We start from the raw sequence: 266,013 nt of genomic DNA, 5'->3' as shown, positions 1-266,013 counted from the left end.
CCCTTTTTTTCCTTAGTAGAAAACTTTGAATAATTTACTGATGATTGGTGAACTGAAAAGGCATTACTACATGTATTGTGAATTGGCGCTATATACATAAACTGAATTGAATTGAAATACTTCTTGTTCAGCCCCCACCCGCGGCCAAGGTGGAGAGATAGTGGGGGGGTGGTCTATTGTTTTTCTCAAAAAATCACTTGCCTTGTCATTAGGTAGCTCTGCTGGATCCATAATGGCTGGTTCCTTCTGCCATGATTAGTATGGAGGTTGTTTGAGGACCCAAATGCAAAGACCAGGAGGCAGAGGTGAATCTTGTAGATGTACTGAAAAAAAACAGAGGCAGAAAAACAAAAATCCAAAAATACTAAGACGCAAAAATCCAGAAAGCATCAGGGAAACCTCTCTTGGGAAGCCAGAGATGCAGGAACAAGGAACCAGCACTGAGTGACTGCAGAGGTGGAGTATGTAAGGGAAGCAGAACAAAGGTGGACTAATGAGCAGAATAATGAGCAGGTGTGAGTGAAATTAACTAGAAGGAAGCCAAGGGGAAAGGAAACACGTACAAGGGGGCAACAGAAAGTAACTAAAGACTGCTTGAATATAATCGAAAATAAACCAAAGATCAACAAAACAGAATAACTAAAAATTCAGAGTTCCAAAAGGGGAGAACATGACAGACTCATTTTAGCCAATTATTTAGGTCATGCCATACTATGACTCATTTTAGCCAATTATTTAGGTCATACTATACTATGAATTGTTCCAGCCTATTTCTGATGTCATCCTATACTATGACTCGTTTAAGCCAAATATTTAGGTCATACTATACTATGTGTCTTTTTAGTACATTTTTGAGATCACACTATACTATGGCTTGTTGTAGCCTAATTCTGATGTCATGCTATATTATGACTAATTTAGCCAATTATGGAGGTCATACTATACTGAGACTCATTTTAGCCTTATTCTGACATAATGCTATACTTTGACTCTTTTTAGGAATTGTTTTAGATCATACTATACTATTACTCGTTTTAGCCTGTTTCTGACATTATAGTATACTATGACTCATTTTAGCCAAATATTTAGGTCATACCATACTATGATTTGTTCCAGCTTATTTCTGATGTCATCCTATACTATGACTCGTTTAAGCCAAATATTTAGGTCATACTATACTATGACACGTTTCAACTTAATTCTGATGTTATACTATACAATGACTCATTTGAGACAATTTTTGAGGTCACACTATACAATTTGTCTTTTCAGCACGTTTTTGAGGTCATACTATACTATGACTTGTTTTAGCCAATTTTTGAGGTCATACTATACTATGACTCGTTCTAGCCAATTTTTGAGGTCATACTGTACTATGACTTGTTTTAGCCTAATTCTGATGTCATACTATACTATGACTTGTTTTAGCCAATTTTTGAGGTCATACTATACTATGACTCATTTTAGCCTTTTTTGGATGTCATACCATAATATGACTTGTTTTAGAATTTTTTTGAGGTCATACAAAACTGTCTTTTTAGCACATTTTTTAGATCACGCTATACTTAGACTTGTTTTTGCCAATCATACTATACTCTGACTCATTTTAGCCTATTTTTAATGTAAATACCATAATATGACTTATTTTAGACATGTTTTGAGGTCTTACTATACTATTTATTATTTTATAATTAAAACAACTAGCCTCCGGAAGCTCTTATGTTTCTTTTAAAGGAAAAGTCAGATCAGCAAGGAATAATCAATGGATCATTATCTATACCTAAAACTAATATGTTTTCGGTGATTGAATTTAACCTGTAAAAAAGTAATAATTTACGTTGCCATCACTTTTGGCCCAAATATAGTAAGACCTCGCTCCTGACATCTTCCGGAAATAAGGTCATGATACAGTAAGACGAGCACCATTCTCCCCAGTTGACAAGCAAAATCAGTGGGAACTACTAGACACATCTTCAATCAACAAGTATAGAAGATTTCAAGAGGACTTCACCATTGAAATGTGAGCTATAGGTAAACTGAAAATGCCCATGTGCATGGCAGTTGCATGTTGTAATGCATCAGGTAAAAGTGAAAAACAAATTGTTATTTCACCTTTCTGATTCATGATCCATCATGGACGGGTTCGTCGTCGGGATTGCTAGATTGAAGAGGGAGGATTTTCCATCGAACTTCTGGCCAAAGAAAAAACACGTAATATGTAACAAACATTTCGAATAATGTTTTCAAGATGACTTGGAAAATATCGCGTTGTGACAAACACCAGATAGAGCATTGTGACTTGCTCAACAGCCGATACCGCACCGTGACATCACAAACCGGTAGGCGGCAGTAGTGTTCTTTGACAAACATGGATGCCTCCAGTAAAACCAATTCATATTAAATTACTCTTAATTTAAAAACACTTATCATTTATTGAACAGTATGTAATAATTTTATATCTAAAGTAATTTCCGGAGTTTTCCTATAGATTCATTAGATAAAAAATAGATATCTCTAATTATAATAAAACGTACCCTGAAATTTACTATAGGCGTTTCATATCCTAAATGACGATTTTCCTGATAAAATCGGAAATTTAGGAAGTTTGAAAGTATTTTTACTATTTTATTAATGTAAGTATTTAATTAGATTAATTTCATAAATACAACGTCTATTCACAACACACATGGAGGTGCTTTACACATTCAATTCAATTAAATCATTCAACATCAATAATTTTTATTTGGATTTGGTGGTTGCCAAAAGGTAGTATCGATCCCATTTTCAGTCAAAACAAACTGCAAGATTTATAAATAAATGTATTAAGAATTTACCTTCCTGCAGTCCAGGGGCGGAGCTAGATGGGGGGCCAGGGGTGGCCATGGCCATCCTTAGCCAATCATTGGCCACCCCTATCATTTTTTCCCCTCTAATACAGACGATGGCAGCAGTAATATTCTGAAGGGGAATATTCAAACTTATTTAACATTTCAATTTTCATATATTTACAACTACCTGACAACAGAAACACTGCGGTTAATTATGCAGATCAATATCCAAACATTAAAGATGATGGATACAGAATTTATGCTATTTTCAGAATTAAATTTTGAATTATTTTAGGTAAAGTTGAAATGATGTACCTCTGCAAGTCATCTAGGTGTCTTCAGCGAAATCATAGATAAACTACTTTAATAATAACTTTAAAAAAATCATTAAATGTTGTTTGATTTTTTTTTTTTTTTTTTTTGCAGAATGATTATTGATAAAAGTAGTTAATGACAATGTAAAATATGTTCACCCCAGAACTCAAATCTGAAAGAATTTTGTCCACTACACCTTTCGGCCACCCCTATTAGGATTTTCTTGCTACGCCTCTGCTGCAGTCCCAATATAACTAGTTTTATTTTTATTATAAGTTCGAGTAAGCCAGCGTTTGATCTGTTTGAATTAAGTTTATCTGTTGCACATGTTACAATCTGTAGAAATGTACAGGTGCTGGTCATAAAATTAGAATATCATGAAAAAGTAGATTGATTTCAGTAATTCCATTTAAAAAGTGAAACTTGTATATTATATTCATACATTACATACAAACTCATATATTTCAGATGTTTATTTTGTTTAATTTTGATGATTACAAATGACAACAAATGAAAATCTCAAATTCATCATATCAGAAAATTAGAATATTGTGAAAAGGTTCAAAATTGATGGCCCCTGGTGCCACACTCTAATCAGCTAATTAACTCAAACCACCTGCAAAAGCCTTTAAATGGTCTTTCAGTCTAGTTCTATAGGCTACACAATCATGGGGAAGACTGCTGACTTGACAGTTGTCCAAAAGACGACCATCGACACCTTGCACAAGGAGGGCAAGACACAAAAGGTCATCGCTAAAGAGGCTGGCTGTTCACAGAGCTCAGTGTCCAAGCACATTAATAGAGAGGCGAAGGGAAGGAAAAGATGTGGTCGAAAAAAGTGTACAAGCAAGAGAGATAACCGCACCCTGGAGAGGATTGTGAAACAAAACCCCTTCAAAAATGTGGGGGAGATTCACAAAGAGTGGACTGCAGCTGGAGTGAGTGCTTCAAGAACCACCACACACAGACGTATGAAAGACATGGGTTTCTGCTGTCGCATTCCTTGTGTCAAGCCACTCTTGAACCACAGACAGCGTCAGAAGCGTCTAAAGAGAAACAGGACTGGACTGCTGGTGAGTGGTCCAAAGTCATGTTCTCTGATGAAAGTAAATTTTGCATTTCCTTTGGAAATCAAGGTCCCAGAGTCTGGAGGAAAAGAAGAGAGGCACTTCATCCAAGTTGCTTGAAGTCCAGTGTAAAGTTTCCACAGTCAGTGATGGTTTGGGGTGCCATGTCATCTGCTGGTGTTGGTCCATTGTGTTTTCTGAGGTCCAGGGTCAACGCAGCCACATACCAGGAAGTTTTAGAGCACTTCATGCTTCCTGCAGCTGACCAACTTTTTGGAGATGCAGATTTCATTTTCCAACAGGACTTGGCACCTGCACACAGTGCCAAAGCTACCAGTACCTGGTTGAAGGACCATGGTATCCCTGTTCTTAATTGGCCAGCAAACTCTCCTGACCTTAACCCCATAGAAAATCTATGGGGTATTGTGAAGAAGAAGATGCAATACACCAGACCCAACAATTCAGAAGAGCTAAAAGCCACTATTAGAGCAACCTGGGCTATCATAACACCTGAGCAGTGCCACAGACTGATCGACTCCATGCCACGCCGCATTGCTGCAGTAATACAGGCCAAAGGAGGCCCAACTAAATACTGAGTGCTGTACATGCTCATACTTTTCATGTTCATACTTTTCAGTTGGCCAACATTTCTATAAATCCTTTGTTCTTATTGGTCTTCAGTAATATTCTAATTTTCTGATATGATGAATTTGAGATTTTCATTTGTTGTCATTTGTAATCATCAAAATTAAACAAAATAAACATCTGAAATATATGAGTTTGTATGTAATGTATGAATATAATATACAAGTTTCACTTTTTAAATGGAATTACTGAAATCAATCTACTTTTTCATGATATTCTAATTTTATGACCAGCACCTGTAGTTATTTAAGACCAGGTAGCAGAGGTGAATCTTCTAGATTTAATGAAAAGAAAAAACGCTTCAGTAGCCGCCGGGTCGCACGCCGGCTGACTGTCAGGGAGCGGACCGTTCCCCCCTTGGACACTGGCCTCCCGTGAAGCTCCGCCCTCCAGGGAAAACGTCTCTCTCCTCATTCCCAGCCGTCGACGGATTTCCAAAACTACCATCGTAGTTCACAGTAACTGAATTTGTACTTCGAAACCGACTCCAGGGATTTCGGCGTAACAGAATGTGATGCTTTGCACACTTAAACACGCGAGACTTTAAACGGGAAAATGGACACCAGTTCATAGCTAATGGTGAGATTTTTTCCCTGTTTTCCTTCGTCACTTTTTTTTTTTAGCTGCATGGAGATGAAAGCAAACACGGCCTGAGGCGATACAAAGCGGTTATGGTGCTTTTGGGAAAACATATGAAGTATATGTTAACGTATTTATAAACAGAAGTCGGGACCGAAGTGCTTTGAGCCGTGTTTGCCAAGTCCGTGTTGATTATTTGCCAAAACTTTTGAGAAGAAATCTGAAGGGGTACGTGATGACGTCACGATAAGAGAGTCCATGGGTTTATTTAAAACCGTACTTTTCATCAAGAAAAAAAAAAAAAAGAATAAACATACAAAATATAGTAAATTAACACTTATTAAATGGAAAAAGTTTCTCACTTTATTAAATAATATATCAGACATGTTTGCTGTTTTACCTGTTACTTAAAAAAAATAATGGCAGTATGTAATATCAGTCTTTGCAAGTGAAGTTTTAAGGATTGAACAGAAATGGACAAATACAATTTAAAAAAATCAGCTTTCTTTATTTTTTTATTTTATTTCATTTTTTTTTTTTTTTTGTTCTTACACAATGTTTCTAATTTGCTTTAACCTTTTTCATTTGATTTCATCTTTAGGCTTTAAAACTGAGATTCAAGCAAGTTTGTTGCAAGATAACAAACTACATTAGAAGATACTGTAATGTAGTCCTTTGTGTAGAAACATGGCTGCTAAAATTATAAGCATATCTGGTCTGTTGTGGCATTAGTCTTCTAAAAATAATATGGTTTGCTTTAAAGGAGAATTCCGGTTTTTAACACTTTTAGCCCATTTTCTGTAGTGTCCAGGATGAAATCGAATGATCGACACCAAAATTTTGACAATTGGTCCTGTCTCTGCTTTTTGGCTCATGCAGAATCACCCCCTGGCTGCTTCAGAATGGCTTCCATTGTGCATGTCCGATAATGTCCTTAAAACAACCTTAAACGTTCTTTTTTTAAAATATGCTACTCACCGGGTCGTCAGCGCTGTTCAATGACGTTCCAAAAAAAGTTTCGTGAAGAAAAACCTTTCCTGTCTTGTTTTATTTAGCATTTTGTAAATCCCAGAACTATTTTTTCCGATACATCTCAACCGCTTATAAACTTCCGCTTCCCGTTCGAATCTGAAGCGTTGCACACTCCAGACCACTAGTTGGCGACAATGTCTCTATACTTTGGGAATGTATATGAATATGTCCTCCTCAAGAATCCACCTTTCGTATTCCATTTTCAGAGTTTTTTAAAGTGTTTAACAGAGACGTTAGCACCTCGACGTCGGAGTACACAGAGTGAAGCATAAACACTTGGGCCTTGCGAAAAGACTACGACTGTGTAAACAGGCCCCATTTCCGTTTCCGGTGGCGGAGGGATATTGACTATTCCAACAGAACTCAATGGGATTTACAAAATGCTAAATAAAACACTACAGGAACGTTTTTTCTTTACGAAACTTTTTTTGGAACGTCATTGAACAGCGCTGACGACCCGGTGAGTAGCATATTTTAAAAAAAGAACGTTTAAGGTTGTTTTAAGGACATTATCAGACATGCACAATGGAAGCCATTCTGAAGCAGCCAGGGGGTGATTCTGCATGAGCCAAAAAGCAGAGACAGGACCAATTGTCAAAATTTTGGTGTCGATCATTCGATTTCATCCTGGACACTACAGAAAATGGGCTAAAAGTGTTAAAAACCGGAATTCTCCTTTAAGAAACTAAGATGTGGCTGGCAGACTTGTATCCAGGTACTTTTTTTGAGTGTATTTTCCCAAACTATAACTATATGTGGCTTTTAAGACCAGGTTGTATAATTCAGTGGATTTTGATCTGACTGTTTATACTCTAACATTAGAAAGGTGCAAGTTACTTTCTAGGATTTGCAGCCTGACTTTTACTTACCTATATCTTATCTGAAGGGCGTATCACTCTTGCAAAGTATGCACTGTTATGAATGGTTGCTATATCTTTGTACAGTAAAGAAGGTACATGCATGATTAAATACAGCAAGAACAATTTTTTCCACTTACATTTAGTCAAACCATTTAAATTTGACTCACGTTTAACTGAGCATCATTGAAAATATATAAACCTTCCTCCCTGTATGTTATAGGAATTACTAGGTTTCATGCTGGTTTTCATCATAGCTCAGTATCTAAAGTACCTGAAGTTTAGGGAAGAACTTTTATAATCCCATTTTTAAAAAAACACACAGTTATATTGCATAATGTATTTAAGTAAAATAATTTAAAAACTATATATAAATATATAGAGAAGTCTCAAACTTTGTTGTTTTTTTTTACATCAATGTTATAATATGAAAGGTACATAGCTATAGGTGTGAGAGACTAGATTGTTAAGTTTGATTTAAAAAAAAAAAATTATACTTTCTTTACTGATGCAGTTGTAAAATAAGTGCGGTAATCCTTGTTGGATTAGCAAATGTCCTCCCTTCCTCCAGTGAGTTATTTGGATACATATTTTTTTATGTATTGACAAAAAAAGGAAGACAATTTGAAATGTGTTTTTAGGCTTTACCTTAGAGCAGTTCTGCTTCTTGTAAACTTTACTGAAAATCCTCAAATTTGATCTATTTTTCTTTTCTTTTTTTTAGAAACGCTGACAGAGCTGCTGAGTTTTTCTTCCCGAAGTGGTGGGTTTATCGCCTTTGTTTACTGATAAATAGGACCCTTTAATGAGACATGTATATCAATGTTCTATATTAGTGAAAATAGCAGAATTATTAGTTATGAAAGATTTTTCAGACAGTGTTGGAACTCGGTGGCGTTGGTTAAATGAAAAAAAAAAAACAGATAATAACTGCATCACGTCTGCCTATTTGTGTCGTTTGTATTTTTTTTTTTTTTTTTTTGTAGATCCTTTTGTGTTCAGTCATGGCTCGCGGTTGCATTTGCTGTGTGAAGTACATGCTCTTCCTCTTCAACCTCTTCTTCTGGGTACGCCCCAAGTAGCTCTAGTAGCGATTTCATCAAAGCAATCAAAGTATTTTTTTTTATCATGAAATCAGCAGGATGTTTTCTGGTTTCCTGGTATTTTCAGCTGGGCGGCTGTGGCTTGTTGGGTGTCGGAGTTTGGCTTTCGGTTTCCCAGGGCAGCTTTGCCACGCTGTCTCCCTCCTTCCCCTCGCTCTCTGCTGCCAATCTCATCATCACCCTGGGTACTGTCGTCATGGTGACGGGCTTCCTTGGCTGCCTGGGTGCCATCAAGGAGAACAAGTGCCTGTTGCTAAGTGTGAGTAGACAGTGATACAAGTGATCAGATTGTCAATAAAATGTTTACACTAGAGGGCTCTGTTGTGCACCCATAGTGATAAGGATGCAGAATGCACTACATAGGGTTCTTTTTGCTAATATAAACACTCATTATATTGCTTTGGTTATCACCTAAATAGCTCCCATTAAGCTGTGCTGCATAGCGGAGCAGCCTTGACTTCTCTGCTGTATTTCATAACTCTGGTGTATTTAACAACTTTCATTATATGAAAGTTATTAAATTGCCTGAAAACTGAATGAAGTAACTCCAGTGCCTCTGAAATCTCACCGTGTATAGCTTTTTGCTAAAAACTTTTTGTTTTTTTACCCCATAGCCTTTTCATAAATTATTCCTAGATCATCTCAATTGAGCACTCAAACACACATTTAGGAGAAATCCAATTAATTTTGATTTAACACTGACTACATGTCTCAGTTTTGGACCACCTGTCCCTGGAAATGTCCTCAATTTTAATGCCTGATAGTGATAAATTAGAAAAAATTGTTCCATATCATCTCTTTAAATTGAGCAGTGTCAACTAGTGACGGGTTCATGAGGCGTCATGAAATGTTTCCACTCATTGGCAAACTATTGATATTGTGTCACTCAATACTGACACCTGCTGGGCATTTAAAATCACTACTAAACTGACACTGATTTGAAGACCTATAATATGAATTAAGCCGTTGTTGGCTACAATACATTATTTTATGTATTGGTTTAAATTGAAATAAGTTGAGTGATGATAACTGAGAGGAACGGGATGATTAAAACAAATATGAGGTTGAAATGGTCCCACTTGGGTGAAAACTCTTTCGCCTTGAGGCTGTCCCATATTTCTTGATTAATTTGAAAATAAACCGCAAAAAATCTGATTTTTAATATCAACATAAGGCTATAAATCCAATAAATATTTGTGTTGCCAATCCTGACATGGGCTAACTAACATTGCAATGAAGTGCCGCCAAACCCACCTGTGAAACAAATAAATCTATGTATACATTTTAGTGTATTTTGCTAATTATTCTACATTTAAAAGTAAACCACCTCAGGACAAAATATAATAATGAAATATACATTTACATACACATATACCCCATTGGATTTGGTCTCCAAATTAAAATAATAATACCCTCTATAAGAACTTTATTAAATCTACCTATTAGATTAGTGGAAACCCAAGGTTCTGTGCCCCTAGTTTATAGTCAGTATTCGTCATCAATCAGGTTTTAGTTATGGGGTTGTATTATCAGTCTTTTTAAGCATCGGTTTTCAACTTAAGTCTATTTTTTCTGAGATCTACCTTGCCTAATATAAATACTCTAACAGCCCCCCACTCTGCCTTTAACAGTTTTAAACTCATGACCACAGAATCCAATGCACAGTGTCTTTAACCACTTGACTTCTACTGTTTTGTCTTTTTTAAACAGTTCTTCATTGTTCTGCTCATCATCCTATTGGCTGAACTGATTCTCCTCATCCTCTTCTTCGTGTACAGAGACAAGGTAAAACTTAATTCCTATTATAGTTGTTTAAGATAGAGATACATACATCCAATAACCCTCCCAACCCCATTTAAATTCCTAGGTGAGGGAAAATGCCCGGCAGGACCTGAAAGAGGGACTTGTGCTCTACAACACAGAGAACAACGCAGGCCTAAGGGACGCATGGAACACCATACAGACAGAGGTAGATTTCCTCACATATCTGAGCTTTTTGTTTCATCCTAGCAGTTTAATTCTAACTCTCTCCTCTTTCAAACAGTGGAAGTGCTGCGGTGTGACAAATCGCGGCGACTGGTCGAGCGTCATGCAGGACAACATTGTGCCAGACAGCTGCTGCCAGCAGGTTTTTCTCAACTGCGGACAGAACATGACAAACTCCTGGACACATGTGAGTCAGGACAATGTTTAGCCGATGACTAAAATGAACCACAAAGACGGAGTAGATATTCCTGACGTCAGTTTTTATTTACAGGGATTTTCTTTTTACAAATGAATATTAATCCAATGGAAAGAATATTGTTTAAATTATTTATTAGAACAGTTTAAACATTAAATCGATTTTTTATAAATTTTTTACAGGCAACAATTTAAGTACATAGCAGTAGAATTAATCATACACTACATTGTTTTTTTAAAATATCATTAAGGTCCTGCAGAGGTCATGTAATAAGCTATATTTCAATTCAGGTGTGTTGGAGCAGGATTATGACAGATTTAACCCCATCAGTGTGCTGGTTAAGAAGTCCCGACCCACTGGATCCCTGCAGGACAGTCCAATGATCCCGTTTAATTACATGTTCTCTTCCAAATATCCAGAGAACTTTTGGAAATATTAAAAAGCTTCTGGCATACTTCTTGTTGTACATTTGGGCTCCTTAGACCTCCAGCTGCTGATGAAGTTTGGTTTTGGTCCAGTTTCACCAAGAAGAGAGAACAAGTTACAAAAAAATAATTAGGTTTGTCTAAGTGAAAACTTTCTGTGCTCAGGGCTGCTATGACAAGATGGAGCAGTGGGTGGATGACAACAAACACCTGCTGGGGACCATCGCCATGTGTGTGTTGGTCGTACAGGTGAGCACATGTTTTCTGACACACTCACTGCTTTAGATATTTGTATATAAAGCGATTTCCTCTGTACTGCTTAGAGATTTAATGGAAAACTGTTGTCTTTCAGCTGCTGGGGATGGCTTTCTCCATGACGCTTTACCAACAGATCCATCGAGCAGGAAAGAAATACCAAGCCTGAGAGGATTCACATTTGTTCCAGATTACCTTAGGTACCAAACCTTCTCTAGCTTATCTGTGTGCCACTGTTACTTTTTTATTTTTATTATGCACTCAATTATGTTAAATACCAATTAAAATAGTTTTTTGTTTGTTTTTTTATTAATAAGCTTTGAATGAAAATATTGAGATGATGTCTGACGGTTAAAAGCCCTGCCTGTGGAAATCAGCTAACATGTTCATTAAAGTTTGATATTCAACAACTGAATGGTTTGTCTCTGTTTCCTTAGTTTCATAGATAACTTCATCACAATTATCTGTTTAATCACCTGAGGAGCATCAAGATTATTTAGTGTGTTTTAGAAGACCCTGCAACCCTTTTTTTAAAGCAGCTTTGAGCTCGACTATAAAGAAAAATAATATTTAACCTGGAAGAGAAAAACACATTTCTAGCTGGGAGGATATCTGGCTTTAATATTCTTTTAGACATACCTTTATTATTACTTCTTTAGTGTTAGAGGTCCAGTGTTTTGTCGTTATCGTACACGATGTTCCCTTTGATGATCACATATCGGATGGTTTCCTGGTGTCCCCCCAGCTGGTAAATCAGGTGCTCCCACCTTCAAACAGTAAGTATAAATGCTTCAAAAACCATCTAGAAAATAAATAAGTCAACATTTCCAGAGTATAAATACAAAACCAATCCAACAACCTCTCTTCATGCGCCTAACAGCAGCAAGCAGATTCTCATTGGTAAAAAGAAAATGATTAATTTGATGTCAATCAGACTGAGCAATATTAACCCATTTAGGCCTAAAACGCCTGGAAAAAACACCTTAAAAACCTATGGCCGATTTTAAAAAATACCCCTAAAACCTGAAGTTTTTCTGTAAATTCAGCAACTGTGTCAACGCCTAGTAAATTATTGATATCTCAGCTTCTGTAGCAGATAGAACTCAAAATATATTTTATCTTTGAAATTCTTCCAAAAAAAAAAGTGAAAAGCAGTAATAAAAAAATAAAAAATTCAACCTTTATTTTTTCCATATGTGATCATGTCTTCATTGAGAATGTGCAATATAAAACGTTTTTAAAATAAAGAACAAACATTACATAAATAACTATCTGATGATTACTTATTAACAGTATTATTATGCATAATAATGCATATGTCTGTGTTATAAATTGCATACAACTTACCTCCAGATGGCCACAAATCTGTCCCGGGACATATTTTGGGGGAACTGCGTCCTGAAGAGAGGTTTACTCTGTCGCCAATAATCTCTTCGTAGCCTACTGGCAACACAAGAAGTCCTATGCCCATACACAGCCCAATAAATGTCTTCATCTCCGTCACAGTCACGGGTGACCACTTTGCCATCTTTGCTCTTGTTGGAGTTTGGTTTGTTTGGTCACTGTACCTATTCGTCTCGGTAACAAGATGCATCCAAAGTTCTTCATTAAAAATATGCTCAAATGCCTGCAGCGGTGTGGTGTCTGCAGGCAAATCAACTTTCACTCCAGGTGTGCGGTTTAAACACTCCGTGCATTGCGGTGGTAGTTCGATTGGTTCAGCGCGTTCAAAGTCATCATTTTCATCTATGCCGTCATCAAAGCCGACACACTCCTCAAAATCACTGCCTTCCGACATCTCTTCTCTGTCAAACTCCTCCATGTTTGCTTGAAAAAAATTTCTTTCTTCTTGCTTGACTTATATGCTCTCCCGGCGTCAATGGTAGAATTACGCAACAGCGCCCCCGGCTTGAATGGTAGAAATGCGGTAATGCTTTCCCGGCCTAAATGGGTTAAGAGAAGTGGAAAAGTCCTACAAAGGCTGTGGAGATCTAAGAGAAAGAAATGTAAATTTGGAAAAGCTGGAAAGTATTTTGGAGTCGATCCCTAATCAGTTGATTAAGAGGCGACTTGAATGCCCTGTTGCCTCCATGGAGAAGCTGTACGCTGCACAAGTGATCTAGAAATAAGTAAAAATTTCTTAAATTAAGTGCATTTACCCTTAATTTGAGTAGGTCAATAAGATGATTTGCCAAAAGAATGAGAATCTTTAGCCTTGAAATAATATAATTAGACAATGAGCACTTGAAATAAGACAATGCAATTATTTCTTATTTTAAATGTAAATTGTCTTCTACCCATGCAAAGTGTCTCAGTTAACTCCTCAATTCAATAAAAATGCACTTATTTTAAGACAAAATTACTGATTTAGATAAATGTTTTGCAGTGTATGGAGAATAAACAAGTCACAGCTGAAACTTGCCTAGTTAGCTTAGAAAATTAAAATCCTCAAAGCTGTCAGTTTAAGGTGATCTAAAATAACACTTTGCACAGTCAAGAAGATTAACATTGAGGCTGAATTGATTGGCATTGTTCTTTTTTCAGTGTGTTAAGATTAAGCAACAGCCTTAATGTTTATTTTAACAAAGTTAACCTGAGGCACAAGTTGAATCCACTGATGAACACTGGAAAAAAAATTAAATCTAGATAAGTCATTTTTTCTTAAAATAAGTTCATTTATTCTTGGATTAAGGAGGTTAAAGAGACATTTTGCCAATGGAAAACACAATTGCATTGTCTTATTTCAAGTGCATATTATCTAATTATCTTATTTTAAGAGTGAAGATACTCATTCCATTGGCAAAGTATCTTATTTACCTTCTCAAATTAAGGTTAAATGCACTTAATTTAAGACATTTTTACTTATTTCTAGGTGGTTTTTCCAGTGAATGAGCAGAGCCGTTAATAACCGAGGTGGTAAATTTACCGTGTTGCATTCAGGATCAGCAGGTCGCCGTGTTTGTTCACCTCCAGGGATCCGTGCGTGTCAGAGCGACCGAGAGCGAAAGCAGCGTTGATGGTGGCTGCGGCCAAAGCCTCCGTCATGGACATCCTCATGTTGACGCAGGCAAGATGCATGACTACCGGCTGGAAGTTATATATATATGCAGAGGAGTTAATATGAAGACAGAGGGCTGAAAAGGACAGAAGGAAAAAAATAAATAAAAAAGAAGTGACCATAGAGCAGCAGTAAGCGTTGGGGTTGAAGTCGCTGCCGAGGGCAACAATCACTCCTGCATCCAGCATGTCTCTGGCCCGGGGCTGAGGCAGCCTACAAGCACAAAATACCATTAAGCCACAGTTCCCCGGGAGGGGTGGGGGGCAGCGTGTGTTTTAGTACCGCAGGATGTAGGCTGTGGTCGGAAGGAGGACGGCAGCAGTTTTTGCTTTCGCCATGGCAACAATCCCTTCATCTGTAACCTCCTCAAGATGACTAATGGCCAAGGACCCGAGTTCTGCTCCCATCTGAGATAAAGTTTCTAATTTAAAGTTCTTAGAAAATAAAAAGCTTAACCTTTGGTCATTATGCACGGGCAATACCTCAGCAGAGTTCATGGGATGCAGCTCGTCTCCATGGAAATTGATGTTGAGCCCCATTTCCTTCCCAGCCTGTAGGATGGCGCGACTCGACTCCAGATCAAACACCCCCTGCTCGCAGAACACGTCGATGTTGTTGACCTGGAGTCTCCCAGCAGACATCAGCTCCTTCAGTCGGGGAAGCTGAACCTGCAAGATGTCCTCTGTAGCTTCTGCCGCCGTCTTCCCTCTGAAGAAGACAACCAATGAAGGCTGGTGGGCAGATTTTTAAAGGTTGAAGGAGGTTTCTTACCTTGGCACAGCATGGGCTCCACAGTAGGTGGAGGAGATGTTAATGGGAAGGGAGCTCCTCGCCTCCTCGATCACCTCCAGCATCTTCAGCTCAGTCTGGAGCTCCAGGCCGTATCCGCTCTTACACTCCACCAGGGTTGTTCCGGCTCGCTGCATCCTCTGCAATCTGCTCTTCAGAGAGGTCAGGAGGTCCAAGGCAGCTGCTGCTCTGGTGTGCTCCACCGTGTAGTGGATCCCTCCTCCGGCACGGTGCACCTCCATGTAGGTGGCCCCAGCCAGCTGCAGCAGGAAACGTTCAGCAGTTATTTAAACTCGCAATTTCCACACCAAAAGTTCCATCTCAAATCTTTTCAGTAAAATGTTCTCTGCTTTTACAGAGTGGAGCAGTGACTAAAACAATCAGTGTTTCACAAATGTTCCTAATCAAGATTTCTTTAGAAAACACTTCAGAGAAGAGGGAAGACTCAGCGGTTTAAATACCTTCATGGCAAATTCATGAACTCTATCTCCAGCCCAGACAGGATGAGTGTGAGCATCAACAAGTCCTGAAACAAGAAATTAAAAAAAGCAAAATAAATGCAGCTAAAACCGCTCGGTGCTCAGGAAGAAGGTAGCAGAACAGTCTGAAGCTTCCACCTTTCCTTACCTACGCTAAGATGGGCACTAGAACAGCTTATCCACATACAAACACAGGGGAACATGCCTGAGATGGTACATTTAAATATAGGTTTTTTAAATTATAATTTATATCATGCATAATTTAGAGGTTATCATCAAGCATCAGAGCACCGAGTGTTTCAGTGCTTTTATGGGTATTTTAGGAGATTCGAGCAGAAATGAATAGTAATGGATCAACATTAATTTCTTTTTCCAACCAAGGCAGGGGTTTAACCTTAGCATCAGGGATCATACTGTTTCTAATCCTCCTTTAAGTGAATAGCAGATATAAGAAAACATTTTATTCCGGTATAAATATATATCTTTCTTTCCACTTTAACTACATAAAGATCCTTGGTCCTCCAATATTTTTAAAGACTGCATATGAATTATGTTGTAAAAATTATTTCCCTCCTCATCACATACAAATAGAGCCGGTTTAGTTTTCTTCACATAACAGATGAGAAATCAAAACCGGGCCAGAAAATTAGAATAATCCAGACTTCAAGTTTACCTGAAGCTTTTTATTCAGGTGAATATAATGCATTTTATTATGAGCACCAGATCTAAACCTTACACAAGATTAAATGTTTACATACAATATGGACAAAAAAAGAAAATAGAAATGACTTTTCCTGTAGATTTGAACTACCCCTTTTTATGTATGATAAAAAGAAAACTGTAAAAAGGCCTGAATGTTTTTTCCAGGTCAAGGTCCAAAGGCTGCATGGTCAGCTGGATGCTCCAAGCCGCAGCAGATACTCACCAGGTAGAACACACATCCCTGCTGCATCGATCACTTTATCAAAGGAGGACTCAGAGAAGCGAGCTCGGATGGTTTCTGCAGGACCCACTGCTTTAATGAGACCATCCCTGCACGGAGAAATGACTCAAATTACAGTAAAGCTAACTTTCAGAGACAGCAGCTGTGGCTCAAAGTGAAATATTTAAACGTCTTTAACCATCACTTTATTATGCAACATTGCTTCCAAGCAAAGCAGAAGTGCCCTGCAAAAAATTTAAACCTAAATAAGTCATTTTTTCTTAAAATAAGTGCATTTGTTCTTGAATTGAGGAGGTAAGTGAGATACTTTGTTAATGGAACAAGACAATTTACATTTAAAATAAGAAAAAGCAACCGCACTGTCTTATTTCAAGTGCACAATTATCTAATCTTATTTTAAGAGTAAAAATACTCATTCCATTGGCAAATGGTCCCATTTACCTACTAAAATGAAGGGTAAATACGCTTAATTTAACACATTTTTACTTATTTCTAGACCATTTTTGCAGTGTGGTATTTGTTAATAGCCCTCTAGGCTTTTTCCTCTGGTATCCAGCAGATCATCACAAACATAAATAAGATCCATGTCAAGTTTTTCCAGAGTATTCTATTTTTGTTCTTATTAATTGCTGCCATGCAGCTAAAGTCCTGGAGAGCAACTTGAGAAAGTCTGCAGACCTATTGTTGGAAAACAGCATAATATATAAAACTTTACTGCCACTTGTGATAAATCTGGTTAAATGTTATTAGATATAACAGGAGAAACATTAAAAATCTGGTCTCATTTTGGAGAAAACCTGAAATGCATTCAAATGTTTTAGTTTTTGTTGTGAAATCTCACCTTCCGATGACAAGGCTAGCATTTTCAATCACACTCAGGTTGTTCATCCCATGCTTTGTCAGGTACTTCTCCCCGTTGCTGCAGATTAAAACCACCTGCTTGGCATTTTTCACCAGCAGCTTGTGATTTTTGGACATTTTCACTCTTTGAAAGCAATGCTCAGACTACTCTGGGCTGAAAACAAGTCAAATATTTGTGCAAGAGTGCAGAGGTCAAAGCTCAAAGAGGGAGGCGTTGCTTAAACAAACTGGGATTCACAAAGAAAAACGAAAAAAGGACACAAAATCTGCATTGTTACAAATGTTACAATAATCGTTTTATTGTGTCTGCATCCCAACATACAAACAGGACTCAGTAAAAAAAAAAAAAGAAGAGAACAACAGAAATGGTTTCACATGGTGAAAACACAAACACAAATGAACTCCACCATCAGTTCCAAATAAAAAACTTAAATCATCTTCATCACTCTCTCATTTCTCCATCTTCTTCCTCCTCTTCTACGCCTCGGATGTATAAAACATTGTTGCACCTGTGGGGAAAAAACATCGATTCAAAACCAGCTTTTCCTGCACATACCACATGTAATTATTAACATGGTAGCTATATAGTATTGAAGAAGCCAAGTCTGGATACTGATACGGCCAAAAACGGTCAGGTTTGTCTAAGGAACCATTTATGATCTGATCTGGTAACTATCTTTTAGGAAGAGATTTCATGCAATGCACTGCCAATAAAAGTTTCTGGATACATTTTTCTTCAGCCTGACAGAAAGAGTCTGGTCTTAAAGGTATGAGGGAGGGAGTTTTCTTTTCAGGGGGATCATTAATATAAGTGGTCCTCCTTATTGTCAATTATTCTGGTGATGTGTTTCTCACATGTGCACTTTCAGGCGTATATCTGTAGTCAGCTACTGTTTTCAGTAATTTCTCACAGCGGCTCTTTAAAAATGGCCGAAGGTTTAAGAGAAAAACGTTTTTATGAAGTGTATAAGAAGATAAAGGCCTCAGAAGAGAGAAACAAGACCAGTTGGGGAGATTCTTCCATGCGATGGCATACACTGAAAGCACATGTTGGGCTTCCCACTAATGCCTCGGCAAAGTTTCTACTCGAACAGGTAAAGTCTGGCATGCTATTTGGAGAAATTAATTTCCTCATCACTGCTGGTAAAACAAGGAGCAATGGGCCTGTACATGCTTTCGCACGAGTTTAATAGGCGTTCGCTCTCGGAAGCGGGTACAGAGTTGTGCATGTTTTCGTTTTTGTTTTTTTTTTAGTAGAGAGGGCGGTTCTTTTTTTAATTTTGGGAAAATTCCCCCCATTCTGTTAACAGATGATTCCTGTGTATTCAAGGCCAGTAGAGTATTGGATGATAAGGGAGAGTAATGCAAAAAAAATAGATTTATTTCCATGGATATAGTCATTGCTAGCCAATATTTGTATTTTATATATATATATATATATATATATATATATATATATATATATATATATATATGTGTGTGTGTGTGTGTGTGTGTGTATATTTGTAGGCCTTGTAGTTCATGAGTTTTATTTTACTGATGTTCACTTTTTTCCCCATCTCCATCACCATCCTGCTCACTGTGAATGGTGGCACAACACCCCTGAGTCCTCAACTAGCCATAGAAGTTATCTTAAACAAGTTCTACTCTGCCTGTTGAGGTAGAAGCCATTTTTTTGGCAGCCAAGTTAAATAAATTAGCCTCATTTGAATATCAGGTTCTCTCAGCTTTTCGATTTTGAAGTGTGACTAAGAGATATTAGCCCAAATCGGGAGTTGCTCGTAAACACGGGTGCGTTTAGGAACATTTAATCGGAGCAACCTACCAAAACAAGTTACATGACCCTTTACGGACATATGTTCAGGGAGAGATTGTTTTACCGCTATAAAATGCTGTGATTTTAACCTGTTTAAACATCTTTCATCAGAGCAAATCAGTGTGCAGTATTAGTTTAAGAAGAAAGAGGGTTTACATACCTGATCAACACTTCACCAAGATGCCCTGCCAATGCTCCATCGACGTACTCTTCTGTGTTTGCCAACTGTAGGAAAATTACGCACGAAAAGGTCAAAAAGCCATTAATGGAGCAGTGTTTTTGTTTGGTTTTCTCTGTTCTGTCTTGATAAGATAAAACTGAGAGAAAATATAAAACCACAATCCTTTTCTGAGCCACATCAACTATTTTAAAAGTCATCAGTAATAAAACACTTATTAGAAATAAGTAACCTTCAAGGAGAAGCTACGAAAACATTAAAGCTTGCTTGGATGTTGAGATCAGACCCCCCCAGAAGCTTGTTATTTATGATTTAAGAGTTTAACCTTGTTAAATATAGATGTGATTTACTAAAAAGTATTAACCACTGCTCCTGATAAGTAAAATAAATTACATACATTAAAACTTACTAGAAATTCCAGAATAAAATGTTAATTTATGTCTGCTCTGTAAGTGAAAACTCACTTTATTTTATAAACACACACCGTTTTTTTGTTTTTTTTCACAGAGAAAATTACTATAGCATCATGACCAAAACATGATATTAAAGCACCCCCTGCTGGGGTTTAGGACAAAACAATCCTAGCATAAATACACATTTCCATTGAATTTGAACAGGTGTTAAATCACTTCACAGTACAGTATTTTATTTGTTTATTCTTAACTCTTCACTATTATGTTACTCTTATACAATTTTCTGAGGTAATAGTCTAATAGTTTTTCTCAATAATCTCTATTCTATATACACACACACATATTAATATTTCAGTTTATAGCGAAACTTGGAGGAAAACAGTTCTGAATGTGTTTTATTTTGTGTTGCATTAGTGTGAAGATACAAACAAATATTTAAATCTTTAATCCACATGAAGCTTGATTGTCAACAGACTTCATCAACTATGATCTAAAACTTCTAATAACGAACAAAAAAAACTCTAAATATATGTAATAAAACAGAAAATGTTTGGCCAGGTGCTAACGCTGCCCATTTCTTGACCTCTTGAAGTCATTAATATTTTTCCCCCTGCTTTTAATGTCATTACACTGCTACTGGTACAGAGCAACTAAACGAACTCTCTGAATTTAACTTATCCCCTTGGGGAGCAGTGGGCTGCCATTATGCAGCGCCCGGGGAGCAGTGTTGGGTCCCCCTGCTCAGGAACCCAGAGTGGCAGTCTGTGGGAGTGGGGCTTAAACTCAGAAGCTCTGGATTTCAAGCGCAATGTCCTAACCACTAGGCCGCCAATCCTGCCGCTAGGCCAACACTCCCTCCATTTAAATGCACATTAAAACATTTTTACAAGAGTTAATTTAAAAAAAAAAGCGAATAAATCAAAGATTAAAATATTTTATTATCAGAAAACAAAGCTGGTACTCTGTTTCAAAAAGTGACTGAATGCAGGAAAAAAAGTTACAATGGTATTATGTCCTTTTTCCTGCTAAACGGTTGATTGCATCAATTTCTGTTGTAATCTCCAATATCCAATATTTTGGTTCTGTAGATAAGAACAATCCTTCATGGATAAAACATGACGCAAAACTTCTCCTCTAATCAGGGATGTGTGCCATAAACTTGATGCAATGTTTTGATTAAGAGAATTATACTACTGCTTCCCTGTTACTCTAACTTGTTTAAGGAAAGGAAATCTTCCCACCTGCATGTTCATGTATCCGTCCACCGACACCAGGTAGCCTTTATATTCCATCCCCCACTTCAGCTTTACCATCACAGGTTTCCCTGTCAGGCCGTTCAAGAAAGGCTTCGGATTCAAAGGTAAACTCTGCAGGAAATCAAACAGATACACAAAGTTTGCTTTACAAGAAACTAATAGTTATAACAGAAGTAATAATAACATTGTTTTCTGTTTGGAGATGAACTTCCTACTGTAGTACTATACTATAACCTGTAAATAAACTGAATACAATCTATGAAGTAAAAAAATAAAACTTGTCATTCATAGTATCTTAAAAACGTGAAATAAATGTTTAGAGTTCTATTTTTATTAAATAAAAGTAGATAATATGTTTAAGTTGTATTTCAAGTTATTATTTTTAGCTGTAGTCTATTATATACATTTGATTGACTGACTATATTGATCTCACAGTGGAGAAATTTGGGCTAGACAATGCAACTTTTTAAGATAAATATATTTCTATATTAATAAAGTACTTTGCAATCTAAGTTGAAATTAGCTTGACGCTTTGGGGGGCATCTAACTGTTTAATCAACAACTTTTAAATAGAAAAACTTAAGAAATAAAGTGTGTGTGAGATTCTCGGCCTCTGGAAGTAAACCCATCAGTGTGGAAATACACATCATTTAGTGATTTATCATCTCATGGTAGAAAATCCTATTGCGATAGACTAGATAAATAGAATAAGGTAATGATTAAAATTATAACTAAATTATCAGAGCAAACATGGCAACTTAAACGATCTGTTTGAATAACTAGCTTTCGGAAGCTAACGATGCTAATGCTAAACAAAAGGAATAACTCAAACAGGAACGACCCTACATGGTATAGATAATGCTCAACGAAACCACTAAAGGTTTACTCACCATATTTATTCCGCTTCAATAATTAATTTTACACTAAAGTAGGTAAAAATAATATTTTCGTTACGGTAACGTTTACACTTCGAACCAGCAGCAGCACGCTTTACCGCCGACCGGAAGTACGTCTCTTTGACGGTAGCTTTCAGTCTGACTGTGTTTTTTTGCAGCGCCACGTAGCGGGCAGAAGTTCGCACTGCAGCTAGATTTATTTGGGTCTTTATTTTACCTAACACTGTAATACCTCTATTCTGAGTAGAGACAGAGACACACGTGTATAAAAATATATATCAAGAGCAAAATACTGATAAAAGAAAATTAAACAATAATTAAAGTAACTGAGAGCTGAAAAGCTTCCAGGTCTGTGCATCCATCTTTGAGGTCCGATATTGCGGTACATTAGTTATCATCATCCTGTTTTTATGTTTACATTTTTAGCTTAACATTCAATAAATCTACTTTTTGTAACATGTGAAGGTATTTTTTATCTTTCATTATTGAATCTTTATTTCAGTATGTTGTAATTTCTACATTATAGTTATGTTTTTTTACATTTTACACAAACGTCTTTTTTATTTTACATTTTTACATTTAGTTTTAAAGTGAAACCGTTTTATGTATTTTTATTTTATAGTTTTTGTGTATTGTATAACTAGAAATAGAAAAAAAAGGGGGTTCAGTTCTGTTTTGGTTAAATTACTTTTGTTCTAATGTTGCATTCTTCTGAAATTCAGCTTTTTGTTTTCTTTTTTTTTTCAAATGTATTGTGCGTAACTGTTTTCCATAAATTATATTCACTTGTATAGTTTATTCTATTTCCAAATTCAGTTTATTTTATTATTATCGACATTAATGGTCCTTCCCTGTTTTAGTCCAGTTCCAGTTCTGTTCTATAGTTTTTAATCACGTGCAACTAAATACTTTACCTTTTTTATATTTCAGTCTGTTTTTGTGATGCTTACTTTATCTTTTTCTACTCTACTGTATACTAATAGCAACCAGACTGAAATATATTATTTCTACACAATAGCCTCTGTCTCTTCTGATCTGACCTTGGTTATGGTTCTGTTATATTTCTGTCACTTTAACTTAATTTTGAAAGGATTTAATCTTGAATTTAAAACCATGAAACAAAAAAAAAGATTGGATTTTAATGCCACATCAGGATAATTCTGTTTTTACTATGCAGCTTGATTTTAATGAGACACACAGTGAAAACTGCTCTTTTCTTTCTACCAGGAACGGTTGCTCTGTTACTGACAAACATAAACAGGCTCAAATCTGATAAGAAAATAAAGTAAAATCTGATTTTACTTATTGAGAAATTCCAATGAAATTAATCAGGAATTTTCTTAACATCCTAGAAATACTTCTATCGTTACATCACCAAGATTATTTCCCCTACGTGTATTTTCACTATCCATCAGAGGAGTGTGGTTTCATCTATGAAACAAGACATTCTTTTTGTTTTAAAGCATTTTCACAAATCCCAGCTCAGCGTACAGCACCGGCTATCTTTACCTGATCAGTTTCATAATTTCCCCTAAAAAAGAACTAAACAAAAAACTGCATCGCATTAAAATTATTGTTTTACACCTTTAACAATGTAAAAAAAAACATGCTTTAAAGAATTGGAAATTCATGTGTAAAACAAAAGTATTATTATGAAAAAGTTTTTAAACAGTATTTGTTACACAAATTACAAAGAAAAACAAAGGTATTAAACTTATGGAAATGACTAAATTACTGCTCTAAAAACTATAGGGAACACTCAAATATCCTAGATCTGTACGAGTAAAATATTCTTATTGAAGACTTTGTTCTGTACAAAGCTGAATGTGCTGATGACAAAAAAACAAAAATCATCAATGGAAATAAAATTTATTAAGCTATGGAGGCCTGGATTTTGCGCAAAAAATAAAATTGGAAAAACACACTACAGACAGATTCGATGTTGATGTCATGTCCTTAAATCAGATCAAAATGAGGCTCCCTACAACACCAGGACATGCTCTGGATGAGGTGGTGGATGGTCTCCTCCTAGATCTGGACTAAAGCATTCACCAACTCCTAGACAGTCTGTGCTGCAACATGATGTTGGTGGATGGATCAATACATGATGTCCCAGATGTGCTCAATCAGATTAAGGTCTGGGGAATGGGCTTCAATGCCTTCATCTTGCAGGAGCTGCTGACACACTACAGTCACATGAGGTCTAGCATTAGGAGGAACCTAGGGCTAATCGCACCAGCATATGCACTGCAAAAACGATCTAGAAATAAGTAAAAAATGTCTTAAATTAAGTGAATTTACCCTTAATTTCAACAGGTAAATGAGATAGTTTGCCAATGGAATGAGTATTTTTAGTCTTAAAATAAGATAATTAGGTAATATGCACTTGAAATAAGACATTGCAATTGTGTTTTCTTATTTTAAGTGTAAATTGTCTTGTTCCATTGGCAAAATGTCTCTTTTAGCTCCTCAATTCAAAAACAAATGCACTTATTTTAAGAAAAAATGACTTATCTAGATTTAGATTTTTTGCAGTGTGGTCTGATAAGGGGTCTGAGGATCTCATCTCGGTACCCAGTGGCAGTCATGCTACCTCTGGCGAGCGCATGGAGGCCACCTCGCATCATTAGTGACCTACTGCCAAACCGGTCGTGCTGAAGGATGGTGCAGGCAGCAGATCGCTCCCCACAGTGTCTCCATACTCTGTAAAATCTGCTCAGTGCTCACAGCAAACCTTCTTACCACAACTTGCATTGATGTGCCATCCTACCTAAGCTACAAGTGTGAAAGCACCACCAACATTCAAACGTAACCAAAACATCAGCCAGAAAGCACAGGTACTGATAAGTGCTGTGTGGTACCCAGTTGCACGACAACTCCTTTATTGAGTGTCTTGCTACTTGCTGATAATTTCCTTTTGTGTTCTATTCCATTTGCACAACAGGATGTGAAATTGATTGTCAATCTGTGTTTGTTCCTAAGTAGACAATTTGATTGAGCTGTCCAACCTATACCCTCTACCTTTTTGAGCAGTGGACATGTACAAACTACACGCCAAAACTAACCACTTTGAATTAAAATCTTTATTGAAAGAAAGAAAAAACACAAGAACCAGAATAAGGAAAGTGGTAAAAACCACCTGAAAAGAAATATACAGATAGAAAAGCTTAAGTCTACCATGCAGCTGCTAAGTAGCCAATAAAAATAATCAAAAAAGTTTATTTATGGCCCTCCAGAGAAACTGAACTATCCAGGGAATTAAACCATAGCAGTATATTTCAAGTATGATTAGATTCCAAGTAATTTGCTTGGCCTTTCATTTGTTGACGTCATTATTTTATCATCTTTGTTCAAAGAGCAAGTGGGAACTTTCCAGTCTGCTGCCTGATCGAGCCCTTTGAAGCCTGCAGGGCAGAGCAGAGCGAAACATTTGGAGTAGATAAACTGAAGAAAGAGGATGAGACTTGAGCTGACAAACCCAATCATGTGCAAAAAAAGTCCCATACTTTGGTTTATGACCAGCAGAGAGGATTAAATGCATTTTTGATTTAGAGATAATTAACCCAGCTTAGCCTTGTGAACCCTGTTGGAGCTATAAACCATCATCCTATGCAAAAGGCTGCAGGATGCTGAGCTATGAGGCTATATGGTTCGGAGGAGCAGAGATGTCTCCTTTGATGGGGAGGAGGACCACTGACTGAACACAGAAAAGCAGAAGTGAGGGAACAGGTGTGATTTTTAACTTGGCTTGCTGCTTATTGGACATGGGTCAGATCCACAGAAAGCAGGTCATGCTCCAATTAATCAGGAGGCAGAGAAGACAACCTTATATACCCTTGCTGAACGCATGAGGGCGCTATAAAGCTTACTATTTGAATCTGGAAATATAAAACTGGTTAAAAAAGCCTAAAAGGTCAGTTTAACTCCCTTTGTTTTGAATTAATCAGCTTCTATGGAGGAAATATGCTTGTCTAAAATAAAAATAAAGACATGCTCAGCACAGCTTGATGCTTCTACATTGCATAGAACCTGCATATTTCACTGGTTCTGTATGGCACCATTGTCAACATCACTGTCATCAACAAAAGGAGGCAGCCAGGGCTCAGCAGAGCGATCAATCGGTGCACCTCAACGTGCGTCAGCAGCTCAAGCAGCATCACTTTGGGAGCCAATTAGTCAGAAATTAGGATATGGACGCTTGATCATGAATCCGCCTTTAGGAATTCACTAAATGGCCCAAAACTGTCAGCACTGGGGGGAATTACACAACTGTTTATATAAAGTGACCTGACTCTGGTTTCTTACAGCCTTGCAAAAGTAATCAAATTTATATTGAAACAATATTCACTGGTATGTTTGATATATGACAGACCAAACATAATGCACCGTTAATTTGTTAACCTGATTTACTCCAATATAACAAAATAAAAAAGATCAGTGTGGATTAAATGTTCCATCAGAGCAGATACAGCTAATCTATTGAGGTACATGAGAGGATATTTAGTAACATGAAGAGCAAGGAACACAACAAACAGGTCGGGGAGAAGATTGTGAAGATTTGATTGTGAACATCTCACCCATTTACACAAAAATGGTAAGAGTGCATCAGAGTTTTAAACTCACACAGACATTCATCTACTTTATCTTATGGTTTATTAATCAGAAAATTCATATAAAGGCTTGTGGTAACTCTGGAGGAGCTGCAGAGATCCCAAGCTTGAAGTGGAGAATCTGTCAGAAAACTGTTAGTTGCAAAAAGAAAAGGTTTCAGTTTTTATGCTGGAGAGGCAGGAGGAGAGACATGAAGAGTCCTGTCTACAGGTTGCCAAATATCAAGATTGCTTCATGATGTTTGCAACGGACAACCAAGCAGATCAGTTCACTAATCCTCAGATGTTTTTTCTAAAGTTCAGCCTCCACCCCTACTTACAAAGTCTATGACAGCCCCAGCTTCATCTTTCCAGATTTTTCTGTTTGGAACATGCATCCCCAATCCCAGGATGGTGTTTCCAGGATTTTATGCAGGTAAAAAAGTTCAGTTTTGGTCTCATCTGACCAGAAAACCTTGTTTGACTCATGTTTGATCCAATCACATCCGTAGTTTGTGGAAAACTAAAACTGGGATTTCTTATAGCTTTCACATAGCCACTCTTTCAAAAGTCCAATTTTTATCGTAAACAAAAGTAAACACATTCTGAGCTGAAGATTTCTGTAGCTCCTCCACTTACCAAGGGCCTATTATTTGTCTTTAATCAATGCTTTAGGCCTACCTTAAAATCTTAATCGTTTTGGTATTTTTACAAAAGGGCTGCAATACAATATCAATGTTACCTGTAGCTTTAAATAATTCAAAGTGTTCATTTATTACTGAGGTGCAATGCATTCAGGATTGGTGGCCATTTTAGTTAAATGAAGCATAAATACTTATAGTCATTAGATTTTGTAATTGAATCATTAAGAAAACCTCATTAACCGTTTTCAGTGCCAAAATGCAGATGTTGGCCAAAAGAAAACGTTTCTATGTTGAGATGAAAAATACTAATTTTGATGTTTATTTACAAGAGATTGATGATCTACCTTTTTTTATTGCAGGATATGTCAGTATCACAACATTTCAGGGTTTAATTTCCAAACTACAAGGCTTTGCAAGCAGGATCTTCTATCATAGACATGGGTCGTTTAGACAGGGGCCAACAGGAGCCAGAGCCATTCTATGTTTTCTTTACATTTGTGGTTTTATTATTTTTTTTTTTTTATGATTTCTTTTCCAAAGTTTTCACCTGCAAAATTTAATTTTGAACCAAACGTAAAAAATGCCCTACTTTTCTCAGCTGTTTTTGTTTTCTTTTGTTTGGTTAATCAAAGTTCTACATAAGATTTGATTAAAACTGGTCATTTTTACTTAAATTAAGGAAAAACATCCTGAATTTTGTTTGTACATTGACATATAATGAAAAAGAATACCTTTATTTTATATTTTAGTTTTGTTTTTGTTTGTAAAGGAATTTTAAGGTTAAGAAAGATTAATATTTTCAAGCCAAATAACACATTTTTTTTATTTTTTTAACAAACTGAAGGACTAAACTAAATTTTCACTTAAATCAGTGCAGATCCGCATGTGGCTCTTTGGTATTTTAAATGATAAACTATTTCTCTTCTTTTTGTTTTGTGCTTTTCTGTCCCTCCATGTGAACACACTGGCCCCCATTCAGGGGCGCCGTATGGGTGGGGTGGGGTGGGGGGGGTTGTTAGGCAGATTCTAAGGGCCCTTGACTGAGGGGGGGCCCCAAAAGAAAAAAAATTAGTTGTCCTGCTAGATTTTTCAAATTTAAAAAGCAGTAAAATAAATAATCTTCATGTTCTCCCTTGTTTTTCAGTCATAAACAGTGAAACAAAGCATAAATATATGATTAGATTTATACCATTAAAATAACATATTATACCATAAATACATTACATTATATATTATACTATTTTATACCATTAAAAGACAATCATTCTAATGAGCAGCCTGAAACAGCTACGCCACAAATACATGTTTTGTCATTAAACATGAATGAAAATTTAGTTCTTAGGTCCAGCATTAAATAACGAGTCCTTTAATAAAGTTATAGTGAAACCTGATAGGAATATTTTACTTTTTCAATCATTTTCTATTGTAAAAATTTTATGATAAAAGTTAAATTAACAATGTAAATTATACTCTTTAGTGCATCTTTATAGCAGCTTTAAAGCTTGCATGCTTTTTATTTGAATGGGTGGATGGGGGGCAATATCAATGTCTCTCATGGGCCCCCAAATTCCTGGCTGCGCCCCTGCCTACAGGCCCGTCTTTGGTCATGGAAGATGCACATAAAATGCATAATATAGATTCATTATTGGTTGTAATGCCAAGATTTTAGTGTTCAAATAGAAACGTGTTTCTTTAAGCAGGATCAGGGGCGGAGCTAGATGGGGGATCAGGGGTGGCCATGGCCACCCTTAGCCAATCATTGGCCACCCTTACCATTGTTTTCCTATCAAGTAGAATATTCAAAACATTTTGATTTTATATATATTAACAATTACTTGACAGCAAAAAACGCTGTGGTTAATTATGCACATCAATATACCAACATTAGAGATGATTAGTACTGAATTCATGCTCTTTCAGAACTAGATTTTGTGTTATATGCCATAAAGAGAAACTTATGTGTCTCTGCAAGTCATCTAAGAGTCTTCAGTGAAATCATAAATACTGTAAATACCTATTTTAATAAAAAACAATTAAATTTATTAATTTATGTAGATATTAGTACGTGTAAATATGAATTTAATGCAAAATGATATTGTAAAAGTAGGCAAGTAATGAAGACAGGGGCGGAGCTAGATGGGGGGCAAGGGGTGGCCATGGCCACCCTTAGCCAATCATTGGCCACCCCTACTATTTTTTTTACCCTCTAATACAGACAGTGGCAGCAGCAATACTCTGAAGTTGAATGTTCAAACTTGTTTAACATTTAAATTTTTCATATATTAACAACTACTTGACAAACAGAAACGCCATGGTTAATTATGCACATCAATATACTAACATTAAAGATGATAGATACAGAATTCATGCTATTTTTAGAACAAAAGTTTGAATTATTTGGGGTGAAGTTAAAATTATGTACCTCTGCCAGTCATCTAGAAGTCTTCAGTGAAATCATAAATAACTACTTTAATAACTTAAAAATCCATTAAATGTGGATATTCGAAGATTTAAATATAATTTTTTTGCAGAATGATTATTGATTAAAGTAGGTAATTACATGTTAAATGTGTTCGCCCCAGAACTCAAACCTGAAAGAATTTTGTCCACTATACCTTTTATTTACACAGTATAGATGTTATCAAAGGCTTCAGGAAAGTATAGTTTGTCTTTATTTAGAAAATATGGATGTTGTGCTCATTGCTGTAGGAAGAGTGTAGATTGACCCTGAGGTTCTGGTGCCTTTCGGCCACCCCTGTTAGGATTTTCTGTCTACGCCTCTGAATGACGATGGAAAAAATGTTCGCCCCAGAACTCAAACCTGAAAGAATTTTATACAATATACCTTTTATTTCGACGGATGTTTAAATATATGCATTATTTGTTAGCAAAGGCTGTAGGAAACTATAGTTAGTCTTTATTTAGAAATATGGATGTAGTGCTCATTCTTGTTGGAACAGTGTAGATTGACCCTGAGGTTCTGGTGCCTATCATCTTTTGGCCACCCCTCAGTGTACATTGGTTATTTACGGAAGAGGATTAGGGCCACTGAAAAAAAAAAAAAGTTAACTGATTTTTTAATTTTATTTCAGTTTAGTATGGGGAAAAAGGCAGAATTCTGACTTTAATCTCAGAATTCTGGCTTTTTTTTTCAGAATTCGGACTGAATTCTGACAATAAAAAAAAAGTCTGAGAAAAAGTCAGACTTCTGACTTTTTTTATTGTCAGAATTCAGTCCGAATTCTGAAAAAAAGTCAGAATTCTGAGATTAAAGCCAGAATTCTGAGATTAAAGTCAGAATTCTCACTTTTTTCCCCATACTAAACTGAAATAAAATTTAAAAATCAGTTAACTTTTTTTTTTTTTTTTTTTTTCAATGGCCCTAATCCTCTTCCGTAGTTATTGTCTGGCCACCCTTATAAATTTTTTCTGGCTACGCCTCTGGGCAGGATATATAAAAAAGCAAAGCATGCAGGGGGGCGGAGCTGCAGCGCCGCTCTGTCACCAAACGGCCCCTGCGCGTCTCCGCGCTCCTTAGAAATAGATGTTGAGGCGGTGGAGCCAGACTGCAGGGAGATGAACCACGCTGCAGGTCCAAGAGCTGCAGAAGAGTCAAGCAGATCCGTTCATCCCTCCTCCTCCTGCACCTCTGCTCTCTTACTCTCTCAGCGGGACATCCCGCAGCGTCCGGGATCATGTTGTTTTCTCCGAGGGTTGCGTTATTATCGCCTCATTGGGCTGCTGCTGAGTGAAAGAGAAAGTCCACACCGGATCTGAGGGACTCTTTATTTATCTTTTCATGCTTTTCACTCCAGATACCTCCATCAGGTCTCCTGGCTCCGGGTTCTTCCTCACAGGTTCTGGATTATCGCTGCGTCGTGGAGATATGCTGGTTTTATTTGTAATCAGCCTGGCCGCGTTGTCAGATGCAGGTCAGTCCTGTTTATTCTCTATTTATCTCAGAGACAAGTGAAGTCAGCAGATTACTGATTAATTAAACTACTGCTCTTCTTCTGAATATGTAAAAAGAATTTCCAAAACAAAAGCCCAATTATTTATATTGTTTGGAGAGAATATTAGATTTTTTTTTCCCAACCAAAGCTGCAGGTTCAGGATAATAAATCCACAGGGTCACAGAGGTCTGAATGTTGCTCATCCTTTTCCTTAGCTGCCAAACTTTATCTGTGCCAGAATCCAGGCTGGCTGCTGTCTGAGGCAGGCAGGTGCACAATGCTTCCATTATCCTTTTTTGCATAACATTTCCGATCAAGGTAAATCGCTTGACTTGTGTACATAGACACACTGAGTCACATCAGCCCTCTCTTCCTGAGACAGAAAATGGGATTTTATCTGTTAGATCAACACAAAGGAGGGTTAGAATCAGTGCATTTAGTTAGATCCTTGCACTGTGGAAAACTAAAATCTGAGGCAGCCTGTTGATTTTAGAAATAATGTGATTCAATGCACTTTTATTTTTTGTAAGTTGAGCCAACATGAGAAAATAATGTGGCACAAACACAATGGAGAACATGGTGGTGGCAGCATCATGCTGTGGGGATGGCAAGTAAAGGGGGCCAGCGTGTTTTCATGGGGGCACAGAAAAGCATTAAATAAAAAACAGGGCAAGGGATTAAAATATATTAAGATAGCTGCATGAAGTGACATTTTTATTCAATTAGGTTTAATTAAATTTATATGCCTTATTAGGTCAGTATACATTCATAATTTAGGAATTTAACATATTTTTGACATAATTTAAGGTAAAATTACAGTTTTCTATCAAATCTGAATTAGAACTAAAGAAAAACTCGAAATTCAGCTGTACAAATTTGAGCAATTTGTTTTGAAAAAAATATTTAGCAAAGGAAAACTGGGATCCTATCTCAATACTAGTGAAGCTATCACCTTATTGCTTTTAAATAATTAGAAAAAACTGAATTTGTAAAGTAAAAAAAAATGAAATAGAACAAAAGAACCTATCAGTAACTATGTCTGTTCCAGCACGTGTCATCATTAGAATTTCTTTGAGCATCATGTCTTCAGTACAGGGGCCATAACAGGGGCCAGGACATGATCTAAACGGGCAATGCCCCCGGTTGGGCCCCGTCTAGAACCGCCCATGGGTAGCAGGTTAAAAAAATTAATTAGGTCAATTTTTTCAATCCTGGGAGAATAATGACATCACCCTGACCACAAGATCCGGATGGATACAGCGTCCGGTGCTGGATAGAGTTGATGGGAAGCTTGATAAGAAGAAACCCTGCAGAGGTTGGAACAGAAATGAGACCAGATCTGCTTTTCAATTAAGACGTAAAATGCATTAACTTGGATACACAGTTAAAGTTCAGACCTAAAATCTGACTTGTAAACTAATTTTTTAACTCAATTAGTCTGAGCCTAATTTTGCAAATGGTAAACAAATTTTTAGATTTTCTGACATGCAAAGCCATTAGGAGCCAAACAATAAAGACTTACAGAGGTAACAAAAGATAAACTTATAGAGTCCAGTTTATTTCTAGTTCTATGATAGTATGTAAAACCACCCATCGTATTCTTCTACTTAATTGCTTTGCGCTATTGTTGCTGCTCTGCAACATGAGGTCCAGGTTTTTTATAACACAAAAAACGAGAAATTATTTTCTAATAAAACGTAAGTTCTGGTGATTCTAATACAACAGAGTAATACATATTTATTAATGGACTTACAATTAAAATGAGCATCAGGCTGTATTAGTTCATATTGAGCTTTTTGGGATTTATATAGCTATTAAATAAATGATGTTGTGTTTTGTCTTCCCATGTGTTTCAGTGGCAATATTTCGAGCAGGTGTCGCCCCCCGCTGCGAGAACAGAGCCTGCAACCCTCGCATGGGAAACCTGGCCTTAAGTCGGCGGGTTCTGACCCAATCCGTGTGCGGAAACAATGGAACAGAGCTCTACTGCTCCTACCCTGACCCCAACGCCAACCTGGCCTGTGGCACTCCTAAATACTCCAAATGCAACGCCGCCCTACCACACCTGTCCCACCTGGCTGGGGCCATGTCTGACTCATCTTTCCGTCATCCCAACACCTGGTGGCAGTCTGCAGAAGGCGTGGAGTCCGAGACGGTCCAACTGGACCTGGAGACGGAGTTTTACTTTACACATCTCATCCTGGTGTTTCGCTCCCCACGGCCTGCTGCCATGACGCTGGAGCGCTCGCAGGACTTTGGGCGAACGTGGAAGATGTTGCAGTACTACGCCAGTAACTGTAGCACCACCTTTGGAATGGAGGAGGGAAAAACAGGTGGGGGCCGGGACGGGGCCAGCTGCACATCAAAGTACTCTGGTGCATATCCCTGCAGCCGAGGAGAGGTGAGGTGAAGCTCTGACTCTTAAAATTTTCTAATAACTATGCTGCTTCAGTATTTTCTTAAGCACGCACGCACACACACACACACACACACACACACATACATACACACATATACATATATATATACACACATATACATATATATATACATATATATATGTATGTACGTGTGTGTATGCGTTTCAAAATCTTGATGGAGGTAAAGTACATCTGAGATAGCGTCATACCAGAGACCGGCAAAGGAAATCATTCATATTTTGTAATTTTGTAGTATGTACGTTAGGCTAGCAGAAAAGCACTGTTGCATTATGGGTAATGCTGGAACAGAGAGTCACTAATCATAAAGTCCCATCTCTTGCGCTGTGATTGGTCTGGTTGTAGTCAGTGGCGGTTTGCTAAATGTTTTGTGTAATTCAGTCTGGCTGGCCAGGCAAGGTTGTTGAAAGAATTTGTACAGGTTCCCGTGTTGTTCAGGGTTTATGGATCATGTGAAGATTTGAAAACTGAAGGGAGCGGCAGCACATACATACAGTTTTTGGTTCATTATCTAAAGGTGATAAAACTGATGAGAAGGCACTGAACCTCGGGTGTAAGAACTTCAATGCTTCAGTCAATCAAACATGAATTGGAAAATTGTCAGGAATCGAAACCAGTCAGGAAAAGTTAAGATTTTACAGGTTTGGATGAGAGTGGAATAGTAAGAGCATTGAAAACATTTACATTGCTGAAAGCTTCATTCGTTTTTTTCTTGTTTAATTTTTGCATCCTTCCTCTACTGTCTATTAATCATCCTCCCTCAATTTCCAACCTTCTTTCCTTCCATTCTTATGTCCTTCCATACTTCCTCATCTCTGCTCATGAACTATTTTCTTCCCCCCTTTCATCCTCTCCGTCCTTCTTTGTGTCCTTCCTCCCTTTCCTTCTTTCTTACTAAATACATAGGCGTATTTGAAGCTTCTCTTTATTAATATGTCATGTATATACCTACACATTTGTGTTTTAAGTTTTAAAACAGATAGAAAGCACAACAAATCTGATTTGGAAGCACAAAGATCAACTTTCAATCCTGTTGCTTTATTAAATATAACTTTGTGTAAACTCATGTAGATAAAAAAAAAAAAAATCATGTCATGGTCAATCTGGGCCAGTTACCAATATTAAGGTTTTAAAATTGAAATTCTGTTCCTTCAGTTTAAAATCCTCTTACTTACTGGAGTTTTTCCAGCTGTATGTTAGTGCTGCACACTGCTGGTAAGCTTGCTAGAAGATAAATTTATGCTTTTGCAAAATCAAATGTTTCCTCTAGACCAGAGGTGGGCAACTCCAGTCCTCAAGGGCCGGTTTCCTGCAACATTTAGATTAATCCTTGGTCCAACACACCTGGATCAAATGGTTGAATTACCTCCCCAGTATGCAACCAATTTCGCCAGTCCTTTTAATTATCTATTTACTTGATTCAAGTGTGTTCAGTCAAGGACATATCTAAAAGTTCCAGGACTGGAGTTGCCCACCCACACCTTCTCTAGACACTTACTAAAGACCTGTTTTACATTTCAAATGCCTGTAGCGTGCTCTGCTCCTTAATTTAATTGGTTCCTACCGTAAAGCTTTGTAAAATCAAATCAATAGATACTAGAGAAAACATAAATGTAATAATCTGTAGGCCATTATGTTTAAGTCACAGTTTTTTTTTTTCTATTTAGGAAAAAAAACAATTAGAACATCCTATACACTCACCGGCCACTTTATTAGGTACACCTTTCCAACTGCTCGTTAACACTTAATTTCTAAGCAGCCAATCACATGGCAGCAACTCAGTGCATTTAGGCATGTAGACATGGTCAAGACAATCTCCTGCAGTTCAAACTGAGCATCAGTATGGGGAAGAAAGGTGATTTGAGTGACTTTGAACGTGGCATGATTGTAGGTGCCAGAAGGGCTGGTCTGAGTATTTCAGAAACTGCTGATCTACTGGGATTTTCACGCACAACCATCTCTAGGGTTTACAGAGAATGGTCCGAAAAAGAAAAAACATCCAGTGACCGGCTGTTCTGTGGGCGGAAATGCCTTGTTGATGCCAGAGGTCAGAGGAGAATGGCCAGACTGGTTGGAGCTGATAGAAGGGCAACAGTGACTCAAATAACCACCCGTTACAACCAAGGTGGGCAGAAGAGCATCTCTGAACACACAGTACGTCAAACTTTGAGGCAGATGGCTACAGCAGCAGAAGACCACACCGGGTGCCACTCCTTTCAGCTAAGAACAGGAAACTGAGGCTACAATTTGCACAAGCTCATCAAAATTGGACAAAAGAAGATTGGAAAAACGTTGCCTGGTCTGATGAGTCTCGATTTCTGCTGCGACATTCGGATGGTAGGGTCAGAATTTGGCGTCTACAACATGAAAGCATGGATCCATCCTGCCTTGTATCAACGGTTCAGGCTGGTTGTGGTGTCATGGTGTGGGGAATATTTTCTTGGCACTCTTTGGGCCCCTTGGTACCAATTGAGCATCGTTGCAATGCCACAGCCTACCTGAGTATTGTTGCTGACCATGTCCATCCCTTTATGACCACAATGTACCCAACTTCTGATGGCTACTTTCAGCAGGATAATGCGCCATGTCATAAAGCTGGAATCATCTCAAACAGGTTTCTTGAACATGACAATGAGTTCACTGTACTCAAATGGCCTCCACAGTCACCAGATCTCAATCCAATAGAGCATCTTTGGGATGTGGTGGAACGGGAGATTCGCATCATGGATGTGCAGCCCACAAATCTGCGGCAACTGTGTGATGCCATCATGTCAATATGGACCAAACTCCCTGAGGAATGCTTCCAGCACCTTGTTGAATCGTTGCCACGAAGAATTGAGGCAGTTCTGAAAGCAAAAGGGGGTCCAACCCGTTACTAGCATGGGGTACCTAATAAAGTGGCCGGTGAGTGTACATTCATCATTCTCAACCCATTTTGTCTGTTCACATCACATATTCATTTTCTCTCTTATTATACTAAAATATAGTCAACTGCCTCAAGCAGGAAAAAAAGGCTAAAGACAGCTTGTCTCTCTGGAAGTCATTTTGACAATCAGATTTATATATCAGGTGGTGAAATCCCCCATTTCTTTAACTCCAAACACATCCATCTCCCTCAGGAAGCAGGTGGAATGGAGGGCGGATCGGATCCACACCTGTGGTGAAAATGTTGGAGGTGTGACAGCCTTTCCACACTCCCTGTGGGGAAAAAGCGCTACTGATGGGATAATTTACACATTGACGATGCGGACGGTTATCCGCTCTGTAGGATCAGCATTTTATTCTTTTTTTTTTTTGCTGCATCCAGAAGAATCAGCCACTTCTAGAATATGTCATGCAACAGGCACGCGGTGCGAGCTCTGCTGAATACATGACTGAGTGTTTAATCGGCGCACTTTGACTGGAGCACAGAGGAGCTTCCTGATATCTATTGATGTTTAATTGGAGCAGCGTGTTTGAGGAGCTGCTCTGCAGATATGCGGAGGATTGTTCCAGGCAAGCTGCTGCTCTGGAGGCAATGAGCTCATGAATGTGTTTAAAACTACTAAAAAGTGTTTTGACAGCTTCTGGAGCTTGTCTGTATATAAATAGCATTTTTTTCCTCCTTTACTTCTTGGATTTAGCAGGAGCCAATTGTGCACGGAAATTGACCTTTGACCTCTTACACCTCGGCTGATGACCCAGATCTTAAAAGAGGTCAAACGGTGGACCAGCTGTTTTCTCTTGCTGCTCAGCTGTCCATGCTCTCTCTACATCTGTGATTATATAAAAGTGCTTAACTGAAGGCTTCCAATGCAGAACCAGGACGGCTGCAGAAGTTTCCGTTCAGCCTTCTTTCTTCTTCCTCCTCACCTTTTTTTGCGCACCACAGCATCTTTGACTGTTTGACCCCAGGTGCTTAAACCCATCTGCTTTTGGTACCTCGCTGGAGTCCCGCAGCATCACTTTTTAAACGACCGGCAAATAATAGGATATTGGTGGCTCTCAGAGAAAGGGGCCCACAGTTGTTCAAAGAGACATACCAGATTCTAATTGAAAGAGCTATGATCAAAAACAGATTATACCTTTAGTCGTAGGAAAGGGTTTCATTTAATTATGTTGAGGCTAGGATGCAAATTACTTTACGGTTATACAAAAATAAGTTAGCTTTCTTCATCAAAAGGATAGAGAACTGACACATCGACACTTAAATGAGTCAGAATGAGGCTTGATGTTCTGTTTTAGCATGCTTCAACGCTCTCAGGGCTGTATGTGAAGTCCTGGGATCAGTTAAGTGAGACTGAAGGTTTGGAACAGGGTGTCTGAGGTGTGCAGAGAGGGGGGGGGGGGTTGTTGCTCGGAGCGATTACAGGCAGCAGGTATTCTCGGTTTTCTGCTTCTCCCCTTTCTCTGGCAAACATAAAAGCATGTCATCTCATGCGCTGAAAGCTTCCCGTGTTCACCTGCGATGTTGGGGGGGGAAAGGTGACGGCAGAGAGACGGGGAGAAATGGTTGACGTGCTTCGTTCCTTATTTATGAGGTCAGCTGAGCTGTAAGAATGCAACTGTTTGTTTCAGATCCTGACCTCCTTAGGGAATACAAAGAAGCAGACCAGTCTAGCACACACACACACACACAGACACACACACGTTTCCTTTTTCTCTACTTCAAACACACACCGGCTCATGCTTTTACAGATAAACACATACAGTCGCTCTCCGTCTGGCTGAAGGGAAGGAAGTGCCGTTGCTCTGATGGATGTCGGTACCATTGGCTAGACACCCACCCCGCCTTCTCTGCATTTCTCTCTCTCAGTCTTTCTGCTTCCATCAATGCCCATTGTGCCTGTTTACCAGATTACAGTCCACAGCGCTTTGATGGAATTAGGCCTGTTAAAGCTGGGCTTACTTTACTTTGCAGACCGAAACAGGAAGAAAGATATTCAGTGTCCTGCAGTGAACTCACAACCTCGGGGCTGTGCACAGCCTGAAATCTGTTGCATTTTTTAATGGCAGGTGTGAAAGCTTTTCATCTCCAAAAGGTGCTTTGAACAGAGTCGATCCATTTGGGCTTTGCAACCCTTCAGTGACGTTAATAGTTGATCTCCTCAAAGCTCCGCTGCAACACAATAATCAATGTGTAAGGTATGAAACATGAAAAGGGATCAAATATCAACTAAATTCCTTAAAACTTTAGTACAACACTTAAAAAATTGCACAAATACACTTGATTTTGTTTTTCTGTGTTTCTTTTTACCCAGATTTTGTGTTTCCCAGGCTTCCACGCCATGATTCCTGCCGGTAGAGGACAATGCTCACCTCTATTTACAGTAAACGGGATTCAAGCTCCGTTCACACAGCTCAACAACTCCAAAAACACAATTAGGCAGCAGAATGTCTCTAACTTCTTTTTAAAATCCAGTTTACAAGCAGTTTCAGCTGTCATATTTTGTTGGTTAAACAAATAAATTTGAACTTTAGTGTTTTATTAGCTCGTCAGTAAAAGCTCATGAAGGTCTTAACGGTGTTTTTGTTCACAGCTGTCAATATACATGTAGAAATCTTTATTTACTCAGCTCAAAGAATTAAGGGGCGTTTAGATTGCACAGAAAAGTTGCTTCATACTTGTGATGCAAAAAGAATAAAGTAAATCCTGCTGTATAGAATGGCTGTCACTGAAAAAGACCTACATGCATGAAAGTATTTATTACACACGTTTAAGTTTCATCTTAGTTGCTTTACTTTTCATATATTGGACATTTACGTTTTTCTTAATTGATTTTAGCTGATTCATTTAGCATTGCAACTCATGTGCAATGAAAACTAATTGGTTACATGACCTTTCAAAATGAAAACAAAACACCTGAACTGAAATGGAAATCTTTACAAACAGAAGCAGTCAACATTAGTTCCTGTAGTTTTCACCGGAAGATTACCTAAAAAGCTATGAAAATATACTTTCCCTCTATGTAAAAACCTATTAACCTTTGTAGTACTGACATAACTCACAATTGTCCACTCATCATGTGGTTATATAAAGCAATAACTGCTCTCTTTAAACCTCCCCCCTGCACAGCTTAGCTCATAATGAACTGTGTTCTTTTCTTAGTGTATAACACAAAATGAACCAGACAATATTTAACTGCCATCTAGTTGAATACCACCAGAAAAAACACCACATGAGAAAAAGAAGTTTAAGGACCAAACGTCACATGGTTATAAGGTAACCAACTTTAGAAAGTCAGATGACATATTAGTTTAGTGCAGCTGAAGTGTTTGAGATTAAGGAACTAATAATTTGGAGAAGAACTTTTAAATTCCTGGATAGAGTGCTGGTTTGTTAGGTCTTAAAATTGTGCCGTCTTTGACAACATTTTTTATGAATGCATCTTCATGAAATAAATCAATTTCCAAAATATACAATTAACCCCAAAGGGAGATTAAATTCCTATTGGTATATTAAATATGCATCATGGGATCTCATTCAACGTGGACACTTAATGATTCTCTGTACGGTTTGTCATCTTTTATCTGGATATTTAGATTTACTTCATTTTATCGTAGAATCTTATCGTATATATTTTGACTTTGGATGAAAAAATGAGGAATTATCTCAAAGCTTAAAACTCTAAAATATAAAATTCATCAAACCAATAAGACACAGCTCTGTATCCAGCCAGCACAGTAGATGAGGGTACATCATGTGACTACAGAAAGTCCACATCAGAAAGCTGCAACTCATACTGAGCTCTATGCAATGGTGCACTGAGAAAAAAGCATCATCAGCATATATGCAGACTTTTGTGCTTTCTTTTATTTTTATTTTTATATCAATAAAAACTAGAAGTAATGATTCTGATGTAAATCCCAGTGATTTTCCATTTACATGTTTAGATAATGGAGAAAGATCCCAGTGATCATTCTGTGTATGTTTCTTTCACTTCCATCCCCTCATTGCTACACAGCCTATTGCTGTTGAGTATCAGGGACACATGTGCAACAGCCTATCAGTTAGGTATATTAGTTGGAGTGGGGAAGTATGAAAGACTATGGCATGTTGGGAGAAGCAGCGCTGCAGGAGCTAACTCAAGGGTGGGCAATTCCAGTTCCTGGGGGCTGGTATCCTGCAACTTTTAGATCCATCCTTGGTCCAACACACCTGAATCAAATGGCTGAGTTACCTCCTCAGTATGCAGTCGGTTCCTGCAGAGTCCTCCCAATTATCTGATTACTTGATTCAGGTGTGTTGAACCAAAGGCACATCTAAAAGTTGCAGGATACCGGCCCACAGGAACTGGAATTGCCCACCCCTGAGCTAACTACTTAGCCGAGATGACATGAAAAAACCTGTTTGTGTGACATACAAACTATGGAATTGGCCAGGTGTTGATGGCGAGCTGAAGGTCCAGGCCTAGAGCCCAATAAAGATTGCCCTTTGGGTGCACAAACACTTTGGATCTCCTGCCAGGCTGGTAGGAGGCTCCTTGCAGCCAACGAACAATTTTGTTTCCACTCTGCTCTGACTTTTGTCAGTCCATGACCTGCACTGCACCAAGCACTTTAGAAGGAATTTGCTTGGGACCTTTAATCAACCCCAGCTTGGGGTGAATGGACTGAAGGGATGTGGTTTCATTAATTGTGGAATTGATTAATTTTGTTTCTTTTTTCCTCTTTATTGTTTTGATTTTTTCCTCTTTTGCACATTTTATATGGCCATTTGGATGTTTCACTGATGTTGTAAATATGTATAAAATTTTCGTCACTATAAATGCAAGGCACTCGCAACTGCAAACTTCTAGTCTCTGTCTGCTGTTTCATGAGTCGTATCTATCTTCTGAGAACTAGCCTATTGACCTTATTGGTTATGATCCATTTGAATTCATTTAAAATATAGTATACTGTTGTTTTTAACAGATATGCTACAATATGCTTAAAGTAGATCCTGATACTGGCATGATTTGTCTGTGTTTGTTTGAGTGCATGCCAGCAGGGGTGTTTGGGCGTGCTCATGTTGCTGTGGTGTTGCTGGGCTGTCATTGGTCTTTTATCCAGCCCTGAGATATGTGGAACTGCATCTTCATCCCCTCCTTTGTGCTGCTCTGCTCTCTGCACTCTCCTGTGGACCTGGTGACCTCTTATCCTATTTGTCGTGTTTTCTTAATGGTGGATCACAATGCCATGCCCCTTTGACCTTTTCCAACAACGAGTAAGTCAATAGTGGTCCTCCCATTAGGCTTCCTGCTACTCATCCAACCAATCATTGTAGAGTATCAAGGTTTTTTTTTCTTTTTGCATCTCAGTCAAAATATAGATGATACCATTTTGTAAAGAAGTAGTCTTCAACCACATTTTATTGAGCAACCAACTTTTTTCTCCCTGGACAACAGCAGTGGTGTTAGTTGCCAGTGGCAGCAACAGCTATGGCAATGGCAGGCCATAAAGGCATCGTCGATTTAAAGGATTTTTAGGGAACAAATGGGAGCAGGAGACAAAGAGAATGCACTCGTGCAAGGATGCCTGGCAACATCAAGATCACATGAGGTCACATTCAATGATGGTTGGGTATAAAGTCATGAATCTGAGCCCAAATTATCCAAAAACAGGAGCAAATGTAATTATATGAACTGGACCAATGTGTTTGATAGTGAACCAAAAAAAAAAAAAAAAGATTCATTTGGATTAATTTTAATTCCATCAAATAAAAAAAAAACTTAAGCTCCAAAAGGAATAGGAGTTTCTTTAATGTGTTGATACTGTGTTGTGAATTGGGGCTATATAAATAAACTGAATTGAAATAATGTCTTTAGGCAGAAAGACGTCCTGTAGTATTCAGAATTATATCAGATCTGCAGAAGCTTCTGACGATGTTTTAATTTTTGTTCTTAAGTTTGATGATGAGGCTCAGGTTAATTATAAAGCAGAACTCCAGAAAAGATAGCTTAATTTCTGTAAATGTTGATTAATGTCATCTTGGGTGAAGGAGGGGAATCAAATAGATGTAAAGATGTAACTGATCTAAAAGAAACCTAAAAGATCAAAAAGTATTTCAATTTTAATTAAAAGAGGAAATGGTTCCATGTGATTTCTTTATCACTTTATAGTCCCCACTGTGGGATTATAAAGGAATAACTTTCTGGTACATTGGATGAAATGGAATATAACTGAAAACAGGATAAAACTAAAACGCTCTTTTGCTGATTTCTTCTACTCACAGACTCTAATCTCAGTATCAAATAGCTTAAAGTTAATTTTTAGGCCCAAAACCTGATATGTTAAGAAAACCATATGAATCAGAAGATGGATTTTAGAGTTTTAGCACCATTGGAATAACTTTGTGAGAATTTTATTACTGGACTACAGTTTAACCATGCTAACCAGTAAAACCCCAAACTAAGCTAAGGACTTTTGTTGCTTTCATTTACTCCTGTTATACTGTTTTATTTCGCTTTTTCACTGTTGGAACCGTCTGTCTGAAATATTCTAACAAAAGTTGCACTGCATCAGCGTAATTAAGCTAGCCAGAACAGGAGTAGATGTTAAAAATGTCATATTTTAATTACATTCTCTGTTACCGGTACATGTGGTAAATTCTATGTAAAGGGCGATCGTTTCAGACATAGAGGAGGCTGGAGTACCCATAAGGATTCCACATATTCACAGGGAAAACATGCAAACTCAAACCGGAAAATGGGCAGGGATTAAAATCTGGCAAGATATTCCTTTGGAATAAAAAAAAAAAAAAAAAAAAAAAAAAAAAAAAAAAAAAAAAAGATGAATTTGGGTTTTTTAGAAGATCAAAATGTTTTATGATTTAGGAATTCAACTATTTCACATTAAGACCATGAGTAAAACTCAAAAATCCTCCATCCCTCTGGTAAAACATCAGTCAATCCATTTGTTTACTTTAAATTACAACTGGAGTGAGTAACAAGTGTTACTAGAGCATTAAGTGTGAGGTATTTGCCATGAAAATCCATTTTGTTTGGACAGTTTAGCTGTTTTCTGATGGCAATGGGGCATGTGGATGCCCAGGTATTTCAACCATTGAAAGAAATAACACATTAGAGCCTGTCATGTTCCTTCATGTTTTTAACCGCGGTTAAAAAAGGTAGAAATCCACAATATTAACCCAGTTTCTCTCTCTCTAGGTGATATATCGAACGCTACCAAAGTGGCAGTCGCTGGATCCGTTTGGGTTGGAGGGCCAGCAGCAGCTGAGGGTGACCAACATCCGGATCCGGCTGTTAAAGCAGCAGCAGTGCCCCTGCCAGGCCAAAGCTCTCGCCACTACAAGGAAAGCTCTTCCAGCTCGACACTTTGCCATCTATGACCTGATAGTGAAAGGAAGCTGCTTCTGCAACGGCCACGCTGAGCAGTGCGTCCCTGCACCTAAATACCAGCCCACCAGAGACAGGACCAACCATGTGGTAAGGCAAGATTAAAGCCGAAGCAAGTCTTTCAAAACAACCTGTCTGAATACATGAAGTAGAAAAAGAAAAAAGTACAAAAGGTGAAAATCAAGGTCTTTGACATGTAAGAGCTACCAAAATACCAAAAAATATTTTAAAAGAGAATCTGTGACTCATCCAAGTGTTCATAAAACACCCTAGAACATATACAGCAGTGTAGGCCTTACTCTTCTCAGTTAAAGGTATAGTGGAGGATTTTAGCCAATTTCTGAAAAGACCCGCCCTCTCCACAAAAAAAAAAAAAAATGCACATGCACAACCCTTTACCCACTCCCAAGAGGGAACGCCTATTAAACTCGTGTGAGAGCGTGCACGAGCCCATTTCTCCTCATGCATGCTCGGTTTAAAAGTTACTGTTTATATCGCTCATACAAGCTTACTTTCCAAAAGAAGATTTGCAATTTTTCCACTATTCCAGAATCACCACCTGTAAGTGAAAATGGGGAGGAGCATGTAGGACTAGCCTGACGTAGTCCTACTCAATTCTAGTCAGAATATGAGTCTGATACTGCTCCATAGAGCTGTGATTATGGGGCGTGTTTTTAACGAACCAGGAAAAAAAATGCCTCTGCACTCAATTGGATAGACCTACAACCAATAAGAGCAACGGAGTGCGTGACGTATGTTAAGCGAGGCATAGTTGTTGTCCACAAAAATCAAAGCGTGCAGTTGCACGCCTAGAATAAGAAGATGAGCCTTGATCGCGTTTCTCTTTTCCTCTTTTAAAATTAATTTGCTGTCGATATCTTCTAGAACAGACCTAATAGCAGAATGTACTCACCTCAACTCTCCGGCGACAGCCATTGTTGTTGTCACCCATGCGCGCTTTGGTCACATGGTTGATTACGTTACTGTTCATCTGTCCATCATCGTATAAAGCCCGCCCTGACAATTTGATTGGATCGCCAGAGAGTGGGCGATCATACTCGCGCTACTACTGAGCAATGGGCGGGACTAAGTTCGGAATGGCACCCAGGCTAACGTAGGACGGCCTTACGTAAACATATCACCAGAATGATTGACCATTAGGAGGACCACTTATTCAGATGATCCACCCGGAAAAATAACATCCTCCACTATACTTTTAAGATCAGACTTCATGATTAGAAAAAAAGAGACTGGGGAGAGTTTTTAGACTAAGCCCTGCTTACCCAAAAGAAGAAAGGCTAATTCCAAATGCCGAAAGTGCATGGACGTAATTTTATTTTAATATGTCCGTTTTGGTCCCCTGCACGTTTTACTGTCCAAAAAATATGTTATGCTACAGTACACAGACAATCATCGAGCACTTGGACCCAGCAGAGAACCGCAGGTCAAAGTGAAGGACTGCTTCCTTGAGTTTGCTGAAGTTGGTTATATTACAAAATACTTGCGTCGCCCCGGGCTTCTGAAATCAAAAATTCATCAATGCATCTGTGCTTTGGGTGTCCTCATCAATCTGGCATGAATCTTACAAGATATTATAGAAAGCACACCATAGTCCCATCAAACATGGTGGTAGTTGAGCTGCTTTGCTGCCTTTTAAGACATGTCTTTGTGTAGTTAATGAAGCCTTGAATTCAGCTTTCTACCAGAAAATACTCAAGGAGGACTTGAGTTTTGAAGGAAAATTATCAAAAGTGCACCAGGAAGTCCACCTAAAACCAAAGTTTTGGAATGGCCTAGCCAAAGTAAGCGCTTAGAGCTGACTGAGAAGCTAATCAGAGCATTAATCCTTAAAAACTCTCCAAGGTGGTTGAATAAAAAGCTATTTGGCAAAGAGAGGGTCAGAAAAAAAATACATAATTTATCTTAAAAACTTGATGAAAGCCATTTCAGCCAAATATTTGCACAGATATTAGATTTGCAGGCAAATATTCTTGCCGTTCTGGGTGTATATATACATATATATATATGTATTTAGTATCCTTTAGGCCATCTTTGTCCTAGAAGGTGTTCTGAACCCAAAAAAAATAAAAATAAAAATAAAAAAGGTGAATAAATGAGTAAGGAGACAATTACAATTTAACAGCACTGTGTGCAGCTTATTTTTTACTGGCTTTGAAATCTTAAGAGAAAAAAAAAAGTTTGCTTAAACATGGCTGTAACCTGTAATTCACTACCATTACTGCTTCGGATGTACACCATTATAGGCAGTAATAACTGTGTGCAGAAGCCTCTAAGCAACACAGGACGTCCAATAAACAGCGAGCACAGTCACAGTGTGTAAGCTCTCCATCAAACTAGAGCTTGTAATCAAGCTTTGCCAGTTTATTCTAATCCTGGACCCCTGACTAAAAAACGACTTAAAAGAACTTTTTATTTCTTGCCAGTAGTTACCATCTCATTGCTAATAGACCTGTTTTCAGGACTGCTGCTGATAGCAACACTCTTCCTTTTTCGTCTTGTTTAGATAAACTGACACATTTTTCCAGTCTTTGATCATTATCTTAAACTAATCACACCCTCTGGACATTTTTTTTTTCCATGTTTTGGTGAAAAATCAAGATTTTTGGATTAGACACTTCAAGAGCAGAAGTTTGTTTTCTTTGTGTCGGCTGTTTTGTTTCTAACATTCTCAAGGAGGGGTCACCTTTCCGTCTTTTCTGCTTCCTCAGGTCAGATAAACATCTGCCTCTATGTTTATAACAAGGTCATGGGTTGGAAATACGTGTTTGTTGATGAAGGTGTAAATAGGCCATGTTTTAAGTGTGTCATGGGGGAGATCCTGTCAATCTCTACATCTCCACCGACACAAATGAAGGACACTTAGCTCTATCCGAAACCAGCAAAGCCTCACATGAAAGTGAAAGTTTTCTTAATAAACCTTGAAAAAAAGGTGTTTATTTTAATAAAGAATCTCTCCATCAGCTGTTTGGCTTCTTTTCCTTATCAGACACCTTAGAAAAATAAACTTTTGTGATACAAATCTATTTGTTTTAACTTTTATAGACTGAAGCTAACATGTTTGGGTTTCTTCTTTTGGTTATTTTTGAATGCCAAGTGCAGAGATTTCAAAACCAATGCATAGAAAACCTCCGACGCTGCCATTAAAAGACGCAAAAGTCAAAGATACCAGACCCAGATAAGCAACTAAAAGGTTTTCATCTCAACTTTGGATGTAGAACAGAACATTTTTGGCATATTTTACATGAGTACACAGGAGGATTTATGCGTTTCCTTTGCTGAGACGAAAGCTGCTGATATCTGATTTATTGGGCACAACCCTTTAAATCTTAAAATCTGACTACTGCCATGCCAAGAAATTCCAAGTAGCTCTTTGGTTTTCACAAGGATTTCCTTGCTTTGAGGGCAGAAAATCCGGCCTCTAAACCACAAGACTCAAAACCTCTCCTCTGCATGTCAAAATAACTGGTCATAAAGGCTCATTAATTGCCTTTTAACAGAAATGTGTCTTGCTGCATCAAAGATTTCCTCTCCTCATCACATTTCCTCAGGGCGTTGGACCTGTAACAAGAGCCATGTTGGACCATTTTGTAAACACATACAGGTTATATAAGTGGCTATTTCCTGCCTATCAGCATTTTGCGCCTCGCATCCGTGTTGACTGAAAGCTGCTGGTTCTGGCAAAAACCCAAATAAGCAGAGCAGCACAAGACATGAGATGAGAGCAGAGATTACAACTGATCCCAGGAAGGACAGAAGGAATGCATGTTTACTTATTTTTTTTACCGTTTTTAATTCAAATTTTAGGAATTGAAATCTTACCTTTCCCTGTTGCATAAACTTGACTCATAGTTGGGCCTGTTTTTGTCTACCTCAAGTATTGTTAGGAATGCAATGTTTTGTCTTCACCAAGTGTGACCACTTGTGCAGAGAAAGTTGCCCCGACAGTCATTACTGCTCAGAAGCTAAGACGAAAAGGGCTCGTTTGTTTGTTGTCCCTCCACAGGGGTTTTGCGGTTCAGGGTGATTACACTGTCTGATGGTTAGCCACAAAGCCAACACACACTCGGTGACATCCACGGTCCGCAGCAGTTGCTTTACAAGCAATTAGTCCACTAATTGAGAGTAGCTGTGTTTCGTTTCTCCTCTAAAGCCATGCTCTCTTCATGTCCCTGTCCAGCTTTTCCAAATTTATAATACTCACAATTTTTCCATGTGCACCTGCAACTGTGACATCCGATTAATTTATTTTCAATCTATGGTTAGATTCTTTTTGTCTTTCTTAAAGGATAAAGCAAAAAAACTGTGTGGAGTGCCATTTGGACTGCAAATTTGGTTTTACAATGTCTAAAAGTTTCCATTCTAACATTCCTACAGTTTAAAATCTTTGAAAATTAGATTCCAGAGGAATTATTGGAGGAACTAGAATTTTTTTCTGCGATATGGAGAATAGAGCAACGCATCACTGATAATGTTGGTTGCTATAGGTTTCCAGCATAATGTGATCTAAAAGTAAAAATCTTCATGAATTAAGTCTGTTTTGCACTAGGAAGGGAAGTAAAATAATCTGCTAATGGTATTTTTACACGTAATATATGGAAGAAAACATCTCAATTATCTTATTTCAAGTTCAGTTTTTATAATAATCTTACTAGAGGGGACAAAATTCTTGTTCCAATGGCAGATAATTTTCATTCATTTCATTTTGGAATCTTCAGTAGTGAAGATAAACACTGTATTGCATAATATAGAATCCATTATTATTGGCGCACGTTCTTCAAATTAAAATAAAATATCTAAAGAAATCTAGGACATTCTGTTCATTAGTTCATTAAAAGTCTGGTACAGCTGGAAGCATAACAAGATATAAACATCCACTTGAACTGACAGGCTGGGTAAGAAAGCATCAGATGGAGAAGATGGAACATGGTAACTCTGGAGGAGCTGCAGAGTTCCAAAGCAGAGGTCAGAGAAGCTGTTTTAAAGGGCAACTATTCAATCTGATACAGGGTTCGTACCTGTAATTAACTACTGACCTTTCCACATATAGTTCACCGATGATGAAGACGACAAAGACGTTCCCCCCGCACGTCTCCTACTTTATGATGATCAAAGAAAATTACTCCTCTGCCATGGCGTAGTAATATAACCAACCAGAGGGTGTCGCAATTCAGTATTATCAGCCGTAGAGTTATCATCGCTGTTTTAAGGCCTGGGCCTGGCAATGAATTAAAACTTTGTTTTTTTTGGAACGTTGGCAAGGCGGTAGCGTGAGTTTGGCGAGGCAGCCGCCTCGCCAAGATAGTGCTGCGGGAAACACTGCAATACTAACATTACATTATCACACCGTACTCTCACTCAGTAACTTAGCCTGTGAATTTCTAGCTAGCAGTTACTAGCGTAAACAAATAGGCGCTAAATTTAACGTGTACTAGGCTACTTCAGTTGGCTTACTTAAAAAGTCTATGACTTACCCTTCATGTGACTCGACAGCGCAGACTCGCCCATTGTGAAAAGCTGCAAATCTTTTTTGCAGACTTTACAAGAGGCAACTTGTGGGGTTTGTCCCCATTTAATCCATAATTTGCATTTTTCACCTTCCAGCCAACGTTCATTGAAACGTCAACCTCCCGGCATGGTGCCTTAGTGGTTTCATGGGGGTGGAGTCACACATGGAAATAGACTGGCAGATCGCAGTCACACATAAGCGACCAGGTTTCATTTTCGGGCTGTCCAACATTTTATTTCTCCATTTAATAAACACACGATTCAGTTAGATAGGCATTTGTTGCGAAAGAAATAGTTACAATTTCAAGCATTTTCAAGCCATTTCATCCAAAATATAAGCACTTTTCAAACCTTGAAAACACAACGTCAAAATGCAAGCATTTGCAAGGATTTCCAGCACCCGTACATACCCTGCTGATAGAGCTTTAGCTATGTTACAAGGAATAATGGGGAAAAAGTCAGTCATACAAAACAGGTAGAGAGTTTCTCTGTAATTCAACTTATTCATATAACGCCAGTTCAAAATTTAAAGGCATTTTACAGAGAAATGCAATCAGATCATACAGATAAATTGGTTAAAAGTTTTCCATGTAAGGAGAACCAATTAATTGCATCAAGTTATTAATTTTGCTAAATTTTCTCTTTCTGGATGAGTATGTAGCAACAGTTGAAATTTGTTTACGGGGGGAGACAGTACTAAGCATGAAAAACAAGCCAAACTCTATAATCTATAATGGAAGTTATTGACCGCAGCAGCCCAGCAGATATTTCCATCTAGGAGTCACAGCCAGACATTACCAGATAAAACAAAACTACTTTGACAAGTAAAAGCAGAGATTGTTGAACTAACAATTACTGCAGAATTGGAAAATATAGATAGAATGATGAATAGTGGTGTCCTCCAGCACCCTAAGCCAATAGCAGCATAACGATTACTTAGAGTAACCTAAACCTCCATGTTCTAATAATCTACAGTATTAAATTATTACATTTCAACTTTCAAAATGACAAACAACATTTAAAGAAAATGTAAAGAATTATACTCTATATTTTCAAAAGTGCTGTTCTCTATTGGCTCCATGAGTCAAGCCCTGTTGAGTTTACACGACTGGGTGTATGCAGCTTTCAGCGTGTACATTTGTTAATTGTCCCCTATCACGGCATGGTAAACATGTGAAATTGGTTTAAATACCACCTGTCTGGTCTTCTCCATATCTACCCTTTTTTGTCATCTCTTGTCTTCTCTTTCCTAATGAATCACTTCTTGCTTTTTGTGAGAAATGTCATGAGGTTCTGCAGCCCCTTGCTTGTTTGGACCTCTTATTTGTGCAACCATGCCCCCGGTTAGTGTGAGTATAGGGTCTATAAAAGCAGCAGCTTGTTGCTGGTGAATGCACAGGGCGTGTTGTTTACAGCTCCTTCCTATAGCATGTGGATGCATTTAAAGCCGTTCTTAGATCAGCGTGTCGAGCATCCCTCACCAGTGTGTGTTTGCAGCTTTGGCAGGCATGTGTGCGCGTTGATTAGTGCCTACCTAATCATTGTATAATTGTGTGTCCTACATTACATTTGAACAGTGTAACGCAAACAAATAAAGAGCTTCCTCAGATGCACACCCCCCCCCCCCCCCCCCCATTCAATCATTATCCAGCATGCATAGCATTCCAGCTCAAAGGAATTACAAGGAGACTGTTATTGTGCTCTCTGCACTGCATACTTGTACTCTTCTCATACACACATACTTGTAATCGCACACACAGGCCTTTTCAGCGCAGAGGCCCATTTTTATTTCCAGCAATGAAGCAAAAATAATCACCTTTCAGTCCCTAATTTCAGAAGAAAATGCTTGGAAAGAAAAAATTTGATTATTATGGTGAATTAAATGGCACATCCCTCTTGCACTCATTATTTCAGGTGTGCAAAAGTGTAATTCAACATTATTCAGGCTTCAAAACGGACCATATTCCCTTTTGAGGACTGGCAGTGGGGATCTTGCATGGGTGTTTCTCTGCACAAGCAAATCGGCACAGGACAGATTCATCTATTATCAATCCAAGGTTAATTTTTTGCTATATAAGTTTTCAGGCTTGCCCATGTATCTGACTTCTGTAGTTTATATACACATCTTTTTTTTAGCCATTTTCTTTACCTCTTTTTCCAGAATCGTGTAAAGCTAAAACAATAAACCAATTGCCTTTTCCTGCCTTATTCTATGGTTAATTGATGGCAAAAAGAATAAATGTTTGATAAATTTCAAACCTTGCTTTAATACAATCTATTTTTAGTGTAGAATAGTGAATTTCATATTTTAGCCAGTTTAGAACCAAAGAATGTCAAAACCAGCAAGAATTGTTACTCTAAAATAGACCAATTGGCTATAAAGCTATATCCCAGGGTAGGTACAGATAATTAAAAAATCTCCACCAGACAATGATAAAAAGGGGGCCCCAGGAAGGAGCCATTCCTCAATAATCTGAACCTCTATAAAGAACTGGTAGGACTTATTTTCCTCTATAGTTTGAAGCAAACAAACTATTTGTTCCAAAAAAAAAAAAACATCAGGGATGTTAATCTTCCTGACCAAAGAACCTTTTTCACTACCTCAGAAAGTTCATATAATGTCCTTTTATTCACTCTGTATTGTCAGAATGGAGCTTTGTTCAGGCAACCTTATAACCAGCCTGAAAATCATATTTTTAGGCTTTCAAGAACTAACTGGAAGTGTTCCTTTTATTTTAAGGTTAGATGGATGACGCATACAGAAATGTATACCTTTTTTTAACTGGATGTTAGCTGCTCAACGGAAAGACCAAATTAAGAAGTAAGGGATTCACAGGTCTAAGTGTTCATTGGAGTATAAATTCCAGGAACGTCCTCACACTCTGCTGTTCTAATTTGTGACTGCAAATATTATTTTATCCATCTTGCGAAAACATTTTGATATATACTGATGATCTTCTGCTTCACTTTGTGCCTCTAAAATCTAAACAATACTGCTGTTTTTTAATAAATAATTCAATGTCAACCTTAATTATGTTCTAATTTCTAAAATTCCGTCCCCACTATTTACATGGTGAACAGAGGCTGTCTTAAGTTCTAATAAAATCCCATTATAGAAAAACACTACAGTTAGAGAAACAAATGTCTTAGTGAATTAACAAAAAGACTCATTGGGTGTTTAAATACCGTCTCCTTTAGTTAACGAGTTTCATGGTTTTTATTGCAGGTTCATGGGAAGTGCGTGTGCAGACACAACACTGCTGGGGATCACTGCGAGCGCTGCGCTCCTCTTTACAACGACCGACCCTGGCAGCCCGCTGATGGACTGACAGGAGCACCGCACGAATGTCACAGTAAGCAAAGTCAAACATGCTTAGACTCTTTTTTTTTTTTTTTTTTTTCCCCAGAGATAGATTAACTTAAACTGGGCCATTTATTACGCAAGTCTAATTTGCGTCTGGTCGGCCCCACGTGTCTGCCCTAAAAATCCAGTCATTGAAGGCATCATACTTTAGCACAACCAGGTGATGAAGACAAGAAAACCGTCAGGGACTAATTGTCATTTTCAGTATCAGTGAAGCAGACATCTAAGAAGCTGCTTGAAGGGAAGATACATTTTCTTAATGTCTATAGACATGCATAAGGTTAATATTAAAGCAGACTATAGGAGGTCTGAACAGACTAAAGCATATATCCTTTTAATAGATCTGACTTCCCATTTTGGTTCCCATCAAACAGCAAACTTATTTGTAAACAGAATCCAACATGTTGTACCTTTTTAGAATAAGTTGATCCTAAAGAAAACGATTAACTCAATTGTAACCTTACTATATGCAACAAACACTATTAACTAATAATCTGTCATCAAATTCGAATTCATAATTTTTACTTTCTACCTCGTTTTCGTCTTCTGGTGTTACAAAACATGTTCTGTCCTGGCATTAATGGGCTCATTTTTTTTCCTGTAACACTCCACATAAAAATAATATCTAGTTGTATTTTCCATAAAATAAAATCACATGTAATTATCCAGCTGAGCTATTTTTTCCACAAAAAGTAAAAGTAATATACATAAACGCTTATTTTTTATGCATCTACTGATATATGTATATGTGTGCCATTTTACATTTTAGATTACATTAACTGGGCTTATTTACCAATCTACTCCAGGAATCAAGCATAAGTTCCTTTCTCAGTATCCATAAGTCGGAAACGAGAGTAGAAATAACTGGATACGCACAAAAAATGTATAGTCAAAATCCTAAAAGCTGAAAATTTAAAATGTTGTAAAAGAAAGCGCTTGAATCAAGTTGTGTAAAGCTACATATAGAAATCAGTTTTTTGTATGGTTAAATTTGTCATAAAATTCAAATAATTCAGTTTGGCACGTATCCTTATTTGGATCAACTGTGTTGAATTGACCTTTTATGTACAAATAAAATTTTATGAGAGAAAAAAAAAAGAAATTTTTTAGAATTTACATAGCTCAGGTTGTGAAAAAACATACAGAGTTTGTTCCCATCTACACAAACTAGAGGTTTAACATCTTAATATCCACCTCATTTTGGGAAATTCTCGCCTATTTTGCATACCCAAATGGAAAAGCAAATAACTTAGGAACTGTAAGCCCAAATTACATGTGTGATAAGTTATTTGAAAGCTAACGCAGTCTAGTTTCTGAATATATACATGAAAATTGGGAGAGTAAAACACCCAAGCTGCAAGAACAAGTTGCATAATTTCAAACATGAATCAAATTTGTTTTTTTTATTCTCGAAAATATTAGGTCTTTTGAGAACAGCAGTAATAAAGACATGCTTGCTTGTTGTGGCTGCTTTGTCATGCTACATTTTGACATGCTGATATATCTTTGTCAATTGTGCTGTGGTCCTCGCTATGTCCATAAAATTATTTAGGTGGTTGAATTGTGGAGAATCTAATCTTTCGAATGATGTCTAACATATCTCTATTGGTAAACATTTTACCAGTGCAACTTTCATGCATTCTGAGTTATTATTTATAAACGCTTTAAAACCAGAGGTCTAATCTTTCAAATCAGATACATCACAAGTATGTGGGATTTATATGACTTTACAGGTACATGGTATTGGGCTAGGCAATTCGTTTGTGCACAAACTATAAAACGGTGGGAGCTAAGACGTTAAGAATTAGCTTTACTAGCTGGCATTTTTGATAAAATATGTTAAACCTAAACTTAAACATTAAGTCCTTTTTAATTTTCCTTTATTAAACTCAGATCTTCTTTTACACCAACTCAGCCTATACCATTTATAACTCCTGATCAGTCAGTGAAGGCCAGATTTTTTTTAATTCAAAGTTTTAAATCCGGTTCTAATATCAGCACTGACAGCTAGAACCAGATATAATTACTGCTTGGCGCACCTCTTAGTATAAAGATCTGATTGTTTCATCTCTTAGTTGTATTTCTATTTATATGTAAAAATCTACACTCCTTAATAAATAAATATTGCTGACTTTGTTATTCTTTTCTTTCATCACCAGAGTGTAAGTGTAACGGACACGCTCAGAGCTGCCATTTTGACTGGAAGGCATGGCGCGAGTCCGGCCAGAGAAGCGGAGGCGTGTGCGACTGTCTGCACAACACGGAAGGGCGTCTGTGTGACAAATGCAAAGCTGGCTTCTACAGAGACCCGCATCGCCCTCACACGGCTCCAGACTCATGCAAACGTAAGAATCACAAAAAGACGAACTGCAGAGCAGAACGCCTGATAAATTAGATCATTTTGTTCCCAAGATAAACAAACATGAGCTGCAGATGAGAAGAAGCTGAGTGAGTGCTGGTCCTCAAAGACACAGAGCTTTGAAAAACTATTTGCCAACACCCCTCAATATTTCAGGTCTGGAAAATTCAAAGGCAACTACTTTTATAAATTATTTCATCTGTTAAATGAAATCAAATGTTTGAAACCACCCCCTACATGTCACCCCATAAACTAAAAACCTTTGGTTTTTGCAATCTATAGTAACTAGAAACTAGTCTTTTATTGTTTGGAGGCTTTTCTTCCAAAGTTCTTAGGTGTTTCTTTTTTAATTTGTCCACATTTGAAGGCTTTTAAAGCATGAACAACATCTTCAACATCCTTCTGCAGCATCTTGACTTGGCTTAAAGCTACTTTCAGACCGCACGCGACTGAAGCAGCAGAAACAGCTGGTTTACATCCAAAGTCAATGGTTGATGCACATCAGGGTGCATTAAAAGGTCCTGCAGTGCGTCTAGAGCAGTTAGGGCAGCGGATCTTGATGCATCTGAGCAGCCAAAGCAGCGCCGCATGAGCTTCTGAGCATCTGAGGTGTGTAACGCATTTCACAAGCAGCTGCTGCTGGAATTGGAAAAACTGAACTTTTGCTGCTTGACGTGCAACAACACTGGAAAAAACTAAATCTAGATAAGTCATTTTTTGCATAAAATAACTGCATTTGTTCTTGAATTGAGGATCGAAAAAGAGACATTTTGCCAATAAAACAAGACAATTTACATGTAAAATAAGAAAACACAACTGCATTGTTTTATTTCAAGTGCATATTATCTAATTATCTTATTTTAAGAATAAAAATACTCATTCCATTGAAAAATAATCTTGTTTACCTGCTCAAATTAAGGATAAATACTCTTAATTTAAGAAAGTTTTACTTATTTCTAGATCGTTTTTCTAGTGAACCAATCAGAGAAGCTGGCAGGGAGACAGACAGCACAGCTGATGCAGAGCGCTATGATCACTCCACTGAAACAGTTTAACGCTTTAATTAACAAAAAATGTTGAAACATGAAAGCAAAATAAGTTTGCTTTTATTATACTGGTGCCTGCAGTTTTTTACCACATACCTAAAAAACGCTAACATCTACTTCCAGCCATGACAAGGTGAACTATTTGCAAAACCTTATTAGGCTTTCAGTCAGCAGCTGTTGGTCAAACTTTTTTTATTTATTTGTTTATTTGACAGGGACAGTACAATTAAACATTGCAACCAAACAGGTGGCCGATGTCCAAGTACATAAGGCTTGTAGCCATGGGCTAATTTGCAGCCTTCGTCCCTGGTTAGGCTTTTAAAAGGTGTTAGCATTAACGGGGAGGGAGGTTAGTAACGACACACAGATGCATAAAAAAAACAAGAGAAGTTAAAAAGAGAAATTCTCTGTCAGGATCCTCTTGTAGAGCTAATTTAATTATTAGATTAATATCAGCAATATCTTAAAGTAAAGCAGAACCAAACCATCATACTACAACCACCATGTGTATCTGCTGTTCTTTTAAGAATTATATATATATATATCGATGCCAAATGTAAAGAGATGCTCAAATTGATAGAGTTCAGCTTCATTTTTCTAATTTATTTGATCTACTTTGATCTATTTCAATATTTCTATTATTTCTCACTTCTATGAGCGACAGTGGCGTCAGATGTAGGAGTTTGCCCTGAAATCTAACGATTAACGTTTCAAGCCCCGACTCTGACTTTCAGTGTCGTTGTGTCCTTGGGCAAGACACTTCACCTGCACCGTCTACTGATGGTGGTCAGAGGGTGGCGCCAGTGTACGGCAGCCCTGCTTCTGTCAGTGAAGCCCCACGGCAGCTGTGGCTACAATGTAGCTTGCCACCATTAGTGTGTGAGTGTGTGCGTGAATGGATGTAGTGTAAAGCGCTTTGGGTCAAGTCTCCTGACTTAAGTAAAGGCGCTATACAAGTACATGCCATTTACCATTTCTACTTTTTATCCATAAGACAAATCGCTTGTGCAACAATTAAAATGATAATTTGCAAGAGTACCAGCATATCAGATATTAAAAGGTTTGATCTCCACAACTTAAATTATAAAAAAGGAGAAAGTTGTTTGAAGCCAAATACTTTTTTTTTACAGCTTTGTAAAATATTGATGCTGCATAAAATAACATATTTAAAGGCGCAAATATTTTTTTTCAAATGAGTTGAGAAATATAATCCTCTAAATGTCTTAAAGCAAATAGCTTGGTAAAAGGACACCTTGGAACTCAGAGCATGAACTGATGGGCATGATTAATTATACCCTGTCTGACAAAATGTTGCCCTTGTGAATCAAAACATTAAGCTCGTACACACCTACGCTGGCATAGCACTCTCTCTGAAAGAATGCTGAGATCACAAGCCGGGACCTGTTGGATTACGCTCAGTCCTGACGGGTACCCGACTCCGATTGTGTGTGTGTGAGACACGGCAGACAGCCCACGCTTTATCCACAGTTAACATCATAGTTAATCATCAGATGGCGGCATTCCTCCTTCTTGACTCAAGGCTCGACACAAGGCTCCCGCTTGTCCACGTCGGCATGTTTTGCCATTTTTCAGACGTGACTCAGAGCTCAGGTAGCTTGGGGATAATCATTGTCAGGAGTTGTAAATGTGTGAGGGTCCTTTCTCCTGCAGGGGGTCATAAAGGGGAATGCTGCCCTCCGCTGATGAGGCGACTTAAGTAAACATGAGATAGTCATCCATAAACAGCAGTGGCTACATTCACCTTCTGATTATCTGTCAGATTTGACCAAGTGAGCTCATTCCTGCTGCCACACGTATGTGTTTATGTTCATCAATGTGCATCTCATCGAGTTCTAAACAATCAAACCGCAGCAGACCATTACATAACACAGAGACGGGGATGATATCAGTCAGGTTAGGGATGCTGGAAAAATTTCAGTTTGCACGTCTCACAGATGATATCCAAGAGTGTTTGTTAGACACTGGTTCTATATGCAGTCGTCTCACTTTTCAAACTTGGATTTTTAAGTTTTCAATGTGTTTCAGCCCATCTTATCTATGTATGTATTTAAGTATGGATGGATGTATCTTTCAGTCTACGGATAGAGGTTTAATCAGTGCAGAAAGCTGGTTAATATAAAATGAAAACAAAGAGTGTTAAGATCCAACATTATGCTTCTAAGAAAATATACCTACATTGAAAAAGATTGAAATTTAAGTAAAATAAGTGCTTTTTTTTTTTCCTTGCATTGAGCTGGTAAGTGCCAGTGGAAATAGACGATTTACATTTAAAATAAGAAAAAATATAAGAAAAAAAAAAAATGCAATCCCTAACTTCAAAAGCATAATGTCTAATTATCTTATTTTATACTCATTCCATTGGCAGATCATCTTATTTGCCTTCTGAAATTAAGGGCAACTATATCTTAAGAAGTTTTTACTCATTTTTAGGTTGTTTTCACAGTGTAGAAACTGCTATTCCAAATTATTAATTGTATTCTTGTTTTTTGAGCATTTATGAATGCATTACGTGGATAAAGCTGTGACCAAGGTATAACATATCCAAGGTCTGGGAATATAATAAGCATTTCTGATAGGTCTGAATATACTTTTGCATTTGCAACATAACAGTAAAAATATGCAATTTCAAAAAACGCAGAAGCACAACATTTTACTGCCACATTAACAGCTACGAGTGTAAGACACAAATTTTCGCCCCCGTCCTTTAGGTTAGAGTATTACCTTTAAAGTGGGTTTGCCATAACATATGAGTTAGAAGTAAGTTGCGACTAGCGCGCACATCCACGCTAGAAGGAAGCACTTTTCCACACTACAGTAAAATCCTGCGACAATAGACTCTAGACAAGAGAGCTTTCAACACCATGAATACAATCAAACTCTGGAGGCAAACATGTTAGAGCAGAAGCAAGATAAAATAAATCACAATCTTGATTTTTTTCAACAAAATCGTGCAATATCTAATAGTCATAGAGAAATCATATTTAAATGTTAAATCATTCTGCCTTAAACATGTATATAAAAATAAAATAATCCTGTCTTAAAATCTGTTTTTTTTCCATTATCTTCTGCAGGCCAGTTAGTTATACGTCAGCCTGAACACCTAAATTCGACCAATCGTATATCAACGGTCATCTGTCAATCAATTTTTTTCGGTCATAGTATCTTGATTCATATGTCGCAGCTAATATACCCAACAGTTGAAATAAGAATAATTTCCTTTCCCATTGACTTCCGTCCCAGTGTTCACGGGGATGGACGTCTGTGTCTTCAGCAGGCGTAGAGCTAACAGAACTGGCAGCGTTGCGAGGCAAGGGCTCAAACATGTACGACTGTAAGCCTTCTACACCAAACCAAGCTTCTGCCGCCCTTCCACAACATCTTTGTCCCCGCTTTCCTCCTCTAAATAAAAAATGGATGACAGAGGAGACTAATCCACGACCTCCGACACTAAACTCTCCTCCTCTTGCATGTTTCCGCTGTCCATAGCGTTCCTTGACAGCGTCGTTTTGACGTCACCAATTTAGTGCTACTTGGTCCTAATAGAATTTCCCATTGAGAACCTACTAGCACTAAATTGCTAACTGGTTAGCAAGATGCTTCCGAGAAACCGGCCACAATCAAACTTGCTTGCGAACCTTCCACCACAACAATCCCGCCCCCTTGATAATCGACCAATCACATTCACTTTATTCACTGGTGTATAATTTCAGAAATGCAACGGTTGTTTCCCTACAACTTTAACATTGTGTTTCAAAGTCTTTATGTAAACCAAAAATGATGAATGTTTTCTTCCTGCCCCCGCATGTGGAATTTAGACCTGACTTCTTTAGCACTCGGTATCAACAAGGACTGATCCATGGCAAATTAACTGGGAGTTTTCCATGCTGCGTGTTCTTGGTATCTCTGCTTCTCAGATCCCAGACGGATTCATCACCTGCAGCTGAAACAACGTCAGAACTGAATTCTCGTGATTAGGTTTCATGTTGTGCATACTGGTCTCAGCCTTGGTCTCACCTGTGTGTTAACTGACAGACGGGTGATTGATGGGAGGGAAAGAGGAGCGTCTGCATGCTTGGAGCACTGATGAGGCTATAGGTTGTGCAATCAGACTACAGTTTCCCTGACAAAAAGAGGAATTTCCCTCTGTTCTGAGGAACATTTTTTTCATACCAACCGCTGAGAGGCCCTGAAAAGAAATGCTCGAACAAATGCACACCCAAACAGATTAAGTAAAGGTAGGGTTACAGTGTGTGTTTGAAAGATTGTGATTATTTTCTGCGGCGGTTGGTTGGTTGCTCAGGCAGGTCCCTCATCATGTCACGCTCATGAAGCTTATTGTCTGCCCCTTTAGAGCTGACAGCTTTTCTAGATGCACATATATTTACTCACAGTGAAGCCATGACCTCTTCATGTGCTCAATAATTCTCACTCTGCTATGCAAACTCACAACACCATCACCAAGCGCACGTGTTGGGGCTTTACCTCGAACCAAGGTGTAGTCTTTGTTAAATATTACCAGCCTTTTCACCTTGTGTGCCTGTTAGGTATACGGATGTGATATCTTTATGATTTTATGGATACTGTATTCAGCTCAGTTTTATGACAAAGTTTCTCTTATCTTCACCGCCCTGGGTGGCTGATCTGAATAACAGTCTAGATCAATGTTGACGAGGATAAATTTGTCATCGCTCAAAAGAAAACGATAATAGTTTGGTTCATTGGTTTGGTACATCGTCACGCAGTTATACGGCATCCATTTAGGCTTCTAAATGCGAACAGGACAATTTGTTGAGGTTCAAAACGTAGCTTTAGAATGAGCAGGAAATTATTTTAAGAGACTGACCAGGATATGGTTATTGGCAAGAGATAAACTGGCATTTTAGATAAGACCACTTCAGTTCTCTATCTAAATTATCGTTCTATTTACAGAAAATTACCCCAAAAATACTAAATTATTCATGTGTTGACCTTGAACATTGAAGATTGGCTAAAGCAGCAGAGCCCTCACCAGGTACCACCCCTCAGCTAAGCAAAGCAAACTAGGGCTACATTTCCCACATAAGCAGTTAATTTTAAAAAGACTAAAAGAGCCATCAGTTTTGATTTCAGTTTGGACTTTACGATGGTAGCTTCAGAATTGGGCATAAACATTAAACTGTTGGTCCATCTGGCCGAGTGTCTGATTGTAACGTTGGGGATTTTTTTTTTGTGAAAAACTTTGATGCTCTTTGACAATGTGCCCATGGCTACTTCCTGGAGCAACTAAGGCTACGTTCACACAGCAGCCTGAAGTGACCCAAATCCGATTTCTTAGCCCATTTGCAACCTGTGTCAGATCATGGCGGTCTGAACGACACAGATCCGATATTTACCACTGCGACCCAGGCCACTTGGCTATGTGGTCCTGAATCCGATACGAATCTGATCTTTTCAAATGTGACCTTGTGTCTGAACGGCCAGGTCGCATTCATCCGACCTGAATGCCATTAATACCCGACAAAGGTCACTATTCTGGGTCTTTCTCTGAAGAAGCGGCAGGAAAAACAACAACCATGGTGGACGATGATGCGGAGAGCAGTATTTATGTTTAACCATCTTGCAAAGATTGTATTTTTATGGTTGGTCCTTTACAAAGCACTAGAGACTTTCTTAGGAAGGCGGAGAAGTGTAAACATTATCTGCTAACATTAAATAAAAGAGAAAAAAATGCAACTGAAGAGGCCTTTTATAAACAACAGCTCTAAATTATCCACAGCTTCCAAACTCTGGTTCAGAGCCACTAAGGAGGTCATTAGTTTCAGGGAGGGAAAAATATCATCAAACTGTGAGGTGTCTTACTACAGAGCAGATTTAATTTTAATTCCCCCCAAAAAAATTAATTGCTAAGTTACTAGCAGTCTTTTGCAATATAACATAGAGTACATTTATGTGGCACGATATATTACATTTGAGGCACCATTAAGGGGGAAGTAAACAGGCCTTCTGACTCACAAAAATGCTTGTTTACAATAACCAAACAGATTTATTTACTTTTCTGGTGCTGAATGTAGTAAAAAAACCCAAACCCCATTAATCAGAGGGGAATAGCTTCAGACCCTTCTGCCCATTTCCACTTCTTGGCTCCGTGTTTTCCCTAAACATTATAACAGATTTATGCATGTTTTCTCAAACTGCAGGTAAAAACCTGGGTGGAATTACATTTGTGTAAAAACATTATTTTTAGAGGTTGTTTAAAGGACACCATATTAGCAGACAATTAGGCAACATGAGGGAAACCAAGAGCAGACAGAGAGGTGTAAGGTGTGGACTTGAGTGTTTTTGCCCTTGAACAAATGTTGGCTGGTATTTAGGTTTTGGACAGACATTCAAAAACTTTTTGTTTTCAGGTCAAAGTAAGCAGACTGTGTTTGTGATGGTTATTAAGTCATAAATGAACTACAAACGTTTGTTGGATAAGAGAAAGATAACGAGCTTTGTCTTCTGAAACACCATGCAAACAATAGTGCAACTGTTATTATAATGAAACTAAAAGACCTTCAGAATGTGTTTATTGCCAAGTTGGTTTGTGTTTTACAAATACACATTTGTTTGTACCACTAAACAATTTCTGGTCATTGGTTTCTACAGATATTTTAATAAAAAACGTTGGAATTTTTGTTCCTTTTCAGCATGCACCTGTAACCCAATGGGCTCCATGCCCTTTCACGTGACCGATGGCTCCATGTGCGACCCTTCCAACGGAAACTGCATCTGCAAACCGGGAGTCGGGGGGTTGCAGTGCGACCGATGCATGGTGGGATACTGGGGTTTTCATGAATACGGCTGTCGCCCATGTGACTGTGCAGGAGACTGTGACCCATTTACTGGGGACTGCATGTATGGGTAAGTGATAAAATTCATCACCCTATAATATTTAAAATAAAGAGCTAGCAGAAGATAAGTGATTATGGTAATGTTTTCTAAAATAATGTTCAACAATCCTCTATTTAATCATTTTTTTCAATTTTATATTGCATTTATTAACTTATTTACAATAGATGTAATTTTACAAGAGAAACAGGTCAAATCTATATAAAGTCACAATTATAAATGTAGTGCTGCACACATTTGACTTAAATCCATTCATTTAATCTTTATCAAATAGAACCAGATAGTCAGGCTGTAATTCAATCAACTATAGTGCTTTGGTAAACTATTAACAACTTCTTAACTTTGTGATTTTTGTCACATTTATTAGATTACCAACCAAAAAGGTGCACAATTGATTTTTAAAAAATCCTACATCTCCTTTAGTCTTTCTGCAAATGTGGGAACAACAGGGGTGGAAAATAACGAATTACATTTACTCACGTTACTGTAATAGAGTACTTTTTATGAGTAATTTGTAAATTTCTGAGTAGTTTTTGAAATATGTAATTTTTACTTTTACTCGAGTAAATTTTAACCTAAGTAGTTTTACTTCGCTACATTTAAAACCCCCTCACGTTACTGAGTAAAAAAAAATAAAAAAACATCAATGGTGAAAAAATTAAATGAGGCCGGAAATTTAAACCCCTGTGTTTTGGAACCGACACTGAATCACCATTAAAAAACAGAAGAAGACTTTTGACTTTTAACAGCACTTTATTTACACAATTCAAACATATAAACAATTGATGTAAAAACAAGTGTCAGTTAAAAAATCACTACTAAAGTAAAACAAGTGTCAGTTAAAATCAGTAAATGAGGAGCTTGTTAATAACAGTGGGATCCTGTTGCGTTTTAGTTTGATTTCTGGTAACTTTTGGGCATTTAATTTTGTGTGCATTTTAAAAAAAAACTTTAAAATGCAGTTAAAGTTTCTTTATTCCTATCATGGTGTTGTCTGTTGGACAGTAGGATTGAACTGCACTGTGCTGTGAAGAAGTATGTTCTTTAGCCCAGCTGATCTTTTGCAAGTGTGGATGTCCACTGAAATACGCCTTGAAATCGATTAAAACACCTTGTGGTCAATTCAATTCATGACTCATCCTTTTTTGCATTAAATAACTCAAAGTAACTAAGTAACTTTTACTCAAATTACATTTTAAATGAAGTAATTTTGTACTTTTGAGTAAATTTTGAGATGGGTATTTTACTTTTACTCCAAGTAGAATTTAGGCAAAGTAAAGATACTTTTAATCAATTACAATTCTTTAGTACTCTTTCCATCTCTGGGGAACAAAATAACTGCAGGAATTCTAGGTGTCCTAGTCTTTGTTTTTCTTTCATGTGTTCTGCAGCTATATAGGTTCAATCTGTGATGTTGTGTTACAGCTCAGACCTGGAACTCTACAACCTGGATGGAAACTCGAGCGAACCAGTCAGGATCTTCGGCCAACATGAACTTTTTTCTGCTCTCCACTACTCAGGTGAGATTCATCCCTTTACGTCAATCCAAGAAATCCAGTGACGGATGGTCAAATCCTTCAGGTGACCTCAGAGTGTGAACAGTGCTGCTTTTTTCGTCACTGCCTCCATGTAACCACAGCTTTTATGAGCACATTCCTCACTGGACACATACTTTACTTGCATTCTCCAGACGCCACATATGCTGTCTGGGACCTCACAGGAACACGGCACACACACACACACACACACGTTATTTGATTATGCTACAATTGTGCTTTTGTCTCTTCCCTGCAGAGAAGTGCGAGTGCAAAGAGCAAACTCTGACCAACAGTAAACTCTTCTGTACCATGAACTACGGATACGGTAAGAGAGCAAGTATCCACCTTTAACCCATTATCAGGGGTCTCATTGTTTCAGATTCTGCAAGAATTCATTCTTTATTAGTCTTGGACACTTTTCTTCTTATTTAATAAATTTACAGAAGAAAAGGATTTTGTTTTGGTTCAGATACAGTTGGGCCCCACTTGTTAAGTAGGTTTTCTGACAAAAAAACAATTTCAGTGCTTGCAATAAAAAAAAAAAATGTCACTAGGAAAGTTTAAAAGATTAAATAAAAACTAATGTTCTGAAGATATTGTCTACATTCTACACCAAATCCTTTTGCAGTTTCCAAATTATTCAACCCCCGCATACGGTTCTTCATAAAAGCAAACATTTACAAACCAGGCGTGGTCTCAGGCACCAGTCAGGTTTGCCTCGGATAAAGTTAAATACTTAGACTGTTTAATTACATGTTAGGAATACAGAGATCATTTCCTTGCTCAAGAAGGAAAAAAATCTACAAAGATATCAAAGGCTCTGAAACCTCTTAAGGTTTCAGAGCTGGAGGTTTAGCCAACTAGAAGCTGTTCGAAAAGATGTGCAGCAAGAATCTGTGGTTTTAGTTTCACGTTGAGACTAATGCTGAAAGGATCATGATGTCTACCACTGCTGACCAAAGCGAGCAAGAAAAGACGTCTCCCATTTGCTCACAGCTACTGTTTATACGTAGATGACACAAGCAGGGATTTTGGATTCTGTCATTGATCAAAATTTTGATTCTTTCTTTTTCGGTTGATGGATCTGCAGTATGTTTGGATTTGCAAGAATGAGGCATCTAGAAATAACAGTAAAGCATAGTGGTGGCCAAGCGATGCTCTGGTCATCATTGTTTCCTAAGGCAGCCATTCTCAACCTTAGACTCCAAAACCTAGTTGGGGTCGCAAGATGATTTCTGGGGGCCACCATTTTGGAAAAATCTAAATGTGCAAAATTGATGTCACTTCCGACAGGACATTTGAAGCATGGAGAGCGGCCGGTTTAAAAGTGGCATTTTATTACTCCGAACTAGTTACCGTTAGCCATAACCGAGCTTCACCAAAACAGCAATAAACATGTCAATTAAGGTCACAGTATTTAAGAGAATGCAGGACCAGTAGGTTTCATGTGGGAGGGTAAAATGTTTAAATGTTCCTGGAGCTTGAATACTTTATGGAGAGTTATGACATAACCATTCATACTATGAAATTAATTATTGCCTCTCACCTCAGGAGCCTGTTTTAACATTTCAATAAATGTTGCCCAAATTATAAAAGGCTGGAAAAGTACAACAGGAAATGCCATTTTTTTTTTACCATCTTCATCACGTCAGTCAGTCATCACAGCTGCAGGATGACCTTCTGGATCTCTCCTCTGATTATTACATTATTGCACATTACAGATTGCTGGTTCTCTGCATGGTTGCTGGAAGAGTTCTGGTTGTCAATAGCAACAGAGTAGGCAGCACTGTCAAAAGCTGCAACTGAAGTGTTGTTTGCATCCACAAATCTTATTACATACCAAAGATGTTTTCTGCACTGAAATACAGTTTTAAAAAAAATACAGATCACGGCTCCGCAGAGTCCTTGACGTTTCTAGCATAACGCCAAGTAGCTGCTCTGTTCAAACAAGCAGGCCAGCCATCACCTTAAATAGTTGCAGCAAAACAACTTTGCTTTGACCCGGAAGTTATTTTTCGTCTTTAATTTTAAATATCTGTTTCTGAGAGCTCAAACATGGACTGTTCTCTAATGTGTTTTGTTAAAGTTTAGCACACGCTGTTATTTTTTTATTTCATACAAAGATAAAGTTTGTGTTATTTGTTCACCGCAAAAAGATAGGATGTAGAGACAATTCAGAAAGTTGGTCTCTTGATGCGGCTTTATCTTTTTCAAAATCTCTTTTTTCAAAATAAGATGATGAAGACTTATATCTGAAGTGTGTTTGAGAGTGTTTAATTCCGTAAGTGCAACATAAATATACTGACCGGGGATTGGGTCGGCGGTCATGGACAGCGGTGCATGTTGAATTAGGGGTCTAAACTTGAAGGTTGAGAAACAATGTCCTAAGGAACAGCAAACCTCCATTTATTTGATTAAGTATCAGAAAATCCTGTGGAAACAAAAAGGTGTTGCTTTTTCTGTAAAGAAGGTGAAGCTCTATTGGATCTTTAAACAAAACAATATGACCAAGAACATCTCCAAATCCAAGTTTTTGGTTATAGAAGACATTCATGAGGATACTAGAGTTGCTATCAGAGTCACCTGAACTTGATTCTTCTCTGAAAACCTAAATGTGATTTTAATGAAATGGTTGCAGCATGCAAACCAAAAAATAATGATAAACCAGAGGTCTGCAACCTTTACGGTTCAAAGATGCATTTAGCCCCGGATCGTTTACAGCCGCAAAATAATTACAGTAATTTTTACTAAAACACAGCCTAATATTTAGCTAAATATCTTCCAACATAAACAGTTCATTGTATTTTTAGCCTTATAAAATAAGGAAAAACATGAAGATGAAGCATTGATTTTTTTTGTCCTACAGGATTTTATTTGATGGAAAAAAAAAAAAGTTAATAGTTAAATAGTTAATTTTATTAGAAACTATTAAGAGCCATTGTAAACGGTTCAAAGAGTCCAGAGCTGCATGTTGCAGAACCCTTTGATAAACTATGGACCTTTGTCTAAGGGTAGTGAATTATAAAAGCAGCAGCTTAGTCCATTTTGCTTATCTTTAGACATAAGAAAATATTCTAATTTAATCTACTATAAAATTGAATAGTTTCCCAATCAGTTCTGATGTTTGCAAAGGAGTATTAGGGCCAGGCTAAAGATTTAATATTTCTTTTTCGAGAATAAAGTCGTAAAATTATTAGAACAAAGTCGCAACGAGAATGATCAAAAAGTACAAGAATAAAGTCGTAAAAGTAGGAGAATAAAGTCGTAAAATTACAAGAAGAAAGTCGTAAAATTACGAGAATAAAGTCGCAACGAGAATAGTCATAAAATTACAAGAATAAAGTTATATTTTATGACAACTCTTACACTCAAGCACTGTCTTCCCTAAAATGAGGAATGTCGAGACGAGTGAAGTTATTCTTTGGCTCTGGTTTCACAAATAAGGAAATCTTTGAGCACCATCATCAAATTGGGCAGGATGTCAAAGTGGACTCAAGTTGTTGTTTTTTGGTGCTGGTCGACCATCATATGCTGGTCGGAGCTCTAAGCTTTCTTTCTGAAACGAGTTGTGGTATGAAGACTTCATTCTGGTAATATTACAACTTTATTCTGAAAATAAAAAACATTTTAAAATCTCTAGCCTGGCCCTAATACTCCGTTGTAGATGTTTGATGTGAGACGAGAAGCATAGTAAGTTTTGTTACGCTCCTAAATATTTTTTCTTCATTTTCCAGACCATGAAGTCTTGTGGAATTAATGGAACAATCAAAGAGTTACATTTTTACTAAAATATGTGTAGCTACAAAAAACAACAAAGACTTGGTTCCCCTCAGAGTGCATTTAAATCCTGGCCTAGGGTGCTGTTTTCAACCTACTGCTGCTGCACATTTCTCCTTACTGGACAAATCAGTAAGAAAAAATATTGATTTCTGAGATCAAGTTATCATGAAAAACATGTTTTATAACATGAGCTCCACAAGAGCTCTTTCAAACTCAGAAAAAAGAAAAAAAAATCTAAATTTATGTCTTTATTACCAACTTGTTCAGGTGATCTCTCGTCATAACAGTTGTATTGTAGCTTTGCTAACTAAAACTATTACATTACGTTTGTTATGTAAACGCCTTGTCTGTATCTTTTTTAAAGTGGGGTTTTAAATGAGTAACTTATTTCTGTTTTTACAGCCGTGTTTTATGCTCACTTTGTTTTTAATCTACTTCCCGGCTCTTTCCTGCTTTTCAGGCTCTAAAGCAGAGGTTCAGAGTTATTTATTTTATAATTAATTTATCATAAACAGCAAATTAAAGGATTTGGTGAGTGAAGACTTGAAACTTATGCTAATAGGTTTGAATTTCTGCGGTAAGATCTAAAAATGTTTCAATAAAAGACATATCTTGACCTTATAAAGCCGGTTTAGTTAATAATCAACACTACAGAACAGCCCTCCCATGTGAGGAAGATGACTCCTGAGTTTGTGTTTCGGTTTCAGCATCTGTTTTCTTTCCTTCTTGACCTTTAGTGCTAAAGGTGAAAGTGCTGTCTGCCCACGATAAAGGCTCCCACGCTGAGGTAGAGGCCAAAGTTCAAAAGGTCTTCAGCCACAACACCAAGCTAAAGATACAGAGAGGTCGGGTCACGCTCTACCCGGAGTCCTGGACGACTCGGGGATGCACCTGCCCCATCCTTAACCCAGGTCAGACACTAACCCACACAATGGAGCCAAAAAAGGAGGCGTTTGGCTCAAAGTCAGGACCTTCACTGAACACTGAACATTCATCCAGTTTATCACATTTTGTTGCAACAGTAAAATTGGTGCATTTAACTGGGATATTGTGTGATAGTCCAACACAAAGTTACACATTACAGGGAAGTCGGGGAAAAAAATACACATCATTCTATGAACATATTTTTGGGAAAAAAATAAAAGGTCTGTAAAGTGTTGCTTGAATTTTATTCAGCCGCCTTTACTCTGATCCCCTTTGGTTTTAGTTTATCTGATTGAAAGACAAACTGTCTTTTTTTTATATTGTTTTAGATCAAAGAAAATGTGAATCAATAAAAAAAAAAAAATCTTCCTTTATTTTGATTGGTGAGATCTTTAATGACAATAATTTTATCTATACTAGCCACCCCTGGACACAATTACTGCAAACCCAGCAATAAATAGATACCTTTTTTAACAACATGAATTAGGCTACAATTTCTAAAAAAAAAAAAAAAAAAAAGAAAAGCATCATATTGATCTAAAATAAGTTTAAAAAGAAACTAAGTTAGGGATGGATAAGAATACGAGTCACTGACATATTTCAGTACAAGTAGTGTTACACAGATATGCCAAAAAGCGTATCGACAACGCATCAAGAAGGTGACAAAAGAAAAACCTCTAAAGCCCTGCAGGTCTCACTAGTAGAGACTTCGTAATTTAAAAATATAAAATAAATGGGACAAAAGCATCCAGGGGACAAAAGCATCCAGGGAAGGGTGCAGGCTTCACTTTTACAGAGAGCATCTCCACAATCAACAAGATTTTCCCATCAAATAATGAGAAAAAATTAAATAAATTGTCTGAAATTACTAAATTTAACACTATAACATTATTTAACCAACAGCTTTTATGGTGATGATGGCTGTATGATGCTCTGGGCTGCTTTGCTTTTGGTTTCATTTATACAGCAAATCATTGAGGTCCTAATAGAGCAAAGTTCCTTGTTTTGAAGATTTTTAAAGGAGGGTTTATGAACTGAGCTCATTCCAGTGTTTTGTCCAACAGGTGTGGAGTACCTAGTGGCAGGTCACTTGGACCGTAAGCAGGGGCGGCTCCTGGTGAACATGAAGAGCTTCGTCAAGCCGTGGAAGGCCAGCCTGGGACGCAAAGTCCTCACACTGCTAAAAAAAGACTGCAACTGGTAAAAGGAAACAGAGACATGATGGATTGTTTCTGCTCTCGTTGTGGGAGCACGTTTTTGAGGGACTGAACTGAGATGATAGTATCCCTCAGTTTTTCCGCTGTTGTCCAACAACAGTGCAATGCCACTCCTGGAGGTATTTCATAGAGAAATATCTCTGTTGCACCTGTGCAAACTTCTTGCATGATTACATTCGAGTACAAGCAGATTTCACCTGAAATGCAGAACTGCTCTTCCTCCTCTGCAGCACTTTAGCCTAAGATGGACGAACCCAACACGGACGCACTAATAAGAGGACGGATAGACCCCCTCTTAGTCAGTTTCCTGAAGTGGATTGCGTACGCAGCACATCTGCACCCTGTGTGAAGAGACTGTGTTAAAAACATTTTGAGTGATGCTGAGCAAGCCATATAAGCCACTGCAGGTGGTTAAATCGTAGCCGGTTCAGGTGGGCCTGTGATCAGATCAGAATGTATCCCCGCTCCAAAAAAAAAAAAAAAAAGAAAATGGCTGAACGAGGCACAGTTCAGATTCAGTTCAGCTCTGAAGCTTTTCTGAAGGTTAAGAACCTTTTAATGTTTATATCACAATAAATTGTGATTTGTTTTATATGAATACACTCCCTTTGGACTCAAAAAGTTCTTATTCTTCAGTTAAATGTGCCCATGTACAGTATTATTTGTATATATCTATGAATATTGTTGCTCACCTCCTTTTTTTCCCCTTGTTTATGGTAATATTAAAGCATAAATCCAGCCAATTACAAATTTGATTTAACTCCTATGTTTCTATAAAGTATACGACAGCTTCCACAGTTACTGCAGCCTGGTAACCAATTCCATCTTTTATCACAGCAGCATAATGTTAAATATCAAATATTTTATTTGATATTTAACCTTTTATTTTATTTAGGCCACACACATTGTTTGTCTGCCTTGGTCAAATATGTTCCAGCAAAAATTTTAGTTTTCCTTGCGTTTGGATATTAAAATCACAAACTGAGTTGTTTTGAGGGACAAATCGACAAAAGAAATTCTTCTTAGATTAAATTAAAATATTGCTTTACAAAAGATAATCTGAGAGGTGCGCTACACAATCTTATAGAGCCCTTTTTAGTCTAATATCTTTACAGAAAAGCATAACTTTTAAAAGCTTTACAGCATAAGCTAATAAATGGACTCAGAAGTCACCTAATTAAGCCTGCACTGCAAACAATGGAAATCTGAATAAGTAATTTGTTCTTAAATTGCATTTTGTCTCCAATTGAGGACGTAAGTGAGACACTTTGCCAATGGAACAAGACAATTTACATTTAAAATAAGAAAAACCAATTGCATTGTCTTATTTCAAGTTCATATTATCTAATTATCTTATTTTAAGAGTAAAGATACTAATTTCATTGGCAAATCATCGTATTTACCTACTTAAATTAAGGGTAAAGACACTTAATTTTACTTATTTCTAGATCGTTTTTGACGTGTGTCTGTAATTTAATTTGTTTTGCGAAGGCCTTGGAGATTAGGTAGAACTTGGATATTGAATAAACACCATCCTGAAGATCACAAAGTCTCTGGAGGAGCTGCAGATTTACACAGCTCAGGAGGAGAGTCTAACCCAGCCCACAGAGAAAAAAGGCAAAAAAAAAAAACATCCTCAATCAGCTTCTCCACTCTGAAACATGGTGGTGGAAGCGTCATGCTGGGTGGATGCTGGTTAGAGTTGAAGATGGATGGAATTAAATCATTAAATTCAAGTAATCATGAAAGGAAAACTTGTTAAAAGCCGCAAAACTCAAATATCCAGGTTGCCTGGAGCTGTTTTACTGTAGTTGGGAGTTTGATTCTGAGTACAGCCGACCCCAGACACAATCACTTGAACAACAACTCAACAGCAGCTGATATCATTGCACGGGTCTTGAAATGGGTGACATAAATTCGACTAAAATATCCTTATCTCCCTGCCCCCTCTCACACACATCAACCCGCCCTGTTCCTCTCCGCTGGTTCCTTTCAGATTAAATCATCCATCAGTCTCCCGCGTTTCGGTCACCGCTGCACATAATGCAGACCATAACAGAGGGACCCCTGACCAGGACATGCTGTTTGGGTTTAGAAGCATGCTTTCTGCTCGCGACGTGACGCGTTTGGCCAGGAAGTGTGAATAATTCCTGGCATGTCCAGCAGCGCTCTGGGTCAAAGGTTTCTCACCTGTCTCTCTGCCTCGATTCGCCTCACAGACCACAGCCGAGACCGAATAGCCTCTAGTACCCAGATGGCCTAATTCCTGAGCCTCTCTTGTTTCTACTGAGCCATTTCTAGACAGCAGAGTAACGGGTTAATGAGTACAAACAGGTGGAGAAAGTTGAAATCCTGCTTTATTTACAGACATTTCTCTGCTTCTTGACCTCTTATGTTTCACTAGCATATGTCTGCAGCACAGCAAACATCCAGTCAATTCCTCCCCCCAAAAAATGTATCATACAAATTATATACATATGCTAAAACTCATTTATCAGACGTTTTAAGATGTATTCAAAACAACCTGGGTCTATGTGGAAAAATGTCTTCTTAAATCTAATTGCTGGTGGATCCACGCTTATTGACAACAATTGCTATGAAGCACAATCGATAAACGGTCATAACTGAGGTCCCTATGGAGAAACTTATATATGAGCTTGTTTAGATTCACAGCTCAGTACACAATTTTTTCTAGACTTTGACTAGGACACTTAAGGACCTTTTATTTCAACCATAAAATGTGACTTCAGTTCCAAAGCCTCATAAATTACACAGTGATAGTTATATGGAGTTAGCTCCATAATGTTAATAATAATAACTTTGTCATAAGTGAAATAAAAACCCTTCAGATGGGGGAATCGTTTGTTCATTTTTTGATTTACTGATTCTGCAGGTCAGGCAAGATCAGGCCTGAATATAGCAGGAGAACTTAATCATTAAACAATGATGCATAACCATGCTTCGTTAATGATGTAACACCAGAGGAATTTACTTTTAGCATCAGAAAGTTGCTCAGGATTTCGTTCAGTTTACATGAAGTAAAATGGATTAAAAAAGCTGAGATTTGCATTTTATTTTTCATTTTCTAATATATGCTAAAAAAAAGTTAGAATGAGGAACAAAACAGTGACTCAAGAAATATGTAAAAGTGGGAAGATACTCAATTGTTTTTATTTGAGCATGCACCAAAACCTCTCTAAAATGAATTTTTCTTGACTGTCTTTATTTGTTCCTGTGTGCTGGCATCGAGCTGCAACAATCTTATAAGAATACCGATTTAGTCTCAGTCGGATATTTAGCCTCTAGATGTCACCACATACAGAAAACAAGGCCGGTTTGTGTTTTAGAAATTGGGGAATCACACAGTACATCAACAGGCGAACGCTAAATACTCCAACAGTTTGAATATCTCAAACTCAAAGGGTTTTTTTGTTGTTTTTTTAAGGTTAACGGAGAAAAATGAACAATTAATAAAACTAAAAATGTAGAAATGAACAGCTCTGTAGGCCAAAGCATCTGCGACATATGATCAGGTACCAGAACATGCAACTCATCTGGAGCGTACAGGCAGCACTCGAGATGAGAGGGAGGTGGCATTCCCCTGACTTGAAACGTCTTAAAAATCATCTCCCTTTTTAAATGACCATCCTCTCATACCATCCCCTGTGACATTTTATTACTGAATGTGTAAAATTTCTATTATACATTAATAATAATGGTAATAACATTGCCCTTTCAATATTTGTCAATATTAGGCTTATGACCGGCAAACCTGACATGCCACAACCATACCATGCATATTGCTTTAGGTTTACAGACTATATTCATTAAAAAAAATTCAAAAAAAAAAAAAAAAAAAAATTCACCATCCTCTTTCATTGAATTTCTTTTTTAACAACTAGACTACTGCATACAGAATTGTTTCTACAATGCCAATAAGGGAAGACCTCAGCAATAACAGAATAAGCTGCCGCTGAACATCAGCCTGAGAAGATGTTTAAAGGATAATTTCAGACAAACTGGGCATAATTTTAAAGTAACTTGATTATTCACTAAAAAAGCATTTCTGACAGATGTTAATCTTAGGAAAAAGCATCTCTGCAAATTCACCTTCAGATCAGACTGCTCAAAACTATCAGATATCCCAAAATACCCCAAAAAAGGCCTCAGTTTAAGCTCTAGCCAAGACAAAGAGTTTTACCAAGCATGTTTTTTTAAAGGGGATGCCATGATAGAAGCAGCTCTAAGTTTTCATAATATTTTATCTGAATCAACCAGAATACAATTAGGATAGAGCAGTTTGAACAGATGAGGCCTTATATATAAGCGATCAAACACAGCAGTAGAAGCATAATGACGTTGAAACCTCTGAGGAAATCAGGAGTTTACAAACGTGAAGCAATTTTTGTGAACACAAAAGTTTAACTCAAAGACGGCTAAAAATTTCAGCCAAACTCCTGAGGAGGAAATTAATTTAGGTGTTACTATGGTTTCAGCAAAGCCTAGACTTTATGGGTTCTTAAAAGACCTGTGCAGGAATGGAGGTCTGCAAACCTCAGTGAACCAAAGAAACACTGAAAACAAAAAATTAGGAGCACAAAACCACAGAGTTATTGCTGCAAATCATTTTTCTAGAACCACAACATTTTTAAACTTCCTTGTATTTGACCTCCTGGATCTGAAAGTAATGGGAAATTACCTTCTTAATTAATTTTTTCATTATTTGTACTCTTTTCCAGTCATCAGATTAAATGTGCAATGTGATCAAAAATGATTGTCTGGCTAATTATAGGTTCATAATTCACTCTTAACTATGCTTATTAGAAAAAACAAAAAGAGCAAAGACTTTCTTTATTACCTAATGTGAGAAATATAACATTTCAAAATAAAAGCTTTGCTGAAAAGAAGGATTTTCTCTTGTTTAATGGCCCCATTAATCATTTTCTGTCCCAGCTCCTGGATTAAACTACAGGTTCACAAAGTAACATCTGTTACTTACAAAGGGTGTTAAATTCTTTGCCTTTCACATAAAGCCGATTGGTTTTTTGTACACATGCTGAGTACCTGAAAATGTGCCTTTCTGATTAGACCAAATGAGGTGTTTTTGGGAACCGGCCTTGAGGCGTAGACACAACAGGCCGCTGCTGAACATTCAAGCAGAGACCTCCTCTCTCACTCCCTCCTGCCCGCTGCCTCATTGTCCCAGGATTGACTGGCCATTCTCAGCCTGTGATGGAGATGTCCAGCGGGGGGTTGCCTGCTGTGGGAACCCGGTTGATGAATGAGTCTTTGGCATCCTTGCGTACTCCTCTGGCATAGTTTGCTCCAGTATAGTTTTTTGTGTTATTGTAGTAACTGCGAATGCACGCATGTGTGCACGCCTGTATGAACACAATGCCTCGCTTGTGTTGCTATAGAATGGAGTTATGCCCTTTGTCTCGGCAGCATTCTTCTGTTGCCATTGGCCCTGGAGTGTATGGCAGCTCCTGCAGGCTTGGGGACAATAACCTCCCCCTGCCTCCCCCCCTCCCCTCACAGGCAGCCACAATGCACCTCTTTGGCAGCACCCATCACCCTGCGACAGACACCCCCAAACCGGCTGCAAAGAGCACCCAGGGGTGCTGGATGTGACAGGTGGAACAGACTGCAAAAGTTATTCCAGTTCCCTCAGGTTAGAGTGGCAAATTATATTTTTTGGCATTAAATTGTGGGATGATTTATAATAAAGAAAAAAATCAATGCATAGTTGTAAAGAGGAAAAAAATACCTTTGAAATCTTTTTTTTTACAACAGAAGAAATAAGCTACATCTGATAAGTTATTTGCAAAATAGATGAAACTCAGATGAGCTGGAAACAATAGCTTTTAGTCTTACTACATCGTAGTTGTGAATGTATGTTTGAAGGTTTTTTTTTTTAAATTGCAGCAGGTTTGCTCTTCCACCACTTCTAATTAGTTTCCCATACCCAATGAACAGAAACATCCCCACAGCATGATGCTGCCACCACCTATGGTGTTATCAGGGTGATGTACACTATAGCATATATTCTCAGTCCCCAAGGACATAACGCGTTTGATGCAGAAGTAGAAGCAAACCAGACTTATCTTTATGTACAGCAAAATCTGTTTCATTATTTTTTCTTGTGTAACAACATCTCATAAATTTTTTGCCTTTTCAATAAATACACTTCCAATATTTGGAAGGATTTCCCTAAGTTAATTACATCATAAAGCTGTTTTAATATCTATGAATCAAGCCCAAGCTCTGATTTGAGCCATAAAACATTCAGATATTCTTGTTTCCGTTAAACATAGTTACAGGCAGCAGCAGCTTGATTAGCAAACTAGATGAAGTCAACACCGTTCTCAGGCTGACTTTTAGCATCATTGCTACGCTTTGCAGGCTTATGATAAACAGCATTACTGCATCCACTTTCATGTTCAAATTCTAGCTTCCTTTTAAACCCCAAAAAAGTAAAACAGCCATAGAAGATATTTTATGTGATGACGAGTGAACAAAGGACAGAATGATTAATTGACAAAGACGGAAAGTTGGTAGACAGAAGTAGAGGTGAAAGCTATCTCTATAGTTATGCTGCTATAGGCTTAGACCTCTGGAGGACATAGGGACCCCCATTTCATCATTTTATCTCCATTTTCCCACTGCAGAATCTCTAATGTTATGCTCTGTTCCTGTTTGGCTTTGACTCCATCCTGGAGAGAAATATCTGCTGTGCTGCTTCCATCAACACCCTTGTTTATAGATGTTGGAGATCAGCCTGTTTTCCAGTGTAGTCCAGTTTCTCTGACCATGACTGAGTGGATGTGCTCTCTTCATCCTCTGACATGGAAGCTGGCTCAAAGCTCGTCTGCCTGGCTGTGTGTTTCCTGGACGGGGCCGCCTTTTACAGCTGCTTTTTGTGTCTCTGCTTCTGTCTCCTTGAACCCCAGTCGGCGTCAGCAGATGGCCGCTCACACTGAGCCTGGTTCTGCTGGAGGTTTCTTCCTGTTAGAATGGAGTTTTTCCTCTCCACTGTTGCCACAAGCATGCTTAGTGTGAGGGATTGCCTTCGAGTCAATGAGTCGATGCAATCAACTGGTGTTCCTTAGATAGAAAACTTTGAATCAATGTAACTGGATGATCTGGTGAGCTGTAAAGTGCCTTGAGATGACATGTGTTGTGAATTGGCACTATAGAAATAAACTGAATTGAATTGAAAGGGTAGATGGATGGATGTTCTACAGTAATGGAAGCAAATAAAATCAGTGAATAAGTATCTGACTTCTGGGAAGCTACAGGTTTAAATTCTAGAGATTGTGTGGTAAAGAAAACCCCAAATGTTCACTCATTAATAAAACTCCTACCTACACATTCACCATTTCTTGCTGTAAAGAGTCTGAGGAGCTCCTACCACTTGCTTCTGTGCAGCAATGGATCAAGAAAATATGTTAAGAATGGATTTCCTCTCAGAGCTCTAGTCAGAGGGAAATGTGTGCTGCATAAGTGAGTCATGTGGTCGGTATTATCCCGTCAGTGATTCACTTACTGAGGAAATGAGAAGATTTATGCATCGGAAACCGGACTGAAACCAAGTGAGTGAATTGAGTTAACTAAAAAGATGCTTCAGAAACCATCACAGCTCGCTGGCTTCACATTAAAAACACTCGTGGAATGTTTTTTTTTTCTTCCTCTTCAAAAGAGCAAGCCAGAACAGGGAGAGTGATCAAAACACCACTGATTTCTTTTTTATCTTTGCATAGGCTACATAAAAAAAAAAAGACCTTGGTGTCATCGCTTTATTCTGAGGGAAGCTGCAGATCAGCAGGAGAACAAACATTTCAAGCCAGCAATAATAAACAATAATTAAAGCCACAAGTGGCGTTGGACAGCCCTCGCAGCGTATCCCGCTACCTCCGTGCATCTTCCCAGCCAGCCAAGAAGCTCCACAAATTTTGACTAAAGTGATGCTCAAAATGAACATGCAAGCTTGTCACCAGCAGTCTATGGGTAGAACCACAAACTTTGGAGCAAATATAATGAATCGGGGAGATATACCTGTTCCAACAGTCAAAGGGGCACATTTAGGTCAGTCTAACGAGGTTCTTAGTTGTGACCCAGTGATTGCTCACCTTCAGCTTGAAGCAAATCAGATCACGAATTTCTGATATAGAGTGATGTTTTGATCACTCTCCCTGTTCTGCATATGGTGACAGATACCAATTGGCAATTCTACCACCTCGTAAAGCAAGCAGTTCTCTAGAGGGATTGATCATTTTATCGTCGCTTTCTAGTTTGGTCCTAAAACTAGTAGGACCAAACTATGAAAACAAACAGTGCCTCAAACTAAGTTAGAAGGACATGTTTTCCATCTGCAGACACAGTTTTAAGATAATGAGGTCAAGTAGCACGGAGTCCAAGTGAGGGAAAGGGACTTCCTGTTCTCAGGGGGCAGGGCTTTTATGATGTAAAATTTGACCCCACAGTATTGTCAGGAAGTTACAGGGAATCAACACTGCAAAGTTTGGTCCAATTTGACTTCACCTTGTCAGTGTCAATGCGAGTACGCAGACTTCGAGGCCCGGCCACACTCCTTCAACTGCTAAAAAAAGCCAAATCTCACAGTTTTTATAACTTTAGATCTCCCATGTCTTATACTCCTTTCCCCACTAGCCGAAAGAACCCATTTAAACCTGAGAAAAATGGGTTTTTATGGCCGTAGGAACCGCTCACTGAAGCAGGTCTACCCAGGTAAAATCGCCTCTGATCGGGATGCTGTGGAAACACCAGAGCCAGGTTGATCCTCTTATTTATCTGATAAGATTGAGCGCAAGGTACGGATGTCAACCCACCGTGCAAGTGACGTCTTATCTGAAAAGCCAAAAAAACATTTGACAAACAGTCTACGTTCACACTGCAGCCTGAAGTGACCCAAATCCGATTTTTTTTGGCCCATATGCAACCTTTATCTGATCTTTTCATGGCAGTCTGAACAACAAAGATCCATTTTTTTCAATGCGACCCAGGCCACTTGGCTATGTGGTCCTGAATCTGATACGAATCTGAGCTTTTTAATTGCGAACTGTGTCTGAACGGCCAGGTTGCATTCATCTGACCTTAACACCATTAATACCCGACAAAGGTCACTGGGTATTGCTATGAAGAAGCGGCAAGAAAAACAACAGCCATGGTGGACGGTGATGCTGAGAGCAGTATTTATGTTTAACCATCTTGATAAGATGGGTTTTATAGTTGGAAAAGATCGCTTGATGCGCTCTGGGATTAACGTCTATGCTTACTTCCATAAACACAGAGCATGCTGGCCTGTGACGTCATTGCGTCCTCTACAGCGGGACACTTGCGTTGTATGGCTGCAGTTCACACAGCAGATCACATACAAGTCGCATACATTTGGAAACATGAACGGCAACGCAAAAAAAATCAGATTTCACACAAAAAATAGTCGGAATTGAGCATCAAGGCCTGCAGTGGGAACGTAGCCATATCGCAGCTCTGGTAAGAGGGATTTGGGACAAATAATGGAGCAAAACAATAAAGCACGCTTACTATACCCTGGCTTCCCGCATGTTTCTCCCTAATTTTTACTTTCCTGATTTCTGTGGCAGTGGTGACATCATCAGCGCTAACCCAGCATTGAGGATGGTTTCACCAGACACTCAACCGCGGGGGGATGCAGACTGCCACCTTGTCAGCAAGTGGTTAGATACAGATTTTCTTTTTGCTAATGGGAAGGCAGCCAAATGCCAATTGTTAGCAGGTCAACTCACGTTTGAAAAACATGCGTTAACCCAGTATTTTCAGTGGAAAAGAAGCTTTTCTTGCATACAGACCAAGTTTGAAACAGCTGGCTAGTTATTAAAGTTTGACATGAATGAAAAATGGCCAAAATCCACCTTTGAACCAAAATTTCCAAATTCCTTTGGATAGCTCCAATAACTATTTTTCCTGATCACTTTAGGGGGCGCTGGAGAGCAGTTTGGCCACGCCCGTTTTTGATTCCATAAAAATACGTACAATTCCGTAGGGGGGGAATTTTTTTGTGAGTTTTTGAATATGTTAAGGTCTCAAAATAGGAAATTCATTTGTCAGGAGAAAAATAAGCAGTAGAGATACAATAGACCTTAGCAGCGCTTTCTCTTCGAGGGCTTAATAATACAGAAGAAGCTGTTATTGCTCCAACGCCTTCATCACCAAGCAGAGCGAGAGGGGAGGAAAATTTTACAGTAGGCGTGTTTGTTTACAGGCTCCAAAGCACTTCCTCTGCCTTCACCTGCACCTGTGTTTTCACCCACAAAACCAGCGGCGTATCCAGCTGCACTAACACCACCGTGAAACCACCGGAATGGCTTCCTTTTTCTGAAATCACCAGCCCAGAGAAACATGAAAACATGTTGCACGCTTCACACATGAGGGCGTACTTTTATTTATGTCCTTATGAGCTCCAGGTGTCAGGGACTTGGTTGCATTCTCTGTCTTTCACTGCATATCATCGTTAAAGAAGTCGGAACTGTTTTTACAAGCTTAGAGATTCAAGTTTCTCCATGCAGTGTAAAAAAACAAAAAGAGGGCACCCTGAAGCAAGCCGTGTTTTGTTTTGCTTTTTTTTATATCTATTGCTGCACCCATCTATTTGAATTATCCGTTTTAACAATGCTGGGAAATTTAGGTAAAATAAAAAAAGAAAAGTACATCTTATCCTATTAAAATGACTAAAAATCACAGACAAAAAACATGAAACGTGAAAAAAGACAAGAACCTAGTTAAAACTTTTATAAGGAGCCATTTAACCCAGACATTTAGTTTGGTGCGCTGACTATTGAAGTGAAAGTATTTACTAGTTTCAGACATTCAGTTATATTTACTTGAGTACACGTTTGAAAAAAAAAGTACCTTTAGCAGTAGTACTGTTACTGTATGGTACTTCTTAGTTTTACTTTAGTAATATTCTTGTAAAGTATCACTTCTCCTACCCGAGTACAATTTCTGCCTACTCTGTCGTCTGTAAGTTGAAGTTTCCCAAATGATGGTCAACCTATGGTTAACAGTAGACATTGTCAGTGGAATTTTTTTTACCTTGCATTAACCTTTATACTGCTCCGACTGCAAGGATCGGTTTTCTAAGTTTTATGGGAAAAAAATTGATTTGTAAAAAGCATCCCTTTTTACAAATCTTTTTTCTTTTATAAATATGACATTTATTTGTATTCTTAATGCAATCAAGTATTTAAAATAGCAGAAATTGCACAATTGTCTGCATTTCTAAAGATTAGTATCAAATATGATTTTACTTTGATTAATTTCTTAGATTACTGTTTTTTTTTAAGGTTTTGGCATAACTAGTGGGGTACAAGAGAGGGAAGAAGACATGCAGCAAAGAACCACAGGCCAGATTCGAACTCGGGTTGACCACGTGGAAGACTAAGGCCTCTGTAATGGGTCAAGCGCGCTAACCACTGTGCTATTTTTTACTTTTCTGTGAATTAAAATAAAGTTAAACTAGTGCAACTCTTACCTGAGTACATATTGTGGGTACAGGTGCTGGTCATAAAATTAGAATATCATGAAAAAGTAGATTGATTTCAGTAATTCCATTTAAAAAGTGAAACTTGTATATTATATTCATACATTACATACAAACTCATATATTTCAGATGTTTATTTTGTTTAATTTTGATGATTACAAATGACAACAAATGAAAATCTCAAATTCATCATATCAGAAAATTAGAATATTGTGAAAAGGTTCAAAATTGATGGCCCCTGGTGCCACACTCTAATCAGCTAATTAACTCAAACCACCTGCAAAAGCCTTTAAATGGTCTTTCAGTCTAGTTCTATAGGCTACACAATCATGGGGAAGACTGCTGACTTGACAGTTGTCCAAAAGACGACCATCGACACCTTGCACAAGGAGGGCAAGACACAAAAGGTCATCGCTAAAGAGGCTGGCTGTTCACAGAGCTCAGTGTCCAAGCACATTAATAGAGAGGCGAAGGGAAGGAAAAGATGTGGTCGAAAAAAGTGTACAAGCAAGAGAGATAACCGCACCCTGGAGAGGATTGTGAAACAAAACCCATTCAAAAATGTGGGGGAGATTCACAAAGAGTGGACTGCAGCTGTAGTGAGTGCTTCAAGAACCACCACACACAGACGTATGAAAGACATGGGTTTCTGCTGTCGCATTCCTTGTGTCAAGCCACTCTTGAACCACAGACAGCGTCAGAAGCGTCTTGCCTGGGCTAAAGAGAAACAGGACTGGACTGCTGGTGAGTGGTCCAAAGTCATGTTCTCTGATGAAAGTAAATTTTGCATTTCCTTTGGAAATCAAGGTCCCAGAGTCTGGAGGAAAAGAAGAGAGGCACTTCATCCACGTTGCTTGAAGTCCAGTGTAAAGTTTCCACAGTCAGTGATGGTTTGGGGTGCCATGTCATCTGCTGGTGTTGGTCCATTGTGTTTTCTGAGGTCCAGGGTCAACGCAGCCACATACCAGGAAGTTTTAGAGCACTTCATGCTTCCTGCAGCTGACCAACTTTTTGGAGATGCAGATTTCATTTTCCAACAGGACTTGGCACCTGCACACAGTGCCAAAGCTACCAGTACCTGGTTGAAGGACCATGGTATCCCTGTTCTTAATTGGCCAGCAAACTCTCCTGACCTTAACCCCATAGAAAATCTATGGGGTATTGTGAAGAAGAAGATGCAATACACCAGACCCAACAATTCAGAAGAGCTAAAAGCCACTATTAGAGCAACCTGGGCTATCATAACACCTGAGCAGTGCCACAGACTGATCGACTCCATGCCACGCCGCATTGCTGCAGTAATACAGGTCAAAGGAGGCCCAACTAAATACTGAGTGCTGTACATGCTCATACTTTTCATGTTCATACTTTTCAGTTGGCCAACATTTCTATAAATCCTTTGTTTTTATTGGTCTTCAGTAATATTCTAATTTTCTGATATGATGAATTTGAGATTTTCATTTGTTGTCATTTGTAATCATCAAAATTAAACAAAATAAACATCTGAAATATATGAGTTTGTATGTAATGTATGAATATAATATACAAGTTTCACTTTTTAAATGGAATTACTGAAATCAATCTACTTTTTCATGATATTCTAATTTTATGACCAGCACCTGTACTCTATCCACCTTTGCAGAGTAAACACCTTGGTGAGATCCAAAACTGTCAAAGCCATTCAGAAAGAAGATCAGAACAAGGCGTAAATCTAGAAAGGGGGTGAAGAAGAGCTCGGATATGTTCAATCAGCAATTCTTCTGGACAGAAAAGCGGTTTCCATTTCTGTACTGGAGAGGTTTTCCTGCTCCAGTACAGCTGATTTTCATTGATAACTAGTTAGAAGTCTTATTCTGAACAGCAATCATCAGAATCAGCTGTGCTAAAGCATGGAAACCTCTAAAACTTGCAGGACAGCGGCCCTCGAGGACCGACTTTGGGCATGCCTGAACCACATAAACAAATCTGTTTGTTTTTTGTCATTCCCTTTACTGTGAGAGCACTGCTCTGGTATTATAGTGATGTTAGCCACTTTGCATCATTTAAAGAGCATATACCTCTATTTTAGATATCAAATGAAGGGTTGTCATGTTTTTAATGCTGATCATGATACCAGTTGATATTTTTGGGTCGATTCGTGAAGCCAACATTTGATTTTCTATTTACATTGATAAAAAACTACAAAATGATAAATGTTACACAAGTCTCATTTTAAACAAAAAAAGGAAAGAAAAAAAAAAATCTAACTTAATAGCAAATGGGGGGAATGTGAATGCATGCATTTCACATGATCTTGAGGCATGGCTGCTGAATTCCCTAATGAATCGATGAACATGATACAAGAACAAAAAAATTGCTAAAATCAGCTCAAAGTATCGGTGTATCATTCCATCTCCGCTCTATTTTATGACAAAATAACTTTAGGCAGTTAAAGGCCAGATAATTGCCATGAGGGGCCAGAATCTGCCTGCGGGCATCGAGTTTGACACCTTCGATCTAACAAATTTGCTGCAGATTATTTGGAAGCCGATTGTGAAGGCCAATATTGCTTTCAGTTTCTCCATTTACAAAATAAAACACTAATAATCAATCGAAAAAGAAAAATCATTGACTAATGTAATCAGCTGATTTTCCTTAGAAATATTTGAGCCAATATGATTCGGTTGAATTGTCTGTAAAGTTCCTTGAGATGACATATGTCGTGAATTGGCGCAATATAAAAAAAACTGGACTGAATCTTTCCATCTCCAGCTATGCAATGTTTGTGTGAAAAAAAAAAAGAAAAGTGGTCTCTCCAATGTAATAATTCAAAGCATACCAGGAAATCCTTTAAAGGTGTGGTTGAGACTGAAAGTACTGGAAGTCCTCGGTCAAGACAAAGCCTGGATCTTGTCCCCATGGAGATGCTGTGAAAGTCCTGAGTCATGTCAGAGTTTAGCAGGTGTGTCATTATTTATTAATACTCAATCCGTCCTTGATGCACTTGTATGTTTTGGGTAATCGTCTTATTGCAGGGTCCAGTTCTGCTTTTGAATCCCACCCTCCCCACCCCTCTGATAGACTATAATTCTGGTTAGCCATTTACAGGATTAACCTTTAAATGGCAGATGGACTGATTTACGTAGTACTTATCTAGTAGTAGCACCCACTCAAATGTCTCAAACCTTCTTGAGCTCGGGAGTGCATTTAAAAAGCGGAAGTTAGTAACAATTCAGTTTTCTAATTACCTGACAGGTACTTTATCAACAGATCTCATTTCTGGTGTCCAAACAATCAGATTATTCTCAGAAGTCCTGTGCTGCTTTTATTATCTATGGAAAACTTCAAGTGTAAAGTTTTCCTCCTTGCACACAACTAGTGACAGTTAAACTGGTCATAATATTTTTTTCTAATTGTCCAGATGTCCACTCTAATATCTTGTGATATTTGCTATATTGACTTGTTCTCATATGTATTTAGTTGTCAACCTACAGGATGTGCTTAATTGAAGGATCAGGTTGGACATGTTAGTTGCTGTGAATGTCATCCACTTGTAGACCGTTTAGTAAAATCCGATCTGCTGTTTTTTCTGAAGATGACATTTTTTGTTCCTCACATCTTGTTCACCCTCACTGTCAGGAACACATCAGCCCAAATATCTGAAGTATAAGCTTCCAAATGCTGAGTTATGGTCTAATCTGCATCTGATATGACATTGCTATGTTTAATTTTAATAATCTAATAAGATAAATTCAGGGATGTATTACAGGTGCTGGTCATAAAATTAGAATATCATGAAAAAGTAGATTGATTTCAGTAATTCCATTTAAAAAGTGAAACTTGTATATTATATTCATACATTACATACAAACTCATATTTCAGATGTTTATTTTGTTTAATTTTGATGATTACAAATGACAACAAATGAAAATCTCAAATTCATCATATCAGAAAATTAGAATATTACTGAAGACCAATAAAAACAAAGGATTTATAGAAATGTTGGCCAACTGAAAAGTATGAACATGAAAAGTATGAGCATGTACAGCACTCAGTATTTAGTTGGGCCTCCTTTGGCCTGTATTACTGCAGCAATGCGGCGTGGCATGGAGTCGATCAGTCTGTGGCACTGCTCAGGTGTTATGATAGCCCAGGTTGCTCTAATAGTGGCTTTTAGCTCTTCTGAATTGTTGGGTCTGGTGTATTGCATCTTCTTCTTCACAATACCCCATAGATTTTCTATGGGGTTAAGGTCAGGAGAGTTTGCTGGCCAATTAAGAACAGGGATACCATGGTCCTTCAACCAGGTACTGGTAGCTTTGGCACTGTGTGCAGGTGCCAAGTCCTGTTGGAAAATTAAATCTGCATCTCCAAAAAGTTGGTCAGCTGCAGGAAGCATGAAGTGCTCTAAAACTTCCTGGTATGTGGCTGAGTTGACCCTGGACCTCAGAAAACACAATGGACCAACACCAGCAGATGACATGGCACCCCAAACCATCACTGACTGTGGAAACTTTACACTGGACTTCAAGCAACGTGGATGAAGTGCCTCTCTTCTTTTCCTCCAGACTCTGGGACCTTGATTTCCAAAGGAAATGCAAAATTTACTTTCATCAGAGAACATGACTTTGGACCACTCACCAGCAGTCCAGTCCTGTTTCTCTTTAGCCCAGGCAAGACGCTTCTGACGCTATCTGTGGTTCAAGAGTGGCTTGACACAAGGAATGCGACAGCAGAAACCCATGTCTTTCATACGTCTGTGTGTGGTGGTTCTTGAAGCACTCACTCCAGCTGCAGTCCACTCTTTGTGAATCTCCCCCACATTTTTGAATGGGTTTTGTTTCACAATCCTCTCCAGGGTGCGGTTATCTCTCTTGCTTGTACACTTTTTTCGACCACATCTTTTCCTTCCCTTCGCCTCTCTATTAATGTGCTTGGACACTGAGCTCTGTGAACAGCCAGCCTCTTTAGCGATGACCTTTTGTGTCCTTGTGCAAGGTGTCGATGGTCGTCTTTTGGACAACTGTCAAGTCAGCAGTCTTCCCCATGATTGTGTAGCCTATAGAACTAGACTGAAAGACCATTTAAAGGCTTTTGCAGGTGGTTTGAGTTAATTAGCTGATTAGAGTGTGGCACCAGGGGCCATCAATTTTGAACCTTTTCACAATATTCTAATTTTCTGATATGATGAATTTGAGATTTTCATTTGTTGTCATTTGTAATCATCAAAATTAAACAAAATAAACATCTGAAATATATGAGTTTGTATGTAATGTATGAATATAATATACAAGTTTCACTTTTTAAATGGAATTACTGAAATCAATCTACTTTTTCATGATATTCTAATTTTATGACCAGCACCTGTAATTATCACAAAAAAGCCTTTTTACATCAAACATATACAGAAAATCTTCGAAGAAATACTCAATTTATTTTTTTTTAAATCATAGGTTGTATGGGTGAAAATGATGCCTTCTTTCCATAGGCCCAAACATTAAGTCATCCTAAGGGGTCCTCGTTTTTTAATATATAACCAAATTTGTCAGATTACACTGTAGCTCAGATAGTTTTTCTGAAAATCTCCACCAGCTCATGGGAAAAATATATGTTTGCTTGTTCCTGAAGAGGTTCAGCTATGTCCACCATCTGGTTGCTCACTTTATCGTTTCCGCTGTTTGGTGCTGAAGATGTTGTGTACACCAGGTTTTCTCAGCCTGCGAAATGAAAACAAGGCTTCCTGAGAAAACGCTGCGATGCTGAACAAGAGTAAATATCATGTAACGCTGAAGAAGACGTGTAGGAGTAGAAATCTGTTTATCTGGTGATTTAAATAGAGGCCTTAGTGTTTTGCTAAACAGCTTAATAGTAAGATAATAGAGAGTAAAATGTTTAAAAGAGGTTTGCATGAAAAGAACATGCAAGGGAATGAGGGTTTGCATGTGCAGACATGAACGCAGCTATTGCCTGGAGACATTAAGGGAGAAAAACATTATATGATTCACAGGCGTTGCATGGCACATCAACGCATACCTCCTTCTCCAAGTCACAAAGTGCTCCTTAATCTGTGCTCCGCCGACACACTCTCCCCCCTTCTCACAGGAGGATTTAACGAGGTTTGAATGGATCAGCTCCCCACTAATCAGAACATGAGAGGGATTCCTCACATGCAATCAGGGAGCATGTGTAGAGATGAAAAGCAAAATCCTTCAAGCAGTATCCTGGATGAAACCTTAGCAGACTATAAACTACAGAATGTCTAAAGAGTTTTTAACCCGTCTGTGATGTTTGTTTTACGGTTACTACACCATTTCCTGGTATTGTTGACGAGACCAAAATCTTTAGACAGTGTAATGATGCTTTCTTTGCACAGATAGGATCTACATGGTGACTACCACCATGCAGCCCCCATTAACCAGCATTATGCTCTGCACCTGCATCCTACACCAGCACATAGAGAGTCTGAATGTGCACAAACAAAAACACAAGCCAACAGGATATAAACACACACTTCATCCTGAGAAGTGACAAAGGAGTAGCTGAAAGACATATTGCTGCATAACCTGAGGAGGACAGGCCGACTAATTATTAAAAAGAACTAAAATAGCATTTTTTTTTTTTTATGTCAAATTACTAAAAATGTTTTAACAATGATAAGAACATCCCAAAAATAGATAAAGTCAGAGGACTATTAAGTTTTTAGTTCATGTTGGTTCGGTTTTTTAAATATTTTGGCTCAAATACCTACTCAAAATCTATAGCTATAGCTTGTTCAACATTCTTTATACTCCTAAACACAGCTTTAATTCAGTTTATTTATAAAGTGCCAATTCACAACACGTCATCTCAAGGCACTTTACAGTTCACCAGATCATCCAATCAAATGTATTCAAAGTTTTCTATCGAAGGAAAACCAGTTGATTGCATCGACTCATTGACTCGAATGCAATCCGTCATACCAAACATGCTTGTAGCGACAGTGGAGAGGAAACACTCCCTTTTAACAAGAAGAAACCTCCAGCAGAACCAGGCTCAGTGTGAGCGGCCATCTGCCGAGGCCGACTGGGGTTCAAGAAGACAGAAGCAGAATGCTAAGTTAAATGATATTATCATAAAAGCTGAACAATATCCCCAGTTACAGCCATCATCACATTATAAGTTAATTTCAGTACTCTTTTAAACTGCTTGGAAACAAAATATAATGGTTTTACTCCACTTGCCATCTCCTCATGCTGCAAACATTTAGTAATGATTGAGCTTAATGCCCCAAACATAAAGATTACCATAATAATCTTTATAAGTTAGAATACTTTCAAGAAGACAAAAAGGCGGTCAGTGTAAAAATAACTTCTTTGGTCAAATTTATTTGTATCTATTTTAAAATAAAACTAAGTTCCCAATGCATCCTTTATGTATGGATGAGAACCACTAAAGGATATTTTTGCATTAAATGCACTCTTATTATAAATGGCGCAACAGCGCCCTCTAGCGACTGTAATTTTCCCACATGTGTTCCAGTCTGGTGTCGTGATTTCTATCAGCCCATTTAGTGAGTAACACACATCCAATAGTTCATGACAGCATTCACATTTTGTGGCATTTTCTAAAACCAGCAGATCATTTATTTTAAATTATTTTAAAGCAGTAATTACTTTTAAAGTAGTAATTAAGATACGCAAAACAGAGGGTTCAGAGCAATTTTAAAGCGACCTGACAAGAAAAAGAAAAAGCGAATGAAAAACAAAAACCTCGCTTTAAATATTCACGAATCAACTGGCAGCATGAGAACAACAACAAAAACGTCACGTCTCGTGCACGCGCTGGAACTAACCACGCGATGGAGATTGACAAGATGGCGAACATTTTTAAAACAGGAGAGTAGCAACCGTGAAGGAGAGTGTCGGTAAGCCCTGTCCTTTAAAAGAAAAATTAAAACTAATTTCTTCTGCCGTTTGTGATAATTAATTGTAAACGTAGCCAGAGAATTTATGATGAAATCACGACGAAAACGGTGAAATGTAGCCTGGAAAAAAGCGTAAACTTATCGGGATATTAGCCCGGCTGACTCTTGCTAGGTAGCATGCTAGCCCAATATTAGCAGCTCACTAATCTCTTAATCACACACACACCAGAAAACTGGAATAGCATGCTTTGGAAATGGTTTATAAACTATGATTTGAGATCATTTATCTTAAGTTTGCCGTTTCCCATTAATAATAAGGCGCTGTTTATTTATATTTTAATTCGTAAAGCTCGGGTTAGCCTTGGGTAGCTGGTACGTGTTAGCAATCTGATATAAGACTTTTTGAGTCGTTATCAAATTAAAACAAAAACACCCTTCGATGAGTTATTTTTTTATTTAACCGTATATCGGTTGTTTTTGGCTGGGGCGTGTTGTATATGTATTTATTCTACATTTAATTTCCACGATCGGACCAGGCAACCACAAGGACAACCAAGGCAAAGCGCGCTAACTCGCAGATAAATCCTCGCTGGCTCTCTGAACAATCACGACTCTGGATCCTGTATCCCACAGCTCTGATTTCAATATACGGCAATCGTGACGTTTGTTTCGTTGGTATATGTGGATTAATGTATACTTATTTAATAAAAAAAAAAAAAAAAAAAGTCAACCCCATTACATAGGAGTTATCTTTTATATTTATTGTTCTTAAAAGGAATAAACACGCCCACTCCACAGCTATAAAAAGGTAAACATGTGCAAGTATTGACTTGATTTTAAAAAAGTTAGTGTTTAAACCTTATAATTCATTTATAAACCTTATTTTGTTACCTTTGCAAAAGTTTTACCAGAATTTAAGATTGCTGCTGAAAAGATAAACAGAACTAGAATAATGCGAGTTAATCCACAAGATAAATCAGTAGACTTGTGGCGTTTCGATGCACAGGAAACAAAATATCCAGATTAAGAAAGTAAACTATTCTGCATGTACTCTCATAGTAGATGCTTGGAGGATTTGGTTTACCCAATGAAGGGGGGATAATGTTATGAGGTCCTCAGAAAATCTCAGATACTTTAAAGATTTGGTTTCAGCTCTTTCTGCAGTGTTTTCATTGGAAAAACTGGTTGCATAAAGAAACCTTTTGAAGATTTGTGGTCCAGATTATCTTGAAACTGCTTATAAATTATTAGATGTGAATTTATACTATTATATTGTCATAGATCTCAATAGGATCAGCGAGTTTGTACTTCTGTTACAATTTATAGAAATGGTTCATGTTTTACATCCAAGTTAAGCTTATTATAGGTATGAGTCAATTATTGATACCAAATAAAACATTTTTTTCCATTACTAAATAGAAAACAAGTGGGGTATGTGTTAAAATAAAATGTAAAAAAGAGTTATACACTGTTTTAAGAAATGAAAAGACCCCAACTGATCCCAAATTTACCAGAGGAAGGGAAAACAAATTAGTTGACCTTCATTTATTAAGTCAAGCAGCTTTATCTGTCACAACTGCTCACTGCTGATCATAAGGTTTTAAAAATAAGCTTAAAAGAACTCTTAAAAACATTGCATGTATAGTTCAGCAGCCTTAGAAATTATCGTTTTGAATGGGAGGATTATATTTTCATGCCGGCTTAGAGATCAACTATTTAAAACAAATTAGTCCGATTTGTTCTTTTCTTCCCTTTCTTCCTCTTCATTAAAAGAAAAAACCTTGAAAGTTTAGCTCCGTTTTCTAATTTCACCTATATCTTTAAGATTCTGAGAGGGAACAGCTTATAAAAGGTTAATTTACCCAGTAAATGTACCATCTAGTCTTGTTCTCGTAAAACAGTCCTTAAATTAGAAATGGTTCTGAAATAAAGAAATAAAAATCACATGCAGAAGACTAAAAACAGTAAATATAGGTTTGTAATTGATTGATGTTGCTGCATCTTTTTCCCCGCAATCTTAAATGTCTCATTTTTCTTCCAGAACCTATACCATGTCCTGGGACGTTCCCGTTTCTCTCCTCACTGTGGTTACCGTGGTACTATGAAGCCAGTTTGACACCGACACGCGCACTCTCTGCCTCGCACACAAACCAACAGTCAGTTCTAGACTGACGCAGGCTGCCCGCTCGGCCGGCAGGCCTGTGTGATGGACAGGTGTAAGCATGTGGGGCGGCTGCGCCTGGCCCCAGACCACTCCATCCTCAACCCTCAGAAATGGCATTGTGTGGACTGCAACACCACAGAGTCCGTTTGGGCCTGCCTGGGCTGCGCGCATGTTGCGTGTGGTCGTTACATCGAGGAACATGCTCTTCAGCACTTCCAGCAGCAGCGCCACCCACTGGCAATGGAGGTCAATGAGCTCTATGTTTTTTGCTACCTGTGCGACGACTATGTGCTGAACGATAACGCTACTGGAGACCTCAAGCTACTACGCAGCACTCTGAGCGCCATTCAGAGCCAGCGCTATGAGGTCACCACTCGCAGTGGGCGCACCCTCCGCTCCACTAGCGCTGCAGCAGATGCTCTCATACCCTGCGGTGCCAGCGAGCTGCAGCTGAGAGATGAGGACCGAATGTTTACTGCCCTCTGGCATCGCCGCAGGGCTCTTATCGGACGCACCTTCCGCTTTTGGTTTGGGCTGACTGAGTGTGGGAAGAGAAGAGAGGAAGAGGAGAGAAAGAGACAGCAGGAGGAGGAGCAGAGACGGGAGGCCAGGGAGAGACGGCGTGCTTTAAAGAGGCAGCTACAGGAAGAGCTGGAGAACGCTCCTCTGAGAAAGAGCAGGCGTTTGCGTCGGAAAAGCCAGAGAGTTGTGGATACAGCAGTCGCACCAGCTGTTAAAAAGGATCGCAAAAAGACTAAAGCTCAAGCGGCCTCGTCTCAAGCCCGCAGGCCACGGACTCAGAGTTCAGCCTCTGTCGCTCCTAAGAAAGCCAGGCAGGCAAAGAAGCCCCAGCCTGCTCCCAGATCCCAGAGACGTTCCTCTAACGTCAAACCTAAACCCAGAACCCCATCCAGCACAACTCGCACTGCCCAAACCCCAATCCGCCGCAAGCAAAGTACCAAACAGGACGGCTCACCGTTCAAACGGCGTCCCACAGTCACTCCTGGAGTGACGGGTCTGAGAAATTTAGGAAACACCTGCTATATGAACTCCATCCTGCAGGTGCTAAGCCATCTGCATGTTTTCAGGGAGTGTTTTCTGCGTCTGGACCTGACCCAGGCTCTGGAGCTACTAGCTTCTGCCGTCCATGGCCAACTGACTGTGAAGACCACATCACAGTTTCCCCTGTCTCAAAGAAAGGGACTGCAGTCAACCTCGGGCTCCAGCACAGGGCTGAGCGGAGGGGCATCGCGGGGCCGCAGCATGGAGCTAATCCAACCCAAAGAGCCCAGCTCAAAGCACATCTCCCTTTGCCACGAGCTGCACACTTTGTTCCAGGTCATGTGGTCCGGCAAGTGGGCGCTGGTCTCGCCTTTTGCCATGCTCCACTCGGTGTGGCAGCTGATCCCTGCGTTCAGGGGCTACGCTCAGCAGGACGCTCAGGAGTTCCTGTGCGAGTTACTCGATAAGGTGCAGCAGGAGCTGGAGAGCACCGGCAGGACCACGACCACGGCCGGAGTCCCACAGAAACGCCTCATCAAGCAGGTTCTGAGTGTGGTCAACACCATCTTCCACGGGCAGCTTCTCAGTCAGGTAGGGGTCTCCCACACCTCACCATCAAAAACAAAAAAAACACTTTGAACTTCTTGGCAAGCATAACCAAGAGTTAAAAAATTAAGTCACTTTAATCGATTATAGGGAAATAGCCAGGAGTGTTATTGGAGGTCAGGACAAGACCTTACTACATTTGTAACATTAAAATAATGTATATTTTGATGGCAAAACTTTATATAAACGCAATAACAAGAAACAGCCACTTGCCCTAATATATTAAGAAAATAACAAAAGTGCTTCTATAAGAAATTCATTAAAAACACTCAAAAAAGTGAAAGAAACACATTTGTTTTGTTACATCATAGCCTTAGAGACAGTAATGGTGATACAAGTACTTACAATTTTAACTTTTTTAACTTTACTTTTTTACTTTTCAGTAAATTTTTTCACTTCACTCCCTTATCTTGTTTTCTTAACTAGTTAACTTTTTCCCAGCTTAATTTACAGTTGGTGATATATCATTCAAGGCCTCATCTAACCGATCTTGTGCTTCTAGATCTCACTGAGAGGCGGGGGGGTTACATTTGTAAGGGGTCTGCAAGTGGACAAAAACAGTAACTTGCCATTTAAAGGGTTAAAAGTGGAAATAATATTTTACCCAACAAATGATCTTCCTGTTAAAATTATTTTATGGTGCTTGTTTAGAACTCAAAAAGCCATTGAAACTAATATAGTTGTTTTCATTAAAAATATTCCTGCTTTTATTGTGTAATCTGCTGCAAACAGAATTATTGAGCTTGGTTTCCACACTTTTTGTCCCCTTTGTCTGGAAGCAACATGACTTGGATCAAAGTGAGGCTTAAGGCAGTTTTCTGAAAAGAGAAGCTGTCCGACCCAGGAAGGTCCCATACTACTCAGAAAACCCCTTTTTTTCTTTTCTTTTTCTCCAATCTGATTAAAATCATTCGGAGCTGTTAGGCGAAACCCTTCATTTTTAATAAGCTAAAGGTGATCTGAGAGTTCAGGGTTTTCCTTTTGGTAAATTTAGATTCCATGTTTCGTTTTGTTTCTATCAAGAAAAAGTTAGCAAGTTTAAAACTTTATCATCCACTTCCATCCTGGAAAAAACTGAATGTTTGTGGTTTAATAAAGATTAAATACGTTAGAGGACATGAGAGTAAAGTCTAAATACCTTTGCAGGGCTATGAAGATGAGTATGTAAAGGAAGATGACTAATGCTTACTTGTAGTCGGAGCAGATGGACATCTGCTCCTGCTGATTAGAAGGCTGTTTGCCGTCATTTTTAGCCGCCATCTACTCGCTAACTATTCACCGTAATGCTGACTCAGACTGCATGACAAAGAAGCAACTGCCTGATTAGAGGAGAAGCATTTTGTCCAAAGCTGCTTAAGTCCTCCACTCATCCTGACTCCTACCTGCAGGTGACGTGCCTGGCCTGCAGCCATCGCTCCAACACTGTGGAGCCTTTCTGGGATTTATCTCTGGAGTTCCCAGAGCGCTATCACAGTAACAGCAGAGAGTCGGCCGCTCAGGCTTCGTGCCATCTGACGGAGATGTTGGCCAAGTTTACGGAAACGGAAGCGTTGGAGGGAAACATCTATGCCTGTGACCAGTGCAACGGTGAGGGAAATACTCCGCTTTGGTTTGGTTCACACTAGATTTTGCATTTTATGAAACTCATGAATCTTTACGCTAATGCTTTGGAACAAAAACTAGAGTTATACAAATGTTTATTCTACCTTTTTGCAGCTGCAGCCAGACGACGAACATGCTCCAAAACTGTCATCCTGACTGAAGCGCAGAAACAGTTGATGGTCTACAAACTGCCTCAGGTCCTCAGACTTCACCTAAAACGCTTCAGGTGAGACCATGTGCTCATTAGCCAGGTGATCTGCACAGCGTTACTGAACCAGCTCTTTTAGGCTAAACTTCTTAGACTTACTGCGTTCTCTCTGGTCTTTGGATGATCCACAGGTGGTCCGGGCGAAACCATCGGGAGAAGATCGGCGTCCACGTCAGCTTCGACCAGCTCCTGAACATGGAGCCCTACTGCTGCAGAGAATCGTCGCCTAAAAGTGTGCCCTGCTCCAATCCCAGCAGCCCCAGCTCCCCGGGGTCACCGCGCCCAAAGCACTTCCTGTATGAGCTCTCCGCAGTAGTGATGCATCACGGGAAGGGCTTCGGGTCAGGCCACTACACCGCCTACTGCTACAACACAGAGGGAGGTGAGGAAAAAGTTTTAAATTATTCTGAAAAAAAAAAAAAAAACTCCAGCAGAGCACAACCCTAAACCTGCATGTATGGCTTTTGCTCCTCAAACACACCTAATCTGAATGATCTCCTCAAATAATCCCTAAAGGTTGTGCAGTGAAGAAAATGATCCATTTGTAATATCCTGCAATCTCCTCTAGATGCAACACCTGATTCAAATGAGGGGCTCGTTAGCAAGCCTCTGCAAGGCTGAATGAAGCCAGCAGGATCTTTGTTTGATTCAGGTGTGCTGGAGAAATAATGCATGAAGGAAAACCACTTGAAGAGGTGCCTCTGGATCGAAATTATTACTATTTTTTTTTATGTAACAAAAGGTCAAGGTTTACTGAGTGAATACAATATTTAAATTATCAATTGGATGATATATAATACAGCTGTAATTAATTCCTTAACTTTGCCTTCTATGTATTTACTTAAATGATTAAATCAGGCTGAAATCGTTATATATATATATATATATATATAATATTTTTTTTTTTTTTTTTTCAGTATCTATTTCTATACTTGAATTATTAGTAATGTTATGTAGTTTTGATTAGAATAAATTAGGTGATTCATCTTTTGATCCTGTTTGAACAGACGTGGACCTTGTCTGGTGATTTCTGGTTTTCAGGTGATATTGCCTTTAAGAAGTGAGAATTATCAGATATCTATTTGCTTCTGCCTTTCAACGCTTAATAATTACATAAGAAATGGATCATGATTCATAAGGCCAAGTCAGCTGAGGAGGTTGATCTGATCAGGACATTTCTGTGGATGTATGACAGACTTAAATAATTCACTGACACATAAGGTTAATATGTTCTTTGAAAGATTTCAAAAACTGTACCAAAAAAAAAAGCCTGAGGAGGGGATCTCTGATAAATATTTCACGCTAAAATCCTGATCTGAAGTCCAGCAGACGATAAAATTCCAGCATGGTTGATAATTCTTTTTTAAAAAGCAGCACATCTCCAAATTTGTCATTTTATCAAGGATCCCCATCAGCTGTTGCCATTGCAAACAGCTATAGTCTTACTGAGGTCAATATTAAAAACATACAATACAAAGCTCAGTCACAACTATTACATTTCCAAAAATGTAATTCCTAAACACACAACAGTTTAGAAATGATCAGCGAATGCACAAAAGAGAAAGTTAAACAAAAAACACCTCAGGGCATCAGATAGGGTCTCAGAATCTTTTTAAAAGATAATTTACTTTGAGTGCAGCAGATGTATTGAGGTAGATTATTTCAAAGACGCAATGATCTATATATAAACGATCTCTTTAGAGCATTGTTTTTTGGAGCTGGTAAAACAAGATGCCCATTACTGGAGCCTTTAGTGTTGTGATCATGAACAGATCTAATAAAAACAATTTGGGAATGTATAAAAGCTGGAGCCTTACTACTCATGTCTGACTTAAAGAGCGTAAGTGTATTAGAAAGCAACTTATTCTCCACCATGAGCCAGAAGAGGTGGCCATGCTTCTGGTTGACATTAGATCTAACTTAGCACCTCAGTACCAACCTTGCTGCCTTGTTCTCAGCAACCTGGAGCTTTTTAAGTTCACCCCTGGCAGCTGATGTCCAAACTGGAGCGCAGTAGTCAAGATGAAATAAGACTGAACTATTTGACATAAAAGGGGGAGGGTCACAAAAACGCAGCATTTTCTTGCAGTATTAATTGCTCTTCCCATTTTCAAAACAATATAATTAATGTGGTGAGACCAAGACAAAAATAAGTACCATCACACCAAGGAGTTTGGCACAAGTTCGGCAAGTCACAAAAATGTAAATCCATCTTTGGGCTTGCAGATCACTTGTGCCTTGAACCTCATGCACTCAGGCTTAGAGATGTTGAGGGCCAGTTTGTTTCACATCACCCAATCATGTACAACATTCAGTGTTCTGCTCAAAACCTGATTTATTCACTGCATGAAGGTGCGGCATAATACAAAGCGGTATCATCTGCGTACAGGAAAGTTCTGGCACGTGTTGTTGCCCAAGCTAGACGTATTCGCTGTTTGTTTACACTCCTCCACCAGCTTCCTGTCGCACTTCCTACATCACAGTCAGCTGTGCTCATTGGTCAGAGCGTTGGCCAATAGGCACAGACATGGTTTGAAAAACAACGGGTTGGTTTCATCAACAATCTTCCAATGTCTCATTAATTGTGACCAGACTAAATTACACATTTAATCTGGTTTATCAGGCTACTGCAGTGCAGCCTAAGTGTAGATGTGGTCATTATATGTGCCAGAGATAATTCTATCACTTCCAATATTTTTACAATTTGAGACAGAATACACGCACTCCTAGAGAGTAAGTTTTACCTGTTGGGACAAGACTGCACCAACCAGTCAACATTTGCATGGTAATGCTGTTAAATCAGGGGCCGGGTTCCAGCGGGTCCTTAAAGGAATAGTACACCCAAAACATGATTAGCCTTCATTTTCTACTCACCCCCATGCTGAACAACACTCTGGAGTACTTTTTTTGATATCTCAAATGCATCTGGAGATCTGGGAGGCTTCTTGCTGTCTGCTGACATTCAAATAATGGAGGTCCATGGCGCCCGAGACAGAAAGGTCCATAAAAGTCCACAAAAACATGTCAATATTCCTCCATACTGCTCGTCCAATGTAATCCAAGTGTCCTGAGTGGGTAGCATCCAGAATTTACTCGAAACGAAGTCATTTAGAACGTTTTTAGAGCCTAAACAGTAGTGTATAGGATTTCCTAATAGCGCCCCCATGCGCGCTCACGATTCTACGGAAGCCGGCAGACCAAACCAGATGAAAGTGCGCATTCAGCGTCTGGTCTGCCGATAATGCAAGCGTAGAAGAAGAAATGTGCTGTTTACCTGTGCAAAGAAAGAAACAACGAAAGAAAAATGTCTGAGGACTTCAGTGTTGAGGAAGAGCATGAGTTCTTTGCCGAGCTGAATGCGCTGGTTTGGTCTGCCGGCTTCCGTAGAATCGTGAGCGCGCATGGGGGCGCTATTAGGAAATCCTATACACTACTGTTTAGGCTCTAAAACGTTCTAAATGACTTCGTTTCGAGTAAATTCTGGATGCTACCCACTCAGGACACTTGGATTACATTGGACGAGCAGTATGGAGGAATATTGACATGTTTTTGTGGACTTTTATGGACCTTTCTGTCTCGGGCGCCATGGACCTCCATTATTTGAATGTCAGCAGACAGCAAGAAGCCTCCCAGATCTCCAGATGCATTTGAGATATCAAAAAAGTACTCCAGAGTTTTGTTCAGCATGGGGGTGAGTAGAAAATGAAGGCTAATCATGTTTTGGGTGTACTATTCCTTTAAAAAGTCTTAAAAGGCATTGAATTCTTCAAAATAAAACTAAGACCTTAATTGGTATTAAAATGTCTTAAATCAGTCTTTCGTAGGTCTTAATTTTAAAACATTATAAATAGGATTATTTTTATTACGATTTATTTTTGTTATCTAAATAAAACGTTAAAATTGACAATTTTTATAAAAAAAATAAATAAATAACGGCTCGCCAATATGAGTTCCGTCCCGATAGCTTTTCTAAATTCGAAACAGTGCAGTGGTTTATGTTAAAATAAACCTTTGGGTGAAGTTGTCGCAAGCGGGTTTTTCTTGTTTCTTGTGAATTTGGTCTTAAATTTTTTGTTTTTCAAGTGGCATTAAAAAGTCTTGAATTTAACTTGCCTTATGCTGTAGGAACCCTGAGGGGGAAGTGTTTCAAATAAAAATAGCTTTCCTGCCTTGTGAGGTTTAATTGTAGCAAGTCGATTCAAATATTTTATTTAAATAGATTTTTTTTTTTAAGGAAATTTATTCCTTCTAGAATCAACAAACTGAACGATTTTATTTAATATGAAAAAAGTAAAAATTGATTGCACTATTTTGAACCGATTTCGAAGGAAACCATTTAGTATTCACATCGCTTGAATATAAAATACGTCAAATGGGTGTGAATAGTTTCACACACTGATTGCTCTTATTTCTCCTTCAGGCTTCTGGGTTCACTGTAATGACTCTAAGCTGAATGTGTGTTCGGTGGACGAGGTCTGTCGGGCTCAGGCCTACATCCTCTTCTACACACAGCGAGTAACTCAGGACAAAGACCGGCCACTCTAGAACCAGGACCCGTGAAGAATCTTCACCTCCACTATGTCCTGACCACGATGTCAGCAAAACCCCGTCTGATGCTCTTCAGTATTTCATCATAACCTGAGATCATGGAACTTTTCTTATTTTTCTAATTTTGAAAAAAAAAAAAGTACAGTGAGCGGCAGGAGTCCTTTTGTAAAAATCCGGTTCTGCTTTGTGAACTTGTTGTATATGATGTTTATATATGTAGGTAAAGAAAATGTTGTGATTTATGTACATTTGTATTTTATAAAGAGAGTATCAGCCAAGGTTTGTCTCTGTAGCAGTGGGCAGGGTGGGTGGGATTCGCCTGCCGGCTCTTTGATTGTAAATCTTTTTATCAGCTCAAATGTTTCTCAGTCACTTTAGATCTTTGAACTGGATGTAGGTTAACATGTCCGTCACTTAAGAAGAAATCGGGATAACATTTGGTTCCTTCTACCAGAAATGCACTAGTTTCTACAGTTTTGACTTTTCATTTCAACAATGATGGTTGTTTTTAAAATATGGAAAAATACAGGACAGAGTTTGTGCTAAAGTCGTCCTGCCTCTGAAGCAGAATCTCTGCCAAAGCCTAGGAGGAAAGCTAATTTGGATTTTTTATTTTATCATGCTGCCACCTTTCTGCTCCAGAATGTAACAACTTAAGAGTCCCAAACATCCCCCAACCAAACGATATTAGAAAAGTGTCCTTTTATCAGAGTCCAGTATTTTTATAGTTCTTATAAATTCAGCAAAAGTGGAATCTGCAGCACTGCGGTTCTACACAAACCAGCATTTTGGAGCTATGAATGTATTTTTATATGAACTGTAAAGGTTTTACAAAAACTGACCATCAACTGTTAAATTTTTATATAACCCCCTCCATCACCAGCAGCTGTTTATGGATTTTACTGTATGAATCTGGTTTGTTTTTATTGATCATTGGGGAAGAATCACAGCACACTTTACGTTTTCCTTTCACTGTCAGACGGTTTGTCGTTTCGGTTACTACTCCATGGTGTGTTTGTGTTCATGAGTGTGTGTAAATTTTATGAAAGTTATGCTATGCAAATTGTTACCTCAGTTTTTATTTCTGGAAAAAATTACCTCAATAAATGAGATTATTTTTTCATTTTTCTACAAGGAAATTTGTCTTTTTTTTTTTTTTTTTATACAAACCTAATTTTTTAAAGCAAATAGAACTTAAATACATGAAGTTATTTATTGTAAGCAGTGTTGTAGGCACTGTTGGACCAATAAAGTACCAGGTTTGATTCCTGGACTTGATGGGGTGTGCATGCCCTCCGTGTGCTTTTTTTTTGTCTAAAGACTTTTATGCATACAAGTTATTTTAAATGATTCCTAAGGCCAATATACAGAGCTTGAACATATAATTGCTACAAGTGGGCTCCCCTCTGGAAATACCGCCTATGTAAGTTGGGAGAAGACACGTCGTTGTTGGCCAGGTCGGGCTTTACGGCCAGAGGCTCTCACATAGTCATGGACCCAAGGCTTTTGCTCTACTGCTTTTCCCACCTGCTGGACTACTGGTCATACAGAAGAGGATTAGGGCCACTGAAAAAATAAAAAAAACTGACTTTTAAATTTTATTTCTGTGTAATATAAGAAAAAAGTCAGAATTCTGAGATTAAAGTCAGAATACTGACTTTTTTCCCCCTACTAAACTGAAATAAAATTTAAAAATCAGTTAACTTTTTTTTTTTTTTTTCAGTGGCCCTAATCCTCTTCTGTAGGTCATTGCTGAGACAAGGAAAAAGTTTAAACCTTCTGAGGAGGCTAAAAAGAGAAAACATGAAAGGGATTGTGTGGGAGGAAAAAGTCAATCAAAGAAAGGAGTTTGTTCGTCGGCGCAGGCTGAAAGAAGCCGGATGTAAAACAGATTGTTTATTAGACTTCTAAGTTAACACTTTGCTCCTAGTTTACAGTCATATCTTTATTATTTTTAACGTTTAGTTGAAGCAAAATATGGGCAGAAAGCTAGCAGGCTGTGGATGTTCACTGGAGCTCTGCTGCTGCGAATCGGGGCGGTCTGGCCGGCCCCGGCGATGCTATCCAGAGATCAGCGGCGTTTCTCATGCCTTCCAAGCTGAGCCTAGATACCTTCCTCTTAAACTGTAGGTTCTGCAGTTTAAGAGGAAGCTCAGACGGGCCAAAGCATTCTCTAACGCTGCTCCTCTCATTTATGAAATAACCTCCCACTGCACATTAAAGAGGCTGCTTCTGCTGAATTGTAAAACACTGGCAGGACTTAGCTGTTCTGACCTTGTTTATTTAGCGTAAACAAATTCATATTGTCTTATTTTATATGTTTATGCTTTACCTTTTATGTGTTTTATTATTTTTAGCCAGGTTCAGAACTTTGTTTTCAGCTGTAGCTGTTTTAAAGCCCTCTACAAATAATGATGATGACACAGGATGGTTGGCAGGCTTACTGTTGACTTTTGTGACAGTGCTGCAGCGTTTGTGGCCACTAGGTGACCCCCTATTCAGAAACATGACTAATTTTTTTTTTTTTAAGTAAACACTCAATATCTGAGCCGTATTTATTGTAAAGAAATAAAGTAAATCTTTACAAATGGCATCACTATAAGGCTGTGATGTGAATAAAATGGAACAGAATATTCAAATAAGCCTGAATTTACAGGAAAAGAATAATGTAAAAAAAAAACAAAAAACATTTTGCAGTTAGAGACAACAAGCAAAAATTATTTTAATCATCCTTTTTTCTTCCAAAAACATTTCCAAGCAGAGTTTCCAAAGGAAGCGTTTTCACCGGGAGCATACAGATGCAGCGGCCATTTTAACAAACTCTTACAAACGTTAAGGAAACCAAGACCAGAGGGCCAGAGTGCAGATTTCTCTCCTTTGGCGACAGAAGACACAGGTGCGCTGTGTCTGTATGAAGATGGTATCTATTGACTACGGCACCCCCGGAGCTTAAATGTGCTGTAAAGTCTGTATGAGCCGATTTCCCAGCATGCATTGAGCTGAACACTTCCTAAACCCATCGAAAGCCTCGATAAATGAACTAAAGGTAGTGACATCTCAGACTGGAGTCCTTGAAACTGAATAGATTCTGAATACTGTGGTTGCAATGAGTTCATTGGCAGTTTTAAAACATTAAACTGCTCAAAAATTTTCTGGTAGTAAATCCAGAGAACCCGTGTTGGATAGTTTTTGTCTGCATCCTTCCTGGGAAGCTGAGGGGTGTATTGTAGGTTGACTACAATTACATGTCTTTGCTTTTTCTGTTACTCTATCAGTGTCTGGAGGTGTGCGTGGTGAGGGGAGTTGGGCGGTCGGGGTGTCAGTAGTCGTCTCCTCGGCTTACCACCTCCTTACAGGTGGGCCTGAGCAGGATGGTGTGCTCAAACTGAGCCGTGTAGCAGCCCTTGGTGTCGCACAGGGGAGGGTAGGGGTCCACGATGCCCAGGTCGCACAGGTTCTTCAGGGCCATCAGGTACTTGCTCTCGCCCAGACGGTCCAGCCAGCGGCGGCAGAACGCTAGCGTGCCAAAGTTCTCGTTGATGACGTTGAGCAGGTGCTTTGCTCGGGGCAGCCTGGAAGGAAGGATGCGATAAGTACAGTACAGTACAAAGCCTAACTGGGGACAGGCATTGAGAATTAGCCTTAGCTAAAATGTTGTATCAAATAAACGAATAAATAAATACATACAGTGCCTGATCAAAGTGTTTACCTTTTGTCACATATATCAACAAATCTAGATGTTTATTGGGATTTTATATGATAAACCAACCCAAAGACGTCAACCATTCTTATTCAACTCCTTTGATACGGCTAAACAGAAGAAAAACAAAATGCTTTTATAGGTTACCACATTAGTTATTAGTGCGAAATTCAACCTTGGAATGTTCTCTATGAGGCTGAGAACAAACAGGTTTATAAAGTCCAGGACAATGATAAAAGTTATGCACTTTGTATTTAGCAATCCCATAAAAGACCAAAGAAATAGGTTCAAGTTTGGATGACAAACTATATAAACGTCCCTCATGCTTGTATCAGACTCATGAAAATCAATAGCATTCGCTGGCTAGGAGCTATAAGGTGAAAGCAGCCTCACCTGATGGGGACATGGCCGACGTCAAAGTTCTTCATGTAGTGCGAGCACTCCATGTCGTCGTGGACCACGCCTTTACCTGTGCTGCCGAACGTCTCAATGGCGTAAACCTCTCCCTCCTAAACGGGAGCAGCACAGATGGAAATCGCAATTCAGTCGTGAGTCGGAGGATATTTTGACTGGTTCTTTGCAGTCAGTAAACACGACCCACCTCCATCCTTGTTGCTTCCCCTCCCTTAACGATGGGCACCGTCTTCCCTGCATGTATTCTGTACTGACCGATAGAATGACCGTTCAGGTTTCTGATTGGCTTCACTAGTGGAAAAAAAACAAACACAACCAGTATTATTTAGCTTATTGAAGCAACTTTTCCACTTTGCTTTTCTATTTGTAGCATCTTTAATCTGCCTGCATTGTTTTATGATCAGATGCCTCTGAATCCTCATATAGATAAAATCCCCATTACTTTATTATTACCGTTTTAGCTGTCCAGCACTTTAGTGCAACAAGTTTATTATGGAGTGATTTAAAAAGTCCAAGTTTAACATGTAAACAGCAATGTACATCTGAATTTATGTTGGTTTCTAAAGCAAGCAGGTTTTAAAATGTAATAAAAAAAGGATGTAGGCAAGGAGAACAGGGAATCTAAAAAAACATTGGTACTTATTTTCACCCTAAAGGTATAGTGGAGAATTTTAGCCTTTTTTTTTTTTTTTAAAGACCAGCCATTTCCAATTAAAAAAATTTAAAAAATGCACTGTACCCGCAAGAACAAGCACAAGCCCATTACTCCTCGTTAAAAGTTGCTGATTGCATCGCTCGTACAAGTTTGCTTTCTAAAAGAAGATTTGCAATTTTTCTCTTTATGGCAAACTCACCACTGGTAGGTGAAAAAGGGGACGAGCACGTACGACGGCCTTACGTAAACATATCACAACAATACCTGAAACTTAGCAGAGTAAGTTATTTTGATCATCCACCCTCAGAAAAAGAAGATCCTCCACTATACCTTTAAGATTCCTGGACAATTGATTTTTCTGCTAGTTTCCTTTAAAATACTTTCAATATCCAAGAGATTGTTTAATATTTTTTCTTTAATAAGAATTTCTCCAAACTTTTAACCCACTGTAGATTTATTATAACCAATAAATATGATAAAAGATTTGCTTTAAAGGACTTTAAAGTTGAACTGAGTAGAAAACCAGGATTTTGTCTGTAAAATCATCTAAAAAAAACATGTCTAGTGTTTTTAAGAGTGGCAACGAAGCTAATACACCACAACGGTTAGTGTAACCATAGATAAATCTGCGTAGTCACATTTTATGCCTTTAGCAAAATCCAGTTAGATAAGCCTATTTACGCCAAGCATCCCTCCTGGTTCTGTTTTAATAGTCCTTTTTGAGCCTAAATACAACTTTAGCAACAAGGCTTAAAGGAATAGTACACCCAAAATATGATTAGCCTTCATTTTCTACTCACCTCCATGCTGAACAACACTCTGGAGTACTTTTTTGATATCTCAAATGCATCTGGAGATCTGGGAGGCTTCTTGCTGTCTGCTGACATTCAAATAATGGAGGTCTATGGTGACCGAGAAAGAAAGGTCCATAAAAGTCCACAAAAAACGTGTCAATATTCCTCCATACTGCTCGTCCAATGTATTCCAAGTGTCCTGAGTGGGTAGCGTCTAGAATTTACTCGAAACAAAGTCATTTAGAATGTTTTTAGAGCATAAATAGTAGTGTATAGGATTTCCTGAAAGCGCGCACATGCGCGTTCACGACGCTACGGAAGCCGGCAGACCAAACCAGATGAAAGTGCGCATTCAGCGTCTGCTCTGCCAATAATGCAAGCGTAGAAGAAGAAATGTGCCGTTTACCTGTGCAAAGAAAGAAACAACGAAAGAAAAATGTCTGAGGACTTCAGTGTTGAGGAAGAGCATGAGTTCTTTGCCGAGCTGAATGCGCTGGTTTGGTCTGCCGGCTTCCGTAGCGTCGTGAACGCGCATGTGTGCGCTTTCAGGAAATCCTATACACTACTGTTTATGCTCTAAAAACATTCTAAATGACTTCGTTTCGAGTAAATTCTGGACGCTACCCACTCAGGACACTTGGAATACATTGGACGAGCAGTATGGAGGAATATTGACACGTTTTTTGTGGACTTTTATGGACCTTTCTGTCTCGGTCACCATAGACCTCCATTATTTGAATGTCAGCAGACAGCAAGAAGCCTCCCAGATCTCCAGATGCATTTGAGATATCAAAAAAGTACTCCAGAGTGTTGTTCAGCATGGGAGTGAGTAGAGAATGAAGGCTAATCATGTTTTGGGTGTACTATTCCTTTAACATGAGCAAACAGAAATTGATGTGGCGCCATCTACTGGCATTACGTCTGAACTACCAGGTCGGATTGTATATATTGATGAAACTACTAAAAGAGTCCAGAGTTAATGTCTAACTGAAGTCCGACAGCTTGAAGGAAGTAGCTTAAAAGCATTGCTAACACCAGTTGCATGGTCAGCATGAATGACTAACAGCTTCACAGTGACATCAGATTCTTCCTAGTGTACTCCAACCATCAGACTGTTTTCCCAGAACACCTTTAAAGTACAGTGTAATTACAGAGATTTCCTGACAAATGTAATTTAGTATCCATACGTATGTTATCATCATCTATGAACTGAAAATATCAATCTTTATGTTTGCCTTGCCTTAGAAATTGCCGTTTATTATTACATAGGCGTTGGTTCCAATTTGTGGAGGATGATTGCTTGCGCTACGGCAGCTCAGAGCTGACAAACTAGTGACTGTAAAGATCGCCATTACAAGCAAGTTAGGCCTAAATACTAGACAGAATAATAAACTACTATTTATAAAAGCATCTTTGTAAAAAAGACTTAGACTAGCTCAACTTGCAAACTGGCGGATTGTTTCGTTTTGATTATGGGTTTTTTTTCTGAGCAGAATCGCTCTGAAGCGCTCTGTCCATGTTTGTTTATGTCAGAGTGCCCATAACAGAGGGGTGGATCACACGGACAACAGAGGTAAAGTGAGTTCAGGCAGGAGAGGCTGGGAGTCAGTTTGAAAACAGTAGCCGAGACAACCTTGATAACCGGGTTGAGAGAAAGCAGCAGCATGGATGACATCATACACACTCCGCTTTGTTTTAAAAAAATATAAATATAAAAAAATATAACCGCGGATGTCTGAGGGACAGTATTTCGCCTACATGTTATGAATGCTGGCGTACCATAAAGAATAAATTATGAACAGTTTAGTTTGTGCCTTCTACGCGTTCGCCTATAGTAAGACATTACTTGGACATAACCAAATATCTTCAGAACAGCTCCAAATGACACAAAATTCATATGGGTGAGTAGAACATGATGTAATCACGTAAAATCAAGGGCCCAATGTAAAAAAATAAACTGGCATTCCCCTTTAAGATCAATTGATTAATTGTAAAAACAAATGCTGACAATGTTTAAAATTAGAAAACTGAACATGAAGGAACTCTGTTAATGTGAAATCATGGGTCGGTTATAAGCGCATTTTCTATCTCTATGGACAGAATGAATACCTTGGTATGTTTTCCCATCGATCTCCACCTCGTAGGACTCCATCACCTCCTGAATCGCCTCTCCGACGTCACACAGGCGAACATCAATCCCTGCGTTCTGCAACAGATCAACAAGAGAGCATCAACTGCAGGGTCCTTACATTTCCAAGATGGAGGACAGGTTTGAGTGTTTTGAGTCCTACTTTGATTCCGGTATTGGTGGCGTCTTGCACAGCCTCCAGCAGCTTGTCGTACTTTGGGTTAAACGTGACGGTAAAGGCACAGTCAATGATCCGCCCTGCAGAGCAACACAGGAGAACACCTGTAAAGATCTGCTGCTCCGAGTGGTATGAACGGAAGTCAGCGAATCAATCTGAACAAAGCTCAGTCAGTTACCGTTGATGTGCGTTCCAAAGTCGATCTTGCAGACGTCATCGTACTGCAGGACAGTGAGGTCTCCAGCGTTGGGAGTGTAGTGGGCAGCACAATGGTTCAGGGAGCAGCCAGTGGGGAAGGCCAGCCCGGCATTTAGCCCGTTTTCTTTTATCAGCTTACGGGAACAATCCTCTAAACGCTCGCTGAAAAGAGGAGGGAAGCAGGTGATCAACTAGCAGTAAAAAGCTGCCTAACAAACGTAAAGTAAGGAAAGACAAATAGACAAACAGATGGCTGCATGGTAGGAAAGGTCATGAAATACTAAGATTTTTTTTTTCCTTTGCTTGTCCAGAATAGTTTTAACCATGAAGCAAACAGTAGCTTCATGTTGTGAAGTTCTTGATGTGACTTAGAAAAGTAAAGTAGATAATAAATAGTAAATAACCCACTCCGTCTGTGATGTCAGCACCCTTACCAGATTTCAATCATGGTGAGCCCGGGTTTGAGGAAGCTGCGGACGTGTTTCCGGACTTGTCTGTGGGCCTCGGCCGCCTGCCTGAAGTCGTTCCACACCTCCTCGTTGGCTTTGTCCATCACCCGCCTCTCCTCCATGGTCATCCGCCACGTTGCACTTCGACTGGAAGAACACAGCATGGATTCGTACCCGCAACCAGAAAGCAGCAGAGATGTTCACTAAAGCCTAGAATCATGGCTATAAACTCACTTCTGACCTGTAGTAGCCCAGTTTTTTCTGCACAGAATCTGATACATTTGAACTTTGACACAACGCTCAGCTAAAATTGTACTAAGAAAATATAAAATTTTTGAAGCAAATAAAATAAAATCCACTATGGAAAGAAAGAACATGTTCAGCTCTTTATTGATGCCTCACATACATCCTGCTTGTTTAGTTTCTTCCCTCCTTAAACACAACTGAGCCAATTAATTAATACAGGAGATGAATCAAGAAGAAGTAGAACTAGTTGCAAAAGTTTAAAGGGTGAAAATTAGGATGCATGTTGTCTACTCACCCATCCTGACAGACAGGATATTCACACTCTTGTCCGATGGGGAACACTCCACTAGGGTACAACTCACAGATGGGAACAGACGGGGGATCCGTTTGAGTTTTGGCTGAAAATTCAACCAAGAAAAAAATAAATAAAGAACAATCTTGATATAGATCAGAAACCTCATAATGAACAGGCAGCTGTAATATACAAAAACATGGTCCTCTTACGTCCTTTCTTCTTCTTTTTCTTCTTCTTCTTCTTTCCTGCTGCATTTTCCCCATCGTCTCCATCTGAGTAAATGAACACACAGCCAATCAACCACTTGGAAAATAAATTGACTGACGGGAAACTCATCGCTATTTTTTTAAGTGTGACATATTCACCATCCTCTCCGTCTTCATCCTTCTCCTTGTCCTCAATCGCCTGCTTCTCCAGCTGTTTGGTCACCTCTACCACTCCATCTACCACACCATCCGCCTCAGGCTCAACAGCTGCAGCAAGAAGGAAAAAAAATAATTATAAAGATGTGGCATGACAATTTAGCTTGACAGGGTCTGTGCTAATTTACATTCTGATTATTGAAAATGGTAAAAATTTACTCTGTCCTCACATCTGCTGCGGACAGACATTCCTTAAACTGTAGGAAAACTTTTTATGTTTTAGAAACCAATGATTTCTGATCTCATTCAAACAATCAGAAGATTTTACAGGAGTTAATACTTTGGTTCATCATACATAACCCCTCAAAGAATGCCACCTTGCATTAAATTTATCTTTTTTTTATTCATAAAACTCAGTTTTTTATTTATCTAGAGAAACATTTAAGGGAAGAAAAACCATCCCTTTTTATCCCAGTAAGCTATGGTGCCACAGGAAAAAGAAAAAAATAAATGCTATTACACAACAAAGGTTATGTTACGCTGAATCGCTCTATGTTGTGTTTGTGCTCAAAAGATATTTTAATAACAGCCAGTCTGAAATACAACAAAACCTAGAGTTTTGCATCGAATATAAATGCATTGGTTCTAAAATGTAATGAAAGGAAACTTCTTATAGGAACTACTAAAACCTTTGTATGTTTAAAGCAGGAGCACAGAGACACATAAAAATTATTTTAAGTTGTTTATTTTTCTGCCTTCTCTAAAGACGAGTTTAATCCTTCCCAGGAGTTTGATTCTTAGAGCTCAGCACATGTTCATATCTGAGTGGATTTTTCTAGTAGCGAGTCTGGAAACATGTCAATTTGTGGTTCCATTTAAATGAAATACAAGAGGACAACAATCCATTACTGTGCATTTTTTATCCTTTTATGTTGAAGGATAAAGTCGTTCATTTCTCCCTAATTTGCAAGAGCGATAAAACTGAAGGCTGTTTTTTTCTAACATGCAAGTTGGTTGAATGGTTGAACATGTTTTGCATGGCTCTAACGTATATCCAAAAACATGTTTGTTTAGTTTTTACAAAACAGCTACTAAATGTTCCAAGGACATTTTTTTTAATTAATCGATCAAAGAGATAATCAGTTAATAATCTGTGATACACTTTTGAATACAGTGGGAAAAAAGAAAAATATTTTTTATTTATTTTACTGTCAGGAAAAAGGCAAAACAAGAATATTTGCATAGAACTACACCTAGGAAAAACCTTTGAATCACATCGCACAGCACACCCAGCACGTAAAGACCAACTGGTATGTGATCATGCAGAGAAAACTGTGATGAAACCTCTGTAATTGGGATAGGTTTATACTAGGGCTGCAACAACGAATCGATAAAATCGATAAAAATCGACTTTTAAAAGCGTTGGCAACGAATTTCATCATCGATTAGTTGTGTCGCGCGATTATTGCGTCATCCGCCGCGCCGTCATCACTGCCTCTTGACTGAAAGAGGAAGAAAAAAAAATATGGCAGAGCGAGTCAGCGCCGCAGGTGCAGTGTAGGGTTGTCACGATACTAAACTTTTCAACTCGATACCGATACTAAGGAAAATATTCGATACTCGATACCATTTTCGATACCACAAGGATAAAAACAAAGACTCCAAAAGTCTACAGAAATATTTTCATTAATAAATAAAATACAATAAATAAAGGTTGTATGCTGTGCATAATATTAAGCAAGCTTGATAAAAAACTCATAAAATCCAAATTAAGTGTTCCTTCCTTGGCTATGCTTTGCACAAATAACAATGACACTAGCCAAACCAGTTAAGAAACAAAAATAATTCTCAGCAGCTGCACCTCTTACAAAATAAAGTCTGAAACTGAAAAGTGAACAGAATTATTCAATCACACAGTGTTCAGAAAGTGCATTGTCCTCTAATCTGCACTTTAGATGAATAACTGCTTAGGTGCCACTGGTGACGGCACTGTATCGATACTTTTAAAAACGAGTATTGTATCCGGATACAACATTTCAGTATCGATACTTTTTTGAGTTTCGATACTTTTGACAACTCTAGTGCAGTGTTGCCAACTCAGCGACTTTTCAGACCCCTCCAGTGACTATTTTTCAAAACAGCGACTAGCGACAAATCTGGTGACTTTTTTCGGTGTCACTGGCGGCTTTTGGAGACTCTTACGTGAAAGCATGTATCGTTCCTACTCTGCCGTGGGGCGCCTCCCCCACACAACCGCGGTTTCCCGCAGGACTCCCTCTCAGCGCTGCAGTCAGACCCTCAGCGTCCAGACTGCAAATGAAGCGCGCATGCACCGGGATTGACGGCGCAAATTGATCACAATAATTAAAATAGCCTGCGCTTTGTAAAGCGAAAAAAGTGATAACATGCAACTTTTTTCAAAAGAAATTAACATGGCACGGAAGCACCATGTTTGTTTGGTTTTAAAGTGGGGAAACGTAACGTTAGTTTCTCAGGTAGCTCATCTGATGCTTTCCTTACCGTGTTAGTAGGTTACTGACAGTGATAAGGTTGGCTACTTATTTTACTTTTAATTTCATTTAAATTTGTTTAAGCAGCGTTTATATTTTCTTTATAAATAAATTAACTTGCAAATTATGAGGGCAAGGCTTGTAAAGTTTAAATCTTCTGGCAAAGATAAAGTAAAGAAGATCCTGCAATTTATGGAAGTAAAGCAGAATAAAATCCAGCAAGATCAGTAATATGTCAATTAATTATCTGCCACATTCCCATGTAAATATCTGTCTTTGGAGGATGTGTTTTTTAGCACCCCTAGTTCTCTCATTTTTATTCCAAATACAATTTATAATTTGAATCACAGGGCTATTTTTATCTCTATGGTTCAGTATTTTCTCAAGTAGCAACTTTAACTGCTATACTTTCCTGTCTTAAAAGGCAGAACTCTTCTAGTCTAAAAAAACTCATTTGTTGAAAAGGGGGGACCTATTGTTTGAACCCCTTAGGGGCTTTTAAAAACAAAAATGTCTTTTTTTGTGCTTTATGAAACAAAGTAGCCTATATTTTGTGGATGTACAGCTACATTTCTCATGTAAGTTTGCGTAGTTTTAACACAAACATTTATTTTTCATATTGCACCAGTACAGTTAATGAGCAACCTGTACTTGTGTGCTTGTTCTGTCTAAAATGTTTATTTTGGAATAAAGAGGTTAATATAAAAAATATTTTTTGTCCGATTCATCGATTAATCGAAAAAATAATCGTCCGATTCATCGATTTTTAAAATAATCGTTAGTTGCAGCCCTAGTTTATACCCTACAGATATTTATCATGAAATTCGAGTGGCAATGAATTAATATTGTCTCAAAGAAATTCTTCTGACAATAAATGAAATCATGAACATTATGTTTCCTACTTTTAAAAATATCTGCAACATTAGACAAACACAAAGCATCATAGACCATGCAGAAACTAACCTTCTAGCTAAGAAACATTAAGAAAATCTCAATGAATAATCGATTAGAGGGGGCCCTATGGACGCCATTTTTATCAAAGTATAAGTATTTCAGTCGCAATTCATTAAAATCTGTTTTCCGAAAATGACTGTAGTCAATTGGATCGACTTTCTCTGACCTTTACGCCCCATGTGATAGAGAAAGCTCAGCTGATATTAATAAGCAGGAAAATGGAGAAAATCTAGATTGTTCAGTTCCTCTAGCAATTCCACATCAGATAGGAAAAGATTTCCATCAACTCATAAATACACCATGATTTCTATGAGATGTGGGACAAAGGTACTCAAATCTTTTTATTTAAATTAAAAAGAGATTTTAAACTAATACAAATGAAAATTTGTTTAAGTATATCTGAATTGCAAAAAGGAATATGGTTTGTCTGTGAAAATAATTTGCATAAAAACCTTAAAACAACCCTATCTAAGTCGTACTCATTAGCCTTTACCTCTTGTTTTCTTAGTTATACTTTCTTAAAGTAAACTAACGTTGGGTTTTGAGAGTGAATGGGACATTGTGGTTTATCTAGTATATTTAGTATGTCGTTCATTAGTATTTAATTGACCGAGCACTGATGAATTATGATGTTTTCTTACATAATAACGACTAAAAGGAGAATTACGAAACAGGAAAACTTGGCAGAGGTTCAGCACCATCAGCATTAGCCAAAAGGTGGGGCGACATAACCGAAGTTAGGTGTTTAAGTTTAAAATCTGAACAACTAATGTCCTTAAACCTTGATTTTATGTCAATTATCTTTAAGGTCCCATCTTATTCTGAGGCCGGATTGTCAAATATCTTTATGTACGCTGCTCTAAAACCCGCATGGCTAACAGACAAGCAGCATCAAGCTAAATGCATAAATGCGGTGCATCCGGTTTCCCTTCAAAATAAAAACAGAAAAGCTGGCACGTACAAACGAAGTTGCAGGATTTGCTTGTTTTTTTAGGAAAAGCTCAACATTTTAAACATTTGATTTAACAAACTGAGTAAAGAAATTCACTTACTTTTTAAAAAGAACATAATTATGAAACATGAGGTTTGTTGACTAAGATAACGCATGTTATACTTAACACAAGGGCACTTTAAATAGATGGCTTTTAAAACTTTTTTTCTGACAATAATACCCAAGATACTAAGAACAACCTTTCAAAACAGATCATTTTTTGAATGTCTGATCTGTGAATGTTTTTTTTCGGGTTAGTTACCATTAAAAGCAAGGATTTTCTATTTCATTTTTATTGCAAGTATACGGTTTACAACAGTTTTCAATGGGATGAGAACATTTGGACACTGTGAAACAATGAGAGATTTTTTTAATGAACGTGTGGAAAAGAACAAGGATCTGTTTGCTTTCAGAGGGAGGAGTAGACACTGCTGTCAGCGACCAGCTTTCAAGCCAACGTTTGTGTTTTATTATTAGTTTTAGATCAATATCACTGGCGATATTCTGCTATAACATGTGAAGTAAAGAATAAAACAGTAAAGCTCAACTTTCATGCACGTAAAACCTTTCAAATTTCAAGTTCGGCACGTTGGAATTGAAGTGGAGTTAACTCGGATTGTTCTTCCTACTCCGTGCGCGATCCCGACGAGGGGATACAAATTTTCGCAGGGATAACTACCTTGGCAAGACACCGGGACTGGCAGCCTCTCACACAACACGATCGTGTCATTTCTGGTAAATAATTGTGCCGAAAGAACAGCCGCGTGTGGCTTATCTCGACTTTACGCCTAATATGGTGGTTTTCCCACGATGCACCGCGCCCGAGGTAAACAATTGACGTCACCTGGCGGAGACCGATGGACGCGTAACCATGGAGACCAAGCGTCAGAGATATAGAGTCGTCGGCTTGCTTGGATCGCTTGGATCGCGGCTGTAAGACGACCGAACATAACTTTCCACAGTATTCCAATGTCATTGAGAGTGTGTTCCCTGCATTTTCATTCTGGTAAGTTAAAGATGCACGGTTTTATTTTATAGCCTGCTTTGTTTCTTTCCTTCAAAGTTGGGATCTTTTACGGGAAAATAATAAAAACGGCAGCGGGAAAAGGCTCAAATACGTGAGAAACCCGGAGGGTTGGCAGTTAACGTTACTAACTACACCTTTGAAACACATAGCAGCTAGTTAAAAGTACATTACATGCGTGAGTGGTTGTTAGCATTAGCGGTTAGCAGTTGCTAAACTAGCAGGTTCCAGAGCCCGTCTGATCACAGCTTACCTTCGTACGAATTACTCTGTTCCCACTGCTTGCTGGCTTTATGATCTGCAGCTCCTGAACCCATCCATTCATGAACTGCATATGAGACTCCAAGGACTTGTAGCTTCGGAACTGTTTTGAAGTATAGGCGCTCGCTCATCGGTGCTCCACTCATTGTTTGGAACTTCATATGGATCCAAATGATTAATAATGCTGATTTTGTCACCATACCGGTCCCTGGCTTCTCTATTTAATGTGTCCTGGTAAATTCCAGATCCTTTTCGGGATTTTAACATCTTTTTTCTCTCTACTTCTGTCTCTTCTTTCAACAACAACGTTGTGTCAGAGCTATGTTTACGTTTGCGTAGCCGTCAATATGACCGCGACGTCCCACAATGCAACGTGGATCCCGAGCCCTATTGGGAGTAGCTTTAAATTTCACCGATGTAATAAAGTTTTCAGTCTTTATGATCAGCGATATGTCAAAGCATAACATTAGATATGCAAAAATACCCACCGATCACTATGCGAGGCAAGAGCAAAAATTGACTGTTTTTAAATTTAATTAAGTTAAATTAAAAGCCACTTTTAAATATTTCCGATTCCGATGCGGCTAACCCTAGCTAGTTTGACGCAGCTTCAGCTAAGCTAATATCAGCTCCGTTAGCTGTTAGCATGACAGTAGCCTCATAAAACCCTCACCTGTCGTTGCAGACTTGCTCTTTTTCTTCTTTTTCTTCTTCTTTTTGGCTGCCTCCTCCACTGGGTCGGCCTCTTCCCGGACCTCGGCCTCTCCGTTCAGTTCTCTTTCGTTGACTGGTGCCTGGACCACTCTCTGCTCCGCGACAACGTCCGCCATGATCGCAGGCGCTGCTCGAAAAGGAAGCAGGAGGGAGCTTTTGGTGCGTTCATGAACACTCAGGACTTTACAAAACGCGGTTCATGCCTCGAAATACTGTATGTCTGACACTTTCGTCTATATTATCGTGTATTATTGTGAACCGTGCATTTTTTTTTGTACTTCAGAACTGCCTTATAGACTGAAATATATATTGCACGAGGACAGCATTATATAATCCAACTATGTAATTATTTATTTTACGCTATGGGGATTTTATGGGGGTATATATCCCAGCCACATTTGAGCAATGAAACGCCTCACGGTGTAAAACCTGCAGACTCAGCTAAGGCCAAAGATGGAATACCTATAGATAACTCATTTACTACCACTACTAATGATTTTAGCTGTAAATTTGTGTAATAAAAAAAAAAAATACTACTAAAATCTAGCAGTAGATTTTGTAGTATTTGTTATAACATACTTATGCTTAAATTATTCCATTTAATGTACAAACTGCACAGGATTCTATACAACAGTTATAAAGTTATACAATACTATATAAAATAATACTTACATAAATAAAGATAACACCATTCTTACTATTTATGTATTTTAGAGCTTGTAATGAATGCATGTACACCGCCTGGAAAAAAGCAGATCACAGATATGACACAGGACTACTGTTTACGTCAATCTACAACCCTAAAAGAAATCTTCCAACCATCCATCCATTCATCTTCTCTTGCGTAATCCTTGTCAGGGTCGCCTATCACCAGCAGTCTATGGACGAGAGGCAGTTTACACTCTAGACATGTTGCCAGTCTTTCATAAGGCAACACAGAGACAAACAACCATGCACACAGTCACATTCACACCTAAGGACAATTTAGAGAAGCCAATTAACATGACAGTCATGTTTTTGGACTGTGGGAGGAGGAGTACCCGGAGAGAACCCATGCATGCTCAGGGAGAACATGGAAACTCCATGCAGAAAGACCACAGACAAGGAACTGAACCCAGAAGCTTCTTGCTGCAAGGCAACAGTGACTTACTAAGAAAAACATGCACATTTCCTCAGTGAATACTGATATAGCACTGCATGTCAGGTAAAGGCACTGGAGAGATGGCTGTCATTACATCTTCAAAAAATCCACAATTTTACATTTTTCTTATCCCACCAATTAAAAAGGATGTTTGGGTACCATACATTTTTAAAGTTTATATTGCATCTTTCCATAGAGCAAAAACTATGGAGATTCCTTAAAGAAAGACATAGAGGGTCGATGTCATGACCTGAGTATAGCCTGAATCTCAGTCTAATTGAAAAAGCCACTAGGTGGCATACGCGCTACAGTTAAATAAAAGAGCAGAGACTTGGTTTTAATACATTTTGAAAGTTTATATATAACCGCTTGGTTAATTCCTGCATTTCAGTTTATATGACTTGATACCATCTGCTTGTTTTCTTTAAACAGAAAACTTTTCAACCAATGTTTGTTATGCTTGAACTGACTGAAAGGTTATATTAAATGTGGTATAAAGCAATCTGAATCAAACTAGCATTTGAAGACATTTAACTGCCTCACATATAAAGATTTTATGGATATAGTACTGTGGATACTGATTATTACTATAAGTCAATAAAAAAAACTTGACCATTTAAAATATATATATATATATCTTTAGTTAAATTTGTAACTTGCAATATATTTATAAGGACTAGAGGGGCTTTTTAATGTTAATGAAAGTAGTCTTTTTTTCTCCCAACTGTTAATCCAAGTAGTAACTAGTAGAAAGTTCCTCCTGAAATTAATCTATGAAGCCCATTTAAGAAGGAAACGTTAGAAAAGGGATTGGGAGGGGTGTCACTTGTCCAACAAAAGAAAAGGCTATCAAAACAGATCCAGTAACCCACCCAACCTGTTTGTAAACCCCCACTGAGACACAAAGCAGCCGACTCACTTCAACACTTCCAGAGTGGTGCTTTATTTCAAGGTGGAAATATGCAGGAAGGCAAACATGGTGACGAGGTGGAGATGAAGGACGGAGCTAAGATCATCACGCTCGGGTGCTTTATTTTTTACGTTTTTAAGCATCAAATGTTCACCATAGCAAATGACATTCACGTTAAACACTTTGAACCCTGACGTTTCAATGAGGGACCCCCCTGTAAACACAGACTGGTGAAATTTGTCATGAGTTCTCTCTAGAAACTGGAAAGCTTCCCAAGAATGTAACAGGAAGCAGCACGGCGAGAGTACGCTCTGCTTTTCCCCCTCTTCCCCAGAGCAGATGGCATGGACCAGGGGGACAGAAATAGAGCGCTGATAAGAAAGAAAAAAAAAAAAAAAAGCACAAGACTTCCTCTTCTTCCCTCACATGTATTTGGAAGAAGTCAGCTGAGTCGTGACTTGCTGAGTGTGTTCAGATTGTATTCCGGATTTTCCCGCTGGACTAATAGTATTTATACACCAACAAAGGTGTAAACTGTACTACTTCTACTGCAAATAACCCTCAATCTTCAATCTTCTTTGTCATGCTTCATTTTCCTAATTATTACAGAAGAGGATTAGGGCCACTGAAAAAAAAAAAGGTTAACTGATTTTTAAATTTTATTTCAGTTTAGTATCGGAAAAAAGTCAGAATTCTGACTTTTTTCTCAGAATTCTGACAGCTAACAAACATGTTAGCATCAAGCCATAGCCATGTCTGTTTTAGAGACTAGCTCTCTTGTTTTAATGACCTTCTGCTCCTCCATTAATGAAGGGACCCCTCAGGCACGTAAAAAGTTTCCAAATTCCGTCATTTTCCACCTATGTGTCACTGGCCACCTCAAACAACTCACATTTTTGTCAGTGACACTGAGTGCTTCCGACAACTCTTCCTTCATGGTGCCCATCTACATTAAAATCCAAAATTCTGAGATTAAAGTCAGAATTCTGAGAAACAAATCAGAATTCAGAGATTAAAGTCCAAATTCTAAGATTAAAGTCAGAATTCTAAGAAAAAAGTCAGAATTCTGAGAAAAAAAGTCAGAATTCTAAGAAAAAAAGTCAGAATTCTGAGAAAAAAAGTCAGAATTCTAAGAAAAAAGTCAGAATTCTAAGATTAAAGTCAGAATTCTGAGAAAAAAGTCAGAATTCTAAGAAAAAAAGTCAGCTTTTTTCCCCATACTAAATTGAAATAAAATTTTAAAATCAGTAAACTTTTTTTTTTTTTTCCAGTGGCCCTAATTTTCTTCCGTAAATTATTTTGCCTAGCTTAATCACAATTTCTCCTATACAAATCTACTTTTTTTTCTTTAGGCTTCGTCTATATTTTCTACCAATGAATTCAGACTGAATATTTCCTGAAAGAGAACATCATTTTAAATCTGATCCAACAAACAGTTTGATTGGAATATTAATGTGTAGCACCCTCAAACCTATTGGCACTCTGAGTAAAAAACCATTAGAAGAATTTTTTTTTGACAGCAGCAATCATTTCTACAAATTTTAACATTTAACTCAAGATTATTCATTCAGCAAGGGGAGAAAAACTCTTGAAAAGTATTAAAACATCTATTTAAATGAAATGGAGCTAAATGTTTTTCTTAATTTCATTTCACCAACTATTCTTTAACCTAAAAAAGCAAAAAAACAAAGAGAACAATAAATACAAGTTAGATGTGTGTTAATTCTTCTGTCAGAAAACAGGGTGTAAGAAAACATCTCCTAACCTAAACCTCCAAATATCCACAGTAAGAGAAATATTTAAAAACAATAAAACCAATGCAGCTATCATAGTTTTATTGGGTTTTTATCCACGTTGGAAGAGAAACCAAGTTCATTATTCCCACCGCTCCCAGAGAGGGGGGTGATTTATAACATATCAAGCCATCTACTGGCCAATTGTCCATGTTATTATAGCTTCTCTGCAAGAAACACTCCCTGACTTTGGTGTGGAAAGAGGACGAATATATGAAACAGCACTTCATGTTCAGTACGGTGGAGGACATGTAATGCTGTGGGTCCAGTTCTCTTCCTAAGACCCTGGCACACCTAAAATATTCAATTTAGAGTCCTTTTATTTACTGGTAAAACACACCGGCAGCAGGAGCGACTATATAACAATTACAACTTTTCCTTTTCTGCTACAGAATAAATTTGATCTAATTAAAGGTGCATGATTGTAATGCTGCGTCTAAAAGTGTTTCTTTTTAATCATTCAGGGTTTTGCCATTAAGTTAAAGGGTGCGTTACATTTAATACTCAAATAAAAACTATTTCAGACACAAATTGATTTTTTTTGGGGTTAAGCAGCTATTGTTTCAAGCTGTAGTAAAAGTAAAATGCTTTGAATTGAAAGTATATGACCATTTTTATCACTATATCAACATTTTTAAGTTGGCTTTTCGTCTTTAAGAGCAGAAAAAGTTCGAATTATAGATCAATTTGGCTAAATTCAATATAAACATTTGTGTAGCGGATAAACAATTGAGCAGTGAAGCTCTTTCTTCTTCCATCAGTAACCATGTGAGGTGACAACAAATCAGCTAAATGAAAGGTGATTACAGCGAAGGAGACGTTTTTTTCTATTACATCCACAGGTAAGACAGATTATGCTAAATTATCTGGTTGTATCTGAGGATAATCTGCTACTTGAACCCCACTGTGTCAGTGGGTCTTGTTCCTGAGTTTCCACAGCAATAAGAATTGTAGGTGAAGCACAGTGATAGATGAGAGCTGGAACATAACGGGACGTAATACGGACCAAACAGACAGTCAGACATAAATACTGTCTCTGCTCTGTTAAAGCAGTCAGCTTGATGTTTAATCCTTCTCTGAGGTGATGGCGTTTTCCCCTTCCTCCTCCTCATCACCATCGTCGTCGTCTCCAAACGTCTGCTCCTCCATGTTGACAAGCGACTGCGAGCGCGCCACCACTTGAGCGGCAAGGGCGGAGCTAAAGCTGAGAGTCTCTGAGCCGTGGATCTCAGTCAGTCTGTCCATCACAGAGACGGCGGGGATTTTAGGATTCAGGAAGCAGTCCAGACCGTTCTGACGCTCTTCTTCCTCCTCAGCAACACCGTCATACTGGTGCAGCTCTGACGTTCCTCCTCCGCCACAGACGGGGGGTCCTCCCGTCTCCCTTTCCTCCAGGCCGCAGCTGAACTCTGTGACAGGGTCGGGCCTCACCCTGTCGTAGCTTCCTTCCTCTTCCTCCACGTCGTTTCCTGCATGGCGCTCTGATAGGTAGTTTCCTTCCTCAGCACCAGTTCCTGCAGCGCTTACAGAACTGGGAGCAGCGGGATCCTGACCCTGACTCAGAACTGAAGGCGATGAAGCCGCTGTAAGAAAAGAAGCATTTACGGTTATGAGCTTGCTTTATACAGCGTGTCACCAAAGTTTTTTTTTCAACATCTTGTTTTACAGTAACTTTATGTTATAAACCGACCACATGACAAATACAGGGTTCCTACAGCATAAGGCAAGTTAAATTCAAGACTTTTTAATGCCACTTGAAATAAAAATTTAAGACCAAATTCACAAGAAAAACCTGCTTGCGACAACTTAACCCAAAGGTTTATTTTAACATAAACCACTGCACTAATGTTTCAAATTTTGAAAAGCTTTCCATACAGGAAGAAAGTTAAAAACAAAAAAATGCCAGATATATTTTAACAATTATTTAACTAAATTCACAAACTTTGTTTCAGCAGGGAACAAAACAAATCAGTTTTAAAGACACAACATAACCAGTGCTAAGTCTTTTTTGCAGCTATTTTTCTTTGTATCGTTTTCTTAGTATGTTTGATTTGGTGATAAGTGGAGGCGTTGCAGAGACAAGGGTGGAACTAAACCGAGAAATACCGGCTGTTTCTCGGTAACTCCATTTTGAAGCTTTATGTTTCGTGCTTCACATGTGCGACTCCACTGCCTTAATTCCCTTCGTTCCGAGCTTGAATCGCTTCTTCCACAAAATCCACTGAGCCTCATGTATGTTCCCTGGTTTTAGCCATGGAGAAAACTCTTGGCTGGAGCCAATTTTGGTTACATTTACACTTGCTCATATTTTCCAGACAAAAAGTTAATGGCGCATCTCCCAAATGTCCCGGCCGCAACAACGCTTTATTGGTTCCGCTATCGGGACGGAACCAATAATGGCGAGCCGTTATTTTTTTAAATAAATTTTTTTTTTTTCAATTTTAACGTTTTATTTAGATTACAAAAATAAATCGTAATGAAAATAATCCTATTTATGATGTTTTAAAAATTAAGACCTACGAAAGACTGATTTAAGACATTTTAATACCAATTAAGGCCTTAGTTTTATTTTGAAGAATTCAATGCCTTTTAAGACTTTTTAAGGACCCGCGGAACCCTGAAATAATAACAATGAAATCTAAAAAAGCTTTGGCTTGGAGTTGGACTCAGCCCCTTGACAACTTTCAGAGTAGTTAACTTTATGAGGACCAAGTATTAAAAACTGCATCTTTGTAGAACCAGATCTTGATTTTTTTTTTTTTTTTTTTAATAAAAGCTACAACCCCTTTTGATTCCTTTTTTCGCACCTGTAGATAATTTCTTTCCACTTCTGAACTTAAATTTACTTAAACGCATCCAGACTGGATGGAGTTTGAGTGCAGACATTAGTTTATAAGGCTCAGTCGCTATCGTGTTTCTAAGAGGTTTGCAGATTTCATCGAGGGGTATCCAACTTAAGGATATTTATTGTTCTCCACCGCTTAAATCATTGATGTATGTGATTGTGACATGAATATTTAGGACTATAGATAGTTGGTAGCTGTAAATCTTAGATTGTAAGAAGCTAAACATTTTGTGCTTTTGGAGTTCTATGGTGTATTCATTAAAGTACAGCCTAACATTAGCTGAAAATAAGAATGTATGGTTAACTACAGGAAAGTGAAATCCTGAGTGAGAGAAACTGGGGGTGAGGCGCTTCAGCCTGCAGCAGCCTCATTCCAAGAATAACTCCAGTGCAGACCTTGGTCGCTGAACAGCATCTGCTTCCTCTTCATCCTCTCCCCGTCGGACGCGCGGAAGCCCAGGACGGCTTTCAGCTCAGACAGGACGCGACGAGACTCCTCCCTCTCCCTCTGCTGTCGTTCCCGCTCCTCTGGGGACAGCAAGTCGGACCACGACCCTCTTCCCTCCCCGTCAGAGTCCGAGTCGGAGACGTAGGCCTCCAGCTCCTGGTGGAATGAAACAGAGAAATAGAGGATGAGATTTGACAGAAGAAGAAAAAAAAAAAAAAAAAAAAACTTTAATCATTGGTTCAAATGGTGAGAATTTGATCTTACGATTTCCTCCGGCACCGGGTCTCTGTCCAGAATCAGAGGGTAGGATGGAGGAGCAGGAACCTCAGGAACCAGAGGACCAAACTGCTCAGTGTCATCAGCATTACCTGCACATAGGGGGCGCTGTGAGCTCCCAGACTACAGCTGACCGAATCAATCAGAGGTCTGGATATCTTGATAGCTCTGCTTTGGTTGATCCGGTTCTTCAAAAATATAAGATGGAGTTCTGCATTCCAACAACGGAGTCCATTAAAGGACGACTATGCTTTTTTTCCATGATAGTATGAGCGTTTCCCCCACAGCTCCTACAGTAAAGCCCCTCTGATTTAAATCTAATCACCTGTTCTGGCTTACAAAGCAGCCAGATTGTTGGGACTACGCTGCTGGTAGCATACTCGCTCATTTTAAGCCCTGATAAGCTTTAGTGAAAAAGGTAAGTGGAATCCAGTTGTTCAGCTGAGCTAAAATAGTAAAAAAGAAGCTCAAAGTAAAAAAAACTGACACGCATGTCAAGTCCTCTGCTTGTAATCCCTTCAATCTCCTGAACTAAGTTCTATTCAATAAAAGAAAATAAAACCAGAGAGATGATTTACCCCAACCTAAAGGGGAATCATCAGTAAGGAGAGAATATTTCTCTCAAAGGTGATTTTGTTAAATATAACCTTTTTTGACATAAGATCATTTTCCCCATTTTTTATGATTCAAAAAATTAATTTGTTTCCCAGAATGAGTTTAAGCCTCGATTTTCATTCTAAAGCTTTTTGCACATCTTTACCAGGGATGCCAACGAACCAATTTGCATGCATGTTCATCCATAGCTTTCCATCGGCTCCACCAGGAATATAGTAAAAAAAAAAGAAATAAAACACCTTGTGAAATTATCTTTCTTAAATGTTTTCCATTTTGTAAAGTTCTCTGTGTCACATTCTATCAATGCCTTAGATAAACAGGAAGTTATAGATTTACTAATTTAGGTAAAAGACACTAAATATCTTTTTAAGAAATTAAGAATAGAATAAAAAAAGTTTGCCATTTCATTGTTATGAAAATTTTCTCCAGGTAAACCATTGTTATTTCTTAGTAGGGGTGTAAATCAAATCCATCATGGCGATTTGATTCCTTATCGATATCCTGACCCAACGATTCGATTATTTTCGATACTCAAAAAATACACCACGATACGATTCGATTAATTGTTTTTTTTTTTTTTTTTTTTACACCTTACAGGCTAGACAAGGTTTCAAATTTGAAATAAATCAATGAAAGCTGTAATATCGTTATCCATTTTATTTGAGAAACAACAGCAAATAACAGTAGAAAAGTTGCACTCCATCTATTCCTATTAAAACCTCATTCACTGAAAGATAATAATAGCCCTGCGTTAAAGATTCTGAAAGGCCTTGCATGAAAAAATACTGCACAAAATCAGTGCAATGAGTGCAATGCAATACCTCTGCTCCAGACGTCCGGCCCCCTCCACAGACGCTCCGCTGCTCCTCTCCCAAATTGTAGCTGACCGCAGACAGGAGGCCGGCTTGTTTTGTTTTTATGACCAAAATTGCGGAAAACAACTCGTGGAATTTGACCCGCTAGAAGAGCGAGGTGCGCGAGAACGCTGGGACCGTTTTTCCACCTGGATCTCTGCTCTTTTTGGCCCTCATGTCCCTCCGTCGTCGGACTAAACTCGTCCCCACTTCCTCTCCGCCTCGTCTGTATCTAAACCCACAGCGTGTAGCGCAGACCACGCTTCAATATTGGGCATAAATCAAAAATGTCTGTGACACACTGCTGTAAGAGTATAACCAGGAAGCGAGGTAGGAGGGCAAAATAGGTTTAGCGCCACCACAGCACAGGAGGGAGAATTACGCCCAGGAGCAAATGGATAAAAATAGACCGGAGGAAAAAACAAAACATGAATCGATACTCTGGCGGACGTGTCGATGCATCGGATCGTCGGCTGTTGGATTGATGCATCGATACAAAACGATTATTATTTACACCCCTATTTCTTAGCACTAAAAAATTACTCTGATCCGAGATGTGAGACTAATTGATATCCTGTGAATAATAGCCTTCTAAATGTGGTGTATCTGCATTTTTTCTTCCTACCTGGAGAGGAGTTGGCTCGTCTTAGCATGCGCTCCACCTGGCTGACTGTGTCCTCCCAGCAGCCAGCGCTGGCCTGCATGTGGGGCTGCAGCAGCTGCAGCCGCTCGTTCAGGTCGCGGTAGCCTTCCAGGGTTAAATCTGTCAGCTGCTTGGACACCATCAGCTTCTCTAGATCATCCTCCAAGATGATCATCCTGTTCACCAAAAAGGATTAAAAACATTTATTTTTAGCAGAACTTACGACTCTTAACGTTTTATAATTATGCCACTGACTTATTTATTCATATGTACTTTAGTTTTTAATTTTTTGTTTTAACCTTTCTATGATGATTTTACCTGTTGCATTTGAGATTTTTCTTAAATATAAAGTGCATTAAAAATAAAATGTATTATTATTATTATTATTTAAAAGGGTGAAGCTTAGATTAATGCTTGCAGTTAATTAATTTTCTTTGAGCGTCATTTTATACGTGTTTTGACTGCCTCTCAGCGAATGCAGGGATTGGATAAGAGCTGTGTGTGCTGCGTCTCACTCGCTGAGCAGCGCCTTGAGGTGGAGCTGCAGGCTTCGGATGGACGTGTGCAGGACGTTCAGCTCTCTGCATTTCTCCCTCGCACGCCCGTTCTTGTCGGAGCTCGACAACCTCGGCTGCATCTCGAAGTGTCGGTGGAAGTCGTAGCTGCGCTGAACGTCGGCGAGACAGCTGGCTAGAGCGTGATGGAGGGGCTCGGTCACGGCAGCGACGGAGCGGTGAAGCGGAGGCGGTGGGTGGGAAGAAGGAGGGTAGGTGTCTTCTTTGGTTCTGTCCTCCTCAGACTCTGCAATTCGGTGCGGCGAGAGGAGAAGAGCGAGACGTCGCAAAGATTCTGAACTTTGACCCAACCACAGCTGGAAGAGCATCTGCAGAGAATAAACAGTTTATCAGACAATTTCAATGATTTCTAAATAAACCTGGTATTCCTTTACTTTAGGAACACAACATCCAACCTTGAGGGCTGGAAGGCTGTAGTCATCAGTCAGCTCCTGCGCCTGCTCGTCCCCGAGGTGCTCGATCCCCAGGCCGAGCCCCAGCTCCTTCAGAGGCACCGCGCACACATAGTTGGTCACATTGTCGACCTCAGAGTTCAGCGGGAACGTTCAGAGAAGTTAAAGAAACAAATGATGTCTACATCTAGAAACTTTTCATGTTTGCCCAGTTAATGTTCCTAAAAAGGAAGGGTCCTTTTTAATCAAAAATGTGTCATGACGCATTAAATTACCAATTCTATCAAAGAATGAGAGGGATTTCTGACCCATAAAAATCCTGTTTCTTTGTTAGAGGAAAAAATATTAAAGAAAAAGAAGGCAGGTTAATGGAAAATTAATCAAAAGGGAGAAAAGAAAAAAAGGATTGCTCCAAAAAAGAAAAAAAATATGCAATAAAGCTGGGAAAAAGAATAGAGCAATTAAAAATTTAAGTAAAAAAAATACAGGAAAAAAAAAAAAGACTAAGAAACCTAACACCAAATGATCAACCAAAAAAAAAGCTGGTGAAAATAAACAAAGATTAAAAAATATAAATGAAAAATACAAAAATGTAAAGAAAAGAAATAAAGAGAAAGGTAAAAAAAAAGACACTGATAAACAATAAAACAGGAAAAGAACAGAGAAAAAGACAACAAAAGTTAAAGAAAGAGGAAAAATATGAAAATTAAAATAAAAAAAATTCCTAAAGATGACAATGCAATCTTAATTGTTTTAAAGTCTCTGATAAAATTGAAAAATTATATCATGCTAAATTAAAACACTGAAATAAAAGTAAATAAATGAAACGTTAAAAAAGAGACAAACTACAGGTGGAAAAGGTTCATTCACACAGATGAAAGTCTCACCAAATGGTGTTAAAGCTGCATGAATTCATAACCTACTGAGGTGCTAATATCTTAACTGATCAAGGATATGCTTTGAGCATGTGACAGGTGGCCCTGCGCGAGGCTCTGAAGGCCGAGCGGAGAGCCCGGTACAGGACCTTCCTGAGGCCAATTAGCTGCTGGCTGCGGGGCACCGCCCCGGGCCCCGCCCTGCTAAAGGATCCGGCCGCACTCACCCTGTCGAGCAAACTTGACAAGTGAAATGTGATACAACTGTGGAGACGTCCCAAAGAGGCGGGGGGGCACACACAACACATAAGACGCACAGTACGATGATTTAAAGATTCAGACAATTAAAAACAAAGCTAAAAATGTGGAATCTGTATCATTAATACCAACTAGAATTACTTTAACAGTGATTCTGAAGCCTGAATGTAGAAGTATGTAGAAGTATGTCCCGAAACAAGCGAAACAAGCACACTTACAGGGTGAACCCTCTGGAGATGACCTCTGTCTCCTGCACCAGACGCAGAGCTTTCCGGGCCAGTCCCGTCAGAGTTTTGCTGTTATGGACCAGAGTCTGGAGCCGGTTGGCCCTGGTTTGGACGTCCTTCTGCATGCGTCGGCGTCTCCACAATACCAGGCCCCTCTTTCCCATCCAGCCCAGCAGAGCCAGACCCCACGGCGCAGCAGCCAGAGACCACAGGCTCCCAGAAGAGGAACAGACTCCTAACAGCATTACAGCCACTCCCACCAGCCCCGCTACGTCCCTGATTGGAGAGGAAAATACAAGTTTAGGGGTGGAAGGTTAGAAGATGGTGCACACCAGGGTTCTAAACTGGGTCCAATTCATTTATATTTTAGGATATATATCAATGATTTATAATCTTTGGACTAAGTAATACATACAATTATTAGACGTTATTAACGTAGTTACCTATAATTGTGGTAAAACTGCAGGATATTTCATGTTAAACATTCTTAAACTGTTAAAATCATAAAATGTAAAATCAGGTTCCTATTAGTAAACAGGCGTTCCACAGGGCTATAAATGGGGAACAATTATTTTTGGGGAGTACGTGTATTTCTTCACTTTCTCTTCATTCTTATCTGTGTGACATATGAAACTATGCAAGCCTTCTTTTGTTCTGCTAAACATATCTAGCATTAACTTCTTTTTTTAATCAATGTATGCTGTCCATTTCAGATAAATAAATGATCTCAAGAGAAATACCATAGTGATAGCCTGGGGACGAGACTCAGCCTGGGCAGGGAGCTCACTCGGCTTGGTGAGCCGGAAGGCGACGAGCCGAAGGTGAGCAAGCTCGGGTCCAAAAGCTCGATAAGCTCCACATCCTCCTGCAACAGCACGTCCTGGTCCAGGATGCATCTGACCGAGTACTGGCCAAAAGCACTGTCCTGTGTTCAGGTGAAAGGAACAATGAAGTAAGATAAACGATGAGTGTTTCACTACCGTATTTTCACGACCATAAGGCGCACCGGACTAAAAGGCGCACTCTCAGTTATGTGTCCCATTTCTGTATTTAACACACACATAAGGCGCACCGGACTATAGGGCGCGTTTTTTATATACAGGTACATGTCCTCTCAGGTGGATTTTCCCACTTAAAAACATATTAAAACTACTTTATTCCCACTGATCACAGCAAATAAAGCTGCAAGGTGTATTTATTACAAAGTATTCTTCAAACCTGGGAGCTGGCCATGAGAGACACATCGCTGATGACACAGGGCTGTGATTACTCCTCTGATACAATTTATTGACGCATAAATTAACTTAAAACATAGGCAGGATAATAATCTGGATGAACTGACTGCAATGATTAAATTTTCAGGTGGACTTTCTCACTTAAAAAGATTTAGATTATTTAGATGAAAAAACACCTGCGGAGGTGAGTCCGGATGCGCCGCGGACCAGAGGCTGCTGTTGAATTAAGTTTTCAGGTAGAAAAATAGAGCGGGAGCAAAACTGAGTATGATTGTGCTTTATTCAAGTATTTATTACAAAGTATTAATCAAACCCCTCAAAGTCCTCATCCTCTGTTTCTGAATTAAACAGCTGCGCTAAATCAGACATGCCAGTTTCCCCTTCTGCGCTGTCAGAGTCACTTTCCGTGCAGCGCGGCTCCTCAGAAATAATGCCTGCTTTTGCAAAAGCTTGAAGAACAGAGCCAGCAGACACGTTATTCCTCGCTGCTTCTGCTGCACCTGCTGGGTCCGGTTCACACCGATGTCGAGCGGTTGAACAGCGAGCACAGGGTTAATTTGTTTCCCCATGTTTTTCACATCAGCTGTGAGATGGGCACGCATGGAGTTACAGATTAATGGTGATGAGTGGAAAAAAAACAGCTGGTCTCCTTACATTCAGCCACTCTTTCATCATCTTCTCAATGAGGTGGTCTCAAAGGTCGCAGTTACAACACACATAGGGCGCACCGCACCATAGGGCGCACCGCACATTTTGAGGGGGAAAAAAGACGTTTAAGTGCGCCTTATAGTCGTGAAAATACGGTAATTAAACGCTGCAAAGCAGCTGATTTCTAGACCTACCAGCTGCTGCTCCAGCTTATGAGATTCATCTGCCTGGTGAAGGGGACTCCATCTCCTCAAGGCCTCAACCAGTCTCCATAAACATCCTCCCTGCAAGTCACACATTGCAAAGAACCACAATCAGAGCTTTAGGAGATAAATTCACAATAGTTCTGTAGTTCATACATTATCCACGCTCAAACGAAGTAACCAAGGAAACAAAGCAACAACAATGACTGCAATGTGTGCTTGAGAAGACCTCCTCTGCCCCCCAATTCCCAGATTTCAATTAGAAATAGACCCAATTGGATAACAAATATTTTAATACATTTTTATAACTGAAAAGTGACAACTGGAAAAACTTAAAAATGTCAGCAAAGGTGTAGTATCAGAATTTTTAAATCTATGAATGTCAACTTCAACAGGAAACTGTGATATACCGGTAATAAAACAACAAGGAGTGAGGAATTATAAGGTGTAAAATACCCTTGAGAAATGGGATTTAACTTCCAATAAAGCTTCACTCAATCCCTTAGTACAAAAATCAGACTATTACTGTATAAACTGGGCATAAGAAGAACATAAAATACTCCTCTAAAAGTAGATTGAATCCCAATATTCTAGACCTGTGTGCAGCTGCATGATATATATATATATTAGGGTTGTCAAAAGTATCGATACTCAAAAAAGTATCGATACTGAAATGTTGTATCCGGATACAATACTCATTTTCAAAAGTATCGAGTACCAGTCACACCTAAACAGTCATTCATCTAAAGTGCAGAATAGAGGAAAATGCACTTTCTGAACACTGTGATCGAATAATTCTGTGCACTTTTCAGTTTCAGACTTTTTTTGTAACAGGTGCAGCTGCTGAGAATTATTTTTGTTTCTTAACCGGTTTGGCTAGTGTCATTGTTATGTGTGCAAAGCATAGCCAAGTAAGGAAAACTTAATTTTAATTTTGTAAGTTTTTTATCAAGCTTGCTAAATACTGTGCACAGCAAACAACCTCAAAATGTTGTTCTTATTGTTTATTGTATTTATTTATTGTATTTTAATTATTAATCAAAATATTTCTGTTGAAATTTTATCCTTGTGGTATCGAAAATGGTATCGAGTATCGAATATTTTCCTTAGTATCGGTATCGAGTTGAAAAGTTTAGTATCGTGACAACCCTAATATATATATATATATATATATATATATATATATATATATATATATATATATATTATACCCCAGTTATTTGATAGAGATGTCATCTTACATCCAAAAAAAATAATAATTCTATTGCATTCTTTTGGAGAAGAACAGGTAGACCAAGTTTTACATTTTTGATTCAACAAATATTAGAGAGAAAAGGGGAAGCAGGAACATTTTGAGGAGGTGTTTTATTTTTTTTTAGAGATATAAAGGCTTTGAAAGAAAAGAAAAAGCCCAAAGAAAATTGTTGATGTGTGGAAATGGGCTTGGTTTCTATTGTGCCTGTCTGACAGCCTTATTTTGTTATTGTTCTGTGTTATTATGTGTTATTTAAGTATATATTTGTTTAAATATGATCCATACAAACTAGGAATATTATATAACTGTTGTTAGTATGACTACTATTAAGAACATAACAATTTATGAATGGTTTCTATTGAAAATCAAATTACAAATGCCATAAAAAAGTAAAAAAAATTAAGCATACTACACAGAGCCGGTATATCCCACTGTCACATAACCGCCACTTTTTAGGGGCCAACTGGCATAGGCATCTATAATGTTGCAATGTTTATCCTGGGTTTTATTTTAAATGTTGCTGGGTTTATTTGTGAGATCCCCCCAAAAAAGCTCATGATATAATGCCTAAATGGGAGCCGGATTTATTTCACTCTAATCTGCTTACAGCGTTTGAGTGAAAAACGCAACCTCATGACGGGACTTTGTTTAATTTCAGAGGTGGTTAATATGATTAGTCTACAACTGCAGCCGTATTGATTATCGATGAGGCATTCACACGCCACTGATTGTCAGTTTTATCCATGACGACATGTTTGCACTATCAAAGTGGGCCACAACTCTGCCTGCAGTCAAACCACAGACAATAAGCAAAAGCAGAGATGATGAAAGTCCTGTAAGGATCTATATCCAGTTATTACTCTGCAAGCTCATCAGTTATCTGCTGCAAGAAACGACTTACAAGCTTGTTCTTCATAAAGCTGGGTCAGATTGCATTCAGTCTTTCATAAATTAATCTGAAAGTATGATAAACATTAATCTCCCAAAGCAAATGAAAGAATGCATTCATGTTTACATGTGCTTTAAATTTGAGTTTTACAGTTAGACTAAAAGATTCCCTCACAGAGACTGATTTGTTTAAACGGTTCATTTACAATAAATCAAGCAGTAAAACAGGCAAGTTAGGTGGTAAAATGTGCCTCAGCTGTGGCACAGTGTAATAAAGGGTCATAAACAGTGGCGGTTCTAGACCAAATGGAGCAGGGGGCCAGGAGGGGGCCAGCATGTTTTCATGGGGGCCCAGAAAAGCATGAAATAAAAAACAGGGCAAGGGATTCAAATATATTAATATAGCTGCATGAAGTGAAATTTATATTCAATTAGGTATAATTGAAGGAATTGTACATATTTTTGACTTAATTTAAGTTAAAATGAACCATTTTCTATAAAATCTGAATTAGAACTCAAGAAAAACGGATAAATTCAGCTGTAAAAATTAGAGTAGGTTTTTTTATTTGTTTTGAAAAAAACATTTAGCAGATGAAAACTGGGATCCTATCTAAATCCCACTGAAGCTATTACCTTATTGTTTTTAAATAATTAGTAAAAAAGAGAAATAGATCCAAAGTACCTATCAGTAACCATGTGCATCATTAGTATTATGTCTTCAGTAAAGGGGACAGGACATGATCTACAGGAGCACTGGCCCCTGTTGGCCCCTGTCTAGAACCGCTCATGGTCATAAATGTATTCAGAGGGACATTAATAATGGATTGAATTAACAATTTTGTTCATATCTCCTAATGCTGCAAGAAATTATGCAAATCATCTCCACAATCCTGCAAATTTAAAGAATGCCCCCTTTAGCACAATGCAGCAAGTTACATTCAGGATGTTGACATTCCCGAGTGTTTGAAGCGGTACTAACATTTATCTATTAGAGTTTAACTATTATCTGAGTTTAAGGAAATGTCTGGATGAGAGGAAGAGTCAGATCCGAGTCCCTTGTCCTCCTTAGAACAACAGAGCGTCAGAAAGGAAGCATGACACACATGGAAAGTTCCTGAGCGAGGCAAGCGTAACTCCTGTTTCCCATTTTCATGAGGAGGGCAAACAAGGAGAGGTTGAATCATGTGATTCCCTCATCATGAGCTTAACAGGAAAACTCCTGGAACTGAATCCCAGGTTGCCTAAAACTTAAGTCATAAATGTTTACTTTAATCCTCAGATTGCACTAATGTATGATTAAACCAGGAGTGCCTGAAATCATCTGGAGACTGAGAACACAGGACCTGTATACAGCTGCTCTTTGAGTTTGGAGTAATGCAGAAAGAAAAGCAGCCAGATTCCAGTTATTGCATTAAAGAAATCTCATATAAAAATCAAAGCACCTCTTTATTTATCTGATGCAAAAAAAGCAAAAACCTAATTCCTGAATCTAACTGGAGACGAGTTTTCCTGTAATGTTTGTAACATCAGATGAACAACAGCCAATATGAGACAATTTTTGGAGGTCAATACAAGAAAAAACACAGTGAATGGTCTAGGATACAACAAGAAACCAGCTTAAATGTTAGATAAGAAGCCACCCGCTGGGACTTTATCATTTAATGCAAATATTCCATTTCATTTGATGAATTATTGCTATTATTATTATACAGTTGGATGATATTTTGACTGTGCATCTTCACAATCTACGTATCGCTATTCAAAACATTTTATCATTTTTCCAGACCCCAATTCCACAGTGGTTTTCGTAAGACATTTTTTAAATGATTTCGAAGTTTCAAAATAAATTAATAGCTGATATTTCTGCTGATAATAGCTGATAATACCCCAGAAGCAAGAAATAAGGCGGAGGGAGAAAAAAAAAACAACATCACCAAATAAAAACATGACACAAAGTTGTTTGACATATTTATAGAGGGTTAAGTTTGGTTTTAACCCGGGTGCAGAAAGAATAAAGCTGGAGACATGCAGCAGGAAAAAGATGATGTCTCACAAACAGAGAGAGGCTTAGTTCATATATGACAGTAGGATGGAGGAAAACTCACTGCTGTTTTTTGCTTATGTTGGCCAGCAGAGTTGAGGTCTCCCTCTGCACCTCCGTACTCCTCCTCCTCCTCCTGAGACGCCGTCGGACATGACTCGAAGTCGGTGTGCCCTAGATCCTGAAGGTACTGGAACAGTGGGGAATTCTGCGGAGAGAGAGATAGAAAGTGAAACACACTTACTGATCTGTGCGAGGAAGAGGAGGAAAATGATGTCATGTCAGTAGTACGAAGAAAAAGGATGCAAGCTGAAACTGCACGGATGTTTACCCAGAGTGAATATAAAGAAAACATAGATCATATTTCCAGACCTGGTCATCTTTGCTTTAATAAGCAGAATTATTTCCATGTTGGTCTCTTTTCGAATATTAACTTTAGTTAGTTCTTCATTTTAATTGGAAGAAAAATTATAAGCTTGTTTTTACCAAGATAAAAAAAAATAAAAAAAACAAGGGATGTGCAGTCTGTGATGCAACTATGATTTTCTCTAAAATTATGTCTGACCCAGTTATTCACAGCTGCTGAGCCCAAATCTCAGTTCATATCCCTCTTATCTATGGAGGACCAATCCTGCCATAATTAAAAATAAAAGAACATACACATAAATTGTATGCAAGATAATGGCTTGAAATTTAAATTAGTGAGCAATTAAATGCAACAAACTGATAAAAACTAGAGATATATTTATATAAAAATGTACTTTATTTTGATATAATTATTTAACTGTTCCATTTTATCTCTGCACTTTTACTCTATTTTTCTATTTGAACAATTAATATCTAGTCTTAGCTTTTTACTTTAACTTATTTATTTCAAGTAAAATTATATACAAAATTGGAGCTAAAGACTTTATTTTTCTCTGTTAACTGTCCAACCCAGAAAACAGTTTGCAGGAGCAGGAAGGTGAGTTGGTTTTCCGGATGCCTTCAAAATAAAAGCATGGGTTGCAGATGGGCTATTTTCCACATCTGGTCACATCAAACATTTAAGGAACCTCACAGTTCTGTCAACTTTTAATCTGATAAATGTGGGAAAGATACAGCAAACACCAAAAATAATAATAATTTTAAAGTAATCATACAAGGAATAAGTTAGTTTTAATATAGAGCTCAGCTTCTAAATCAAATGTCAGTAATCGTCAACATTTAAAGTTCAGAGACATGTTTTTTTTTTGTAAAATCCTGATTAAATAATAGAGGCTTGGTTGATGTTGAGTTAAATACCTCAAAAACAGGAAGTGATTGTCTATTGTTTAAAGCATAGCACTTGCTTCAGGAATCCTGCAAGTTTCCTTGTTTGATTCCCAAAGAATGGCACTTTGTGTCTAATGGAGCCTTAGCCCGGAAATACACACCTGCCCACTGCTCGATAAGAAATGGGTTACATACAAAAGACCTTTTTTTAACTAACCTCTGGATAATAATTATGCTGTGCTCCAACATGACTCACACAGTTTTGGTGAACTGGATAAAAAAAAGCAGATATAATAATCAACTGTGTTTAAAACTTACTACAGAAAGCCATCTTTGGACTTTCTCTCCTGCTAAGGGACGGAATGTGACAATATTCTGGGAGTTCAATGTTTAGGAGACTCTGTCCCATTTTAAGGCCGTACTGCAACCTGGGCTTAAGCAGTTCAGGCCAAATCTGACAGAATAACCGAAAGAAAAGACCATTTTATATCTTTACAGTTTTCCAAGGGAAAGATAACAGACTAAGAGGGAATGAATTCTAAATCTAAAAGGTTGATAAACAATAAATCACAATCTGCCTGATGTTATTGCCTATTGGGGTCAGTGTAACTTGATATTTGTTAAAGTCATTTTTTTTTTAAATATATCTGGGGAAAAATATTTGGAAAAAACAACAACATTTTCTTCCATTGCTTCAATAGAAAAATTAGAATAAAATAATACAGAACAGTTAAAAGATATATAATTATATAAAAATAATTCATATCACATATGAAAGATTTCATCCTAATTTAAAAAAAAAAAGGTATGTCTGTAGATAATCAATCAATCACAATCTGCCTGTTAAGTGTCCAATTGGGGTCAGTTTAACTTGATGATATTTGTCAAAGTCATGAAAAATATAGTTTAAATATATTTTGGGAAATATATTTGGGAAAACAAAAAAGAAATAAATTTACTTCCAATGCTTAAATAGAAAAAAATAGAATAAAAGTGTAGAAATACCACAGAACAGTTAAAAGATATATAATTATATAAAAAAAATGTATAATCTTTAAATGTTTTTCTAGTTTTTATCACTTTGTTACATTTAATGGCTCATTAATTTATATTTCAAGCCATTATTTCCCCGACATTTATATTTATGAGTCATTTATTATATTTCTTTATGTCATTTTAATAATGTCAGGATTGGTCCTCCATACTTAGCAGGTTCTCTGAGTTAAATTGCTGCAGAGGAGCATTTCCCATATCCCTTTATAGCCTGTCTGCACTGCAGCAATGAGTACTCACATTCATTGTCACACGAAGTCGCAGCTCATGTTGCCATCAATCAAACACTAAGATGTGCAGCTGTGTCATTTTTCAGAAGCGAAGCAGCAGCAATGAATGTAATCTTCTCCACCCCAGCCGGTTAGTAAGGCTGCTGAAAAAGCAGCTCAGCCTCCCTCATGACCAGCAAAGCTCCTTGGCTCGGGAGGAACATGCTCAGAAACAGCCAAATTGTTTTGGATTACACCGCAACAGGCACGGAGGCTGCTAAAGGGACGCTAGCTTACCTGTTAGCCCGTTAATGAGTCCTTATTTACATCTGATCGACAAAAGCATCAGTACGATAAAAATAAAAAATAAAAATAGGCGTTTATACAAACCTCAAATACCACATCGTCATCAAACTCCTCAGTCATTGCTCTCCGCCATCGATGCTCAGCCCGTTCAGCATTCTCAAGTTGGAGGCGAGACTCACAGACAGCGGTCGGGAAGTTATGAGTTAGCCGGATGCTAACGTTCCGTTAGAACTACAAATCCCATAAGGCCAGAGTACGTTTGCCACTCGCTCGCAGGGAACGATTCGTTCGATTTTGATTTTGTATTTTCCCGCGATGTTTTTTTTTATCAAATGAAATAAAATTACATTAACTGTAAATAAAATATTAACAAAGGGAACGTTGTATGAAAGCCCGTTTCCGCCACATGAAAATAAAAAAAGATGCCAAATAGAAAGTCATAATTATGAGTTTCAAATTCATAATTACGAGATACAAATTCATAATTATGGCTCTTTAAGGGCGTAATTATAAATGCAAAGTCATAATTTTGAGGTTCAAATTCATAATGACGAATTACAAAATCATACTTATGAGATACAAAGTCAGAATTTTGACTTTTTAAAGTCATAATTATTAACTCCAAGTCATAATTTCATGTTTCAAATGTATAATTATGAGTTACAAATTCATAATTATGAGTTAAAAATGAATAATTATGAGTTAAAAAGTTATAATTATGAGATACAACTTCATATTTATGGCTCTTTAAGGCCATACTTTTAAATGTGAAGTCATAATTTTGAGTTTCAAATTCATAATTTCGACCTTCAAAGTCATAATTATGAATTCGAAGTCATAAATTCGAGTTTCAAATTCATAATGATGAATTACAAATTCATACTTATGAGATACAAAGTCAGAATTTTGACTTTTTAAAGTCGTAATTATTAATTCCAAGTCATAATTTCAAGTTTCGAAGGTATAATTATGAGTTATAAAGTCATAATTTTGAGTTTGAAATTAATAATTGTGAGACACAAAGTCATAATTTTTACTTTTTAAAGTCATAATTATGAGTTACAAAGTTTGAAAGTCAGAATTCTTATAATTATGACTTTGAAAGTCGAAATTATGTCTTTGGATCTCGTAATTATGACTTTCTATTTGTAATTTTTGTAGTTTTATGTGGCATAAATGGGCTTCAATAAGTTATAGTTATAAACTGATACCAAATAATATATGATTCGTAACATTTGCTATAATTTTGAACACTTCACAACATTTAAATAACCTTGGTGAAAAAAATCAATTTGATTCAATTTGCTGTAGGTATATAGCACCAATTCACGATGACATGTAATGATGACATGTCCAGAGTAATCTGATTTAATCTAACCATTCAATCCAGATTATACGTTCAGATTGGCTCAAAGTTTTAACTTTTTCTAAGGAAAACCACCAAATTGCATCAATTCAATCCATAAGCGTGTTTTAGTGTACGGTGTCACACTGCTTTCCTAAGTGACTTCATAGAGAAAATCTAAATAATACTGCCAAGACCTCAGAAGGAATATTTAATGCCAATAGAAACAGCATGGGAAGGCCCAACCATTAATCCATGCAGCAATAGGTCCTGAATGCCACCACATTATTTACGAAAGGACACTAATGAATGTTTTTTAGAGGCCAACAGTGAGCTTTTTTTGGAGACATTTGCCAGCATATACTAAAATGGGGTTTGGTCTGGCAAGGTAACTCATATGCATCAGTTTTGTAGAAGGATTTGGAAAATATTCCATAGAATGACAAGTTTATGCAAGGATACACAATTTGCTTTGATTGTGTCATGCAATGTAGGGGCAAATCTGCTAAACAATAAAGAAATATGTGTATGTTGTGGAAGAAAAAAAAATGTATATTTAAGAAAGGCTCAGTTTTCTGACATTTGGATTAGTATGTCGAAATAAAAAAACATTCAATGCACACAGCAGAAAATGGCACAAATGTACATTGCAAAAAAAAAAACACGAAGGAAAATTATATATTTATAAGAATTTAAACATTTGAACCATAACTGTACAGTTGTATGTGAATAAATGCTTTTTCTACAAAAGCTGATACTCCTATTGTTTTATTTTGGGGTATTTTGCATGATCAGGTCTCTCAAAGTGGCTTGCCGCTGTTTCCCCTGCCAATATGGCGCCCACGTTGACGTGAGCTTTATCATCGAAAATCGTTTAGAGTGCCCCAAGTGGTAGTAAAACGAAGCGGTACATTTTTGGGAAAGCAAAGGAAGGAAACGATGATCAATTTCAAAAATTAGCTTGAATTAACCGGAAACGGTTTTCTAAATAAATCAACCCTTAATCAAAACACATGAATGATATGAAACAAACGCAAATGTCGCTTCACCACATCTTGCTAAAAATAAATATCAAATAAAAGCAATATAATTTATATACTTAATCTAATTTTCGTGTAATTCTCCCAAATATCCAAACCGTGTTTTTAAATAGTAGTTTTATTTTGAAGGTTTTTAACCGGAAGCACCCACGTGTTGCGCTTCAATTCTGCATCTTACTGTTCGGAAAAGCACCGTGGCCGAAAACTTGGATAAAAAAAATGGAAAAAGTAACTGGCTCACCAACTTTATCGGTGTATGCGCTGGCAAGATAAGGAACAGCAGAAATGGAGCCCTTGCTTTTCTGCCTGCCTCGCTTTTCCCTCTGACAATGGAGTGGGGGGAAGATAGCCAGATTTTCTCGGAGTTCCATTGAAAGTATTTTTTTCTACTCATGGAGAAAGGAGCGAGAAGAAGTCGGGAGTCATGAGCACAGGTTCGTGTCGAAGCTAACTTTTCTTAGCTTAGAGATATATATTTTTTCCAGATAAAGCTAAACAACAATGTTTGTTTTTTCCAATTGTCGTTTTTGTACGGAGCCTTGATGTGAATAAAGCAAAAAGAGAGACATTTTTAACATCCCTAACGGTCGATTGCATCCACTGACTCCTTTTTTAATCCTACCCACAGTTAATTACAGTTTTTCATAATATCAGCTTTCAAAAACATAGAAAAGCATCGGTTTTGAGCTACATGTCGGTGCTTTTTAGAAGAAAGTTGTAACCCTTTGTGTTTGTGGCAGCTGGAAAGGCTAAATCCTTTGTCTTTAACATCTGTCCTGCTGTTGATGCAACAAGTCTGACCAATCATCTGTTACAGCGGTATAAACTGATAGTATCGGCTTGATTTTAAATTTCGCTGCGCAGTTTAGCTGAGTTGCACAAAATATGGAATCGCAATCAGTCAAGCTTTCTTGCACATGCAGCCAGATTCGTTAAAAATAACAAAAAACAAGCGTTTCCTGCTATTTCAAAGCTTTTCCTACTCGATGCACATATTTTTATGAACCGGATTTGTTGTTAGCATGCAAAGACACACTTTAAGTTGTACAATTTTATAACTACCTTATGATTAATATGATTAATAATTTATATTAAGGCCGAATTATAAAAAGGAACTTAAAAAAAAGAATATCGAAATAAACAAGTTAATCGTGATGATTTTAAGTTTATAACTTATGTTTATGGATAATTTTGAATTAGTTTTGGTAATGCTCAAAATCGCTATTCTTCAACTAAGTTATAAAAGTTTATAATTACCTCATGAAAACTAAAATTTTTAACTGGATATTAAGGCCGAATTCCAAAAAGAATATTAAAACAAAAGAATATCTAAATAAATAAGTTAAAAGAGATGATTTTATGTTTATAACTTATGTTTATAGATACTTTTGAATGGAGTTTGGTTATGCTCAAAATCGCTATTCTTGAATTAAGCTGTTAAAGTTTATAACTACCTTATGAAAACTAAACATTTTAACTGGATATTAAGGCCGAATTATACAAAGAAGATTAAAACAAAATAATATCTAAATAAATAAGTTAATCGGGATGATTTTATGTTTATAACTTATGTTTATAGTTCATTTTGAATGGAGTTTGGTAATGCTCAAAATCGCTATTCTTGAACTAAGTTCTAAAGGTTTATAATTACCTTATGAAAAATAAAATTTTTAACTGGATATTAAGGCCGAATTATAAAAAGAAACCTAAAACAAAATAATATCGAAATAAATAAGTTAATAGGGATGATTTTATGTTTATAACTTATGTTTAAAGATAAATTTGAATCAAGTTTGGTAATGCATGCAGCTTGCTTGTTTTGCAGCGCCTTTTTTCTCAGTTGTTGGCCTTTCAGGAAACATCCGCTTGATGACTCCACTTCTCATGGTGTCGGCTCGTGAGGAAGAAAGCGGAAAATATAGCACCACATCTGATTTCACAGCTCTTTTATTTGTCTGACCAGGGTGATGTTTGGTACTTTATTTAAACTGGGTTATTTCCCCTCCTTCCGAATTTAATTTACAGTCTGTGGAAAATTACATAACGACAGTTCAGTTCTACTAAGCCTTGACATCCACATGTGGCAGAGAAGTTGTTTATTTATTAGGCGTGCACAAACGAAAAATGAACCAAAATTTAAAAATTATTATATTAGTTTTAAAGAGCCTTATGAAAACATTCAAACTGCTTGTTGTTATGCAATATTATTCGATAAATGGACTTAAATTAGAGCATATTTTATTTTTACCTCAGTCAGTTTCAATGAAGAATGTCTGTTTAAAAAACGACATTATTCTCAAATGGGATCTGAAATTTGACTGGACCATTCTAGCACACATTGATCTGTAATTAACTCCTTATATGCTGGTGAAGATTCTCAGAGATTCAGGTCATAGTCATTCCAAAAAAGTAAAAAAAAACAATCTGCTGTACTTTGTTTCCAAGTTTGAAGACGTTTCGCTTCCCACCAAGGAAGCTTTTTCAATTCAAAATCCATCAAAAATTCAAAGTTTTGAATTGAAAAAGCTTCCTTGATGGGAAGCGAAACGCCTTCAAACTTGGAAACAAAGTCCAGCAGATTGTTTTTTAAACTTTTTTGGAATCTCAGCTCCTGCTGTATAAAAACACGCGCACATCATGACACTCCCACCACCGTAGTACGTCACAAGGGGGATGATGCATTTGATCAGTGCTAAGCAAGGGTCCAAAATTAGCCATGATGAAAACTATAATTTTAGTTCATGGTTGTAGCTTGATAAAAAAAAAAAATTCTAGGGGTGTAAATAATGTTGTACGACAGAAAACAGAAATGAAGGCATACTTAAATTAACTCTATTTGCAGTAAAAAAGTGAGATATAATAATAGAAACTTTAATGTTATTAGTAGAAAGATCAAAAGGTTGGTTTTCTATATTTTATTTAAAGAATGGCATCCTAATCTCTTTTTAAGTTTGAACCTCTGACCCTGCAATTGGCCCTTTGACCTCCATCTAAACTTCTGCTTGCAGCTGTCGGTGCTTACATTTCAGGAAGTGGGAATGGGGCATGCCTTTCCGAGGGAGATCCAGTAAGAAACTTGTTGATTTTCCATCATTTTCTCTCTCTTTTTATTTTATATGCAGGTGTAAAGAAGCCTCCATTAGCTCCCAAACCAAAACTCCCTGCTCCAACCAAGCCACCCATCGCCCCAAAGCCATGTCCTCTCTCCCAGTCTCCTCTTCTCTCCCAGCCCTCCCCTTCTACCCTTAAGAGGCCAAAGCCAGCTGTTGCTCCTAAACCGTGCCTTCCTCGATCCACGGCCACTTCTCCACCGCCTGTTTCGCCCCCGCCGCCAAAACCAGCCGAACCTTTCAGTCTCTCCCAGGAGGAGACTTTGGATGAGAACCTCTTTCATCTCAACTCCAAGAATGGGATCTTATCGCAGACAGGCAGGCGTGCGTCGGATTACATCATTCCCGCCTGCTCATGCTCTGGCGAGGAGTTCTCCAAGTGCCATCCGCAGGAAAATGGAGACTCGACTGAGTCTCCAGCAGATTTCCATAAAGAGCCTCTGCAGAATGGGGTTACCCCCGGCAATAGCACACAAGAGGAAGGGGAGCTCCAGACGAGGGCCCCACCTGTTTCTAAGGAGGAAAGGATTAGCAAAAAGCCAAGAGATAAACCTCAAAGACAGAGATACCTTGATAGAGGATTAGTTAACAAAGAGGCTGAGAGGACTGAGGAGGGAAAACGTGAGGAAAGTGGGGTTTCAGAACTTAAATATCCAGACGAGCTGACTGCGGCGCGTACGTCAGCCTGTGATGTTGCAGGCAACATCCCGACAATTTTCGCTCCATCGGAGCCTGAGGGAGACGGGGCCGATTCCATCAGCCGAACATTTCTAATCGGTTCCCAACCTGATCTACCAGTCCCTGCTGCTCCCAGTAAGCCTCTCCCAGTCCCCCACCCACGGAGGTTTAAAAAGCCGGCCCTGGTGAGGCAGGATGGCGTGGAGGGTGGCACTCAGGATCAGGTGGTGCTAGTGGAGGAACAGACAAATGAGCCTGAGGGCAAACTGAGAGAGGCTCCTCTGTCTGTCAGAACAGAGAACCAGGACGACTCTGAAACTCAGAGAGACTCGTGTTTGGTGGATTCAGAGACAGACGTCCCCGTTCCGCCTCCCAGACAGACCTCCCTCTCTCCACGCCTCCTCAGAACTGTCCGCTGTTCGCTCAACAAAAACACCTCCCACTCCTTAGACCTGCTCTCCCAACCTGACTCAGAGGGTCCCGGTAAAGAGGCTCAGCAGGTGGAGGAGGATGAGGAGGACGGGTACGGCGACTTTGAGCGGTACCCCATCTGCCACAGCCTCCCCAAGCAGATCAAACTGGGCTGTCACCCTCCGCTGGTCTACAGCCGGAAAGCCGTTTCTTCCGATGATCAGCAGTCCCCGAGGGCGCCGCCGAGGAAACCTCAGAGACACAGCCTGCCCGCACCGCCGCCGCCCTCCTTCTGTCCTCCTGCTCCTCCTCACGCCAGCACCCCCATGAGAGAGCTGCCCCCACCTCCTCAGGAGAAAACTGCCTGGCGCTTCTCCCGGCCCTGCGTCACTTTTTTCAGCCGTCAGATCCCCACCAGGAGCAGCGTGCCGCCTAAAAGCCGAGCGCCGGCGCTAGGGGGCAAGCAGAGGGCGCAGTCCTTCTCCGCAGCCGACCTGGCAACCCGGGCCAGCTCTTCCCAAAAGAGGAGCCTCTCCTTCCGCAAGCTGCTGGAGCTGCGGCTGTCTGTGAAGATGCTGCCAAAGCTGCTGGCCAAAGGGGGCCAGTCCCTGGACTGCGTCAGCTCGGACTCCAGTAGCGGGGACAAAAGCCTGGAGCGGCCCAGCAGCTGCATCCAGGACACGGATATTCACAGCGAAGATGTGGAGTATGAGAACGTGCAGCTGTATGACGAGATCCCAGAGTATATGAACCTGCCGTTCCACAGCGGCAGGCTGGGCTGGCAGGACGAAGGAGACGCTAACATCTACGAGGTGCAGGACCCCTTTCACAGCGAGCACGAATACGAGAGGTGGGCCGAAAATCTTTCTTATTCAGTTGGTGTTAGATGAAAGCAAAAGTTTAAAGCAGGAAAACTTTCACTTTGCTTGTTATTTTAATTCTTTTGATTTTCATGTCTTCTGCCTTTAAGCAGAAGAAAGTATAAAAAAGAAATCTCTATATTTGGATGTTAAACTCCTCCTGTTTCCCTTCGGTGTGAGAACTGTGACAGGTATAACAGGTGACCAAAGCAGCTCGTTACTAGAAGGCAGACATGCTCTGAGTCAGTGGCTTTGACTTTGAACGGAGCGCCGAGTGGGCCTGCTTTCCTGTGGGTTATTTCCAGTGAGCAGAGCAGGAAATGTTTGAGAATTGCAAAAATCACCACACAGCTCTAAATCAGGGAAAATATACCTCCAGCAACCACCATCCTTCTCCTCCTCCTCGTTCTGTCTGCCCTCGCACCACGTTTAACCTCTTTTTAACCTTATCCTGCTTTCTCTCCCAGCCACTGCCTCTGTTCACTGGTTGGTTCTCATGCTGAACAAAGAGCCAATAGAAAAGGGTAAATAAAAAATAAAAGCGTTTTTAACTGATTTTTTTTTTCATGGAGATTTTAACTACAGGAATAAAACAGGTAGGGCAAAAAAAGTAGCAAACATGGGATGATTATAGCAGGAAATGATTGGTAAGGAACTAAAATCTGTAACATATATTTGTATAAATTCACAAATAAATGCCGAATTAGTTTGATTCATTCTAATTCATAACAGGCTAAACATCTGGAGGCAAAACTATTATTTTTTGACACATTTCACATTTTTCTCACATAACTTTTCTACAAATGAAGCTTCTCTGGTTGCTTGTTTATGAAATCCAGTCGTATGTTTTTATTTCCTCACTGAAGTTGATTTCTGTGGTTAACATTCTGCAGAAATGGTCTGTCAGGGAAAGGAAAGTCTGGATATGCTGCAAAATGAATCATTAATCTCTTACAGTCTTTTAATGAAGCTTTGCCAACAAAAAAAAAATGGATTTTTGTCTCAAAACATTTGATCTGTCATTTTTGTCTCCATGTGTGACATCATAAAAATTGACAGCCTTGTTCAGCTCTGGATAGAAGTGTTAAAAGGGAAAACATTAGCAGACTCTTTTCCATGTACAGATATTTTTTTTTAAATTACAGCACTCCTCCAAAAAAGTTTTCTTATTTTATAGCTCTAAATATTTCAAGATACTAGGATAAATAAACTAAAAGGAGAAAAAAAAGCAGAAGAACACAAAATTGCAGCGTATCGAGACTGATGTTTATATAATCTAGCAAAAGATTTTTGTCCCTAGAGAGAAAAAAATGTTCTTAATAATTTGAGAAAATAATTTCGTTCTCTTGACTAAAGAAGCTTAGAGGCTCATCAACTATAAAAAAAATAATCAGTTATCATGAAAGAAAGCAAGAGTTTAATATCACTTTCATCACAACAAAAACATTTTTAGAGCTTTGGAGCTCAAGATAATTAAACCTTCATTATTACAGTGAAATCTGGATGTAATAATATATTTAAAATGTATGTTATGCTATTTTAAGATAGGATTAATACTGAAAAAAATCCTGATAAAGCAAATATTAAACATTTACTTCGATTAAACTGACTTAAAATCACATTTAAAGAGATAATGTGATAAAATTTCATAATAATGTGTTTATTGAGATGTTTGCTGTCAGATTTCGTAAAAAATCTGTTAGTTTTTATACTTTCCTTTGTTGTTTTTTTAACTTCCAGACTAAAATAAAACAGTTTATTCAGTTCAGTATTTATGATCGAGAAGTCAGCCGTGTTTATCATCTCAGAAGTCTTCTATTTCCTCTGGATATCGGATGCTGTCAGGATCCATTCTAGGTTCTGTTTTCTACAGATTTTATATCAGCCTTTAAAGCATCTAAGATGTGCACTGCTTCTTAATTCAGTCTGGTATGCAGAACTGGGGTGTTTGTTAAAGCGAAGACAGAAGCAGCCAGCGAATCCGTGGTGTTTCCCAGGCATCCGAGCCTGTTAAGTTTATGTAAGTAGCCTTGGGCTGTAAACAAGTGTCGCTCTGTGCCTGATCCACAATGCTGGAGAAACCGAATGGAGACAAGGAAGACGTGGAATAAAGAATCTGGGACAAAAAGGGAGAAATTTGGGCTTTTAGGTAAGAAAGAAAGGAAAAGAAAAGGATTTGTGTTTTTTTTTCTGCAATAACCATCCTGAAGCTTTGCATTTTCATTCTGGGAACAGAACTAAACAACTTTTAATTTCTCAGGTTGCAATCTCTCAGGATAGCATGGCTTTATTCAGCAGGAAACAAACAAAACAGGAAAGCCAGATCTAAACATTAAAGGCACAAACACATGTTGCTGCTTGTCCTAATCTGGCAGAGACCGCCTACTGTGGGAAGACCCGAGTGTGAGTGTCGATGAGCTGCCAGAAGCACGATAAGAGGCAGGTTTTAGGAGTGCAGGTTGAAATGTCTCAGCAAACATAACTGTTCTGGTAAAGGCTTGGCTCTAGGGGTGTGGAAAAAAATTCGTGATTTTTGGCTGCATGATATAATATCGGTCTTTTAGTTCCTAGTATCCATTTTTTAAGCAAATCATTTTTACCTAAAACTGAGGGAAAATGGGCTACCTTTGTACCGCCACTCAGGCAGATGGTGCTATGGAGCCCTTTTGCTGTGCGGCGCAGCGACATATCTGTGGTTGACGCACAGTGGAAGACGTGGGCTGACTCAAACCCCAAAGAACACGGACACCAAAATAACTGAGCGATCAATATCATCTGATGAACATATACAGAGGTTGCTTTTTTACCTATACATTTAGTTTTGATAGCAGGAAAAATATCGCAATATATGGTGATATGACAATATATAGATAATAACGTATCGTGACCCAAGTATCGTGGCACGAATCATATCGCAACACCCATGCCAATACCAGCTTGGCACAAGATTGATAAATGTAATGTCTATGTAAAACAAACGTTCCATGTTTGAGTCATTTAAAAATACAACTTAGATTAAAAAAAAGGAAAAATCAAATAAATAAATATATATATATATATATATATTAGGGGTGGAACAGTTCACAAAATCCACGGTTCGGTTCACGGTTTCATGGTCACGGTTTTCGGTTCAGTTCGGTATATGTTGATTGTTAGCCTGACATGTTGGTCGTGTTGCAAAATGCTTGCACACTGTTGCACTTTTATACACAACTTTCTTTTCGCCGTCATCATAGGTCACTCTAAATGCAAAGTGGTCCCATACAGCAGACCTATAAAGTGCTGCTGGCGCGTCTTCCAACTCCTGTTCTTTTCCACTCGCCATACGCACACAATTCTCCACAACAACTGATTTTTTTCTGCTACACCCGGCTAAGCTGCTTCGCTTCTTCTTCTTGTTTACTACTGGTGGTTGGCTTTGGTCGCAGTACCGCCACCTTCTGCTCTGGAGTGTAAACGCTTCGCCTGTGAGAAAAAGAAGCAGCGCATGAACGGAACGCAACACACGCGAATCGAACCGGGTATGCTGGGTTTGATTCCTGGCATAGAGTTTGCAAGTTCTCCCTGTGCATGCGTGGGTTCTCTCCAGGTACTCACTTCCTCCCACAAACTAAAAACATGAAAACATGGCTACTTCTGCAACAGCACACATCAAATGTCGCTTGGGTCTGGTCGCAAGCCAGTTTTGCTGCTATGCTTCTGCAACGTCGGTCTGGAATTTTTTTGGCAGTTTCCTGCCAAAGCGCAAGAGGGAGCCTATCCAAGAACTAGTGAGATCTTGGGCGGCGCCGTCGTGAGTGTTTATCTTCCAAAAAAACAATGGTCACGGTCACTCAGATGGATGAAGCATTGCTAGACATTGAAGAAGAACAGGTTCTGTTAATGGAGTTGGCAAAAAGACTGATTAACCTTTCGTCGTAGTCGTCCATTGTAGTTGTTCCTCGGTTTTTAAAAATGGCACCGAATAGAGAAGGACGACCACACAGACAGCTGGACAGGCATACCAAGGACCAATCACAGCTGCTTTTTGTCTGCTCACTTCAGCTTGAGGCCTGCACAGGTTTGCGAACATCCGATGTGTAGTCAGGATTTTTTTGAGGTGCAGGTCACAGAGTCAGATTTGACGGTTGCAGAGGCTATCCATCAGAAGTATAAATTGGCCTTAATTGTTGCGTGAATGGTTGTTTGTCCTGTTTGTCTCTGTGTTGCCCTGTGATGGACTGGTGACCTGTCCAGGTTGTGCACCGCCTCTCACCTATAGACAGCTTGAGATAGGCACCAGCACCCCTCGTGACCCCAGCAGGGATAAGCATAAATGAAAATGGATGAATGTTTTTTTTCTATAAACAGGATTTTGATTTAAAGTTTAGCTTGGAAGAAAGATGCAGCCGCCTCCATGCTTTATTTAAACCTAAACCAGGTTCCTGGTTTGTCTTAGAAGTTTTCTTTTATGCTGATTTTTAGCTCGTAAAATCCTCTTTTAGGAAACTTTTGCCATCTGATTATTAATCTAAAAAAGAATCGATTAGCAACGTAGTCGTTGGTTGCATCCCCGGTTAGGGTAACGTTGCAATGTTTGCGGCGATATCACCAATTCTGCTACGATGGGATCATCTTTCCATTCAAGCACAAGTCTGCTTTCCATAAAAACTCACAAGATGGAAAACGGATCTGACCATTTTATTTCTAAGCTCTAACAGGCATCACATATTTAAAACAAAAAAGATAGCATCCTGGCAATTATAAAAATAAAAGATAACTTTTTCCCTGCATTCCTTAATATCTGGAAAATATTTAATAGCGATGTTGTTTATAAAATCTTGTCTTGTCTTATATTTGGATATATGTCAGGTGTGGTTTTAGGGATAACACTTCCCCGATATAATAATGATATATATGATGTTATTTCCTCATGCTTGCATTATACAAACCAAGCAAAACTGCATCCAAGCTGAACTTGTGAATATGTTTGGAATTCAGTGACTTATCCTTGGCTGAGTTTAACCAGACCGTGATATCACTGAGATGCTTTGAGGTAAAATCCTCAACAAGCAGGAAACTCCTACGTTCTGACATTTCACTGAAAACAGGCTGAAATGTTTCTTTATATAATTATATGAAAAAAAGTTTCCACCTTCTCTTCACTCTTACATCCTCCATACCGTCGAGGTGTGCTTTGATTATTTTCATAGTTGTGGTCATTTATTTTTGGAGTTCAGTGGTTTGTTTAAAGGTTCTTTGAACCCTTCAGTGAAACGTTCCTTAAGAGTTTAAAGTTGGACTTTAAAGTGATTCATTTTTTATGTCACAGTTAGGTAGCTAAGGTTTGGACTGAGTTCATTCCACAAGATTTGTTTAAACTTTAATTACCAGGGAGTATTTTTCTAAACACTCATTCACTCTTCTGCCGCCCTACCTGTATCCTTTTCTGCAGACTCATGCATGATGAAAGAGGAGCTTATTCCTTCCCTGACCCTCACATCCTCTTTGTGTTTTCCCCAAACAGCGACTGGTTAAAGGACGATGTCCACTCTGAGGAGGAGGAGATGCACAGTTCAGACGAAGAGGACAACAGCTCTACCTCCAGCAAGGAGCACCTGGACGAGGCAGACAGACAGGTACTCTGATTTCATCCTGTCTGGAATTCAGGCAATTACAGAGCGCTTCAATGACTCACCCAGCAGTCAGAAAGTAATTAAGTATGAAATTAAACCCCAAACATTTGCTAATATGGTGTGATTCACAACTTCCACAACTGCTGAAGCCAGTTATGCAACCTTGAATTGTTGGAACTAACATATTAAAAATCACACATATAAATATAAATTACATTATTGTATTTAAAGGCAATATAAAATAGGGGGAAACATAATGATTAACTGCTGGAATTAGTTGCAAGTTAAACTTTTTGAAAATGCACAAATTGTGATGCACTTTATTTGACTAAACCTAACAGCTTATAAAGATCCACGGCTCAGTTGAAATGTGTTGATAGGACGGCCAGACCATCTTTAGAGAAGGTTAGAACATAAAGCCAAAAAGGTCAAAGGAAGTTTGCAATGTGTCGTGTAAAGGCTCCAGAAAACACGTAAAATACACTTATTTTTACCTATTACTCTGAACACAGCATTGTGGGGAATTTTTTGTTTTGATTTTTCTCCTCAGGTTAGCTGTTGAGAAGTAATTAGGGATGCACGATATTGGGATTTTGGCCAATATCTGATATGCCGATATTTTAAAACTCATGTAGCCGATAACCGATATCGGTACTGATGTTAAAGCTGGACAAAAATAAGTAGTCATTGAAAATAGCAGTTTTGTTTTCCATTTCTGACACTTTGAAAAATAATATACTCAAATATATTTTCATATGCTGATATCAAATTGATTTTTAAAAACGCGGTATCGATCTATTTTACTTTCAAAATCTCGTGAAATTTCATCGTTCTGTTACAAACTCTCGTGAGATTTTGCAAATTCTTGTGAGATTTTGTTAGTAAAATAGATCGATACCGCGTCAATATATCAACATATAAAAATATGGCAAAGTTTCTTGAATTTTCCGGGGAATTTTTAGCATAACAATGACATATAGCAATATTTCATTAGTAAAAGAGATTGATATGGTGTTTTTAAATGGCAATATATCAGCATATGAAGATATTGGGATATTTTAATGTATCAATATTTTTTCCCTCGTCTTTAGGAGTTTTTAAGTCTGTAAAAAAGAAGTTTTGGAGGAAGAAGAAGAAGTAGTATTATTTCTTTTTTTTTGACTTTAGAAACTCAGAAGCTGATCAAATATCGGGTTAAATATCGGTGGGGTGGCCGATGGCCGATATTCAGTTTTAAGGCCGATACAGGCCGATGTCGATAGGGGGCCGATTATATCGTCCATCCCTAGAAGTAATAGATGTTTTTTAAGTGTTAGACAGATCTTATTCCAGTCTTGTATATTATTTGTAGCGAATCATGAGTAAACCATCATTTTCTTTCTCTTGACACTTTTGACTACTTTCTGTTGCATATCAAATCCTAATAAATCTTTACAGTAGCTGTGTTTCCATTAAACATCAAGTTGAAATTACAAAAATAACTTTGCTAAATGGACACACTGCAGCTTTAAAAAAATCTCAGTGTTCTATAAATTTTTTTGACGCTTTATTGAGGTGGTTTTTGGTCACTTTGAAAAAAAAACAGGAAAATTGCCATGGAAACAGTGCCTTTTAAAAAGACAAAGAAGAAGAGCAGAAGTAGTTGGAGGATGATGGCGCCCAGTAGAGCTGTGTGTTTGCATCTGCGGCTCCCGTGTTGTTTTCAAGAGTTATTGCATTAACCAACATATGCACATAAGACATAAGACAACATAAGAGTGAACTGAAAATCTACTTGTTTAAGAAAGCCTTTTAATTCTAGTAGATTAAGGTTTGTTTTATGACCATGTCTTTGTGACTATAAATGCATATTTGTTTGTATTGTAATTTTGTGAAGCACTTTGTTACCTCTATGTCTGTGAAAGGTGCTATATAAATAAGCATTACTTATTTACTTACCTAATAGAAATAAAGGAATTGTCAAACTTTGCTATTTGATATTAGTAGAAAATCAACATAGTGTCACGATTTGGTGTTGGATTGAGGACCCGAAAGCAGAGGCAAGTAGGCAGAGGTGAATTTAGGTGGGTTTAATGAGGTCCACAGGTACAGAGGCAGGAATAAAAAAATCCAACAAAAATAACAAACAAACCAGAACCAAGGAGACATCTGGGGAAACCAAACTCTAGGAGCCAGGGAGAGACGAGGTAAGCAGACAGACGTTAGACGAGGATCCAGCCAACAGGAACTGAAGAGGGAGGGCTTTTAAAGGGGACAGAGACAAAGAGAGGGCTAACGAGAGGATTGGAAACAGTTGAGAACAGAGCAGAAAACAGAGCTAGGGATAGAGGACACAAGAGGGCAGCAGAGGACAACAAATGGAAAATCTGGACAGGAACTAACAAGAAAACAACAAAATAATAATTAAACACTAAAACAAGGAGCAAAGTAAAACTAAATACTCTAAATAAACATAACAAAACCAAGACTGTGACACATAGTTTTGCGCACATTTGTAATGGAAACTCAGCTGTTGATTCTAACATGATAAAAAAGAATAAAAGTTATGAACACCCTTTTAAAGAAATGTACCTTTAAAGTAGGGATGGGCACCTTTGTGAAAAGTTCGAGACATGAGAATTTAGATTTTTCGTCAAACTAATAAATAAGAAAAAAACTTCAGAAGCTGGGTGAATTTTTAATTTTTAGTACTTTTTTTGTTTGTTTTGTTGTTTTGTTTGTATGTTTGGGGCATTGCAAATAATTAAATGCCGTTACCACAAGATATTTGGTCATATAAATCATATAAGTCTTTAAGTGACTGCTGTCCTGAAGAAGCTGTGGGGCTATGCTTGCTGCACTGCAAAAAATTCTAATCTCAAATGAGTAAAATAAGTGCATTCTTTCTTGAATTAATGAGGTAAGTGTAACACTTTGCCAATGGAACAAGACAATTTACATTTAAAATAAGAAAAAACGATTACATTGTCTTATTTCAAGTGTGTATTATCTAATTATCTTATTTTAAGAGTAAAAATACAAATTCCATTGGCAAATCATCTTATTTTCCTGCTCAAATGTACTTAATTTAAGACTTTTTTACTCATTTCTAGATTGTTTTTGCAGTGTGTGGTAAGCAGTCACAGCCACAGAGATACCGACATTTTTTTTACAATTATTACAATAATGTCAGCCGATGTCGTGATAAGATTTTAAGTACAAATTGGCCAGTCCTACTTTCAGGGTGAAAACATCTGGAGTGAAAAGAGAGCCGACCTCAGGAAGCTTTTGAAGCTGACTGACAGTATCAACACTCGCATGCTGCCCAGCATGTTTGCTGCCTGTGACAGGCGTTTAGAAGTGGATGATTGTGTGTTGAAAGCAGGGGGGGAGAGCAAACATAGGGGCTGCAGGTTCAGGAATAGCTCCCTCTCTCTTTGAACCATTTTTTCCCCCCCTTCCTTTATTCGTCCTGCATGACCTGCTCCATGATGCTGTCAACACTTGTGTCTGAAGCCCCTCAATGCTCCACAAATACAGCCTTACTGTAGATAGGAGCAGTCAGGCAGGGGCCAAATTAAGTGAGCAGGCAGCAGCAGAAAGAGACCAAACGAGACGTCGTTCTGTGATTTTTAAACACCAGGAGATGATCATGGTGACCTGCAGTGAGTCTGTGAGTTAAAGCTGTTTGGGTTTCACCTTTTCTGGAGGATCGTCTTACTGTTTGTGTTTGTTATCATCAGCAGGAGGATGAGATGAAGAGGAAGAAGGTGGTGCACATTGCCCAGGAAATCATGAGCTCAGAGAAAGTGTGAGTGTCTCAGACTAAAAACTTGTGTTTAAAAGTGATTTAAAATCATTTATCATGCTTTTTCTTTGCAGGTTTGTGGATGTCCTAAAGCTTCTTCACATAGTAAGTGTTGTGTTTACTCATCTCTAGTCAAAGGACATGTGGTGCCCTCTGTGAAGCAGAAAGACAGGATTAGTTTTTGTGCCGACGCTGTTTGAGTGGAGATGAAAGCTTTTTCTCTTGATGTGTGGTGTGTTAAAGGGGTTTACTGGTTTGACTGGGACAGCGGCAGGCAGGTAAATATGTTACCACAATGAGGAGAGAGCTGCTTTGATCCTTTCTTTAAATAAAACCACCGTAAAGGGAGTGAATTTGTTTTAATCTAAGAGAAAACTTTAAAGAGACAATTAACCTCCCATAAGGTTGGAGAGTGTTCTTGTGTGCGTTGGCATCTGTTTTCTGTTGTGACGTTGGTTGATGAATTAAAAGAAGCCGTACATGTCCACCAGAAGAGTGGCCATTTTTAAGACAATGTTTTGCCCTTTTACTTTAATTTTAATCATCAAAAAGCTGCTTCACTGAAAGGTGAAAATGGTTTTTTTAGGATAAGAAGGAACCGATAATATATTGAAGCGTGTCTTACGCAATAAAATCCCAATAGATACTCTGAGGAAGAGAGATTTCTTTGTTCCGATAACATTGTTTTATTTTTATGTAGTTAGTTATTTGATCAAACTATCCATTCCTTTTTTTAAACTTAGTTTTGAACATGTAATTCAAGTCTAGAGTGATAAAAGAAACCATACTTGTTTAACTTTCCTGAGAAATCATTGATTTTAAGTCTTTTGTGCTGTTTATAGTTCCATCAGTTCTTTCCCTCTAAATCAGAGGTTCCCAAACCGTTCAGCTTCAGACCCACAAAATAATACCAGCATGGTGTCAGAACCCGTACCTTTGGTTGGAATACAAATATACAATAAATAAATAAAAAAAGAAACTGTCAACCACAGGATAAAAAGACAATTAAAACCACTATAATTGGTTATTTGTTTTAATATCTTTAAACACATAAATATCCCTCATCATCAATATTTATCTTTAGTTTAATTTCTGTTGTAGATTTCTAGACCCTTTGCTCGTTAAACCGCCCCAACCTTGGGAACCGATGCTTTAAATAAGATTATCTTATAGGCAGTTAATTGTTAGTACCACTGGACGAAACACCTCTTTAAACCCGGGAATTTAGTGGCAAATGACGCATCAAATGACTTGGCAAGTGACGCGGGTTAAAAGGGCCTTAAAGGTATACTATGCAACCGGTGTTGATTTTCCAGCGCGGCTCCCCCCAGAGGGCGAAAGTAAAAGTGCACTGTCGTAAATATGCTCAGCTGTTCTCCTGGTTTCTCCGTCAAGCCAGGCGCGGTTGTTTTGAGGTTAGCAGACAGGCGAACGCAACGAATCACCATGTCTGCTGCGGTAAGTGACTATTTTGTTCCAATTTTCGAGTTTGAAAATTTAGCATGGTTCCGACATGGGCTTTCGCTGTTTTCTCGCTGGTTCCGCCATAATAACTGCACAAATATCGCCACTGCGCTAGCAACGAGCATGCCTTTCACTGGGGGCGTGTAGCAGTTCTCGCCGTTAAACAAGAGCGACTCTCGCGATGCACCAGACTTCTGAGCCTGTGGGTGCGGGCCAAGGGCTCCTGCAATTGCAAGTACGGTATTTCCCCTACAGACCACCAGGGCGGCCGAGAAAACCTTTGTTCGACCTGAAATGACTCATTTAATCATCCAAAACGTTATGGAACACATTAATTAACTGAAAAATGGTGCATAGTATGCCTTTAAAAGAGCTCAGTTCCAATCGGTTTACTGTGGGAAGATAACCAAGGTTGACCCGCTAATTTATGTGATACCATTGAGCGCAACATACGGAGATCAACATATTGCGCTGGTCCCATCTTATATAAAAAGCCAAAACAACTCTGTTCGCAATCGATAAACATGCTGCAGCATTGGTGAGAGAGATTCGGACAGACAAAAGAACAAAACAATAAAGAAAACTTACTGCACCAAATGTTGATCGTTAGCGGGTCGACCCATGGTTGAAAAACCTGTGTTGACCCGCTACTTTAATTGGGAAAGAGGCTTAAACGGTGGTGTGCCTCAGGGTCGAGTTGTTGGCTCCCTTCTGTTTTCTATTCTCCTTGTGAAACTTATTTATAACAATGGTATAAACTGCATTTCTTTACAGATGACTCTTAACTATAGATGGATGTAAAGTTATATTCACTCTACTGTCAGGAAATCCTTTGCATTTCTCTGAGTCAGAGCACAATTTTAAACAGATGTCATGTCTCTGTCTCTAAAACCTATAGGGAGCCATTTCATTCTCACAGTTTATCCGTCGTGACTTTCTTGTGAAGGAGGCAAACGTTTGAATTACAGAGCGTCAATAGAGAAAGTCACATATAAAGAGAAATATATTCACATTCCCTTTGGTTTGTTGTTGATACGGAGAGTTTAGATTTATGAGCCAGCGGCGTCATTTTATCAAATTAGCAGAGAAAAATCATGATCAGTCAGTTGTGCCCTGAATCAATTTTCTAACTGTCTAAGCACAATGAAATATGGCCTCATGCTGCAGCTTGGGAAGTTTATATCTGGCCCTAAACTAAAGGCTATCTCAGAACTGCCACTGTTTAAATAAATGTAAGCCTCCAAAATGATGCTTTTATCCTTTAAATGCTGCATTAGTCATTTATTGTCATCTTGTTGTGTCCAATATTTATATCTATGCTGTCCCATTAGTTTACTAATGGGGATCATTGACCAGCTGACTACAGGATGTTTAGCTTTGTATAGAAAATCATCCATAAACATCCCCACTGCACCCAGAAATCTGCTTTTCATCCCCACTGAGTATAATTACAGAATCACTTTAAATACCTGGAATAAAGTAAGGTTAAGACGCTTATGTGACACTTGGATTTTTCTATTGAATATTTTTCTTTCAGACAATCAAAACATGAACTTCTATTAGCCTTTGTTTATTAAGGACACACATAGAATTTAAATAAGTATAGAAAGCTCCTAATAGCCTGTTGATGTGGCTCTAGTGTCCACCTGTCTGATAGCTTTAGTAAAACAACGGCTTGTTTAGTAGAAATCCCTGCTGGGGGAAGGGCCAGAAGTGGAGCCCTGGCCAACAGAAGAGGTCAGATAACATTCTTCTGGCTCTGCAGCAGCTGCTTCCTAAGGCTGCAAGCCATGACCTCAGCACATGCATGCCTATCATAATTCTGTTTCCTATCTGCTCATTTTTCTGAATCTGTTAGATCTTGATGTAATTTCATGATATGCACTCTACTGTTCGGAGATCCTCTGTATTTCTTTGAGTCAGAGCAGAATTTGAAGAGGACATCATGTCCCTGCTCGGCCTCCCTGCTTCCTCCCAGGTGCATGTCGGTGCACTTGGCAAACTCAAAATGCTGACTTTACTGATTTATAAAACGAGTGAGAGGGAGCAGGCAGTTTATGACCAGGTGTTCCTGTTCAGCTGCAGCGCAGTCCTGTCCATGATTTTTACCCCGTTTTTCTCTTTAGGACTTTCGGGATGCTGTTGCCAAGGCAACGCGTCAGAACGGGAAGCCAGTGGTGGAAGAGCGGATCCTCAGTCAGATTCTCTACTACCTGCCGCAGCTGTACCAGCTGAACAAAGACCTGCTGAGGGAGCTGGAGGAGAGGGTGGCACACTGGTAATCTAACATTCAAACTAATGCGCATCCTATCAGAACACCGTCAGGTCACTTCTGATTGGCTTAAAAACAAAACCAAATGAAAGGTTTACGGAGACCTTTTCACTGCAAAAACAATCTAGAAATAAGTAAAGATTTCTTAAATTAAGTGTATTTACCCTTAATTTAAGTAGGTAAGTAAGAGGATTTGCCAATAGAATGAGTATTTTTACTCTTAAAATAAGATAATTAGATAACTTGAAATAAGAAAATGCAATTGTTTTTTTCTTTTTTTCTGGAGCTACATCAAACTGACCAAAATTCTTCCACAGTTAAAGACACCCAAAGTGTCAATTTTGCTTTTTTACCTGTTGGTTTTTTTATTTATTGATTGATTTTTTTTTTTTTTTTGTTACATTTTAAAATTTTTGAGGATCTGGAACCTTCTAATTCGATAAAAAGGCAAAAACAGGACAAATCTATAAGGGAGAAAATACTTTTCTCATCACTGTATGATCGTTTCTACTTTTTTTAGTCTTATTTCTCCACCAACTCTAGTTTCTCAAAGGAGAGCCTGTTTTATTACTTGAATGGAGATAAAATGGAAACTAAAATGTCTTCAAATAACCTTTAGGTCGCTGGATTTATTAGTCTCCTCAGCTTACCGACAAACTTACTGCCGATCTGTTTACAGGAGCGACCATCAGAGATTGTCGGACATCTTTGTCCAGAAAGGTCCCTACCTGAAGATGTATTCCACCTACATCCGGCAGTTTGACAACAACGTGGCTCTGCTGGATGAGCAGTGCAGGAAGAACCCGGCGTTTGCGTCTGTCGTCCGAGAGTTTGAGGTAATTATTTCATGTGTATTTTCTAGATTGCAGCAGCATAAATTCACATCCACCTCAACGAGAAAAATCTCAGTGTTGGGGGAAAAAATTCTATTGAAAATTAGCTGTACATTAAAATAGTGTAGTTCAAATGAAGACAGATGGTCAGTAGACTTCTCCTTTTGGTAAAAACGGGCTTTTAAAAAGTAAACAGACAGGATATTAAGAATTTCTCCAAAGGGGGTTTTATTAAATACATTTCTAATCTTAAATTGGGATAATTTTTATATTTTCAGTGTAAAATTATGCTGCAGCAATGAAAAATTAATTCATTTAAAGGCTTTTTGCTGAACAAGAATTAAAGCGTTTAATGCAAACAAGGTTACTGGTACCTTTGCATCAAAGCAACTCAAATTAAAATAATTTTAAAGCTGTGTTTGTCAGCGTTTGTGTCTTCGTATGCAATCTTCGAAAGCTTTGTGTTTGTTTTTTTGACTCAGATGAGTCCACGATGTGCCAGCCTGGCTCTGAAACACTACCTTCTGAAACCAGTGCAGAGGATCCCTCAGTACCAGCTGCTGCTCACAGGTACAAACTCCTTCTCCTTCTCTGCTCTGTCCTCTCAGCACTCCAGGTCAACACTTTATTAGATCATGGCACCACTTTATTGGCAGCACGAGAATGAGGATGCTCTGTTGGCAGACACTTATGTAGCATATCGCCACCTTGTGGACTGAAGCAAAAATACATCCTGCATCTAAGTAAAACAATTCTAACATTGTGAAAAAGTGAAAAATTACAAATGTTGGTTTAGTTTCTTAATTTATTGTCAGTGGCATACATTTATACAGAGAATAGACTAAAGATAATTAATTAATTAAAGAGCATGTCTGGGTTTGAGAAGGGTTTCAAAATATAGGTTGATTTTTTTTTTATGGTGAACAAAAGTTCAGCCAAACTAAAATTAACTATTTTGTTGATTTTTATATGTCTAAAAAATGGAAGATTAAAGGAAGGAACCTCTAGGTGCTAAAAAAGGGAATCTTAAATTTAAATTACCTTAAAGAATTATTAGAATGCGACTAAAATTTAAAATAAGTTGGCATAAAATTAAATGATTATATTCTGAATTGAATTAAAAATGAATAAAGTATCAGTAAAAGTAACGGGATGAAAATAAATAAGCTTTTAATAAAGAGTGAAGGTAAACATTAAATGGTAGAAATGCTTTAAATGTTAAAAATAATACATGAACGTTAAAGCAGAATGACCAAAATATTTATTTAAATGTGACAGAAAAATGAAGGCAACTGTGTCGATAATAAACAGCAGAGGTGAAATATGACAGGATGAAATAAAAAGATGAAGCAGTAAAACTGAAACAGGATCACAATCTTACTTTGTGAGATAAGACCAGGAAATAATGAATAACCATTCTAGATATTTAAAAAAACAAAAAAAACAAACTGACACATAGTTGAGTTTTGCTGGGAAATGATGTGTTTAAACATTTTACTCTTTTGCAGATTATCTGAAGAACCTCCCTGAGGACTCTGAGGACTATAAAGACACACAAAGTTAGTTGAGAATCTGTGTTTTTTTCTTGCATCGACTGTTTTAAGGTTTAAAATACACCCTTCACTGATTTTTTTATGTGTCCTCACCATGCAGCTGCACTCAGCGTCGTGAAGGAAGTAGCCAATCATGCCAATGACATCATGAAGCAAGGGGTAAGGCTTTTAATCACGTTAGTTTTGCAGAATCAGCCGCCCCTCCTCCTCATGTGCATGTTGCTGTTTTGCAGGATAACTTTCAGAAGCTGATGCAGATTCAGTACAGTCTCAACGGCCAGCATGAGATCGTTCAGCCAGGCAGGGTACGTCCTACAACTTTAATAATATAAAAATCCTGTCAAAAGCACCAGATTAGGGAATGTCAGACTTTTATTTACATGTTAAAAAAAGTGATGGAGGGTCACAGTGTGGGAGTCTGTTCAGAGCCTTGGAGGACGGCCGCTCAGCCTTTGGACCTGGCATTGCAAACATTAGGCAAACATGTCTCTCTTTCCAGGTGTTTCTGAAGGAGGGGACGCTGATGAAGCTGTCTAGGAAAGTCATGCAGCCGCGGATGTTTTTCCTGGTAAGCCACACGTTTCAGCTGCAGCCATTAATTAAAACATGAATTCGCAGTTGCATTTAATTGGTTAACCAATTTATTCCAGCTTTTAACTCCATTTGTAAAATGATTGATCAGAAAACAACTACCTCTGCTGATAAGATCTTTATTTAAATATTTAGTCTATATTTATTTGTCCGTTTGGACTGATCTATATTTGTAGGAGCATCATAAAAAAAATTTTCACCCTCTTTTCATTGCTAGTGTTTTATTTCCATTTGTTTCAGTTCAACGATGCTCTCATGTACACCACTCCGGTCCAGTCTGCCCAGTATAAACTCAACAGCGTTCTGTCTCTGGCTGGAATGAAGGTTAGAGGCACAACAAGCGGGTGGTTTTACTAATAATTCTCATTACCATCAGTTTATAAAACCACATTTTGATTCTTTTTTATTCCCAGGTGAGTAAGCCCAGTCAGGAGGCCTATCAGAATGAGCTAAACATCGAAAGCGTTGAGCGCTCCTTCATCCTGTCCGCCAGGTCAGCACTCGGCCCCCGGAACAATCCGACCTTAAAGGTGTTAACTGTGACTTTGAGTTCTGTCCTACTTTGTGTTTGCAGCTCGGCTAAAGAGAGAGATGAGTGGCTGGAGGCCATCGGCAAGGCTATCGAAGATTACACCAAGAAGAAAATAACTTTCATATCGAGCCGAAGTCAGGAAGAGGTAACTATTAATCAGTGTGACACCCAGAGATGAACACATTCATTACACAAAGATTTATTTCATGTTTTCCCTCCCATTAACTTTGATGCTTATAGCTTATTAAACCAGTAAATAACAGCATTGGGGTAAATGTTCTATATTCTGCTGTTGCTTTATTGATCAACGTCTAACTCTGGGTTTAAAGAGAACCAAAACAATCAATTGTAATCAAGATTAGGGCTGAAACAATTAATCGGATTAATCGATTATTGAAATAATCGCCATCTAATTCAGTAATTGATTAATCGTTAACTGGAGTAAAGAGACTCTAAAACAGGGGTAAACAATTAAAAATCTGCGGGGTCTGAATAAAGAAAATCACCAACCAGTAAAGGTCCAGAGATGTTTTTAATTATTATCTGTTACTTTAAACAGAATTTAACACTAAAATAAAATTTGTTTTTTATGCATCCATGTTATACATAGAATTTTTAATTAAAACAAATATATATACATTTTTTTTTTTTTTTTTTGAAGTAGAGAACAACAATCGCTCAGTTTGGTATGTAGGCAGTTTCCTGATTCACATATTTTATAAAACACCTGAACTGACCGATTGTTTTTTCTTTTTTCTGTCTTAATGAGAGCAGAGGGCTTTAGGCTGCCCTGCAAGGATTTAAACCTGGGTTTGAATGGAGACTAAGCCGTTCTAAAGCACATATCAAGGAGCTCATTTTGAGCCTGGATCCATATTTATATTTGATTCTGTTCAAGATGGAGAATCCTGCTTCACAGCAGCAGGTTGAGCCAAACATCCTCTAAATGTTCAGGGTCATCTTTGAGCACCATTTCACTTTTCTTTCACCAGTTCACCACAGTTCTTCCAGCAGTCCAAACTTTCTCTGCTCTCTTTTTCTCATCATCTTCTCCTTCTTTCCCATCGCTTGCCACAGGTTTCTGTGTCTAAAAGTAGCAGCAGCAGCAACCCAGACTGAAAGCAGCTCATTGGCTAATTTGTATCCCGTGTAGCCTGGTTTCGGACACTCCGGAGGGCTTTATCATATTAACAGGAGAAGCAGTGCAAGTGAAGTTAGACACTGTCGTCGAACAACATGCAGTAATTTATAAATGTTTTAAATCAGGTTGGTCCGGTCTGGATCTGGAACCACCTGCTGGGTCCAGATCCAGACCGCGGTCCGCTAATCCGTGACCTCTGCAATAAAAAACATGCCTTTAGTTGACAGAGACACCCACTTTGAGTAGTAAATATACCAAAATTGTAAAAAAAAAATATATATAAATATTCTCCATTTAAGATAAAAAAAATAATAATTTTGTCAATAAGCTCTAGCCAGAACTCTACAAGTGGAAAAGTTTAAGTTTCACCTGGTTTAATTTCATAAAAAAGTTTTATTTAAGGAATTTTTGTCTGAGTATTAATCGATTAATCAAAAGGAATAATCGACAGATTAATCGATTTGCAAAATAATCATTAGTTGCAGCCCTAGTCAAGACCATACCAACCTAGGCCAAGGAGTACCAAGACAAGATGCTAAAGAAACTAGCTGCTCATGGAGAGCTCTTTCTAAGAAATTAAATCGAACGCTGATTGGAAGAAAAAAGCACTGCTAATAAACATGCAAGAAAATAATGATTAACCACATCCTTATAAACCTTTAAACAACTTTTATTTTGTTAAAATGTGCAAATAAATTAATACCATCTCTGTCCATACAGGCGGAAGGTGTCGTTGACAGCGGCGCCCCTTTAGGCTCAAAAGCTCCCATATGGATTCCAGACCTGAGAGCCACCATGTGCATGATCTGCACCTGCGAGTTCACCCTCACATGGAGGAGGCATCACTGCCGGGCCTGTGGGAAGGTCTGCAGACATTAGGATGAGCCTTCAGCGTAATAAAAAACTCCACTCCTAACCGCAGCTCCACGTCTGTCTGATAGGTGGTGTGTCAGGCCTGCTCTACTAATAAGTACTACCTGGAGTACTTGAAGAACCAACCGGCTCGCGTGTGCGACCACTGCTTCGCCAAGCTTCAGGAAAACAGTAATGAAAACCAGCTGCGGTTTTTTTTTTTTTTTACTTTGTTATGTGGATTTGATGCATACAGTCGATATCTTACCCTGAGTAGTTAAAGCAAGCTGAATTTCTTTCACTGGCAAAACTATAATTTGTATGTAAAACTATGCAAAACCTCAGATAAAACAAACAATTTTCATGTTTTATAATATTATCCATTCCAGGTGACCGCAGAGCTTCATCATCAACATCTCCAATTAAATCTGGAGCGTTTTCCTTCACAAGAAAACAGAAGAAGATCCCCGCTGCACTAAAAGAGGTACAAAGCAGCTCAGCGTTTTTCCCAGTTTAGAGAGCGACTTAAGGATCCTAAGATCCGTCTCATCTTTCCGCGTCCAGGTGTCCGCCAACACAGAAAACTCCTCCATGAGCGGCTACCTACACAGGTCCAAAGGCAACAAGAAGCAATGGAAAAGGCTGTGGTTCGTCATAAAGAATAAAGTTCTGTACACCTACGCTGCTAGCGAGGTAATCCGCCTGAGCCTGCTGATGTTTTCATAGACGCCACGCCGCTCTGCTCCCTCTAACACTGAGCGGTTCTGTTTTGGCGTAGGACGTGGCGGCGCTGGAGAGCCAACCTTTGCTGGGTTTCTTCCTGAGGGAGGAGAAGAACGGGCCGGCTCAGAAGCTGCAGTTCAAGCTCTATCACAAAAACACGCTGTTCTACATATTCAAGGCAGACGACATTCCCACGGCGCAGAGGTGGGAAAATCCATCACTCTATTTTTATCAGTTTTTTATCAGTTTCACTACCAAAATATTTTCTATAAATCAAGATAGACTCTAAGATTATGGAAGTAAATCTGTGTCGCTGGGATTTGAATTAAAAATGCCACAGAAATTTAAATGTATGTTTTTTCTTACTGTTTCAGTGTTAAAATATATTCAGAACACATTTTTTTACCTAAAAAAAAAAATCATTGTCATTATTTCTACACAGTTGAAATTTCATTTGTTATTTTTTCTTCAAGCTAAAAATTCACATTACTATTTCAAAGTGATTACATTTTCAATACTTATTTTTCAGTTTAATTTTTGAGTATTAAAAAAATCTGAAGATAAAAAAATTCAACCTTTCAAAATTCAAACTCTTATATTTTCAGCCTCCTGAGATTCAACTCGCTCTTTTTCACTGTCTTAAATTCGGCGTCTAAATTCAGCGTAAAAAGGGAAGGGTTACTTCGGGTCACAGACATTAGCAATGGATTGTGGCGTCCAACACCCAGCCAATCCCGTTACGTTTTCTTAGTCACGTGACGCTTGTGGTGCTCATAGCGAAGGAAAACCAGCATGACTGAGCCGGACATGCAAGCTAACGCTAACTCAACGGTGAGTTTATTACTTTCATTTTTCTGTAGTTGAGTTAGCGTTAGCTTGTATGACCGGCTCAGTCATGCTGCAAGCTAACACTAACTCAACTACAGAAAAATTAAAATAATAAACTCACCGTTGAGTTAGCGTTAGCTTGTATGACCGGCTCAGTCATGCTGCAAGCTAACGCTAACTCAACTACAGAAAAATGAAAGTAATAAACTCACCATTGAAATAAATTTCGGTGGCATTTTTAATTCAAATCCCAGCGACACAAATTTACTTCCATATAAGATAGAATATTTAGCTAAATATATACTGGAAAAAGTAACGTAGAAAACGATTAAACAATTCTGCTAAGTACTATTTCTAAACAGCTGATATTTTTCCTCTGTTTATCTTTGTTTTAACACGTTTCAAAAAAAGAAATATGTGCATAAAATATGCAACAAAAATATAATAATATAGAAATAGACACCAGAAAAGGGTAAAGAAGAGTAAAGCGAACAATTAAAAACAGCCATAGTAGAGTTTGAACAGGAGGGTTTACATTTTACACATTTTTTTCCTTCAGTTTGTTTAAAGTAAAGATAAACGATGTCAGATAAAAAGAGGTGCTTTTAAGGATTTTTTTGAAATCTAACTTTCTAGATTTAGATCTAACTCTTGTTCAGAGTTAAATACAAGACAACAATGAGAGCACTGGTGAACATTTAAAAGCTAGTTTTGTTTTAGGTTTCGTTATACAGTAAAAATCTCACATTATCTGTAAAAAAATATATTAAATCCTTAAGCGGGAAAAACAGCTTTACCCACAGTAAAAAAAACAAAATCTGTTCAGCTAAAAAAAATCAACAAAGGCTTTTTTGTGCTTTCATCTTTAGATGGATCGAAGCCTTCCAGGAGGCCATGATTCTGGAGCAGTAGTCGCTTCTGCTGTCAGTGATCAGCTCCAGGAGGAGCTGCAGGCGGGCGGATAGTAAACTGCACATGAAGACATTTGGACAAGCTCCAGCTTCTGATGCTCGGCAATGTGGACCGAGTTCGGAGCCCGTCACAACCGCAGGTCAACGGTCAAGTCCAGAAAGCACGTGTGAGGAAGTACGACCAAAACTGTGCAACAGCTGCTTTAAAGCCGAGAGGCCTGGGGACGAGTTTCAAAATGCTTTCAGATGAAGGAATCACTTTTTTGTAAAGCAGCATACACTCACTGGTAAAAAGGAAAGCTGTGGAGATGTAAATATTAAGTAATATAATGGTCAGCAGGGCGTGGCTCCTTCTGGCCTTGATATAATGGTTAAAGTTGGATTCTTCCCTACAGATACAGGAAATGTGAGTTTAAAAATAGGATGTATCTCGTATAGAGAAACAGTATGTTTAGTCTAAGTTCAAAGATCCCCAGTGGACGTACTGTAACACCCTTTAAAAGGAGGGTAAACCCAAATAGCTTATTGCTAAAGAAGCTGGCTTTTCACAGGTTGATGCATCATTCATGTTAAGTTAATTGGAGGGATATAATTTAATTTCCCTTTGGGATTAATATATTACTTTTAAATTGAATCGAATATTATTGAAAATAAGTTTCACCAGCAGCAGAGAGAGAAGTTATATGTGATTCTGATCTAATCTAGAGTGAGGGAGCAGTGCTTGGAATAGCCAAGCTACTACAGTCCTCTTAAGCGATTACTGAGCCAGAAAAGTTACCTGGACAAAGGAGAAAAATAATGGAATGTTTTTTCATCGCCTAGTCGGGGGTGGCGAAGTGGCCATCAGTCATCCAGACTCTATGAATTAATTTCAATAGGAAGATGAGAGAGAGCAGACTCAACAATACAGCCTCTATTAAAACAACATGAGCTTCTAGAACACCTCAGCTGAGTAAATTAAGCTAAAGGAGCAAACTATTTTTGTCTGATGTACTATTAAGATTTAATTACGACTTTCCTTTGCTGTATTGTTGTGGTGTTTAAAACATGTATGCGAAACGCAGGGTTTGCTTTTTATCATCTCTAATATCCTTTGCACCCATTGAAAAATCTCAATTTATCTCGATAAAAATTGTCGGCCTAGTAGTTAGAGCAGTGCGCTTCTGCTCTGAGAAAGTTGCAAATACTGGTTTGATCCCCACAGCCTACACTCTGGGTTCCTGAGCAAGACCGTAAGTCTTGCACAGTGGAAGTCCACTGCACCCAGAGGGGATGGGTTAAATGGGCAGAGTTCATTTCTCCACTGTGAGATCAATAAAGTTCAGTCAGTTTTTGATTACGATTGAGGGATCAAAGACAGCAGAAAGCTTACCTGCCCAAAGTCAAGGTTCTGCTTTCTGTGCCGTTTTTCTGAGGACTGATCTTAGATGAATCCGTAGATGAAAGGCTTCCCTGATAATGTTCTTGGCTGTCAGTGCCTGCTGCCTGATGCTGCCCATCCCCTGGTGGCTGTGCAAACAATCATTTACACATAAATCTGGTTTCTAAGCCTTTGCTGTATTTCTTTATCAGTGAGTGTATGAGGAATCTGGCAGTTTTAATCTGTTGTTTTTGCAGAGAAGTAATAACAAGGAAGTTTGTCTGAATAATGTTTGCAGAATCTAAGAAACAAGTTGGGATTTTACTGTGAAAATCCAGCTTTAACGCAAAATGTGTAAGTTTATTTTGAAAGGGTCTAACACGAAATTAATCAGCATCCTGGATAAAACTGGAGATGTCACATTTTTTTAAATAGATATTTTTCAAAATGTCCTTTTTTTTCACCTGTTTAGCCAAAACCAGAATGTTATTTTTTGTTTGTTTATTTTTTATTGTGTATAAGGACATAAACAAACAATGCTGACCTTATTCTTTTGTTTTTTGTTTTTTAAAACAAGAGCTAATATTTATAAACTAGGAACATGTATTGTCTGAAAAGCGCAGGCTGCCATTTATTTTCCGATTCAGAGTTTTTTTGTAGAAAAGGATCAAAATCATTGTTTTTGTCCTACTTTTGCACGTCAACACTGTGGGAAGTTTGCATGAACTATGTTTCTTTTAAATAAATGCTCAGAAGCAAAGTTTTTGTTTAGAAATGAATCTTTCAGTTTACAGACACTGGGGTTTTCTTTTCCCTGTTTTTAAGATTAGGAAAAAAATTGCCGGAGTAGTTTGCCATCCGTTTTTATGTTTGCTTTGTGTCTTTTTAGGTCAGGGATTGATTGTGGATCAAACACAATTTATCACTTTATTGGAACTGATTTATGTCATCAAATGAGTTGAAAAATCTCTGTATCGCCTTATGATTGAGTTCAAATTTGTCTTTAGGCCTGTTTGGCTTATGTTGTATCATTGTAATGTGATTGCTTAGTTAATGATAAAAAAAAATCTGCTGCAGCATTTTGGGAGAATCAAGTTCTAAAGCCTTCCTGTGTGACTGTACTTTAACATTTTGTAAACAGAGTTCACTCTTGAGGAGAATTTCTAAACTGTCAGGAAACAGTTTTTAATAAAGTGTTTATAAATACATTGACTGTCTCTTGTGCCAATCTGTTTTCTATTTAAGGAAAACCAGTTGATTGCATTGACTCGGATGCAATCCCTCACACTAAGCATGCTTGTAGCAACATTGGAGAGGAAAAACTCCCTTTTAACAGAAAGTAACCTCCAGCAGAACCAGGCTCAGTGTGAGCGGCCATCTGCCGAGGCCGACTGGGGTTCAAGGAGACAGAAGCAGAGATACAAAAAGCAGCTGTAAAAGGCGGCCCCGTCCAGGAAACACACAGCCAGGCAGACGAGCTCCGAGTCAACTCCCATGTCGGAGGATGAAGAGAGCAAATCCAGTTAGTCACAGTCAGAGAAACAGGACTACACTGAAAAACAGGCAAATCCAACATTAAAAACAAAGGTGTTGATGGCAGCAGCACAGCTGATATTTCTCTCCAGGGTGGCGTCACACAAATTGTCCCTGAGTTTGTGAAAATCTCTACCAATTATATATTTGGACATGATAACAGATTAGACTTTGTAGAGGTGGAAAAAGTAAATGATATAAAATTCTGAGGTTCAATTATTAAGGATTATTGACTACTAGGTCTACTGGAAGCTTCACATCCAATATGTCTAGACTGGGCAATTTAGAAATATCGTGAATGCATGTTTAGATAATAAAAGAAAAGGAAAGAAAGAAGTCTCCATTAAGAAAGATTGCATGTGGATGGTCGTTTGGTGCATGGCGCGTGTTTTGAAGCTGCTTATGGAGAAATGTCTTGGGCCGTGAGTAGTGAGGAAACAGGAAGCGATTCTTGTGGGATGGAAGAGGGAAATAGTGACAATGAAGGTTGGAAGATAGCAACATCAAAAAATGAGAAAAAGCGGAAAAAACAGAGATCAGTTCAAGGGGAATCTAGTTCAGAACAATCCAGTGATGATCATTCCATACATTCCACAGCACAACAAAATGAATTCAAAGTCATATTCAAAGTCGTTAATCAGGCAGACTCTTTTACAAATTGGAATCCGGTTCACTTAACAAAAACCATCAATAAACTTGTCGGAGAAGTCAGAGGTGCCAGAATTCTGTACAGTGGAGACCTGCTAATTATCTGCAGAGACAGCGCCCAGCAAGGCAAAGCAATACGGATCAACAAAATTGACGGGATAAGAGTTCAGTGCAGCTTAATGGAGAACAAAAAGTTCAGCAGGGGAGTCATTGGAGGAGTTCCTCTAAAAATTTCTGAAAAAGAGATTCTGGAAAACATAAGAGGTGCAAAAGTAAAAGAAGTAAAACGGTTAAAAACAACAAGAAACGGAGAAAGATCTGACAGTTTATCTGTGCTAATTAAATTCGAAGAAGAGCAATTACCAAGCAAAGTATTCATCGGTTACATAAGCTATAATGTCAAAATCTACAATCCTCCACCATTGAGATGTTTCAAATGCCAAAAATTCGGTCACATTGCAGCAGTTTGTAAAGGGAAACAGAGGTGTGGAAGGTGTGCAGGAGAACATGAGTACGGAAAATGTGGAAAAGAAGCTAAAATAAAATGCTGTAATTGTGGTGGAGAACATACTGCTGCCTATCGCGGCTGTGAAGCAAGCAAAAGGTCTGAGGAAATTAAAAAAATGAAATTTGAGCTCGGAATAACCTACGCTGAAGCTGCAAAAAGGATCCCATCTCAGTCAGAAAAACCCAAACCTACAGTTCAACACACAGCAAATTCCAAACCTCTAGAGAAATCTCTAAAAATTGATGAAGACTCACTTATTGTTAAAAAGACAAATTTTGTTCTTTTCATGGTAGAAGTTATTAATTGTACTGCACAGACAACAAAAAAAACGGAAAAAATCAAAATAATAGTGAAGGCTGCAGAAAAATATCTGGACATTAAAGATTTGAACTGGGAGATGGTTGGAAGTATGATGGGAGGACCGATGGGACCATCAGAAACTGGCAGAGTTAAGATGACCTAGAGTAAATTAAAATTATATGGGCAAATGTGATTTAGTATTATGTTGGTTTAAGTTACACAGGTTTTTTTTTTTTTTTTTTTTTTTTTTTTTTTTTTTTTTTTTTTTTTTTTTTTTTTTTTTTTGGGGGGGTGAATCGTTTCCTGTTTTCTTGCTTTACTCCATATCAGTTGGTGGCGGTAAAGCACAATTCACAAGTCTGCCAACCGCCATAAAATCCCATAAGAAGAAGAAGAAGTCTCCATTAATAGCGGAACCTTCTTTTCGCCTTGTTTCGTCAGGACATATTTGCCGCACTTCCGTCTAAACATGGCGGAGTATTCTAATCTGGTCCGAAGGGCTTTGGGACAAATAAGAGGTCATGGTGGACTCAGGGGTCTTTTACTCCAGTTTTTTAGGTCAGTTCGGTGCACCATAGAACCAACTGTTTTCTTCTGTTTTAAGATGATGGAGAAATTAAGGAAACACGCTTAAGTTAGAGCTTATTTCTGTGTCTACGTGAAGCTAACTTAGTTAGCATGTTGACAGCTAACGGTAAATTTGCCATAGAAAATTTGTCAAAATTACATTTTCTAATGCAGTTCGAAAGAAATCAACCAAATTTTAATTTAGAAGTGACGTGTTCTTTTGTTAAAAATATTTTTCCCTTAAAGAATATTTTGTCGTTGTTTAAAATCTTATTTTTCTTCTCGTGTTGCAGGGTAAATGATGTGAAAACAGGGACCCTTATTGGTGTTGATAAATATGGAAACAAATACTACGAGGACAAGAAGCACTATTTCTTTGGTAAGTTGATAATTTCTGACAAATGTTCAAGTTTCTGTCACAAATTCTACAAATAATTCAGACTTCTGACATTGAGTTAGACTTCTTATTTTCAAGTTGATCAATGATACAAACTATAAAGCAATGTTAAATACTTTTTGACAGCTTTCTGTTTTCACTAAGAGTAGAATAACTAGTTTCCCAGCACCATTATTCAAATGAAAAATGTTCAATTCAGGATAACTGAGTGGAATAAACTGCATTTTAGTTAATGTCATATATCTAAATAGTGTTAGTTTTGAATCTTTTTAGCCGATTCATCTTATGTCCTGCATGAACTGGTGGCTGTAAAGTCAAGCTTTGATCAATGCTGCCATATTTCTTAAATTTAATTAAAAACTGGGTTAGTTTATTGGTTCCATTTATCCTTTTTACAGCTTGGCTAAAGTCTTTCAGACTTCTGGTCACATAATCTGTTTAAAAATACTGTTTTGGTGGTCTTACCTCCTTGCAGATTTACTAAGTTGATGCATCCAAACTTTTGGGTACTCGCTGTGAACCTAAAATAAATAAAAGATAGTATAAGAAGAAATTGAAAAAAGATGAGGCAATATTTGATATTAAACTGTCTTTTAAGTCACAGCAGGTTTGTTTTTACTTAACTTTTCTAGATTTTTAAGTCATTTACCTTAAAGATCAATTCAAAAACGTATTCTGACGGATTTTGCCCACAATCTCTTTGTTCAGGACGTCATCGTTGGGTGATCTACACCACAGAGATGAATGGAAAGAGAACAGTGTGGGATGTGGATGGCAGCATGGTGCCCGCTGAATGGTTTGATATCCCGCTTATTTCTAATGCATACAAACAATTATAGAATACGTTCAATCTTTGTATAAAGTTCTGAAACTACGTTGAATCAATGAAAGAGTTTGATGCTTTAAATTAAATTCTGATCAATTTGAACATTGTTGCATAAATGCTAATTTAACCAAAAACGTTCTTCCCTATTCATTTACATCGTTAAGGCACCGCTGGCTGCACTGTATGACAGAAGACCCACCCACCACACATCCTCCAGAGCCTAAGAAGTTCCTCGCTGAGGTTCACCAGTTTAACGTGAGCGGGACCTCGCAGCAGTATGTGCCGTACCCCACCACCCGGCAGAAGATCCATGAGTGGGTTCCTCCTAAAGCCGGAGCCCACTGAATTATGACTGCTTTATCTTTATTTGTTAAATAAAATTTTGTGCCCAAATAAAATCTCTATCCAGATGTTTAAAAATGTACGATGGTCTATAATTTAACTTTTTGTTCTCATTATGATTACATATTGAAGTTCTGCTTTTTGGGGAAAAAATGAGAGGGGACAAACTTTTTGCTTCAGTCATGAGTTAAATGAAAATACATTGTCAAATCCAAACAGTTTTTTTTCCCTAAAACCCATGAAGATCAATGATTCCATATGAGCTGGGCTTCTTCAAAAAGAGAGGTTTCCATTTCCCAATCTTGTAAAAGAACAAAACAAAAATGGCAAAAGAAAATGGGAACAAAAAAAACCCTGCAATTTTTTTTATAGGATAACTTTTTAGAAATATATAAGTTCTTACTTTACATGATGTTCATTACTGCTTAAAGCTTGAAAGAAAAAAATTATCTCAACCATTTCTTTCTTCCAAGCACTTAAAAGACAAGCCATGGTTTCTATTTCCCTTGCATTTGTCTGTGAATACTGCATTTGTCAGTCTGGTCATCATTATTAACTTGTTTCATACAATCAGAGAAAATTACAAAAACAAACAAGAACTAAACAAATACAAGCCAGCATTTTTGTTCAAAATGTGTTGTTTAAATACATTTTAATAAATGTTTGCTTTCTTTTCTCCAAAACAGTATGTGGGGAAAAAAACGGCAAAGGAAGGTAGAACAGTCCATGAAAATTTTAAACAAACATTATTTTTTACATTTTGTTAAATAAAGCAGTAAGCATTAGAAGGACTCCCTCTGGTGGCGGTTGAAGCAAACAGGTTTTGTATTTTGGTTTTGGTCCTTTACACTTTTTGCCACAGTTGCCACTTCACTCCAGTAAATATAAATAAATGAAAAAACACCTTATTTGCAATTCTGAATATTATATGTTAAAGTTGAAACAAGATTTTTAAAAAGCAGCAAAAAAAAAAAAAATTATTCTCATTTTATTGCATCACAGGGGACCTAAGCTTTCCTTTTCAAGGTTACCAAAATTATTTAAATTAGTTAAATAGATTTCTTTCTTTAAAGTTAAAAATGTAAACATATTTTCTTGGTTTTAGGTACTGCTATTTAAACTGTATGATATGGGTCAACATTTTGCTATTTTTTCACAAGCTTCTTTCATCAGGTTCATGAAAGTTTTGGTTCATTCCTTGTCCTGATTGAACTTATATAACCAAGTCAGGTTTGTATTTCACATTGCTTGCACACACCTTTGAATTCTGACCACAATTTCTACATGTTGCAGATGGTGATGAATATTCTAGTAGCTTTCAGGTCTCTGGATCATTGGGATGATGTTCCAGGATGCTAATGTAATTATAATTGTCATGGCGAATCAGGATTTGTAGTATCTGAACACCAGAAGTCACAGCTCCAAAAATTAAGGTGTGAATTTGCAGACTCTAATTAGAATTTTTAAGTCGCTTTTAAGGTAATGGCTTTCTTCTCTCTGAGTGTCTATCCAGCAAATGTCACTCATGTCTGAGGTTTAAATGCACAATTGCTCCAACATGATTTATGTGTGAGAAAGAACCTATTGATTATTTTCAGCAGTATGATGCCTAGACATAGGTGTTATTGGGTTTAGATTTAAATTCAGTTATTAAGGCAAGATGAGACACTATATTAGGTTCACAAAAACAGGGCAATAGAGGAAAAATCCCCCCTTTGTTGCTCTGAACAAAGTTTTACAAATCTATTCTAAAATAATCTAATAAATGTGTATTAAATCTCTAGTTTGGACAAGTAGGTATATGTAAGTAAAAAAAAAAAGGTGAAAACTGTCTTTTTAAGGGTTTTACAGGTAACTCTTCTATTTAAAAAAATTTATTCCTAGAACTGATGTGTTCAATGTTTCCTATGATGCCACAGAAGGAAACAGTTATTCTGAGTTGTTCCCTTAGAATTCATCAACTACTGAACCCAATGCTGTCAAATAATGAACCCGTTAGTTTTATGGGTGAACCTCCAACTACTGTCAAATTTAGGCATGACAATGTTCAGAAAATCCAACACATAATTTTAGAAATATTTAGATTTGTTCTACTTCATCACAATGTGCAGAAACATTACCTGACAGTGGTTATAATGGAATTATATATATATATATATATATATATATATATATATATATATATATATATATCTAAACACATATATAAATATAATTATATATATATGTTTAGATTAATGATTAATGATTAGATAGACCCAATCCCAAATCGGCCCCTAAGCACTAACCCTTCATTCAGGTGTTCCCTCAAAGGCAGGGGAGGAGCTAGATGGGGGGCCAGGGGTGGCCATGGCCACCTTAAGCCAATCATTTGCCACTCCTACCATATTTTTCCCTCTAAAACAGATGGTGGCAGCAGTAATACCCTCAAGTGAAATATTTAAAACATTTTAGTTTTTCATAGATTAACAATTACTTGACAACAAAAACAGTGTTAATTATACTGACATTAATGATGATAAGTACAGAATTCCTGCTCTTTTCAGAACTAGATTTTGGTTATATGGGTAAATAGAAAATTATATGTCTCTGCAGGTCATCTAAGAGTCTTCAGAAAAAAATACTGATAAATAACTATTTGTAAATATCAATTTTATACAGAATTATTATTGATAAAAGTAGGTAAGTAATGACAATGGAAAAGATTTTTGCCCCAGAACCTAAACTCAAAGAATTGGATCAACTATACCTTTTATCTAGAAAGCACAGATGTTTCAATATTTATGCGTCTGTTTGTCAGCAAAGGTTGAAGGAAAGTATAGTTTTTCTTTATTTAGAAAATATGGATATGTTGTCCATAACTTTACCTGTTGTAGATTGACCCTGAGGTTCCGGCGCCTGTCAACTTTTGGTCACCCCTCAGTGTACATTGGCTATTGCCTGGCCACCCTTGAAAAGATTTTCTGGCTATGCCTCTGGTCACATGCCAAACCTTTATATTTATATTTATTTATTTATATTGTTTTAAAACGAAGCGGTGCGTCTATGATGTCATCCGCGCGCACCGGCTACCGTTCATTCTTCCTGTCTGCTGAACTGATGCTAGTTTTACTCACATGCCTGGAAGATGTCTAGTGCTGCTACCACAGATGATCTCACTCTCCAAATGGAATTGAACGATTCAGATTAGCTAGCCGAATGAATAGAAGGACTAGAGCGTAGCCGCCTGTGGCCCGGGCTGCCTGTCACAACTCCAGTCCGGTGCGCGGATGACCTCATACACACTCTGCTATGTTTTTAAAAAATATAAATATAAATAATATAACCGCAGATGACTGGGGGACAGTGATTCGCCTGCATGTTATGAATGCTGGCGTACCATAAATGATAAATTATGAACAGTTTAGTTTGTGCCTTCAACTCGTTGCCCATAGGAAGATTTTACAAAAGATTTTTTAACAAAATATTTTCAGAATAGCTCCAAATGACACCAAACTCATATGGGTGAGTAGAACATGATGTAATAACGAAAAATCAAGGGCCCAATGTAAAAAAAAACAGCGTCCCCCTAAAAAATAAAAATCAGATTTATAGTCCCCACACTGAATCTGTCCTCAAATTACAGCCAAACCTATTTAAACATTAACAGATCAAAACATTTAGATAAACCAAACATTACCCGCCACATATCTGACTCAATAAGTAACTATTTTCATTAATTTCAGACGGAACAAGTCACATACTTGGATTATATTAAACTGAACTTCAAATATTCCCCACTTTTCGGCGCAAAGTACCTTTTCCTTTGATCACAGAGCAGCCGGCTTGCATGGTCCCGCAATGAATCCTGGGATATCCAAGGATAGAGAGGATATGTCGGACTTGTCCTTCAAATCAGGCAAAAAGGACGCATTTGTAGGCCGCATAATGAGGATTCTTGGAATCTGACTAGACCTCGGCGCCGCGCTATGACGTAATTATCCTTCAAATCTGGCCTTCCGAGGACGCATCCCATGAATTCGAACAGAGCAAACAACTAAAAAAGTCACATTCCGCCCGTGAAGGATGTCCCCCTGTGTGGTGAGCCACATCAACCTCTATGACCACAGGGATTACATGATGTATATATTAAATAGAATGGAAGCAAATAATGATAACTCTAGATTAATAACTTTTAAGTAGCAAGTAAACAGTGAGTTTTGAAGATTTTAATAAGCTTTCAGCTCAGCGTCTGTATTGGATGTCTGTTAATCACCGTAGGATTAGGCTCAGCTTAAGGAAAACTGCAGAGTGCAACATTTCACACAGAGGTAAGGATAGATCTTACTTTGAAGAGCAGCCGGAAAGAAAATAACTGGACCGCTGGAAATGCTAAAGATGATTCAGCAGCTTTAAAATCCAAACAGCAGGTTTGTGTGCTTTTATTTTGAACATTAGAACATAAAGTCCACTATACTTATCATTAGGTCAGTTGCAGGATTTTAACATTGGATTTTACCCCTGCAGGATAAATCCCATGAGTTTAAGGGACAGAGATTGTGTTTCCAGGAGACATTAGTCAAAAAACGGTTCCAATGGGATCTGATTAATTTATTGTTCCTATGAAGATGCACCGTAGGACACCAGGAGAGTCCATGGTTGACCTGTGAATAACATGCAAATCTGAAAGGAAGCATGCAACTTCCTTGCTAGCTACACTATTTGGATAGCACTTATCATGGTGACCACTGAGGAATTTGCACTTTGGCTTAAATATCCTTTCGGGTTTGAGGTGTTATGATTGAGCAATGATCTCATTCATATGTCATTCTCGAGTCTGCAGTTATGACAAAATGCTGGTTCTCATCTGTATTCCTGTCGGCCACTTGTACAGTGGCACCACTAAGTATTATAAACATTTAAGTAACAGTAAAGACAACATATTTAGACTTTTAGTTAATTGCAGTATAGAAGCAGCAAGAAAGCAGTGTATGGTATTCATTTGAGTTAAATATGAAGATTCTGTTCAAAGAATTTCAATTGAATTTATTTCTATAGCACCAATTCACAACACAAGGCACTTTACAGTTCACCAGATCATACAGTCAAATTGATTCAAAGTTTTCTATCTAAGGAAAACCTCTTGATTGCATCAACTCATTGACTCAAATACAATCCCTCACACTAAGCATGCTTGTAGTGACAGAGGAGAGGAAAAACTCCCTTTTACCAGGAAGAAACCTCCAGCAGAACCAGGCTAAGTGTGAGCGCCAATATGCTGAGACCGACTCTTAAATCTTAAATTCAAATGTGAAAACCATGAATAGGCAGGTTTTATGCTTTTAAAGGTTTATAAGGGAGTGGTGGCATAGGGCTTGGATACCTGAGGTTGTGAATTTGAAACCCACTCCCACAGACTGCCACTCTGGGTCTCTGAACATCCCCTCACTGCTCCTCGGGTCCTGCACAATGGCAGCCCACTGCCCTCCAAAGGGAATGGATGCAGATATTTAATTTCTCCATTGTGTTATCGATAGAAAGTTCAATTTATTTTATTTTATGCTTTAAAACCTTAAAAAAACTCAAAATGGATATTAGGGATGTTGAATTAGGGAGTTGGATGGTTTTCACGTTTTTTTTTAACAGATAATGGATTCTATATTTACTATAGGTGAATCTGGAGGAAGTTGTTTGCAATGGATTTGAGTTTGATGTATCAGAGTAAATGTGGGCTGAATGAAAAAAGTGTGGCACACTATTAAATAACAAAAAGTATAAAAGTAAAAGTTTTTCTTCTGCTTCATTTATTAGGCACTTATTTGTGTTGGTCTATTACATAAAATCCAAGTGAAATCAAAGTTTGTTTTTGTGTCCAATGCATTGTAGGTTACATGAACTGAGATGAACCATCTGATCTTTTTTTTCATTTGCAGACACTTGGAGGTGTTAAATGAGGAAACTTTCTGTTTTATCACTTCTTCCTCGCACTAGCTTTCTGGAGGATGTTGGAGCAGCAGATGAAAATCTTTCCAATGTGAGTTTCTGCTTCTTTGTAGTATGTGCTAGTGGCCAAAAGAGGGCGCCTTCTCTCTTAACTGGTATTGCTGTGTCAGGCCTGTCATCACAGCTTTATCAGTTAGACTTAAATGGCTTTGGCATCCTCTCCTCTCAGCATCTTAGGGAACACCGATTATTTCCCATCTGTATGCAGACATCAGAGGACTTGTTTTTAAAAAGTGAAAAAGAGGGTCTTATTTAAATTCTTTAAGCAATTTCAGAACAATCAGCTGTTGGTGCTGTGAAGCATTATTATAAGGCATCCCCTGCGCACTCCCAGCTTAAGTTGATGTTTCCTATTCAGCAAGGGGCTCATTAGCTGCTCTTCAGTTGCGTCTGTGTCTCTGTGGCTGACGGCTGCAGTCTGAATCATCGTCTGCAAATGGAGCAGATCATTTGAGCCTCTGCCTTTGTGACTGCTGATGCAGCATCAGGCTGAGGTGGCGGCGATGCCAGCAACAGGGCACAAAATAAAGCAAAGAGGGTAGATCCTAACAGAGAGATGCTTCTTTATCATCCCTTAGAGTGTTCACCTCTATTTGACATCACTGCCTTCTGTTTCCCTTCTTGTCCTGCATCATTAACATTCTCCCATGAGCACTTTGAGCTCCTTCGGGGAAGCATTGCATCTTTTCCTACCATTCATCCAACTGTTGTTCTCAAAATTTTGGCTTCATTTAATGGGTCAGAGTCACTGCCTTGGGTATTTTCATTTTCTTGGCCGGTCCTCTAAGTGTTTGGGTTTAAAGCTGTCCCAGTTCTGCAAAACAGTCTGATTACTTTCCCAGAGTTTAGAAGTATACATACTAATATCTATATTCCTTTTTTGGATAAAGGTCAGATAGTCATGGCTTTTCACGCTTCAGATGGGTCTGCTTACAGGAATTCAGGAAAGATTAGTTGCTTGTGGGTCCATTTTAAGGCAGGACCTCTAATGAAATTCTTCCTTGTGTGATAGAGCAAAAACCAGAAGAAATCATTGAAGCTCAAGAAGAGAATGATGGACCTCCACCTTTCTTCCTTGGGTAGAGAAGGTCATTACCTATACTGAAATGATTCTGTAACTACATGGGCTGAAAGTCCGCTCAGTGAGGAAGAAGCCATTATTAAAAGAGCATTTGAAAGTAAAAGCAAATAGTTTGTAAATTCACTAAGAAACCTATTCCTAGTGATTCCTCTGTATGTTCCTCTTCATACATTTTTAAAGAACTCCATTTTCCGTGGTTAGTTTCTTTTTGATTCCGGTGGTCTTTCTGGATGGAGTTCTCCCTGATCATGGGTAGGTTCTCTCCGGGTACACCGGCTTCCTTCCACAGTCCAAAAAAGGACTGTTAGGTTAATTGGCTTCTCCAAATTCTTCATAGGTGTGCGTGTGAATGGTTGTTTGTCTCTGTGTTGCCCTGCGATGGACAGTGACCTGTCCAGGGTGTACCCCGCCTCTCGCCCTTAGACAGCTGGAGATAGGCACCAGCAACCATCGCAACCCTGCTTGGGATAAGCATGATGGAAAATGGCTGGACGGAAGAGTTTCTGGGTCCTTCCCAACTCGTATCCATCACAGGGTTGTATGCATTAAAGCACTAATTATTCCAATCTCTTTTAGTAAACATATAGGCTGTGTGAGGAGCCATTACTCTCATGTTATTGTCCATCTTTTGTGTCTGATGCTCAATGACAGGAAAAGCAGATTATAACAAAACAAAAAAAAGATTCCTCCCATAGATAAATTCACGTCTCCCTCTAATAATGTCTGTTTGTTTTGACCCAATACACTTAAATGTATGGAAAGCAACGGATATGTTCCTTTTCTAAGAAGGTCTCCTCCCTATGCAATCAGATCACAGGGTGTGGTAGAACAGAATTGTTTTGTTTATGAAAATCCCAAACTATGTTAAATTAAATCTGATTACAGACATGATAGGATGATAGGAATCAAACACTAAATGCAGCGGAAATGAGGTTAAATGCTTCCTTTTTTTAATCTAAACTAGCCTTGGATCATTACTTGTAAAATAAATAGATCATATCTTTAAATCATTGCGTAGTAAAACTGAGCTTTACGCAAACAATTGACAGGAGGCCATAGATTACTATACTACTGTTTTTGTCTGATGTCTTCTTTCTTATAAGAGATAATCCATTAGTGAGCTTTCTCAAAAAAAACTTTAATAAAAGACCTTATAAATTGTTTTTTTATGCTGTTCAACCCCAAAATAAATAAACAAAATAGTCCGAAAGCTGGAGATTTTCTGTATATTTTATCTTATTCTGGAAATCTGATGTATTTTCATACCAAAATATGCCGTAAATTATTGTAAGGATGATGTGTACCGCTTATGTTGTTATATGTTGTCGGAAATCAGTTTAATCATTTTTTGTTATAGTAATCTATGTTGCTTCATGCAAGGATTTGTTTTTCTTTTCATTGTCTCAATTAATGCAGTAGTTTTCCATCAGATGTATACCTCCCTCAGAATGCATTTTTTTTGCGGTAACTGCCATTAATTTCATTGCATTACTAAGTGGACATAAATCCAATATTCTCATTTATTTTATGTAATCATGCTTTCAAACCCCTGCTGAATACTCTTTTGCACAATCTTGATCATTCTTGGTTCTTTTTTCTCAACTCACCACACATGGCTTTCCTTGGATTCAGAAACTAAAATGCTAAACATTAAAAGTTATGGGTTTTGTTGTGTCGTCTTGTGAGTCATGGCTACACCTTTAATTAATTAGGTCCTAAGTTTTGGATCATTATTCAGCTGAAAGGCATAAAATGATAATTCTTTCTGAGTTTCATGGTGGAGTCAACCAGATGCATTTGAGAAATAAAGGAATTTTATTGATTCATTCTTTGTTTCACACTCTAATCACCTTTAAAGGTGGTGATACGCCTCCCAAACAACCATTTAATATAATTGTTGTTATGGGGACTTTACCCAAGATGCTGTTGGGAGCTGGAGAAATACACCTTTTCTCCAGCAGAGTCCGCCCTGGATCCTCCCTGCTGAGCTGCTCTGCACACCTGCAGCTGATGATCTCATCTGGAGGACCTAGACTACTTAAGCTGCCTTCAGACCTTGCCTCGACGCCGCAGTGTCTTAATCAGTTGGTTTCCTGTTCTTTCTCCTGTGAAGCTCTGGAAGAGCTTAACCTGCCGAGCCAGCCCTCCGAGCCAAACCTGAAGACTCACTCTCTGGATTTCCTAGCAGCTCTGGATACCGAGCTGGAAACACAAGCCAAGGTCAAAACAGCCTTTAGAAGTAAGACGCTGAAACAGCTTAAGGACTCTGCCGCTCCCAAAGCCTCCTCTACGTTCATCAAGGTACAAACCTGAACACAATCAGTCAAGTCTCAACCAAGCCTTCGCTAACCAAACTGTCTTTCTCACAGACGCCAGTGAACCGGTCCCAGCCCAGAACCATTGCATCAGTCTTTATTATATGTGTGAATTTGCCAATAAACTCTGTTAAACTTTCCATCCGTGTCGTCAGTGTTCTGCATATTGGGCCTCCCTGATACCCATCATGACAGAACACTGCGGCCAAACACAAGGCCCAGCAGATGATCTCCTCCGCCGATTGCATGAACAAGATGTCCAAATACAAGGACAAACTCAGACCATCCGTGAGTTGTACCGTCTGGTTGATATGCATAATCATATGCTTCAAAACTACGCTAATTACGTGGGTAATGCTAATCCCGCTCCAGTAACCCAACCATTTCCAGGTCCAGTTCCTCCGCCGAGGTCACCGGCTGTGACGTCATCCGAGTTCCGCCCAAGTCTCCCAGAGAAGTTTTCTGGTAACGTAACTGATTGTAAGGGATTTTTATTTCAATGTCGTCTCATTTTTCAGAACTCTTCTGCCAGTTTTCCCACGGACCACAAGAAAATAACGTTTATCCTTTCCCAGTTAACAGGAAGAGCTCTGGCTTGGGCTCAAGCCAGATTTGCCTCAGATGAAAGCTTAAGCTGTCACTATTCAGATTTCGTTTCTAAATTTTCCCAGGTATTCAATCAAGACACTGACCAAACCCTTGATTCTCGAGCACTGCTTCATTTAAAACAGGGAAATTCTTCTGTGGCCGAATTTTCTATAAATTTCCGGGTTAAAGCAGCTGCTTCCGGATGGAACCAGGGTGCATTAAAGAGTGCTTATTTCGAGGCATTAAACGAAAATATTAAGGATGAGTTGGCTACCCGTGATGAACCGGCTACACTCGAAGAACTAATTCAATTAACTATAAAACTGGACAACCGGATTCGGGCCAGAAACAGCCGCAAACATAAGAGTTTGGCGTTATTTTCCTCTGCCCCCGCCTCTAATAACGTGACTGTTGTTTCTGCCCCCACAGAACAGTTATCCAGACCAAAGCCAAAGAGCCAGCCTCTCCCTTTGCCTGTTCAGGCTACTCATCCTGGAGAAACTGAGATGGAGCCGATGCAGGTTGGACACACAAGGTTGTCTCCTGAGGAAAGGCAAAGGAGATTTTTGGGCAGACTTTGCATTTATTGTGGTGAGAGTGGACACTTCATTGCTTCCTGTCCAGAAAGATCAAAAGCCGGGGCCCGTCAGAGGTTTTGAGGAGTCTGACGGGCCATGAAGAAAATGAAAAACCTCCTCGTCTTTTGCTCCCTGCCACGTTGTTTTTCCTCGACCAGAGCCTCTCTCTTTCAGCCTTCATTGATTCTGGATGTGAACGTAATTTAATAGACTCTGATCTCGTCCAACAGCTCCAAATTGCTACGGTTCCTTTAACCCAGCCTCTCAGAGTCTCTGCGATTGATGGGAAAAAACTTCATCAAGTCACCCACCAAACTCAACCCCTTGAACTTCTAATCTCAGGTAACCATCGAGAGTCCATAACCTTCTTTGTTTTTTCATCCGCATGTTCCCCACTGGTACTGGGTTATGAATGGCTGGAGAAGCATAATCCCCATATTAATTGGGCCGATCGTCATGTGGAGTCCTGGTCCACATTGTGTCACGAGACCTGCCTCCGTTCTGCAGCTCCCGCTGTGGGGTCCCCTAGAGGTGGGGGGGAGATGGACGTCCCTGACCTCACTCCGGTACCCCCTGATTACCATGATTTGGCTCCTGTTTTCAGTAAGGTCAGTGCTTCGTCCCTTCCACCACACAGACCATACGACTGTGCCATCGAGTTATTACCCGGTGCTCCGTTACCCAGCAGTAGACTTTATAACATTTCCAAACCAGAACGTGAAACAATGGAAAAATACATTAACGAGTCGCTAGCTGCAGGAATTATTCGCCCTTCTTCATCCCCGTTGGGCGCAGGATTTTTCTTTGTTGGAAAAAAGGATGGTTCTTTGAGACCCTGTATAGATTATAGAGGCCTGAACCAAATCACTATCAAAAACAAATATCCTCTTCCTCTTCTCGCCTCAGCCTTTGAGCCTGTACAAGGAGCTACCGTTTTCACAAAGCTCGATTTAAGAAATGCCTATCATCTCCTTAGGATATGTGAAGGAGATGAATGGAAAACGGCATTTAAGACTCCTTTGGGCCAGTTAGAGTATTTGGTCATGCCTTTCGGCTTAACAAATGCCCCCGCATGTTTTCAGGCCCTAGTGAACGACGTCCTCAGAGACTTTCTCAATGTGTTTGTATTCGTATACATTGATGATATCCTGATCTACTCCAAGAATCTATCTGAACATAAGAGACATGTCCGCCTGGTTCTTCAGAGACTTCTAGAGAATAAACTTTTTGTAAAGGCTGAAAAATGTGAGTTTCACCAATCTTCAGTTACCTTTTTGGGGTTTGAGCTCGAGGGCGGGCAGGTTAAGCCTTCTGAAGAGAAGATAAAAGCTGTTTTAGAATGGCCCGTTCCAGAAAGCCGTAAGCAGCTACAAAGATTTTTGGGCTTCGCTAATTTCTACCGGAGGTTCATCAGAAATTATAGCCAAACCGCCCTCCCATTAACTGCATTAACTTCTTCCAAGAGAGTTTTTCGATGGTCCCCTGAGGCACAAGCAGCTTTTGACAAACTCAAAACCTTGTTTTCCAGAGCTCCAGTCCTAATCCAACCAGATCCATCTAAGCAATTTATCCTAGAGGTTGATGCTTCTGACTCCGGTGTAGGGGCAGTTTTGTCTCAGAAACTTGACTCTGATCAACGAATCCATCCCTGTGCCTTCTTTTCCCATAAACTCTCTCCCGCAGAACACAACTACGACGTTGGGGCCTGAGAACTTTTGGCCATTAAGTTGGCTTTGGAAGAGTGGAGACACTGGCTCGAAGGAGCAGAGCATCCAGTCCTGGTGTGGACTGACCACAAGAATCTCGCCTACATCCAGTCCGCTAAACAAGCTACTCCTCGACAGTCAAGGTGGTCTCTCTTCTTTTCACGTTTTAATCTCATTATCTCCTACAGACCTGGATCTAAGAACACCAAGCCCGATTCTCTCTCTCGTCTCTACGCTGTGGATCAACCTGAGTCACCCCAACCTGTCCTCCCTGCCTCATGTACCGTTGGAATGGTCACTTGGGAGATAACAGATTTAATCAACGCTGCCCTGGCCACAGAACCTGACCCAGGTAATGGACCACCTAACCGTACCTATGTCCCCTCGTCTGTTAGGTCTCGTCTCATTCATTGGATGCACTCGGCAAGATTCTCTGCTCATCCGGGAGTGAGCCGAGCAGTTTCACTGATCTCAAGACGGTTTTGGTGGCCCACTTTGCATCGAGATGTAAAGGAATATGTGTCTGCCTGCTCCACCTGTGCACACAACAAAGCCTCTCATTAGCCACCCTCCGGTTTGCTGCAACCGCTCCCTGTGCCCTCACGTCCTTGGTCCCATATTGCCATCGATTTCGTCACTGGTCTCCCAGAGTCTCGAGGTATGTCAACTATTTTAACCATCGTAGATCGTTTCTCCAAATCTTGTCATCTGATCCCTCTCAGAAAGCTTCCTACGGCCTATCAAACCGCCCAGTTGCTGATCAAGCACGTCTTTCGCCTCCATGGTATTCCCCAGGACATCCTCTCAGATCGTGGTCCCCAATTTGTCTCACAGGTTTGGAAGGCTTTCTGTTCTGCTCTAAATTGTAAAGTGTCACTAACTTCTGGCTATCATCCCCAGTCAAATGGTCAAACTGAGAGGATGAACCAACACCTCGAATCCACCCTCCGCTGTCTCACCTCCAATAATCCCACCGATTGGAGTCAATATCTCACCTGGATAGAATACGCCCATAACTCACTCAAGTCTGCATCTACCGGTCAGTCTCCCTTCCAAGTTAGCCTCGGCTACCAACCACCTCTCTTCCCTGCTGACGAGAGAGAGATATCGGTGAAGACTGTCAATCACCACATCCGTCGTTGCCAGCGTGTTTGGAGAGAGACCATCCAAGCACTCAACCGTTCCTCTGAGTCCTCTAAGAGGTTCACTGACCCCAAGAGACGTCCAGCCCCCGAGTACAAGGTCGGGATAATTTGCGGGACATCCCCCGCAAATTATCCCCGAGATTCATCGGCCCATACAAGATCACTCGAGTCATCAACCCCTCCGCCGTCCGTCTTCAACTTCCCCCGACACTCTGGATTCACCCTACGTTCCACGTCTCCCAGGTTAAACAAATCATCTCTAGTCCCATTTGCCCTCCATCCGACTCCCCTCCACCCGCCCTGGAAGTCGATGGCCATCCGGCCTTCACCGTTCGCCGGATCGTGGACTCCCGTCGGAAGGTCGCGGTTGGCAGTACCTCGTCGACTGGGAGGGCTACGGTCCGGAGGACCGACAATGGGTTCCTGGTTCATACATCCTCGACCCTTCTCTCATCGAGGAGTATGAGCGTTCCCTCCCGTCTACCTTTTCCGCACCGCCAAGGGGCGGTCGTTGAGGGGGGGGTACTGTTGGGAGCTGGAGAAATACACCTTTTCTCCATCAGAGTCCGCCCTGGATCCTCCCTGCTGAGCTGCTCTGCACACCTGCAGCTGATGATCTCATCTGGAGGACCTGGACTACTTAAGCTGCCTTCAGACCTTGCCTCGACGCCGCAGTGTCTTAATCAGTTGGTTTCCTGTTCTTTCTCCTGTGAAGCTCTGGAAGAGCTTAACCTGCCGAGCCAGCCCTCCGAGCCAAACCTGAAGACTCACTCTCTGGATTTCCTAGCAGCTCTGGATACCGAGCTGGAAACACAAGCCAAGGTCAAAACAGCCTTTAGAAGTAAGACGCTGAAACAGCTTAAGGACTCTGCCAACCCAAGCTTTCTCCGGACCCAACAGTTCCGCTCCCAAAGCCTCCTCTACGTTCATCAAGGTACAAACCTGAACACAATCAGTCAAGTCTCAACCAAGCCTTCGCTAACCAAACTGTCTTTCTCACAGACGCCAGTGAACCGGTCCCAGCCCAGAACCATTGCATCAGTCTTTATTATATGTGTGAATTTGCCAATAAACTCTGTTAAACTTTCCATCCGTGTCGTCAGTGTTCTGCATATTGGGCCTCCCTGATACCCATCATGACAGATGCTACTTTTTGCTGCAGTTTCATTTGCTTTAAAATGTCAATAATAGGTATTATTTTTATGTGCAATTTCCTCTCTTATGAAACTTAACATGTATCTTCCTTTCTTTGATTTTGTTTTCTCTTATGTTTTCTATTTTGAAGGAGATTTAAAGAAGTGTTTGAGTGGATAAGTGGATATCCTTACATGGATTCAAAGTGGCTTACCTACAGCACAGTAATTCCTTGGGAATGTTTAAGAACTAAAAGATAAAGGATGCTCAAAATAACGCTTGTTTATCATCATTTCAGTTGGCTGGATGACAAAAAAAAAAAAAACAGCATCAAGGCTTCTTCTCAGTTTGAACAGAATGTCCCTTTGAGCCTTAGAGGGAGTGCAGAGTCCAGGCACGTAAACATACAGTCTGTTATCTGCTGTGCTGATTAGCTCTGCCTGTCCTGTTGAGAAAAATGTGTGTCCCTTAGGGAATGACTCCTGCACTAACTTCACATTTGCGTTCATTCATTTCCCTAAAACATCTCTCCTTCCTCTTCATCCTCTGCCGGCTTGCTCCTGATTGGCAGGTTTCTGCCTCCCTGTTCAAATCTAAGCCTGATGTCTGATAGGGATCACAAAAAGACCTTCTCTGCCTCCTCTTAAGGTTGCCTTTACCCTAGAGAGTCCTATATAGCTATAAATGTTGGAAACGCACCTCTTGCAGAGGAATTTGAGCATTAGAGGTGCTGCTGGTTTGATTCTGATTTCTGCTGCCACAAGGAGAGCAAGATTTCACAATAAGACTGTTGCACACAAGAGCAGACAGCCACAGAGACGAGCTCCTGCTCTGTAGGAGGCTTGTCCTGAAGCTTCAGAGCGCCTGACGGGAGCTCTGTGATCTGCAGGGGTCTTCGGGAGGTCTGCGGCTGCATCCACTTCCATGCACCTTGACCTCAGGTTCTGAGGGAGAGGAGGGATGAGGAAGAACTACAGCGCCATCCCGCTCATCTATGTGACTGAGGTAGATCTGGAATTGTTACACCTTTAAATTCTCTGTTTTTTAGTTTACTACATACTTGACGTGTTGTTGTTTGTTTTATCTCTGCTGTAGTAGAGGAAAACCTGCCTCTCTCGTCTTGGTATTTACACTTTATGAAGTTCCTTATCTAAAGTAAACATCTAATTCTTCACAAGTGTGGTTTATAATCCTAAAACAACTTTGAGACCTCTTATTTAAGCATACTTAGTTTTTTTTTTTTAACAGGCTTTGAGGTTTTAAAAAAAGAAAGTTAAGCACTACAGTTGTGTTGTAAAGTGCTTACACCCGCTTACAGTTAAGGAAGTCATTTTTCAAGCAGTTTAAGGTTGAGTCAGACAAGTTTCACCACGTTTAATTTTAGGTGCATGCGTGCCTTTGGCCTTTGCAACATGAGTAACACCTGAGGAATGCCGGCTTTATTTTTATTGCTTTGTAATTCCAAAACTGTGTTTTTTTGTATTACTATTTTGATTGGTGTTTTAGCTCAATGTGAATAAATAAAATGGACATTACTGTTTTTTGAGATCTCAAAACAGCTGTCTTTATCTGATCACCACAATCTCAGCTGCCGCATTTAAAACGTCCTGCAGACACATCCCAGTCAAGATCTGCATTGTTGTGCCGAGTCTGTGCATCATGACCCTCTGTGTGTCCATGTCTGCATGCCGAGATCTTACGTAACCTCAATGCTGAAGCACAATGAGGCCCTTCCTGTCATGCCAGCAGCCATCCTCAGTCCACAAACAAGGAAATAGCTGAGGAGAGAAGCAGCAGGATATCTCCCTTTTAATGGTTCCCTAATTTGTCGTCATAGTCCCGCAAAAAAAAAAAAAGAAAGGAAGAAAAATCCAACACCTGATCTGCAATCAGCTGTGATTGCAAGCTGGTTTTCAAGTTGTATTCGCCCTTGGTGTGTTTTCAAACCTTCAGTGATGAATTTTTCTGCAGCTTCCCCCCCTCCATCCTATAATCTCTGCTTTTTTACTCTTTGACAGAGGCTGCATCTCAGAGGAGATCACAGCATGAGTTGTAAACAACATAGTCCTCCTGCTTGTTCTTGTGCTTTCATGATTACAGGTGCTGGTCATAAAATTAGAATATCATGAAAAAGTAGATTGATTTCAGTAATTCCATTTAAAAAGTGAAACTTGTATATTATATTCATACATTACATACAAACTCATATATTTCAGATGTTTATTTTGTTTAATTTTGATGATTACAAATGACAACAAATGAAAATCTCAAATTCATCATATCAGAAAATTAGAATATTACTGAAGACCAATAAAAACAAAGGATTTATAGAAATGTTGGCCAACTGAAAAGTATGAACATGAAAAGTATGAGCATGTACAGCACTCAGTATTTAGTTGGGCCTCCTTTGGCCTGTATTACTGCAGCAATGCGGCGTGGCATGGAGTCGATCAGTCTGTGGCACTGCTCAGGTGTTATGATAGCCCAGGTTGCTCTAATAGTGGCTTTTAGCTCTTCTGAATTGTTGGGTCTGGTGTATTGCATCTTCTTCTTCACAATACCCCATAGATTTTCTATGGGGTTAAGGTCAGGAGAGTTTGCTGGCCAATTAAGAACAGGGATACCATGGTCCTTCAACCAGGTACTGGTAGCTTTGGCACTGTGTGCAGGTGCCAAGTCCTGTTGGAAAATGAAATCTGCATCTCCAAAAAGTTGGTCAGCTGCAGGAAGCATGAAGTGCTCTAAAACTTCCTGGTATGTGGCTGCGTTGACCCTGGACCTCAGAAAACACAATGGACCAACACCAGCAGATGACATGGCACCCCAAACCATCACTGACTGTGGAAACTTTACACTGGACTTCAAGCAACGTGGATGAAGTGCCTCTCTTCTTTTCCTCCAGACTCTGGGACCTTGATTTCCAAAGGAAATGCAAAATTTACTTTCATCAGAGAACATGACTTTGGACCACTCACCAGCAGTCCAGTCCTGTTTCTCTTTAGCCCAGGCAAGACGCTTCTGACGCTGTCTGTGGTTCAAGAGTGGCTTGACACAAGGAATGCGACAGCAGAAACCCATGTCTTTCATACGTCTGTGTGTGGTGGTTCTTGAAGCACTCACTCCAGCTGCAGTCCACTCTTTGTGAATCTCCCCCACATTTTTGAATGGGTTTTCTTTCACAATCCTCTCCAGGGTGCGGTTATCTCTCTTGCTTGTACACTTTTTTCGACCACATCTTTTCCTTCCCTTCGCCTCTCTATTAATGTGCTTGGACACTGAGCTCTGTGAACAGCCAGCCTCTTTAGCGATGACCTTTTGTGTCTTGCCCTCCTTGTGCAAGGTGTCGATGGTCGTCTTTTGGACAACTGTCAAGTCAGCAGTCTTCCCCATGATTGTGTAGCCTATAGAACTAGACTGAAAGACCATTTAAAGGCTTTTGCAGGTGGTTTGAGTTAATTAGCTGATTAGAGTGTGGCACCAGGGGCCATCAATTTTGAACCTTTTCACAATATTCTAATTTTCTGATATGATGAATTTGAGATTTTCATTTGTTGTCATTTGTAATCATCAAAATTAAACAAAATAAACATCTGAAATATATGAGTTTGTATGTAATGTATGAATATAATATACAAGTTTCACTTTTTAAATGGAATTACTGAAATCAATCTACTTTTTCATGATATTCTAATTTTATGACCAGCACCTGTAAGTACTTAAAAGGAGATTCCCTGCAATGCAAGAACAGTTCACATAACTGGATTCATGCATGCTTTATTTATTGGAATAGATAATTCTGTCTAAAGTTGAACCATTAATTATTATTTTACTTACCGTAATAAAAATCATTTCAGCTTCTGCCTCAGTTTGCATGAAGGTTTTCCAATAAGTGATAAAAAAAAAAGTCATTAAGTGTTTACAACACCATTTTACAAGTTGGATCAGTTTTTCCAGTAATGGTAAAAAAACTGCATAGTTCTGAGAAACTCTGCAGCTCATTTAAATAAACAAGTGTCTGCATATCTGTGCAGCAGCTCTTCCTGGTAATTCAGAATTAGTACCAGCTGATACCCTCTGGCGCATATTTTCTGTTTCCTGATAAATATATGGATGTTTTCTCTTTAGTTATCAGCTCAGCCAAGAAGACATATTTGAATTGCCTTGTTGATCCTTTGGAAGAGAAACTGACCTGTTTTCAGTCACTGTCAAAATTAGCTTTTTGCGTGTCCAGTTGCTTTAACACTTGAATTATTGCTCCTATACGGGTGAGGTTATATCAGTACCTTTTTAACCCAGCAAATCAGGCATTGATGATTACCAATTAAATTAATAATTACATTCCCTTTTTTTCTTTTTTTTCTTTTTTACATCTTTAAGTTAAGAAAAATTATCTCAAATTAAATGTTAAATTATACTTCCTTAAATTTGCTGGTCTATCGTTTATGATTAGTTAAAATCTAAATTTGATTAATTATGGACAGAATATAGAGATGTATCAAATGCTTGTGGTTTTTGACTGTCATCCAGATATTGTCAAACTGATGCTGACTCATTGGATAGTTTGAATAAATTTGTCCAGAAGAGACTGGAGGACATTATTTTATTCCTGGGGCACTTGTGCTGATGTCATGGCTGTTAGGAATATAATTCAGACTTATTGCTGTATTTTGTGAGTAATGCTTGGAAGATTTACCTTACTTTTTAGTTAAAAATGTTTCCTTTTAAACTTTTAATTAAGTAAAGTGCTCCACATAAAAAGTGCTCTTTGAGCCAGATGAGTCTCACTTTTTGTAAGCTTGCTGTTGTTAGTGAATTGTTCAGGCTTCTAAGAAATGTTTTCAAGATCCACTTCCTGTTGAACTTCCATTTCTGTTTAAGAATGAACCTGTAGCTTCAGCATTCTCGGAAAGGAACAAAAAAAAGACATGAGCAAGCAGGCCTGAGTCATCATTTTGATATTTTCCAACAGATGCTAAATGCAAAATTAGCATTCAGATATGATAAAAATATATATTATTTTTGCTTTTTAAACTAAAAACCTATTAGTTCTGTAATATGCAGCAAAATGCTTATAAAGACTAAAGATTTGGTTTGTTTTGACAAATCTGTCAGCTGCTGTTTAATTAAAGCCTCTTTGGTTCCATATTATAAAAAAAAACTTTTGACCACAATACTGTCTTAATAATAGACCTTATGTTTTAATGTGAGTACTCATATTTTTGCTCAGTAACAATGTGATTTTTTCCTCAAAAATAATAATCTGCTCTCCAACAAATTAGATATTTAATAGCTGGTTCCAATTCATTATGTTTCATCACTCATTGCTTTCACTTAATTATTCAAACACTCTTTTCCTCCTACAGTAAATGTTTTTTCTTTTTTTTTTTCTCTCCCACATTTCATTGAAGGCGTTCATCATGTCCACAGCATTGAAAAAAATAAACGTAAATCCATCATTTCACAGATATTAGGCACATAAATTTCACTCTTTATGGAAGCAGTGATGTCTCACAAAAACAGGGCTCGTTTCCCCAGAAACCAGACATTAACGACTCACAGAAGGTTCACCGGATAAAATTATTATAGTCGACATTGGAGGACTAAATGGCAGTTTGGTTGTATATTTAGCTGTTTTTCTTAACCTCTTTAGAAAAAACTATTGCGTGGTAGTTTAAACCCCAGTTATGTAACAAAAAATGGCTGAGGGCAAACTAAACACTGTACTTCTGATAGTGTTTCTTTAACACTAAAGTTTTCTTGCTCTGTTTCTATTACCGACATATTTTTGAAGCCTGCATAGCTTCCACCTGAGCTATGGATCTCAGGAGGGTGGGCATACTGGCTGTTGCTATTATTGATCCATGTCTTTGCATTAAATTTCTCCAAAGCTTTATATTTGACCTGTCACAAACTCAGAACAAAGGACCCAGAATTAAAGCAGACCAATCAGAGTGTTTTCCAAGCAAGTTTATTAACTGCTTGGGGCAGAATCTCTGGATACTCTGTAGAGGTGGAAACTCAGGTTAGTGTTCACGAAATTCAGACTGGAAACAATAAGGAGCATGTGAGTCACTAACCTGGTTAAGAGTTCAGCCTGAGCCCAGAGGAAGGAGTGGAATCCATAAGGATTGTTTCTCCGCAGCATGTGGCGGGAGGCGCCACCAGAGTTCCAGAAGAGAAGCAGAGAAGACTGAAAAGCAGAAGCCAGCAGACGCGGAGTAGCTGAATTATTCGGAGGGAGAATTCAAAGTCAGAGTCAAGGCAGGAGCAGGTTTTCAGTCTAGAAGATCAGAGAACCAAAGAGGTACCGAAGGAGTACCCAAGCAGGGGTCAGGAGACAGATCTCCAAGGTTGTAAGCAGGTAGAACCAAGGTAACAGTCCGAAGAAAGATCAGATAAACAGAGCAGAACCACGGCAAACAGTACTCAAGTCAAGAGGCAGAAACTTGTCAAAATCAGATAAGCAGAAACACACACGTTCGCCAGAAAACTCTCACACACAGCCTAAATAATCTGGCACTGATGGCTGGGAACAGTCAGCTTAAATAAGAAACAGGAACAGGTGGATCTGATGAGTGACAGTGAGCGCTGGGCGGAGCTAAGTAGGTGGAAGAGATGAGCCAAATCCAGCTATCAGGGCCAAGGTCATGACAGTGACCAGTCTGTCAAAATAATTTTTTTAAGGACCAGCATCCTGCAGCTTAAGATGCCTTCCTGGTTCTTAACTTCTCATCATGAAGTCTGGTTCTTAAGGGTCCTCCTCATTAATAATTGTTTATTTTGTGTTGAAGCAGAAATCCATCTAAAGTTTTTTTAGGAATTCAGGCCTTGGGATCCAAATTTTAAACCATTGGTCTTCTTGAAATTGTTAGCTAGCTAATGTTCTCAAAGGAACATCTAATGTCTTCTTAAATAAAAGCTGCATTTCATACTGAAATATAAAAAAGCCATATTTTATTTAAATAATTTTTGTGTTCATCTAATAAATTTGAACGAAAATTTGCATGCTTTAAAACTGATTTTGGCTCAAGGAGGAATGTGCCTATTTAGCCGCTAAACTGTAGCTACTGGCTAACTGTTCAATTTTGTTAACGTACTGGTTGCTAACTCAGTGTCTTTGCTCAGGATGCTGACACTTCGATTTTAAAAACCATAAGAAACAAAATTATGAAGAAAATGCCTCTAAATTAATTGTTGTTTAACAATTGTATAATAGTTGAAATTATAAGCCGTTTTGCTTTGTTATGTTTTTTTGTTTTTGATGAAGAAATAAATGTTTAAAGGTTTTTATTGTTTTCTGACCCTAACCCTTCATTTTAATTACATCATCACTGTCTGTTATATAAATAAAATTAGTTGGATAAGGTCAACAAATTATTACTATCCCTAAAAGGGATAGAAACCTTTAAACATCATTACATATGTTGCAGATCTAATTAAAGTTGTTTAAGTAAAGAAAAATCAGATGAAAGTCAACCCTTTAGCTTTAGCTTCTGCCAATTGGCTCAGAGCTGTATGATTGTATTTATTAAAATATTCATCTTTACAGAAAAACCACTTAATTTGTTTAGAATGTAAAACTAAATCATATAGTCTTCAGCATTTTCTTATGTCTCTACTAGATGCACTGGTAAATTTATCACCATGACAACAAAAGACTGTTCAAGCAGCCTTTGATGACATGATCAGCAGACCCCAGATGTAACATAACATCAATGTATTTAAATGTTTTCTGATACAGTTGTGTCTTTGACTCCCTTCTCCAACTTTAATGCAAGTAGATATAAAAGGAAATTTTTTGGCCAGCCATGCAATCTGCCAATGGGCACAAATCTGCACCATCAGAAACTGAAATTGATTTGTCAAAAGTGAATCAACCCATGCAAAATTCAAAATCATTGATTTTATTGTTTTCCTGAAAATGAAATTGAAGAGGTATATAATAAATTTGAAATTAACAAAAACTTTTGGCTCCACACGACAGGAGTCTGTTCCAAACAGCTATTGAAATATATTACTGCATGAAAAAAAACATATCATCCTGCATGGAAAGTGATATGCAATAATATTTCTTTAGGTGACACTTCCTATGTGTGTAATGAATTTAATACAAAGCTGAGAGTTTTGCATCCTTTTCATTGGTTATGATATAAATCTGTGTTTGATTACTTTGTCTTTCTCAAGGAAGTGTGGCAGCAGAAAACCCCCCAAACAAACTGAACTGTAGAGTTGATATTACACTCTAGAACTGCAAGTAAAATTTGTCAAACTGATTTTTAGTACAATAAAACAAAGTTTAAAATCAAGTTTGTGAATCTTAAAATATTTATACTCAATTTTCATTCAGTTTCAGTGGAATTTGCTTTTAAACTCATACATTTAATTTCTAGTTTTCCAGAGGTTCACTCTGGGGAGTTCATATTCAGTTTCTGATAGGAACATGTTTCTGACCATATCTGCTACTGAAGAAAAAAGCTGCAATTAATTTTCAAGTTTATCGTACAGTTGGATAAAAAAAAAATCTGTGGCTGTGATTAGAAAATTGCGACTCTCTATTTGTGAAATTGAGGAACAAATTGGCCAACTTTAAAATTTTTATTGTGCACTGAACTCTATGCACAGAATATTTATAGTGAATAGATATTTTTTGCATATTAGAAGCAGGCTAGAGAGACATAGTCCAATCTCTATGTGCATGCATAAACACCATTAGTCTGCATTTGAGGGGATTTGTTCACTCCTGTGGTTGATTGTGTATGTTTGTGGGTTTTTACCTTCATTAACATATGACCTTGTCTTTTCCTGTAGCCTCTAGCCACCTGTTCAGAAGAGGGAAAATAATAGGCTTTGATTGTTAAACAAAGACTGGCTTTCCTCTTCAAGTTGCTAGTAAAGCTACTATCTTTGCTACATTTCTCCCCTTGTCTTGTTTCATATTTGTGAAGTAACTGAATGTCTAATTCATGTCAATTATACTAAAGTCTTATTTTTAAAATTCAATATTTTGAAACTGTAAACTGGTTCTGTTATAATATAACAGCATCTTGGCTCATATTCAGAGGCTAATTCTATCCCCAAATCTGCTACACTTTTGACAACTGAATCATTTTCCAAGGCCTTTGTCTTTATTTCAGAGTACTCCTGTACAGTTGGGTAGTTTTGTGTCCTTGCTTTTTATTTTTAGCTCAGTTCAGTTTGCTTATGTAGTGCCCATTCAAGACACATGCAGACTAAAGGCACTTTACAAAAGAAGGAAATTCAAATAGACAACTAGACAGATTCCAAGTCAGAAGCATGCATTGTCAATTATTCAAAGTAATCAAACAATTTAGTCAAGTTGAGTTGATTATTCATTGCTAAAAAGCGTTCTTTTTAATGAAGGAAAGCCATTAGATTGCACTTAGTCATTGACGTGCACAGTTCACTCCTTCTGGGTGTCACTGAGGGGTGCAAACACACTACAAATACATAAAAGCACAGCAAATATGCAAAAGTATGACTGCAAACTCAGAGCGGATTTGCAAAAAACAGCAGTTGTATAAACAAACACAAAAAAACATGCAAAGGAAAAATAAAATTTTGTAATCACAGAAAACCGTGAGCAGCAAAGTACAAATGGGCTGCAAATTCATACTCTGCAAATACAACACCTGCTACAAACGCATTATTATGCTAACACACATAACACATGCTAAAGGGTAAAAGGCTACAAGTTGAAAAAACAAATACAAGTTTAGAAGAGTTAACAAACTCCACATTTGTGAAGTGTTCCAGGTGGGTTCCAAGAATATCATTAACTCAAATGGGACCAGACATTCAACATAGACATAACTGTGAATTACCGTCTATAGAACATATAATCAGCATAAACATAGATGGTAAGAGGACAGTTGAAGGCAATAGAAGAGAAAAGTTTTCATTTAGATATTTTGTTCTGTCAGGATTTGGTTGCGGTTTGAGGACTCAAATGCAGAGGCAGGGAGGCATAGGTGAGTTTTTGTAGATTTAATGCGAGGTAAACAAACAACTGAGGCAGGAATCCAAAAACCCCCCAAAAAGTTAAACCAGAAACCATGGGGGCATCAGGGTAAAACAATCATGGCGAGGTAAGACTCATAGGGCCGGATCTATCAAAGGTTTGCGTGTATAAAAACGTGAGCTATTTCACTGCGCACGCTAAAAGATGTACAAACTGATCTATCAACAGCGTGCTAAAAGGATTTGGTCTTTAAAACGTGCTAAATAGCGACTCTTATCCATTTAGTACTTTTTCTGCAATGAATATGCAATATGGGGCGTTTACACGCAAAAGTGCGTCTTGTGGGAGGAGAACATGTAAATATATTAATTTAGCACTCGCAAAGTGATTTATCAAACCTGAAAGCAATTTTGCTGACGGTATCTGACTCTATATTTAACACGTTTCAAAAGAAGGTGCAAATGGTCTGTATGCGTAATTGCGCACACATGGCAGCGGTTATTGTCGCAAGAAGGAGACATGGAAATGAAGCAAGGAGACGCAGAGAACGCATTTTTTCACTCCGTGTGAATATTTTTGGAATGAACGAGGAAACGATCATCAAAACATATCGTTTATCCAGCATTGCCATTTTGGAGCTGTTGGGGGAACTCCGAATGGATTTGGAGCCAGCCACAAGGAGGACCCACGCAATACCAGATATCACAAAACTCCTTGCAAGATTGCACTTTTTTGCATCTGGGATCTCCCAATCTCGTTTTTCAGAAGTGCTGTCCGACGTTCTAAATGCCATGTCGCCCTGACGCCCTACCGGAGAGAACCCCGACCTCCCCCTTGCGCCTGTGGTTCGGGGATGCGTACGCGCAGTCATCTTATCCACAGTCATTTCTTGTGAGCCATTTGGTATGTGCATATTTCTACAGGCCGATACAAATCACCTGGTTTTTTTTTTGTTTTTTTTTACTGCAGTGAAGTAGAAATTCAGCCACATACCACCTTAGGGAATAAAGGTTGCCAAAGTTTATATATATATATATATATATATATATATATATATATATATATATATATATAAATATATATATTTTTGGAGTGGTTGGGGGTGTCACTGTAAGATTAAAATTTCTTAATGCACTAGTTTGCACAAACTACAAACTACTTTGCCGCAAACCACAAAACGCGCAAAACCATCATTTAAATAGGGCGTCTCCAACAGTTTTGCACCTGCCACCAGTTACGCAATCGCTCTTGTTAAATCACCCGCAAACCATGGTTCAGCCCCTCGCGCAAAATTCCAGTTTGCAAGCACAAATTACTGCACGCAAAATTGGATCTTGATAAATCCGGCCCATAGAGACGGAGTTGGATGAAATTAGACAAGGAACCAGCACTGAGGAACTGCACAAGGATTGTATTTATGGGAGCCTGAACAAAGAGAGGACTAACGAGCAGATAGGGAGCAGGTGTGAACATAGCAGACTGGAAAGGAGCAAGGGAAAAAGGAGAACACTAGAGGGTGACAGCGGGCAACAAATAAAAACCTGAAAACCTAAAATATAACCAGAAAACACAACAAAATAAGAAATAAATCAATAAAACTAGAAAACATGGAGCAAAGTAAAACTGAATACTCAAAAAAAAAACATAGCAGAACCAAGACTGTGACATGTTCAACACTTAAGCTGTCAGAAAATCCTATATATGCCGTTACTACCGGTATAATCCATTGTCAGTTGGTGATTTTCTTCCCCTGGTGATCTAGAGCACTTCTGTTAGCTTTGTGTGATAGCATAACTTAGTGTTTGTAGCAGGTTTTAGTATTGTTAGTGCTTTTTTACTTTTCTGTTCTCTTTTTTCTATAGTTGCAGCATTTCCCTTTTGTAGCCTACCCACAGCACACACCCAAAAGCAACACAGAAACACTGATCCAGGGGCTATTCAGGTTACATTAGCCACCATGTTTTACAATGTTTTCCACAGTTTGTAAAGAACAATGACATACGCAGAACCAAAGTCTGCAAACAAATATCTGTAGAATATTTGAATAGAATAGAAGTATCTCTATCAGTGGACAAAGGTACAGTTAACGCAAAATCACTAATTATTGGTCCTTTCAAAGGACAGAAAAACAAAAAGAAAACAAAGTTATTTGCAAAAGTACCATTAACAGCTCTGTCCATAGGAGAAAATACTCATAAAAATCAAAGGCAGTGGACCAGGCCTTTCTACAAACGAAAAGCAAATGGAGAACACAAAGCCCATGTTTCTGTCACTTAGCTTATTCTAGAAAAGAAAAAAAAAGAGAGCAATTTTAACCTACTTTGACAGAAAGTGTTGCACAAAAAACCATTGATTGGATGTCACCATTACTGCATTTTGCAGAATTTCAGTCATCCTGCCATTGTTACATCACTTCAGGTTTTTGAACTGCCGGCCTGTTCAACTTGTAAACTTTTATTTCTGACCCCCTCTGTCTTCAAGGTCCTTCATCCTCTTGTTCTCTACACCTCCATGTTCCAACTTTTGCCATTTAATGCCGTAAATAAACAAATTCTCTATTGGGGCCTGAGAATGCTCTGAGAGACGCCAAAGCAGCTGAAATGTCACGAGCTGCTGGTGACTTGCGCCTGCAAAGGGACAGACCAACCCCCGCATGCTTTCAAAGCCTGACCCTTTAGATGTTTATTTCAAAAAGCGTCTGGTGCCCCGGGCTTCCTATGAAAGCATTCAGGTCTTCACAGGGTCACATCACCTCCCATTGCAGTAAAGCTGCAGTGCGAGCAGGCTACATGGTTTAATGTACAGTTAAAAGCATTTGTTTAGATACAGTACACAGTAAATAGATGCACAACATTTTTCACAAATTAAAATAAATATTCTTATTGTCAATAAAGACTCCAGGCCAAAAATAATGAGGGAGAGATTTCTTAAAACTCTCTTTATATTCAAATGAATAGTAATTAGTAGAATTAGTGTCGAACATTGTTACTCCTTAATTTATCTTATCACGGTAGGTTTCAGAAATTTTAATCTGTCTCATCGTTTCCAGCTCTATCATCATACAGATTCTCAATAGGACAAAATTCCAGGGTTAAAAATAGCCTCCCTGAAACATTTGTTGTCTCCTTCTTTTTTAAACCAGTATGGTGTTTCATTTAAGGTGATTCCCAGTTTGAAGACCCGTCTGTGCCCATGCTTTAACCTTTCACTGCAAAAACAATCTAGAAATAAGTAAAGATATCTTAAATTTAGTATATTTACCCTTAATTTTAGTAGGTAAGTAAGAGGACTTGCCAATGGAATGAGTATTTTTACTCTTAAAATAAGATAATTAGATAAAATGCACTTGAAATAAGACAATACATTTTCTTTCTTATTTTAAAGGTAAATTATCTTGTTCCATTGGCAAAGTGTCTCACTTACCTTCTCAATCCAAGAATAAATGCTCTTATTTTAAGAAGAAATAACTTATTAAGATTTACATTTTTTGCACCTCGAGATTCTGCTTCAGTATTTTCAAACTTGGAAAACAAAGTCCAGTGGTTTGTTTTTTAACTTTTTTGGAATGACTATGGCCTGGATGACTGATAATCTACAGCATATTTTCACAGATGCTGCTATTCTTACATCTCAGAGTAGTGATTATGTTTACATCTTCCCATTTTTCCTCCCGGTGTAACAATGGTCCTCATGGCTGTGCACTTTAATCTTAATTTCATGAGACCCCTGCACATGTCTCCAAATATATTAAGATCTTTACCCCTGACTTTGCAAACAACAATCTGACTTTTTATGTTAAAGTTGAAGTGATGGCTTCTTCCACACTAAATAACCATTAAGTTCATGTTCATATAGATGATTTAATGTGAAAAGTGACCAGTCTTTTTGACAATGCAGGTGCCGTTCTTTCACGTTGGTTACTGTTGGTGCACTTAAGAGGAATAGAAAAATTGAGCCCAAAGATTCAAATAAATAGCCATTGGTTGTTCTGATATTGCATCTTTTCTGGTCAGGGGACTACGGTGGCCGGGAGGTGCAAACCAACATTACAAAATCTAAAACACTTTTTCAAGTTCCAAAACAAATTATCATTTGAGGAATTCAACCGAAAAGGGTGGGTACTAACTCTGAGGCTGAACCGGTCTGTTCCCCCTGTGTCGGGAGCGCGCATTGCAGCCAAAGAGGCGGATCTGACCATTTTCAAGGTGCTCCTGATCATTTCTCGATGAACAGACCGGTTCAGCCTCAGAGTTAGTACCCACCCTTTCCAGTTTAATTCCTCAAATGATCATTTGTTTTGGAACTTGTAAAAGTGTTATTTTAAACGTAAATTTGTTTTTTCTGAAATTATAATTTTTTTTGGAACTTGAAAAGTGTTTTAGTTTTTTTAATGTTGGTTCGCACCTCCCGGCCACCGTAGGGGGCTTCAGTCTCTTTACATTACATTAATTCCCCTATTCACAAACACATTCACACACAGATAAATGAGGGACGAGTATCATATTGTTATGGGTTCTCCATAAACCTTCACTGCTGCTAGCCGCTTAAAATCTGTGGTTTCTTTTTTTATAGACTCATTGGGTTTTGGCAAGAATATTGCAACATGTTTTTGAGATGCCATTTTGCACATATCATTGGCTTTGAAAAATATAAAAAGATTAGCTCCCCTGGAGATGCACGACTTACATTAAGCATCTGTTTTTGGTGCCATGTCTGCATTTTATTTGTATTTCCTGTGTTATACAGGTTCTGTTTTCTAAATCAAAAGAGAAGACTCTTTAACGTATTTAAAACTTACATCAAGTTATTCGCTGAGGCAGTCAAAAGAAAATCCAAAAGTTGTTTGTTACTTGCACATCTCTACTTGTGTAAATAATGATCTGGATTGTGTTTCCAGAAAAAGAAGCTGTTCACTGGAGTAGATTTTCACAGCTTTCTCTTACTTAACATTGAAGTCTGTAAGAGACTGAATGTGCCTGAGTGCAGATGGAAGCTGAAGCACCAAGAATCCACATAAATCACTGAGAAAATAACATAAAATCTTCCATGAGAGGCCATAAGTGTAGCGACAGATGCTGCTTTGTAGATTCCTAGTGTTTCCTCATAAACAGGTGAACATGGTTGAAAATCTGAATCTTTTAGCAGTATGTCTACACATCGTGTCCTTTTGGATAAATTGTGTGAAGATGGTTGAAATTTACTCTGAGGGTTAAATTAGACCTACAATAAGAATAAAAATAAAATAAAAGTCAAACCCAACATCTGATGCTGGTTTATAAGGCCTTTTCTGTTGTATGGGTATAGTTTGTTACTTATGTTGAAATGTTCATCTTCAGAATCTCAGTCAAAGTTTATTTATTAGTTCTCCTTCTGTTGTCTGGTACTTATTTGTAATATCTAAATATTGAAGGTTAAGTGACATAATTAAGGCTTTCGCTTAAAATGTGTTTTTTTCCAAATCATTTTAACATTTTCTTTAGCTTCTAAAAAGCTATTTACATTCTATAAACGTTATTTTGAAGTTATACATATGCTTATGAGTTTTATATTGCTGTCAGAGTAGTATTGGTGAAATTTAGATAGAAAAAGTGAAGGAATTGATTCCACTAATCGGGTTAGAGTTGAAGTCCCGCTTAAGGATTTTTATTTATTAAAAAGAAATCACTTTTCTTCTTTATCCCCAATATACATGACCTTGTATTTGGTCTAAAAACTCTATAAAACTATTTAGTTTATTTGGTTGTAATGAGACTAAATGCTTCAAATATCAAACTGTAGATATCAATGACAAAACCTCTTGTGTGCTATAGTATAAGCAATTCTATCATTTAATGCTTTTAAGTTTAAAAAAGCCATTTAAATCCTGCAGATTTATAACCCTTTTATTCTCGCTGTCTTTGCTCAGCCCATTCCAGACTACATCTGTTACGAACTGATGCTCCCATTTTTTGTTCTCCATAACAACTGTATCGAGGGCGCCTATAGAGCTACAAAAACATAATAAAGCTCTACAGCATATGAAGCTGTTTGAACACCTCTGGCACAGTGTAAATTTGCTATAATTTACAGTTGGAGCTGTTTTAAAAGCCGTCACCTTTACCCCTTCCCCCAGTACTGCCGTTTAAGTGAACCGCTGATTTAGTTCCCCTGCCTGGTTGGAACAAAAGACCCGGCTGGAGAGGAGGGAACCTCAAGAGAAACCCTAAAAAATGCTTTTGTAGAAACTGAAAAGAGCTTAGAAGGATTAATAGGAGGAGGAGGACTGCTGCATCTTATGGCTGATGTGAGGAGGGGAGGGATGAGTATAAAGAGATCCAAAAAATGATCATCAGAAAATGTTTGTCCACTATATGATGCATCAAACCCAGTTAGAGGTGCAATCATAAACAACTACACATTGCTTTTACTTCAACTGACAGTGGTTTTTATATTACTGCAGCTAATGAGGGATTTTTTAATGCTGGAGGACAGACGGCTGACCCCTTAGTGTTTGATGATACTATGTCAGACAGATTATTTCTGCCTGGGGTTCATGATGCCCAGGATTATCATTTAGAAGCAACTTCAGCGGCTTCCCTAATCCCCACCCTGTGTTATAGGTGGAAACCTGGTAGCCCAAAGAAATGTTGTTTTTGGATTCTAAGATTTCAGAAGGGAAAAGTTTATTAAGTACATTTTTTTGATGCTACAAACTTGTTTTTTTTTTCATGTATCTGCACTTTTTGGTTCTGTTGAATTTTTCTTTTTGAGTTTTCAGTTGATTTGTGTCTTTTTGTGTTTTCTAGGTCATTGGTTTCATTTCCATTTGGTGTCATTTGAGTTCTTATGTATTTCTTGTTTACTCCCTTGTGTCAGTGTTCTTTCCCATAGCTCCCTTCTAGATCCTCCTGTCCACACCTGCTCCCAATTAGTTGATTACTCCATTCTTTGTTATGTGTGGTATTTATGCTCCTCCTCTGCAGTTAGTGTTGGATTCTCTTAATTCCTTAATTCCCTTCTTAATCCATGTGTTCCCCTTTGTTCTGGCTCCTGTGTTCCCTGATCAGTTATCTGTTATGCTTCTGTTGCCACTACTCCTTAAATCTGCAAGAAATCCCCTCAGCTTCTGTCTCAGCATTTGGGTCCCCTTCAAACCTCCACCCAACCTGACAGCTTTGTTATTCTGTTAAACAGTTTCCTCTTTTAGTGCTTGTGTAAATTCTCAGTTATCGGGGTCATAGCACCAAAAATGATGGTTGAATTGGAGGCAAACAGATTTCCACTCAGTTTTTCTGAAGACATTTCGATACGTATTACAAAGACTCCTAAATAGGTGTCAACATGTCTTCAGAAAAACTGACTGAAATTCTGTTTGCCTTCAAATAAATCCAGTTTTTTTGGATCTTATATTAGCTTTATGAACTCTACAGCTTAGCCTGTTAAACTCATGAGTTGGTCAGTTCTGACTGTTCCTCAATGTGAGGTTTTAACTCCAATCAGCTGCCAGGATGACTGTCCTGGAATAAGGAAATACATTAAACCATCATATTGACATTTTATTCATCTCAGCAATACTTAATGAAATTAAAATAAAGCCTTTACAAAGATAAGAAATAAACTTTATTTACTTTTTAACACGCAGAAGTACCTGCTTTAGACAGAACTAAACGGTTTGTAAAAGAAGAAAAGTAATCCCATAGAAACTGCAGAGTTAATTTAGACTTTGCCTCTGCCAAGTCTTTTTTAGCCTCTAACAAGTTTTCTTCAATGATCAACCAATATTACATCCCCCTCATACCCCCTCTAGCTCTGATCAGCTTCCTTTACACTACTGAATAATCTCCACAGTATGATGCTGCCACCTCCGTGTTTCGCCACAGGGATGGATTTAAAGGGAATTGTATTGTTATTTACTGCAGTGTTTTGCTTTTATTGTTGGTCTTGTATAACAGAATACACTTTTTCAGTGTTCCTTTAAACCAATCCCGATGTTTTCAGGGTTTCTTTGTAAGCCTAAAGTACACTTTGTCAGCATTTATCGGCCACATGCTTGGTACTGGAGATTTTTTTTTAAGGAAGCTTTTAGTCCCTTTTCTTGTGGTTTTTACTGATTGCTATTTTTTTTCTTCCAGACTTTAAAAAAAGATTTCTCCTTTGATTTTAGCAAGCCAGCGAACACTGTGAAAAGTTGACCTGCCCTCGACCCTCGTGTGCACAGTTTGACATTAAAAGCATGAGTCACCCAAGCTTCCTTAACCGCCCAAGGATGTAATAGAAAAATAGCTCCCCCCACTGTGGAGACTTTTAAAAAAATAAAACCCCTCAGAATCTGAAAAATCAACATTTCCTACGATGAGAGACACTTTCTATTTGGAGAAACCTTGTGGTATTAGAGCACAGATTATGTATTTTTAGAGTCTAGTTTAATATAAAATGAAATATCATGAGATAGGAAATGGGAGAAGATATTGGTTGAAAGATAAAATCTACACAGCAATAGGGACAGGAAGAGAAATTCACCTGAGACTGATCCACATCTTGAAAGAAAATTACATTTCTGGCACAGACTTGTGATCAAATGTGGAGCTTTAATAAGAGGTCTGTCATTTGATGGCAGACTGCACAGGGATTAGAAAGAAGGTGCAGTGAAGAAAGAAGGGATGATTTATTTTAATTTTATTCAATCCAAACCTCTCTAATGCAATTCCTTGGAGCAGTTTTGCGTGCTGACGTCTCTCCTCTCATTTGATTCTGACTGAACATGAGTCAAATCTGCCTTTACCCTGTTTGACACCAGGAATTAAAGAGGAGTTATGCGAACGGATCCACCCAGCAGAGGGTTTGATTATGCTGCTGCTTGCCTCTGCATGATATCAACATCCCCACAGAAGTCGCAGAATTCAACATTACAATAACTTTGCAGCTGATTTCTATAAAAGCTTAAAAAAAAAAATCCCTTAGAGATTTTAAAGATAAATATGATCAGGAAGTCGTATTTTCTGGTCATGTCTGAACGCAGCCAGCATTGTAGAGTTTCCCTTCCTGTCTGGATGAGAGCAACTTTGTATTAATGTTTCGGTTCTCACTGTGGTCTTTACCTGTTATTCACGCAGAGTTGGTTGTAAAACCCATAAGCAATGGGAACTGACATCGGCACTGACGTAGCAGAGCAGCGGTGACGTTAACATCGAGGGAATTAATTAACCATCTAGTGGTGTGAGCTCTGTAGTCAGAGGGATGATTCACGGATGAAAAGGGTCAGTTCGGTCAAAGATAATGGGGAAAATAATGTTACATCCTTTTTCTGAATAATTTCAGACTCTTCTGGGATCCAGGTTTAGTCATTTTATCAATGTTCTGCTCCTGAACTTTTCCTCCTTATCTTTCTCTTCTATTATTTCTATTCCATCATCTTTATAATGATTTTTTGTGTCTCTACCTCTTTTCTTCTTGGTCATACTAGATCTTTTCTTCACCCCACTCATTACCCTAAAAAAAACTTTCCTTTTCATCCATCTCATCTTCATGTTATGCATGTTTTTTATTCAGCCTCCATTTTAGTTTACAACCTATTTTGATGCTACCCGTCCTCATCTTTGCAATTTCCTCAGCCTTAGACTCAGATTCAGGCTCTAGAATAACATTTTATTTCTACTTTCATCAGTCAAAATTGTCTTTATCAACCTTTTTTAATCCTTTATTTGAGTCAATTAGCTCTACTTTTAGTTGCCTGTACTCAAATTTATCTCATCTCAGGTCTTAGGACTCACTATTTCCATCATTTTTCAACAAACTTACCTATCTTCACCCAGTCTCCTCCATCCATTCCTCACTTTTACTTTGAGTACTTCTTTTTAATCTTATCTACTCACAAGCAGCACCCTCTGTCCTGTAAAGTATCAGAGGAATTTTATCCTTTTGATTCCTGCCTCATCTCATGCTCTACCCCTTAATTATGATTAAACCTGTAAAATAGTATTAGTGTCACAAGGTACTTTGAATTATACAATCCAAAAGCACATAATAGTAAATCACTTAAGGCTAAGTGCCAAAGTCGACATAGATGCTCCTTGTAACACAGGCACCACATTGTGTTGCACAGAGTTTCATCATTTAAGCTGATCTCATTTAAACTCCCTACTAAGGTATTGTAAGATCACATTTAGTAACAGTGAAATGGTTCATTCAGTGTTTAACAACTAGATTTAATTTACCTTCAATCTAATCTGCTGCTGAGAAATTTTGTAGTTTGGTGTTTTATCTTATCAGCTTCTGCAGCATGAAATTCCTTTTATTTTGCATCCATGATTTGAACCCCCTCCTAAAAAAACTATTAGAGAAGCAGAAAACATCCCCTCTTCAGTACAAGATCTAATAACGAATAATAATTTCCTCTTTCTTCTAATGATCCTCAGTCACACCTAATAAAACACAGTAGCATCTAAATGTCCTGGGAGAGGAAATCATCTTCTTCACAGTGCTGATTATATAGGCAGTATTGATGCCAGGTAATTAATGTCACCGTTTTTTTCAAACATATTACAACATCCTTATCCTACACATCCCCAAGGGTACTTATAGACTCATGTTCCAGTCGTCTCTGGTGGTTTCAGGGTTAAAATGGACGTCCTTTCTAGGAATCTCAGTAGGAAGTGAGTCAGGAAGTCCATAAAGAAGACAAACATGGTGGATGGGGAGAGAGAACAATAGTGTTATGTGATACGCGATGTGGAATTCACAAATACACGCAAGTGCCTGATCCTTTGACGCACATGTGAGTTTTAAGATTCATTTGTGGTTGTAAATTCCTAACATTCAAAGTCAACATAAAAATGCCCTTTTGACTTTCAAACATAGGGTTGGTATAACTGGAAAATATTTTAAAATTGCATATTAATTTTTTAGAAATTGGAATAATAAGTACACCATTTCTATATTAATTTCTGCATTCATTACAATGATGCCTCAGGTTTGCAGACAGTCAGGGTATGCACAGCTCCTTTATTTCTCCACACTACTTCTATCAAGTTGAGCTCTGGATGTTTACCACCGCATATGACACTGATACAGCTTGGTTCTCTTTTTGTCCTGTGGTGACGCTGTTTGGGTTAAATAATCATACTTTCATCAGCTGGAATGAGGCGATGATGCATTGCTCAATTACATTTAACTTGTGCATTGTGGTTTTGTCATTTGCAACCTGCCCCACAAATGTTACGGTCTATTAAGGGGCATATTTGTATATCTAAATTTTGCATCCTTGTTCATGGAGAATCGTCAGAATAGAATAGAATAGTATAGAAATTTGTGACATCGGCTCTAATAAACAAACAAACAGGAGGTGCAAAAAGGAAGAAAAGGTGCATGAAGTATATAGAGTGCATTCAGATATATACAGTGATGGGGGAAAAAATAAAGAATGGTCACATGGAAAAAGGAGAGATTTCAGATTAACCATATTTATCATTAAATTTAACATTTAAGATACCTGCTACGACCTGTAGAGTCAGGAATGCAGCTTAATCTTATCTTAATTTGTAATTTCTTGAACAATTAACAGTGGAGAGGATTTGAAAAACATTTATTAAAGCAAAAAGATAAACTTCAAATAGTTTGAAATGCCACTAAAAGACACTCTAGATCAGGGGTCGGGAACGTATGGCTCGCGAGCCACTTGTGGCTCTTTTGATGATATCATCTGGCTCGCAGACAAAACAAAATATTTAATTTGGATAGAATAAAATCTGTTTTAATCCATGCATCGGTATTCCGCTGCTCATGTCCTGTTCAGGGTTGCTATTGGCTGCAGGAGCAGTCCATTATTTTAATTGGACAATAATAGCCTACGTTGGCTGTTGCTGGGTAAACCCCCTTTTGAATCAGTCTGCTCGGGCAGTAGCTCACAGCTAACCCTTCAATGAAGAAGATGGCAAAAAGAAAAAAAGACGAGGAGTATCGTACATTTCAGGACGAATGGACCGAAGAATTTGCCTTTGTGGAGAGAGCAGGTTCTGCGGTGTGTCTTATTTGCAATGACAAAATTGCATCGATGAAACGGTCGAATGTAAAGCGGCACTTCGACACACGCCATGCTACCTTTGCGTCAAAGTACCCGGCGGGGGACAGCCGGAAGAAAGCGTGCCAAGAGCTACTGAGCAGCGTGCAGGCTAGCCAGCAGCAGCTCCGTGTATGGACCCGACAAGGTGACTATAATTCCGCTAGCTTTGCTGGATCTTTAGCAATAGTGAGGAACGGAAAACCATTCACAGATGGCGAGTATGCTAAAACGTTCATGCTGGATGTGGCCAATGAACTTTTTGATGATCTTCCGAACAAAGACAAGATAATCAAACGGATAAAAGACATGCCTCTGTCGGCAAGAACTGTTCATGATCGCACCATCATGATGGCAAACCAAGTGGAGGAAACGCAGGTGAAGGACATAAATGCAGCGCTGTTTTTTTCCCTGGCTTTGGACGAGTCAACAGACGCAAGCCATTTGTCACAGTTCAGTGTGATTGCAAGATATGCTGCTGGTGACACACTGCGCGAAGAAAGTCTTGCTGTTCTGCCAATAAAAGGATCCACGAGAGGTGAGGATTTATTCAAGTGTTTCATGGAGTTCGCTCAAAGAAAAAATCTACCTATGGATAAACTTCTCTCAGTGTGTACTGATGGTGCGCCGTGTATGGTGGGAAAAAACAAAGGATTTGTGGCGCTTCTCCGTGAACATGAAAATAGACCCATCCTAAGTTTCCATTGCATTCTACACCAGGAGGCACTTTGTGCTCAGATGTGTGACGGGCAGCTTGGCGAAGTGATGTCGCTGGTCATTCGTGTGATCAACTTTATTGTTGCCCGAGCCCTAAATGATCGCCAGTTTAAAACACTGCTGGATGAAGTTGGAAATAACTATCATGGTCTGCTTTTGCACAGCAATGTGCGTTGGTTGTCAAGAGGGAAGGTGCTTTGCCGTTTTGCGGCTTGCCTGGACGAAATCCGGACTTTCCTTGCGATGAAAGGCATTGAGCATCCTGAGCTAGCCGAAACTGAGTGGCTCCTCAAGTTTTACTATCTCGTGGATATGACTGAACATCTGAACCAGCTCAACGTGAAAATGCAAGGAACTGGAAATACAGTCTTATCGCTTCAACAAGCCGTGTTTGCTTTTGAAAACAAGCTGGAGCTCTTTATCATGGATCTTGAAACAGGTCGTTTACTACATTTTGAAAAATTGAGAAATTTTAAAGATGCATGCACAGCAAGTGAGCCCACTCAAAAATTTGATCTCCGCCAGCTAGCTGGCTTCACATCCAGTCTCCTACAGTCGTTCAAAACACGCTTTGGAGAATTTCGTGAGCACACTCGTCTTTTCAAGTTCATCACCCATCCAAACGAGTCTTCACTGAACACAGCCGACCTGAGTTACATTCCTGGTGTCTCCGTCAGAGATTTGGAAGCAGAAGTGGCTGACTTGAAGGCCTCAGACATGTGGGTGAATAAGTTCAAGTCACTGAATGAAGATTTGGAAAGAATTGCACGACAAAAAGCAGAGTTGGCGAGCAAGCACATGTGGGCAGAAATGAAAAAACTTCAACCCGAAGACCAGCTGATTATCAAAACTTGGAACGCGCTTCCTGTCACATACCACACACTGCAGCGTGTGAGTATTGCTGTATTGACCATGTTTGGATCTACGTATGCATGTGAGCAGTCATTCTCACATCTTAACAACATCAAGTCCAGCCTACGATCACGTTTAACGGATGAAAGCCTCAATGCCTGCATGAAGCTTAACCTTACCAAGTACCAACCAGACTACAAAGCCATCAGCAAATCCATGCAGCACCAGAAGTCGCATTAATGGTGAGTATTATAACGACATTATTTAAAAAATAAGTTGAGAGGCTTATTATACTCGCATTTAGTTGAATTCAGTCTTAAAATATGTTATATGGCTCTCACTGAAATAAATTTCCAGATATTTTGCTGTGATGGCTCTCTGAGTCAAAAAGGTTCCCGAACCCTGCTCTAGATTAATAAGCAGCTATAATTGCTTCTCTAACATCATTTCTGATGGTTTTTCTAGCTTGGCATTGCATAAAATAAGGTGTAAGGGTATAGATTTTGGCTCGGCAGTAGTAGCTGGTTTTTGACAGTAGGCTGACAGGAAAGGGGGTAGGAGATAGGTTTGATCCCGGGTCCCCCATGTCGAGGACTAAGGCCTTCATACATGGGTCGTGCTCGCTAACCACTGCGCCACCTGCATGTTTTCATAACTGATATTTTGCGTTTTTAAAGAATTGTGTGTGTCTGATTTTTTTATTGAAATAATGAGTGACCTGTCCAGGGTGTACCCCGCCTGTCACCCATTGACAGCTGGAGAAAGGCACCAACACCCCTCGCAACCCCACTTGGGATTAAGTGTGTTAGAAAATGGATGGATGGATAAAAATTGTGGCCATTTTTAAAAATATCCTACTACTGAATAAAAGCAGGTGCAGAAAAAGCTCTCTGGAAATTGTTTTCCTCTTCTGCTTCCTAAAATGTGTCACGCAGCGTTGCAGAGCCCCATTATAGAGCCACTCTTCATGGCACTTAGGCTAAAGTTGTTTCCTGGGAGCCCACATCCAATGATTTCTCTGAGCCAAATCAATTTGAAAGTACGAGTGCTCCAATCTGCACATAATTAAATGCAGCAATTAACTCCCAGCACTCTACCTGTTTCTTTTTATATTTTATACACCAATCCCCGGAACAAATGGGCTGAGAGGGAATAAGGTGATAATACTCATCGCAGCCAAGAGATCTACTTTGGAATCATCCCGAAACCATGCAAATGACTGTCTTAAGACGCACTCAGGCGCTCACAGAAATAACTTGGACTGACTCAGCTGGGATCAGATTCAGTTTTCCCCCCGGCTGCCTCAGCACCAGGTGCTGGTCTGTGGCCTGCAGGCTGATTCACCGGGTCTCGGAGCACGTAACCTGTCAACGTGCACTCTCGTGTCGAAGATTAACAGGCAGCTGACTCACCCGCTGTTCTTTGAAAGGGGGCTTCAGAGTCTGAGTACAAATACAGAACAAAATTCAAGAAAAGTGACAGAGAATGACGGATGAGTCAGAGAAAGCAATTATAACGAGTGTTTTTTTTTTTTTATTGGAGGGCAGGTCAAGGCAGAATAGCCATCAGAGGTTTTCCTGTGAAGATTAATTTTTTATGCTTGTTTGGACAGTAAACTATCAGCCTGCTCAGATCCTATGACAGGCCCACTACCCATCTAGACTAATTGGTGTCTTTATCACTGGGGTCAGAGGAGCGCTGCTGGCACTAAATTATTTATAACTTAAACCCCAGATCTTTGTGGAGTAATTTAACCATCATTTCAGTGAAAACAAATAAAAAATGGTGTCATGTTGATGCTTTTTCTTTCTAATCTGGTTGAAAACAAACTGTTTTCATGACCTGCTTATGCACTGAATGCAAATCAGTTATATTCTGTAACAGATAAACTATTAAAGGAGGTCAGTCAGCATAACTAATCAGAGTGCAACTTCTGGCATCTTTAAAGCAGTACAGCCTTTAAAAAAGAATAAACTTTAAATATTTATACCTTAAGGGGTATGTGTTTGTCAAAGCTGGGATTTTAAACCCAAAGTAGGGTCCTTTCCATTGTTTTCAACTCATCTGATTATTTATGGTACATTTTAATAGTTTACAAACTTTTAATTGAGCTTTTACCAAATGTATTAGATCAAACTTCTGGGTATTATCTTTGGATTTGGTGTTAAAAAATCAACAACAAAAGGTAATCATTTGGTAAGGAAGGACAAGAATGCTTAGTTTTAAAAAAACATACTGCAGGAAAAATATGTAGTATGTTTATTGAATTTTATATTTAACTACTGGGCTGTGGCAGTATCATGCTTTTGACCAAAACAGAGCTTTTTCCACTGCTTCTAAAACCCTTTGTTAGGCGGAACATCACCCTGAGCAGACAATTCTAACTGTCAAGCATTGTAGAGGTAGCATCATGATGTTTAGATGCTTTTCTTCACCTTTTTGAAGGTGCAAGAGACTTTCAGCTCACACTATACAGCAACAAATAAGAGGTTTTGGTAAAAGCAAAATAACAAGTAAAAAGTAATGTTTGCAGATTAATCCCCAGTGCAGAATCCATCTTATATGTTTATAGTTTGGAAAACATTTTTGACTTTTTTTTTTTGTAAGGTCAACAGCCAATTTGAACCTTTATTACTCTAGAATTTAGATACTATCAATCTTTTAATGGCTGTGTGCGCACTCAACCCTATACTAAACTATTATTATTATTAACAGTCATTGAATCAGGGTAGTAGCTGAATTTGTTTCTTTATGTCCAAATGCTGATAAATGATCGTGGGTATTTAATTAGATTTTCAGCAGGCTCTTCATGCATACATCTATTAGTTATTGCTGAATTTATATACTCCTGTAAGAACATGTACATGGGGTGATAATACTTGTTTTAAAGCAAAGTTGATAAACTGGATAAGCCAGAGGTGCACCTGCAGTTTCAAGATTACAATTTTCTAACCGTTTTTCTTTTCTCTGACATAAAAACACGATCCTTATTAGCTAAAGGTTAATAATGAACACAATTATTTTTGACTGATTAGGTGTGAAATTCACGTCTGCTCTCTAATTATTTTTGTAAAACATAGAAAATGCATGTCTCCACTCAGGAAATATTATTTAACTTTATATTTTCTCTTTAATTTTTGTTCATATACAAAATTTATCATGTTCATGTATATGTTTATTTAAATTAATATTTCTCTTTTATTTACTAATTTTGTCCATATTACTAATAAATAAAATATAAAACCATTTAAGAAGCTTTCGTGGTTATCTATTTCTTTAAAAATTGATGTTGTTATTGAAATAAATAAGCTATAGATTCATATTTATCTTAATATGGAAGGAAATTGAACTGTGTAAGTTTTCTATTCATGCTCATTAGAATGAGTTCTACATCTTGCCTCCAGCTTGATTTTGTCGTGTATTTTGTGCTTTTTTTTTATGGATTTAAAAGAACATCTCTGGAAAATAAAAGACCCCTTCTCCCGAGGGAAATCAATTTTCAAAACTTATTTTATTTGTATCTCAAAAAAGTTAACTGATTTTTAAATTTTATTTCAGTTTAATATGGGAAAAAAGTCAGAATTTTGACTTTAATCTCCGAATTCTGACTTTAATTTCAGAATTTTGAAAGCTAACACACATGTTAGCATCAAGCTGTAGCCATGTCTGTTTTAGAGACTAGCTCTCTTGTTTTAATCACCTTCTGCTCCATTAATGAAATAGCATCACCAGGGACCCCTCGAGCATGTAAAAGTCGCCTAATTTCAATTTTGCACCAATGTGTTACTGGCCCTCGCAAACAACTCACATCTTTGTCAGTGAAGCTGAATGCTCCCACATCTCTTCCTTCATGGTGCCCATCCACATTAAGGTCAAAATTCTGAGATTAAAGTCAGAATTCTGATAAAACAGTCAGAATTCTGATAATAAAGTCAGATTTCTGAGATTAAAGTCAAAATTCTGAGAGTGAAGTCAGAATTCAGAGTAAAAAAGTCAGAATTCAGAGTAAAAAGTCAGAAAAAAAGACAAATTTTGAAGAAAAATTCAGAATTCTGAGATTAAAGTGTGAATTCTGAGGAAAAAGTCAGAATTCTGAGGAAAAGTTAAATTCTGAGGAAAAAGTCAGAATTTTGACATTAAACTAAAAATTCTGAGTTTAAAGTCAAAATTATGAGATTAAAGTCAAAATTCTGACATTTTTCCCCATATTAAACTGAAATAATATTTAAAAATTAGTTGACTTTTTTATTTTATCAGTGGCCTTAATCCTCTTCTGTAATTTTATGGCGGTAATTTGATTTTTTTGCGGCATATGTAACAATAAATAAATGTGTGCTCGATACGTCCCACTGCCCCTCCCTCCAGGCTGCAGCGGTGGGCGGGGCCTAAATACACTGCGCCTCTCCTACTCGCAGCGCTGAGGTGGATAACCGCGGCGGCCAGGCGGAGAGAAGGGACGTTTCGGTTCCCAGCAGGAGCGGCGGCCGTTGCCGTGATGGCATCTGTTGCTCCAAACATGTCAACATTTAGTTCCGTGGACTACGAACCGGGGGATCCAGTACGACTTCTCTGATTATTATGTCCGGATCTGCCGGTGCTGCTGCGGTTAAAAGTTTATCAGAAGTCGGGATACGGTGATTCTACCGACTAAAATATGGTAAATATGTGTTTTTTCCTATTTTTGAACAGGTTATCAAACGAAATCTGGCTCGGAAGAAACGTTGCAGAGACAGTTTGGTTGTACATGTTTCTCTGACAGGTCCTGGCATGTATGGTTATTGGAAGACTATGTCTTCACTGAGATAAAATGTACCAGTGTTTTTTTCTACTGTCTATTTCGACATGTAAAGAGAAGGACAGACAATGAACAACGTGTTATTTTATACAGTCATGTATTTTATGTGAACATTTTTTTTCATTTATTCTTTATTTGGGGAAAAACTCAGATTTTCTGCTCAGATGCTCAATTTTTCATAACGACAGTCATATATTTTTAAGAAAATACCTTGCTTTTAACTGGTTTATCTTTATTTATTTAACTTTGTATTCCAAAACTAAGCTAGAATGGCTTAAAAATCCCTATTTCTTTTTCCTATATTAAATATGAGCATGTATGGAATCAGCTGATCTTTGTTATGTGTATTACAAGGTTACTACACAATCTGAAAAAGTATTAAATTGATTTAGATCTAAATTTCTAATTTGTGTCAAAGGCCAAATAAAATGACCCAGGTTAATTTGTCTGAATTGTTGCACATCTTCCAACAGTAGCAGAAAAACAATAACTGAACCTCTGAGCTGGAAGTTTAAGGCTCTGCTAACAGCCAGAAAAAATAAACAAACATCGGTTTTATAGTTTGGATTGGAAATGTGTCCTTCAGCTAAAAAAAAAGCAAGCACATTATTCACATATTATTATTGCATTATTTTCATAATATTACTAATTTACTCTCATAATATTCTTCATTTAATCTTGTAGCTCTTACATTATGACTTTATTCGTGATATATATATCTCTTAGTGTGGCACTAATAGTCCATCATAGATGCTTGATACTAAAAAAAAAACTTCAAAATAAACCTGTACCAAACCAAAAGCCAGGCTAAACCAAGAATTTGGATATGATGTAGTTAATTACAATTGACCAGGAAGACAGAAATTATACTGGGCTACAATAGGTTGGATTTTCTCAAACAGTCTGTCTGTCTGTGTATTCCTCCATCCATTCAGTGATGTGTGATTTTCCTCCTTTTTTTTCTCTCCATCCACCCATTTGTCAATCTTTCTGCCCTTATATCCACCAATTTGTTCATCTATCCATATGCCTGTCCATTCCTGGGCTTGGGTATCTATTCATCTGTCCATCAGCATCTGTTAGTCTGTCAATCCATCCATCTTTTCAACTTTGGATGCAAAAAACAGAGATCATTCCGCATCTTCTCTTTATCTTCTCCAAAAATGCCTTAAACTAACATTGCGTTGCCGAGGGTGACATCGGAACAACATAATCTATTTTAGAGTTTGTACGTAAGATGTCTGCAGAGCAACAGCTGTCTTGTCATAATGTATCACTAATTTCAAACGCTGCATTTATTTGCGATGGTCCATGCTTTCTTATAAATCTTTCTATTTCTGCACCTAATGCATGCTTGCATCATCAGTTCAGGTTGTTTGAGTAGAAGCTTTGAGTTGTCTGTATGCAGATGATTAAGTCATTTCTTTATTGTAAGCAGTGAAATCCTCGCATATAGATGGAATGGTTCAGAGGTACCAGGGGAGAGAGACATTTTCCCAAGCTGTGCTCCTTGTTGGAGGGCAGCCAGCGGTCCATTAAACAGAGGCTTCCTGTTATGTGCTGCATGAATATCACCTGTGTTCTGCTCGCTTCATTCTGTTATGGCTCTTCAAGGTTGAGTAACATGGCATTCTGATTCCTCTTTATCCAAGGGTTTGGAATCAGAAATAACAAGCTTCCTTTAAAAAGAGAAGTGGGCCTAAATGGACATGAAGTGCTCTGTTTTTGTGCAGCCTTATATGTCTAGGGTGCTGAGTATGGAGCAATTTGAACATCTCAAACTACTCACCCCCCCCCCCCCACCCCCCCCCACCCAACCATCAATCTTGTGCGCTGCAGGGTGCTGCAACAGTTTGAGAAATTGGGGGAAAAGTGCTTTTTCAGGTATCTCTTTAAGGAGTGGAGGTACACGGAACAATATGTCCTGACATTTGTTTTACTGATGACACTTTTCAGTTGCTGCTGGCTGTTCTTTCATCTCTCGTTAGCCAGCGCCCAGAATAGTGGTGTTTGGTCAAGCATCTCCCCATTGTAGCACCTGGAAGAGGTTTGTTGCTGAGCAGCTCTGATGTCAAATGAAGCTTTTCTTAAAGACACCCATAGGAGTTTTTTTATTAATCCCTCATCAGCTGCTAGAAAGTTTGGATGAGGGAAAATAAAAATGGAGGTTGGTGAAAAAATGTAAACCAAACCTTTGATCTTTATGATCCACATTTTTTAATCACTAACTTTTGTCTTTTCATATTAGCATTACTTCTCTATTGCATGGATGCAATTTTTCAGATTACCTGAAACATCAAAATAAAATATGTTTGGTTTTTCAGATCAAACATATTTTAGTACAAAAATAGCATGAGTAAATGCAAAAACGGTTTTTAAAATCATTTATTTTCCACATCACTGAAAAATTTTAGCCCACTTGTTTTTGCCTGATTGTTTTTTTTTTAACAGTGTCCTGTCTGGCAATGTGGCAATATCAATAATTGTCTTGATGCAAAAAAGAGCCCAACAGTTTTTACTTTCACAAGTGGAGCAGTACGGCTATTGCCATAGTGTTCCGCTTGTTTTATGCATAAATTGCAGATTATATGGACACTGAAATGTAAATAGAACAGGAAAGGAAAAACAGAAAAAAATGAGAACCGATGAAAGAAAGAGGAGATAAAAGGGAGATAATGATAAAACATTTTCAGTCTGCTTCAGATTGTTTTAAATCAAGCAGATAAAAGTTCTTGCGAGCATAAATGACCTGTATATGGTCGTTCCAATGCACCTTGATCCGATTTGATTTCAAACTTTGACTAAAAAACTTTCACATCAGCATTTTCCCGTTTATCAGAGGTTGACTTACTGGTGCACTTTGGATCATTGTTTCGCATTATGACTTGTGTGCTCTGGAACATCAAAGGTCACAAAGGTAGAGGGTAGAAACTGGAGCTGCAATTAACATCTATTTTACTTATGGATTACTGTGTCGATTCATTTTTCAATTAATCAAATAATAATCAATGGCAAAATGTTCCTTAATGAAGATTTTACACAAAATATAAACCAAGTGAAGCCAAAACTGTGCCCTCTAAGGACGTCTGGATAGAGCATATTAATGGACAAAAAAGGTTATTAATTTTGAAAGCAAAATGTTTATTCATTTTTTACAATTTTGGTATAATAACAGATTTGATTACTCTTCTAGCTAAAGACATGTTTTACGGTCTCTATATTCAAGTTAAAGTCGTAGGGAAGCGGCTGTTCCAACCGTGGCAGTTTCCAAATTCTCCCAAGTGGTGCGCGAGTTTACGCAAGTGAATAAAGTGAATGAGATTGGTCGTTTATCAAGGGGGCGGGGTTGTTGTGGTGGAAGGTTCGCAAGCAAGGTTGATTGTGGCCGGTTTCTCGGAAGCATCTTGCTAACCAGTTAGCAACTTAGTGCTAGTAGGTTCCCAATGGGAAATTCCATTGGGACCAAGCAGCACTTAGCAACGACACAGTCAAGGAACGCTATGGACAGTGGAAACATGCAAGAGGAGGAGAGTTTAGTGTCGGAGGTCGTGGATGAGTCTCCTCCGTCATACATTTTTTATTTACGACTTTAAGGATTAATCCATTAATAAATTAGATGACAATCGATGAATCATGATTAATCTGATTAATTTATACAGCCCTTGTAGAAATCCATAAATTGAATCAAGTTGTCCAGGTCCTGCTGATCTCTGACTCAGAATCCACAGGATGTCCCAAATAGATCATCCTGTCAATTTATGCTTTATCATTATTGCAAAATAGCTACTTGCACTGCAATAAATATTAGCTAAACATACAAAGTGCCAGGCATTCGTGTTCTCTGTTGCAGTGATATGTTCAGTGTTTGTTTAATTTAGCTAGAGATGTTGAGGTTAAAAAGTCCTTAAAAATCAAAGTCATTGTCAGTAATAGACCAATCCTACTTCTAAAGAAGAAACACATGAATACTGTTTCTTAAGCATCTGTTTTCAGGTTAGCATAGCTAGAATGAGATACGCATTAAAAACATCACATTATTACTTAAATTAAGGTTTCCTAAAGGTCACCAAAGAGATTGATAGCTGAAAAGAATTTAAAAAAATCTGTGCTCTATTCAGCCTTCTTGTTATCTCCTTAAAATGTTGCTCTCTAACACTGAATGAATCAGAGTTTCCCTTTAAGTCTCACCTTACTGATACTGAAAGCAATGATGAGATTTTTGAGTTGTCCACCAACCGGTTTGCATTACCTAAGCTAAAAAAAAAAAATGATTCTGGTTACGGCCTGACTTATTTTGTATCTTAGCTTACCTTTACTGTGATCAAAGCTACTGATTCAATGGAGGTCAACGATTTGTCAAGGATTAGGATTGAAACTGATGATTTCTTAAAGGTCAGCTTATGCAGGTGTGTTTGTATGTGGGTGTTTATAATTCATGCATCGGAAAGGCTCACTTTGAGAAGCGTTCAAAGACTTTATTCTCTCAGCTCAGCCTCGGCTGTGTTCGTTTTTGATCAAGAGGAAAGAGGATGGGGGTGTGTTTCCGTCTCCCAGCTCCTGACTGTTCTCCCTCTGGGCGACAGCATGTTTGTCAGGCTTCTTAAAGGGAAGATTATCTTTTCCAAGCCTTGGTTTCATTTTACTGGCAAGCTCCCAACAGGAATATATTCAACATGATCAAAAATAGCTGGAATCTATCACCAGGCACGTCTAGTTTGTTATTGTATTAAGTTCATTTGAGTTGACAAAGTGCTTTATGCCTGACTTTCAGAACCTAGAACAGAAAAGAGAACCCTTTGCACTGCACTGGTGGGCACAAATCTATTGACTGTTTTTTCTCTGCCCTTTATTTATTTTTTTATTCAGTCAGCATATATTTAGAAGTACTTATAAATTAGAAAAATGTTTGATTATAAAGGGTAAGAATTATGTTCTTTCATGGCTTTCCTAGTCTCAACCAGTATCCTAAATGTAAGGCTCTTGTGAACTCTGGTTACCATGGAAAGGTTGCTGATATCTAAAAATCAGGGCAGTAAAAGGCAGACAGTAGCTACGTTTACATGGACACAACTAATCGGACTGAAGGCCTGATCAGATCAAAAATGTTTCATGTAAACATGTCAGACTGAAGATTCTAATCCGATTCGGTCCGATCGGATCTAAATTTAATTCCGAAAGAGAGAGGTGGTTTTTGCCGATCGCCATTCCAATTGGCATCCATTTAAACACCCATTCGGATCTTAAGAGTAAAATAATCTTCACTGCGCATGTGTGCGACGTCAGCGTGACGTTTTTCCGCCTTGTCAACAACAGGAAACCACCGGTCGCTCTCGCTCTTGTTGTGAACAACATGGCGGGAGGAGTCTAGGAACGCCGACTTATACACTCAAGTTCATTTAAAGTTTCAGGAAGCAGGAATTTATCCTCCTCCTCTTCCTCTTTTCTCTCTCCACAGCCCACTCGCTCTCCCACGCCGGTTCAATCGCTCATTCTCTACATTTTCTCTCGGACATTTCGCTGCCAAGTGCTTTTTTCCTCTCTCCGTTTTTCTTTCCGCTCGCTCCGAGCGCATCGTTTGTCAGGCCTCCCAAAAACCAGACGCAGACAGAACTGCCAAGTTTGGCAGGAAGTTCTGCGCATGCTTAAAAGATTTAATCTGATCCAACGCTTGGTACATGTATACACACGTCATGATCGGATCATTTCATTTAGTGTCCATGTAAACGGAGATTTTGAATTTCCGATCAACCAAGGTTTGGATCGGATCGGGGAAATTTTTTTCACATGTAAACGTAGCTAATGCAAGCTTTTTTAGTTTATTTATTCAACCAATCAGGCGTTGATTTGTTTCCACTGTCAAGGTGTACCTACTTTAAGAGTCACAGGTTCTGTTTAGGCAGTGGTCAGGGATTGTGTTTTCATAGTCTCAATAGATTCATCACACTGTTCCTTCCATTCCTTCAATTTTGAAATCATTTAAATGAAATACCAGATAAAAAGCTGGAGTGTTTTCTCTGGCTCTATGCAGCCATATCCCTATATCCCTTTGCCTTTTCTACTTGGAGAAAAAGCAGGATGGTATTTTAATCCAGATTTCAATGCCTTGAGAATCTCACACTGACCCACGAGAAAACATCTCCACCTCTAATGAAAACTCTCTCCTAGTCGCTCAGCTGGCTGCAGCTTATTTGAGGTGCTGTTTTACTCCAACTGCACATGGAAACTAAAACCCACCGGACCATTTGTTGATCTTCTACGTCAGGCTTTACCTGTATTTAAAAAAACTAAACTCTAAAGATCTAATGTTGTTGGGCATGCAGGCGGCACAGCTGTTAGCGCGCACAACCCATGTACAGGGGCCTTAAGGCCAATTTATGCTTCAGACACATGTCAAATCTGCCACTGTGCATGACCACGCTCCCCGCGCAGAGGTTCTGCAACCGTTGCCCAACTCAAAAAAAATCCCAACAAAGCGTCGGATGATCGCAAACCCACGTGGACCTCAAGCGGAAGTGGGCAGACAAAAAGCAGCTGTGATTGGTCCTTGGTATGCCTGTCCGGCTGTCTGTGTGGTCGTCCTCCTCGATTCGGTGCCGGGGTGCGCCATTTTTAAAAACCGAGGAACAACTACAATCGACGACTACGACAAAATGTTAATCGAGGAGGTTCGGAAGTACAACCACTTGCACGATGCCTCAGACAAATTATATAAAGTTACCATGGTCTCCACCAACAGGAATTTCTCATGACCATCCGCCAAAGTTCTTGCGAGTTCTCAAATAGGCTCCCCCTTGCGCTTTGGCAGGACACTGGTTCGCTACCAGACCCAAGCGACATTTGATGTGTGCGGTTGCAGAAGTCTAATCTACTCTTAATTCCTCTCCGCGGCCGACCCGGGTTCAAATCCGACCTGTAGTCCTTCGCCGCATGTCTCTCCCCCTCTCTTATACCCCTTTTCTGTCAGCCTAGCGTTTGAAAAACGAGCCACTAGTGCTGCAAAAAGTAAAAAAAAAAAAATCTAACATAGTAAATGATGTAAATAAAAACAATTAGGAAACTAGTCTTTGTTTGGGAGCCTTTTTTGGTGATAAAAAAAAAAACACTTCCAGAATCTCATGTCAACCTTTGTTAAACATTTAATCGGGACAAAACAACCACCTAATAGAATAGAAGTTGCTTAAATGGGTTTTATTTTCTGAGAAAATATAGATCGAAACTTTTTCTAAATATTTTTCAGAATAAATGCGTTGATTCTAAGATTGATAACCTAAGCAGAGTTTATTAAAGCACCATGCTGTATCAGAGCTTTCTTTCTCCTTCTTGTTAACAGAGAGCAGCTTTTGTAGCAGGTCTGGTTTCTTAGCCGGCTCAGAGAGCAAAGACCTCGCCTGCCCCACAGTCCTCAGCGATGAGCTGAACTCCCAACATTGTTTTGACCATTCAGTCAGAACAAAGAGGGAGGAGTGAATGTTGCTGAATGGGCTCCGACGGATGGTCTTCGCCTTTAACTCGCTTCATTTGTGATGACTGCGAGGTGCGAGGCCAGATCTACTGAGCCGCCTCTGTAGTCAGGGCAACCGAAGGAATGCGATTCCCTCTGTTTGCTGTAGGAATAAATGACACTCAATCTTATGTAGATGAGGGATGATCGGAGCAGGAGAGGAGGAAGCTGTGAGTCAGACCAAACGATCAGTAAATATGAATGTTTCATTTGTAAACATGCAGGTTCATTAACAGCCATCTTTCATTCAGTCCGTCCTCTCCATGCTTGTGGATTACAGATTGAGTGGGTTAAGCTGACAGTGAACAGACGCACAGCAGCAGTGATTCCGCGTGTGTGTGAACACAGAGCGGATTAACAAACGCACTGACGATGAACCCATTAAAAAGATCCAGTATAGGGCCAACACTCATGCTGCTTTTGAGCCTCGAGTCATTCCATAGAAAGCTGATTCATGGCCACTTTTTACACACATCAGTTATGTCTTTAAGGTCACATCATAAAGAAATAACTGAAAACTTGCAGTATAATGAAACAAACCAACAGATTCCCTAAATTAAACCCAAACATTCCTCACATGTTGATTAACATAGAAAAGTTGTATAAAGTCATTGTTTATGCCTTTTTTTTTTGATTGCTTCACCTGTTGTCTAAAAGTGTGTCCATCCATCAAAATCAAAACAGCTACCTGTTTTTTCTGTTTATAAGCTGAAAAAGGCTAAATTAACTTTAAATTAATTAACTCTGTCTGGGAAAATGTTAATATGTGGTAGGGCTGAAACAATTATTGTGTTTAATTGATTATTCAAATAATTGTCAACTAATTTAGTAATTGATTTATCGTTAACTGGAGTGAAGAGACTCTAAAGTATGCCTTTAGCTGACAGATCAGCCTGCTTAGAGCTAGCCTCGTGAGACCATCCTGATCTCGCAACCTTTCAAGGTTTCATTCGCAGATCAGTCTGGAGACTCTCCGTTAAAGAATATTTGGGGCCGTTCACCAAACGAACGTCCAATCAGCGTTGGCTTTGAGGCGGGTTGAGGTGTGACACAACGAGAAGCGCGACAGTTCAGTCTAAAGAACATGGCGGCTTCAGCCGATGAAACTAGCGTTAGCGTGGCTATCGAGAAAGTTATATCGGAATTACAGAGTATTTCTTCACTGAAAGAAGAGCAAAACACTGCTCTGGAGGCTTTTCTCAGAGGAAAAGATGTTTTTGCTCTTCTCCCGACTGGTTTCGGCAAGAGTAGCCTGGCTGTTAGTACGTCATATGCTTCGTTGATCTGACTGGTTTATTTGGCCCGTCTATCACCAACATAGGCCAATCAGCTAACCGGTATTTTCGCCCCTTCCCAAAATTACTTCAACGGAAGGTTTCCAGATGGATATGCGGAGCAAATCCATCTGGCGGAGTCAGGTTAGCTTAGAGCAATAATTCTATCAAAATTGTGAAAAAATAGATAAAGATTTTGCATTTTAGAAAAAAAAAATGTTTTTGTCTGTCTATATGCTTTAACCAGAACTCCTCAAGTGGAAAAGTTTAAGTTTCACCTGGTTTCTTTTGTAAAAGAATCTTCTTTAAAGCTACAGTGTGTAATTTTCAGCGACATCTAGCGGTCAAACTGCAGACTGCAGCAACATGAACATCTCCCATTGTGTTCGCTGGAAGAATATATATTCCTCGTTTACAGAGTCCAAGTCATGTTTGTGGCACGGGGGTTACAAGGCGAGGAAGAGGGAGAGGGCGAGGGCGTGCAGCTAGGGCCAGGCGAGGGAGGGGTGCCAGCAGGGTGACTAGAGCAGAGGAGGAAAGGCTTGAAGATCTCCAAAGGAGCCAGAGAGAAGTAACCGAGGTATATATCCAGGAAATTATTTTACAGAAAATGACTGAATCATTACCTGTGAAACGTCAGGGACGTTGCTGAATAAGTATACTGGAGAGTAACAGCATCATCACGCAGCATGTTATTGTTTTAGACAGGTCTGAGCATCCTGTACTCCAAAAACTGCAGTGATATTAGACAATTGTGTGTGTAGGATTAATTACCTGTCCAAGAGAAAACTGGCAACTTGAGCGTCACTTTGAAAACCTTTTTCCTCCATCAGTGACTTCCATCGTGTAAATGCCGTGCCAATGTTGATCCGTGTTTTTTGTCGTTTCTTCTCACGCTTGCGTTTATTCTCGTCGTGTTTCCGCTTCTTAGATGACGGGGGTTCGGGTCCGCCGCTTTTCGTTGTGATACAGAGTAGGCATGATCCTCCATTCGTCTGATGTTTGGCCACACAGTGCCAAACAGTTTGCAAAGTCACTCACGCCTGCCGCCTTGTTCACCTTTCTTGTTACTGAGGCGCCGTATACCTGCTTCTTCTTCTTCTTTGGTTTCAGGCAGACTAAACGCTTCTCAGGCATAATACTGCCATCTATTGTTCAGTACCGTCTCAGTTCATCTCTCTCAACTTGCCGTAGTTACTTTTGAGCGTAATGGGCGATCTCGCAATCACTAGTTTGTTGGCCCTGCGCTGCCGTAGCGCAAAGATGTCTGCCTCCATGGCTGCGAGACCCGCTCCTATGTAATTATAAATAACGAATTCTAAGGCAACGCAAATATTATGGTTAAAAGGCTGAGCTCATTGGTGATGATAAATAACATAGTTATGTATAATATATTCAATTTCTGACTTTATATCCCTGTAATTATTACACACTGTAGCTTTAAGAAACCTGTTGCTGTCCGATTATTAATCGATTAATTGAGAAAATAATCGACAGATTAATTGATTAGCAAAATAATCGTTGGTTGCAGCCTCGATATGTAGGAATCCTAATAAAGTGCCCACTACAGGAGTTAGTAGATTGATTTATATTTTTTAGATAGTTTTAATTAATATTTCAGTTTCTTTGCAGCAGTCTAAACCCCATTTCCTGTTAAAAATCAGTGCTGAACGTTTAAGACTAGAGATAAAGGGAAGAGTTTCAGCCCCATAACGCCTGCAGAGTTCAGTTATATAAGCCACAGGGGACAGTTTAAAATACTCCCACTCAGTCTGAATGAAAGTGCTGGGCTATACTTACACCCATGTCAACATCTCGGTGTCCTCAGCTCCGGAGCGTATGTTACCTCATCTCTCTGGGTGTGAGCTGTGAGTTCAGAGCGCTGTTATGTTGTGAATCATGGAGGGCTCAAACATTTGTTATCTAAAAACAGAATGGACCGTGCTCTATATGTCTGCAGCTCTTCTCCTTTAGTCTGTGTGGCTACTAAGGATTAGGAGTGATAAGTATTGTTCCCGTGAACGTATAATTTTTTTTATCGATGCATTTAAAAGTGAAAGGTGTCATTATCTGCTGCTGGTTGAGGACATTTTTTTTATAACACTCCAGAAATTGACTGACAGAACAGCTTCACACATCCGGAAGCCATTTATCCAAGCTAATTATGTTGTCTTTTGTTTGTAATTCTGAATGTTTTTGACAGAGGTGAGGAAATTGAGGCCGTAGCTACAGCTAAACTAAAAGCATGTTAATGTGTCTCCATGAATGTCGAAGGTGACGTCAGTACGTCTGACCTACTAACCTTTCTTCTTTCAGGAACACGTAACAGGGACAACTCTGGCATATAATGACTGCTGATTGCTGCCTGCCTAAATTAAAGCAGTTCCAGTTTTAACTCCATGATCTGTTTCCTACTTTGTTTTCATTTAAATTCTGAAAGTCTCAGCTTGTAGTGATGCTGTTGAGTCATTAGGAAGATGACCATGGAGCAACATAACAAATCAAGCGTCCAAAGCGACCGTATGTGTCAGAGACTGAAATGATTACAGCTGCCTCAACAGATTCAATTTCTGTCCTCATTGATCTGTTTTTGATGGAATGGTTCATTTCAAGGACTGTAGCCAGGAAATTGGAAATAAAAGTGCTTTATAGTTTAATAGAAAGTTAATTGGAGATTACCTTTTAATATCTGGCAATGAAGGGGGCAAAAACTCCTTTAAAGCTCATATTTTGGTAGCTTTGATACTTATTTCCACAGAATAGGGAAGGATGGTACAGAAAGCAGAGAGTAAATCCATAAAAGCATCAATAGTTTCAGTTTTTATTGCATTGTTTGAATTTGTGCAAGGCTCAGTAAAAATATTAAGGCTTTATCATGTCAATAGTTTCAGTCTAGCTTAATACTACAGCACCATAATTAATTGATAATACTCTTTGGTCTTTGCTCTTTTCATACTCTGACATTAGATAACGAGTGGTTAAAGGTTGGCATCTGATTTGCTTCAGCCTTCTGATAGAAATGGAACTATAATAATATAAAATAAATATGAAAATATAAAAGAAAATCATTCCCAAATATTCCTTGTGAACTCCCCTTTTTTATTATTTAAAAAAAGTTTTAGAAGGAAGTGACATCATATTGTCCTAGTGAGAGAGTGCATTCCCTGGAAAACAGGATTTTATTATCATTATTATAGAAATAACTTTCTTAATGATCTATTTTTGCAGCAGTGAGGTTTTCGCAGGTATGATGCAGATATTTTTGATTTACGTCCAATTTTTAAGTGTGGTCTGCGCTATGTTATTCCACGCCACAACGCAAGAGGGACAATCAGGACCTAGCTGTGGGTATAGATACGGCCAAGGCGGTGAGGAAGTGGGGGCAAGTTCGTACGACAATGGAGGGACATGAGGGAGAAAAAGAAGGGGGATCCAGTAGGGGTGTAAATAATAACTGTTTTGTATCGATGCATCGATCCAACAGCCGACGGTCCGATGCATCGACACGTCCGCAAGAAAATCGATTCATGTTTTGTTTTTTCCTCCGGTCTATTTTTATCCATTTGCTCCTGGGCGTAATTCTCCCTCCCGTGCTGCGGTGGCGCTAAACCTATTTTGCCCTCCTGCCTCGCTTCCTGGTTATACTCTTACAGCAGTGTGTTGCAGTAAACTTGACACAGACATTTTTAAATCATGCTCAATATTGAAGCGTGGTCTGTGCTGTACGCTGTGGGTCTAGATACGGCTGAGGCGGTGAGGAAGTGGGGGCGAGTTTCGTATGACAACGGAGGGACATGAGGGCCAAAAAGAGCAGAGATCCAGGTGGAAAAAGGGTCCCAGCTTTCTTGCGCACCTCGCTCCTCTAGCTGGTCCATCTTTACGAGTCGTTTTGTCACAATGGCGGTCATACAAGAAAAACAACAAGCCGGTAAAATACCAAACAGGAAATACTCATAGTGTAGAGCGGATGTAGATTTGACCAATCAGAGGCCTCCTGTCTGCGGTCACCTACAATTTTGGAGAGGTGCAGCAGTATCTGTGGAAAGGGCGGGAGCATATCTGCTTTAACTGCAACATACACACAGACAACCTTGTTTCTGAGTATAAACCAGCCGTAAGGGGGAAACGGTCTTCCTGGATTTCTAATAGTTTCTGATAGTTTTGCTTTCTTTTGCTGCCCAGCAGCCTTATTGTTGATACATTTTACATAAACTGTCCTTTTAAATAGATTTCTAGCATCTGTGAGCTTTTTTGACTTCAAGTGTGTCAGGTTGTGTGGAGGTTTTTAGAGGACCCACATACAGAGACAGAAGCTGAGGTGATTTCTTGTTGATTTAATAACTAATGGTGGCAACTGAATCATACAGGTGCTGGTCATAAAATTAGAATATCATGAAAAAGTAGATTGATTTCAGTAATTCCATTTAAAAAGTGAAACTTGTATATTATATTCATACATTACATACAAACTCATATATTTCAGATGTTTATTTTGTTTAATTTTGAGGATTACAAATGACAACAAATGAAAATCTCAAATTCATCATATCAGAAAATTAGAATATTACTGAAGACCAATGAAAACAAAGGATTTATAGAAATGTTGGCCAACTGAAAAGTATGAACATGAAAAGTATGAGCATGTACAGCACTCAGTATTTAGTTGGGCCTCCTTTGGCCTGTATTACTGCAGCAATGCGGCGTGGCATGGAGTCGATCAGTCTGTGGCACTGCTCAGGTGTTATGATAGCCCAGGTTGCTCTAATAGTGGCTTTTAGCTCTTCTGAATTGTTGGGTCTGGTGTATTGCATCTTCTTCTTCACAATACCCCATAGATTTTCTATGGGGTTAAGGTCAGGAGAGTTTGCTGGCCAATTAAGAACAGGGATACCATGGTCCTTCAACCAGGTACTGGTAGCTTTGGCACTGTGTGCAGGTGCCAAGTCCTGTTGGAAAATGAAATCTGCATCTCCAAAAAGTTGGTCAGCTGCAGGAAGCATGAAGTGCTCTAAAACTTCCTGGTATGTGGCTGCGTTGACCCTGGACCTCAGAAAACACAATGGACCAACACCAGCAGATGACATGGCACCCCAAACCATCACTGACTGTGGAAACTTTACACTGGACTTCAAGCAACGTGGATGAAGTGCCTCTCTTCTTTTCCTCCAGACTCTGGGACCTTGATTTCCAAAGGAAATGCAAAATTTACTTTCATCAGAGAACATGACTTTGGACCACTCACCAGCAGTCCAGTCCTGTTTCTCTTTAGCCCAGGCAAGACGCTTCTGACGCTGTCTGTGGTTCAAGAGTGGCTTGACACAAGGAATGCGACAGCAGAAACCCATGTCTTTCATACGTCTGTGTGTGGTGGTTCTTGAAGCACTCACTCCAGCTGCAGTCCACTCTTTGTGAATCTCCCCCACATTTTTGAATGGGTTTTGTTTCACAATCCTCTCCAGGGTGCGGTTATCTCTCTTGCTTGTACACTTTTTTCGACCACATCTTTTCCTTCCCTTCGCCTCTCTATTAATGTGCTTGGACACTGAGCTCTGTGAACAGCCAGCCTCTTTAGCGATGACCTTTTGTGTCTTGCCCTCCTTGTGCAAGGTGTCGATGGTCGTCTTTTGGACAACTGTCAAGTCAGCAGTCTTCCCCATGATTGTGTAGCCTATAGAACTAGACTGAAAGACCATTTAAAGGCTTTTGCAGGTGGTTTGAGTTAATTAGCTGATTAGAGTGTGGCACCAGGGGCCATCAATTTTGAACCTTTTCACAATATTCTAATTTTCTGATATGATGAATTTGAGATTTTCATTTGTTGTCATTTGTAATCCTCAAAATTAAACAAAATAAACATCTGAAATATATGAGTTTGTATGTAATGTATGAATATAATATACAAGTTTCACTTTTTAAATGGAATTACTGAAATCAATCTACTTTTTCATGATATTCTAATTTTATGACCACCACCTGTAAATCCAAACATAATTCATCACCGAACACAGGAACCAGAACAAAGGGGAACATATAGGTTGGGGGTCGGCAACCTGCGGTTCAGGAGCCGCATGAGGCTCATTAACGTCCCCCTTGCGGCTTTTTTTGGTTGTTTGTTTTAATATGGTGTGCAGGAGGACAAAAAAATTTATAATGTTTTCCATTGCTGTAAACATTTGTATAATAAATATACTAAGCAATAATTTGCGTCATGGCCATAGAGATCAGTGGTCATAACTTGCAACCAGCGTGGCGCGGTGCCAGGCTAACAAAGCGGTGGGCGTGTCTCGGACCATGGATCCCAAAGGTAAAAAAGGAATGGAGTGAATCATTCGCTTTATTTATCAATGCGGAAGGATTGCCTGCATTTTTGCTTTGTAATGAGAAGTTGTCAAAAAATAAAAATTAAATTTGGAAAGGCATTTCCAGGGAAGGCAAGCTAAATATGCCGCCCACCACCAAGTTGGGAGGGAGAGAAAAAGTGCGATTGCAGAACCTCCGGATAAATTAGAGGAGCGCAAAGATAGATTTAAGAAGTTGATTGCATCTCCAAACTCCACTACTGCTGCTAATTTGGTTGCAAGGATGGAAACCAGTCCACAGATCGAGCAGGTAGCGCTCTGATGCAGGGATGTGAACTTTCTTCCATTTTTTCCCCAAATCCTAAAAATATAAATCACACCGAGGAACGCTGGTGACGAAGGATTCCAGGGTTAGAGAGCTCTGCTCTGATGGATGTCAGTTCATCCTTGCTTCCTTATGACTCAATGAACTCCTCCCAACAGAAACACTTCCACCAAAAAAATATTTCTTTATTGTGTTTCAATAATTTCATCAATGCAACAAAACTTTAACCGTGCAGTGAAGGGCGTTGAAGCTGCGCACAATGAGAGCGTTCACTGCTCCTCCCTCACCTCATGTTACTGTGTGACATTTGCTCCAGGATAAACATTTAATCATGAATGCTTATTATATATTTAAGCCCACATAGTCCTTTTCTATAGTGGAATAATACACCTAGACCCCGTGTTGCCATACGAGGCATATATAAGACTTTTACATTTTTTACAGCTCCAGACAGATTTATTTAATTTATTTATTTTATTATTTTTTTGTCCAATATGGCTCTTTGAGCAATTGGGGTTGCCAACCCCTGGCCCAGATAAAGGAGGGAATGAAGAGAATCCAGCAAACAGTACCTGAAGAGGAGGATTATATATACCAAACAGAACAAAGAATGGAGTAATCAACTGATTGGGAGCAGGTGTGGACAGAAGGATCTAGAAGGGAGCTAGGGGAAGGAGACTGACACAAGGAGTAGAAAGTAAACAAGAAATACATAGGAACTCAAATATAACCAGAAAACCATTATAATGAAACAAAATGGAAATTAAACCAATGAAAACTCAAAAAGAAAACTTAAACAAAAACAAAAACTGCATCCGCTGATTTTAAGCATCAAAGTAATAATGTTTTATTTTTCTTACAGAAAAATTATAATTATTTTATTTTTAGATAAGTTTTGGCAAAGTATTTTTCAGAGCTGAACCAAACAGCCGACCAGAGATTGGAATAGGCCAATTTTTCCTCAAATGACTCAGCAGTAATTAGTAGACAGATTCATTGAACGCTGGAAGAAAGAAAATTGTCAATCAGGATCGGCCAGAAAAAGCCTGAGCAGTGCCTCTTTTTCTCTTGTTCTCTTTGTTCATGTTGTGTTTAATGTGAGTAGGATTGTTTATAGATTAGTTTCTGCTTTGTATTTGTAGCTCAACTGATTGATTGAAACAGGCTTTGTGAGGACAAGAGGGCAAGGGCACATCTGTAACCTAAACAGTGATACTTTTTTAAAAAAAGCCCTGATGGTCCACCTTTGGGGTTCAAACGCTAACCTTTTGGCTTGTTTTACTCATATTTTTCCTGCCAGTTTCCATCTCCATCACCGCCTCCTCCCTGTCCTTTGAGTCCTGTTGACTACTTTTGTATTTTTATCCTAAGGGCTCAAACCATTCTCATCTGTTCACATCTCTCTGGTTGCTCTCTGTGTAGAAGAAAGTGCTGATGGATAATCTTTTCCTTAGAAAGACGAGATTTAAATCTGAGATTACAAAATTAAGCAGAGAGCAAGAAAAGAGGATTACTACTTTTTTAATTTATCAAGTCCCAAACTGCTTGTTGTCATGTAATATAACCTACCACGTGACTCAGATTGTTCGTTTTATTCCCACCCTGGAGTGAACTCTGTCATCATTCATATTTTGTAATGTTTGTGTGTTATTGCTGTGTGTGTTGTTAGCACATCATTAGACCATGTAGCAGAGCCGTGGTAGTAAATGAGCTGCTAGCAGTTCATTGATTTTTAGCTCAATATCCCACCACAGTGCTGTGTTTCTCTGGGCAGAGGTGTGACTCGTAGATAGACTCGCTCTCCAGAGGTTATTTTTCTGTGTTGTTAGCTGACCTTTGTTGTGGATTAATTTCATTTACTGCACATGTAACCTTTGACCTCTGCTCTGAGGGTTGAGCTTGCCCTAAAGTGTTTTGTTTATTATAGGGCTGGGTGATAATTCAATAACGATATATATCGATCGATAGACATGTGGCGCAATAGAAAAAAAGAGGGTTGATAAAAGTTCGATAAAAAAGAAACGCAGTTTTCCTTCCTTCTCATTGTAGCCTAGCATGTAGGTTTATGCTAATCACTGCTTCCTCCCAACCAATCACAATCGCGGACCCAGGCATGCCGTCACCAAGCGCCGCCCTCTCAAACCACAACACAGAGCACATGAAGATGCAGCAAGGAGAGGCGGAGGAAATTGTTTCAAAGAAAGGTTTTTGTAGTTCGGCAGTCTGGCAGTATTTCGGTCATGGCAAGTTGGACCAAAAACAAACCACAGTCATCTGGAAAATGTGTCGGGAACCAGTGAAAACCAGTCTGATAACGAAACCAACTTTTTTTTATCATCTCAGCCGCTCACAGCCGCAGGAGTACGAGCTGTGTAGGCCCCGGTGCGGCTCTCCTCCGAGGAATCTTCGGAAAATATATGTATATTTTCAGTTCTGGGCAGTTTCCCACGTAGTTCTAACAATTGAGATAAAAATGCTGAGGGGCGAGAAACTTCAAAGTAATAACTCAGGTTAAAGCAGGAAATAGGGGCGGCGGCGGCGGTGGGGGGGCATTTATTTATTTGTTATTATATTTTGGTCACTTTTCTGGTCACTTTAGTTTATTCTTTGTCAGTATTTAATAACATAACTCAGGTCTCTTAAGTTATTCTTCTTTAAAACAATTCTGTTATGGTTAAAAAAGTTGGTTAAATAAAGATTTAATTCGAAGTCTGTGTTTGTGTTTTTTATTAAAATTAAATCATTTAGCAATATTATAAAAAGTCCAGGCAGAGCTGCACATAAAATATTGTTTCAAATCTTTTCAATAATTATCGATATTGATCAATATGCATTTTTTTTTTATCGATAAGCTTTTTTTCTATATCGCCCAGCCCTAGTTTATTAAATGTTTTTTTTTCATTTTGAAGTTTAGTTAAACACCCTGTAGCCTAAATTGTTCTTATTGTTGGAAAATCACCTTCATTGTGCAGTAGCAGTCATTAAAAATGGCCTTTCCTAGTCAAACGGCAGCCGAATAGCAGCCTACTCCTCTGCAGCTCCCAGCCAAATCCCCTCCAACTTCCAGCCCCTGGCCTTCTCCTGGGCATGCATTTTTTTTTTTTACTCTGGCTCGATCCTTTCACTGAATTACAGGGTCTGACCAGGAGATGATGCTTCTCTATAGATCTAAATGTCCACAAATCATGACAAAAAGAATATTTTAGTGCAAAGATTGATGTTTAAAAAGGAATTGTGGATGAACAGCCAAGGGCACCTCAAGGAAATTGGGGAAATTTGGCATGGCTACTACTCCAAGATACAGTTCACTTTAATGACTTCATATTATAACATTTAAACCATGAGATATTTAATTATACTAATAGTTTTTGTCAATTTTATTAAAAAAAAGAACAACTTTACTCTAATTTGAATTCAGCAAGAAAGCTCCTTTTTTTTTACAAATGTGATAATTAAAGTGATTTTCTTTTAATGTCTGGTTAAACATAAATGAAGGATTTCAAACACTTTTTTTCACAAATCTCAACCTGCCTGTTAATGTTTATGGTTAATCTTGATATTCTGTATACATTTCTTTCCATACATTTTTTGTCTCAAATTTTTTTTTGCTAGTAACGTCCAAGACTAACCTACCATCACGCTACGTTATCGTTGATGATTTCACCAGTGTGACAATAATCAGGAAAGTAAACAATGGAGGACAACATGGAAGGTAGCCAGGGTGTAGTTGGTGTGTTTTATTGTTTTGTTCTTTTGTCTGTCCGAATCTCTTTGCCAGTTCTGTGCCATGTTGTTTTATATCAGGCGCAACTTGCACCATGTTATGACGTCCATATGTTGCACTCAGTGGTATCACCTAAATTAGAAGGTCGTCAGGGGTCTGCTGTTCCCACTGTAGTTGAGTGGAGCCGAGCAGTTTGAAGCTGGTTTTAACCCACGTCGCTTGCCGAGTCGTTTGACACGGATCAGTGAGCCGTTCTCACTGCTACTAAAAGCAAATTATTTACGGGTTTGAACTGTTTTTTTGGCCTGTGGAAAAGTGGCGTTACTTTAAATGTGGGAGAAGGTCAAGAAAAGGTGTCTTGAAGTCTTAAAAATCTACTTTGTTTGTAGAGTTTGAGAGCCACTTTAATCTTCATAAGTTTTGAAATGAGGTCAATCAGAGTTGGTCCAACAAACAATGAAATGGCCCTTTAGGTCACCGTTTTCCAGATTGCTGTAAACGTACAAAGATTTGAGCTTGGAGTCTATAAACTAATAAGCATCAGGTAAAGGTTTTTCAGATTTTCCAGTCCCGCGCCCACCCGCTCCCGCAGTCTTCATTCCCGCAAAGAATTATGATTTACAATCCTGCTGCCGTCCGGTCCTGTATTAGTTTGTCCCGCTCCCGCCCGCAATTCCCGCATGATTCCGATGTTCGCCTACTGCTCAAGGCAATTCGTGTCATTAGTTTGAGGAATTAAACACGCTGTGCTTAGCTTCGCACATTACTGGTTGATTCTTCACGGCATAGTGCATGACGCGCGTTAGGTGGCACAAGCTGTTGCTGCACAGCAATACCCAACTAACCTACCAATATCTACTGAGGATATTAAGAATAATATATTGTGCATAATCTGATATGCCACTCATCATTACGTTCATGTATGAAATAAATATATAATAAGTTATTATTAATAATTTTAAACACCGTATGATGGAGCCCCACCCTGCACATTGTGATGTATATATATGATAGACATAGCCTGATAATTTATGACTTTACTTTACATTTTAAAACACGTTTTTAGTTTGCGGGACTGCCGCTTATCACCGTTCCCGCCTGCACCCGCACTGAGCGCTCTCTCTCCCATCCTCATCTGCAATGAGATTTCAATATTTGTCCCGCGCCAAATGGCTTTGCGTTGGGTCCCGCGAGTCCCGCGAGACTCCCGCGGGAGTGCAGGGCTCTAGCTTCAGGCCACAGGAAAAAGGAAAGCAATAACAAAAGACTGATAAAGGAACAATGTTTATCTTTGTCTTTTTTTCCCACATATTAAAACAGAACTATGGCAGATAATGGGACAACTTTATTTTTTCCACCAGATTGTTACTGCCATAATCTATTCTGTGTTATCCTATTTTTTTTTCTTCTGACTACTTATATTTACAGTATAACCGGGGAAATTATTAATCTATATTCTGTTACTTAACAACTGGAATTTCAAAATAAAAGAAAAACTGTATTTCCTTTATAAGCCTGAAATATGCTTTAGTTTTCATTTGTACAATCGTCTACTTCTAAGTTAATTATCAATAACCTACTTGGTTTTATTTTCTGTTTTAAATTTGTTTGCTTTAGTGCTTTTTTACGTGCCCATTTGGTTCCCGCTCTACATTAAGAATTTGCAGCTAATTCCTACTTGTTTTATTTTTTTTATTTTTGTAAGTCAAACTAGTCCTCAAATAATTAAAAATAGTTAAAAATATTTTTTTGTCTTTGAAAACCTGGAAGCCATATGCTTTTTGCAAAATATAAGAGGAGCTTTAAGAGGGTTCATTTATTGACAGGGGGATGTAGATTTTGTTTTTTTGTTGTTGTTTTTTTACAATTTTTTAAGAAATCCCAAAGAATTAAAACAAAATCTGGAAATATGAACTTGTCATACCTTGGCTCTGAGTCAGCGACAGCTTGAGATTGGCACATGAAAACTGAGGATTTAATGACTTAAAAATCATAATATTTATAATTCAGTGCAAAAATAAAAACAATATTTGGACATAAGATCTTCATATAGATGGTTAAATGATGTAGATTTACTTAGAGATGTATTTTTCAGCTTTGCTTGCACTTATGTTGTCACACATTCATTGAGTTTAGTCTTTATGTTATGTTCCTACATTCAGTACCTAGAAAATAATTCTTTTTAGTAGATCATCCGCTGAGTCTTTAGTTATATTTTTACCCCAGAAAAACTTCAAGCATCACGGTTTAGATTTGTTCAGGGTGTTATGGATGAGTGGAGGATGAGAGCAGCAAGCTTCAGTTGGTCTCTGACCTCCCACCCTTGATCCGTCCATCTGCGGATTGTTGATGAAGCACTGTGGGCTTTTAAGAGCCCGTCACACTTTAGCTCTATGTTTCTACACATGTGAGGTTGAGAATACCCAAAAACAAATGACTTGTACATGTTATTACATGTTTATTGTATTTTTTTGCTTTTAAGAACATGTCCCTCCTTTGATGAGGAATGGATCTATGTTAAATCCACACTTAGGGAAGAGTGACACCCTTTATTGTTGTGTTCTAATCCTGATGACAGAAAGCTAGACACACCTGTATGCTGAACAGGTATGTCATGAACCACATTGTCTTTGCATGATCTGAGGGTGTATTGCATTAGAATAGGTATTAGGAAATAGTTTTCCTGTATCTTAGTTAGAAGTCTGTGGTCGATTGTCTCTGGCAGTTATTTCTTTTTCTCAAAGCGAAGGAGATGTTTGGAGATTTCAGCTGTGACTATAGTCATTATCACTGAGAGAGTTATCATGCCTGTCAGCTGTAGCCAGCTCTATTCTCTTTGTCTCATTATCTCTCTATGCACTAAAGTTAATGTCTCTCGAAACAGGCTAATTAAATTTGAATTTCTGCCTCATAAATACGCCGCCGTTGCTTTAAAATACAATTGTGCTTCAGAAAAGTGTTGCACCATTTCTCCTTCGACCTTCTCCTGTTTGTTTTTGTGATCTTTAAGATAATTTTGGCTATAAATTGATGTCTACCAAGGTTTATTCTAAGCCATACTAAGATCCAACAACAATCGATGGCTTTACTTTTCCCAAATATCACAAAGTTTGAGGTCTTTATCAAGCACATATCAAATGAATTTAAGATGCTTGCTTTCTATTTTGCATAAATGAAATAGCTAGAAAGTTTCCAATATTTGTCAACCTCGCTTTTAAATAATTATCTTTTTTTGGATTTTAGCAGTTTTCTATATTTAATTATTTGAATTTAAACCACGTGTCCATTTTATTATTTCTTAAACGTTATTTGCGGGTCATGTTTAAAATCTGCGTTTGCTTGAAGCAGAGCATGAAAGCGTCACGCTCTGCTGGCTATGAGCTCAGCCTGTAGGTGTGTTGTACTGTATAGTCGCCATTCAGACCTGCAGTCAGTGTTTGACTAAAGCGATGATGCATTCTGTTTACTTCTCCTCTGCCCCGCCTTAAACTGGCCCTGGGTAAGGTGTAAGTGTCTGAAGGCAGTGAATGGAGATAACTGAAGCAGGGACAAAGGTGAAGTTCACATTCAGCTTTTTATTATGTTTAGTTTCTGCTTATCGCATGTCGCAAGAGTCAATTATTTGTGGAGTTAATGTACATATTTATTTTGTTAGTGTTCCTTAAGAACATTGCATTAAAACAAGTATTAACATCTGAAAACAGACAAAATGATTAGTCTATTCTTGTTTACATCTTCGGTTGCATCCAGATTGTCTATTTGTTGAGGATTATAACTTGCAACCCTTTCTAATAATCTGCAATTATTCTTGTTCTTTCTGCACTGCTTAAAGTAACCGTGATCAAGTTTAGATAAGTATTTAAAAAGTAATCAGTTTGATCAACTGTTTTTATTTCCAAACTTTATTCTTAATTTCTTTCTCCAGCAGTTGTTTCCACCCATCTGTCAACCTCCAGATATCCGTCCATCCATCTAGCTATTATTCCCTCCGTCTATTCATGCATGTGTTTATTTATCCATCCTCGCCCTCCCACCTGCCTGCTCATGTTTGTAGCCGGTTGGTTCTTAGATTGGTATGTTGATCACATATCAGTGCAGACCAATCCCTGCAGGCTGGTGTCCTGCATGTTTTAGATATGTGCTTAGATATAAGCAGGACACGAACCGTTTAGGGCTAAAACTGAACATTCCTGATATGTTTGATGCAGATATATATTGTTTATAAGTTTAAATGGTAAAATGGTAAATGTCATGTACTTATATAGCGCCTTTTTTCAAGTCAGGAGACTTGACCAAAGCGCTTTACACTACATTCATTCACCCCTTTTGCGCACACACTCACACTGATGGTGGCAAGCTACATTGTAGCCACAGCTGCCCTGGGGCTCACTGACAGAAGCGAGGCTGCCGTACACTGGCTCCACTGGGCCCTCTGACCACCATCAGTAGACAATGCAGGTGAAGTGTCTTGCCCAAGGACACAACTAGAATGAAAGTCAGAGCCGTGGCTTGAACCGTCAATCCTTCGATTTCAGGGCAAACTCCTACATCCGACACCACTGTCGCCCTAAACTAAACATATATGTTTAGTTTTTCCTGAATAACAATGTTTTTCCTTATATATCCATATAGTTAATATGAGTATAATTTTCTGAGAGATGAAAGCAGTTTTTTTTTTGTATCAAGGTTTATGGTCAATATTTTTAAGAAATTAAATAACCTTTAAATTGACAAGCACTCTGACTCTTCCCCAGGAAAAAAGTTCTGCAATTTGGCTTTAAAGGTTAAACAATTCAGGTTTAAAGCTCTGTTTGCAGAAAGCCAGGTTTCAGTGAGCCCAACAAACTAGCAATTTCTGAAACCTGCTCTCAGAATTGAAACGCTTGGACAGCTCATAACCGGCAGGTTTGCACATGTTAGAAAACATGAATAACAGCCTCAGGCTCTGTTTAAGACGTTCTTTCATTCAATGTGGATTTTACGCCAACAGATTGTGCGCCCCCCATTGGTGCATTAGTATTATAACGCCTATTCCACCTTGTCCAAACGACCAGTTTCATCTCATTAGATCCTTCGTGGACACTGTCCTCAGCTCTGTGTAGATGTAGCGTAAAGGGCTGGTTTTACGCCCGTAGCATTATGTCGCAGTGAGCTTGTTGCAGGTAAGATACACATTTTTTTATTTATGCCCAATTTTCAAGCATGGTCTGCGCTGTGTTACATACAATTTTGGAGAGTGTCTGCAGAAGGGGTGGGGGCATATCTGCCTTAATTGCGACACACATGCAGACGAACTTAGTTTCTAAGTATAAACCAGCCTTAAGAGTTGTTGTCAGTTTTCCCTTTATTTTTCACATGCTCCATCTGTGTTTTTCTCAGCCTTCATTCTCTGGATAATTGCTTGCTGAATCCCTGAAGCCCAACTGAGAGCTGTGCCTATCTTTTAGCTCCTTTACCTCACAGGGGGATCCCCTGTTGGGTAATGAAGTCAAAGCAGGTCTCCCTCCAGACTGCAGCTTCTCCAGTTCATTTAACATAAAGAAAACATTCTTGAACCATTTTTTTGTCGAAAGATTTTAAGTTTTGCCTTGTGGATCATCTATCAAACCAAATTAATTTCCTCTTAATTGAATATATTACTTTTACATGCAGAATTTTCTGCCAGCTCTCACCGCAGATACTCCTCGATTTGACATCTCCCATTTGATGTGTTGTCTCTAGATTGACTGGATTTGAATTTGCCCACAGGTGCACTGCTTCCCGTAACATCTACCTTTTTTCTTTGGCAGTAATGCATTCAGCTTCATGTATGAGTTGTTTTGTTTTTTTTGCAGCCCCAAATGAATGGAAGCTGTTGTTTTCTACTGGCTCTTGAAACAGTGCTGCCTTGGCAGATCTATCCTATGAAAACCAAAGTGTGTCTGAGATCATCTCCCTATTTGTCCAAAGAGGTGTAGTCTTTCATGTTGTTTGGTGAGAAAGGAAGAGTGTAGGAGGAGGTCACCATGATGAACAAGGCAGGAGTGAGTCCTCTTGACACTTCCAAACACTAAAGAAAGCTTTCGGGAAAATCAGATTTATGTTTTTTCTTCCAATTTTCCAGTAAATTTGTTGAGGTTTATTTTTTTCAATCATTTGGTTTTTTTTTTATCTTTTCAACGTCAACTCTAAATTAAATAATAACGAAAAACTGAAATATCATGATTTCACTGTGGAAAACATAAGCAACTTTTTAATACGAGGCCATATAGATAGCATCGGGTGATGTCGTGCATTCGGGATAACGCATCAGACGACAGCTTGCTGCCATTATGGTGGGTAAACAACTGCACAGTAACAGCTAGTTCTGACTGTATATATACAGGCCTACTGTAAAATCTGTCTTGATACCAAAGTCTTGTGATGCATATGGATCCAGTAGTCATGCAGGGGAGGTAAAATTTTCCAGCCGAGAAAAGACCAAAAATTTCAGCTTGGGCGCAAGCTTTGCAAAGAAACAATGAAAATGTCAAAACCTGGAGTCCAAAGTCAAGGTGGACCTAAGTGTGTAGTCAGCACTGACATTTTAATATTATTAAGTCTAAGAATTAGGAGATGATAAAGTATCATGAACTAACCACTGTTTTAGTGGAGGAAGCAGTGGAGACGAGCTTTTGGAAAATCAAAGATAAAGAAAATAATGTAGTTAAAGGATGAAGTAGGGAATGCTCTTAACAGGTTTGTGTGGGGCTTTCAAATAATAATTTTAATTTAGCCCCAGAAGGACTGTTTCATGGTCCTACCTCCAGCTCCCCAGCCAGCTGGTGCCTTCCCTGGACTGTCAGTGCCTGACATGCTTCTCTGATCTGATCCTCTGCAGTTAGCATCTATAGCTAGCCTCTCTCAGCTGTAGCCTCTTGCTACCCTGGCACTGTTTCCCATACGGACTTTCGTGGTGATCCTTCAATCCTCTGCAGTTGCATCTATAGCTAGCCTCTCTTCGGTGTAGTCTCTTGAGAACGGAGCTGCGCCAGGCAGAGTAGAGCTCAATTTTTTCACATCTGCCCTTATGCTTTGGTAGAATGTTTCCTTTGTATTCATAAATCATTATGACTCAAACCACATGTAAAGACTACTGAGAGCACTGTGTACATCTGTGCAACAATCAGGTATGTCTGAGGTCACCGTGATGCTATCTATTGTTTTGGATAGCATCTATTTTAGGATTTATTTTAGAATTTCTCTACAATCCTAATCCTATATATCTTAAATATATGTGATAAACCATTAATGTCCGGATGCTTAAATTGATCTTAAAATGACCCTAAAGTGAGTTCAATCCATTTGGAGCGCAGCTCCTGCAGCTCTGAACATGTTACTGGGAAGAGATACAGTGTGAAGGACAGTTAATGGGCTGCAGATGTTTTGCCACATCTGTTCGCATGCATTTTATCTGCAGTCATATGAGGATTCAGTGAATTAGATAATGCATTCCAGTTAGGCACGTTTGATCTAAAGCAGGCCTTTCCTTTAGAAATCACAACCATTTAGTAGGGCTGGGCAATTCATCGATTATCAAATTTTCTTTGTTAAAGAAATCAGGAAATTTTGTTCCACCAATATAGTTCTGGGGGTTCAATAGATCAAAGTGACATCCGTTCATCACTTATTGTTCTTGGTTGTCTATTGATCTTACTGTGTAATAACCCTAGCTGCAGACATTTAGTGTTGTATGATTATTGTTTGTTGTAGCGATTGATAGATACAGGTTTTTTATATTTGATACAGATACCAATTATTTTGAAATTAGTCTAACCAATCCTGATATCTGGTGCTGATTTTTTTTTTTGGGCCAGAGGATTTTGCTTTCTCTCCCTCTATTAATGTGAAACAAAACATATGATTATAACAAGTGTGACACAAGTGTAGTTTAAACAAACATTTTGAAACATTTCAGAGCAAACATTAACAATAGATAAAAGGAGTGGTATTTCACATGCTTTATTTGATCTAAAGGTATAGTTTCTTAATATGCTAATGAAACAGCTGATGTATGCATGTGTTTGCACATATAGTTTAGTTTATAATTTTCCATTTTTTTATCATGAAACTTTAGGGCCGATTTAGTAGAAGACAAACATAGATCAGATTTTTAAGCCGTGTCGACCAGCTCTACCTTTAAGCGAGAGTTAGCCAACTTTTTATTAAACACATATTTCTGTATCAGAAGTGTATTTTGTTGTGAGGTTGAAGTAATGTTCTAATCTGTAATGCTGTTTCCATAAGATGTAGAGAAAGAATCGTATTTTAACAGATATTGGGGCAAACATTACTCTCCACTTAGTAAATAGTTATTGGAATAGATCAGGGGTGCACAAGTCCAGACCTTAAGAGCTACTATCCTGCAGCTTTTTGATGCACCCCATTTTAACACACCTGAATCAAATGAATGGCTCATTACCATGCCTCTGGTGAACTAAGGCTACGTTCACACTGTGGCCTGAAGTGACCCAAATCCGATTTTTTTTTGCCCACATGCGACCTGGATCTGATCTTTTCATGGCTGTCTGAACAATACAGATCCGATTTTTTCCATCCGACCCAGGCCACTTGGCTATGTGGTCCTGAATCCGATACGAATCGGATCTTTTCAAATGCGACCTGTGTGTGAACGGCCAGGTCGGATTCATCCGACCTGAACGCCATTAATACCCAACAAAGGTCACTATTCTGCGTCTTGCTATGCAGAAGCGGCAAGAAAAACCAACAACCATCGCGGATGATGATGCGGAGAGCAGTATTTATGTTTAACCATATTGAAAAGAATGTGTTTTTATGGTTGGAAAAGACCGCTAGATGCGCGCCAGCAGTACCATCCACGTTTACTTCCGGAAAAAAAGAGCACGCTGGCCTGTGACGTCATTGCGTCCTCTACTGCGCATTCGGAACACACGCGTTGTATAACTCCAGTTCACACAGGAGATTGCATACAAGTTGCAAATATTTGGAAATGTGAACAGCAACATAAAAAAATCGGATTTCACAAAAAATCAGAATTGAGCATCAAGGGCTGCAGTGTGAACGTAGCCTTAATAAGGGGATTGAACCTTTAGATTCAGGTGTGTTATAGAAGAGATGCATGTAAGAGTTAGAAAATGGTAGCTCTTGACGACTGGACTTGAGCACCGGGATCGGCATCCTGCTTTCCTGCTTTTTTGTTATCCGCGGCACAGTCGTATGGTATGCTGACTCCGCCAGATGGATTTTCTCCGCATATCCATCTGGAAACCTTCCGTTGAAGTAATTTTGAAAGGGAAGGGAAGGGGCGAAAATACTGGTTAGCTGATTGGCCTATGTTGGTGATAGACGGGCCAAATAAACCAATCAGATCAACGAAGCATATGACGTACTAACAGACAGGCTACTCTTGCCGAAACCAGTCGGGAGAAGAGCAAAAACATCTTTTCCTCTGAGAAAAGCCTCCAGAGCAGTGTTTTGCTCTTCTTTCAGTGAAGAAATACTCTGTAATTCCAATAAAACTTACTCGATAGCCACGCTAACGCTAGTTTCATTGGCTAAAGCCGCCATGTTCTTTAGACTGAACTGTCGCGCTTCTTGTTGCGTCACACCTCAACCCGCCTCAAAGCCAACGCTGATTGGACGTTTGTTTGGTGAACGGCTCCAAATTTTCTTTAACGGAGAGTCTCCAGACTGGTCTGCGAGTGAAACCTTGAAAGCTCGGGAGATCAGGATGGGTTCACAAGGCTAGTCGTATGGTGTTTCCTGGAGTTGCGGTTAACAGCTCTACCTAGAACCCAGTTTTTCAGGACAGGGAGGAGCTGCTCATCAGGGAGCAGAATTATGAAATACTAATTTGGGCGTAATTTGGATACAGTAATAGCACTATACCCGTTAAAAGCTCAAAAAATTAGATTTTGCATCGATAGACCCTTTAGTAATTGTTCTAATTTATCAAACCTAGCTGTTGTTCAAAGCAGCACTGATGCTGGTTCTGGAAATCCAGCACTTAGTATTGCTACACATGTGTTAAAGTCTAATGTTGATATATAAACTAAGTTTGCTTATGATTTCTTCTCTGTCTGTTTGTTTTAAGCCTCTCTGTCAGCAAAGTGTTGCTCTCCACCTCCATCCAAGCGTTAGACGGTTACCACACATGACATTATGTTAACGTGACAGCTTCCCGCCATTGTCTATAGTAACCCACTTATAAACACCTCGTCCTCTAAATCTCCTGATCGGGATTTGCCCAATCCCATTATTTCCTGCCCAACGCCCGAACACTCTAGTTTAGCTCTGCCAGAATTAATCTGGCTCACTGGTTCTGACAGAGCATGGCCCCACGCAGGGTTTGGGCCGACTAATGGATGACTAATGTAGTGTAATCTGTCACACTCACTGCTTTAAGCGCTCATTTGTCCCAGAATCAAGTGTACCTAATCAGTTGTTTTTTCTCTCCAACACAGTTAAACTGTTATTGATATTTTCTGCTGTATTTATTTATTATGACTGAGGTCTGATTGGTTGAAATTTGATGAACCGTATCTGTTTGTTTTTTTGCTGTAAAATCACGTATCGCTTTGCTTCTCTGTAACCTAATCATTTACTCTATCATCCTATTTCCTCATTAATATTCATCGCTGCGGTTAAGTCTCTTTGCTGATGCCTTCGGTGACACTGCTGTTGATACTAAACGTTGATGTTTGGCACTTATTTTATTTAAAAGCGGCTGTAAATTTTCCACAAACAGCCTGGAGTGGATAGTAAAAAATGTCCTGGAACAATTTGTCCATAAGACAGCGGCTGATTGGTTTTTGATGGAATGCCGTAGCTTTCCATCTACATGTCGGTGCTGATTAAACCAGTGACAGGGCAGGGATTGTTCACAAGGGATGGTTTCCTTATTTTTGGATTTGTTTCCACCTTTGGCTGAAAATCAGCAAAAGGATTAGAGGCCAGAATAGAAATACTGTGTGAGGAGCATCTAAAGGAGCTCTTTCCCCTGGTGATTTCCTGTATTTCTGCTGCCAGGCTGCGTCTTGCTCCCTGAGGCCATATGAGCCGCATCAGACCCAGACTCTACCTCTTTTTCACCTACAGTGCACATGCTACAGCTCATGTTTCTAATCTTCCTATTTGAATACAGAAACCTGATGCAAACTACTCTCCCACGCTGATCCTGCCTCTGCCTTATATCGTAGCTTTTACTGGACCATGAAAGGATATTCATCTACCTTTGTTAGACAACAACCACAAACTTCAATGTATATTATTGGGATAGACCAACGCATTGTGCATGATTGTAAAGAAGGGAAATGATGCACCTGTTTTCCACATCGAAAAACAGGAAAAAATCTAAAGAAAAACAACAAATTTCACTCAAAATAAAAAAAATCTGTATCCTTCTTTCAAATATAAAACCATTTGATGTCTTTGTTCTTACACACTAAGGTTGTAAAGTTCTAAAGGCAGGAAATGACTCCCAGGTTGCACTTTAAACAAGCCGAACCAGACAGGGAAGCTGAAAATCAAAGAACCCGTAAAAATGTGCATACTACCTCTGGAGGAGCTGCAGAGATGCACGGCTCAGGTTGGAGAATCTCCCCACAGAACCATTATTAGTCTTAGGCTCCGCATATCTGAACTTTATTTAAAAAATGGAAAAAAGAAATTAATTGCTAAAAGAGTCAGAAGGTGTTCGGGTGGATGTGAAAAAGTTTAAGTTAATAAATATTTTATCCATAGCAACCTAGCTGAAAAAGATTGCTTCAGGCAGCTTTAAATGAGCCGTGTGTTATCACCAGTTGACTTGCATATCGATTTGACAGCAGGTCCACCAGAGAGATGGAATAATATCCTCTTATTGGACAAACTGAAAGGAAATTAAGTACAAACTGCTGCAATCCTCTGAGAGTTGTTAAAATAAAATGAAACGCTATCTCTGAGTGCTGCGATAACTTTAAATTTTCATCCAAAGCTTTTTAGCTGTTTTGTTCTATTGACTTAAATATTTAAAGGCCTCATGATCCTTTTTTATCTCTGTAGCAGCACTTCAATTAAAGCGCGGTCTGGACGGGTGATTTCCAAGGTTTGTTTATTTTTCTTTGATGTGGACCATCAGTCATCCCTACATCTTGTTTTACCTCAGTCACCATAATCACCGTGAAAACTAAACAGATATACAAATATTAGAATATAAACATTAACTTACAACACACAAACAACAAAATAAAACGTACCTCGCTGCTTTCACCAGGGAACGCTATAGTGCCAAGCACATCTCTGACAGTTTGTTGAAGTCATTCATTGATACAATGATTTGCAAGCTTTTATAGGGTCTGCCCTCATTTAGCTACGGCAGCCCGTGAGGTACATAACAAAAAAAAACAACAACAAAACTTTACAAAGAGCAAATACAATTAAACAAAATACAAACCAACAGTGCTAATCAAAACAGACAAATATTAAACAATCTGCAACATCCTTTAAATAATTTGCAATAAATAGTCTGCAAAAGTGAATTTAAATGGTTCACTATCCATTACAATCTCTTTATTGCGTTCATTCAGTTTGGGAAATATAATATTTTTGTCCACTTCTTCATTTTGCACCCTTATTAGGTGCAGAAACCGCCGTTTCTGATGGTATCTTAAGTTAAAAGGGGAATTTTTTTTTTTTGCTCACTAAAGGAAAATGTTTCCACACATTAAACCTTCCACATCACAGCAACTGGATGATAAATTAAAATTATGAGCCAATAGGGTTTTAAATTTCATGTTAGCTTTTTTTTTTTTTTTTGTCTTCCTGCTGGAGCAAAAGAGTTCATTTTCTATATATTTGCAGCAATATGGCATTTATGGTCTGTTCTCCTCCCAAACCACTGCGGTCTCATAAAAGAAAGACCTTTTGTGTTTCATTTTATATTAACAGTATCTGTCTACACTCCTCTGATTTCCCAGTGGAGAAATGCCTGTGTGTGTTTTGGCTCCATGTCTGCCCATCTGTATAACTCTCCAAATGCCCAGGGTGCATACCGAGGTCACATCATAAGCAGTGACCAGATATCTGCTCTGTAAAACGGGCACGCGTGTCCTCTCAGACATATGCTCGCTATGTGTGCCCTTAGACCTACTTTTAAATGCATGCAGGGGAAGCTGGGGAATTGCACACGGCGTCACGGGTGTTTGGGTCTGACAGGCAGCCATGGAGGGACTGTTATGAATATTTCAGCCACGTTTTCATTATCATGCTTATCATCCTTTCTGATAACTCAAACCAAGAATGAACTCTTCTGTTTGTTTTTATTATCTTTTTAAAAGGAGAAAATAGATAGCTGGGATCAAAGCAGAATGAAGGTACATTTGGATCCAAACACAAAAGCTGTTATAGTAAAGCCTCAAGCTACAATTTGAGCCTGCTAAGATTGATTTTTTCAGAGAGAAGGAGGTGGTCAAGAGAAACATCTGAGAGTCAGTATATTAGAGAGATAACACTCTGGAAAAATTTTAAATAGCTTTTTAGTGAGACCTAGATTCCAGTGGGGAACGAAACACTGGTGACAAAAACTGGGGTTAGAGGGTAGAATATTCTGGGACAGTTCAGTAGGGGGGGGGGGGGGGGGGGGGGGGGGGTGTCCTGATATAAATGTTGAAATTCAAAAACGACGCCAGTATTGCAGCTTATGGTATTGGCAGATACCGATACGATATCAGCACAAATCATACTGTCATGGCTGTCGCGTTCATATTTGTTTCCTTTTTTTTTTTTTTTTTTCACTTCTACACTGCAAAAAAATAAAATGTAAATAAGTCCTTTTTTTCTTAAAATCTGTGCATTTTTATTTGAAATAAGGATTGAAGTGAGACACTTTGCCAATGGAACAAGACAATTTACACTTTAAACAAGAAAAAAACAATTGTATTGTCTTGTTTCAAGTGCATAATATCTAGATAGCTTATTTTAAGAGTAAAAATACTAATTCCATTGGAAAATCATCTTATTAACCTGCTCAAATTAATGGTAAATACACTTAATGTAAGACATTTTTACTCATTTTGAGATCGTTTTTTGCAGTCTCCCGCCTACTTCCTGGTTTCTGGGGGTCTAACCTCAGTCCCATCCATTGGTTCCCTCGTTTCCACCTCAACCAATGGCTCGTCACCACCTGCAATCACTTCCTGCTCATAAGGAGAGCCCACCAGTTGATTGAGGCAGCTTGTCACAGCCAGTTGGCTTGTGAGCCTCGTTTGAACCAGACATTGTTAGTCAGCAGCTGCGTGTTTTTAGTGGAGTGGCTCATTTAAGTTTATGGTTACCCCATTTGGGTTTGTGTTTAGTATCCTGTGCCAGTATCTTTTTTTTGTTTGGCTTATGTGTCTTTAGTAGCTTGAGGCTAGAAAGATGTTGGAATTAGGGCCAGAGTCCTCACTGATTGCCACACATAATGTTAGTCTCATTATGTGTAGTCTGTTTTTTGTTAAGAATCTCCTCTGTTTAAATGTATAGTTAGGCACCATCCTCCTTTTGAGGATCTCTTTTATTTAACTTTTATTTTCACAGCAACCTCATCCACCCTTATTTTTGTTGTTTTTTTATTGCTTGCACCTCTTGTTACCAAATAAATGATCATTTTATAAGGACTTAATGGTTTCTGTCTATATGTTTATGCACACACTCCCTAACGATACATACTTTTATGACTGGTTTTGTCATGCTGAATGTTAGGAAATGTTTGATCAAGTGATGTTCCTAAGGGGAAGTTTGTTTCCGTAGCCCAATTCAATTCATGGACAATTCAGAGTGCTTTACTTGAATTAGATGGTAAAATATAAGAAAATTGAAAGCAGAATGAAAGTAAATAAAGATAAAAAAAAACATAAGTAAAACAAAAACCTTAAACTAATAATATCCCAGTTAACAGTTTAACTTACAGGTGCTGGTCATAAAATTAGAATATCATGAAAAAGTAGATTGATTTCAGTAATTCCATTTAAAAAGTGAAACTTGTATATTATATTCATACATTACATACAAACTCATATATTTCAGATGTTTATTTTGTTTAATTTTGATGATTACAAATGACAACAAATGAAAATCTCAAATTCATCATATCAGAAAATTAGAATATTACTGAAGACCAATAAAAACAAAGGATTTATAGAAATGTTGGCCAACTGAAAAGTATGAACATGAAAAGTATGAGCATGTACAGCACTCAGTATTTAGTTGGGCCTCCTTTGGCCTGTATTACTGCAGCAATGCGGCGTGGCATGGAGTCGATCAGTCTGTGGCACTGCTCAGGTGTTATGATAGCCCAGGTTGCTCTAATAGTGGCTTTTAGCTCTTCTGAATTGTTGGGTCTGGTGTATTGCATCTTCTTCTTCACAATACCCCATAGATTTTCTATGGGGTTAAGGTCAGGAGAGTTTGCTGGCCAATTAAGAACAGGGATACCATGGTCCTTCAACCAGGTACTGGTAGCTTTGGCACTGTGTGCAGGTGCCAAGTCCTGTTGGAAAATGAAATCTGCATCTCCAAAAAGTTGGTCAGCTGCAGGAAGCATGAAGTGCTCTAAAACTTCCTGGTATGTGGCTGCGTTGACCCTGGACCTCAGAAAACACAATGGACCAACACCAGCAGATGACATGGCACCCCAAACCATCACTGACTGTGGAAACTTTACACTGGACTTCAAGCAACGTGGATGAAGTGCCTCTCTTCTTTTCCTCCAGACTCTGGGACCTTGATTTCCAAAGGAAATGCAAAATTTACTTTCATCAGAGAACATGACTTTGGACCACTCACCAGCAGTCCAGTCCTGTTTCTCTTTAGCCCAGGCAAGACGCTTCTGACGCTGTCTGTGGTTCAAGAGTGGCTTGACACAAGGAATGCGACAGCAGAAACCCATGTCTTTCATACGTCTGTGTGTGGTGGTTCTTGAAGCACTCACTCCAGCTGCAGTCCACTCTTTGTGAATCTCCCCCACATTTTTGAATGGGTTTTGTTTCACAATCCTCTCCAGGGTGCGGTTATCTCTCTTGCTTGTACACTTTTTTCGACCACATCTTTTCCTTCCCTTCGCCTCTCTATTAATGTGCTTGGACACTGAGCTCTGTGAACAGCCAGCCTCTTTAGCGATGACCTTTTGTGTCTTGCCCTCCTTGTGCAAGGTGTCGATGGTCGTCTTTTGGACAACTGTCAAGTCAGCAGTCTTCCCCATGATTGTGTAGCCTATAGAACTAGACTGAAAGACCATTTAAAGGCTTTTGCAGGTGGTTTGAGTTAATTAGCTGATTAGAGTGTGGCACCAGGGGCCATCAATTTTGAACCTTTTCACAATATTCTAATTTTCTGATATGATGAATTTGAGATTTTCATTTGTTGTCATTTGTAATCATCAAAATTAAACAAAATAAACATCTGAAATATATGAGTTTGTATGTAATGTATGAATATAATATACAAGTTTCACTTTTTAAATGGAATTACTGAAATCAATCTACTTTTTCATGATATTCTAATTTTATGACCAGCACCTGTAAACAGTCAAAGGCAGCTTTTTAACTTTGACTTAAAAGAGCTCAGGCTTTCAGCACTTTTACAGTCTTCTGGAAGTTTGTTCAAATAGGAACATAGGAACTAAGTGCTGCTTCTCTGTGTTTGGTTCTAGTTCTGGGTGAACAGATCAGGCTGAAACTAGAAGACCTGACTGGTCTGGGAGGTTCATACACTGACAACAGGTCTGTTATGTATTAAGGTGCTGAAACATTTAAGACTAGCAGAAGGTTTTGAAAGTCTATTCTCTGAGCTGCAAGGAGAGTTTATTGATCAGCTGCAGCTGGGAACAATAATTATCAGCAATAGCTTTGATAATAACTGACCCATTAATTAAGAAACTTTAAGCGTAAACATAATTGTTTGAATAAAATTAAGGAGAAAAAAAGTTTTGCACTCAGCTGCTGTTGCAAACTGTGTGCAAGATTCTAGCAGTAGATTCTTAGCTTCCTTATACAGTATCTGATATTTTAGACGAAGGTCGATGTTTTCCGATATTCGTTTGTTGGCGATATAAATTTTGAACTTTTTTTTTAAGGGACATCACGTATTAATGAACAGCAGGAGTTATAAATACACTTGGACTTAGCTCAAGGCTAATTTCCATCCTCAGTCCCGTAGGATAGTGGATGGAAACATTGCTAGTACTCAGGTTTCTGACAGTTATGTTTCGCTGAGTCTCTGTCAGCTGCAGCTAAATATCATGACTCAGCATCATAGCTTGGAAAGAGCAGCAGATATTTTGTATTTAAAAAGAGACCTGGCATAAACTAAGCATTTTACTATCTCCTAACCATCTATTTCCAAACAGCTGGAGTCACCTTGTTGGTCTGGTTGTTTACTCCCTGTTCAAGCCTTTTCTCTGAATAGTTTTTTACTGTGTTCTCTGCTTCCCTCAGTCTCAGGTTATTCCTTCTCTTATATCTAAGATTGAAGTTGGTTTGTGAACCTGTGGTTGAAAGTGATTGTATCACGGAAAGTTAGAATTCCTCCTGTTTACTTCCAGGAATCTCGCCCACATTTACATAGATGATAGGAAATGTGCTTACTCCATCCCTTTTGTGATTGCAACATATTCCCATCTCAAAATATACATCATTTAAAACTTTTGTGGATGGGAAACAAGTTTGACATATATAAAACTCTATTTGTGTATGGGACAAAAGAAAGTATTCACTTCCTGTTTTTAAAAGAGGCTTTTTCACCATCAAAAGGGCAAATAAAATAAAAACAGTAGAACGAAATAATATTTCATCCATCCTTATCAGTTTAATGTTCAGCTGCTTTATTTTACAACTGCTAACTGTAGTAAACAAAGTTCCTGTTTGTTTTTTTCTGCACACTTACAGCTCTAGTGTTTATTTGGGTGTTTGCCAAACTCAGAAACTCCACTGTGGGTTGTAAACCTTCAACTATGGGCCTTTTTTTCTCATAAAAAATTGTTTTGCCTACCAGGCATCCCTCACTGTAAACAAGAGCCTTTATTTTAGCTTGATTACTTTAATAAAGCTTTAAAGAAATTGATAAAACTGTGTAGCTGTTCCCAACATGCGCAATGGTTTTAATAATGTGCAAACAGGTTTGTTTGTCATGTCCTGCGTTTAACTGATAATGAGGGATGATCTCACAGTGTTTGCAGTGACAACACCACTATCCCGTTCCAAAGCGGTGAACTTACACGCCTGTGTTTTGATAAAAAGATGCTGCGGCGTTGCTTTGATGCTTCAGGGATGTTATTCGCCGTGATGAATGCTGACTCCGCAGGCTGCGCCACAGACTCTGCTTTAAGCCACGAGACGAAACAATTACAGCGTCACGTATTCAGCTTGTCTCTCTGTGTGAGGGGGACAGAAAGGGAAGGGGCACATAAAAAAAAGCCGCCTTCGGGGGATGTCAGCAGCTCTCTGGGATCTGTCAACTTTGCTTTGCTTCCCTAGCAACCGGAATTAGTAATATTTTAGGTTTTCTTATGTAATCCACTGCTTTTGTCTGTGCAGAGAACAAAAGTCACCGGAGGCTATTTGTTTGGAGCTCCGGGGCATCTGGCTGCTCCACTAAGTGTCTGTTCTGCAGCCCTAAAACAGATTTACTGCCTTTTTTTGTCCTTTTTATATACCCTCTAAACTGAAGATCCCTCATATCTGATATTCACACGCTGCATTCTTGAGCTGCTCCACGGTTGCCGTGATTGTAGATGTACTCATTAAGAAACATAGATGTAATAGAAACCCTGCTTTTCTAGGCCACATAAACGCATCTGTCATTTGATGCAGCAGGTCGGCGCTGCAGAGTTTTACTTTAAAACCAAACAAGAGCCTCATTCATCGGCAGCCTTTGTTCAAATCTGCATGAATGCCTTGATGTTTTTTTTTCTTGTTTTCTTTCTCTGCTCATGCATCATTTGCTGCACTTTGAATAGATGTCAATTCATTCCTCACTGCTTCAACCTGAGATATGCACTGCATAGTAAAACATTTTCACATTAAGTCATGTTATCTGAATTACTGACTATAGATAATAATATAATTTGATAGCCTCACTAAACAATTAATGTACCCAAAATATAAACAAATGTGTAGGCAATTTGTTTTTCTTGTCGTTCAAAGGCTCTGAGCTGTTTGAGCGATACATAAATGTTTAAACAAAGAAATGCACATCAGAAAACCTAGAAACAAGATCGGTTTCAACACTATAAATGAAGAGAACATGACCTTTCAAGGCACTATGACACATCCTCGCTGATGCACTTACTCACCCCATTTCGTCCGGAAATTTGAATTGCAATGCAAAAATGTTAGCATGTCTGCATGCCTCTGGCTAAGGCTGGCTCTCTCTGGACTGGACTTTTGCTTGCGCTGTTCTCGCCTACTTCCAAACCAAGAAGTGGATCCAGCCGGTCGGCAGGAGGTGCATATTCAGCAGCTGGAATATTAGTGCACTGCAAAAAAATTAAATCTAAATAAGTCCTTTTTTTCTTAAAATCAGTGCATTTTTTTCGTGAAATAAGGATTGAAGTGAGACACTTTGCCAATGGAACAAGACAATTTACACTTTAAACAAGAAAAAAAACATTGCATTGTCTTATTTCCAGTGCATAATATCTAGATAGCTTATTTTAAGAGTAAAATACTAATTCCATTGGCAAATCATCTTATTAACCTGCTCAAATTAAGGGTAAATACACTTAATGTAAGACATTTTTACTCACTTTGAGATAGTTTTTGCAGTGTGGAAACGGTAACGCAACTACCTGCCCATCCATCAACCTTTTTACTTAAAGGCGCTTTTATTTTACCTCTCGATCTTTTAGACAGTTTCGCTCCTCAAGGCCACCTCTGCTCAACCAGGGAACTTATCATAAATAATGTACCGTCCATCTAGTGCTGAACATGGCTCTTCACAGATGTGGCCATTTGTTCGTCTTACAGCATCAGGGGCCTTTTCCACGCTTCATTGCAGCACTGATGATAAGTTAGAGGGTATTGCCAGTGCAAAGACACAGAGGAGCAGCCATTCTACATTAGCTACACTTGTCCATACATCAGCAGTGAGAGAAGGTCAAAACAATACTTAATCAGATGAATTGAAGTAGCTCTAAAATTAGCTCTAATTCATGCTGCAGACTCTCATACATTCCAGTGTCTTTGCTCCGACTTTGTCAGCAAATAAAAATTGAAGCTTTGTCGTCAAATGATCGTCATTGAGTTCGATTTGGATTTGTTTATAAAGCCCATTTAGAAACAGCTAATTAAACTGAATGAAAATGTAACGCACACACTCGCAGTTATCAAGCAGCCAGCAAGCAAACATTAGGTTGACGTTATGTAGATTTACTCTGCTGTGGAGCTCCCTACATCCTGCCTCCCTCCATCTTCATCGATTTAGGCAAAATCTCTCAAAAAAGAATCTGTTTTCTTTTTCAAAGCTGACATGTTTCACCATTTTTTAATCTCTGTAAAGTTCCACTCTCTTTTAGGATGAGTTTTTTTTATTTATTAAACTTTAAGAACAAGAGCAGCAAGAGCAACAAGAGCAGACTGCAGCGTGTCATACGGTCTGCAGAGAAGGTGATTGGCTGCAATCTCTCCAGGAGCTGCACGCCTCCAGGACTCTGAGGCATGCAGGGAAGATCGTGGCTGATCCCTCGCACCCCAGTCACAGATTATTTCAGTCACTTCCCTCTGGCAGGAGGCTGCGGTCCATCAGGACCAGAACCTCCCGTCACAAAAACAGTTTTTTCCCATCTGCTACCGGCCTTATCAACAAGGCCAAGAGCCGCCCGTGACACTGGACAATGTTTCTTTCCCCCATTCAGGATTTCTGCGTTACATTAACGTACAGTCTACTGTGTGTATATAGCTTCTGTGTATATATATATATATATTCTATCTTTTGTTTTTTGTCTGCATCAACAACACCAAGTCAAATTCCTTGTAAGTGCAAACCTACTTGGCAATAAACTTGATTCTGATTCTGATTTATTTGAGTCGACTGGAATTGGGAAAGTTCTGCAGGTGAAGCAAACGGCTCTGAGACATGGCGAGTCACAGATAATAGATTGTAATAACTGCCTTTTAATGATAATTTTTTATTGGTTTACCTTGTTGCAGCTCTATTAAATGTAACTAAACTGGTAAATCTTCACAAATGAGCCCCAATATTTTTATTTGGGAAATGTTCTTAAAAAAGGGGGATTATTTTACTTATGTCTGTGTAACTCTAAAATATCAATAAGAGCCAGAAGCTTCAGATGGATCATAAAAGAACTGCTCTGTGTCCACAGGCAGAGCGCAGCGGCTTGGATGCCAACATCCTCAGCATCCCGGTGCCCATTCGCCGTGGCGGCTCGGAGTCCAACCTGGATGTGGTGGACAGCGTTGGAGTCGATGGCATCGGGGTGGATTTTACAAAGGGAGCGCTGGGCATCGACAAGCTGCAGCAGAAGATCCTCAAGGTGGGGTCTGCAGCTTTCTGTGTGAACACAGCTGTAAAGTAGGCGTTTTGGAACAGCCGCATTCAGAAATGGATTATATTCAGAAAATTCCTACAAAATGCAGAATATTTTGTAATAAAGCCTTTTTTAAGTTAAGTTGGAGCTTTAATTATTATGATTTTTTTATGACTCTGTAGATTAAAACGGGTAAGAAACAGAAATAAAATTATTTTCTTCTTGTATTTTTAAATGCATTTTGTCTCCTTAAAAGCAAAGTGTTTTAGAGAAAATTCATCATTATGTTTATATTATAAACACGACCTGAAGGTGTTGGACCCGAAAACTTTAGCAGCGGTTTAATGAAGAGGAAGATTTCATGATTTCAAACATTGATCTTATTTACCTAAAATGTAAATCTCCATCCTCCTTGTTTGTCTGTAGGTGACGGAGCAGATTAAGGTGGAGCAGGAAGCGCGGGATCAGAACGTGGCGGAGTACCTGAAGCTGGTGAACAATGCCGACAAACAGCAGGTGTCCCGGATCCGTCAGGTGTTTGAGAAGAAGAACCAGAAGTCTGCACACTCCATCGTTCGGCTGCAGAGGAAGCTGGAGCAGTACCACAAGCGCATGAAGGACAGAGAGAGCAACGGGAAGCACAGCCACAAAGATGGCAGCAGCAAAGAGTCGGGGAGTCACAGCAAGGAGGGCAGCCTGCGGGACATCAGCTCCTCCGGGCGTCACCCCACCCTGGACAAAGTTAAAACCATCGGGCCCGGCGTGTCGCTCTCGCCCCCGTTCTTCTTCAACAAGCCGCGGGACATCGCCAACCTCATCAGGAACAAGTTCGGCAGCGCCGACAACATCGCCCACCTGAAGAGCTCTATGGAGGGCGGGACGGGTTTGCAGGCGGAGGGCGCCTCCAGGGGCCTGAGCGGCAGCGCCACCATCGTCGCTAAACCCACAAAGTACCAGAGCGACGACGAGTGCTCCACTGGGACGTCCGCATCGGCCGATTCAAACGGGAACCCGGCGGGAGGCTCGGGGACCGGGTCGGGAGGTCCTGGGAGGTCCGAATCCAACGGACGCCTAGTGGAGGTGCTGGACATGGTGCGGGAGGTCCGGGATGCTCAGGCACAGCTGGCTGAGGACATGGAGGCTATGAACACGCAGTTCAAAAGAGACTACACCTACTTTACTCAGGTGATGCAGGAGGAGAGATACAGGTGAGCACTGAGGTTCTGATCCGGTCCCCATAGTTCTACAGAACCAGTCCTCTCTCACACACTGACAGCTGCTATGGTCACACACGGTATCAGGTAGGGGTGTAAATCACATCCATCATGGCGATTCGATTCAGTATCGATTTCCTGACCCAACGATTCGATTATTATGATACTCAAGAATACACCACGATACGATTCGATTCATTGGTTCGTGTTTTTTTTTTCTTACAGGCTAGACAATGTTTCAAATTTGAAATAAATCAATGAAAGCTTTAATATCGTTATGCATTTTTTTTTTTGAAACAACAGCAAATAACAGTAGAAAAGTTGCACTCTACCTATTCCTATTAAAACCTCATTCACTGAAAAATAATAATAATAGCCCTGCGTTATAGATTCTGAAAGGCTTTGCATCAGAAAATACTGCACAAAATCAGTGCAATGAGTGCAATGCAATACCTCGGCTCCAGACGTCCCGCCCCCTCCACAGACGCTCCGTTGCACCTCTCCCAAATTGTAGCTGACCGCAAACAGTGCCGCAGACTGGAGGCCGGCTTGTTTTGTTTTTATGACCGAAATTGCGGAAAACAACTCGTGAAGTTTGACCCGCTAGAAGAGCGAGGTGCGCGAGAACGCTGGGACCCTTTTTCCACCTGGATCTCCGCGCTTTTTGGACCTCATGTCCCTCCGTCGTCGGACTAAACTCGCCCCCACTTCCTCACCACCTCGGCCGTATCTAGACCCACAGCGTGTAGCACAGACAAAGCTTCAATGTTGAGCATAATTTAAAAATGTTTGTGTCAAGCTCACTGCAACACACTGCTGTAAGAGTATAACCAGGAAGCGAGGTAGGAGGGCAAAATAGGTTTTGCACCACTGCAGCACGGGAGGGAGAATTACGTCCAGGAGCAAATGGATAAAAATAGATCGGAGGAAAAAACTAAACATGCATCGATACTCTTGCGGACGTGTCGATGCATTGGAATCGTCGACTGTTGGATCGATGCATCGATACAAAATGATTATTATTTACACCCCTAGTATCAGGATGCACACCTGAGGATGGATCCTGTTAGCAACTTCAACTCTTTAAGCTAATCACGAAATCCAGATCCCTAAACATGAGATCAAAACACCAAACCGGTTTACTTTAAGTTCATATTTTCAAATTCACTGATGCAAGTAAGCTAGATGTTTACAATAAACTTCTTAGGACTGAAACACTTTAAGTTTACTTTAAAGTATACTTAATTCATTCTTCCAGCTGTACCTTTATTTTACTTCCATTAAACTAGAAATCTGCTCTAAGCATACGAAAGCACACTTTTAGGTAAAGTAGTCTTTTATGAATGCATGAATTTACTTGCAATAAATCTATAGTTTATGAAAGTATACTTTAAGGTATATTGAAAGGAGTCCCTACTTTATTGCTATAATGAAATAATCATGTTTACTGAATATATACACTCTTAGACTCTTGAAATGGGGGAAATACTGATGTTGAATTTATCAACCAGTCTCCTCATTTAACCCAACAACTCTGCAATGATGTAAAAAGCTTGGATAGGTTATAACATCAATGAGATCAAACTTATCTCTATAAGCCTCCAACACTCTCAGATACTTCAGTTTTGACTCATTTTAACTACAATCTTCTCATAAACAACAAATAAATGATATTGGAATTCTGTTTAAATTTATATTTTTTTGTAAACTTCTAGAATATTTCATCAATAAACTCAGTAAACATATGCAGTTTTTTTATATTTAACAATATGACCTTGAAGTATAACTAGTTTATTTAGTATATTTATGAATATGATTAGTGAAGTATATCATTAAAAACATTTTACATCATTAGTTTACAACTAATATAATTAAAGTAACCTTAATTACTAGTTTTTGATAAAGGAGACCTGTGGAAAAATGCTGAATCTTTACGTCTTTTCACTCTTTTAAGTCTGGTGACACAGCAGCAGATATAACCATCAGAAAACCTGGATTCAGCAGCTCAGTTCAAACCAACCTGACTGGTTGTGGCTGCTTTATGGCAGCTGTGGTACTCCGAAAAACGTTTCCTCGCAGTAGATTCCCACTAGATGAGTGACGGGTTCTAAATATATCTTTGATTTGAAATGATTTCACATCTTTGCTTATTTATTTGAAGTAATAGCAACACAATAAACAGAGAATAGCATAGAATAGAAATATTGGATCTAAATCATCAGGTAGGTTGATGAGAATCCAGTTTATTAGACCCAGGTGGTTGTGTTTGCATGGGTGCTTTAACAGTGTTGACAGTTTAATGGTTATTCTAAAAAGCTGCAGCAAACTAAAAATAAACACACAAACCAGTTGACTGTTGCTAAGTCAACCAAGGCCAAACATTCAGCGCAGCGTCGTCACCGCAGCAGATAAACTGCTGCACGGTTTATGCCCACACACTCGCTCAGTTATGCATTGTTTCTGCCTCTCTCCTCCAACCACTCTGCATGCGCATGGGCGTCCGTCTGCCAGGTATGAGCGCTTGGAGGACCAGTTAAATGACCTGACGGAGCTCCACCAGCACGAGACCAGTAATCTGAAGCAGGAGCTGGCCAGTATCGAGGAGAAGGTGGCCTACCAAGCCTACGAGAGGGCCAGGGACATCCAGGTAACCTGAGATGCTGCTGGATGCAGTGAATGTGTCACAAAATTGGAACATTTAGTCAAACCAACCTTTACTTTACTGATTAGGTGACCCTTAGTAGTAAATATGATAAATAAGTTATAACAGTATCCTTTTTCTAGTTTTTGACCTTAATTAGGGCTGAAACTATTATTTTTGCAAGTCCGTTAATCTGACAAACATTAATTCAATAATCAATTAATAATTGGATAGCCAAAGGTTCCTTAAAGCAGATTTTTTTACGAAATAAAACGAGGTGAAAGGAGTGCTGGATAGAGCAGATGAAAATGTTTTTTTAATCTTAAATTCAAAATGTTAATGTATTTTTTTTTTTTGCAATTTTGATATAATTACGGTTCTAAGTGGGTCGCTCTTTCAGCTAAAGACAATATTTTACAGTCTCTTTACTCCAGTTAACGATTATTTGATTACTAAATTAGTTGCCGATTATTTCAATAATCACGATTAATCCGATTAATAGTTTCAGCCCTAATCTTAATTATAACTCGTCCAGAACGGACCCTGCATCTCTGTAGAGACTCATAACTTTTAAACACTTAATCTGAGATTATACAGAACAAATAAGGTGTTTTTACAGTGAACAGAAAGACCCTTTTAATCTTTATTCTTCCATTGGATCGCTTTTCAGATGGGTTTATAATCTTGTGTTTGAATATTTTTGTATGAATGATGAAAACTTCAGTAGGATCTGAAAAATCAGTTGGAACCTTAAATGCTCTTTGGGAAATCCTTTAGTGTCTGAATCATGTTTGTACGGGTTTTAATCCTGCCCTGGGAAAAGGACAACGCCGGGCTTTTTGATCACAGGGTTGTAATCCAGATTAGAGCTCCTGTTCGAGGCACTACATGTGCAGCGAAGCAGGAAGTCTGCATGAGTGAAATTGTTTAAAACCTCCCACAGATGCACCTTGAAGTGTACTTTGGTCTGGCCTTATCAGCCTCTGGGAGACAATCACCGGTTTATTGCTGAAAGCTGAAGTGTTTTGTTCTCACTGGAAGGAGCCTTTGTTTATTTTACTGTGGTTAAAGCACATAGCAAAGCAGAGGTTCAAGGTAATTGGGTTCTGCAGGATAAAGATTCAGGGTAGGACATTACAAATATGCCTTTATTATAATTTTTTTGTTTTGTTTGCAGCTTTGGTTTCTTTTCTTTAACATAAATAAAAGTTGTGCATAATTTGAGGTCTGGTCCAGCTGCTCCAGACGGATCTCTAACCCGACCTTTGGTCTGACCGTTCCCATGCAGGAGGTCCTGGAGTCGTGTCAGACCCGCGTCTCCAAGCTGGAGCTGCAGCAGCAGCAGCAGCAGCAGACGGTTCAGCTGGAAAACACCGACGCCAAGGTCCTGCTGGGCAGGCTCATCAACATCATGTTGGCCATCGTCACCGTCCTCCTGGTGTGCGTCTCCACGGCGGCGAAGTTCACCGCGCCGCTGCTGCGGAGCCGCCTGCACATGGCGTTCACCTGCGTGGGCGTGTCCGTCCTGGTGCTGCTTTGGAAGAACTGGGAACAGGTGGAGTTCACCTTGGACCGGTTGATCCTCCCACACTGACGAGGGAGGGAGTTTACATGTAGCCTTACACCACATCAGTCCGGGGCGCCGCACAGAGAGCCCTCCCCAGAATGCACACACACTAACCGGATTAGCTGAAGAGGAAATCATCACGAGCGAAGCTTTTATCAGGAAGTATCAGGACCTCTGGGGGGGTCGAGGCCCTCAGGATGCCTCCAATGAACCAGCCAGCTGTAACAAAAAAAAAAATCCACCTGAAGGATGATTTCTACTGTCAATTATGGCGTTTTGGTGCAACATTTTATTTTTTCCATGTTTGTGTGTGAGAGCCATTTTTGAATGCGTTTAATCCTTCGTCTTATGTGTGTTGTTGCTGCGTTTCATGAAGGGACGGTCTGATAAGTCCCCCTCCTCATGTTGAAGCTGAAATCATGAGACTTGCAGCTGGAAGGAGGGAAACAGGCCGCCTGCGTTTATCTAGAACCAGGAGAGGAAAAGCAAAGCTAATAAAATCTACAGGCTTATTTCTTTAAATCGCTGAAATGTATGGAGATTTTACAAAAAAAATGGAACTAGTTTTGCAGGAACTATTGTTCTATGAAACATAATTTATGTTTTTATATAGACGCTTTAATGAGCACATGAGGTCAGGTGGTGATCAGCAGGTTTTAGTTCTCTTCAGACAGAGCCAGCCTGTTTCCCTCCAGATTCCAGTCTGCAGTTAAGCTCTTATCTGCTGGCTTTTAGTTTCACTTTAAAACCAGCACAGAAAAACAAACTGTTTATTCCCAGTACAGCTTCTTAACTGCCTTTTAATAATGTAATTATTTTTATGTTTTTTTGTGTGTGTCTGAATCAATTCTTCTGTTTTAAGGTGACTTGGACTCCTCTAAGCTGCAGCTCTGCTCAAATGTTTGGCTTACCCATTTTGTTTTTTTTTAGTGATGCATCTAACTCTTCTTTTTGCAATGTATGATAAAACTACAAACTGCTGTGCTTAATTTAAAAATAAGAGTTAAATGCATGGCTTCAAAATGACTGAAAAGTTTGCAAAACTTGTTCGGAGGAAACGTTTCAAATCACCATACCGCTATGAAGCACGGAGGTGGCAGCATGATGGTGTGGCGTTTTGTTCCTAATTCAGCCCAACAATGATCCCAAGAGCCCATTAGAACTCTTCTGGACTGGACCAAGTAGGATAAAGTTTCTTAAAAGGTCAAATTCTTCAAAGTCTGACCCCAGAAACCAGTAAAAGAATCAATCCTTCCAAGAACAGTGGGTACAGTAAATATCCAGGCGATCAAATAGCTAAAAAAGACCACGAGTGAGTAAATGTAAACATCTGACCAGAGCTGGAAACAAGGAGAAAATGCAGAGTTGTGCACAAATCTACTGTGAGGAAAACTAGAGTGGAGAAAAGAGGAAACGCATAAAAAAATGTGAGCAACTGTGACTTAGCAGAACGCCTTTTTATGGAGTGACCTGAATAAATGAACATTTATATGAAGCCTTTGATGCGGCGCTGCATTCAAGTCCAACGGAAATATCAAGTGTTTTGGCATTTTTAACGGTTAAAGAACCTCTTACTATTGATTCAATGAAGTGACTTCCCTGAAATCAAATTAGACCATCAACATGTGTTTTTATCATTTATTAGAAGAACTGTAATAATGTGGACTGATGTGGCTCATTTGGTCCAAAATGGCCTGTTTTAAAACCATACAACAAATGGTAGTTTCAATGCTATATTTCTTTATTTGTTGGACCTGAAGCGGCATCAAAAGCTGAATAGAGGGAAATCAAAAAATGTAGCTCAGATTTTTTCCAAATCCCTGAATCGTTTTGAAGAGGATGAAATGGGACTGATTCCTTTTCCAATGCAGCTTCTTTCTTCCCTTCTCCAACTCTAATGTTTTATGTCCCTTTAGAAAAACACAAATATGGAGATTTCCTACTTTACTTTAAATTCTGTCTGAATGTATTTTCTGCTAAAACTTGCTCCAACACTACTCCTGTCAGAAGACACAGACTCCCTCTGATGTGTTTCATAAGATTATTTTTTTCACAAAAGGAAATAAATCTTTGTTTTTCTATCATGTTGAGTTTTTTTTATTCCCCACGGTCTCATTCGTTATAGAGAAGATCTCCTCGGAGGACAGCAATGTTTCTAAGGTGATGAAACTGCTCTGTTGGCATCAGGAGGGAATCATCAAAAAGATTTAAGTTGACAGCGGTTCTGCAGCTCTTTAAAGGAAATTTTTTCAACTGATCTAGTATAGAAAAATATTTTTCTGCAGTATTTATTCCTTAACATCCTTGTTGTGTTAGAAAATACACTGTCCATCCTTTCAGCTGTTTTAGGCTATCAATCCTTTTATCCATTAGTCTGTTTGCCTATTCATTTGTCAATCCATCCATACATTTGTCGATTCAACCACAGGTCCTGCAGTCCAGCCTTTTAATCCCTCCGCCATTCTTTTGTATATATATATTTAATAAATTCAAATTAGATTTCATTTTTTATTCTTTTAGAAATTCAGGTTCAAAAAAGGACAAATCTGAAATTCTGTCCCTAGAAAATACAAAACAACAAATAATCTCTATGAATAATCTGACTGGAAATTGGAGAAGAGTGACATCTAGTGGTTGTTTTTGAGCATTGCTGCTCATAAAATGTATTACAGGTGCTGGTCATAAAATTAGAATATCATGAAAAAGTAGATTGATTTCAGTAATTCCATTTAAAAAGTGAAACTTGTATATTATATTCATACATTACATACAAACTCATATATTTCAGATGTTTATTTTGTTTAATTTTGATGATTACAAATGACAACAAATGAAAATCTCAAATTCATCATATCAGAAAATTAGAATATTGTGAAAAGGTTCAAAATTGATGGCCCCTGGTGCCACACTCTAATCAGCTAATTAACTCAAACCACCTGCAAAAGCCTTTAAATGGTCTTTCAGTCTAGTTCTATAGGCTACACAATCATGGGGAAGACTGCTGACTTGACAGTTGTCCAAAAGACGACCATCGACACCTTGCACAAGGAGGGCAAGACACAAAAGGTCATCGCTAAAGAGGCTGGCTGTTCACAGAGCTCAGTGTCCAAGCACATTAATAGAGAGGCGAAGGGAAGGAAAAGATGTGGTCGAAAAAAGTGTACAAGCAAGAGAGATAACCGCACCCTGGAGAGGATTGTGAAACAAAACCCCTTCAAAAATGTGGGGGAGATTCACAAAGAGTGGACTGCAGCTGGAGTGAGTGCTTCAAGAACCACCACACACAGACGTATGAAAGACATGGGTTTCTGCTGTCGCATTCCTTGTGTCAAGCCACTCTTGAACCACAGACAGCGTCAGAAGCGTCTTGCCTGGGCTAAAGAGAAACAGGACTGGACTGCTGGTGAGTGGTCCAAAGTCATGTTCTCTGATGAAAGTAAATTTTGCATTTCCTTTGGAAATCAAGGTCCCAGAGTCTGGAGGAAAAGAAGAGAGGCACTTCATCCACGTTGCTTGAAGTCCAGTGTAAAGTTTCCACAGTCAGTGATGGTTTGGGGTGCCATGTCATCTGCTGGTGTTGGTCCATTGTGTTTTCTGAGGTCCAGGGTCAACGCAGCCACATACCAGGAAGTTTTAGAGCACTTCATGCTTCCTGCAGCTGACCAACTTTTTGGAGATGCAGATTTCATTTTCCAACAGGACTTGGCACCTGCACACAGTGCCAAAGCTACCAGTACCTGGTTGAAGGACCATGGTATCCCTGTTCTTAATTGGCCAGCAAACTCTCCTGACCTTAACCCCATAGAAAATCTATGGGGTATTGTGAAGAAGAAGATGCAATACACCAGACCCAACAATTCAGAAGAGCTAAAAGCCACTATTAGAGCAACCTGGGCTATCATAACACCTGAGCAGTGCCACAGACTGATCGACTCCATGCCACGTCGCATTGCTGCAGTAATACAGGCCAAAGGAGGCCCAACTAAATACTGAGTGCTGTACATGCTCATACTTTTCATGTTCATACTTTTCAGTTAGCCAACATTTCTATAAATCCTTTGTTTTTATTGGTCTTCAGTAATATTCTAATTTTCTGATATGATGAATTTGAGATTTTCATTTGTTGTCATTTGTAATCATCAAAATTAAACAAAATAAACATCTGAAATATATGAGTTTGTATGTAATGTATGAATATAATATACAAGTTTCACTTTTTAAATGGAATTACTGAAATCAATCTACTTTTTCATGATATTCTAATTTTATGACCAGCACCTGTACATGTGGTTCTATAATTCAATTAATACAAGAAGCATTTTCTTCGTTTTATACTAGATCTTAATCAGAGGAGTAGATATAATTTACAGATTCATTGTGATATGACTTGTATGGTTGGCTGAAAGGGACAAATTAAATATAAATATATGCATAGATATACCAATATATCAAATAAATGTTAAAGTCCCTTGGAACAAATAAATATTCTATTAGATAGTTAAATTACCTATTTATTAAATTCATTATAAAAAATAATTAAAAAAAAATCAGAAATTCATTCAAAAGTACACTATTTGATTCTATATCTATTAAATAGATATTACGGTTGGCCACCAAGTCAACAGTTATGGAGTTCTCTGTTTCTGGCACTGTTATTTTGGAGAGGTTACTGGCTAAATTGTTTTATCTAGATTAGTTATAGTAACACTTGATTGACAGAAACAAGCTGCATGTTAAACCAGTGTCATTACACTCACTTTGATTTTTTTCAGTCATTTAAAAAAATGCCATGGCAATCCCAAACTTTATCTAAAAAATTTATTTTTTTATTATATTTATTTTTTTCATAATACAAGATACAACATCTTAATTGATGGGTAGAAAAAGAGGACTTAGAAGTCAGAAATTTTCCAAGAAGGTCTATGTGCCTTTTTCTCTGGGTCCTTATATAAAAATAAACAATAAGATAATCAAATATAATTTTGGATTTAAGATAGGGATATCATTGAATGAAGTTTTAAACCAAGTCTCGGAAGAAATAAAATCATCAAAGTTAGAAAAAAAAGCCACCACAGAAGAACAATTATTATCTTCATTCTTT

The 266,013-nt window shown here is 38.7% G+C and overlaps 10 protein-coding genes across 14 annotated transcripts; 6 read left to right on the top strand and 4 right to left on the bottom strand.

The window, feature by feature from the left end:
• The first annotated feature begins 5,236 nt into the window (after positions 1–5,236).
• LOC119793182 (tetraspanin-9-like) lies at positions 5,237–11,703 on the top strand. The gene is made up of 9 exons (XM_038300214.1): positions 5,237–5,434; positions 8,048–8,086; positions 8,310–8,390; positions 8,494–8,685; positions 10,137–10,211; positions 10,294–10,395; positions 10,471–10,599; positions 11,199–11,282; positions 11,386–11,703. The coding sequence occupies exons 3-9, from the start codon at positions 8,328–8,330 to the stop codon at positions 11,455–11,457; spliced, it is 717 nt and encodes a 238-aa protein (XP_038156142.1). The 5' UTR covers positions 5,237–5,434; positions 8,048–8,086; positions 8,310–8,327; the 3' UTR covers positions 11,458–11,703.
• On the bottom strand, positions 10,848–17,585 carry amdhd1 (amidohydrolase domain containing 1). 2 transcript variants are annotated; one of them, XM_038300212.1, is made up of 10 exons: positions 17,399–17,585; positions 16,540–16,646; positions 15,597–15,661; positions 15,118–15,395; positions 14,829–15,054; positions 14,629–14,753; positions 14,466–14,559; positions 14,215–14,375; positions 11,928–12,055; positions 10,848–11,101 (listed from the first exon to the last, which is right to left on the bottom strand). In XM_038300212.1, exons 1-9 carry the CDS (start codon positions 17,533–17,535, stop codon positions 11,950–11,952), a joined length of 1,299 nt encoding a protein of 432 aa, XP_038156140.1. In that variant the 5' UTR covers positions 17,536–17,585; the 3' UTR covers positions 10,848–11,101; positions 11,928–11,949. The 2 variants fall into 2 exon arrangements, with proteins under 2 accessions (XP_038156140.1, XP_038156141.1); XM_038300213.1 differs by having other exon boundaries at positions 10,848–11,098.
• Positions 17,586–17,728: 143 nt separating this feature from the next.
• On the bottom strand, positions 17,729–22,108 carry snrpf (small nuclear ribonucleoprotein polypeptide F). Its single transcript, XM_038300215.1, has 4 exons — positions 21,972–22,108; positions 21,067–21,192; positions 19,395–19,459; positions 17,729–17,927 (listed from the first exon to the last, which is right to left on the bottom strand). Exons 1-4 carry the CDS (start codon positions 21,972–21,974, stop codon positions 17,861–17,863), a joined length of 261 nt encoding a protein of 86 aa, XP_038156143.1. The 5' UTR covers positions 21,975–22,108; the 3' UTR covers positions 17,729–17,860.
• An 8,589-nt stretch (positions 22,109–30,697) lies between these two features.
• ntn4 (netrin 4) lies at positions 30,698–71,071 on the top strand. Its single transcript, XM_038300222.1, has 10 exons — positions 30,698–31,142; positions 33,020–33,564; positions 43,729–44,007; positions 52,670–52,796; positions 54,967–55,152; positions 62,902–63,115; positions 64,529–64,623; positions 64,898–64,966; positions 69,159–69,332; positions 70,410–71,071. The coding sequence occupies exons 1-10, from the start codon at positions 31,010–31,012 to the stop codon at positions 70,547–70,549; spliced, it is 1,962 nt and encodes a 653-aa protein (XP_038156150.1). The 5' UTR covers positions 30,698–31,009; the 3' UTR covers positions 70,550–71,071.
• Positions 71,072–89,810: 18,739 nt separating this feature from the next.
• usp44 (ubiquitin specific peptidase 44) lies at positions 89,811–101,254 on the top strand. The gene is made up of 6 exons (XM_038300197.1): positions 89,811–89,985; positions 92,027–93,742; positions 95,146–95,344; positions 95,474–95,585; positions 95,699–95,949; positions 99,988–101,254. The coding sequence occupies exons 2-6, from the start codon at positions 92,192–92,194 to the stop codon at positions 100,110–100,112; spliced, it is 2,238 nt and encodes a 745-aa protein (XP_038156125.1). The 5' UTR covers positions 89,811–89,985; positions 92,027–92,191; the 3' UTR covers positions 100,113–101,254.
• Positions 101,255–102,804: 1,550 nt separating this feature from the next.
• Positions 102,805–116,142, bottom strand: metap2a (methionyl aminopeptidase 2a). The gene is made up of 11 exons (XM_038300228.1): positions 115,948–116,142; positions 109,538–109,645; positions 109,382–109,444; positions 109,173–109,275; positions 108,617–108,778; positions 108,163–108,344; positions 107,970–108,064; positions 107,788–107,884; positions 104,417–104,520; positions 104,209–104,324; positions 102,805–103,687 (listed from the first exon to the last, which is right to left on the bottom strand). Exons 1-11 carry the CDS (start codon positions 116,102–116,104, stop codon positions 103,435–103,437), a joined length of 1,440 nt encoding a protein of 479 aa, XP_038156156.1. The 5' UTR covers positions 116,105–116,142; the 3' UTR covers positions 102,805–103,434.
• Positions 116,143–119,292: 3,150 nt separating this feature from the next.
• On the bottom strand, positions 119,293–137,151 carry vezt (vezatin, adherens junctions transmembrane protein). 2 transcript variants are annotated; one of them, XM_038300225.1, is made up of 12 exons: positions 137,017–137,151; positions 134,175–134,318; positions 129,918–130,007; positions 128,581–128,765; positions 127,832–128,116; positions 127,437–127,595; positions 126,484–126,631; positions 126,029–126,396; positions 125,496–125,689; positions 123,390–123,493; positions 123,074–123,281; positions 119,293–121,415 (listed from the first exon to the last, which is right to left on the bottom strand). In XM_038300225.1, exons 1-12 carry the CDS (start codon positions 137,050–137,052, stop codon positions 120,898–120,900), a joined length of 2,439 nt encoding a protein of 812 aa, XP_038156153.1. In that variant the 5' UTR covers positions 137,053–137,151; the 3' UTR covers positions 119,293–120,897. The 2 variants fall into 2 exon arrangements, with proteins under 2 accessions (XP_038156153.1, XP_038156155.1); XM_038300227.1 differs by having other exon boundaries at positions 127,437–127,583.
• Positions 137,152–139,495: 2,344 nt separating this feature from the next.
• Positions 139,496–165,807, top strand: fgd6 (FYVE, RhoGEF and PH domain containing 6). Its single transcript, XM_038300198.1, has 21 exons — positions 139,496–139,751; positions 142,440–144,366; positions 149,883–149,994; positions 153,714–153,781; positions 153,853–153,883; positions 157,369–157,520; positions 158,194–158,350; positions 158,830–158,917; positions 159,856–159,906; positions 160,001–160,059; positions 160,134–160,205; positions 160,400–160,468; positions 160,732–160,815; positions 160,905–160,984; positions 161,066–161,168; positions 162,885–163,028; positions 163,106–163,208; positions 163,406–163,500; positions 163,581–163,709; positions 163,795–163,943; positions 165,437–165,807. Exons 1-21 carry the CDS (start codon positions 139,742–139,744, stop codon positions 165,477–165,479), a joined length of 3,726 nt encoding a protein of 1,241 aa, XP_038156126.1. The 5' UTR covers positions 139,496–139,741; the 3' UTR covers positions 165,480–165,807.
• A 4,431-nt stretch (positions 165,808–170,238) lies between these two features.
• Positions 170,239–172,039, top strand: ndufa12 (NADH:ubiquinone oxidoreductase subunit A12). Its single transcript, XM_038300221.1, has 4 exons — positions 170,239–170,385; positions 170,688–170,773; positions 171,500–171,587; positions 171,782–172,039. Exons 1-4 carry the CDS (start codon positions 170,297–170,299, stop codon positions 171,960–171,962), a joined length of 444 nt encoding a protein of 147 aa, XP_038156149.1. The 5' UTR covers positions 170,239–170,296; the 3' UTR covers positions 171,963–172,039.
• Positions 172,040–177,870: 5,831 nt separating this feature from the next.
• Positions 177,871–261,459, top strand: LOC119793177 (transmembrane and coiled-coil domain protein 3-like). 3 transcript variants are annotated; one of them, XM_038300199.1, is made up of 5 exons: positions 177,871–177,972; positions 255,326–255,496; positions 255,917–256,698; positions 259,216–259,351; positions 260,634–261,459. In XM_038300199.1, exons 1-5 carry the CDS (start codon positions 177,889–177,891, stop codon positions 260,937–260,939), a joined length of 1,479 nt encoding a protein of 492 aa, XP_038156127.1. In that variant the 5' UTR covers positions 177,871–177,888; the 3' UTR covers positions 260,940–261,459. The 3 variants fall into 3 exon arrangements, with proteins under 3 accessions (XP_038156127.1, XP_038156128.1, XP_038156129.1); XM_038300200.1 differs by lacking the exon at positions 177,871–177,972 and adding an exon at positions 187,126–187,493; XM_038300201.1 differs by lacking the exon at positions 177,871–177,972 and adding an exon at positions 214,469–214,727.
• Positions 261,460–266,013: the final 4,554 nt, after the last annotated feature.

Source organism: Cyprinodon tularosa, unplaced genomic scaffold, assembly GCF_016077235.1.
Source record: "Cyprinodon tularosa strain WSP-4 unplaced genomic scaffold, ASM1607723v1 ctg442, whole genome shotgun sequence".
NCBI lineage: Eukaryota > Metazoa > Chordata > Actinopteri > Cyprinodontiformes > Cyprinodontidae > Cyprinodon > Cyprinodon tularosa.
The sequence above is the reverse complement of the archived record's forward strand: the minus strand, read 5'-3'. Positions and strand labels throughout refer to the sequence as shown.

What these genes read in the sequence shown, in the direction of transcription:
- LOC119793182 (XM_038300214.1), top strand. Translation starts at nt 8,328, where the DNA reads ATGGCTCGCGGTTGCATTTGCTGTGTGAAGTACATGCTCTTCCTCTTC. An exon ending in ACAAGTGCCTGTTGCTAAGT is followed by an intron (nt 8,686 to 10,136) that starts GTGAGTAGACAG and finishes TTTTTTAAACAG; the next exon opens with TTCTTCATTGTTCTGCTCAT. An exon ending in TGACAAACTCCTGGACACAT is followed by an intron (nt 10,600 to 11,198) that starts GTGAGTCAGGAC and finishes TTCTGTGCTCAG; the next exon opens with GGCTGCTATGACAAGATGGA.
- amdhd1 (XM_038300212.1), bottom strand. Translation starts at nt 17,535, where the DNA reads ATGTCCAAAAATCACAAGCTGCTGGTGAAAAATGCCAAGCAGGTGGTT. An exon ending in ACCACAGCCTACATCCTGCG is followed by an intron (nt 14,560 to 14,628) that starts GTACTAAAACAC and finishes TTGTGCTTGTAG; the next exon opens with GCTGCCTCAGCCCCGGGCCA. An exon ending in ACGCTTACTGCTGCTCTATG is followed by an intron (nt 14,376 to 14,465) that starts GTCACTTCTTTT and finishes TATAACTTCCAG; the next exon opens with CCGGTAGTCATGCATCTTGC.
- snrpf (XM_038300215.1), bottom strand. An exon ending in ACGGATACATGAACATGCAG is followed by an intron (nt 19,460 to 21,066) that starts GTGGGAAGATTT and finishes ATTTTCCTACAG; the next exon opens with TTGGCAAACACAGAAGAGTA. An exon ending in CTTGGTGAAGTGTTGATCAG is followed by an intron (nt 17,928 to 19,394) that starts GTATGTAAACCC and finishes TTTTCCCCACAG; the next exon opens with GTGCAACAATGTTTTATACA.
- ntn4 (XM_038300222.1), top strand. Translation starts at nt 31,010, where the DNA reads ATGCTTTTCACTCCAGATACCTCCATCAGGTCTCCTGGCTCCGGGTTC. An exon ending in ATCCCTGCAGCCGAGGAGAG is followed by an intron (nt 33,565 to 43,728) that starts GTGAGGTGAAGC and finishes CTCTCTCTCTAG; the next exon opens with GTGATATATCGAACGCTACC. An exon ending in ACTGGGGACTGCATGTATGG is followed by an intron (nt 63,116 to 64,528) that starts GTAAGTGATAAA and finishes GTTGTGTTACAG; the next exon opens with CTCAGACCTGGAACTCTACA.
- usp44 (XM_038300197.1), top strand. Translation starts at nt 92,192, where the DNA reads ATGGACAGGTGTAAGCATGTGGGGCGGCTGCGCCTGGCCCCAGACCAC. An exon ending in ACGGGCAGCTTCTCAGTCAG is followed by an intron (nt 93,743 to 95,145) that starts GTAGGGGTCTCC and finishes TCCTACCTGCAG; the next exon opens with GTGACGTGCCTGGCCTGCAG. An exon ending in TGCCTGTGACCAGTGCAACG is followed by an intron (nt 95,345 to 95,473) that starts GTGAGGGAAATA and finishes ACCTTTTTGCAG; the next exon opens with CTGCAGCCAGACGACGAACA.
- metap2a (XM_038300228.1), bottom strand. Translation starts at nt 116,104, where the DNA reads ATGGCGGACGTTGTCGCGGAGCAGAGAGTGGTCCAGGCACCAGTCAAC. An exon ending in GGATGAAGACGGAGAGGATG is followed by an intron (nt 109,445 to 109,537) that starts GTGAATATGTCA and finishes TCATTTACTCAG; the next exon opens with ATGGAGACGATGGGGAAAAT. An exon ending in GAAAAAGAAGAAGAAAGGAC is followed by an intron (nt 109,276 to 109,381) that starts GTAAGAGGACCA and finishes TTGAATTTTCAG; the next exon opens with CCAAAACTCAAACGGATCCC.
- vezt (XM_038300225.1), bottom strand. Translation starts at nt 137,052, where the DNA reads ATGACTGAGGAGTTTGATGACGATGTGGTATTTGAG. An exon ending in GTCCCCAGGCTATCACTATG is followed by an intron (nt 128,117 to 128,580) that starts GTATTTCTCTTG and finishes CTCTCCAATCAG; the next exon opens with GGACGTAGCGGGGCTGGTGG. An exon ending in ATCTCCAGAGGGTTCACCCT is followed by an intron (nt 127,596 to 127,831) that starts GTAAGTGTGCTT and finishes TCACTTGTCAAG; the next exon opens with TTTGCTCGACAGGGTGAGTG.
- fgd6 (XM_038300198.1), top strand. An exon ending in GTACCAGCTGCTGCTCACAG is followed by an intron (nt 158,918 to 159,855) that starts GTACAAACTCCT and finishes ACTCTTTTGCAG; the next exon opens with ATTATCTGAAGAACCTCCCT. An exon ending in TCCCCGCTGCACTAAAAGAG is followed by an intron (nt 163,501 to 163,580) that starts GTACAAAGCAGC and finishes TTCCGCGTCCAG; the next exon opens with GTGTCCGCCAACACAGAAAA.
- ndufa12 (XM_038300221.1), top strand. Translation starts at nt 170,297, where the DNA reads ATGGCGGAGTATTCTAATCTGGTCCGAAGGGCTTTGGGACAAATAAGA. An exon ending in CTTTTACTCCAGTTTTTTAG is followed by an intron (nt 170,386 to 170,687) that starts GTCAGTTCGGTG and finishes CTCGTGTTGCAG; the next exon opens with GGTAAATGATGTGAAAACAG. An exon ending in AGCATGGTGCCCGCTGAATG is followed by an intron (nt 171,588 to 171,781) that starts GTTTGATATCCC and finishes TACATCGTTAAG; the next exon opens with GCACCGCTGGCTGCACTGTA.
- LOC119793177 (XM_038300199.1), top strand. Translation starts at nt 177,889, where the DNA reads ATGAGGAAACTTTCTGTTTTATCACTTCTTCCTCGCACTAGCTTTCTG. An exon ending in ATGCAGGAGGAGAGATACAG is followed by an intron (nt 256,699 to 259,215) that starts GTGAGCACTGAG and finishes TCCGTCTGCCAG; the next exon opens with GTATGAGCGCTTGGAGGACC. An exon ending in AGAGGGCCAGGGACATCCAG is followed by an intron (nt 259,352 to 260,633) that starts GTAACCTGAGAT and finishes GTTCCCATGCAG; the next exon opens with GAGGTCCTGGAGTCGTGTCA.